Genomic DNA, 288,358 nt, shown 5'->3' with positions numbered 1-288,358 from the left:
CAAGTCCTTCAATGGTGGGATATTGCATTGCTATTCTCATTTCAGTGATCCCGGCCAAATGCTTTAATAGAGTATCGTCCTTCATTAAAAATGTATTAATCAACTAATCTACCTGTAACAAGACCTTCTACAAGGAAACAGGCAAATAATAAAACTAGATTTTCTTCCAAAATATAAGAGACAGCTCACGTATTACTCAAAACAGATACGAAATTTTACTGGTAACAAGTACTTCGATAGGCAAATAGAAGTATCTTCTAACAACTCAAACCTTCTGGCAAATCTGTATGATGTTTTAAGAAAAAAAAAAAAAAGTAGTTACTTGAAATAGCATGAATCAGCACAAATGGTCCAAGGAAATAACCCTCATTCCAAACATTACTAAACTTTGGTTAGATTACCATGCAAATTACATGCTTTAAACTCATCAATTTATACAGCTATTTCATACATAACAGTTACATTTACTTCATTGAATGACTTCTTTAAAATAATTGAACACCCCCAAAATTACGTCTTCAAGGGGAACGATTTCTATCAGTCATTTGTTCTGAAACTCACTGACTTTTGCATGCATACTTACAGTATGCCGTGCTTGTGGTAAAGCCCAGCTTTTGGAATGCCTTGGAGAAAGGCAAGCTCAAGAGTTTAGATCACTATTTTAAGTCCGCTGTGACTAGCGGCATGCTCTTGCTCATCTGAGGCAGTCTCCATCAAGTACTGCCAATGTAGTACATTAGTGGGGCAAACTGAACCCCGAAGCCTCAACTCTTCTACGCCAACTAAGTACACTTTGCATTAGGCAAAAAAACAGCTTATAATTAGCTTACAATTCAGAACGTATCATACACTGTGTGTGCCGCTTAGCATCATCCTACAAGTTCCCAACGACTACTGGAAACGGCATGGCTTGGTGCTTGGTACAACTGACAAGCAGACTCTGCCCAGACATCGTGGACAATCCGGTTCCTGGCAGCTGACGCAGAGGCACACCCCAGGTCCCAGTGCTGCTACAGGAAAACAGAACCGCTGAACATTTACACCATGCGTTGCGAATGGGTCCACGTACAGCCAAATCACTCCAACAGAAATACATCAGAGCTGAGGAAATAAGCAGAGGTTTGCTTGTCTGTCAGAGCTCCCACAGCTCAACAATTTCACTGACAGTAAAGACATCCTGAGTCAGGCATGCTTTTCTGAAATAAATATGCTCAAACCACACTTGAGGGTGTAAGCTAATCAAAACCGAGGCAGTAAAGAAACAAACTCCTGACCCTACACACCTTCTTCATTGCACTGTGACCTTGGAGAAAGTTCCCTTCAAACTGCCAACACATGCCTAGCGTGAGGTGACTCAGAATTCCCAGCAAAAAAGGTTAAAATTCAAGTGGTTAAAATATGGCTACCTACAAATCCCAGGGCATCAAGAACACACATCATACCTGATGAGTCCAAGATGTTCACCACACAACAGAACCACAAAAGATTCAAACAGTGCTTTTGGAGACTCAGGTTATCACTGCCACACGAGAAATCGTCAGGGAACCTGTTTTGTAAGCAATAGGTCTCATATGAGTCAGCTTGGTTGTATCATCTATTGCTGTTGTTCACCCAACCCCAAGTTTTATACACATATGCATATATAAACATACACATACACAATTTTAAAATATAAAGTACATATATTTTGATTCACAATAGTACCTCATCTCACAGAAAACATTTATAAGAAAGGTCATTTCAAGTAATCTGTGACCACAAATTGTGCAGAGGTTGCTTAGAATTTAGTCTGAATAGCAGTGGTTCACTTCACTTTCCACAAGCATTGGCATTAAAAACTTAACAACTTGTTGTAGCTATTGATTAGAAATAATGCATCTTACACAATCTGCACAGTAGCAGAGAGTGAGCAATAACATCAGCATTAACATCTACCAGAGGAAGAAATCCTGAAGAGGGTTAAACTCTAGTGAATAATTGATTTCTCCTTATCTCCCCTCACCATCCATTTTGAAATTTTAGTGCCAGGACAAAAATCTGGGGATACCACAGTGCAGACAACTGACCAACAGTTGCATGTTACACAGCTATATGCTAAGGTGACGAAAGCCCACCGTGCCTCACTCAAAACTTTAATTTTTTTTTTATCTACTCACCCATGTCTGAAGTGGGAAGAGTGCCATAATTGTGCAGAATAAGGATGCTGGAGAACTAAAGATATGAGCAAACTTGCACTGTTATTTCCCACTATATAAACAAACAGCTTTGGCAAAACGTATACTAGAATGAGGCTATTCCACCATGAAGAAATGCCTTGGCACAGCACTGGGAGACAGCTACGGCATCCCTTTCAGCTTATAATGCAATCGGAAACACACACACCCAGCCTCATACGATGTACCGAAGGCAACCATTCATTAAAAAGGTGTTTCCAAAAAGGGGTTTCAGCTATACCTTTTTAACTGTGAGGATCAAGAACTTACTAAAATGGCCTACTTCCAGCTTCAACAGATTTTTTTTTACTGGCATCATACACAGCCAACCTTGTAATATCCACAGATCTTTCTTTTACAAGGAATCAACTCCAGTACCTCCTCAGATGCCATAACGACCCCAATTACCTGCGCTATCAGGAGGTAAACACCACTGTAAAATTGTAATATTTTGGTACCACCAAGGTCTGTGAAATCTTACTTTCTCCAAAAGCTATTCTTTCCAAACTTGGCTGAAGGGAAGTGACAGTTTCTCCAATGAACATACTGAAGACCCAGCCAAACAAGCTGAGGCACCAAAACCCTGAAACCCTCTGGAGAGAGGTGACCGGAAAGAGGGAGTACAGTTTTGTATTGTTCACAGATGCCCAAGACCAATCTTGGGGGGGAAAAAAAGGGAAAAAAGAAAAAAAAAAAAGAAAGAAAAAAGCACAGTATCAGCAGATGAAAATGAAAACATGGGAGGGACAAGCTTCCACATGCTTCAGTCCCAATGCTTCCAATCTCAGTTCTTCATGATCGCATCAACTGGAGAAAAGCACCTCGTTTAAAAAACAAAACAACACACCTTCCTCACAGAGGAAGCACTAGAATTAAACTAGTGGCCATTGTGTACTCATCAATACAGCTACCTATAAAATTTTAAGATTGCTATGTATGAAAATGAATATGAAGGACATTCCAATATAAGTGAATTGATTGCTATGAGCCAACAGGACTCTACACAAGGAAGAGATTAACTAGTCACCAACAATTTAACAGAAAATACTAACAAAAAGAGAGACCCAGTCCAAGTTGCCTGAGGCTAAGCAAGGATGGTTAAAGATGGGCCACTCGCAGAAACAAAATCATAATTTTACCCATTATCTGCACTAGGATTTTTCATTAACAGATAGGCAGACTTTCCATCATTTAAAGTCCAAGTCAAGACAAGTTATCTTTGCAGAAGATAATAAAGTTGGTAACCTTTGTTCAAGCTGTAGGTTCGAGTGTACTCTGAGGGGATTTCAATGTGCCTTTTACAGAAATCGTTATGTTGTCTCTCAAGGTTCATGTTATGAAACAGCATATCTTTGGTTTAATAGAGATAAAAGTAATTGTTTTGGTGCAAACGTGAACTGTTGTGTTTGGCGTGGAAGAGTTCTGGAACTTTAAATAGACTTATCTTCCTGGATATTACCCTCCCTCATCAAAACCAGCAGGTATTTTTAGTTGTAAAAAATAAAGGTTACTTCCTGCTAAGAAGGTTGGAGATTACACAGTAATGCACCTTTTCTGTTGGCATCTAGAATAGACGCTAAAGGTATTTTCCTAAACTGACCTTTATCCAACGCAGTTTGTGACTGAACCAAAAGACTGCATTACAGATATAGCTTGAAACGCTTGTACCATCAGCGCACAGAGACCACCAGCCGCTCAAGAAGAATCCCCTGCACAGGGCTTTAAATTAGGCTTCATCTGCAATGAAACAATGTTAGGAAATGGTGTCTTGGCTGACTTCCACCTGAGAAGACTATGTGCATGCAATAACAAAAGAAAATTTCTTTTAGGTAAATAGTGAAATTAACTTCTCTTGCAAAGCTTTCTTAACAAAAAGAGATTTCTGGTTAGCTCTCCAAACCCTTTTATGCTACCTCCTCTTCCTCCTCTCAGGCAGAAAGTCACTTTGGCAAATGATCTGGTTCTTTCCTTGATTTGTTTCCTGTTTTCTCTACACTGCTTATTCTCCCCTTCCTTTTTTTTCTTTTAGATGTTGCTTTTGTTTTACATCTCCCTGTGCATAACTGTACACCATTCTGTAAACAAAAGCATCCATGAACTTGCTGAAATTGTCCATCTCTACTGCCAAATTAAAAATATATTTCTAATTTTTCCAAGAACACATGAAGAAAAAAACCACGCAGCACTAAACACAGCACTACACATTACAGAATAATTTTGTAAGCTTGCCAAAAAGCAAAGGTGCAGCAGTAGGACTCTGTCACAGAGCACAGCATCTTCAAAGCAAGGTTGAGAGCTCATGCACCGTCAGTCTCCTAGGGATATAATGAGAATCATGCTCTTCACCCCTGACAAGTACAGAAATACAGGGAGGTTAAGTGATTTGTCCAAGGCCACACAGTAAGTCACAGACACAGCTAGGATTAGGTTTCAGAAGCTCCTGGCCAATATCCTGCGTTCAGTTACATCTACACAAAGCATCTCATTTAACAGAGGGCAGATAAAGGAAACAGCCAAGGAAGAACATCAAACCCTCTCAAAATTAAAACAAAATCAATCAGATTCCTCCCCATATGTAAATACAGGTAGCACATTACACTCAGGCCCAATATGATTACCTATGCTATCAAAATAAAAGCCACAACAGCAAAAGAGCACAGAAAATAACTTCTAGCTAATTTAAATAGAGGGCTTTGATGCAAAGCAAGCAAGTGGCACTTTGAATTCACCATGACAAACTGCAAAGCAAGGGACTAGAACATTCACAGGCTGTCTCACAAGAGAAAATTAAATGAGGGCAACAGTTTAGAAGTTACTGAAAATAATCTTTACGATACAAACAGCAAGTCATGAGCAAACCTGAGCCAGTACGAACACTGACACGGGGAGTTAAGCCTGGGGACACTAGCAGCAGTTACAGAGGCAGCGACGAACTGTTCAAGAACCAGATTAGCTATAAGTCCCACTGACTCGCCCAGGGCACTCTTCGGTTCTCCTCAGTCATTTACATCCAGCCCCCCCCCCCCCCCCAAGATAAAAGACACCGCACTGTTACTCATTACCAGGAACTACTTATTGCCAGAAGCTCCCTGTACAGTGTGCCTTCTTCAGTTTCAAACTGTTTCTGCTGACACTCAAGCCAGCGCTGAAATGCTTCATTACCTGCCCCATTTAACACTGCTCCATTCAGACCCTAAGAGAAGGGATGTTACTTAAGCTACAGACACGAAGCAGCAAGAAACCCGACTGCGATACTGATTTTTTGGGTGGTCAAAGAATGCTTTTCATCTCCTGAGTGACCACCCTCACAAGTAACTTTTCCAGTATTTTCTGTTGCAGAACTATGACAGCTTCTTAATACGGACACTTATTGCTGCTCTAAACGCTGTATAAACGTTGGCTAATGAGTAGTCACTCCACAACCATGAAAGCCCTTTTCCTCATTTATAGGTACGGAGGGGGAAAAAAAAATAAAAAAAAAGAAAAAGAGCCAGAAGCAGAGCAACCGACCCAAGGCCACAAACGCAAGTCAGTAAGGCGGCGGCAGGCGCCGGCGCTCAGGGAAGACAGCCGAGCGGCGGCTGCTGCCGGGCCTTACCTCCAGCAAACGCTCCCGCCGTGCGGAACCCGCGGTGTGAGACCGGGGCTCTGGGCCAGCTCTGATGACCAACCGACGCGTCTTTGGGGCTGCAGAGCGAGAGACACTCACATACCTGCGAGGGCTGGGACCGGCACTGCCGCAACGCGCCGCCCCGCCAGGCGCCGGGGAGAGGCGGGAACAGCCCCTCGCGCCCGCGGCGGGCACCGGCAGCCCGCCCGCTACCCGCGGCCGCCCCACTGCCCCGGCCCCGCGCTGCCGGACGGGCAGGGCGCGAGCAAAGGCCTCACGTGACAGAAGGACCCTCGCGCCGGCCGCCTCAGCACCTGCCGCCTCACGAAGCCGCTGCTCTCTGAATGAGTATTTAATGGTTGAAACACCCACTGCGCTGCGGGGCCTCTTCAGGCCAAGGCGGGGGGAAGCTCCCCTGGGGCCCAGCTCCGCCCGAGCCAACAGCGTCTGCACCGTGAGGTAGAGCCGTCGCCGCCCTCACACCCCGAGCCCGGACCAGCAGACAGAGGCGTTTCAGCTCTTCCATCTCCCAACAAAAACCCGTCAGGCTTCAGATTAAGTAGGTGACGTTTTGAGGAAGAAAATCGCTTCAGGTCCGCCCCGGTCAGCACGGACCCCTCCTGTGGCGGCAGGCGGTCTGTGATAGAGCTCTGCCCCGGAGCCTCCATCTACCACCAAGCGCTTCTCAGCGCCGCCCGGCTGCCCGACGGGGCCGGCATACCTGCCTGCAGCCGCCCCGCTGTGCGCCCCAGCCCGGCAGCCGCCTCAGGGCCCCCCCCCGGCTCCGGCAGCGCCCCGCCCCGCCCGTGCTCCCCGGCGCTGTTACCGGCGCTGAGGCGAGAGGACCCGGGGCTGCCCCGCTCCTCTGTTGCCGAAGCGCCCGAAGTTCGGCGCCTCGCGGAGCCACCGCCCCTCGGCGGCTGCAGCCGGCGGAGGCAGCGCCTCGCTCCCGCGAGCGGCGCGGCCACAGCCTGCCTGCCAGCAGCACCTGTGGGCGCGGGTCGCGACGCCGCTCGCTCGCTCAGGACCCTCTCATGCCTCCGACGGGCCCGCTCCCGCCCGGCCGCCCCGCGGGAACCGCCGCCAGACCGGTCAAACGGGTTCCCCCAGTTCGCCGGGCCGGCCCCGCCGCGCAGGGGGAGGGGCCACCCGGCCCTACGCCGAGGCCCGTCCCTGTCCACGGCACAGCCGCTCCCCTGGCTCGCGGGCGAGGAGGCGGCTCCGGTTACAGGGCGGGGCGGTGCCGCCGAGGCCCGCCCGGTGATCGGCACGGCCGGTGCCGCCCGGCAGGCGCGGGGCGGGAGTGCACCCTCCGCGGGCGGTGGAGCCGGCCCGGGCACCTGCGGGCCACGGCCGCTTTACGGAGAGGCCGCCCCGCCTTTCGGGGGACAGGCGCCGGCTCGCACACGGCGGGTCAGAAAGGACGGGCGGGGTGGGTCTCCCGGGGCAGAAAGCTGAATCGGGAGGGGAAAGTGGTGTTAGCGGTAATAAAGAACAAGCAGAAATCATTATCCTGGGCGAAGAGACTTCGTTTCCCCTGTTGCTCACCATAAGCTGTGTAGCAAGGCCGCCCCCGGCTCTGTCCCTCTGCCTGTATCCACACTGCCATTACATGGTGTTGGTGGTTGTTCTATCACTGAGATGCTGCAAGTGCTTCAGTGGCGCTTGTGGTGCGGGGCAGCTCACATGGTGTTTTGGGCCACGTTGCCCTGAAGGTTGGGGAGCAGTGGTTCCCGAACTGTTGTGGAAGGAAGAGGGCACAGCCCCGGGCCTCGTCCCCTCAACAAGGGCCAGGCACTGGTTGAGCAGAGCACAGTTCTGTGTCACTTCAGAACTGTGCTGAGGCAGCCTGGCCCCAGCTCTGCTGCTCGCCACTCTGGTGACAACTGACAGACACTAACACCCTACCAGTGGGGCCTGGTGTGATGGCTATGGCCACCTCTTTGTCACCCTGTAGGGTGTGGGTGAAGTGGCCTGTCTGGCACAAGGATAGCATTCAGTGTGTACTTGTGGTGCTGGGCCTGCCATGGGTGCTCAGGAGGTCCCTGCTCCCTGCCCGGGCTGCAGCCTATGTAACGGATGCTAGGCACCAAGGAGGCACGGCTCTTGCAATAGGTGGGAGCTCCCTCCTGGTGGTGTTTTAAGTAACAGGATTACTTTATGCTGTCTTAATTAGCAGAACTGTGCATTATTACAGAGAAAACTTTTTAAGAGGTACAGAGCTTAAAACTTTTAGCCTTTGTAAAAGGTCAGAATGGACTCCTGGTTCCCAAGTCCTTTTAAGAAAGGACTGGAGTGTTGGAGGCTGTTCAGTCATGATATTATTGTTAACACTTGAGACCAATAGTTTTGCCTATTAATTAACAAATAAAGCAATTATGTTTAGGGCTGACAGTAGTGCAGTTCTTCTACATGCTGTATCTGTTTGCGGTCCTCTTCACTGTATTTTTCTTCTTTCAGGCTGCAGGAAAATATATGTAAACATCCCGGGAGGCTACCAGGAACTCGTCAAATGAATGTGACAAGCTCCCACTGTAAGTTCTAATTCAGTGATTTTTCATAAGCCTTAGCATGTGATCCTGGATGCTGCTGTGCTTGGCTACTACTTCCCCTGACTTGAATTCTGGAGATTGAGAGTGTTTGCTATGTATCCTGGGTTTGTCGATCAGGTCATGCTGTCTCAAAGGCCTTCATGCTATTGTTTTGCTCCCACACACACAGACACGCACCTGCCCTGTGCCTGCATTCATGTCGCAGCCCTGGCAACCATCCTGGCTGCAGCAGGTGTCCGGGAGCAAACCGCACCAACAGCCTCATCCTGCTGCTGCTTCGACCTTGTGGTGGGTTGACCTTGGCTGGAGGCCAGGTGCCCACCAAAGCTGCTCTATCACTCCCCTCCTCAGCTGGACAGGGGAGAGAAAATGTAAGGAGAAGCTTGTGGGTGCAGATAAGGACAGGGGGAGATCAGTTAGCGATTACCGTCATGGGCAAAACAGACTTGACTTAGGGAAATTAGCCAATCAAAATCAGAGTAGGATAATGAGAAATAAAACCAAATCTTAAAACACCTTCCCCCTACCCCTCCCTTCTTCCCGGGCACAACTTCACTCCTGATTTCTCTCCTTCCTCCCCCTGAGCGGCGCAGGGGGATGGGGAATAGGGGTTGTGGTCAGTTCATCACACGTCTCTGCCGCTCCTTCCTCCTCAGGGGAAGGACTCCTCACACTCTGCCCTGCTCCAGCGTGGGGTCCCTCCCACGGGAGACAGTCCTCCACAGACTTCTCCAACATGAGTCCTTCCCATGGGCTGCAGTTCTTCATGAACTGCTCCAGACGGGGTCCCCCGACAGGGTGCCGTCCTTCAGGAGCAGGCTGCTCCAGCCTGGGTCCCCCCATGGGTGCTGTCCTTCAGACACAGACTGCTACAACCTGGGTCCCCCCATGGGGTTACAAGTTCTGGCAGCAAACCTGCTCCAGCCTGGGCTCTTCTTTCCACGGGGTCACAGGTCCTGCCAGAAGCCTGCTCCAGCATGGGGTGCCCACAGGGTCACGGCCTCCTTCAGACATCCCCCTGCTCCGGTGTGGGGTCCTCCCCAGGCTGCAGGTGGAGATCTGCTCCCCCGTGGAGTTCCGTGGCTGCAGGGGCACAGCTGGCCTCGCCATGGGCTTCCGCAGGGGCTGCCGGGGAATCTCTGCTCCAGCACCTGGAGCACCTCCTCCCTCCTTCTGCACTGACCTTGGTGCCTGCAGGGTTGTTTTCACATATTCTCACTCCTCTCTCCAGCTGCAAATGCTGTGTGCCGTTTTTTTTCCCCTTCTTAACTCTGTTATCTCAGAGGCGCTATCACCGTCGCTGATGGCCTTGGCCTTGGCCACAGGTGGGTCTGTCTTGGAGCCGGCTGGCACTGGCTTTATCGGACTCAGGGGAAGCTTCTGGCAGCTTCTCACAGAAGCCACCCCTGCAGCCCCCACCACTGCCAAAACCTTGCTATGTCAATCCAATACAGACTTCCATGTACACTGGTGCACACAGAATAGAGAGTCCTTCACCCAGGAAAGTATTTAGAAGTGGAGTTTAATGAGAATTCAGGACACACTGTGCAGATGGGGCAGTTCTTCCCCAGACCACCTGGATCCCTCCATTCTCCACCTGTGGTTCTTCCCCTGACTGTCCCACTCATGTAGACTCTTTTTATGTTTTCCAGAAATCTGGAATGCCATTATAAGGATTTTAAAAGTTTATTATATAGCCCAGCTTAGAGTAAAATGGTCACTAAATGTTCCAAAAGAATAAAGAAATAATTTTTAAATTATTATGAAATTTTTGCATGTGCTTTTATTCACAAATAATGCAGTTTATGGCAAGTGAAATGCAGGTATGTTTACTGATCTGATTAAATAGAAAAAATGGAAAATATTAGCTATCTCTTAAAGTGATGATGGGAACTGAAATGTAAGCCAAATGCTCTAGTGTTTAATATGCTCTTTCTGAAATAATGCTTTCCATTTTTTGCTCAGTGGCTGGCCACAGTAAGTTAAACATGCGCTTGTGTCATGTTTTCTTTCTAAAACAACCCAGCTTCTTTATTTTCTTTCAAATGAAACTTGATTTTTTTATTTGACCTTATTTGTATAAGTGAAACCGCCAAAACTTTACAGAAAATCATTTCAGTGCATTCTGTTCCTGGTCTTGTTTTGCTACACCTATCCTGGCCACTCCATTTTTGAAGCTGTGTACGCTAATGCAAACTGAGACTAATCTACCGGCATCCACAGTGCTGTATCTCATTAAAAACAGGGTAAAAGCTGCCTGTTATGGCATCATAATGTCTGTTTGTGGTTTGGATCCATTCTTGTTATGGGTGTATCTGTCTTCTATGTTTGTGTTACCACTGTTGATGAGTTCTGCAGTACCTACAGACACTGTGAGCTCCTAGGCAGAGAACAGAGTAGTATCCCCAGGCGCTGTGACCATATTGTCATCTTGTCCTGCTGAGGTGATGACTGTGGAGGTTTAGGTGTGTATGCAGGCTGAGGCTGCTGCTGCACAAAGTCGGTGTCTCTGCTCTTGCATCCCAGTCACACAGTACCATCGCCTTACAGCACCTTGCTTGTCAGCGGCAAAAGTCTTGTGCCGTCACAGTGAACTGCATCAAGGGCATTAATGAGACTGAAAAAATCACTTCTGTTTTTTTGCTGGGTAAAATTTCACCAGGGCTGGTTCCCTCATCCAGGCTTTTCAGATTATCCATGAATGCAAATGTCTGCATTGCATGGAGCAGAGTGGTACAGCAGTGGAGGAAAACGTTTGGGGATGGTGCTCAAAATTGGAAAGAAGTTTGGACAGCAATACTCATTTAAATGCACACCAGGTACGGCTTTGCGGTCCTTGCTATGTTGTCAGTTTGCATGGTTTGGGTTAATTTCTCCTCAAGGACCAGCTGCTGTAGTCCAGCTCCACTTCTTAGTCACAGAAGGTACTGTCAAAAGCTGCAGCTAGTGCTTGCAAGAATTTCCAACATTGTCATCCATTTTAAAACTACCTACCTCTTGGGCTGAAAGGTTCCATAGAATCGTAGAATAGTTTTAGTTGGAAGGGACGTCTTTCCATATTGATCAAACCTAAGTGGAATGAAAAGCTTCTTCATACATCAGAATATTTCAGTAATGCAAATAAAATGTGGTGAAAAAAAAATCCCCTTGTCTTTCAGTGGGTAAGGAGGAAGCATAATTCACTGGAAGGCATCCAGTTTGCTCCCCTTCACGCAAACCCCCTCCTGAAGAGGGGACGTTATCCATGTTTAAACATGGTGAGGTTGAGGCGATTGTGTCCAGGAAATAGTTTCCATGCAGCTGTAGCGATGACAGCATCTGATCTGTTGCACCTTTGTTACTCAAGTGATATTACAAAAATGAGTAAGAAAGACCACAGTAGAATTTCTTCTATTCTTGAAATGAGAAATGTACTTTATACCTTAACGTACATTCTTAGTTGGGCATAGCACTAGTCTTATTATTGAACAGGCATACATACAAGCTGGGGGCGGGGGGAGGCTTAGTATCTTGCAGGTTTTTAATCAATACACCATCAAACCATCACATGTTTTGATCCCTTGCTGCAGGCTTAGCTAATAAAAGTGTGTTTGATCATTATATATATGGGACGACCTGTCTGAGGTTAACACAGTTTAGCTACTCATTTATGAGTAGCTGTTGCAGAAAGACAACCTGCCCAGTTGTGGATGCTGCTCTATAATGAAAGTGATCTTTGTTTCGGACTGACAGGTATGTAAGAGATTGCCTGGTTTATTTTGCAGTAGCAACAATACTCAATTTTCCTATGCCAGAAAAAGTCTTGTTCAAATAGACTTTTTTTCCCCTAGACTTAAAATGGGATGCTGGATTCCAAAGCTATGGCTTTCAACACCTTTCCTTTTTACTGCCTGCCTCAAATTCCTCACACAGGAATAAAACCAAAGTTAATTAAAAATCAGTAATATTTTGGGTTAACAAAGAAGCAGAGGTTTACTTATGCCTTTGACAATTCCATTTCTGTCCAGGAAGTTAATTCATGTCCAGGGCTGAATATTTCGTTTCTACATCCGTTTCCATTAGGTAGCTGTATGCACAGCTAGGTTTGCATGATGCCCTTTCGGGAAGAAGGTGATTAGAGGTAAAAAGCCCCCTTAACAGTGATTAATTGCTGTAGGAGTGATTAATGGCCCAGTCCAAATACTACGTTTTACACATAACAAAGTACTGGTCTGGGCTTGGGAGAAATGCAGCAGCCATTCTGTAAATCATGGGCATGATGAAGAAGCTTCCACTGCTGCTGCTTACAGACCCTGATCTTGGTTGGTCCCAGCAAATATTTGCAAATTTCTCCTCTGATCTTACTCTGTTTCTGGGGTTTTTTCCTATATACTTCCTTCCTCTCCTTCCTCAATCTTGTCTTTCACTCAGGCCCCTTTGCCCCAAAATAGCGACATGCTCTAGTCAAAAATACACTCATTCTGCACCATTGCTCTTCTCTCTTTCCCTCCCTTTACTCATGGCTCCTATTTGTCCCATTTTGTCAGTGTTTGGGACTCACCACGTCAGATCTGAGATTTTCTGAGACTTCGACAGAAATGGTTCTTACCTAGCCTTTCCCTGCTGCCAGTCCAGTGGCAACACGAGCCCCATCACTGCATCCAAGAATTGATGTGTATTTCAGCACACGGCGTGTCCCCAGCCCGCTGTACTGCTGCTTCCTGAGCAGCCTCCTGCTCTGCTCTCCGCTGGAGTTTTTAGGCAAAGGAGCACAGGGGACGCGAGGGGTCAAGGAGGTTGTGGCGAGGTGGGTGTTGGTCTCTTCTCCCAAGTAACCAGCGATAGGATGAGAGGAAATGGCCTCAGGTTGTACCAGGGGAGGTTTATGCTGGATATTAGGAAAAATTTCTTTATGGAGAGGGTGGTCAAGCACTGGAATAGGCTGCCCAGGGAGGTGGTAGAGTCACCATCCTGGAGGTGTTCAAAAAACATGTGGATGTGGCACTTTGGGACATGGTCTGGTGGGCATGGTGGTGTTGGGTTGATGGTTGGGCTTGATGATCTTGAAGGTCTTTTCCAACCTTAATGATTCTGTGATCCTGTGAAAGGATGTAACCCCCTGTAACGGACCGGTGTGTCCTTTGCCCTGCTGCGCAAAGCCTGGCAAAAGGAGCTACTGTCGTCTGAAGAAGTTAACCCTGGCATCTGTTAATTCCTGGTGGATGGAAAGCAGGTTTGTTTTTAATAAACATAATCACTTAGAGATAAGCAAACTGAAAACAAGCACAGCTACAGTAATGTTTTCAATCTGCCAGGCAGGCTATTATTTTTCCCATCTCCTACAGATTTCTGTACAATTCCCAAGGTGAGTATAAAGGTGCATGACCTGAGTTTGTTTGGTTTCATTGTATTCCTCATCACCAGAACATTTTAGAACTTCAGACATTAATTTATTTTTTTGAGAAGTGGGAATTCCAGCCACATTTTGCATAGAGGAAAAAAAAAAAGACACCAACACCGAATTTTTCTTCAAATCATATTGTCAGTTTGTGGCTAAACTTGAAATCACACAACTTTCTGAGTATTGTTCTAGTCTCTCAAAACCAAAAGCTATCTTTTATTTTGATCATCAATACAGCTCATTCTGAAAGGAACTGTATAAAATAAGTATGTAGTATTACAATAGCAGCCCTTGGTTGTCAAATTAAATGTTGGGGTTTTTTTAAAGTAATGAGCAGATCTTGATTTAAGTAACTGAGCACGGTCAAAGCAAGGTTCGATCTTGCTGATAACTAATTGTTCAAAAATATTGATGGGCACTTGATTTGTACCTAACACTAATAGTTGTTCCTGTTAATCAAGGGTTGTGCATATAGGTAGTTATATATTTAAGCAGTTCTGTAACATATTTATTCACATTCTTATTTGAATCATTTCCTAATATGCAGAAAACAGGGAATGATGTGGCTTTTCTTTTCTGTCATGTTTTGTATATAACTCCATTTTTGAAACCAGCCATTCAACTAGAAAAGCTCTTTTGGGGGGCTGAGAATGGCATTGCCATCAGGGTATTAAACACATAACAAAGTTATGTCATCCTGGCATGTTCTCAGTTTACTTTGACTGGGTTTATTAAACAAAGACCAACTGTAAGTTTGTGAAATGACCAATTATTTCTGCGCCGGACTTCATCTTTGAAGACAGATTTCTTGGTGCAGAAGCCATCAGCTGGTAGGAATCTTTCCTGCAGCATTCCAGGAAAGACGAGGTCCCCAAGCCTTGGCAATGTCCTGTGGGACCCCAAGCAGGATGGGTATCCACACACAGCCATAGTGCCTCTATCAGTGTGGCTCAAAGCCTTTGGAATTTCCAGTTTGAATCCTCTCTGATTCACAGACTGCACTATAAAAACAATCTTCTCCCCGTTCATCTTTCCATTGGTTTCTCTACCAATTAACCCAAATGGGGAAAAAAAGTTCTTTATATCTTTTAGCTAATCTGGAAGCAAAAGTAATTTAGATGGTAATTTTGAAAATGCTAGAACTTGTATAGTTTGAAAAGACAGAAAACAAATTGGGACAATGCCGTATGCTAAAGTAGATTGTGTGTGGTGTATGTTGACTAAAATGTGTGGAAGGTGCACTGGTCTGCCTGTTTCGAAAAGGTATAATTATAGGATTTCTATAATTATTACAATTATACAACTTTATGTTGTAATTTCACAGGCAGCTTTGGGCAGGTTGGATTTTTTTCCATGTTCATAAATGTTAATCTAAACTCATTTAAAATATCTTGTTTTAAGGTATTTCTGACTTAGATGAAGACTTGGCTGTGGTATTTTTTCAAAAGTATGAGTTTTTATTTGCTGTGGCCATTCTTCATAAAAGCTCCATGGAAGTTTTTCTATATGCAACTGTCATGGTTTAACCCCAGCCAGCAACTAAGCCCCAGGCAGCTGCTCACTCACTTCCCCATGGTGGGACAGGGGAGAGCATCAGAAGAATAAAAGTGAGAAAACTCATGGTTTGAGATAAAGACAGTTTAACAGGCAAAGCAAAATCCACGCACACAAGCAAAGCAACACCAGGAATTCATTCACCACTTCCCATGGGCAGGCAGGGGTTCAGCCATCCCCAGGGAAGCAGGGCTCCATCATGCATGACGGTGACTTGGGAAAACAGACGCCATAACCCCGAACATCCCCTCCACCCCTTCCTTATTCTTCCTCCCAGCTTTATATACAGAGTAAGATGTCATATGGTATGGAATATCCCTCTGGCCAGCCTGGGTCAGCTGTCCTGGCTGTATCCCCTCCCAGCTTCATGTGCCCGCCAGCCCACTCGCCGGTGGGGCGGGATGAGGAGCAGAAAAAGCCTGGATGCTGTGCAAGCACTGCTCATCAATAATGAAAACATCCCTGTGTTATCTGCACTGTTTTCAGCACACATCCAAAACACAGCCCCATGCTAGCTTTTGTGAAGAAAATTAACTCTACCCCAGCCAAAACCAGCAGAGCAACAATTACATGCAAAATGCATGTTTTTAGATCTGTTTGTTTGGGTTCTTTTACCCAGAACTGCTCTGATAACTTGACTAAGAAATTTCTACTCTTGGATTGTGTTTTCCAAAGGGTTTGCATCCAGCATGGCAGAGGTTCAAGCTGGACCACTAGGCACACTTTGCAATGCCATGAGTGAGCACCAGACCCTTCAAAGTGATGCAGTCATAAACATCAAAATATAATTGTATCCATCCTGTAATAATGATAACTTTATGGCTCTAACAGTTAAGGCTATAAGGAAAAAGCAGGCTTGTACAGAGAAGCAGTATCTTCTTTTAGTAGCAACTTTTGTATATGAAGAACAGTCAGCTTCTGGGGTACATAAGCCCTTCCTCAGTTCCGAAACAGAAACAGAAGACTGCAGGCTAAGTGCAGCTTGGGGACAATTTACAGGGCTTAACTGAACTATGTAAATCATAAATTAGACTGACAGTGAGTGTTCCTAACCTGTACTTAGTTTGGTGTTTGCTGGTTCTCTTCCAGATCTGAAGGCAGGTTTGAGAGCCCCAAAGTAGTCTGTCTCCTTATACTATATGTTGTTTTATATAACTACTTTTCTCCTCCTTCTCCCTGTAGATTGCATTAGTTAATTAGAAGCAGAATATAGGCAGTGTTTAACCATTTGTTACTTGGAGCTAAAGCTGGAAGTGAGGCATTCGTAGTATTTATGATTTTTTTCCTTTTTTTTTTTTTTTTTACCATTTAAATTAAAAGCTTTCAGACAAAATTGATAGATGAGCGGTCTTCCTAGGTTAAAGCCCTGTTTCAGTGTCAAAGCAGCTGAGTCCAGATCTTTTATTTCTTCAGCTTTGGAAGTTTCAATATCCTAAAGTCAATATTTAAAAGTGAAAGAACCAAAAAATCAATAGTAGACAGAACTCTAGAGATAATTCTCAGGGCATAAGAATACCCCTGCCTTCGTGTCTCTTCACATAGTAGTGTGATTTCAGATGGAATATTAGTCATTAAAATCAAGAAAAGGGGTGGTTTCCTTTTGTTCCAAAACCTTAAAAAAAACCTAATAACAGAATAGTGTCAAGTTTTGCAAGGTGGGTTTTTTGGGGTTTTTTTTCAAAGCTTGATACTGTAAAATTGAACGTGTCATTAACTGGATGAACAAAAAGACTTTTCTACAGGAACTTACAATGCAGGGACTTGCTAATCTAGCAAAATACGGAAGCAGGTATTCCTAACGTTTGCTTGCTCACAGGTGACTTGTGTGTTTGTAACACAGGTTTCTTCATGAAGGTGATCTCTGCATAGATAATTTTCCTGCCTGATGTTTTGCCCTTGCTAGAGATAGCTCTGCTTTAAATGAGGCATCCTTTCCAATTTGATTGTTAATTAGCGGTGTTGGGGTTAGTGCAGCTCAGCAGGGAATTCCACAAAGATGAAGTGCCTGCTGAACTGCACTTAGAGCATGCCTCATTATTCCCTGTTTTAAGGGATGTTCTTTTATATCATGCTTATACACATAAAGAAATCCTAATGAGATTTTCATGGGATAATCATAGAGATGTGGAGAGAGTTTGACTCCTGCATTCTACAGTAATAGACGGATTGCCCTCCATCGATAGACTGGTAGCTGTTGCTTATTTGTTATTGGAAATTAATTTTATTATCAATTTACTAATTGATTTCTTAATTTATTAGTTGAATGGATTCAGTGTATTTATTAATTGAAATACTGGTGGGATATTTGATAATGATATCAGAATGCATTTTCCCATTCTACCTGCAGGAACTGGATGCTTAAATGTGTCAATTAGACAATGTACAAATCTCTGTTTCCTTTGTACATATGTAGTGCAGTTGTGAACTGCTTCACAGCTGGAATCATGCGCAGGGCGGAGTCCTCCACAGTGTGTGGTTCACATTTCACTCATCTGTGTTACGTGCCGTAATAGGTTAGGAGATACCCAAATCCAAGGTTTTTTTTCCTGGTGGGCACTGTTGATGGGGCTGTGTGAGACCCCACTGCCTCCTCAGTTTTGCCTCACCGGTACGTGCGAACGCCTTCATGTCTTACTGGAGCATTTGTGTAGTTCCGCAAGGTCACCTGTTGCAATTCCAGCTTGTACTAGTAACATATGTGAGCATTGATAACATATGTGAAGATTCAGTGAAAAGACACTGTAGTATAAACTATAGTGTAGCAGCTTTGCAACAGAGCTTAAAATAACAGTGGGCTCAATTTATAACTGTACCCATTGCAGAGAATAAAATTAATTTCCAATTCCCACTATGCAAAAAGTTTTGTTTCCTATGCATTCCCTTTTCTGACTATGATCTGTCAAGTATATACACATGGATTTTATAAAGTTCCTGTTTCTGTAAAAAAAACCTCTTTGCAGTCAAGCAAGCTGGTGATGTTTCACATGAGGAGAGCAATTTTTTCCCAAAGTGATCTAGTTGTAAAACCAGGACTTCATGTTTCTAATAGGTACAGAAGCAGCCCTTGACTCCGTTTTCTAAGTCTACAATGATACTGTTGGCTTTTAAAGCAAATAACGTTTAATCTCATCTCCAAAAACTGTACAATATATTTGAGGTTTATTTTCATAAATAAATCAGTAGGTGATTTTTACACAGAGAAAGAAATGTATAATTCAAAAACACTTGTTTCAGTGCATTTTATGTACTAATGCTTTTCCTAAAATGAAGGGGGTTTTAAGGAAAAAAAAAGACTTAGCATATTATCGGTACATATTCATCTGTCCAAGTAAAGCATTTTACCACAAAATGGTGAGATGTCAGCCCTGGAAAGCATAGCATGTCCCCTTCCCCTTTCGCGAGCGTTATCCTTCCTCTGGCCAATAGATGGAGAACCACACCACTGAAATACCTGCCGTTAGCTCTGTAGCAACCTTCAAGCACTGACATATTTGTTGGTTCTAAGGTTGCTGCCGTTTGTTACGGAGCACATTTTGCTCCGAAGGCAAGGTTACACCATCATTTCAACGGACCACAAACCTGCAGCTTCCTCGTACAGGAGGTCGTACTGTCTGTCCCGCTGGTGTCTCTAGTTCCTGCCGTTGCCTTTATAGTGGCGGTAGCGTTGGGGCATCGGTGCGATGAGTTGGGTCTGCAACACGACCAGGCTGAAAACGAATTTGTTCTCTCCACCCCAAGAAAAAAGCCTCATCTTCAGCCGGATCAGTTGCCTAATATGGCTTATCACAGGGCTGCCTGAAGCGTGGCCCTATCGCACAGAGCTGGTAGGAGTGAGCAGAGACAAGAAGAGGGAAGGTGCTGGCACCTTTTTTAGCAGCAGCTTGGATTTATGCAGAATAAAATTGGTTTTTCTTGAATGAATGGAGTGACTGAGAGATGATATGTCAAATCTCGGTCCTCTGGCACCAGATTTACAATATGATCCTATTGTCATGTTAAGTAGCTTTGGAAAGTAATTGTTATTTGCCTTGTAGGCTTTTATGGACTCACCTTTAAAACCCTTAGAAGAAGCCAGACTTTTCAGGGGACAGGTACTGAACTGCCTGGAGATTCTGTCTCACCAAGTACAGGCTCAATCAAAATATCTAAAACCCAAGATGGCCACCTTTGTTGCACACTTTTGGGAGTCTTAACTGTGAAGTTTTAAAATAATGCTTTAAAGATAAAGCATTAGATATATTTGCTGTCACTTAAGATTAGTTCAGGAAGCAGAAGGGAATGGAAATCCTGCACAGTTTGGATAAATTTCAGATGTATGTTCAGCTGTTGCAGTACTTTGTGAGTTACTGAAGTCTGGGAAATTACAAATTATGTTGGTTTCAATGATAAATTCAGAATAGTAGAATGCACTCACACTCTCACAGAAATATTTGGAAATTAAAGACTCTTCCACAAGACCAACGAACTGAAAAGCGAGTGACCTGATTTCTCTGCCTGTTTTCATTGTATTTTGTTTCTGAACTGGGGAATTTGCCAGTGACCACCATTAGGATTTGACTCTGTGACAGCATGCCAGGTGAGAGGATTGTGTGAAGAGGGAAAGAAGCAAAGTAGGGGCTTCTCCGTCTCTAAACTGCTCCAGACATAGGTTGACATCTGTTACGCCCGCACCTTGATGGGACCCAGTTTGGACCTTTGTGGTTTTTGTCATGCAGGTTCACAATTCAGTATCTAGTACAGTTTTCATGAAAGGCAATTTCTTTTTCTCTTTCTTCTTTTTTTTTGGTTTTTTTTTCCCCAAAAAGAGCTGAAATTATTTACTCCTGGAGCCACGCAAGTGTTTAGGCACTTCATTTCTACTCATGTGCTCGTTTGGTATTTCAGTGGGAAATTGAGTTTTGCTTACAGATTCGCCAGCGCTCCCCATTTGTGTAAAGCAGTGTAAGGACCATTCCACAGGCATGGTCTGCACAGCCCCTGCCTTGTGCAAGTGCCACTGTTTGTTTAAAAAGGGTTAAAAAAGGGAAAGCTGTGAAGACTGTAGTCTTGTGTTAGAGACTTAAAGTTTTACCTTAGGCCTTAGATTTTCTTAAGAACTAGTCTCTGGACCCTTTTGAAAACTGAAATTTTACCATCAGAGTACACTTAGGAAGTCTGCCTTTTTTTGTTTTTTTTAACTGTAGAAGGATTTTTTCTGTTTTTTTCTCTCTGTGAACCTCTGTTTCCACAAATAAAAATTCAGTATTTTCTGTCAATTTTCTTTTCTACAATCTGTATAGCAAACTGTCTTTTGTGATTTTGATGAGTCTTTCCTGAAGGGCGCATTATTCTTTTTAAGCTTACGCATAATGTATTTCGTTGTTCATCTCTGAGCAATTGTTTATGTATATTACTGATTTGTGACCTGCATTATTGGATGCACAAAACGGTGCACATTTTGGGTAATTTGCTGCTTTCATACTTTCCGAGAGAAGGTAATGTATGTTGGCTTGACTGAAGCCGCAACAAAAACCTGCTATTATTTTATGTAGCTTACAAAGGGAATCCATCTTGTGCTTCCTTGCAGCTACTGTTGGAGGCATTTCTATGATCAGAAATTACTATAACGTTATTCATAGAGTCCTTTGTGCAGGGGTTACTTAGGACTGTTATCCCAGATAGTATACATTGGTCGTTAGTGTAGTCCTGACTTGCTGGCCTGCTAGAAAGATGGGAGAAACTAGTCTGCCAGGCAATTTTAGCAATAATTCTATGAAAATTCACTGTAACAACGGAATCCCCCAGGAGAAAGAAAGGTATTAAAGCAATAATATTACTTACAAATTCAAAGTATTGTACAAACATTAAATAATCCTTAAAGCAATTCCAAGAGGTAACATTCTAGTAATTTCAGTGTCTTAAATGCTACTGCACACTCTGGCAGGCATTGAATACGATTACGAAGAATAAAGTAGAAGAATACCACGGACAAATGATTGTGGCTGCAGGCTATGCATGCAGATGCTCTTAATGGATTATTTTGTCACGGACTCGTACCCTACAATTGCTCTCTTGCCACGCTGTCTGGCATGTCTGGGCAAGCTGCCACAATTTTAAGACATAAGAGTAATAATAGGTTATGCAGATTTTTTTTCCCTATTTCAAGAATAGTTTGTAAGGAGGACATCCAGCACTGTGTGATAAATCATACCTTCCCAGAAATTTCTAGCAAGGGCTCCCTGGACCCATAGGCTCTGGGCAACAGGTAAGGAACCACTGCTGTACTCCTGACCAGCTGTGTTTGTGCTGCTGCGGTTCTACCCGCACAGTCTGGCGCTGGGGCTGGGGCTGCAGTTGTTTCTAGGATGCACAGTGTTTATCCATCACGTAGCAGCATCTCTGTTTTACCAGAGACATGCCATGTGAAAGTGAGTCAGTTTGTTTGTTTTTAAGGGAAGTTACTGCTTTTAGCAACCTCTGAAGAGTCATTTTATGTAACATTTTCATGAGTGGGCTTATATCAACTGCCATGGCTATATATATTTTAGAGGCATTACAATAAAGTGGCCACATATAGTCTTTCTAAAAAACTTGTCACGGCATCCTTCTTTTCCTGTCTTATAGCTTATGTGGTTCTTCTGCAGGCTGCATATCATTTTTTGTGGGTAGTGTGCTTTGTGCATAACTTTAACACATGGGCATGCAAGGAGAGTCGGCAGGGCACTGAGCACTTTCCCGCTGTGGGTTTTGTGATGTTTAGCAATGAGCCAGCAGAGCACATGTGTTCAGATGAAGAAGGATTTCAGGTAGTAATGGCAAGTTTGCATCCATTTAACTGTAATAAAAAAAACTGTTGAGTCTTTCCTAAAATATAACAAGACAGGAAGTACTGGCATGATTGACTAAACTTCATGCACAGTGAAAATAAATTATTTTGGTCTTTTTATTTCTGTGTACCACATCTCTACAGAAAAGTGCTTTATGGATATTAAAATGCTGTTCCTTTAGATGTGGCTTGAAACTGAGGGGTAAGTATTCCAGAACAGAAATCACACAGCAGAGCTCATGTTAAGCTCCCCGAGCTGTGGGAAAGGTTAGTTTAAAACATAATGAGGAGCCGGAGAGGTTGTACTTGCCAACCAGCTGTGCTAATAATAGTTGGGACCTTGGGGTGCTCTACTCACCATTGTAACTCTTAGCCCATCCTTTTAGAACTAGAAGGACTTGGGCTGTAACATCTGGGCTTATCACCATTTTCATATGGTTTGAAGGTTGGGGCCTTTGTGCACAGTGCTACAGCGTGGCATCTTCTACAATTGGCTCATTTTTATGTTCTCTCTGAACACTGGAATTTTTCAGGGTGCTCTTGAACTGCAAAGCAGAGAATCACATATTTAGTGCTCTATAAATGAGAATTCATTATCATCAGACATCTACACAGTAAAAATATATCCCCCTTTGATTTTTTTATAGGCTTTTGGAGTAAATTCAAGACTTAAAATTAACATGCAGAGAAGCATGAGCTAACTATAAATTAATTCACTCATACTACTTTAAGCCCCCATTACTTCTTAAAATGGATGATTTATGATGTTAGGGGTTGATAGCATTCATTTGATTAAACTCCCAAAGTAAGCAAAGTAGAAATGCCTAAGCACTGGATTGCTGGTAAATATGATTTAAGCTTTATGTGTGGTGTTCTATAAAAATGTCAGCAATTTTACTGTAAACGCATCTGCATGAAATTTTTGCAGCTTCTCCACAAGCGCTGCCATTTGGACCAAAAAATATTCAATAATATATTTATATGTGTGCACCCATATAAACATGCATTCTCTTTTTCTCTTTGTTGATTTGCTTAAATACAGTGTCTTGGAAATAGACCCTTTTATTTCAAGTTCCACAGGAGGAAGCATGTAATTATTAGATTTGGTGAGTTAGCATCTATTGACTTAGCTTACTTCAAAGGCAGATTTATTTTAATTATTTCAGCTATTGCTGCTGCTTAGCTAAACCAGACTGTCTCTGGTATACATCCCATCATCTGGGCTGCTTGCTGGGGGATGGTATTTAGAAGTAACATGTTTAGGTCTATCTTGAGTATACTGTGGCTTTTAAACTGCAAAGATATGTCCAACAAAGCATAAAAATGTGATTGAAGAAAATAACTTCAGGAGATAGGGAGCCTAGAAGAGAGAAAGGAGTGGAAGAAGAACTGGGGAAATCTGGTAGGAAGGAGAAATGAGGGGATGACTCAAGTGGAAAAGAAAGAACAGAAGGGAGAGAAATGGAGGAGGAGAAGGCAGTTAGTTCTTTCTCTGGGACCGGTGGCCTGGGGACAAAGGGGTCTGTGTGTTTTGGGAACGCAGGCAGAGATCAGAGGTAGGACGAGGGCTAAGCAAGGACCTAGGGAGGGTGGGGGGAATCCAGAGGTGGTGGAGGGACACCAGCTGCGGGCGTTTTCATCGGGCGCAGAACTGCAGGCGTGCGGGTGGAACAGAGCCTGCCCCAGCATCGCCCGCTGCAGCATCTGCCGCAGCCCCGCTCTCCTGGCCGGCTGCAGGACCTCTGGTCCTGTTTTGCACAGATTCGCCGTGAAAAGCGGGAAGCACGCAGAGCACCCCTGGGTTTTCCTAGCGGGTCTGAGAGGGATGGTATCTCTGCACCGGAGAAATGTGTGATGTTCCTGGAGGGAAAAACCTACTTTAGCATTGCCTTGGTAGAAGATGATGTCAATAAAACTTAATTTTGTTCCATAGTGTTCATTCATTTACAATTATTAAAGAAGGATGAGGGTTTCTGGAAAAGGATGTGTCTGTGTTGGTTTCTTTGTTTGTTTTCTTTGAAGCTGGAGAGCTTTTGCTGAAGTGCTTGTAATGGGTGGGTAAAACCACAGGATTTTTAATCTTTTAATTTAAAAAACCCCAATATTTTTATTAAAGATAATTTTAAAAGCATTCATATGACTGATCAGCTTTGAGACAGAAAATCATAGGTATACAATAAAGCTACGGCTGATGAAAAATCAGGCAGAACCACACAGAAATCTGTGTTGACTAAGTAAAGATGTATAGCCTCTACTGACTTATACATACTTACGTTTTTAACAACACTGAAGACTCAATACCATAACTAACGTCTTTTTTCTCTCTGTACTAATCATCCTCCCACTTGGCAAGAAAATCAACTGCAAAGGCTTACACAAATGTCACATTACAAGACTTATTCTAGAATGATTTAACAGATCTCTGGAGGATTATTCCTGACTCTTGCTTAGGTAGGTTGAGAATCTGGTTACCTGTAGTGTTCAACCTGTATCCTCAGATAAAGAAAAAGTTTAGTTTCTGGTTGACACCAGCTGAGTCACATTGCCTGCAGACAGTGTTTGCCTAACAGAGTCCTCCCAGGTCCTGTATTTCTTTCCCAGAAACTGGAATTCATGGTTAAGGCTCCGCTTCTGTAGCGATGCTGCCCAGCTGGCAACCCCGTCATGCTGCTGGAAAGCCTCGGAGCCACAAGTCACTGGAAATAAACAGCAAAGAAATAATGGCATAAACATTTCACATAATCTTACTATTTTCTATTCTTTCAGTGGCATGTAAACAGCAACCATCTTGTTCTCAGAATTACTGCATAATTATGGCAGAGAATCTCTGAAGAGTCTGTCTTCAGTGGATTGAGATGTCCTGTCCCCAGCTTCCCTCTGCCAGATGTTACCATCCCTGTAAGTGTCAGCAGAAAAGACTGTGTTCAGAATTTTAAAAATAGACAAGCAAAAACTGTTTCTCTGGTACAGAAATGCAAACCTGCTGAACCCTAGGTAGCTTGAGACTTAGTATTTCTAAATGGATTTGTAGGTCTCCCTTGCTGAGGAAGATTTATCTACAGATCTTTCAGTGTCAGAGAAGGAGTTTGCTCTTCTGAGGGTTGTCTGAGTCAACGAGATATATGATCCCCTCCCTGAAGAGCATGTCCTACCATTAGCATTATCTGCTACCTGAAGGGTCTTCTGGCAAGAAGAGGTACCACTCACTGCATTCTTCTGGCTTTTCTCCCAAGCACACCAGATGGAGATTAATATAGAACGCCAGGAAAACAGTCTCCACATGATGTTCAGCCAGTCAGGACTGAATTTCATCCAGAAAGATCAACATCCCGAGTCATGAACTCCTTTTCAAACAGAGCTGACACCCTGTCTTTCCTGCAGCACACAATGTTTCATCTTTGAAAATACCAGAGGAGTTTTACTCTTAGTTCTTTTGGGTTTATGGTTCTAGTGCATTAAAATTTGTACCATAGGGAATGTTAACAATGCTCATGAATAGGAACTGAATACAGTGCTACTGATACTTTTTCATATTTCACAAGACCTGCTAAGTTTATTGTCCCAGCTATGCTCAGCTTTTGCTTTTTCCTGTGCCCTTGGTGGTGAAAGGAAATAAAGGCTTTATCTCTGATGTTAGCTGTGCTGGAGTTCAGAAGACACCGATTCTCTGAACCCAGGCACTGAGTTGGTTCATATATATTTTACATTATGTCTTACCAGCACCTTGGCTGGGATGTCTGTGGATCCCAGGTGGCTGCACAAGTAAGCTAAAGTTCAGCTCCTCCTAGCAAAGCAATAAAACCTGGGCTAAGCTTGTTTATCATTCTCCACAGCTGACAATTTCATAATTAAGCTTCCCGCTATACTCATATAGGTGATAATTGCATGTACTGATCAAGACCTTGTTCATCAGTGGATCCCTCATTAGTGTTCCAGTGTCCTGCACAGATATTTTGGTGTGCTGAACATAGTATCTGTATGCATCCACTCACCTCTCTGCACACTTGTCTTCCTTCATGTACCCATCTGAGCATTCTCTGTATGTGTGGACATTTCCTAGGGAGACCACCTTGGGTTGTGTGGAGGTAAACCTGCAGTCTGAAAAGCAAACCTTACGTTTCTGGTGAAATACACTGACTCTACAAATTCTAAAGAATTTGGGGGAGAGAGCTTCCTTTTATAATCATCCTTTACTATACCTCACTATCTTGTACTTATTAATTGAATCTGTGGAGGAGAAAAGGCCATTCAAATCCAGTCTGAAAATATTTACATACAGTCCTGCAAGGCTGTCAGGGTAGTTCTGATCTGCAGAAAACCCCAGTTTTCCAGTGGAAATGCTATGTTCCAAGCTAGCAATGTAAATAGCAGCATGAGTAAAAGTAAAAATGGCTGGAGATGTTTTATCAGTCAAAAGATACCTTCTAGTTCTGTTTTGTTTTGTTTCTGAAGCAGTAGAAAACACTGTCAGAGGGAGCCCCGGTTACCGTTCCATGTTTGGAAGCAGAGAGCTGAGCGATGCAGTCCTTCAATGAAATAGCTCGCTGCTCTGCCAGGAACTGATCGGGCAGAAAGTCCTGATTTGTCTCAAAGCCATTCCCAAATGTTTACAAAGAGAAAGATGAGGAGAGGGATTAGTCTTTGCAACAGCTTCTCAGCAAGGAGTGATGGAGGTGATTTGGTTTAGCCAAGCGGCCTGTTTGAAATCGCCCCTTGTCAGCTGTGCTTCTGCTACCTCTGCTCTTTCCTGGGAGCCACATCAAAGGTGTTTGGCTTTGCAGGCCATTCTCGTACCTGCTCAGGCACAGACCTGTCCTTTAGCTCTGCTTCTATCCTCCCTGGCCCTTTCCCCAGTCCTTGCTGGTGTTGGGCTGGCAGCATCGCCCTGCCTCTCATTCCAGATGCAGCTTTTGGACGCTGTGTTTCCCCAGCGCTGCTGCGGACAGCACTGCTTGTGGTACGGCAGGTTTTGTGACTGCCAAACACTTGACTTTCTCACAACACCCTTGCAGCTACTGCATTTCTTTAAATTTATATAGCTTATTATTTTAGTAGGCTTGATTATAATCCGTCCTGGTTTCAGCTGGGATAGAGTTAATTTTCTTCACAGAAGCCAGTGTGAGGCTGTGTTTTGGATTTGGGATGAAAAAATGTTGATAATGTGTTGATGTTTTCAGTTGTTGCTAAGTAGTCAAGGACAGTCCAGCTTCTCGTGCTGGCCGGCCAGCGAGGAGGCTGGGGGTGCACGGGAAGCTGGAGGGGACACAGCCAGGACAGCTGACCCAGGCTGGCCAGAGGGATATTCCATACCAATGTCATGCTTGGTATATAAAACTGGGACGAAGAAGAGGAAGGGGTGGGGGGACATTTGGAGTTATGGCATCTGTTTTCCCAAGTCCCTGCCACGCGTGATGGAGCCCGGCTTCCCTGGGGATGGCTGAACCCCTGCCTGCCCATGGGAAGTGGTGAGTGAATTCCTGGTTTTGCTCTGCCTGCATGCACGGCTTTTGCTTTGCCTGTTACACTGTCTTTATCTCAACCCATGAGTTTTCTCACTTTTACTCTCCCAATTCTCTACCATGTCCCACTGCGGGGGAGTGAGCGAGCGTGGGGCTTAGTTGCTGGCTGGAGTTAAACCACGACATAATCTCAGTCTTATTTTCAGGTAAAACAATGAATGTGCTCCAATAACACTGAAGGAATACTTGCCAGAAGATACTGGCATGAATTTGCAGCATTTCCACTCTTGTCATTGCAGGATAGATAAAATATTTCCCCTGCTGCATACACGCAGTCCAGAGTCAGCAGGGACACCATCTCCAGTGAATGAGGACAGAGCAGAAATTAGCTGAGAGGCGTACAGTCTCAATCGATATGTCTAATGCTGCTGCAACAGATACTACTGCTTCTGCTGCCAGCAAAAAACTACTGCTTTGATGTTGCACATTGTCATCTTAAGGATCGAGTGGCCAACACAAGAGGCTTACAGGCTAGGAAAATTAATGCCCGTTTCAAAAGTCTTTCAGTCAGAGGAAGTGCTTAGTTATTAATGAGTCCTTCATGGCTCTGCAACTCTGAAGAAGGATATTAGGAAAATATAAATATGGAATAGAATCCTAGAATAGTTTGAGTTGGAAGGGACCTTTCAAGGCCATCTGGTCCAACCCCCCTGCAGTGAGCAGGGACATCTTCAACTAGATCAGGTTGCTCAGAGCCCCATCCAGCCTGACCTGGGATGTTTCCAGGGATGGGGCATCGACCACCTCTCTGGGCAACCTGGGCCAGGGTTTCACTACCCCCAGTGTGAAAAATTTCTTCCTTAGATCTAGTCAAAATGTGCCCTGTTTTAGTTTAAAACCATTACCCCTTGTCCTATCGCAACAGGTCCTGCTAAAAAGTCTGTCCCCATCTTTCTTATAGCCCCCTCCAAGCCCTGGCAGCTGCAGTAAAGTCTCCCCGGAGCCATCTCTGCTCGAGGCTGAGCCCTCCCAGCTCTCCCAGCCTGTCCTCCCAGCAGAGCTGTTCCAGCCCTCGGAGCGTTGCTGGGGCCTCCTCTGGCCCCAACTCCAGCAGGTCCATGTCTTTCCCGTGCTGAGGGCTCCAGAGCTGGACGCAGCACTGCAGGGGGGTCTCCCCAGAGCGGGGCAGAGGGGCAGAATCGCGGCTTTGGGGGCAGTCCAGGACATGGTTGACTTCTGAGCTGTGAGCGCACTTTGCCGGACTAGTCCCACACTGTATTTACTATAGGATTGCATTTTGAAATGCGCTGTTTTGCAAAGCAGTGGTGGTGTATGAGTCCATGGTTAGTTATAGGCAAATAGCCCACATAAACGTGAAACATAAAAAGGGTAATTACAGATATGAGTATTTGGTGGTCTAGGAAGAAAATTTTGTTGACTACTGTCGGTGAGGCCAAGAAGTTTAGGAGATGCTGTAAAGTGTAAACTTACAGAAATAAATAGTAAGTCTAGATAGGGTTTTAAGTCAAGAGAAAACATTACAGGTTTCACATAATCTGCTTTTGGCCATATTTTTGATTGTCAGGTTAAGTGTCTTAGCTCCCTGTACGGTTGATGAAGAAGAAACGTCAATGAGTGTAATTCAGAGGTTGGGTGGATTGGACTGATTCCTCTTCGGAGCCTAAATTTGCTCTATTTGTTGTGAAGAGCTTGTTTTGCAGTGGGCTGACATTGCAGCCTGCTCTTGGCCTACCCCATCCCCATGGCCCTGCCCAGCCATGCCAGGCTGTGTCTATACGCATGGCCTTCATTTTAAAAGAAAGATCATTTCTATTATTCCCTATTTTGCAGGCATGTTTAGGAGAAAGATATCCCTGCTCTGAGCCACACAAATACCAAACTATAAAAACAAGTCTCGAGGAATGTTATTTTATATTCTGGAGAGCTGATTTCAGTGAGGCGTTAGACATGTGGGACAGTGGCAAGATCGTGAAAAAACAGACCTATCTGGCACCTAAGTATGACCCATGCAAATTCCTCCTTTTTCAGGGTTAGACTTTTCAAAATAATTTCTGTTTTTACATTTTGCACAATAGTTAATCCCACTCTTTCCCTTTATTGTATTTTGCGCACATTTTGAATCTATGTGACCACTCAGACTCACCTACATGCATCAGCTATGTGACTCACTCTTTAAACATTACTTAACCCACAAAGATGAATATTGATTTTGCGTAACAGATTTCTGGCAGAGAGTGTTATTTGCAGAAGTTTTTGTGTGAATTAGAAGAATCTGGGATACCCTTTGTAGACTTGTTTCATGCTTCAGTGTTTGACTCACGACTCTGTAATCTGGTATCATCTTCATGGCTTTATGTACCTCTCACCCGCCTACATCTCAGATTTATTTTCCTCCTACTCACCCTTTTGCTCACTACACTCCTCCCAGTTCTCCTCTAACTAACCCCTTCATCTCATTTTCCTCTTCTCTGTTTTGTTTGTTCCCTCTTCTTCTTCCTTCATCTCTGGAACTTGGAGTATCTGTCTGGTAGGATGCTTGGCCAAGGATCTGATGTGGACTTCATGACCAAGGGTGAGGCGCCTTTCTGGGCTCCTTGAAAGACTTACACTGAGTACTTCCATGAGTGTTTTGGTATATGGATTTTCTTAACTGTTATTCCTTATCCTAGACCAGAACTCTCTTGTAATGTTAATCCTAAATAGCAAGACTTCTAGATGGCTTTTGTCAGCCTTATGGATATACTTACAGAACTGTGTACGTAATAGCGATTGTTACAACAGCTATCGCAAGGTATCCCTGTGATACGTACTCCTAAAGTGCTTATTTCTCATGTGCACAAAATGCTTGGGGTTGAGAAAGCCTGATGTTACGTGAGGTTGTTTAGAGATGGTAGCTCTTGGAAAAGGAGCTGGTGAGTCATCAGTGAGGTCCAGCTCCAATTAAGGCTTCTAAAGTACAGTTGCTCTCTTGGAAGAAGGTATTGGTGCAATTGCCTTCTGCTTATGATACATAAAAAGTCTGTTTAGACTATACCCCATGTCTGTATCTTCTTTATTGAGAAACTAGCCTACAAACCCTGGCATTCAACTACAGAGCAGAAGTATCATTTTGATGTCAGAATACAATCCTTGTGAAAAATGAAGCTAAAGTAAAACAATTTTCAGGCACATATCCAAACAAGCAACGTATCAAAATTGGTCAAAACGTGGAAAAGCTGAATAATATAAAAAAATCATTTGGATTTTTAAAATATATTCCATAATTAAATTCTACATGTACTCTAATATTAAAAACGGTGTGTAATCTTGCAGCAATATGCATACTATTCATTTAAATATGGAATCAAATGTTTTTGTGGCAGGTCTTTATAAAGGATAGTAAAAAAAAAAGGATTTTTTAGTTAATGATTAGAAGGTTCTCAATCTGTGTTTTGAAGAGAGACACTGCTTCTCACAAATCATCTTCATGCCCAGTCTCTTAGGGAAAGGTATTCGTGAGCAGAGCAGTGTTGATAACACGGGGATGGTTTAGCTATTGCTGAGCAGTGCTTGCACAGTGTCAAGGTCTTCTCTGCTCCTCGCCCTGCGCCGCCAGTGAGCAGGCTGGGGAGGGGGACACACGGGGCTGGGAGGAGACCCAGCCGGGACAGCTGACCTCACTGGCCGAGGGATATCCCAGACCACATGGCATCGGCATCGCTCGGCAGTAAAAGCTGGGGAAGGAGGGGGAAGGGGACATCGGGAGTGATAGCGTTTGTCTTCCCCAGGCACCGTTAGGCGTGATGGAGCCTTGCGGTCCTGGCAGTGGCTGAACGCCTGCCTGCGATGGGAAGGAGAGAAGGAATTCTTCCTTTTGCTTTGCTTGCATGAGCAGCTTGTGCTTTACCTGTTAAACTGCCTTTATCTCAACCACCAGTTTTCTCACTTTTACCTGTCTGATTCTCCTCCATTGCGCTGGGGGGGAGTGAGTGAGCGGCTGGGGGGGCTGAGCTGCCCTCCGGGGCAACACATGCCTCCCACTGCAGCACATACCTAGTACTGTATGCTGGCCCAGCTCCACATTCATTCATATATATTTTTGCTGTAATCTCATTAACAGGCAGACATACAGACTGCATTTATGGCTAGTATTATTGATAATACACAAATGCATTTGCAGCTTGAGATTAAGTTAGACAAACAGTGTGAGAAAACAGATGGAAAATATTTCAGATCTATTTTACGCATCATCGATTTCATGGTATGCATCCCAGTTCCTCAGCCTGGAAATGAGCTGTTTATAAAGATAATTCAGCTAATGTACAGATGACTGATTAATTTTCATACTGCAATCACACTCATGAAAAGTCTATCGAAATACTTACCAGTTTCTTTTACATTCTAAAATATTGTTGCTGCAGTATTCATTACTATAGTATTCCAACGTTTTTAAGATTCTTTGAGAACTTCATTTAATGAATTGTGCTATTACAATATTCTTCAGTTGAATGCACAGAAATTCTTAAAAGCAATACAAAACTAAATGGAACCAAGCAGCTCATTAAACACTAATATCTAAATGCCACTGCTTGAGCTGATGGGATTTATGCCATATCCTGACAATCACTCCGTGGGGCTGGAGCCTAATCTTCCATCCCTTTCAGAGTGATGCTGTTATTTTCAGTGCCTGAGGATCTTGCAGGGTCTCCAGCCTGGCTTTCTGCAGCCGGAGAATAGAGAAGGCAGGTGACTTGCTCCTTACAAAACTTCTTTGCTATAGCTGAGATGACTAAACCTTTTGGTTTCACAAAAAACCCAAAAAACACCAAACAACCAAAACCCAAACTAACATAAGAATAGAATCATAGAATCTTTGGGTTGGAAGGGACTAATGGTAGGAAGGGAATAATTGTGCTTCTTTTAATGTAGCATGCTTTATTCAAGAACAGGTATTGTCTGAGAGATTTTATTTGGGGACACTACCTGTAAGAAACCATAAAAGGTCACTTTTTTCCAAATCTTCATAGCCCTGTATTAATATTTTTGAAACCTTGTTTAGGAACAAGGTGTTGTCAGCAGAGCACACCTGGACAACATGAGTTTGTCAAGTGTTGTTGCTGCTTTTGCTGGAAGTGAGGTGAAGGATGTTGGCTTCCATGAGATTTCCTGGGCTGCTCTGAGTCTTAGCACCACTGTGAGGCAGGGCAGTTAACTGCTTTGAGGGAAAAAACCCCTATATGCGTCCTTTGTTTAAAATAAGTAATCTTTTTACTGTTTTCTTGGACTTCAGTAAAACTAGTTCCTGTTTACACCAGTGTGAAATCTGAATGGAGTGCTCAGGCTTTCTCAGATCATTGACTTCTCTACAGGCAGCAGTTAAACATACAAATCCAAGAACTACTGCAAGAGGTGTGTCAGTCGGTCTTAGATGGCCAAGATAGAAGAGAGAGAAAAGACTGGTTACTCCATGACGTAGAAAACCAAACATTAGAAGCTGCAGGGAACACTAATAAAGATTTGCATTTCTATCTCATTTCCATCTTCAGGCTTTTCACCTGAAGACCTCCATGTGCCTTGGAAAAACTCCAGAGCCACTCTTAGTATTGTCTTAATTTACATACACAAAACAAAGGCACAGAAATGGTAAAGGTCATTGCTAGTGTTGATTGAGGGAGATCAAACCTCCCTCTTTATGGCAGGAAAAAAGATGGTGGGGCTGAAATTTCTTGACATACCCCCTTGAAGTAGTTTGCCTGTTATTAACTGTATGTTTGTCACATTTTAAAGGGTCTAAAAGGTCATGTTTTGTGGATCACTGCTGCTCCTCCTGAACCTTCAGGCATGATCAGGTGGGCTGAGACTCTGCTGTGAGACTACAAAGGATTGTGGAAAAGATCCATTTTGACTGACCTGCCTTGAATTCTACTAGAAGCAAATTCCTGAGGTCATCTGAAGTTGAGGTAAGCAAACAAATTCTTCTTTATAAAGATGGCATTAAAAAAGTAGGGATAGCCCTAATAACATCTCTCATTATTAATAGAAACTGACATACGCTAGGAGGAGGGCTGGATTATCTAATTAGCCTTTCCTAGCTTCAACTTTAATGATTTTCCCCATAAATCTCTACATTTTTCATGGAAGAAGTACCAATATGTTCTACATTCCTTAGAAGACTGCCTGTGCTAACAGCATTTCTAATGGGTTAATGTAATGGTCCTAAAGGGCGGGGAGGGTGCATGCGCATGCAAAATTTCAGTCTGGTCAGAGACAATCGTAAACAGTTCATCAAAGAGAGGATGGAAATGGCTGTAATATTTCTAATTACTGTATCTATGACAGCTACAACATTAGATGAAAAATCAGATAAGGGTGCACAAGGCTTGTAGAAAATCCCACCGGATAAATAAAGATATACATGACTACCTGAATATTTACATTGACCCAACCTGTAATTTTCATAGAAATAGTGGACCTCAAAATGAGTGAGAACAAAACCTAGTACGACATGAGTGAACAATACAGTCACTAGTATTTGTAAATGATAGTTGCTTTGCCCTTCAGGCAGTGATTAGATACAAATCCTTTTAGCAAGTCCCTGTTTCACCACCAGGCTGTTTGCCTCAAGGCTGTTGACCAGGAATTTCCTTCTGGTGCCGTTGGCAGCAGTTTGATTGCAGCTCCTCTCTGCCTTCATCATTGCGATGCAGATCGTGTCACTTCCTTGGCAGAGCATATGCAGTTGGCCTTTATTAACACGTGGAGTGTTGAACAGGCATGCAGGTGCTCTGTAATTACCGCACACCGCTTTGTACCGCTTTGTATAAATGAGCTGGCATGCTGCTACAGGCCACTCCTGTCGTAAGCACCCTTATTCTTTGAGTGTCTGCATGCATGGGTCCCTTACAATGTCTCTTCATTTGGTGTTAGCAATAAACCTAACTATCTGGTAGTAAGGGGCAGTTCTGCTATAAAAAAGCTCTTACAATCAAGAATTTCAGTGGTTGTAAATAGGTTGCAAAAGCCAGTTGAATTGATTTTAATTGAGAAAAAAATGTCAGATACTGAAATATATATAAAACTTCTGAGTTATGTCAATAGGATCTCATGAACAGTACATGACTGATTGTATTTAGCTTTCATGTTATATGTAGAATTTTTTAACGTCCCTCTCACTTCATGATTTGCTCTGAATGCTAGTTTATTTTAACAAAATGAAAGAAGTCAGAAAGCCAAACCAGATACATATGTATGTAATGCCTGGAAGAGTTTAGGAGCCTTGGCTCAGCGCTGTAGGGCTGGCCTCCTTTGTGAAGAGCATAGGCTGGGTGCGACAGTGGGGAGCAGGGTATGCTGAGTGTCTCCCACTGCTGTGTGGCATCTGTTCACCTCAGCATAATGGGCCTTTCTGAGACGTATGTAATAATCGTTACTGATGGAGAAAAGATAAAGGACTTCAGGAATTGGGCAAAAGAGCAAAGAGTGTAGGATTAGCGTTAATAACATTGCCCGACACCTTAGTTTTGTGTTTATCACACAAGTAGTTTAGAGTAGTGAAAATAAGATGCCAGAAAATCTGTGTGGGATGAAGGCAAATATACTCTAAACCTAAAGCAAGCCTTCCTGATACAGAGCAGTGGAGAGATACAATCCGTGAGCCAACGGCAGCGCAGCCGTGAATCACCACCCTCTCTCTGCTGCTATAGCCAAGGCCAATCCAAAATACCACAGAGAGTTCAAAGCAAGTGCAGTTTGCACACAGAAACATAGCTGGAAGCCATATCGGGGAAAAGGATACTAAAGGCAATGCATTTCTTAGTAGTTCAAAAGGTAAGAAACAAAAGTTTCTTAGGCCTCTTAGGATAAGCTGTTCATGTTCTCTCGCTTGAATCCGGCTTACCTTTGACTTAGATAACAAGCAATGCCATGTGCACAGGTGTACACTAAGCTCCCATTCTTCTTCACTCCCCTTTTGCTGTTTGTAACTCCTGTTTAACATCTCCAGCCTGAATTTTTAGTGGGACTGTTATTACACCTATCTGCTGTTTTGAAGAGGCCCCGTCCATGCTGACCGGTTAAAACCATAATCATAGCTGGAGACTGAAAAGTAGTGAAAGTAAGGTGGAAGATAGTAGCATATGTAGTATGCTGAGGACAATGATTCCTCTTACAGCAGCTTCTGTGATTTCAAAAAGTAATGCAGAACAGCATACCAAAAAACCGCAGACATGTAATAGGTGTGTGACCCTCCAATATTCATATGGGCACATACTAGTCTACGGCAAACTCACTGTAAGCGTACATATGCAATGCAGCAACACCATGGCCAAATTAGCGACTACCATTGCTCTCTTTACTTTGGTGAAACTGTTATTCTTCTGCTCTAGTTGAGTGTTTGTGCGAGGCCTGGTGTATTGCAGGAAAACCCGTCTAGCACAGGCACACTTGCTGGTTAGACAAGCCTGAGGGACCTGAGTGTGCACCACAGCCTGTTTCGCAGCTCCATGTCAAGACAAGCCCCAAGCCCATACTGTTGTTCATGCTGAGGGTCTGCATTAGGAAGGACACCCAAGCCTGTGGGATGAAAAGCCACTGCAGTACACATTGGCCTCATCTCTTGATCTGGGGTGGTGGTGGGAGCAAAAAACACTTGCTGTGCAATCTAGTTACCAAAGCCTAGAAGGCAAAGAATTAATTAGTCTAGAGAAAAAGCTGTCCTTCTGCTTCTAAAACCTCCCAGGAGTAGGAGAAGGGCCCGACATAATTTGGATAAATCTCTTCAAAGCTATTGTGCTGCCACTTTGCACGTGGGATGGGAGAAGCCATTCAGTACCCTACAGACACAGTAGGAGAAATAATTGTCATCTGCAGCACAAACACTGATGTTACCAAACCCAAAGTACAGGGAGAGATCTCCACCCCAAAACAAGTAATATGCATGCCTGATTTGGAATTCAAATGGAGCGGGTGAAGTGGTTTTGCTGATTACTGTTTGGGACAGGAATGATAGAGGAGAGACGATTTAGGTAGGTTGTGCTCCTTCCCAGAGCTTTCCAGCTTAAACACAGTAATGTCTCCTTCAAGAAAGGTCTAGAGAGAGGGGTTTTAGATGGTGCTTGCTGAAAAAGACTTTGTTGTCCCAAATATGTGTTCTTTCACCCGGTGTGCAGAGAGCTGAAAAACACGCAAGAGTCGAGATACTTGCTTTTATTCCAAATCTGCGTCTGCTAGGTGGTAGGTGCCCAAAGCTAGCACCCCTCCATTAACACACAGAAAATACAGATACATTTCGAGCAACAGTTATCAGTATTTTTTTAAAAGTTGGCTCCGTCACCCTTGTTCCCATTGGTTCCCACCAGCCTTGTCTCCACTTGAAGTCACTGTGTCCTTTTTTACTGCGCATGCTCAGTGAGGAAGGGACTTCTGTGGGTAGGGGGCTTTCCCTACCCGAGGGTGGGTTGCCATTATGCTAATACTATGTTAAGTAGATGTCAGCTAGGACAGCTCACTCTCAGTTCAGCAGTTGTTCCCTTTGTGGTTATCTTGTTCCTTCCCTCAAGGTTGTGCGCCTTGTTAACTGCTGTTAACAGAGACTAAACAATACCCTCTGCTTCATTCCTCGCATACCTTTACAGCCTGTGAACAGGGAAGCTGTATCTGGTACCCAACGGTACAAGATTATGCACTTCTGAAAATAAGCAAATTAGCCTATCTTGACTTCTCATAAATGAAATAATCTACAATGCAACCTTTTACCGTTGCTCAAGTTCAAATAGTGCAAATTTTCTCATTGATAATCCTGCAGAGAATAAACAATATAGCCAACAATCTGGAAACTTCTGAGACCCCTAAATTCATGCATCACTTTAGCCATGGGAAGGGCTCCAGAACTCACGCTGGACCGTCTCTTCCTTCCTTCCTCCTTCCAGTTGGCCAGAGCCCAGAGCTGGTTGGGTTTGACTGTATAAACATTGTTTATTGTTGTATTCTCAACAGGGCAACTTTCACTGCAGATAGCTCGGGTATATTGTCCCAAGTGTTGCAGACCAGCTCCAGCATAAAGGGGGGAAAGGAAGTTACTGCTCAGTTACTGCATCAGCAGAAATATTGTTCAGGGGCATTAAGGTAAGCTGGAATTGCTGAAGTCTTGCTATCTCTGTTAATCAGACATGAGATGCCTAAAATTGAGTGCTGGAGGTTAGTGAACATTGAACACATTGGCTCGGGATTTTCACTGTGGATATGCCAGCCAAAAATATCATTGCATTATCCTGGGCTTGGAATCCTACCCTCGGCAAACATATTTCAAGCTTATACAGAGTGTACCCCCATGCCCATGTGTTAGAGTGGCATTATGCCAGTTCTCAAGGTGGTACACCAGCTTTAATAGGACATACGTGCTAAGAAAAGACATATTTAGTAGGGCAGCCTTCCTAATGCTGTAAGTACCAAATCTTCAGCCAAGAGTCCCTTTTAAAAGCTGCAGGCCTGTTGACACAGGATTGTGTTTGTCAGTGTTCTTATTCCCAAATAGTCAACCTGTAATGGGTTAGGAGGGGATAAAAGAGGTTGTGCTATAGCAAAAAAAAGAGGACAGGGGGATTAAAAAGGCAGGAGCCTACTACATCTATTAATAACACACGGGACAACAAAACATGGTTGCACAAAATCATAGCCTCGAGGCACAGCCTGTTAAGGCATGACAATCGCAAATAATGACTTCTGGGCAAGATTTATCACAGCATCTAAGTAACTGTCTCCCAATGTAGAAGTTATGCATTTGCCATAAAATGCAGGAGTCCAGCAGAGTTTTAAAATAAATATTGGCTTGAGCATAGTATATTTTCAGTCTTTAACTGTGTGTTTGCCCCAGTACTTTATGTAGATCCATGCTGTACATAATGTTTGCCATCACTGTTGACATGACTGTTTAAATTGGCAAAAGCAGGCTTGCCATTTCTCAGTGACTGATCACAAAGAATGGGTCACCTGTCTCCGTGCTGCACTCTGATTAAAAAAAAAGGGAATTGACAAGGAAAAACTTGCGGTTACTATGAAACTTGAAGCTGGATTGTTAGCAGGTGTACGGCAGTCATTCACAGAAATACTGCATATTCTCTTTTGAAGGTTTTGGCTAGCGCTGTGCACCTGCCGGCATAGTTGGGCACAAATGATCCATATGGACAGTCATTAGCATGTCCTCTGTTCTCAAGTCCTTTCCTGCACAGGTGGGGGGCTTATCCGGTGAGTTGCTTCTTTCACCTATTTTCTAAATCAGGCTATGGATCTTCTGCAGCTAAAAATGTAGAAACTAGCTGTCTGTTTTAGTAGTAGAAAAGCCTTTCATGTGGAAATGCAAAAAGGGAGATAACTGAGCTTCAGGCTGACTACTAGAAGGGCAATAGCATCGAACACCATCTTCTGATCTTTTTTCAGTCCTATAACACATTCAGCATGGTAATTGCATACACAACTGATTACATTGTCCATATCTTATACTTAACCTAAAAATCATACGTGATACTTTATAGAGAAATAAAAATGTTCCCGGATCTAAAACATGAATCCTTTCATTGTCTGTGTATGGACAGACTGGAGAAGAGCCTCTTCATACTTATAAGTCAAGACCCGAGCCAGCACTGCTTAGAACCAAAAATGCTGAAATGTTTTTTTTAAAGGTTACTCTGAGGGTCACACAGTGACCCAATATACTCTGCCTGAATACCTTTATAGATACAGAAAAAGATCCATTGTAGGACTTCCCGATTGAAGAATTACACAAAACTAAGAAAGCTGGTAGAAAAGGTAATTAAAAAGAAGAGTCAGAAGGGCAGACTGCATGCAGATGGGTGGATATTATTTTTAAAAACTGTATTAGAATTTAAGAGTGTATTTCTGATTTGAAAGAACCTTTGAAAAGAGCAAAGAAGCCTGGATAAACAACAGATTTCATTACGTAAAATTTTAGATCATGCCCAATTGAAGGAAGGAAAAACATTGATTTGTTAAGTGAAATACAAAATCATAGTAAGCCAATCAAGACAAGACTGTGAGGTGTAAAAGCTCATATATGTTTCTCAAACACATCAGAAAGCAAGAAACCATGCAGCATCACTTGATGACAGGCTTGTAAAAGAAGTACGCCACAATAAGGTCCTGGCAGTAAAGCTGGCTGAAATCTTCACCTCAGTGCTCACTAGCGGAGAACTCAAAGAGATGCTCACGGTGGCAGCCTCCTTCACAGGGAGAGCTCTGCGGAGACGTCTCAAAGCGGCAAGTGTCTGCAGAAGAGGCTCTGGAGCAAAGCCATTAGAGCAGGCAGCAGCAAACTGCCAGGAGTTCAGTGGTTGCAGAGACCAAAGTGATGGTGTGCCGACGTGCTGAGTGCAGTAACAAATCGCTCTTTATGGAGAGGAGTAGTGGGTGACAACAGTCTCGCCAGTTTTGAAAGGGCTCCAGGGGGAACCTGGGAAGCACCCTCCAACAGGTTCAACTTTGTAGACAAATTGGCAGAAATGGTAACGTCAGTAAACACACGGGCAAATATAAAATAACAGGAAGGAGTCAACAGCATTTGGAGTGGGAAGTTGCCTTCATGTGTCTGTTACATCATTCTGAAAAAGTTACTGAGCATGTGGACAGCAGCAATCTGCCCGAGAGAGTTGGGTTTTATGACAACTTTCAAGATGGTCACAGGTGAAAAAGGAAGCTCCTCCCATGGGCCAGTAATCAATTATAGCATAAGAGACAAAGGATGATCAGTTTTCACAACACAGAAAGATGACAAGCAGAGTTTCTTAGAGATCAGTACTGCAACCTAATATAAGTATGCTTGTAAATAATTTGTTAAGGATCATGAAGTGAAAAGTTTTACTGGTAATTATGAAATTATTACAGATAATTAAAAAAAAAGCCAGCTGGAATGGTTGCACGCTATTTTCATGCTACTGAATGAGTGGGCAGTAGTGTTGAAGGTATGCGAGGAATGAAGCTGGGAGTGTTGTTTAGTCTCTGTGAGCGGTTAACAAGACACGCAACCTTGAGGGAAGGAACAAGATAACCACAAACTGAACGCAACTATGGAACTGAGAGTAAGTTGTCCTAACTGACATCTACTTAACATAGTATTAGCACAATGGCAACCCACCCTCGGGTAGGGAAAGCCCCCTACCCACAGAAGAGCCTTCTTCACTGAGCGTGCGCCGTAAAAAATAAGGACACGGTGACTTCAAGTGGAGATGAGGCTGGCGGGAACCAATGGGAACAAGGGTGATGGAGCCAACTTTTAAAAAAATACTGATAACTGTTGCTCAAAACGTGTCCATATTTTCCATGTGTTAATGGAGGAGTGCTAGCTTTGGGCACCTACCACCTAGCAGATGCAGATTTGGAATATAAGCAAGTATCTCGACTCGTGTGTGTTTTTCGGCTCTCTGCACACCGGGTGAAAGAACCCGTATTTGGGACAGCAGTAGTACAGAAAGATGACATTGAGTATGGATAAATGCAAAGTAACACAGAGAGCCAACCCCAATATAAAAATTCAGTAATATGTTCTGCCCTGCTTATTCAGGTTTTTAACATTGCTGTAGGTAGTTTTATGGAAACATCAGCTAAATACCCTGTAGCTGCCAAATAAAACCAAACCAGCCCTCCCGAGCAGGCTGGGTCAGCATAACTAAGAAGGAAATAGCAAACTGAACAGAATACACTAAAATGCTGCAGTATAAATCCCTTCTGCGCCCTCGCCGTGATTATATCGGGTCTTCAGCTCCCCAAATCCTAGAGAATAAAGCCTAGAAAAGATGTAACAGACTTAACAAAAGCAGTGGTACGGTCACAGAGATGAGCAAAGATTAAGACTTAGAGCTTGTGTACTTGGAGGGACTAGGTGTGCTACAGGTCTACAGCCTAGAAAGGAACTGAAAGGGGGGTTATGAGCCAGTAAAAGCATAAATCTTGGGAGAAGCTGAACAGCTGATAATTATTCCCTATTAACCCTAATATAAGAAACAGCAGAAATAAAATTAAAGTTAAAATTATAGAGAAGCAAACAGAAAGAGGTAATTTTTCGCACAGTATGTTGGAACTCGTTATTCCAGGATAATGCCAAAAATTTACATAGGTTCAAAAAGGATTTTGACCAGTTCAGAGAAGAAAAACATATCAAAGTCTACAAGATAGAAAGACACAGACTCTGGTTCGGGAAGCCTTTGAGCTGCAAGCTACTGGAAGCTGGGAGGCTGCACATTAGCAGTGTCTCTGCGTGCTTGCCTTGCTGTTTGCTACGGGCCACGGACAGAGACCAGGTACCAAACTAGATGAGCCTGAACGTTAGTTACACCAGTCCTGTGGTTTGGGTATTTTTCCCCGCAAGGGGCGAAGAGTACACGGGGTGTTAGTCAGGACAGCTCTCAGGGAGGGCAGTGAGGCTGGGGGCAGGGTGCTAAAGGGGCAGTAGCCTTGACGAGTGGCATGTGGTGTGGCACATGCCCTGGGTGGTGCAACAGGAGAGACAGCATTGCTCTGTAGATGCCGCAGAGATTAGAAGTTACAGTCCTGAATCAGGCAGTGCTACAGTGAGTGTCTTGTATGACTCATTTGAACCAACTGTATTTCTCAGTGAATCTGTTAAAAGTTTCTTTGTTTAAGTCTCTCATCAGCTCTCATCTCTTGGTCTGTTGGATGCTCTCCCTCACCTACCGCCTACCTACACTGGTGAGTATCACATGGAGGTTACACTCATACATTGCTCAGTGAGCCTGCCAGGACGTGTAAATCTGAGAAACTTTACTTTTCATCACTTTTCCGTTAAGGTTTCAAGTTTCTTTTTTTTTTCTCACTTTTTTTTTTCTTTTTTCTCCCTGGGGACGTCTGCCTGGACTATCAGTACCACAGTCATGTGAACAAAACCAAGATTTATTAACCACAGACCGAACGTGAAATCCAAGTGCAATAAACAGTTTGCATAACAAATCTAATGAGATTTGCATTTCTTATAAACGAAGCAAGGTAAGACTTTCTCAGCTTAGTTACCGAGAAAGAAGAAAAGCCTCTGAACCATGACAGCAATACTCTGTCGCTATCAGCTTGGGGCCTTATGCCAGCACGACACTGCTCTCTGGGGACGTGTATCCTCCATTCACCCAACCTATCAAGTTACCTCACTGACTGGAAAACTGGCATGCCTTGAAAGACAGTAAACTGTAAGGATTTCCTGTATTGGCCAAAAAACAGGCCACTGACCACATCAAAGACCTCTAATAATAATTGGCAGCCACTTTTCAAAGAATTTGTGATACCACACCTCACAAATCAGGTCATACAATTCTACTAAGACACTTTTTTAAAATATCCCAAAAATGTGGGATTTTTTTCCCCTTTTCTGTAAACTATGAATTACTGATAGAAACACAGACCTTCTCTCAACTTCTTTAATATTAATTTTGCTTATTGGCTCAAATTTACAAACAAATAGAGAATTTTGAAATTTGTCATGAAGGTAAAAAACCTGGTACTTCTGAGAAATACTGTTTCAAGAGACATTACAGTCATGCATTTTCAGCCCATTCCTTTAGAAATAAATGCAGAGAACTGTTAGCACAATGACCAAAATTATATTATATATTATATTTCTTGCTATAGGAAGAAAGTACTATAGATGGTAGAGTGATCCTAAATACAAAATTGGCTTCATGGACTTCAGTGTTTGTAAGTTCAGGTCCTAACTGGGAGCATTTAGATACCTAGAAATCATTCCTAAAAACAAAACAAAAAAAGCTCCCCTTTGACTGATGAAAATCAAGCAGATCAACTCACTTTTCATGAATAATCCTACATTCCTTATAAGCAAAGTAGATTGTCATGTATTTTACAGACTTTCTTTGGCCATTGAAGAAAGTAGTAAATTAACAAGAGAAGAGACAACTTGAAAAATGAATGCTTTGTTGAAATGAGCTAAAAGTGAAGGAAAAAAAGATAAAATGTTTGCTCTTAGGTGACTTACGGTAGATTTATTTAGTGTTTATTTAAAGATTACATAATTTTCATAGCAGTCTCAATATGCCACAGTAGGATAAATATTAATTCAGAAGCAGAACAATTTTGTGAAGAAATACCTGAGAAAAATAATTGTCAAAGCTTATACTGATTTTCCTCTGGTAGTTTCTCAGGAAAACATATTTTCCCAGTAAACCTGAGTACTCTATGCTTTGTTTTCCTCAAACCTGTGTTTAATCCATCTTCTTGTCACCCCTGGATAAGCTACTGATTACATAAGGGTTCTTTTCCCTTCTGAAGGGAAGAACATAGGCCCGAGACGGAGGGACCCGCAAGCGCATTAGCCCAGCAGCAGGTCCATGCATGATTTAGCAGTGCAGTTGTGCGCTGCAGCTAAGGTGATCTAGCGGCGTGCTGCTGCCGGGAGGGCTGGTCCTTCTTTCTTTCCTCACGGCATCCCCAGCCTTTGTTGTCACTGGCACTCATCGACATTGTGCTAGATCTTGAGTCAAGAAAGAAAATTATTTGTCTCATTTTTGAAATTGTTTTGATTATTTCACATTACGGCTGACATGAGGTAGGAAGTTACGAAAGCAGATCTTTATGTATAATGTATCAGCACTTTCTGCCTGTGCCTGTTTGACATACATCCAAATTGTTCAAAACCAGAGGGAAGCTACAACACAGTAAAATCCTGTCAAAGCAGGGGCAAGCGTCTTGCTCATGCCTGAAGTATTGGGTCATTACTGGAAACCGAGTAACAACTAACCTAGCCAACAGTCAGGTCAGACCTTTCTGCTGCTGGGGACGGCTAGGAAAAGTCCACTGACTTCACAGACAGTGAAGCCTGGCACAAAGGTGGCGTTCATCCACCCTTTGCATTTAGTGGAGAACACTCATGAAGTGATTGACTTCGAAAGTGGCCACTCAAAAGCCTCAGCTTGTATCATCTAAAGCTATTTCGTACTTCTAACATCATTTGCTGATGACATACAGCTGAAGGAGACTTTAGTGTGGGATTTTTAACTGGCCACACGCCATGTTACCATAATTAGAGGACACTCAGTCCAATCCAACAACAGGAAGGTTTCTATCTTTTGAGGTGTTTACCCGGGTGTTTTTACCACACTGTACCACAAACCTTTTAAAAAGGATGTCTTGATATAGGCCAGGGCATTACTGTTTCCTCCTCATAAAGTAATGAAACCAGAAAAGAATTGAGAAAATAACTTAGTAATAAAATATTAAAAGCTATTTATGTTTTGTGGGAGTTTGATTCAACTTGGTTTATAGCTTTGATGAGTTTTCTACGACATTTTCAATAACACATTACAAAACACTAACATGTTTTAAATAGTTAATCTTTTATGTCCGGAACCATTTTTTTGTGTTCAGAATCATATTCAGCCCCTAGACATTTTAATAATACTTTTAAGAAAGATATATACTGAAAACATAGATGCAATGTTGTCATTCAGACATAAACCTGATAAAATATTAAAATTTCTTATTAAATTTTTACAGAAAAAAGAGAAAAATTATCACTGTTCACAAGCTTTACAATGAGAAAAGCCTTTTTTTTTGACGAAAAGATTGTTTGGTAGCAACATTAAATATTGCACTATGTTGAAGTGTGTCGGTAAACAGCCTTCTTTCAGCTCAGTATGATGTAGATTTATTTTCTCCTCTGTGGAAATAGAATAATGAAATTCTATTTTAAACTAAGGACTGAAAAGACAGTAGGATAAAATCTGTAACTTTCCATTATTACTTTTACAGTTTGTTAAGCTCAGTGGAACTAGCAATACGTTGTGAATAGAACATTATAAAAATCCCCTTTGAAATCACTAAAGTGCAATAATCATTTAAAAGACACGGGAATTACAAAAATCATCATGCAGCTAGTACCCCATCAAATGAACCGTAGTCTTGTCTGCGTGACTTTTAACTACTGTTGTTGTACAGTATCTAAAGACATTAAAGCCGCAGTATGCCCTATTTTCACACCAGACTGCATTTTGCATCTAACGAGGCTGGGTAGTCAGTCAGTTGTGCAGCTGTTGCTCGATACCTCAATGGTAACAACCCTTGTTTAAAAATAGCCCAATTGCTCACATAATTAATGAGGTGCCTTTCATTATCGGTGATGGCACCGTCGCCTCGGCACTCCGCACAGGGCTGTTTCAGTGATGCGAGGGAGAGCAGGAGCGGAGCATGCAGCGGGGCTGTGGGCCGGGCAGAGGCACGTCCCCTTGGCCCCGCGGGAAAGGGAAGGCTTTCCTGCTGGCTCTGGGCCCACGACCGCCTCCGTGGGCTAGTGGCCAGCATGGTGCAGTGTGGCCAGGCCAGGCAGAGTGGGAAGAGTCACAGAGTCATAGAATGGTTTGGGTTGGAAGGGGCATTCAAAGGCCATCTGGTCCAACCCCCCGGCAGTGAGCAGGGACTTCTGCAACTGGATCCAGTTGCTCAGAGCCCCGTCCAGCCTGATCTGTTGCACATTGTCAGCTCAAGGATCGAGTGGCCAACACAAGAGGCTTACAGGCTAGGAAAATTAATGCCAGTTTCAAAAGTCTTTCAGTCAGAGAAAGTGCTTAGTTATTAATGAGTCCTTCATGGCTCTGCAACTCTGAAGAAGGATATTGGGAAATATAAATATGGAATGAAATCCTAGAATCCTAGAATAGTTTGAGTTGGAAGGGACCTTTCAAGGCCATCTGGTCCAACTCCCCTGCCATGAGCAGGGACATCTTCAACTGGATCAGGTTGCTCAGAGCCCCGTCCAACCCGACCTCAGATATTTCCAGGGATGGGGCATCGACCACCTCTCTGGGCAACCTGGGCCAGGGTTCTACCACCCTCATGGTGAAAAATGTCTTCCTTGTATCTAGTCGAAATGTGCCCTCTTTTAGTTTAAAACCATTACCCCTTGTCCTGTCGCTACAGGCCCTGCTAAATAGTTTGTCTCTAATGGGGCTTCGGCCTCTGCTCTGCTGCCAAACCGCACCCCCGTGTTGGGAGGAAAAGCAAAGGCACAGCCAGGGCTGCCAGCCCTGAGCCTCTGCTGGGGCTGCGAACTCGGAGCCTCCGCTGGGGCTGACAGCCCTGCCTCGCTGCGCTCCTGTCTCCCATCGCTGGGAGCCGTCGTCCGTCCTGGCTGGGCACTCTCCGCGCACGGCGCTGGCAAGAGTTGACCAACAGCTGACTGAAAAGAAAAGCTTTGGTGCCCCGTGCCGGTTCCTGATGTCCGCAGTCCCGCAACAGCCAGATGAGCAAGTGGAGAGCTTTGTTGGAGAAAAGCAGTAACTATTTCCTGCAGGAGAAGCAACTGGAGACTTCTAAACCCAGTGCCTCCGGGCAGTCAGTGCGGCCTGGAGGTTTACAGCCAGGGAAGCTGTGGCTGGGGGCTTATGTATGGGTACACTCGCTGACTCTTCTGCGGTATCATTTCTCATTTCACCGCAGTTGTTTAGAAACTGTTGCTGTGAATTTACAACTCCCAGTAAATAGAATAGCGTGTCATTTTGGATGGACTCTGACAGCAGTTTATTCTCATAATGCTGTTTGGTGAAGCATCCTTCTGATTTCCTAAAGAGCATTTTCTGCTTAGGTTGTGGCTCTGTTAATCTGTTCAAGCCAATTCTATAAAACCCAGACCATCTGCATTTGTGAAGATCGTGGTTAATTTAGATTTTCTTTGTGTCTACTGTCAATGGATGATTAAAAGTACTAGAGATTTACAGTGCAAAGTCTATATATTGGCATGGTACAGTAGTGTCTCACAATATTTGAGTAAGAGCTGGTACAGTTAAGTCCAGCAGGAAGAAAAATAATGGCTACAAATAATGAAAATAGCTAAGCTTTGGCAGTGTATAATGGCTGTAAATGGTGAAAATGGCAGAGCTTTTGCAGTGTTTCAGACTATTCACTAGGCTTTTGTTTTATTTGTAATTACTGAAGTTTTGTTGTTAATTACACAGCAATGTTTAGTTAACATTTTTGTATCGAGTATGCATGGTATTTCTATGAAAATGATGAAGCAGTCACTGAAGATCTGTCCCAACAAGCTTGCTGAGGGCCCCAAAGAGGACTCCTGTAGGATTTGTACTGATATATTAAATTAGCTCCCTTGGATAATGTTTCTCTTACCACCACCACCCCCCTCCCAATTTTCTCCTGCCACTCTCCTGAAACTAGCACTAACTTAGATTCTGCTGCGTGGCGTGGCAAGACGGCATTACTTAATGGTTTTATTATACCTATATGTACAGGTACCATACAACTCCAGGGAGCTCCTCTGCAACAGACTCGGGATCGTGCAGGTGGGACGGGACCTCTGCAGACCGCTAGCGCAGCACTGGAGTCAGGTTGCCTGGGGCCTTGCCCAGTCGAATTTGGAATTTCTCTAAGGATGGACCCCAAGCTGTCTGGACAACCTCTTCCAGGTTACCTACCCACATGGCAAAATTTTTTTCCATACGAAATCAGAATTTCTCATGTCCCAACTTACCCCTGTCACCTCTCGTCCTGTCCCTGTGGACCTCTGAGAAGAGTCTGCTGCATCTTCTCTACACCCACTTATTAGGTAGCTGTAATCAGCATGAGATGTCCCCCGAGCCCTGCCCTCTCCCGGCTGAGGGCACGCGGCTCTCAGCATCCCTGCATGCCCCAGCCCCGTAGCCTCTCAGCCCCCCCGGTGTGCCCCAGCCCTGTATCGTCTCAGTGACCTCGGCTGGACTCGCTTCAGTACGTCAGCTGGACAGCCCAGCGTGGGCTGTACACAAACACACATCGCCTGTGAATCCAAGCCGTGGTGCTTGGGTTTCCTTCCACGTGTTCTTATGCAAACGCTAAAAAGCGAAGGAAGGGCTGAGGCAGGGGAAGATGGTGTCACGCGGTGGGGTTGCCCATGGGCTGAGCATAGTGGCTCCGTCTGGAGAGCTGACAGAAGGAGCAGGGCAGCCAAGAAATGCACAGAGGCAAACTTTTCTGTGGTTGCTTTTGTTTCCCTACTCGGTTTTAAGCAGCGTGCTGCAGTGTTTGCAACTTGCCAGCGCAGTGTCACACGTACTGTGGAAGCGCGAGTCGGAGGAAACGAGCTCTGCGTTCACGCTTGGGTTGCTTCTGCTGAGTACCGCTTCAGGACGAGCTCTTACAGCAAAGTAGCCTCCTGAAATTGGTCAAGTTAAGGCATTATTTTCCACATGGCACTGATGCTGACACTAAGGATTTGCTCAGGTGCTAACATGATTTCTAGGTATATCGCAGCACAAGACAACTGGCTGAGCTTGGAACATCTTTTTAGTTCTTTTTATGTTGTTCATTAGGGTGAACCTGATCGGATTACTAATAGATGTGTTGTTTTAACTTCTTTTAACATGCAATTGACACAGAATAGTTTGTGAAATATTTCCAAGTTAATGTAAAAAAATATAGGTATTAATCTTAGGGGCCCTGACGCAGCAAAGAAATACAGCAAGTGCTTCACCTTAAGCACACGCTTAAACCTCTTTCTGTTTAGCAAAGCACAGAAGTGTTTGGCTGAACCGTGGCCAAGCAGTTCTAGCAACCGCTTGGTTCTGAGGGAAAGGTTTTCTCTCAAGTGCATTTCCTTGGTGCCTGCTAACGTGACGCAATCTAAATCACGAGAAATGAACGTTGTCCGGCAGATGCTGACAGCAGTAAAGGGTGTTTACCCCCTGCCTCTCTTTTTCTCTGTGTGAGGGTTGTTCAGGTACTAGATTGGTTGCTGTTTTACTTGTTGAGAAATTAGAATACTCAATACTCCATAGTCAAATTTCAACGCGTTGAAGAGAAATGCATTCTTAAACTGTTGCATTTAGTTTTTTTAAATGATGAAAACTGGGCCAGGTCAATCTAGGCTGCCTGTGAAAGACAATCCTGTTTGACCTGCAACTGGACGCCTGCGAGGTGTCTGCCTTTATGGGAGCTCATTGCCTTGGGCTTTCTTGCAGTCAATAGAGAGAAAGAGGCACTTTCATGGCAACAGCCATTTGACGTTTTTCAGATGTCTGCTTCAGGATGATGAGATGAGTTGCATTGCAAAAGCTCCTGTTTCTCTCTGTTGGGGATAAAAGGATCCTAGAGCAACTAGGTCAGATGAATTTCATCCCTGTGTCCATAAAAACGGAACTGTAGAAATGAGTAGCAACAAAATGCAGAGCTGAATTTTTTATTAGGAAAAATTTCTTCGCTGAAAGGGTTGTCAAGCATTGGAACAGGCTGCCCAGGGAAGGGGTTGAATGACCATCCCTGGAGGTATTTAAAAGTCGTATAGATGTGGTGCTGAGGGACATGGTTTAGCAGTGGACTTGGCAGTGCTAGGTTAACGGCTGGACTTGATGATCTTAAAGGTCTTTTTCAACCTGAACGATTCCATGATTCTATGATTCTGAAGTGATGGAAAAGTAAAATCTGCTTACCTCATTAAATCTGATGCAGCTATTTGAAAATCACAGAATAGCTCATGAACCTCCTATAAACGTTTTCTCATTAGCAAAAAACCCTAAAAACTAAAAAAAAGGTTACTTTAATTGTAATTATTGTAATTGTAATAATTGGAATTTGAAATAATTCCCTTCAAGCACAACTGGGCTGTAAGCTTTCTCACACTGAAGGAGTTCGTAGCTCAAAGACCGTGATATCAGATGTCATCGATTCATTGGGGGAAAAATAGAAAAATTACCTAGAAAGGGATAAGACCAATATTAGTGCAAAAGTTTGAGTACTGAATAATATTTCAATCTGAGCTAAAAATGGAACAAAAATATATATCTGAGATGAATGTTGATGGTGCAAGAGAAAAAGAGAAGTATATTACAAATCTTATGTTCAGAGGATACAGAAAAAACTAATTGAAAGAGACAGGGAGCAAGGGTGTTCCTTGGTAAATGAGCATTTCTGATCTCATTCCTCTTAATATTTCACACATTCTGAGGAAGAGATTTAAAAAACCTGCTTGAGATTTGGAAGAGGTCTAGTATACATTGGGATAGAGGGAGTTCCATGAGTAGGGTTTTAAGAATATATTGAAATCAAAGTGGGAAGTTTTCCTGTTTACCAGCTTATTGTTACCTTAATTTTCCCATAATACACATTGGTACCTGATAACAACATAAAATGCTACTTATGGTTTTTGTCTGCTCAGCAGACCCTATCTATCATCCAACAGTGGACTGCTGGATTGCGAGACAGTACCCTGCTTAGTCAAGCAAGTCCAGAAGCTGATAGGCCTGATCCTTCTCATTAAAAGACGCTTTTTTGTGAAATATGGTCTATCACGTGGCATTGAGAAGCAGAAAAAGAAGTCCCTGCTGTACTTGGAGGATGTTTGAGCCTTTATGCTGTAATACCAAGGGGAAAAAAGGGAAAAAAGGCACATTAACAATTAATGATTTCCTAAGCAAATCTCCAGGGAGAACTAATTGGAGGCTAAAAATGGGCATGTGCTCAGGTATTTTTATGACTTTCATTTGCCATATTAGAGAATTAAAAGCCAGTGGACTGTGGGTCCATGCAGGAAAGCAGATAAAGTATTTTCCTTTTTTCTACAGGAAAGTATTTATTGGCATTATTTGGCAATTTAGTCCGGGCAAAAGAATGGGCGGCAAGCATATGCATACATTAACAGGCTGACTTTTTTTTATTAACCTGTATAGTCAGCCCAGGGTACATTGCTGCTGGAGGATATTGCTGAGGAAGTGGTTGGAGAGATTTAGAAAAGGATTAGGCATTTGTATGAATAGGAGTAGCGTCTGCTGTTAGGCTCATGCTGCGGTTAAAGGAATTACAAGGGATATTACCGTCGGCTCCGGGCCCTAAACTGATCACCAGCTGGCCTCGGGAAGGAACCCCCTCTCTGCTTTTTTGGCACAGTGCTGCACATTTGGCTGGGGCCACTGCTGAAGGTTCAGAAGAACCATCAGTCTCCTCGCGGGGTCATCCGAGGCAGGATGCCTGTTCCGGTACCGTAACTCCTCCCGTTACACCTTTCCATACATACTACCAGGGAGTGCTACATCCTCATCGCTCCCGACTGCACCCCGTCGTACACTGCTGTTATGAAGCTTAATCTTTAATTGAGAATTGCCATTCATAATATATATTTAATCTATTTTTTCTCTGAGAATTTTAAATAATTCATGGGCCTTTGTTATGTAAAGAGGCCAGTTATAAATCATCTGAGCCACACCGAGAGATTTCTGATGTCAGCATTCTCAAATGAATTACATCTCTCTGGGGCCATCTGTTATTTTAAATACAATTCTGAAGAGGAGTTGTAACGTTCACGAGGAAATAAACAAGTAATGTCCATCACAGATTTGATACTAAAGCTTTACAATCCAATAAGGTTGATGTGTTAGTGGCAGAGAATACTAATTTTCGTCAGCAATCCTTTCATTCAGCTTATGTACATACATCTTTTTCCCTTGGGGAGGACCTGTTGATGGGAGTGCTATCTGATTTTACAAAACCACCGGTGTAGATGCTGCAACGTGGAAGTAAAAAACAGTTGCTGTGGTTTCAGGGATGGCCTAGCAGGGCACATGTCTCGAGCGCATCCTTTGTGATCAGGTGCTGCAGAAAGCATCCGGATTCAGAGATTTCCGTCTATCACTAGCCCTATGCTGTTTGGATTACAGTCCAGTTACAGTCGCCCATTTCCCTTTCATTCCATACTTCAGAAATACAAATGCTCTTGATGGTCCATGTCAGGTTCCCAATAGTTTCCAGTTACAGCTAATGGTCTCAGCTGCTGATACCTGAAGAGACAGGCATGCAAAGAATGGAGACGAGTTTATAAAAATGACTACAGAAAAAACTATTTTAAGGACTCCTGAAATGACACAGTTCGAGATACATAAGCATCACCTGAATTTCCCCAAGCTAGCCCTTTGGATGATTTGGACTCGGTTTGCCTCTGCCTTGTGGTCAGCTCCCCAGTGATGAGGCAGGGCTTGTATAACAGCCACCTGGCACAGAAGACTATTGAAGCAGCAGCCTTTTGAGAGAGCCTGAAGCGACTTGTGCTCCTGCTCAGAGCTCCGAAGCTGTAATACGAAGCATTCAGGCAAGACAGAGGTAACTGAAGAGAAAGACCCTTGAGGAGGGAACGGTGGGAGAATCCTGACTTGCTGTGGCATCCGGGGGATGAGAGCTGGTGGAGCTGCTTCTGTTAAGGAACCAAAGTGGGTGATCAAAAAGCATGGGGAAAAAAGCTAGATCCAAATTTGAGAATGATCTGCTGAGCTCAGGAGAATGAGTATTAAAACTGAATTTATCTTGCCATTAGAACTGCCGAATGAGCCCGGTGGCCAGGTGCTCCTTCAGACCTGACCACTTGAGAGGATGTCTTGAGAGATCCTCTGAGGCAGGGGAAGCAGCAGCAGTTTCAGAGTACGTGCTGGGGAAGACCCTGCCTAGATGTGCCAGTTATTAACTACATCATGCGTAGCTTATGACCAGGAGACGGGCATGTGAGTACAAAGGCTAATGCCTTCATAAGCTGTACTTTAACAGCTTGCCATTTCAGCTCTCGTGCACTGTTGTCTGGGCAGAGGTCAAATCCCTCCTTCCGCAGGAAGAGCTTTTGTAAAGGCTGAAAAAAAAATTTCTGGCTTACGGACTACTTGTGGAATCTCTCCAGAAAAAGGGATCTCCTGTTTCCCTTTCCCCTCTGCTCTGTGGAGCAGAAAACAGGTGTAAGATGATATCTGAATGTACAGAGGTTGGCACGTTTTCGCGCAGTTAGTTGAAAGATCCTCTAATGATGTTTTTTTGTTAGTGGCCAATTTGTGAAAAAAACAGTAAGGGGCAAATAGTTAGCAGGCCATCGTGATCGTTTTCTGGTCATGATAGGCCAGTTTCAGGGGCGGCTGTCCCGCGGTTATTTGCCATATTCCTCCTTCTGGGTGTCCCCAGCGCTTCGCTAGAGCTTGCTGAACAGGAGGCCCAGGTGGGAGGAAGATGAGCTGAGTTTCCGTGCTGCCGCAGCTCAGAGCCCGCTGCATTCTCGTAAACGGTCGTCGTTTCCCTTCCCCTCGCTGCACCAGGCTGCGCTCCGAGCCCCACCGCGCTCCGCCTGCGCCAGGCCGGCGGAGGGAAGGCCAGGGAGGCTGTTGGTGCCTCTTTCTGCAGGGTGGCGGGCAGCCTTGTTCTGGGGTGTGGTGACGGGGGTTTCCTGGGCCATTGGCTCTGCGTGGCTTTATTATTGCATTGCCTCCTTAGAAGTAAGCGCGGCAGAAACCAAGCGTTGCCCTGCAAAAGCATAAATGGGTTTGAGAACAGTTTTCACGTAACTACAGCTCATTAGCCGCTGCTGAAGTGCCATCATGGTGCCAGGGGACGACAGGCAGGTAAGAGAGGAGAGGTCAGCGTGGGGCGGGGAGGGGCGCGGACGGGGTCGGCCTTTGGAGCTGAAGCGTGAGTTGGTTTTGCCCAGAAGCCACCCGGCCCCCAACGCCCAGAGTATTTTGGTATTTTACGAACAGGACGCCGGGCGACGGAGACGCCCAGGTGAACGGCAGGCGCTGCCGGAGGCCGGTGGGCGGCGTGGGCCCTTCCCCGCCCGCCCCGCGCTGGCGGGACTCGCCGAACACCCCCGGCCCCCGGGAGGCTCCTGCCGCCGCCCGCGGCCCGGGCCCTCCCGCTCCGTGTCCCGCCCGCGGAGAGGCGGGAGAAGGGCCCGGTCCCCGGCGCTGCCCTCGCTTTGTCCGCCCCTCGCTGACGGAACCTCTGCCCGGTGACCCCCCGCCGGGAGGCCCCGTGCCCAGCACTCGCGCGAACGGACGCGAGACGCCGCCGCCCCGACCCGCCGGGGCGGGGGACGGGCGTGCGCGACCCGCGGTGGCGCCCGGGGCGGGTTGGGGGGGCGCGGTCCCGCCTCACACGCCGGCGGCGCCTTTCCCGCCCGCCAGGGGGCGCCAGCTCCGCGCGCCCGCGAAGGGAGGGGCGGCGGCCTGTGAGGGGGAGCGGGGGGAGGGGAGCGCCGCTGCGTGCGGCTCCGCGCCCCTCCTCCCCGCCCCTGCGTGCCGGCGGGGGGAGGGCGGCGGCGAATCGGCCCGGCCCGGCCCCGCGGGGCTGCCCGCCCCCGGCAGCCGCCTCCGCCGCTGGGCCTGCCCGGCTCCGCTCCCCGCCCCGCTGGGCCGCTGCCGGGGCTCCCGGTCCCTGCGGCCGCCGTCAGCCTGAGCCGGCGGCGGCAGCGCGGGCGGGCCCCAGCGCCGCCCCCGGGCGGCACCGCCCCCGGCCCCTTCCCGCCGGCGGCCGCCTTCCGCCGCCCCGCGGGCGAGGAGCAGCGGCAGCGGGCGGCGGCAGCCCCGGCAGCAGGCGGCGGCAGCAGCAGCAGCAGCCTCGGCTCACCTGGGCCGGGCCGGGCGGCAGCGGCGCCGAGCGGGACGCCCCGCGCAGCGGCTCCATGGCGACCGCGGCGGTGGAGCCGGTCTACGGGCTCTCCGAGGACGAGGTCAGTCGGGGCGGGGGGCGGCTCGGGAGCCTCCGCAGGGGGGTGTCGGCCGGGGCCGTGTGCGTGTGCTCGCGCACGTGTGCGCGCCCGTTCCGGGGTGCGCCGGGGAGCGGGGAGGCCCGCCCGCCGCGGGTTGGCCGGCGCCCCTCGCCCCGAGCGCGGCGGCGGAGGGGGGGCAGGGGGGAGCCGGCCCCAGCGGGCAGCCCCCGCCGGCCGGGCGAAGGTCGAGGGTCGGTCCGGGAGGGTGTCCGGCGAGCCCGCCCCGCTCCCGCCCCGCGGGGCTCCGCGCCGCCGCCCGGCAGCAGCCGCGGGCGCGCAGGCGGGGGGCGAGCGGCCGCCCCGTCCCGGCGAGCGCCGCTGCTGCCGCCCGTAGCCCCGGCAGGTGCCGCCGCCCGGCCCGGCCCGCAGCCCCCCGGGACGGGCTGGGGGCGGGCAGCTGGAGCCCCGGGGCCTGCGCGGGGCCGAGGGCCGGCGTTCGGCGTTGAGCCCCCGCCGCAGAGCCTCGCCCGCTGTCCGGGTCGCCACGGCCGCCACTGGCCCCGGCGCGCGCGGGGCGCTTCAGGCGGGGGCTGGTGGCGAACAAAGAGCCGGGGCTGGCGACCGAGGTGCCGTGGGCGAGAGGCGGCCGCCGCCTCGTAGCCGGGCTCGGCGAGCAGGCCCACGGCGGGGGCCAGGCCACTCTCAAGCCGCGCTCAAAGGGAGGGAGCTGCGCGGCCCACCCGGCGGCCCCCACCCGTGTCGTGGCGGGGAGCCGGTGTCGGGCGCGGCCGGAGCGCGCCAGGTCGGGCAAGGCTCGCGATAGCTCGTCGCTGTCTTCTGGCCTTACCGGCCGGTGGCTTCTGCGGAACCACGTGCGGTGCGAACACATCAAATACCGTAAGCACAACAGCCCCCTTCGCCGTTCGCGAACCTTGAAAATGGTAGTTCGTGCCCTTCCCTGTCTCGCTCCCCTGGCGAGGCACCCGCTCCGGTTTCGTAGTGGCAGTGTAAGAACGCATCAGCGAAGGGACAAGCTGCATCGCTGCCGTCACTTCAGCGTACCCGCTGTTGGTACCAGGTGTCTTGCTGGCCCGGGCTGGGTTTTTACAGGCGCAAATAATAACAATTAGAGCAATGCTACGTCCGGGTTTATGGGACTAAACATGAAGGGTGGCTCTCTGCCTGTCGTTTTGTGGTACAGAAGAAACTGGCGTCAAAATTCTTCTGACGGTAGAAGGTGTCAGACAATTTTATTACCTACGGCATTTGAACAGCACCAGCTCTGGATGACTGTACCGTTTGATGCCGATTGGAAAGGAGGTTCTGTGGCTGGAGTGGGTGTATTTTATAAAGCGGGGTGGTTAGTTTGGCTTTTGTTGATTTACAAAGCTGCGAGAGCAGTCTGATTTAAAACGCTCTGTATGTGTGTGAAGGTAGGGGAGAAGAGAGCACACTGCAGGAGCCTTGAGCGCTTCAGGTAGCGAGCACAAAATGGGAGGAGAATCTTCTCCTCCCCAGGTTGTTTCCATGAGCCTTCCTGTGAGGACAAGGCTATCTGGCAGCCCCCAAGGCCGCAGGAGTCCCTGCGGCAGCTCGCTCTGGCCGGCTCCCGGGTGCCCAACCCTTCAGGTGACCCGGGCCTGCTACTGGGTGGCCTGCACTGATCCTGCCTGCTCCCGGAGGGCCTGAACGGGCTGAAGGAATGACTAGGCTGGCACAGGCACCCCAAAACACTTGATGGGTGGCGGTTACGTGCTTTCACGGTTTTGAGTGTATTAGCCCATGAGCCATCCTGCCGTGTCCTGAATGGGTGGCTGAGAACATAATACTAAGTCTAGTTGCAGCTTTTTTTTTGTTCTGTGTGTACTCGCTGATGTCTTTTGTCCCTGCCTCCTTCCTCGACATATGCTGGTACTTGCACAGAATGTTAAAGAGAGATGAATACATGGAGGAAGCCACTGGACGGAGAAGCGCGGCTGCCGGCTGTGCTGCTCAGCACCCCGCTCTCCCCCTTGGCTCTGAGCGGGAAGGGATCTCACGGGAGTAAGGGCGGTCACTGTAATGGTTCTCACATCCCCGGCTGGTACTGGGGACCTGGTCTGCTAAACAGTCAGTGTGGTGGCCCAGGTAAGAAGAGGTGTCTGTCACCTCCCAAGGTGTAATCAAGCTGTTTGAAGAACAACTGCTCTGGAAAGGAAGCCTTTGGTCTCCCCGTGATGACCCATGGCGGTCCCACGCCGTGGACGCAGTGATGACTGCAGCCACCCTACCTGTGAGGAACAGTGGACCTGTTCTTTTTTTTCTGTATTGCTGTAGGTTGTGAGGGTGCTGGATGCTTTACAGGACAGATCATCTAAAAATACGACAGGAGACCGCAAATGGAAACAGGGTGGAAGAAAGAGGAAAAAGGGACAGGGTGAGGAAGGGCATGGGGAAGAACATGGGTGGTATTACACAGCCCAATGGGCTGCAGTTTCAATATGCCAGCAGCCCAAACCGTTGTTGAGTCTGTGGTAAAGGTGTGGGCAAAGGAAAGCACTGAAGGAGGAGAAGGCCCCTCGGGAAGGCGGCTATAAGTAAGCTTCATTAAAGGTAAATCTAGAGAGTGGTTCAGAAAGGCAGGTATGGTTACAGTCTCATTGCACATTGGCTGTTGTGGGTAATGGCTTCCCATTAGCATTGGCTTGGACTTGACTTGTCTTTTCGTTTTGAAAAGCAAAATCTCTTTGCTAGTCCTGAGAGGCTGAATCATGTATGCAGACATATTTAGGCTATTAATTTTTCTTTGTTCCTACCTTGGTTTGAAATACGGTTTGCAGTTCTGTTGTTTACTTTGTGTTTTAAGTAGACCTTAGTAGTGTAGGACTACCTGTCCTAGCACACTTGCTGATTGGAAAAAGTAGTTATTTAAATACAAGCTAAACTTGCTTAATGGCTTCCCATAAAAATAGCAATATCTCTTACAAATAATTAAGCATAGGCTTAATTTCTACTTGCACAGTAGGTGTACATGTCAGTAGGCCTACTTCATGTCTTAAATTAAGCGTTTGCAGAGTTTGTGCCTACATTAATCTCTGTAAATAGCTGTAATTCTTGGTGGATACCTTCAATATGGACATCTGTTCTTATTTTGTTCAAATACCCTGATAGGCGTTAAGACACTCGCTAGTTTAGGGACTTACTGAGTCACAGATAACAAGCCAACCATTGCATTTAGCCACTGGCAGAGACTGCATTTTTCTTCAAATATTGTTCTCCTAACTCTGCCTCTTTGTAAATATAAGCTATAAAAATTTTTAGATTAATCTATTAGTTAAAATTAGCCGTAAATCCAATTCACTTCCTACGAGTTTTTCACTGTGAGAGTGACTTTAGCACTGGCACAGGTTGGTGGAGAGGTGGTGGAGTCTCCATCCTTGGAGCTATTCAGAAGCCATCTGGACGTGCTCCTGGGCAACCGTCTCTAGCTCGAGCAGGGGGGCTGGGCTGGATGACCTCCAGAAGTCCCTGCCAGCCTCAACCAGTCTGTGATTCTGTGAAATAATATTTACATAGGCTACTGGAAACTTAGGTGCTCTCATGCAATCTTTAAATACAAGTATATTTAAAAACTTACACACCTTAGTAGCTGAAAATGTTTTTGTTCCTGCGTAGAGCACTCTTTCTTTCAACCGAAGCTGTGGAGCCATTGCGCACACGCTTGGTTTGTGATACTGCTGTTTGTTAAACGCTCCTGTTGTTAACAGTGACAGGTCTTCAAACATTGTCCCCAAGAGCGGAGAGAAAGGGAGTGAAACTGTAAGCACCAGCCCAAGTGATGTAAGTGATTTCCCCCAGCTTCTGGTGTGTGTTTGTTTGGGGAGTTCCCGAACCATTGAATACAGCAGGACCATTGATTTTTAGGAATTACTGGATTAATCTCATAAACTGATGTTTACTTTTAGTCGTCCTTATTTCCGCCCCCAGCCTCCCGTAAGAAGAAAGGAAGTAACATGTCCCTTGGAGAAGTGCACCTCTTATTCATTTCAGTTTGGGGTTCTTGAGAGTTGAATTGAATTGAACGTGTCCCAAACAAAATGGAAGTTTCTGCAAGTGTTCCCTTCCCCTTTCTCAGCGTGCTTGGATGGAAGAAAAATTTGTATCTCATTTGTTTGAATAAATAATGTGCCTTCAGAAAAAGATCCTTGAAGAAAGAGTATCATTTTGTATTTTAAAATACAGGCAAAAAAGAGGTTTGTATATGAAACTGCTCTCTCCAATTCCAACATTCTTCTCTTTTCAAGTTCTGTTCAACTTCCATGACTTGTGACTGAATAAACTGAAATTACAAGCTTCCTACTGAGATGACATTTTGTCATGCATTAGAGATTGTCAAGAAGGAGCTTATGTTCATGAAAATATCTTGATGCGTGAGAGAGATATAACTGCATATGCCTTGAAATGGATAGTGCTGGATATAGTCACTGCAGCTTAACCTTTTTTTGTCATCTTGGTTCTTGTGCACTGTACTGGGCAAAGCATTGTATGTTAGACATGAATCCTGAAGGATTTCAAGACCTCAGGAACCTCTGTAGCACTCTGCTTTTAATGACTCACGCTTCTGGTAAATACAAGCAAAAACAGTTTTCAGGTATGATGGAAGTAGTACCTGTAGATGGGATGGATTCCTGTAAAGTATAGACTTACCTATACTTTTATCTAACATTGGGGTAAAGAATAAAAAGAAGATTTGCCACAATGATGTCATGGTGAACTACAGCTTGGGCCATGAGGTGGCAAGGAACATGGCTGCAATACAAGGGATAAACTCTCTTTTTGTGCGGACTGCCTCAAAATGAGGCATGTGGGAAGTTGGCTTTTGTGTCTTGTGTTTACATGTTCCTGATGGGTTTGTTGCTCTGGCATGATCTCCCTTGAGGGTGTCTCTTTCCCTGCACTTGCGTGTCGTGTTAATGAAGTTCATCTGTGTGTGTTTCGGTGCTGCCTGTGAGATGGGGCTACGAAGGCTTCAAAAGGAATACATTATTGCACTGCTTATCAATTAACTTGAGTAATTACTTGGGGAAAAAGCCTTCAATTTTCCTCCCCTACTTGACTTGATGACGAAGCAGTGACATAGTGGAGTTAGTGTTGGATATCTCCACTTTGCATTTTAAGCAAATAATAAATTTTTTTAAATAAGCCTGGTGGTGAGTTGTTGGGAGGAAGCACCTGTGTTCTAGATGGTTGTAATTAGATTTAAGGTAATATGTCATGATTAAAAAAAAAAGCTGTCTCTGGCTGCTCATCTTGCTTCTGTGTTGCAGTTGTGTGGTCAAAGGCCTTCTGAGCCCACGCCGTCCCACAGGGCCCCTGCCAGGACAGGCGTCTGAGAACCGGCTTTTAAGCTGTGTCCCCTCGTTACACTGGTTCCCAGCTCGGCTCCTGGAGCAGCTCTGGAGGACTGGAGGGAGGACTGGGAGTTGTGGCACTGGAAGAGCGTTGGCTGGATGAGTGCCTTTCAAAGGGCACGGGGCGTCGCTGCGGGTGACATGATGGAGAAGTATCTTGTAGGCAGTTGTGGGTCCTTGTCGAGCGCTGCTGAACCTCAGCTGTGAGGTGGAAGACGGGCAGGGCAGAGCAAGGGGCCAGCCGGCCTCTGGGTGCATTGTCTGGCTCCGCTAGCTCCAGGTCAGCCTGCTGCTTACAGGAAGCAGGAGGCTTTTCTGTAGAAAACCCCCTTGAGTTCTTGAGAAGATAACACCTTTTGTGAGCAACGCTCTGAACACAGGCTCTTTGAAAGAGTGGTCTGTTGTTTCTGCTCTGAATACTCTGGTTATATAAAAGCATAACTCTTTCATCAGAGCGTGAGCAGGGGCCTCTCTTGGTCACAGCAGTGAGACAGTGTCTTAGTGATAAGCAATTCAGAATAATAACTTTTTTATTGACTTTTTAAATGGAAAAAAAAATCTGAATTGGTTTTATGGGTTCTAAGTGCACTGGCTTCCCAGGGATAGCATGTACAACTTTAAATGATGATTAAAAAGTCCAGATAAGGAAGCATTTAATAAATGAAAGGGCTTGCATATCTACTTGTTATGGTAGAATAACAAAATTAATAGGCTGTGGTTCTCAGTAGGTCAATAGATTTTTTTATAAAAGCCTGCATCTTAAACCTGCTTTTAATGAGTTAGCAGCATATTTTGGCCACTATTACTGACACTAAGTAAATCCTAGCTTTAATATAAAGTAAGTGTAAAGATTTTTAAGGTGGTTTGTATCAAAATGTGGGTCTGAGGGAGTGAAGAAATCTTAGTTTTATATATACCCCCATTCAGAGAGAGCTCTGTCTGCCCTCTGCCCCTGCTCTCTTGTGAAGTGAGCAGTTTTTTCACAGTCTTGTGGGGATGGTGCTGCAGGTACTCCAGCCATTGCTTTCATTACTGCCCAAACGCTGCTGTTGGGGAAGAGGTGATAAGCATCTTGTTGGGTTTAGTATTTTTAAGATCCATGTTATGGGCTGGCCATTGGAGGGCACTGTGTAATGGTAAATGTAAACTCAAGGTTATCTTCTGTTTCTGCACAGATGCCATTTTCCGGGGAAGTAAACATGGACTGTGAGCCCCACACTTGTTGAGCAAAACCTTTCTGCTGCCACAGCAGTCTTCTCAGTCCAGGGGCACAGCTTTCCCTGGGAGTTATGTTTAATGAAAAGAGGGGTTTTTTTGTTGTTGTTTTGAAACTAGGCATGATATATCATAGAATCTTTGGGTCGGAAGGGACCTTTCAAGGTCATCTAGTCCAACCCCTTGGCAACGAGCAGGGACATCTGCAAGTAGATCCGTTTGCTCAGAGTCCTGTCCAGCCTGACCGGGGATGTTTCCAGGGATGGAGCATCCACCACCTCTCAGGGCAACCTGGGCCAGGGTTTCACCACCCTCAGTGTGAAAAATTTCATCCTTTAGATCTAGTCGAAATGTGCCCTCTTTTAGTTTAAAACCATTACCACTTGTCCTATCGCTATAGGCCCTGCTAAAAAGTCTGTCCCCATCTTTTTTACAGGACCCCTTTAAGTACTGTCAACATTGCAAGAAGGTCTCCCCGGAGCCTTCTCCAGGCTCAACCACCCCAACTCTCTCAGGCTGTCCTCACAGGAGAGCTGTTCCATCCTTCTGATTATTTTGGTGGCCTCCTCTGGACCCGCTCCACCAGGTCCAATGTCTTTTCTGTGCCAAATGAGCTTAGCTTTCAGAAGGGAATAAAATTAACATCTTGGGATATTACGGGAAGGAGTGCACCACTGCAGCTTCTGGGTTGGAATTGCATCTTCAGACAATGAGCGGTTCAAGGGGTTATAATATTTGTCCTTTCTAAGCCAAACACAGCTCATTATGCAAGATGGACTATCTCCAGAGGTGCTGTGAGATCTAGAGGCCATGTTGGAGGTTGTGGGACTTGGTGCTATTATCTTTATTCATGTCATACTTGTGGGTCATGCTGCATGAAGCCAAACCAAGGCATCTGCCGCGGGGCTATGTGAAGCAGCTGTGTGCTAGTGTTGCAAGATCTGATGTAGGTGCAGCCTGTTTGGCAGCTAACTGATTTCAGCTGAATCAGGCTAAATTGACAACGTCTTAGTCCTAGAGGATTATATGGGGCCAAGACCTCTTGCTTAATTAAACTCTGTGGCATATAAACTGGGACTTTTCTGAGTGAGCTGGAAACATCTAGGTCTTTTAATAGCAGTGAGGGATGGAGTATCAATATGCAGCAGTAGCTTGATTTAGTTTTGTAAATTTTGGTGAAAAATCTCATTAACTTTCATAAATTTCTTCACCTTTTGCTTTCATTGCTACTTCCTTTTTGGTTTAATTGTGTTGAATAGGAGAGTTTTACTGTAGCAGTAAAAGAAATGCTGCTAGGCAGTTCTGTCCCCTTTTAGAAAGAAATGAAATGTAATCTTGTAAACACTGTTATTTTCGGTAAGCTGGGCAAGAATGCAGTGGCAGGTTGAGTGACTTCTCTGACTTGATCACTGGGAGAAAGGAATGTGGTTTTACTGCTGGCATGCTCAGCTCGGCTCAACTCGGGACTTGAGCCGCTGCCATTTCATTATTAAAACCTGCCGGGGTTTTATCTTCAGCTGGGACTAGAAGTGTAGCTTTCAGAAGTACTTAACCCGCTGTCATGGCAGCTCTTTCCAGCATGGGGTTCTTAAACTGCTGAGTTCCTAATGCTGGAGCTTTCCCTTCCCCTGCTCCCTCTGTCTTTTCCTCTCCCTTCCCATAAAGAAGGAAGAAAACCAAAACCGTAGGAAAGGGATTGTTTTCTGCAAAGCAGCAGTAATTTACTAGTAATTAATTTTAAAATAAAAGATGTGGTTAAACTGCACAGTTAAAAAAACACCCCAAAACAAACCCAAACCCCAAGAAAACAAATCCATAAAATTGATGTCTGTCTTCCGGGTGCTGTCTTAACTGGGCAGCAAACTCAATGTGTATATTTGTAATTGTTCATTTTTGCCTCCCTCCATTCTTTTAACCTTAATTCCTGTGCACTGGCAGGATGTAGATATTTGTCAGAATCCTGATTTCTAGGAATTAGGAACCTTGCCTGTAATCAAAAGAAATATCTACAATTCTGAGAACACTGGCAGGATATGAGGAATAACTCCATGAATGAGTTGTACTTTGCAATTAAGCTGTAGTACCTTATTTTTGTGCCTAACTGCATGGATTAGTGTTGTTTTATTGGTGTCATGCCAAGTCAAGGCAGGTTTTCTTTTTTTTTTTTAATGTCGTTTATCTGCTGGAGAAGAGCAAAACCGTTTGGAATAGTGCACAGTCATGCTGTCCTCTCTCCTTTGGCAATTGCCAGTTTTTAATAATCAGCCTTGAGGATGGAAGTATGTTAATAAAATACGTGCTTTTCTGTGTTTGCTTTTAAGTGAAAGCAGTTCAAAGCCTTATTCTTTTAAAGCATCTTTATGTAGATGATCACACTGTGTTCATGGCAGGATTTTGGAGAGATGGGAGTTGATGAGTAAGTGTCAGTAGAAGGCATCCTGGGATGACTTCCTCCTTATCTGTCTGTCTGCCTGGTAACTGTTGTAGCAGGGAAAAACTCTGCTTCTGGCCTCTTCCTGGTGAGACTGGACATGAGGTCTTGAGCACGCTGCTCCGTAAGCCTTGGTTGGTGTCCATGTGCATGTAAGATGGTCATTGCAGCTGAAATGGTGCTTTGCTCTTCTGTTCCCCTGTGCCTACAGGGTGGGCTGGGTTGTGTTTAAGGTCCTTGGAGGATGAAGCAGCGTTGTGTCTTCCAAGAATGAAGTGATCTGGAAGATAAACTAACAGCAAGGAAGATTGGGATGCACTGAGGGGAGGAGAGCCAAAGGAATTTTTTTTTTTTTGTGCTCTGCTTGCAGTCCTCTTCCTCCTCTGTTTATCCAGTTCCTCCGATGAGAGACAGAGAATATCAGGTCTTCATGCCTTGGAGTAGCTTATGCAAACTGTCATCAACTTTTGAAATAAGTCAGCAAAAGTATTTAACTTTTTAATGATTGGAAAATTACAATAGACACATTGCTTCACATTCTCAGTATTTTCTTTTTTCTGCTGAACACCAGCCAGGCTTCTTTTCTTCCTAGCTTCTGGTGTGTCTATATGAAATCTTGCGTCATTTCTTCTGCTAAATGAAAGCAGAGACATATTGCTGAAATTTTTTGTCTATTTGAAGAAACTTAATAAATGACCATCTATTTCTTAAAAAAACCAAAACAAAACCTCTTGGTTGATCTTGTTAGTTTTCACCACTCTTCCTTATGTCCAGCAACTGGTAGGGTATTCTGGCCAGTGTGTAATGGAAACCATAGTCTTGCAGTCATCAGATCCTGATTCTGCTGTGTTCAGAAAGAAATAATAGTAATAAAAAAAAAATCTGAAGAAAAACAAATGACTGACTTTCTATTATAAACAGATTGCCTCACTTCTTGGTTTTGAACTCAGAAATACAGATTCAGTCTCTGAAATGCCCTTGAGCCTGTAAGCTGGAAGTAATACCATTTTGATGTTGCCAGGTTTTTGCCTATATCTTACTCTCTTTAGTGTTTGCTTTTAGTCAGTAGAGGAAGCCATTTGCTGACCCAGTTGTACCTTGTGAATTACACCTGTGAGTTAAAGGATGTCTTTTTGTGTCCTTCTGGTTTTCATATTGATATGTGTATTTCCTTATCATAGAAGAGTTTGTGTTGGAAGGGACCTTCAAAGGCCATCTAGTCCAAGTCCCCTTAATCTTCAACTAGAGCAGGGTGCTCAGAGCCCCGTCCAACCCAGCTCTAAATATTTCCAGGGATGGGGCATCTACAACCTCTTTGAGCAACCTGGTGCCTCACCACCCTCATTATAAAAAAATTCTTCCTTATAGCTAGTCGAACTCTACCCTCTTTTAGTTTAAAACCATTACCCCTTGTCCTGTTGCAACAGGCCCTGCTAAAAGGTTTGTCCCCTTTTTTTATATGTATATATATATATATATAAAGTATATACATTCCTTATGTTAGATATTCCTTATGTAATACAGATCTCTAGAATTCGAAGTGGAAAGGGCCAGTAGATCTTCTGGCTCTGTAATTGCCAACTTCTGCCACTAAAGCCGCAAGCCTGGACTAGCTCCCAGAGGTGAGCAGCGTTGTGATGGGACTTGCCAGGTGAGCTAGGTCTGCCGTGGAACGAGGTGAGTGGGCGGGTTCCCTGGGTGCTGCTGCCCAGTGGTCCGCGAAGCAGAGCTGGATCCGTTGGGCAGTTTTACGTGGGGGTCGCAGGGTAGCTGCTGTTCATGTCCAGAAAGCCTGGAAGCTTTGAGGGGTCTGTTGTGCCTCTTGCAAAGGTTTCGATGGGTGGCCTTGTAGGGTCCCGGAGATCAAGGTCCCCACTGACCTTGTGGGTCTCGTAAATCATGGAGTGTCACTTGGAGATGCTACTAAGTTCAAAATTATTTTTAAAGCTTTTCAGCCCTCACTCAACTGTCAAATGACAGAGCCCGAAGGTGTTAGAAATGCTAATTTCCTCTTGTGGTGAGGAATTGGTGGAGGGGAGGTGACCAGGTGGTCCCAGCGTGCCAACTCTGCCAAGGGAGGGGAGGAGAAAGTCTCCACAGGTTTTGGTGGGGAAGTGTCAGGTTCTGCGGTGGGAGGGAGGAGGCCAGGCTGAGGCCGTCAGTGATGGAGGCAGCCCAGGCATCTAGAAAAGAAGCTGAACTGGCTGCTCCTGTAAGAGGTCCTGTAGCCCAGTGCATGAAAATGAACTGACACCTGGGTCGATGGGTTGGGCGCGGGGCAGGGGGCCGTGGGCCACGGCTCCCTCGTTGCGCCGATGCCTGCTGCTGGGCCAGGCCCGCTGGGGCCAGGGCCTCCAGCAGACGGGCCTCTCGCTGCCATCTGAGACCTTGGCCGGGAGGGGCCGGGCATTAGGGCAGGGGCGTGCTCCGCCTGCCTTCAGCAGAGGGGCGGGGGCTGCTGGCCTTAGGGGGTGGCTGCTTAACGCAAATCCAGTGGATTTGTGCTGCTGGAAGGGAGCTCCTGCTTGCTTTTGTGCAGCTCGGGCCCTTCCATGAACCCGTACAAACTGGTGATTTTGTACAGCTGCCCATCTCTTTGCTGGGCTGCTGAATTGCAGGAGCTGCCAGAGAGACGATGGGAGTCAGAGGTATGTGGCAGGAGCTGCTGGGGGGGTGGTGGCGGCGAAGGGAGGGCAGGATATCTGTTGTTTGGTGGCCATGAGCTATTAAGTTGGCTGTCTGGGTCTCAGGAATCCAAAGCTTTGCCTAGAATCCTGATGCTGATGAAATCTGTGGTAGGTCTGTCTAAAGACAGCTCATCTGTAGTCTCCTGGGAATGTTAGAGGGATGAACTCCCTAGAAACTCCCTAGCAAACAAGAGGAGAAAATAAAGGTTTCTTGAGTTTGCCCGTGATGATGTTTATGACGATGGGAGTGGTGAGAGGGACAGACGATGTGTGGATAAAACTGTGTGTCTGTACTTTCTGCTTATGCTGAATTAGCCTTATTAAACAAAGCAACAGAATTGCTGCTTTTGAAAGAGCAAGCAGCAATGTACTTGCCTGCTTAACCTCTGATTTAGTAAGATGATGTTATAGGCATTATAAAACACTGGCTTATCCACTGGTTATAACTGTTGAGCCAGAAGAACTTGAAAATACTCTGGCTTGGACAAGTCTTGCTTTAGTGAACTAAACGATAGCCGCAGAGTGTACAGAATATGTAAATGGTGTATATGCAATTTCATTTTATAGCTCTGGTAATGCTTGTTGTCATTGTTTTAAAGTTTCAGTATTACTGGGCTCACCTCCCTGGCTCTGTTTGTTTGTGCTTTTCTCTCTCTCTTTTGAAAATGTAGGCTTAATGCTAAAATTAACCCACAAAGGGATCAGTAGGTAGACACTTGAGGAGATGGTAAACTTCACTGCGCTTGCCAAGAAGGCTGATGCAGGAGGACAGGGAGTGGCAAGTTGAGAAGCGGAGCACCTGAGAAGGTGTGTGCCTCAGTGAGGGAGCTGCCTCGCTGCTTATGTTCCGTGTCCTCAGGCATAACCTGTTACTGGTGTCTGTAGTGGCACTTGGTAAACTTTGGAACACTCAAAGTGCTAGGTGTCAAGAACTTTTGGGGTGGCTTTCTAGTTGTTTATAATTTTTCTTACTGGAATGCCAAAACCTAAGTATTTTTTGTGTATTTTTAAGAAGTGCATCAGTAGCCTACGTTGCCTTGTACTGAGTAGGGAATCTTACAATTTTTAATGGCTACCTACATACTTAAACCAGGCACAAACAGTCTAGGCATTGTGGAGGTACAGTTACTTACCTAAGCTTGTGGACACTTACTGAATCTCATTAAGTTACTGATTGAAGAGTAGAATTTTCCTTATGGTTAGGAGACATTCCCTGACTATGATAAAAATAGTTGCTCTTAAGATGTGATTTATATTTTGTACCTCAAAGGAGCTAAATTGACATCTCATGGCACTTTAAGTGGGGACTCCCCTTACCCTTCCTTAGCTCCAGCTGTGATCCCTCCCTGCTGTTTCTGCTGTCACTCTTCTGATAGCAAGGTAAATTGATGCAATTTAGCCAAAAAGGATTAAAAATTAATCACAATTTAGGACAGGTGAGCTTTCTGCTGTTCCAGTGAGTTGAATTTGCCTGCTATGCAGTCATACAGTCTGCAGTTGTCTCTGGTGGAGGCATGTGGTTGAATGGGCAGGAGAAAGAGCTTTGCTGTCTGTCAGTTGTGTTTCGGTTCCATCTGGTCAAGTCTTGTCACTTAATATTTTATTCCTCATTTCTGGTGTCTATAGAAAAAAGTTAACTCCTGGAGGCCAGGTAGGAGATAACAAACATAATGCTAAAAATTAACATACAAGTTCAGCCAGGTTTGTGGGTGAATAATGCCTGCTGCCGTGGCATTGGCCCAAGGAGGCACTTCTCGTTTCTGTTTCTTGTGCAAAGGAGTTTTGCGGTTTCGTTTTCCCTTGCAGGATAGGCTGGCTTCAACAATACTGTGACACACCTGTGTCCTGACAATGTCCTTAACAGTGACTCACTGGTACATGCTGTTTGAGCAGAGGTTTACAGGATAACTCGGTAAGTAGGATGAGTCTTATTTCCCACCTTCTCCATTGGTAGTCCCTCCCTGCTTCTGAACCTTATGGTCCTACCCATCTGGAGGGCTTTCTTCTACTGTATTGTCATCTCCTTGACTAGGTCTTGTGCTAGTTCTCTCCCACAGTTCTGGTACTAATCCTCTTCTGTTTGGCAAGAGGCTTGTAGGAGACAAGTATAAGAGCATTCTCATTAAAAACTAGATATTCCTAGGGTGTTGTCAGCCTGAGAGTACCACGGGTGTTTCGCCTTCCTCATAAGCTTCTTTCTGGTCGTGACCATAACTGGCTGTTTAACTAACGGTAGTCTGTGCTGTGCTGTGTCATCGCCACTTCACTGAAGTCTCGATGAGTAAGAGTTACAACACACACTTTGTGCAGCTCATCAAAGAAATATGCTCTGTGGTGTTCGTATGGTGTTACCTTTAGTAAGTCCGGAGTATTTTACCTGCCACATATCTCTGCATTCGTCCCTCAGTTTGTAGTATCATTCAGCACTGGGACAGAGAGGTTGAGGAGTCACTTTCCAAGACCCAACTGGAGGGAGCCCTGAGCCAGCTGGTCTGAAGTCTGGCTGTCTGTGCACCACACAAGGGAGCCGGTGGAGCTCCAGTGGTGTGTCTGGGCTCCAGGTAGAGCTGCGTGGATGCTCGCTGGTGCCACAGCAACTTGAGAGCTGGGCAGAAATAGAAATGGGCATAACCTGGCCTGCAGTAGGGTTGGGCTAAAAGTTTGAAAACCAGACATAAACATGGAGGCCAGTAGCATTTCAAAACAGCCTTTAATAGAAATAATGGGCAGTTAGCATAAATGAATCTCTCCCTTTTTTTAAAGGTAACATTAGATAGATATTTTTTTATTTTGATTTTACAAAGGGAATTATCCTCACGATGCTGACCTGACAGCCTCTTTCCACAAAGATTCTCGTTCTGTGGTCTAATTAGCATGCTAAAGAAGCTCTTGTTGAAATGAAATCACATCCCCTGACTTGAGGATGTGATTTCATTTGTATGTAATTTAGTTGAAGGCCTGGCTGTGCCTGCAAGTGTGGTGGCTGCGCTCTTCTTGAACTCCCAAGAAGGAGAGATGCATGCAGCAAGGACCGTACAGCAGACCTCCTTGTCTTGCAGATGCTGGGCTTGCCAGGTCGGGCCAGGGCTGGGGGATGAGGTTAGAGCTGCGTTTTCCGGGGACATGCTGTGGTTGTATCGGAGGTCATACGTACAGTCAGGCTTTGTTTTTGTCTTACTAGTGTCTATTGTAGTTGAAAAGTCAGATGCTGTAAAATGGACTACTGCTAAGCAGTTACAAGCTGGGTATGGATTACCTACAAGGTCATTTGTCACCACATGCCTGCGTGCTCTTAATGCAAGATCCTGGGAGAGCCCCTTCTCGAAGCTGTCAAAGCCACAGGTCTTTCATAACTGTTAACGAGCAGCCTCAAAGTCCTCAGAGTTAAAATGGTAAAATTTGTAGGTGACGTGTTTTCAAGTCTTGTGGCGATCTGATGTCATGTGCCTGCCTGTGTCACTTCTTTCCTGGAATATTGTCCAAAATTTGGGTTGGAACTGGTGCATATTTTAAGCATTTCAGTCACGACTTCAGTCCCTGTGTTTTGATTGACGCTGTTACTAAAGAAATGTCCCTGACTCTTGCTAGAATTGATCTAGCAAAAACTGTTTATGTTCTCTCATCCTGCAGACACTGAAAATTTACCTTTAATCCGTTGTGCTACTGTCATATAGTCTGATTTTTATTTTAAGTCTGGTCAGTTCAGTTCAGAACTGCTTGTAACTGTGTTTGTTTTCCTTCATGTCTCTCTAGTGAGAGACGATTAGCTGTAATTCAGTGCAGGTAACCGTAACCCGTGTGAGTGTGTTCTGCGCCGCACAGCTACCTGCGAGCTGGCTCGACTGCCGTGTGCTGCTTGCCCTCGCTTATCTGTGCCCTACTCCTACAAATGGAGTTTTTGTTTCAAATTCCGAAAACTTGCACAAGAAGCAAAGCCGTGAACCCATGAAGCAAGCCCGGTGTGAGAGAGTTCAAACCTGTGTGGTGAAGTGACTGTTGCAGCCTGTAACTGATAAGTGGCATCATGAAGCACTGTGACCGCCTTCAGGTTTTTGGCAGCTTAGGATGTATACTTCAAGCACCAGGGCTGCAGCATTTGGAAAATGAAATTAGGGTCCTCAAACTGGCGTAACTGCGCAAGCTGGAATACACATGCCGATAGTGTTTAATAACGCAGGAATGCACTACAGGAGCCCTGTGTGTCATTGCTAGTGTTGCTGTGGAAACCCGAATTTTAGCACTGTGTGGTTTCGGTGTGTTTAATGCTTGGCATCCTGATGTTTAGTGGAGAGGTGAGACAGTGTTGCAGCTGAGGTCCACCAGCCTGGAGTCGCATGCCGAGGCTGGTGGACGTCGGGGCTGTGATGCCGCTGCCGCCCGGCACCAGGCCAGTGCTGCTGGATGTCTGACCTGTGGTAGCTCCTGTCAAGAGGTCAAACGGTCTTCAGCTGTGTCCTGGGGCTGGCTTTGCTTTCCAAGGCTCCTTCTGCTGGCTTATCTCCTGGGGTTGTTGGGGAGCTGGGGGCAGGCTGGAACCGCCATGGGGACGTGCTGTCCCCTGAGCGCTGGGATCTGTTCCCTCGCCCTGTCCCTCTGGGCAAGCTGGGGCTGCGCCGGAGGGCACTGCTCACGGGGAGCTCCTTACCTCGCCAGAGAGCTGCCGCCGGTAAGGACAGATCATGGGGGGAAGAGCTGATTGTGAGGAACACGTGTTGTGTGGTTTTTATGTTCCTTGTAAGTGTGGTATCTCTGAAAATCCAGGGCCTCTGTGGAGAAAGCTGTTCACAGCTCTTATCTGGACTTCCTGAATTTTTCTTGCCCTGGCATTCACATAAGTCCTGCATTTGCCTAGCAACAGCTTTTTTCGTTTTGAGACAGTTTCTGTTTTTCTTCCTGCTGGATATCACGGTCTCGTTTCTGCTACCTGCGAAGCCAGATGGCTGTGCTCTTCCGCGCCACGTCGCTGGGGATCGGTGTTAAACATCGAGTTAGTTAAATACGCTTGAAGAGTAAGTGTATCTGGCCTTTGCTGTTAAGGACTGGTGCGTGAGGAAGGTGCAGTTCTTGACCTTTGCATTTCGTGTCTGATCTCTGGTTGCAGTCTGTGCTTTTTATGTCTTCTCAGATGGTGGTATTCATTGTGCTTTTCAGAAGAGGTTTAAGCCCTCGTGTAAGTCAGTCTTATGTCGCTTAGACTGAAACATACTCACAGTTTTACTGACACTAGAGAGATTTCTTTTTGAACTATCAAGAGTCTTTCAGTCAAATGGAAAGACACGGTTGTTGGTGAATGGAAGCAGAGAATGACCTGCACTATGCCATTACCTTAGAAAAGCTTCTTCACGGAGAGATTACCACTCCTCACCCCCCCCTATTCCATAAATGCTTTCAATACCTCAAAGGTGCATTAAAGGCAGGAGGTATATGAGGGCACAGGACGGGTTATATTGATATGCTATTATCTTTTACGATTTCTGACCTCACTTCTCAGTTTTGAGGGAAGGCTGTGTGAGGAACTAACAGGATGGCCATATTTGAGAGCTAAAAATGTTATGAGGGATAGCACTTTACTGCTGATGGTTGCAGAAATGTTTTAATATTCCCATCAGAAGATAGTACCAAATTAAGTAGTAGACTTTGCAGGCCAGTGAAACAGTCGGCTGGGTTGTCCAGCACTCTTAAAGAATATTAAATAAAAATTACCCTTTTGCATTAAAGCAATGGCTTGGGAAAGACTACTTGTGAGAGCCTTCCATTGATTTCAGCTGACTTACAATTTAGTGGTAGTTCTTCTGGCCATGCTGCTGCTGGGATAAAGTGTGGTCTAGTTGGAAAATTACTGCACTAAAAAGCTGCCATGCTTCTTCCCCCGAGATGATCAAAATGAAACAAGACGAAGTTGTTGCAAAAGGCCGAAGGCTTAGTGACTAATGTTAATTTCTTGCTCTCATTACTGCCTTGCATCTTTGGCAACCTACCTATTGTGCTGTGACTTTTTCTGTTTTAGTCATCTCCCCATTCCTTGGTGGTTACTTGTTACATGGGAGGAACTTGCACTTTTCCTCTAGTGCTCTTTCCTCCAGCCTGATCTCTCTGGCACTCCCTACAGCATCCCTCTGAGTTCACCAGTTTGAATAGGTATCAAAGTTTTGTGTGTGTGGTTTTTTTTTCCCCCCCCTGTGAAAATGCTCAGGAATAGAGAGTATCTCTGATGATACCTGCTTCATTGAGCTGTTCTTTGGCAGTCTGATTCTCTAAGCCAATGATTTTTCAGATCATGCATGGTAGTGAAGCCTCCCTTGATGAAACAGGCTATGATTTGTGCCACACAAACTACTGTCTTTTCTCTGCCCAGGGCTGGGACTGCTCCTCTTATCTCTGCAGCCTGTGCTGGAAAGCAGGCCCAGATTCAGCAGATGTTAGGTAATCCTGGATGCCAGGCTGATTCCTTAGGTTAGGAATTACTGCTGTGGGCCTGCAGACCACCACTGGAGCAGATGGCTCTGCTGTAGCTGCCACCGCGTCCTTTCCCCCTAGTTGTCTGATGCAACACTGGATTGAGAATTGCAAATTTTTGAGCAAGTGAAGCTCACCTATTCACAAAACACTTGCTTTTGTGTTCAGCAAACCTTTGAAACTATTTTATTGCCCTTCTGTATACAGTAAGAAGGTGTGTACTACAGTTTTCTACCAAGAAGCCGAAGGATGAAGTTACTGCAGCATAGAGTCATGCTGAAGTGATTAATCTGACTTGACCCCTTCCCTTCCATCAGATGTAGCGAACAAGAGCAGCAAACCTAGTCAGCTCAGTGAATTTAACTGGCAGAAAATGAACCTCTCTTGTTGCTTAGTGTTTTGGTTTTTTTTTTTGATCTTGCTTGACCAACCTGATCTCCTCTATGACCAGGTGACCCGCCTAGTGGATGAGGGAAAGGCTGTGGATGTTGTCTACCTGGACTTTAGTAAAGCCTTTGACAGAGTCTCACACAGCATTCTCCTGGAGAAACTGGTGGCTTGTGGCTTAGACAGGTTTATTCTTCACTGGGTAAGGAACTGGCTGGACAGCCAAGCCCAGAGAGTCGTGGTGAATGGTGTTAAATCCAGCTGGCAGCCAGTCACATGTGGTGTTCCCCAGGGCTCGGTTCTGGGGCCGGTCTTGTTCAATATCTTTACCGATGATCTGGATGAGGGGGTTGAGTGCTCCCTCAGTAAGTGTGCAGATGACACCAAGTTGGGTGGGTGTGTTGATCTGCTGGAGGGTAGGAAGGCTCTGCAGAGGGATCTGGACAGGCTGGATCCATGGGCTGAGGCCAGCTGGATGACATTTAACAAGGCCAAGTGCTGGATCCTGCTCTTGGGTCACAACAACCCCCTGCAACGCTCCAGGCTTGGGCAGGAGTGGCTGGAGAGCTGCCCAGCGGAAGAGGACCTGGAGGTGCTGGTTGGCAGCTGGCTGAACATGAGCCAGCAGTGTGCCCAGGTGGCCAAGACGACCAACAGCGTCCTGGCCTGTATCAGCAATGGTGTGGCCAGCAGGAGCAGGGCAGGGATCGTGCCCCTGTACTTGGCCCTGGTGAGGCCGCACCTCGAGTCCTGTGTTGGGCCCCTCACTCCAAGAAGGACGTTGAGGTGCTGGAGCGTGTCCAGAGAAGGGCAACGGAGCTGGGGAGGGGTCTGGAGCACAAGTCTGATGAGGAGCGGCTGAGGGAACTGGGGGTGTTCAGTCTGGAGAAGAGGAGGCTGAGGGGAGCCCTCATCGCTCTCTACAGCTACCTGAAAGGGGGTTGTGGTGAGGTGGGTGTTGGTCTCTTCTCCCAAGTAAATAGTGATGGGACGAGAGGAAATGGCCTCAAGTTGCGCCAGGGGAGGTTTAGATTGGATATTAGGAAAAATTTCTTTACTGCGAGGGTGGTCAAGCATTGGAACAGGCTGCCCAGGGAGGTGGTGGAGTCACCATCACTGGAGGTGTTCAAAAAACGTGTGGATGTGGTGCTTTGGGTCATGGTTCAGTGGGCATGGTGGTGTTGGGTTAATGGTTGGACTTGATGATCTTGAAGGTCCTTTCCAACCTTAGTGATTCTGTGATTTTTCTCTCAAATTTATGTCCTGACCAGGCTTGCTCTGTGCCTGGATGAGTGGTGGATCAGATGCAAGTAAGGTATTCAGAGTGCATGGTGGTGGAGGGCACCTTTTGGGGGTAATTGCAGTTAGGCTTAATCCAATATATACAGTTTGAGCACTCAGTCCACTCTGTTTCTTTTTTTCTGTCTTTCATGTGTTAAAGCTTCCTTTTTGCTTGTAAATTGTTGGTATCTGTGTAGGTTAGCTTAGGGATCTCAAAATCAGTTTGATCTCTTGGGGAAAGTATATTGTGCGTAAGTTGCTTTCATTTTAGAAGATGGATCTTCACCAGTCCCTCTGTTGCTTTAGCAAATTCATCTATGGGACTCTTTTGTGAGTGAACACACAGGGTAAAGTGCTGAGTCTTTTCATGTTCTCGGTGTTTGCAGTTAATTTGTCTTTTGAAACGTTGCCTGCAAAACACAACTTCAACTAAATTTCTTCATGATGCTTTGTGGGGGTTTTATGAAAAAGCCAAAAGCTTGACAAAATGTTCAGATACTTGCCTTAACTGAATTTTCTTGGCAACTGCTTGCGAGTTGTATGTGGTGTTTATTGGAGATCTTGCATGCAGAGAGAATGTTTTTAAGTGAGTACTCAGCACTCACTAAAGTTCCCTGTGAAACTTTGGAGGAGAGGAGAGCCCAAAAGACTATGTAAACAGACTTTGACTTAGTAGTGCAGTTCGGTCTAGTTCTCCCCACTAAATCCTCTGTTAGAAACTGTGAGAATGCTATTGCTTTGGGGATGATTGTTGTGGTCTGGGTTGTATTCAACTGGGAACGGGAAGTTACCTGGATTGTATAGCAATTCTGGGAAGCAATTATGATTTTTTTTTCCTTTTTCCACCAAACTTTCTGCTTGCCAAATAAATCTCAGCACAGCCACCCTCATTTTTATTTTGCGTTAGGTGTTTTAACACAGTCCGTCTAAACAGGCCCAGGTTTCCCAGAGAGGTGGTAGCTGCCCCATCCCTGGAAACATCCCAGGTCAGGTTGGACGGGGCTCTGAGCAACCTGATGTAGTTGAAGATGTCCCTGCTCATGGCAGGGGGTTGGACTTCGTGACCATTAAAGGGTCCTTCCAACCTAAACTATTTTATGATTCTTTAAAGTCTTAAGAAACAAAATGGGTTACCCTAGTATTGTGCACTAGCACTGCCTGGGCATTATTTTAGGAATTTTTTACTTTGTAGCCCCTCGTGATGGCATCTCTGAACATCCTACAGCTTTGTTCCCTTACTGATGGTTCCGGTTCTACGCTAGGGCCATGGCAGTCTGTTTTTGTGGGTAACCTGTGCATTTCCTAAGTTTTGGGGTTCCTTTGAGCAACACCTTAAAGCTGCTTTTAGTTAGCTTTGGACAGGTGTGGTGGAGGGGAAAGAAGAGATAAAGGAGGGATGGTTTTATTTTGTTTGCCTCGCAGCACTGCTGATGCCTGTCAACTTCACCCGACTCTTTTTGCTGACCGATTTAGCACTTTTCTTAGTGTCATAAGTTCCTTACCAGCAGTTGTGTTTTCTGGAGCTGTTAGCTGATCTTCCGGGCAGAGTTTTCTTATTCAATAGAAGGAACTACAGTATGAAATTGTGTGTAGGACAAACAACATTACATAGAATGTCTATGGCTATTTATTATTTTGAAACACCAACATATACAAAAGTGGTAGCCTGTTAAAGGGGGCAATTCTTTGTGCAGTTGGATTTTGGTATGTCTGCAGCAGTTCCTAGCCCTTTTTCTCTTTCTTTGTGCAGCCACAGTAATAATTAAGAAGCAAAATTGGTCTTTCTGTAGATCATCTTTGTTACTTCTGAAAGGGCATGTAACTTCATTTAAACCTGCCTGGAGGAAACCGACTTTGTTCTTCAGACTCCTTCTTCTGTTAATTTGTATTATCCTGAGAGCTTTTTGGTGCTGTACTTCATTCACTCTAATATTCATTTGCTGTCTTGGAAAAAAAAAAAACCCACCTCATTCTTGACGGAGCTCTCTAAAAGTAAAAGACTTCATGGTGTTAGAAGCATGCCCTTTGCAAACAGAGCTGTGTGTTAGCTCCCCATGCTGCTTCAGTGGTGGGCTGCTGCTGCTCTAGGGAAGGCTGTCCTGTGCTTCAGGACTAGGCTCAAAATTAGTCTAAGACTCTTATGTCTTAAAAAAACATGTAGTTGTGGCACTTCAGGACATGGTTTAGTGGGCACAGTGGTGTTGGGTTGATGGTTGGACTTGATGATCTTAAAGGTCTTCTCCAACCTTAATGATTCTGTGATTCTGAAAATGATGAGCTAAGATGTTAATAGTTATGAAAATGGCTTATATTTGTAATCACAGTCTGCCGAGTTAGATACAGATAAGGAAACTGATATGAAACTCCAAATCTTTAAAACTTTTTAGTGGCTGTGTAACTTTTGGCACTGCAATCAGTTGTGGCAAAGAAATTACTGCTTCTACCTGCTTGTTGTTGACCCCGTATTGCATTGCTTACACCACAGAAGGTGAGGTAGAAGCTGTTTAATTGCCCTGTAACTTGGCTAAGGAACGTTGAACTGCTGTGCCCTCTGCTCCCTTCTTTTTCTGTTTCTTCCAAGAACACACATCTGTGCTGCTCTGGGAAGAGGTCCTGCTCCGAGGCGATGAATGGCTGACCTTATTGCTGATCTTCTGCAATACATTGATTCTGAATGTGGCTTTTGTTCGGTGCGTTCAGCCACGTTTTGCATCCAGAATCCCTGGCAGAACACAAAGTCCATCCTTTGTTTGGGGTAATGAGTGTTGAATATTTTAATGAGTGTTTCTTAGTCTAGTCAGTGTCAAGTGCCATTTTGGGAACAAGTGACTGAGGTAACCTCTGAACTTTGTCCAGCAACAATACATTTATTTATAGCATCTCACAAATTCTTAAGGAGTTACCTATGAGCAATTAGTACAATTTAAAAAAGCAAAACCAATGCAAATGACACACCAAACCCCCAAAACGAAAGATGCCCAAGCCTTCCATCCTCAACATGGTGTGCAGAAATTATTTATATAAAACAAACAAAGAAGTTCTCAGTGTATTTTTTTCCTTTTTTACTATGGCATTTTTTTCAATGTGAAAAAGATGAGCATATTTCATAGAAGAAAAAAAAAATGCCTTGGGCATTAACAGCATTTCAATGGTACAAATAGAGTTGCCAGTGCTTGCTGGTTGCCTCTGGACTGGGCGCATTGCTCACCTCTCTGCGCACCGAAAATAAGACGTGGGTCTAAATGCTGCTAACCCACGCTAAAGTCAATTGTAGGGACAAATGAATGCTGACACAGCTCTGCAATCGGATAACTTAACTTTAAAAAAAACACAATAAACTATTTGTTAACTGTTCAGAAAATATTTTTCCTCCAAGCAGAAGTAATGTATTTTTTTACCCAATCCTGTTGATTTGCTAGTGATAAACTTGCTGTAATTGATTATTTTGACTGTGTATATTAACTCAGGTGTGCCTTTAGCATTTTTGAGTAGTGATCATATGTCCTTCAATTAGAAGAGAGATAGTAACTGCTTTTCTTGCTCCTGAAAAGCATCTTAAATGCATGCATTACCTTAAATTTAGGCTCCTGCACTGGTCATGTTTTTGTTAATAATTTTTTTTAAAAAAACTACAGTTATTTCTCACAATACCTTAACTGTTGTCCATGTCTTTGGCTGTTCATAATGTATCCTTGTACGTCGGTGGACACACTGGAGAAAGAGACCATTGACTTCTACTGGGGGATGTGCTGTCCTGCTATCCAGGAGGGTCTGTGTTTGCTCACTGCTTAACTTCCCAAATCTAATCAGTCTAAGCCCGAATTGGAAACTGCACAGTTTTCTCATTCTTTTATGAGACACCATAGTTTTCAACTGTAAGAACTTGCTAGACGTAGAGTATACATTTAAATGGCAAATACTCTGCAAACAAAAAAAAGTCAAATCTTTGTCAAAGGGCTGCTGTGTTTTTAAAGTGAGTAGGAAAGAAAGGAGGAGAAAGAGGTGGAACAGAGTGCAAATATGTTGGAAACAGCAAGAACACAACCAGGATACAAAAGCCTGAGCACTGGGGGTTTATGGTGAGAGTGGACCCCTTCTCCATGGATTTGGCTTAGGCACTGGGTTGTGTGGCTGGTTTTTCCTCACCTAACCTGGGCAGAGACTGTAATGGGAGTGATTCATCCCCCAAACCTGGCAATCTTTGGGGAGCAGAGCTTATGGTCAGGTTTGCCTTAAGGGAAAAGAGGTACTGGTGGAGGATATGACGTGATAATTTTTTTGAAAAAAGAAACTTGATCAATATGGGGAATAGAGGCCAAAGGAATGAACTGCTGGGTTGACTGACGGCAGCAATCATTGAAATGTTAATGTGTTTGAAAGAGTTTCTTCACCAGGGAAGACTGGAAACTCACACAGTAACATTAATTATTAACTTCACTTGAGAGCTGGAAGATCTAATTTCATTTCTGGTTGGATAATAGGATGATTCATGCAAGAAAACAAATTGTGTCAGAAAATGGAATCTTTCTCTGAAAACTGACATTTGTGATTTCTGCTCTGAGCCAGTCTACTGCTGTTGAGCTATAACAATTTTTTTTTTTTTTAACAATAGTTAAAAAAAAAGTAATAACTAATGAATAGGTGAGAAGTACGGTCTGAATTCCCTTCAGGCATCAGGCTTTCAGTGTCTCTGAAGATCTGGGTCTGTCTTTGGCCTCTGGCTCTCTATCTCCATGTCTCACACTGCCTGCTGGTTGGCCCCCAGGCCCGGGAAGACTGATGAGCCGTGCACCTCTCCTGCACCTCGCTACATCACTGGGGAAGCCGAGGCACGCAGTAACCTGCCAGCATCACCTGGCTGCGCAGAGGATGGAGCTGGGGTTGTAACACTGCTGTTCTGAATCTGTCAGGCACTTGTCTTCCATGGGGACAGGTAGGTGCCCATCAGTGATCCAGCTTAGCTGAGGGGCTCTGCAGCTTGCAGTGTCACTGTGCGGCAGCTCTTGGCTCTCCGACAGGCCTTGCAGGGAGCAGAAACGTCTGTCCTGCTCTACCTTCCTCTCTGCATGCTAATTTACTAGGAATTAGGAGTTAATGCTGCTGCATACAATCCTGAAGCAACCTGTTGTAACATCTCCTGGTCTTGGACACTGCAGGCTGTGGCACAGACCCTCTGCAAGAGTTGCAGTTCAGTCGGTGGCGGGGGCCGAGCCCTACTCCAGCCCTGCAAGGGATGCCTGGAGACTGTACGGTCCAGCCTCAGCTCTGAGCTGGGCAGCATCAGAGCAGGTTGCGTGGGGTTGTCTCCAGTCCAGTGTTGCCTGTCTCCAGTGGTGAGGCCCAGTCCTTAAACACCTGATGATGTGGAAAACATGTTCTTCTATTCAGGTGGGACTCCCCTTGTTTCAACTTGTGGTGGTTGCTACTTGGCCTTTTGCTGCAGGCCTTGTGAAGAGGCAGACTGGGTTGTCCCTGTGGAGGGCTGTCAGGTGGGCAGCAGTTACAGTCCCTCTGCCTTCTCTTCTCCAGGCTGAACAAACCTGCCTCCCTCAGCCTCTTCTGCTGTTTTTACCTCCAGCGCCCTTTGCCCATCAGGGCAGCCTCTGACAGGAGTCAATACCTTTACTTCCCTCAGTCTTTCTAGAACAGTAGCGAAAGCCCAGGCTCACATCAGGCATTCAGTGGGTCATTAAGATAGGTGATGTGGTTTCTGATATCCCAAAGTAACTGTAATGTTTGCCAGAGGGAAGAGGGGTTACAAGTACCTCTGCTGCCTGTCGTGCTGAGCAGCATGTCACACACCTGCATCTGGAAGCGGGGACCGACACTTGCTGGCTGAGCATGTGGAAGGGCTGCGCTGGGGAAGGGCTGTATCCTTCACCAAAGGAAGGTACCCGAGACCCCGGTATGCCAAGCTCTATGCAGGCATTGCATGTCACCTTACCAGTCGTGACTGTTTTCCGTCACCCGTGCAAGGCATTTCCAGACTATTTTCTAGACAGATGTTCTGGTTGATCTGACTTCTGCCACAGCTAATGCTCTGGATTGCATACAATGTGTGCAATCCCTGTTTGCGGTGTAGATGGAGTGTGATTGCCGGATGCCTTCCCAATCTCCTGTATTGCAAAACAGACCTCTTTCTTTCAAATGTCTTATTCTTGTTACAGTTCTTGTAGTATTTTATTTTATTAATGTTTTATTTGACTATGTGTTGTGGTTTAACCCCAGCCAGCAATTAAGCCCCATGCAGCTGCTCGCTCACTCCCTCACAGTGGGATGGGGGAGAGAACTGACGAGTAAAAGTGAGGAACCTCATGGGTTGAGATTAAAGGCATTTTAATAGGTCAAACAAAAGCCGGGCACGCAAGCAGAGCAAAACCAGGAATTCATTCACCACTTTCCAAGGGCAGGCAGGTGTTCAGCCATCCCCAGGGAAGCAGGGCTCTATCACGTGTAACGGTGACTTGGGAGGACAGACACCATCACTCCAAACGTCCCCCCACCCCTTCCTTCTTTGTCCCAGCTTTATATACCGAGCATGACGCCCTATGGTATGGAATATCCCTCTGGCCAGCCTGGGTCAGCTGTCCTGGCTGTGTCCCCTCCAGCTTCCTGTGCACCCCCAGCCTCCTCGCTGGCCGGCCAGAGCACGGAAAGCTGAACAGTCCTTGACTACTTAGCAACAACTGAAAACATCAGCACATTATCAACATCATCTCATCCCAAATCCAAAACACAGCTTCTGTGAAGAAAATTCATGGGGCTCCTGCAGACTTTATTCTCTCTCCATCCTAGAAAATGAATTGTTTCCTTTCTATTTTGGTAAAATATACAGTCATTAACTTTCTTTCAGACAACACACACATATGTGTGTATATACATATGAAAATACATACGTCTTGCATTTACCTGATTTAGTATAGTGTTTTCACTTCGATGGGTAAATCTAGAGAATATCTGATATATCAGATACTCTCCAAATAATATACTTCAGTCATGGAACACCAAAGAAACTGGTGAAGCTCTCCAAAATGAATGGATGCGGCTCCTGATCGAATTCTGGGATTATAGGCTGTATTTCATCATTTTTACTTTTACAGATTACCAGGCTTGCTATGAACCAAGATGCAAATAAGGTCTTTTTGTAGTAAATTAATACACTGGGCACTGAAATTGTAGAATAAGGTTTAGTGCCAGCAGTGTTCACTAATCTTTCTAAAATTGCTTTCAGATAAGTGTTTTGGATTTGTTAGCACTGTATACTGCTTTTAATATCTTCTCTTATTTTTCCTTCATAGCTCAAACCGGGACGAATAGGAATAAATCCCATTGTACAGAAAAATTTACCATATTGTTAGATAAGCAGTAATCTTCTCTGCTACTGTTCTCTTAGTATGCTTAAAGTTACCACCGATGAATGCTTTGGGATGAATTGCATTAAATGCAAGAATCCAACATTAATATTTCATGATTAGAAGGTGTAATTAGAATCATAGAATCATTTGGAAAAGACCCTTAAGATCATTGAGTCCAAGCATTAACCTAGCCCTAACCAAGTCCTACTAAACCATGTCCCTAAGCACCACATGTACACACATCTTGTAAATACCTGCAGGGATGGTCACGCAGCCCCTTCCCTGGGCAGCCTGTTACAATGCTTGGCAACCTTTTTGGTGAAGAAATTTTTCTTAACAATCAATCTCAACTTCCCCTGGTGCAACTTGAGGCTGTTTCCTCTCATCCTGTCGCTAGTTACTTGGGAGAAGAAACCAACACCCACCTCACCACAACCCCCTTTCAGGTAGCTGTAGAGAGCGATGAGGGCTCCCCTCAGCCTCCTCTTCTCCAGACTGAACACCCCCAGTTCCCTCAGCCGCTCCTCATCAGACTTGTGCTCCAGACCCCTCCCCAGCTCTGTTGCCCTTCTCTGGACACGCTCCAGCACCTCAACGTCCTTCTTGGAGTGAGGGGCCCAGAACTGAACACAGGACTCGAGGTGCGGCCTCACCAGTGCCGAGTCCAGGGGCACGATCCCTGCCCTGCTCCTGCTGGCCACACCATTGCTGGTACAGGCCAGGACGCTGTTGGCTGCTTTGGCTACCTGGGCACACTGCCGGCTCCTGTTCAGCCGGCTGCCAACCGGCACCCCCAGGTCCTTCTCCTCTGGGCAGCTCTCCAGCCACTCCTGCCCAAGCCTGGAGCGTTGCGTGGGGTTGTTGTGACCCAAGAGCAGGATCCGGCACTTGGCCTTGTTAAATGTCATCCAGCTGGCCTCAGCCCATGGATCCAGCCTGTCCTGGTCCCTCTGTAGAGCCTTTCTGCCCTCGAGCAGATCGACACTCCCAGCCAGCTTGGTGTGGTCTGCAAACTTACTGAGGGTGCTCTTGATCCCATCGTCCAGGTCACTGATAAAGACATTAAAGAGAACCAGCCCCAGTACCCATCCCTGGGGAACGCCACTTGTGACTGGCCACCAATGGGATTGAACTCCATTCACCGCAACTCTTTGGGCCCGGTCACCCAGGCAGTTTCTTACGCAGCAAAACGTAGGCCTGTCCAAGCTGTGAGCGTCCAGTTTCTCCAGGAGAATGCTGTGGGAGACGCTGTCAAAGGCTTCACCAAAGCCTAGGCAGACAGCACGCACAGCCTTTCTCTCATGCACTAAGTGGGTCACCTTGTCACAGAAGGAGATCGGGTTGGTCAGACGGGACCTGCCTTTCATAAACCCACGTTGACTGGGCCTGATGACCTGGTTGTCCTGTACATGCTGTGCGATGGCAGTCAAGAAGATCTGCTCCGTAACCTTCCCTGTCACCGAGGTCCGACTGACAGGCCTGTAGTTCCCTGGATTCTCCTTCTGGCCCTTCTTGTAGATGGCGTCACATTTGGTAACCTCCAGTCAACTGAGACCTCCCCGGGTAGCCAGGACTGCTGAGAAATGATGGGAAGTGGCTTGGTGAGCACTTCCAGCAGCTCCTTTGGTACCCTTGGTGGATGTTACATGTTGATGTTATAATCATGCTTGATCTCTAGTTTGAACAGAAGGAGACAAATCAAACTATTTAAAAAACAAAAAAACAAAAAAAACAAAACTTGCAACTTTCTCTACTTTTTTTCTCTTCCAAAAGTTTTTCTGTTTTCAAGAGCTTTTTCCTTTCTCTTGATGCAAACTGTGTGGATTCAGTTAAGCTCATGTATTATCTCTGCAGTATTTTACTTGAGCATCTTCACAAAAACTTTTGAAAACAAGAGTTTTAATTCATGAATTCCAGTGAACCAAGATGAAGTGTGTTTTGCCCTCCGCTAAGGCAGTGTTTGATCTTCAGAGCAACAGATCCCAAAGGTGACTAATGCTTATTCAGATTCTGAAGATGTGCTTGAGACTTTTCTAAGGCTGAAGTGCTGCATTAAAAGCTCTTGTTTACAGCTATTTAAGGTTTTGAGAGTCTGACTGGCATGTTCTTGTCAGCTAGTGTGGTTTTCCTGCTACCAAGGTTTTTCCAGCAAAGGCTATTTAAGAAAGTCCTCATCCTGTGCCTCGCCTGCCCTGCACGTCGTTCTCCAGATGAAACAGCCAGCGGTGTAACTTTGGTCTGTGGGTGTGTGCTGTCAAACAGATCACTGAGCTTATCTGGGCTAGAAATAAGCCTTCAATCACGGTTTATTGTTGGGTAATGTGTTTATTGAATGTGTGTTCTGTCATTAAACAGTGCAGCCACACTAAAGTTGACTGTTTATGGTCTAAAATCATTAAATATCTAACAAGAATATAGATTGTGGTTATATAAACATGCTTGTGTGATCAGTCTGCAACTAATTGGGCTACTGGAATGCTGTATAGCTAAAACTCCCCCATTTGATATGGGATCTTCTTTTGTGCATTTTATATGTATAATCGGCCTTTCAGAAATGGTGAAAAGTTCAGTAGGTATTTAAGATTTACATGTCTTAGAAAAAAAGCTATGCTGATGACTAGCACCATACTGTACATTTTCTATGCATAAAAACGTAAGATACCACTTTTTTGGTCATCTGCAGCCACTTCCTAGATTCTTCTCTAAGGAAGCGTGAATATCAACCTGTGGCATGATAATAATCACACTTAGCAATGTCCTTAGAGTTTCAAGAAAGAAGATAACAATTTTGATAAAAGTTGCTTTAAAGAAATAATGTCTAGAGTATTCTGTGTGCATAGGAAGCAGTTGCTTCCCTGAAACGTAAATATCTTGAAGTTTTATCTATGAGAATATGCATGTGAAAACAGCATCTTGTACAGAGTGGAGGTATCTCCTTGGAGAGTGGTCAGAGGGGAGGGAATCCTGGTGACTTACCTCTTGACCTGTTTGCAGCAAACCGACTGGATCCTCATGGTGTGCAGTTAACTCTGTCACTTGTGCAATGCTGGGAAAGCTGTTAACTAAGACTTATTTTCAAGCTACCATATAAAATGATAGAAGCTTTGAAGTCACATTTCAAAGCATATGGAGTGGCAGGCATAAAATATGGGTTGATAATGAGGGTAACGTGAGTTAAAAGGGCATTATTTTCATCTGAAGTTTGTTGTCTTTTTCTACTTAGCTGTTGCGTAGTCCATTCATAAGAACTTTTAAAATTAACTGTTGACTATTGCAGAGGCTCTTAAGGAAGATACTTGAGATCTTGAGCTATAGTTCCACTTTTCATGAAATGTCTGGATCTCTCAGCACTGGTTATTACTTGCAAATGAGTTTCTGAGGAAATGCTCTCATACTGTCTGTCCTGGTTTCAGCCAGGATAGAGTTGTTTTTTTTCACAGAAGCCAGTGTGAGGCTGTGCTTTGGACCGGGGATGAGAAGATGTTGATAACGTGCTGATGTTTTCAGTTGTTGCTAAGCAGTCAAGGACTGTTCAGCTTTCCGTGCTCTGGCCGGCCAGCGAGGAGGCTGGGGGTGCACGGGAAGCTGGAGGGGACACAGCCAGGACAGCTGACCCAGGCTGGCCAGAGGGATATTCCCTACCATCCGGCGTCATGCCCAGTACATAAACTGGAGTTAGCTGGGGTGCGGGAATCGCTGCTCGGGGACAGGCTATCGATCGCTGGGTGGTGAGCAGTTGCTGTATTGGGCATCACTTGTTCTTGCACGTTCCCTTGTGGGTATTATTGTTGTTGTTGTTTCCTTGTCTCTTGCTGTCCTGTTAAACTGTTTTTATCTCAGCGCACGAGTTTTTTCTCGATTCTCTGCCCCATCCCACTGCGGGAGGGCGAGTGAGCGGGCAGCTGCATTGTGCTTAGTTGCTGGCTGGGGCTAAACCACGACACCACGGTCTCAAGGAAAGCTTTTAATCCCTTTCTGCCAGGGAACACATGCTTCTCACCAGCCGATGTGCCGCAACATTTCTGCCTGCCATTTAAATTCTGCTGCGTCCAAAGGTTGCTCGGCATGAGCCCGTGTATGGTGCAAGCACCCAAGCCTGCATAATGTCACACGTGCAGCTCGGGGCGGGACTGCTCTGTTAGGTTGGTGGTGTTAATTGCTGGTCAGGATGAGCAGCTGAAATGAGGAAGCAGGTACCAGTCCACTCGGCACTGAGCGGATGGTACCTGCTCCCCTCGTCAGTGTGTCTTGCCTCACCTGCATGTGCTTAGTCACCACTGGCAAACTCACACTCTGCTGTTGGGCAGTGCTAAGGAGAAAACCAGGACCTTGTCCCAAAGAGGTCTCTGTTCTCTGAGCACTGCGGAAGTACAGCAGCTCTGCTCACTGTGCTTCCAGTAATGTTTTGGTCTACTTCAGCAGGCACGGGCTGGGTCTTGAGCTATAGGTACAGCTCAAGTTCTCGTCAAAGCTGTCCTGATCCTGTAAGTATTTCAGAATATCATTAATCAAACTAACGTTGCTGCTGAATTTGGGGGTGTATGTGTGTGCATTGGCTATATCGGGGTTGTGTCGCCTTTACAGAAAGGTAGATGAGTTCAGGTTTTATTCTATTGAACCTCTCCCTCCTTTTCCAGAAAAGGAACAAGTGATCATCAGAAGGTAGATTTATTTCCTTTGTGAGGGAAGAGCATCTTTTAGAGATTTCTTCTCATATTGCTATTTCACTGTGAAAAACTATATATAGGCCTTTTTCTTATGAGCTGTTGAAATACAGGATCATGATCTTGAGACCCAGTGAATGTAAAAAAAACCAACCTCAAACCCTGCAAACCAAACTAAACCCCACCTCTAAGTGTCTAACAAAATTGTAACACACTTCATAAGCATGTCAATGATGTTCTTTTGACTGGTAAAATAACATTCCTGTTTCCCAACAGCTATATTGTTGTTGTCATTTTTGTCTTGCAAACAAAGCGCACAAGTCTTAAGTCTTGTCAAATGCCAAAAATAATTAAAACTTTGGTCATGGAAAACAGGATACCCATATGTAAACAGAAGTGTGTGCAATTCCTTGGATTTTTGTATATATGATGACTTATTCTTATATGCATAGGAAACTCCCACCTCTTACAGATGATTGTTGTTGTGTACATACGTGATTGCAAGTAGCAGTGGTTGTCTCTGTGCATGCTAGTAAATTCAAGGCCGTGCCATTAAACTGGGGCCCATGGGCACAACAGGGTCTGTGTGCGTGCTGTTCAAGTCCCCGCCGTCCAAGGACGCCGGCCACATGCAGACCGTGTTGGGCATGGTCCCCGTCTCGTGCTGCCTCCCAAACCCTGCTCGGGCACTGTTGCGGAGCGTGCACATTGCCCGAGCCGAGGCTGTGGCAGGGACCGCTCCCGCGGGGTGGACGGCAGAGCCTGGGAATGTTCTCGAGTGCTGCTCGGTCTGCAGTTATGGCCACCGGCACTGTAACGTACAGACTTGTCACCGGCCATCGGACAATTAGTGGATGCATGTGTGCCTGCCCTAACCTGGAAATGGGAAGTGAAACAGCAGTATTGAAATCGCACTTGTTCTGGTTCATCTTGGCACCTGATGGCTTGTGGTCATGCAGTGCTACTCGGGGCATCCCCCCGCTCCACCCTGCGCTGCGAGGACAGGCTTTGTAACGCTCGCTCTAACTCGCCTTATTTAAAATAGTCCTAAGATGCACCAGGAGTTTCTGTTGTTGTGGTACACCCCAACACTGTCATTCCAACGTGTAATAGCTAATTACAAAAGAATCATGCTAAGAGTATTTTTTTTTTTTTCTGGACATAAACACAGTGGTATTTGTGAAGGCTTGAACAGACCTCATTCTTATGCGTGGTTTTCCCTGGATGGTTTGCAGTAAATAAATCTTGCCATGTTCACCAATCTGGTGAAGTTCAGTGTGGTTTTGGTTCCCGGAATGGCAGGAATTGCACATAGTAGCGATGTGGTGCTAGTGTGAGCCTTCAAATTCAGTTGAAACCATTAACAGTGGAGTTACTAGGAAGTACTTTGACCTGGTGCTGTTCTGGGCGATGCTGAAAGCTTTTGCAAACCATGAGGCATACCAAAGCACAGCTACTGCTGACCAGGTAAGTGTTCCTAGCAGTAGCAAGAGCTGTCCTTTTTCAGAACAGCTTTCGACTGCAAGCAAATACAAGCTGCCCTTTGTCCAGCAGGCCGGCATATATCTCCTTGGAGCCTTGCACATGCCATTGCCTACAAATAAAACCTTAGCTTAATGTTTTCCTACCTGCCTGATTCTTAACCACAGTTGTTTTAAACCTGTTCTCCTACCTGCCTGATTCCTAACCACAATTGTTTTGAAGCTGTTTTTCTGGGAATTCTGTTTTTATCTGTTTCCGAGTCATCTCTAACTTGTCACTTGTAGCATTATTGTTATTTAAGTTTGAAATCACTACCTTGCCCTTTGTGCCTGAGTCCAATTTGCTGTTTGTCAGCAAACTTTGAGATGGAGGTGATACAAACTGGAGGGAGAGGTTGATATGCCCGAGGGTTGTGCTGCCGTTCAGAGGGACCTGGACAAGCTGGAGAAACAGGCTACCAGGAATCTCATGAAGTTCAGCAAACTGAAATGCATGTCCTGTGCCTGGGCAGGAATAAGCCCATGCTCCAGGAGAGGATGGGGCCCAAGCAGCTGGAAAGCAGCTCTGTAGGGAAGGTCCTTTGGGTCCTGGTGGACAACATGTTGAGTACGAGCCAGCAGTGTGCCCTTGCAACAGAGAAGGCCAATGGCCTCCTGGGCTGCATAAGGCAGAGCGTGGCAAGCAGAGATGGTGGAGTGTCCATCCTTGAAGATGTGGAGAGCTCACGGGGCGTGGTTCTGGACAACCTGCTCTAGCTGTCCCAGCTTTGAGCTGCAGGGTTGGACTAGATCATCTCCAGAGGTTGATCCAGCCTCATCTCTTCTGTGTTTCTCTTTTGAGGTCTCATGTACTGCTTACTCATGGAGGCTTTCTGATAAATTGGTGGATTTTTTTTTTAATGAGAACTAGTAGCCTAAAATACAGTTACATTTTGTGTGGCATTTTGCATAGGAAAAGTTAAGAGGGTTGTATTAAGTGTAATTCATAGTTTTTCACTTAAAAAAAAGCTTGAATTTTAAGGGTCTGGTGGATTTCATCATATCAAAAACAATGCTTCAAGATGTTTAATGTTTAAAAAAAAAATTAAACTATATCAGAGCTTGTCTTAGTGAAAGGTAAAAACCTAATTGTTGTGGTAGAGAAGATTCTTTTTTTCTATTGCGTCCTTCTGTGACTTCTTACTGTAGGCTCTTAATTGGGAATTTAGACCATTCATCATCTTTGGGCAAAATTGTTAGACACTTATCGGGGAATTGGATTTTTTGTGTTTCTCTCTTAACTAATAAGATTTGAAGTACTGCTCTCTTCTGTGTACTGGAAAGTAATAGATCTGTCTGGACATTGACCTGAGGATAATGAGTATCTGAAATTAAAACAACTGGCTTTGTTTCGCTCTCTGGTTGGCAAAGCTTTTATGAATGTCAGGGCCAGTATAATGTAATCATACAATCATTTAGCTTGGAAAAGGCCTTTAAGATCATCAAGTCCAACTGTTAACCTAGCACTGCCAGGTCCACCACTAAACCATGTCCCTAAGCACCTCATGTACACACATCTTGTAAATACCTGCAGGGATGGTCACGCAACCCTTTCCCTGGGCAGCCTGTTACAATGCTTGGCAACCTTTTTGGTAAAGAAATTTTTCTTAACGATCAATCTCAACCTCCCCTGGCACAACTTGAGGCCGTTTCCTCTTCTTCTGTTGCTGGTTACTTGGGAGAAGAAACCAACACCCACCTCACCACAACCCCCTTTCAGGTAGCTGTAGAGAGCGATGAGGGCTCCCCTCAGCCTCCTCTTCTCCAGACTGAACACCCCCAGTTCCCTCAGCCGCTCCTCATCAGACTTGTGCTCCAGACCCCTCCCCAGCTCTGTTGCCCTTCTCTGGACACGCTCCAGCACCTCAACGTCCTTCTTGGAGTGAGGGGCCCAGAACTGAACACAGGATTCGAGGTGCGGCCTCACCAGTGCCGAGTCCAGGGGCACGATCCCTGCCCTGCTCCTGCTGGCCACACCATTGCTGGTACAGGCCAGGATGCTGTTGGCCACCTGGGCACACTGCCAGCTCCTGTTCAGCCGGCTGCCAACCGGCACCCCCAGGTCCTTTTCCTCCGGGCAGCTCTCCAGCCACTCCTGCCCAAGCCTGGAGCGTTGCGTGGGGTTGTTGTGACCCAAGAGCAGGATCCGGCACTTGGCCTTGTTAAATGTCATCCAGCTGGCCTCAGCCCATGGATCCAGCCTGTCCTGGTCCCTCTGTAGAGCCTTTCTGCCCTCGAGCAGATCGACACTCCCAGCCAGCTTGGTGTGGTCTGCAAACTTACTGAGGGTGCTCTTGATCCCATCGTCCAGGTCACTGATAAAGACATTAAAGAGAACCAGCCCCAGTACCCATCCCTGGGGAACGCCACTTGTTGACTGGCCACCAATGGGATTGAACTCCATTCACCGCAACTCTTTGGGCCCGGTCACCCAGGCAGTTTCTTACGCAGCAAAGCGTAGGCCTGTCCAAGCTGTGAGCGTCCAGTTTCTCCAGGAGAATGCTGTGGGAGACGCTGTCAAAGGCTTCACCAAAGCCTAGGCAGACAGCACGCACAGCCTTTCTCTCATGCACTAAGTGGGTCACCTTGTCACAGAAGGAGATCGGGTTGGTCAGACGGGACCTGCCTTTCATAAACCCACGTTGACTGGGCCTGATGACCTGGTTGTCCTGTACATGCTGTGCGATGGCAGTCAAGAAGATCTGCTCCGTAACCTTCCCTGTCACCGAGGTCCGACTGACAGGCCTGTAGTTCCCTGGATTCTCCTTCTGGCCCTTCTTGTAGATGGCGTCACATTTGGTAACCTCCAGTCAACTGAGACCTCCCCAGGTAGCCAGGACTGCTGAGAAATGATGGGAAGTGGCTTGGTGAGCACTTCCAGCAGCTCCTTTGGTACCCTACATCATCCTACATCTAAGAACATTGTTCCTTTATTTAATCGTAGTTCATACTCGCAGGGCTTTTTTTGCATGCCAGAGAGTTAGATATTTGTTTGCATAAAGCCTGGAGGCTGTAATGAATCAGCTGAGTTTCTGTATCTCCTAAGGGAAGGAAAAGTAGTTACTGTCTCATTTTCCATTATGAACTTTCTGTTTAAACTTGCAGTAGTTTTCAGTTTGGATGCAGCTTGTCTGGGTGCTGATCTCTCATGCAAGGTCAGGGTTGCGTGGTGTTTTGTTTTTTTAAAGTAAGTCTATATAGCAGAGTCGCTGTCAGGTCAGAGACCTCTGCAAATGCACCAGTAACTCCTAGTCAAAGCTTTGTCCATATTTTTCATAGGAAGATGTAACAAAGGCTTTTCTGTTTCTTTGCTGCTACAAAAGACTATGTCTCTTGGCTTGTCCAGAGAAAAGCAGATTGAGGCTTCCTTTAGAATGAGAATTTCTTATACCGTGACTTTATGATGTGTACAGTTGATTCAGCAAACATGTCCTCCTTTCCCATACTGTACTGGGTTTTTTTTCTTTCCTTTGAGATACTTGCCACAAAATGGTGCTAAATTAAGCAGATCTGAGTGACCGTTGTGCTTTCTATGGCAAACTTCTCACTATTGCAAGCTCCTTGCTATTGCAAGCTTCTCCAGGTTAGTCCTTTGTGTAATATGATTGATAGGGGTAGGTATTTAGACTAGTGTCGGCCTATTTAGGTGGAAGAGCCAGGAAGGTGGAAATCCAAGTAACCACCGAGTCTGAGCCCAGAACGGGAGCAAAGGGAAACCAGTGAGCCGTTGCAGCCCCTTTGGTAGAAGTCGTGTCGTCTCCTCAGCCACCGCTCCGAGTGCTCATGAGCTTGAAGCCATCCAAGGGAGTGAGTCTGATGAAGCTAACTTGACTTACTTGGATTGTCATGGTGTCTGCTGTCAGCTGGAGGCGGGAGATGGTTACCTCTGGCAGTGTTAAAAACCAGGAAGAAAGCTGTTGGATAAGAATTTTTTTCTTTACCGGCACAGCTGGATCTAGAAGACATCTGTGCTCAGCCTGCATGAGACTACTAGAGAGTTTAGTGAATTAGGTTGTGCAGAAAACAACATGTCAATTAGATGAATTCCTTTAGTAAGTGATATAAATAGGTCTAAATGTTAAATAAGGAGAATGAAGTCTTGTACAGTACAGCAAGTCCGTTAATTTAACGTTCTTTTGCATTCTCTTAGGTGCTTCTAAAGACCACAGGTGACCTGGTTGAACATGCTTGCTGAAATTGTGCAAGTATATCTAGCTGCATGGAGTTCAGCTGGTTTTTGTAAAAATAGATCACAATTCACCTGAAACATTTACTTTTTTTAAACGTGCAGTAAAAATATACCTTGTAAGCAGATTTTCATGAGGTCAGTACTGTGATTTGAGCCTGTTTCTTCATAGTGTGCTTTCAAACGCTGGACTGGGAGTTTTGAGTCCTGGTTCCGAACCGTGTTGCTGGTACGCATGTACTTTTGATCTCCATACACTACTCCTGTTTTGTCCATGTGCAAGAGCACACCATGGTATGTCCTTCTAAGACACACTCATGGGTTTCTGAAATTTTGCGTGGTATTTTTCCCCCCAAGCTGTGTCAGTCTAGCCAAGGAAAACAGGAATACGGTGCCTCTTCCTAGAGGTCCTAAGTCCTAGAAGTAGAACTTGAATCATTATTGTAAAACACTTATCTCATACAACAGAAAAATACTAAGATTCCCAAATTTCTCTAAACTCTGCACTTCTTTTAACACTTTACTGGTGTTTGCTTAATCTGTTGATGTGATGGTTCTGTTGTGCATTAGTAAGGTATTCAGTAAAACATAATTAAATAAATTTTCTAGCGTTGTGGGATAATAAGAGCCTTTTAAGCGTAGCCTGACATGGCCTGTGGTTACACCTGAGGAGCTTGGCTTTGTATGACCATCCTGTGAAGTTAAAGCCCTTGTCTGCTCTGCCAGCCCTTCAGACTCGCCTGCAGGGAGAGCCTGCTCCCACAGCTGCTGCCGCCCCTCCAGCTCCAGCGCGGTGGGGAGCGTCCCCTCGTTCCGGTGTTAAGAGCTGGTCCCCCTCAACTTTGGGCATCGTCGCATGAAAGAGAAGTCAGGTTTTGCTCAGCAGCAGAGTTCTGGTTTCCTCAGAACGTGGGCTTGTCTCGAGTTTTGCTGCCGTGCTGTGCGGGAAGCCCTCGCCTCAGCCTGGAGATGTGCTCTGGAGCACCACGGGTGCTAGTGCTGTGTGAACCGACTGACGTAGCCAGGAGGGTCCTTCTGATCCAAATTATGTGGCATTCTTTCCTCTAAAAGCTTACGGGTTTAGTTGCTCTGATTTTGAGATCTGCTTTAGACAAAATAATGTTTGTTTTTTTAAAAAATATGTTGGATGATGCAGCGAGGGTTGAGAATTCTGCAGGGGAGAAAAGGCACAATTTGTTTTAGTCTTGGACTTGTTAATCACATTCCCCCTTACAACTTGAAAGGAGGAAGATCTGAGCTGGGTTCCCAGGTTGCTTGTGGTGAAGCTACTTGAGATGAGATTTTAATTTCTGTGCTGGAGCCGGATAAGTAAGTTGTTGTCACATAATGACCTTTATTCTGAGTTTGTTTTCCTGTGTTGAGGTTCGCAGAGGAGAGCGGAGAATGTGGTTCATACCCTTGGTGCCTGTTTTTGTTTTCACTACAGAATTGAGATTTTATCAAAGACTGTTTGCAAAATTGCCACTGACAAATTTCAGGATTATTAAGATATCACAAGAATTATACTGAGACATCACATATTATTGCTGTGGCCTTCAGAAAACCACTATGGTGTCCCCAGAGTTTGAGCTGTTCGCTTTGGATGCCTCTCTTCTCTCTGCTTCCAGATAGAAAATCAGATCCTTCCTGCTCTAACGGCCTGTGCTGTTGGGAGATAATGAAGGTAGCGGTATTGAATCTGTTGACTGACGTCCTTGCTTGGAAGCCTCACAGCCTCCCGTCCAAGCTGTGGTCGCGTTTGTGTTGGTTTGTTGTTTTTCCTTTAAATATACGCAGAGATTTTAATTTGAAAGCACAGCGTTTCTGGGGCCGCTGGAGTGAGCTGGGCAGGAGCCTGCGGCCGCCTTCTGGCAGGCCCGGCGGCGGTCTTGAGGAGCGGAGGCGGCAGGCCTTGGGCAGTGGCAGGAGAGGGCGAGGAGGTTCTCCCGCTGGGGTTGCCCTCACGTTGCTTGGTGCTAGGTGGCTGTATGTCGGAGCAGAGGGTGATCCGACTTGGTGGTGTTCTGTGTAACATGTTGGTGGGCAATAGCTCACTAAAGTACGGGGGTTTTCACTCGGCCGTAACGTGGGTCGGTTTAATCCACCAACACATCAAAGTAAGCATCGGCTTGACTCTTCTGCGACCGAACTTCTCTTCCACATTTCCAACTGCTAAAAGATTTAGGTGTAGCCTAACTTTGTTAGGCTTGCTATAGAAAAGTTTTGCTACTTTTTAAGTAGATGGCAAATACTCTATTTTATTTTGAAATTACAAATCCTAGTTGATTTTTTACAGTAATAGGGAGAGTTAAAGAGCAGTTTGTTTGGGTGACCGTGTTTTTATGATGTCCAGCACACCAGCGGCTTTTGTGTTTTTTCACATTCAGCATAACAACAGTTAAAACATAGGGTTAAAGATTTGTTGTCTTTTCCATTCTAATGTGTTTTGCAACCAAAACACTGAGTTAAAGATCTGTTGTCTTTTCTGTTTTGTTATGTTTTGCAAACTTTCAGGTATAATAAAAATAGAGATGAAGTGCTCAGTGGATGAAACCGGACTCACAGAGTCTCTGTGTGCAGGTAACTTTCCAGCATGAGCTGGTTTCTCTCCCTCCAGTCAGTGGAAATTTACCTCGCTGACGCCTATCTTGGTTTGGAATCAAAAATGTCCCTACGCAGAAAGAAGAAAAAACCAAACCAACACTCCCCCGCCGCGGTTCACGTTAAGCTTTCTTCAGGTGAAATCCTAGATCGCTGTCCTTTCACCTCGTTGCCTTGGTGAGGGACATTTATTGCCTCCGTCAGCAAAACTTCCGCGTTGGCCGGCTGAGGCTGCCAGGGCCCCTCTGAGCCGCGGCGGGGCCTCGCGGCGCGCTCCCGGGGACGCGGCCTGCTGTTGACGTGGGGGTCTCGCGCCGAAGCAGCCGGGCAGCGCTCGGTAAGTTCGGCTTTCCGTGCCGGCGTGAAGGCCACGGCGTGACGTCTGGGTGCGCTCCAGCTGCTCGGGCGACTGCCTGGCTCTGGCGTCCCTGAGGCTGATGCAGTGAAGGCTGGCTGGGGTTTTGTGTGACTCGGAAAACATGGAAGGAAATTTGTCCATCTTGAGGGATTTGACTTAAGGGTGGTTTTATATACCTTTTATAAGGCAGTGGCGGAGGAACATGTTAAATGTTTAATCTTCTCTGGTCTGCATGGCATCCGCTCAAATATTGGTTTGCATTGATCCAAATGTTGTGCCTTTCACACTTGTCTGTTCGTTTAAAAAAGCCAAGTTTCTAATTTTATACCCATATCGATTGTTATCCCAGTGCTATTCTCTTAATGCATACTCTAAATGGAGCATGGGATTTTCTGTCCTGTAGGAAGTTGACGTCTACAGCTTGCTTTCTTCCACCGGGCTGTGGGTTGCTGTGGATTTCTTTTTACGTGTATGTAGGACATACGGGGGTGTATTCCAAAACTCGTTCAGGTTGGTTTTAATAGCACATCCGTTTTGCTTTAGCTGGTGTGGACTAAGCTACCTCTCCTTAGTTACTCTTCGGAGGACAAAGCTGAGGGGTGGCATCACATCCTCGCTGGTGGGGAAGAAGCGCACAGCTCGGGGTACTGCGATCTGCCCGCGTTCTTCCCCTGTTGTTTCCATAACTCTTCCCTAAACTTCCCAGCTCCCAGATACTGTATTAATCCAAAGGTAGGAGTACTTCTTAATAAATTTTCTTTCTGTGAATGCTTTAATGACTTCGTTTTTCAGAGTACCTGGAGAAAGCAAATGTGGTGTTCATTTAAAAATGAATTAAAAAAATGTGAATCACACACATAAATATACATACAAAGTCTCATAAATCTGTATATGCATCTGTATTCCCTTACCTGTTTTCTGAGGTGAATTTGTTCATTGTCGGTGAAGTGTGGTTCTTGCTGCGTGATTTGGTTTCGGTTGCCTAGCTCGTTTCTACCTAAATCACCTAAGTCTTCTAAAATGGCAACGTGAATTACAGATGTGAAAACACAATCTGTATAAAGGTTATCCTTGAGCAAAGGAGAAAACCATGTAACCTCTGACATTTTTCAGGGAGGCAAGAATACATAAAGTTCATGTTAATCATTGGACAAAGCAGAAATAAGTGTGAACGTGGTTAGCGGTGGAACTCAACATTAATAGCTAACCAAAGGCTTTATGGCACCCCTGCTGCAGTGGGTGAACTGGGCTAAGGTTAGAGGGGTAAGGACAGAAAGAGTATAGGCATAAATAGCTTTGGCAAGTGAGGCTTCATAAATGTTAGCATTTTACTGCTTAACTGCTAAGAGCCAGCCAACAGCCGCCACCCCGATGCGCGCACACAGCTTTGGATGTCTAGCAGCAGTGTTGCAAAAGTTTTTAATCGAAGTATTCTGAACAACATAGTTTTAAATTCTGAGACGAGTTCTGCATTGTAGTTAAAAAAAACGAGTGGGGGAGGAATGCAACTTCAGTGTGAGACCGCAGGCTGTGCCGGAGCCGGTGTCAGTGCTGCGGAGGAGCACGCCCCGTCTTCTGGAAGCAGGAGCCGCCGTGTTGCTCAGCCGCAGCCCTTCAACGGACTAGGGAGTGGCAGCGCCTGGCATTTTAAGGAGAGCCTTCCAGGCTTAGTACGCTACAGGCAAGGTTTTAAAAAGATAGAAGAATTCCTCTGTCCGGTGAGCTTAACTTTCAACTTTTCAAGCAGTGTGTTTCAAAAAGAAGCTTGGGATATATTCTTTCCAAAATGAACAGAATTCAGTGGGATACAAAAATAGCAGAGTTAGGTGTCCATCTTGTCTAGTTTGCTGTTTGTCAGTGGCTAATACTAGTTGTTTCAGACAGTGCAGGAGTTGCACAGAAGGTGGGTACAGTTTAATCTTGCCACCAGATCAGTATTTCTCTTTGATATGTATTTTCAGCTCTGAGCAGAACCAGAGGAGTGCCTTTTCTATATCCACTTAACAAGATTACTGAAAGTCATTTAAAGACGGATGAAGCAGATAAGTTGCTGCTATTAACCACTGTCAGTGTCATAGCGTTTAAATCATCTAAGCACCAGTTCTTTGTGATTGCGAAAGATAAAATGAAGAGGAAGGAATCCAGGTTAAAAGCTCCCATCCATGGTATTGGGAAGTGGGGAAAGGAAAATGGATCTTGTTGGTTCCAAATAGTCCCATATTCCCTTTTGCATTTTAGTGCAGAGGCTGTTGGAAATGATATGACCGTGCAACCAGTGCAGGGGTTGGTTCCTGTTGACATGGAGGGAAGCTGTGAAAACACGCAGTGTCAAATAGTGACCTTGGAACACCAAGTATTGACTCATTTTGTGTTGGTTAAGGTGGGCCGGTGGGGACTGTGGACCATGAACTGTTTCTACAGTGCTCTTGTGGACTGATGCCTCTTCCTTAGAGTGTGCTGGGAATGGCAGCTCGAGCCACAAGTGGCTTCTAAATAGCTGAAGTCCTCCAGTAAGGGCAGCATTTCTCTCAGGTGGTCTCAGCTTTCCTAGCTTTGTCTTCCCTGTACTTTACCCCTCTTGCATGTTCCTGCCTCCTGATCCCTGTGATGTTGCAAGAAGGAAAATGTGGCTGCTGGTGGAAAGATGGGGTGGGGTGTTGAGTGAGTGAGGATGGGTGCTGGCTTCTTGGGTGTGCAGGGAGGGGGTATCCCAAGATTGTGTCCTTGAGCCTGACCACCATGGTGGGGCGTAAGTGATTGCCTCTTCTCACTTTTTACTGACTCAAAGGGATGTTAGATACAGTTGCCGGAAAATGGAGGCTGGTTTATGTTTGGGGAAAACTGCTCTGTGAGAACGTTAGATGATTGATTACTTATGGCAGTCTTTCAGTCAAGATACTTAACTGCCAGTAAATTGTGCTTTACTGCATTTGTGTGTATCAGGTTGTTGTCTGGACAGTTTAAGGTTGTCTTCCCACTCAGTGGCATGTCAGCTCACGTGGTACCTAAAGCCGTGTATCTGTAAAGAACTCATGATTACAGTGTTGTCTTGTGGCACTGGTTTCATTTTTAAGATATGCACAGCCTAATTAAGCAAGTGATTTTTTTAAGTCCAACAAAAAAACCCTCTTACTCTGGTCAGGGACCTATCCAGCATCCCTTTCCTCTTTGTATCTGATGCTCGAGGAGGAGCATGCATGGTGGTTCAGCTGCGGTGGTGGTGAAGCGGGCCCTCGTTTCCCAGGGCTGACGGCCGGTTTGGGCAGTCTTGGGTCAGCACGCTGAGCCAGTGCAAAGGCGTGCGTGTGGCTCCCTCACTAGGGCGCTTTGCTTCTGTGGTTCCTATTTCTAGTTCCTTGATCTAAGTCCCTGCAGAGCTGTGCTTGTGAATGTGTCTTTTCTGATCAGCCTTGTTAACCTGCTCTGCATGGTCTTGTTCATTGACTCATTTTGCAAATTAGGGCCCAGTCGTATGTCCCTCCGTGTATCCTTCAACCTCACTGCAGACCCTGTCTCCCATGTGTGGAATCCCAACAAGAACCATAGCTCTGCAACATATCACTTCTCCTTAACCCTCCAAATTTGTTTCCTTATCCCACTCTCTGCTTGTGTCTGGGGTTTTCCTGCGTGCTAAAGCGAGTCAGCTCACTCTTTGCAGGATATATCGGATTGGGTGCTGGAGCGTACACAGAGGTCCTTAGGGGTGGCACTGGACTTGGCAGTGCTGGATTACCGACTCGGGTCTTAGGCTTTTCAGAGGCATCAGTCACGCTGTGCAGAGCACGAGCAATGAGCCCAAGGCTTACAAGAGGAGTTAGCTTTACTGGCAGGTGGTCTTGGTTTATAGTTAGCTCATTCTGGAGTGATGGTTAAGTCGGCTTTTTTAATCTGGAGAGTATGTCTGGGTGACACAGGCCTCAGTGAAGACATTCTCCATGCTTGTACATAAGGACTTCCCCATCCTGGAATTGTAGGTAATTTGGAGTAAAACATAAAAGATAAGTCAGCATTTTCTAACCTCAGCTGAATGTGAATGAGTGTTGCAGGCTGAAGCCTCGAATTTCTGGCCTTGGTGCCACGTTATATCTTTGCATAGCAGTTCTGGCGTTTAAGCAGCTGCCTCCATACCCTTCATCTCTGGCTGCCCATTTCTTCCTCCCCTTATCGTCAGTTTTGTTGCCGTGCCTTTTGTGGGCTCCACTGGCACAAGGTGTTAACCTAGCTTCAGGAAAATGTCGGTGGGAATGGAATAAATTGGAAGCGAGAGCTGTTTAAGTTGGCACTTCCCACAGAAAGAAATGTATGTGTAAACACGACCTTAATCTCAGCAAGCGTTAAGTGCTGCTTAACTAAAGATCAGCTCAGGCTCAAAGCTGCGGAGGCATCACTTTATTTGGGGTTTGGATCCTGGGTCTTCTTGCTCAGAATTTTTCCACTTTTATTGATCTTGTCTTGGCTACTCTTTGTCATTCTGCCCTGAGCTTACAAGAAAAACAAACCCAAATCCTAATTTTCTTTTCTTGTACAGTCTTTTCAGAGAAGGGTGGGTCAGGTAATTGATGCTCTGTTTCAAGTCTCTCACAGTGCCTACCCAAGCAGTCTTTTACCAGATTACCTCTCTGTTGCAGTGAAAATTTAACCTCTTTCTTTACCTAGGCACAGCATACTTGGAGATAAATGAAGAAATTGGAACACAAGGAGAAAGCATAAGAATATGAAGCACATTTTTTTTTCTGCCCTTCAGTCTTGCGGTTGATGCTTGAGCAAGCTTAATTGGGGAACCCTTCATCTATATTATTTGAGGTTTTGTGTAGTCTCATGAGCTGGAATATTCTTTTATTATGCTTTTTATGTGAATGTGTGCACATGAATGCACCTGCGTTGTTACGGTGCTTTTGTGAATGCTTTTAGACAAAATGATACAGGTAAGACAAGTTTGGTGCATTGCAAGAGAATTACTTTACAGACGAGCTGTCTGAACAGCTCTCCTCTGGCTCAGAGCATGATATATAAAGTGTCATGTTCTGCAGAAGAATTTTCCATCATCTAAAATTCACCTTGCTTCTTGTATACAATAGATACTGTCAAAGTAAGTATCTTACTGACTGAAGGAAAAAGTTTGAGGATAGATAGGTGAGGCCTCGTTACTAATTGAGGTGTTCTAATGATTTTTAAAAAATATTACACATCTCATGCATGTGAAAATTTGAACAGACATTGGCAAAAGCACTGTTTCTGTTTGGTAAAAATGGAATATTTAGAGGCTGAGAGCCTGCATGCAGGGAGGGAACAGGGTCATAACTTCTGGTGTACCTGAAGTATGAAGTGAAACTTCAAGTATGTTTTTGAGAATCTATCTGTTTAGATAGTCTGGAGCATCATCTTTTGTCCTGCAGAACCTGAATTAAGGATCTTCCCATAGTTGGACTTCATCCTGCTCTGTGATGTTATTTTTTTAAATTTTTTTTTTTTAATTCAGTTAATACACAGAGGTGATTTTAGTGCAGAAATAAGATGCCACTCTAGCAAAGTTGATGTTGGACTTTGTGAGAGGAAATCTGAGTAGCATTGATAATATAGTAACTGTCAGAAATCTCTCTCCCCGCCTCCACTTAGTATTGCAACATCTTAGCCTCCAGTTCTCCTTCAGTAAGGTCTGAATAGTCTGCATTTCTGATTTTTTTTTTCCCCTATGCTGTCTTCTCTTAATGAAGGAATTTTCTTGGTCACAATTTGCAAGTTCGTTGCCTTTTGTCTATTAAAATCGCTTTACAATACTCGGCATACTGTATTGACATTAGCAGATTGGAAAAAAATTTAACATATGGGAAAAAATAAAATTCATTATCCACTAACATAAGTCCATTGAATTGTTCTTTTTCACATACTGTTTTGTTCACCTCGCTGGTAAGCTTTAGTCTCTTTTGGGAAGGAATCCTGTTTTCTTAATTAGAAACTACTTTGGACAGTGTTAAATGCTGCTGGAAAGAATCCCAACAAGCAAATTCTCAGAAAGTATTTAAATCCTCAAGCTTTCATTTTAATGCAGCACAGTAACTATGGCAGGAGTTATGTCAGGATGAAACTCTCCCTGCAGACAGGTTCAATGAGGCTTCTGTTTTTCTTTCTCTGAAGTAATCTGTTTCTGGCTCTTCCCAAAGGAATGATATTGTACTGGACAGGTACGGCTTTGCTTCTGGCGTGTTTCTGACCATCCTAATAATCTCAAAAATCTCAGATACAGCTAGGAAATCTGTGTCTCGCTTTTAGCTATCTAAAGCAAATAGACTAGGTGTGGTATGGTCATGCTAGGATAAACCTGTGGGAAAATGTTATTGTTTTCTGAACAAGCTTCAAGGAATGGAGTCTCAAATTACCGTAATTGAATCTTGTATCTTGCAGTTGTGGAAGGCTTGCTTATCAGAGGAGAAAAAGGTATAACTGATACAGGTGACTGCAGAACCTCCTTCTGTAGGATCCTTTCCAGCTTTAATTTTGGTGGCTTCTTTGTGTAGCAAAAATAAACTAGTCAAACAGGGTGGGGAAAAAAAAGAGTAAAAATACCATTTATACCAATCAGGAGCTTAATGTAATGAAGTGATAAACTGAGCATCAGGTTGATGTCCTAGTAATATGCATCTTCAGAAATTGCCCTGGGCCATTGAAAGTTGGTTTTGAGCTCTGTATATACCAAGGTGGTGAGACAGGTTTAAAAAATTTAATTTTAAGGTTTTATTTTTAACCGTGCAACCTTTTTTTTTTTTTTTTTTAAAACCACAGACATCTCTCTGACCAAGAGGTAGTAGCATTATTGGACAAAATGAATATTTTCCCTTGTGTTTGAAGAGACAGCTTGTCGTGGTTTAGCCCCAGCCAGCAACTACGCACCACACAGCCGCTCGCTCACTCCCCCACGGTGGCATGGGGGAGATAATTGGAAGAGTAAAAGTGCAGAAATAAGATGCCACTCTAGCAAAGTGGTTTCTTGGGAAGACAGACGCCATAACTCCGAACGTCCCTCCAGCCCTTCCTTCTTCTTTGTCCCAGCTTTATATACTGAGCATGACGTTATATGGTATGGAATATCTCTTTGGCCAGCCTGGGTCAGCTGTCCCAGCTGTGTCCCCTCCCAGCTTCCCGTGCACCCCCAGCCTGCTCGCTGCAGGCCAGCATGAGAAGCTGGACTGTCCTTGAGTACTTAGCAACAACTCAAAACATCAGCACCTTATCAACATTTTCTCATCCCAAATCCAAAACATAGCCTCACGCTAGCTTCTATGAAGAAAATTAACTCTACCCTGGCTGAAACCAGGACAAGCTTTAGAGTCTAACCAGAATGAATTTCTGTGGAGTATGGATCATTTAGGATTTGAAATGGCTCTGTTCAGCAAATTGTCTTCTACTTGTATTACTATTACTGTTACATTATAATGATGATGATATTATTACTCTTATCTACTCTTACTCTGCTTTTGTTTAACTCCTTAACAGCTCTGACTGGAATTGTATGCCCTTCATGTTTGGATTCAGGCTATTCTTCAGCAGATAAACGTATACCTCCTTAAAAAGAGGTTTTTCTTTTTAAAATCCTACCTACTAAAGACTCCTGCTATCTAAAGGCTGAGAGTTCATTCATAGCTTAACCTCTTGCGAACTGTTTATCTTCAAAATGAGTTACAGAATAAACATTAAACCTGTTTTCTTTTTTATTAACAGGAGGAGTCTCGTATCCTCAGGGTAAAGGTGGTTTCTGGCATTGATCTAGCGAAAAAAGACATCTTTGGAGCCAGGTAGGTGTTCTGCATTGACTATTTTATGTGTTCAAACAGAATAAACTTAGCAGAGCAAAGACGCTTTATAATCGATTGTTCATAAACGTGATGAGAGATCCTACTACTTGATTGCAACCAACACGAATTATGGGCTGTGTGTTGGCAAGAAAGCCATTAATCCCGGCAGCAGCTGTTGACGCCCTCTCCCACCGCAGGAAGCCATTCCCCGAGTTCACCGTCTGCCTCAGCTCTGCGAGCGCGCGAGGAGCAGCTCAGACTTCGGCAGTATTTGGCAATGCCTAAAGCAACTCCCAGCTATCTCCCCGTATGCCCCACATAGTGCAAGGAAGACCAAAAGCCAGCAGTACCCTTGTCTTATTTTGAGGAAGCTCTGCTTCCCCTGCTGGCTTTCAGTGCCAGTCTCTCAGGTGCCAGGCGTCAAAGTCTGACTTTGTAGCCAGACTGTGAATTGTCTTGGTCTTGGGTGCCACTCTTGCATTTCCTAAGGGTGGTACCTTTTGGAGAGAAAGGCAATAAAAGCATTTCTCCTGTTCAGCTTATGCCATGAGAAGGCCTGCAGTAAGTACTAATGTAGAAAAGAGTTCAGGGTGAACTGCGATGACTTAGTGCTTTTCTGTTAGGCTATGGCAAGTCCAGGTTTTAATTCCAGTTGAGCCTTGAACCACCTTGAGTTTTAAACTGGGGACTTGAGAGGGAAAAGAGAAATTTTTGGAGAACATAAGGCAGTCTTCATATGATTGCTTCCCTGTTCATCTGCATATGAAAAGATGGGGCAAACAGACCATAGCTTGCGCTGGTCTTTGGCCAAAATAACAATTGTCAAACAAGGAAACTGATTTTAAACAGTCTAATGGAAAGATGCGGATACAGTCACTTTGTACGTTCTCCAGTCTTCTGTTTTAAAAGAATTAGTCACAGTTGTAGGAATAGCTTTTCTCCAAGTCTAGGCTTGCTGTGCAGCAACTTAAAGAATCAAATCAGATAGCAATTGGGAGAGAAGCTGGTTCTGAAGCCAAAATGAACCAGGAAGCATTAATTTTTAATGTGTTTTTTCCTGAAGGTTAATTCAGTTTTGATGTTCTTGCTATCTCAAGCCTAAGTGTGAGGAAATTCTTTACTGCAAATGCTCCAGTGTACTTATAAGTTTTTTGTCAGTTTGAAATTAGTGGTATCCATTGTAGCTTTTATTGAAGTGACTAATTTCTTAATGTATAAATGAGCCTCCGTGTGGATTTTCCTGTATTTCTTTAATGATGCTTACAAATTGTTCACTAGCTTGCGTATTTAATTTCAAACTACATGAAAGCAGCAATTAAAAGTTTAATCAACTTCAATTTTTTTTGTGACGTTCGCAACAAACATTCCTTTGGTAGCTGTGTGCAGAACATGGTAAGACAAAGCTTTTTTTCTTTCCCTAAATTTGCTATTTTGAAGAACAGCTTTTGATGCTGACCATAAGCAACAAAAGAAGCAGCCATTATGTAGATGCAGTCGGACACACCGTGCTTGCTGAGGAGGTCCGAGGTAGTACTGTTAATAGTGTCGCTGGGTCGCACTATAGGAGTACTACTGCTTGCTCACGGCATGAGCGTCTGCCTCATAGACTCCTGCAGTTGGCGTTGAGATGCTGCAGTACCGAAATAAGACAGGAGGAGCAAATGAGGTGGGACTAAGGTACAGAGAAAACAAGATTTCTATTGCAAATACTGACCCTAGAATTGCCATATTTATGTGCTAACTTTTGCTTTTTCTAGATCTCGTTTAATTTGGCCTTTTCATACAATTACAGATTGTTGGTTTAGTTGATATACTTAATTGGCTGGATTTTATTTCTGCATTACTTCCAGAGCTTTAAATTTTAGGACTTCTTTTGAAAAAAGCAAAGCTAGTGGTTGGAATATTGAATCTTCTCATTAAGAGGAACTTTTATATAAATATTGAAGTGCAAATTCACAGAAGTAATCTGAGAGAAGTGGGAATCTTTTTAGTGTTCATTTGGTTTGTTAAAGGATACATTGGAATCTTTGCAGCTGAATCCCTGGCATTGTAGTATCTCCTTCGGCCATACTTCTCATAGAACTTTTGTAAATATTTAAGATGTCGTGTTCAAAAGAACTCCTAAAATCTGCTTAGGAATTGATAAATCGTAAAACTACCTTTCATCTTTCAAAATGCACGAGGTTAAAACTAAGTGAAATTTGAACGGAGTTCTATTGATGTGGCCCTTAAATATTTAAGTAAATTGGTCTCAAGTCAGTAGGATTTCCATAAAACCAGAGAGTTAAAAACATATTCCCAACTTATGTTTTTAACTTTGTTTTAAACAGTTCTTTAGTAAAAGTTGAGACTGACAGCATCATATATTATAAACTTAGTGAAATGCTTGTATTGCTGTGTTGGCAAGCTTTCAGAAAGTCTTTTTTGGCTAAAGTTCCAGTTAAATTTTTCTGTTTGTTTTAGGGGCCTTGCATACCTCCCTGAGATATTAACATTTCATGCTGCTTGAACCTTAGGTACGATATAAGTTGCAGATAGTATCACTTTTGAGTATAGCTGCCCAGAGTGTGTTGTGTAACAACTATGCCATTAACAGCTCTGTTGAGGATCAGTACGGAGTAGATGATTAAATTGTCATTTGGAGTGGTGGAGGAGAAACATGTAATGTTTGACCTAAGCAAGAGGATGAGGAAAATTTACGGGCATTAGAACTGTATACGTAGGTTTTTTGTAGCGTATGTTCAGGATCCCTAAAAACCAGCAATAGCTAATCCTGTCTACATGAGTTCTCTCGGCGTGGATGTAGACCCTGACACATTGTTTCCCCATTAATAATTTCCATGAGGTCACAAATCTCTTTCGAGTTGATTTTTGTGATGGTGTAACTTTTAGCCTGCAGCCTCAGGCCAGTACCTGATGTGACAGTAAATCATTTGAACCTGTAAGTGCAGTGGGTGCTGGCTGCGAGGCGGCGTGCGGTTACCGAGGCCCTTGTCAGCAGAGGCGGCAAAGGGTGAAATAACCGAGTGGGCCGTGCCGAGGACCTTCTTGGTAGGTGCAGAACACCCCTTGGCGCACCCGGTGGAGCGGCCGGGGGAAGAAGGAACAGCTGAGCTCTGCGCTCTCACTCCTGAATGTCCTCTCCGCACTTGTGACAGAAGGTGTCTCTCGCAGCAGCTGGTCTCCTCTTGAATCTTCTGGCTTCCCTCATTCCTGTCCTTACCTGCAGCAGTTGGAGCCTGCCTGCCCCAAAACTCCCTTTGCTGCCCTTGGGAAGCGACCACCCACGTGTCCTCCCGGAGCCTCCCAGCCCCGCGGGAAGGCGGACAGGAGGCTGCGGCCGCGCCGGCAGCGGGGTTGGGGCTGAGTCTCCCGGGCGCCCACGCTGCCTGCCAGGCTGCGAGGGAGAGGAGAGGGTCTCCTCCCGCCGGGCCAGGGCGCGCGTGGGGGGAGCGGCGGCCCAGCGCTGCGGCGTCTGGTGGGGCGGCCGTCCCTCCTGCACGGAAGGTGCCGGGCCGGCGGGGAAAAGCCGCTGCGCTGTGGGTGTGCGTCAGCAAGGACGACACGAAGGAGGCACAGGAGCCAGACTGAGGCAGCTCCGCACAACGAGCAGGCTCTGTTGTTGGAAACATGCAGATAAATAGGCCTTGCTTTGAAAAATAACACTTGAGAACAGAGGAAAATGCCTTGTGGTTCATCCCGGTGTAGATTTGGACAGAGTTGACTTACGGCACGCATTGTGTGTTTGCCGCTGTCATAGCAAAGGGAAAAGAAGTCGTCAGCACCCAAAGGCACAACAGCGTGGTCTGGGGGTTTTAACACACTTGTGGTATCCCGCGTGCTCTGAAGCGGTAGGATTTCTGTAATGTCGTTCATAACCGGCACTTCTGGACAAGTACATGGGGGTTTTGCCTCTTCTCAGACATTAAATCAAGTGTTGAGGACAAGTTCCTGATCTTTGTAATATCCTTTTTGGGAGAAAGAAGGTCGAGTGACTGCTAAATATTTTAGATAGTTATGCACTTTAGAATGAGTTAATCTAAAATAATTTGGAAACTTGTTAGAATTGCAAAGTTACAGCCCCAGCAGTTGATGTGTGTCTTCATGGTAGAGTCACACAGGGCTTAATACTGGGGCAGAATAGTAAGTTACCGTGTAGCTGTGAAAGATTAACTACAAGGCATACATTGTGTTTTGCATCTCTGTGGGTTTTCCTTACCATTTTTAATCAACTTCACCATTATGAAACATTGCCTGTAGGCTTGCAGAGTCTGAAAGCCATTTGTTGCCTGATTAAATCCAAGGACAATCTCTTACCAGTGTAGAGCACTGGAGAAACTAGTATTTTTCTTCTGAAGACTGTAACAATAAAGAAAACTCAACGCTTTTGATTTTGCTTTTTTTGAAGTTCTTTTTGGCTTATGAAATCATTTCAGTAGTAAGCAATGATATAGAAGAGTTCAGAAATTTATAGGATTATGATTACAGTGACACAAAGTATACTAGAATATAGAATGAAATAGTAGCTTTGAGCAACCCAAGGTGATGGTTAAACATGATGCATTTCATCTACATAGTTTTAGTTGAGGTGTATGTAAGTGGCTAATCAGTGTAGATACAAGTTTTTTATAACCTGCTTTGCGTTTTTCCTGTAAAATTACAAGTCTTTGCATACTGACGGAGACTAGATACTGCAAACTGGAATTTTGTGAATTTAGCATTAGCTTTGCATGCTTAACTCTGAAAGACACAATCTTGTTGCTGTCTAGTGCATTGGCACATACATCTATCACCTGACACATACTCTATTCTAATATAGGCATTATTATTTTACATTTATTTCCTTTTAATCCCCCCTCAACTTCTCAAATGTAATGTCTTAATGAATTCATCTAGTATTTGTATTCTTGTACGTAGTTAAGTAATGCAAATTATAATGTAGTTAATCTTAGTTATGCAACATACGGAACAATTATTTATTACTATTTTGTTTTTACTCACACATTGGGAATGGCGCTATGAGTATCATCACGGCTGAGGCTGCACTGTGCAAGTCATTGCACGCAGTTACTGCCTAGAGAGCCCTGGAGTACAAGATGAAATTTCCTCTCCTGAATATCGTTACATATTACTGAAATCTAAGTAGAAGTACGACTCTGGTGACTCGTCCTGTTTGCTGCGCACAGTCTGCCTCAGTGGACAAGTTTATATCTTTCCCTGAGGGTATGTCCAGTGTGGATTTGGGTTTTTGATTATTTTATTTTCCCCTACTTGTAAAAAATAGAGGTAAGTAAAATACAGCACGTCTGAAGGTAGCACTGGGATGGCCGTCGGGTTATTTGGCACAGAGGTCACGTGCTTCTTACAAATACAGTTTCTGCATACACACACAAATGCGCTCACAAGTGATAACGGTGAGAAGGAAATGCCTTCTGGTTGTTACTGGTTGTTTAAAGTAAGACAATTGGTGTGGATGTTCTTACTTAACAGTTTTGGAAAGAAGGGAAGAATTGTGTGTATACTGTAGATGGGTATATCTGATGGAATTTCCAAGTTGCTGCTTTTGCCTTCTAAATCATGAAGTAAGTGGAAATTGTGGCTGTCTGGAAGTTGAAAAAGGTAAATTGCTTTTCAGTTAACATTATGGATGTTTTTCATTAACGGGAAGCTACATTTCTAATGAGATGAGAGCTTGTTATGGGTTGCCTCTGGGTTTATTGCTTTTACCTGCTCTTTTCTGAAAAGCCTGCAGCCTGAAAGGCGCAGCCCAGATGCAAGCCTGTTTTCTGCTCTGATTTCCCGTGTCTAGGGTCAGTGATTTAGCGGTAGTGGTGTTAGTGCTAGGTCATGCAGGCTCCAGGCAGCTGGTGGTATTTCAGGTCATACCGTGTACCCCTGTTGAGAACAAGGCTGCTTGAAATGTGGCTGAATTCTTTAGTTCCTGTGTACGCTGTTACTGTGGGCTGGCAATGGAAGGAGAGCACCTGTGCCTGTGAATGTGCCTTGCAAGAAGACCCAGATAGCAGATGCTTACCTTTTAGCTATTCTTTTAAGAAGAAAAGCTATCACTTTTCTAGTCCAGTTCGAGTTAAGGTATGTCCTGTTTTAACTGATGGAAAAATTCTGGTGACAGTTATACCCCTGGAACTATCTCCCCTAGCGAGTGTGCTACCTTGGAACAGGGTTTTAGCCTGTTCTCCTCCTCGTACTGATATCTCCTTTGTCAAGCACAGACAAATTAATTGAAGTGAGTTGCTCTCAAAAATTAACAATTTTTTGAAATAGTCTGGCTCATAATGAGCTGCCTCTGCAGTGCCTCACAATAAAGTGCTTGACAAGCGCTACCCGAGTGAGCAGGAGCACTGCCTCTGCTGGGTCTTTAATACCCAGCTCAACAAGGAAGGGGTTTTATCCATAACTTCTGTTTTCTTTGCAATTATTTACTGCATGTAAAAATAGACAAAACTCAAACTTCTGAATTATTTTTTGTGGTGGGCCTAATGAAATGGATTTTGACACCAGCCATTAGTAAAAAAATCTTACCCAGTACAATGTTACATTAACTGGATTCACAGGAGTGATTTTTTTGGAAAAATGGTTCGGTAGTGCAAAATGGCACCTACTGCAGAATGAAAATACGTCATATATCCTGTCTGCGGGGGTTCCTGGAGGTGGAGCAAAGCTGGAGAGTTCTGTACTGCAAACCTCTCAAATGACCGAATTCAACAAAGCCACTCAACTAGATGGCAGTTGCTCAAGTAGGATAGAGTTCATACTGTGTTTCTTTTTCCTTTTTCTAGTCAAAGGGGAAAAAAAAGTATAGAAAACCACTTTTCTGCTGGCTTAAGGCTTTGAGAAATGGAATATTCAAAGCAATACAAACCTTCCACTTTTTGAGTTTTGTGCAATGCCATTGATAACTAAGTGTTGAGTCTTACCCACGCTTGCTCTCTACCTCTGCTTTGTGCCTGCTGTAGCTATTTAATTTTCTCATTTGCCGTGCACTTGCTATGTTTTGAGGGAGCACTGGGCAATGCAAGTTGAATTTCACTAGAACATCTTGATTTGTTATGGTACTTCAACAAAAAATAAGAATCAAATAAGACTTTTTATTCTTGAGAACTTGAATGAGTGCTTGTAAGTAGGCATTGGGATGAAACTGTCATGAGTTCTTATCACCACTGTCTTTACTTTTTTCTAAATGATGAATGATTCAACATATGGCTGTTACAGTATTGCATTGGAGGGGGGAAGTTTACTGGCAACATATTCTAAAGGACAGCTCGATTTGTGATAAAAAAATGACAGTTTTTCTGGTATAGTAGAAGTGAACATGTTATTTAGAGTAGGGAGAAGGGAAAGAAACCGATTGAGCTTTGTTAAATCCAAACCAAGCTGTACTTTGGAAGGCAAAGGAGTAAAAAAAAAGTTCAGAGGCTGACAGTAAAATACTAGATGGTGAGGATGTCCTGAAGAAAGCAGTATCTTTGACAAGGTAGCATCTGCATTGCTTAGCTTCAGCTATCACACACAGCTCGTGCTTTACCTATTAAATTAGTATGCCTAAATAAAAACTACAAGGCAGTCAGAGCAGCCTTGGGCAAATGCTGCGATGAACTCATTCAGTGCTGGGTCTAAAGCAGCTGTGCCTTCCGGCCTGGAAAGGAGGATGAATGGACCAAATGTAGTCAGAGGTGGTTGTTTTCTGGTTGTAGCTGTTGTCGGTGGTGGTACATCCTCAGTATATGCGATATATAACCTCAGTAATTGCAAGAGCCGGAGTGGTCTCCTTCCTTCACACTCCTGCTGTTCAGTAAGTCCCTTTGTACTTTCTTGTCTTGTTATGCTTCTCCTGAGGGATTTGCAAGATTCACGCTCAAATAATGGTGGTATCGGGTAGTCCTGGGGCATACCCTTTACTGTGTAGCAGTTCTGCTCAAGACATTATCGGTGGTGGTGTTGAAGAAAGGTAAGGACGCTGCAGTCTGTGTATTTGCAAGCACCAAAAAGCCCACGTTCCTGTCTGCCTGCTCCAGCAGCGCATTTCGTCCCTGCACCGTAGTGTGACCTTGCTCTGTCACTTTACCTGCAGCTGTTCGTAGGGTGACTGGGTTTACACCCCGGTCTCACGGGCGTGACGGAAGGGGACAGCGACCCACGATGGCGGAGCGAGCTAGGAGCTCCAGGCATGTACTCTCAGACTATGGTCACAGCGAATGGTTCAGGCTCCGCTTCAAGAAAGCATTTGGAGGGACGGCAAAACAAAGACTTGTCCCAAAATGTATGACTGGAGGATAGTAGGGGGTGATGCTATGAGAAGAGGTTTAAGCCTGCTCAGAAGAAATAATCGCATAATAGGTATTTTTATTTATGAAACCTCAATGTTGATTTTGCTTCGTATGGGTGAGTGAAATGAGAGAGTATTAGGCGGCCGAGTGTGGGCATAAGGTGTATCAGTATATTCATTAAATTGGTGCAGTGGCTTTAATTGTGGGCAGGGAGGCTCCCCGCAGGGTGGGTGTGCGGTGACACCCATGGGTGATGCTGGCCAGGAGCCAGCGAGGCCGGAGCTCCTTCACTTTTGGTAGCTGGCAGCAGAGGGCACCAGAGAATTTCCTCAGCGTCTGCCACGCACTGGTACTCTGATGGCTTTGGTGGAAACCAGGCTTTCATGTTTTTCTCCGAAATCAGCAGGGTTTTATCCATTTTCATGTATATATATTATGTTCTTCAGGATGCACTGGGCATATATTTCAGTAGTTGTAAATGGAGAAGTACTGCTTATTCAAGTATGCAGTCTTGCTAATGAATAAGCGGACTTAGTAATAATTCCTGAAGTTTATAATGTCACAGTGAAAAATAATTTTCATCAGATAATTGCTCAGAAGAAAAGTTTCTCTTTTCTTCTGTGTGATGCTAGAACGGCAGTCCCTCAGACTCGGAGAAGCTTTCTTTTGTGGAGTTTTTCTTTTGTGTGTGAAGTATTTATTTCTGTCCTAAATTTTCAGTCCTGGGATTGTGCATATACATTTAAGGATGTCTGGCATTTTAGATTTCAAATGGCTTTTATCCTATTTTCAATCTTTGTTTAACGAGAATTAGTGCTTATGTTATGTTGGTGTCTCTTTCTCTTAAACCTTTGCAAATCTCCCAAATGACTTGAACATGTTTTACTGCTCTGTCAGCTTTTCACTGAAGTGCCAGTGAAACTTCACTCCTGTAAACTCAGAATAATCTATTGTAATTCAATATTTCTTTTTTCCTTTCAAAAAGGAAGATTTTCTTGTTTTTTGAAGTAGTAAACCGAATTTTTATTACAGAAACAAGATAATGGCAGGCATTTTGTTTTTAAAAAAATCCTTCTTGGAATCATAGGCTAGTCTGTGGGGCCAAGTAAAAGGAAGGCAGAAATGATTGCCTTAAAAGAAGAAAATACTAAAGCATCTTGTGAGGGAAAACCTTGCATCTTACATTGCAAAATCAAGTTGCTGCTCAATCATTAACTTTTAAAGCTTTGCTTAAGCCTTTCCAGTAAACACTGCAGCTTACTGAAGTCAAATGTTGTTGATAACTGAACACATGTCCTTAAGGTGCTTGGTACCTCTCCCTGGGCCATTCGGAGCATCGTGAACAGAACTAGGTGAAATGCCATGTGAATGTGATGGATCCACGGCTCTTGACACCAAACGGGGTGGTTACATTGCTCATACAGGGATATGATTAGACCTTTCGGACAGTGGGGTGGCTGGGGATTCCCTCCTTCCATGCTGCTCTCCATCATCCTGCTAACTGACCTTTCCGGGCATTTTGCTCTCAAGCATTGTCCTGGTTTTAGCCAGGATAGAGCTGGTTTTCTTCACAGAAGCCAGCGCGAGGCTGTATTTTGGATTGGGGTTGAGAAAATGTTGATAATGTGCCGATGTTTTGAGTTATTGCAATGTACTCAAGGACAGTCCAGCTTCTCATGCTGGCCGGCCGGCGAGACGGCTGGGGGTGCACGGGAAGCTGGAGGGGACACAGCTAGGACAGCTGACCCAGGCTGGCCAGAGGGATATTCCCTACCATACGGTGTCATGCCCAGTACATAAACTGGAGTTGGCCGGGGTGCGGGAATCGCTGCTCGGGGACGGGCTATCGATCGCCGGGTGGTGAGCAGTTGCTGTATTGGACATCACTTGTTCTTGTACGTTCCTTTGTGAGTATTATTATAATTGTGATCGTTATTGTTTCCTTGTCTCTTGCTGTCCTATTAAACTGTTTTTTATCTCAACCCACGAGTTTTTTCCCAATTCTCTGCCCCATCCCACTGTGGGAGGGGGAGTGAGCGGGCAGCTGCGTGGTGCTTAGTTGCCGGCTGGGGCTAAACCACAAGCAGCACGAATGACCAGCTGAGGGCTCTGTGACTTTATTTCCCATCCTGTCCTTTTCCACAGCAGTCTTCCCTCCACTTCCCTGAGGTGTGAAGGAGGCCCTAAGAAACAGAGCTGGATGAGGTTTCATAGGAAGCCAGCGAGCAGGCCACAAGTCAAGGGTCATGGCTAGGAAGTGGTATTTCTGCCAAATAGCTTATTTTCTGTGTATGGAGCTATGAATTAAGTATATTCCTACCAGCTGGTGAAAACACAAGAATGGGTTTCTGGGCATGTCAGTTTTCTGGACTTCTCTCCTTTTCCCAGGCTCATTTTCCCATCTGCAATTACAAATTCAGACATGTCTGTGTTGATAACAAATGTTATCAAAATGTTGGTGCACGTCATGCCTCTCTTGTCCGAGGCACATGCCATGATTTTGGTTTGGATCTCTCCTGGGTGTCTGGCCTTGAGCCCTGTGCTGCCTCCCATTTCTCTGTTCACTGCCTGTGCCGCATGCCTGCAGCAGCGACTGCATGTCCAGCCTGTGAAGTCTGCAGATTTCTTCAGTATAAATTAGTAAGTTGGAGCCCTCGTTGCCTCTTACCATCATATATCACCATTACTTCCACATCCTGTTTTTCTTGCTTGGGTTGGTATACATGGATTCATTTGCTGCAGAAGGACCAATTTCCCTAACTTGCCGCTTTGGCCATGCCACCCTACTTTCTTTGAAGCTACTGTCCATCGTCTGAGGTTGTTAGCTACTGTCAGTGATTGCTTGGTGAGGTCTGACGCCCTCAGTAATCCATTAAACTTTTAAACAAGGTTTTGCTTACTGCACTTCAGCTGTGTTGGTCATCATGAAACTGGTTTTGGCAGTGAAGCTCACAGATGCCTAGCTAATAGCCAAAGGGACCGGTGCAGATGTATGTCCCATCGCACTGTCTGGGGCTGTTTGTTGTTGCCTTGCATCATGTTGTTGCCATCTGTCTCTGCTGTATCTCGTCTCATGCTTGGGCTGTCCCCTCTTAGGGTCGTGGACTATCTTTCTGTTCTGTATTTGTCCAGTAGATGGAGTTTTTGCACATTTAGAGACGCCACAGCCATTTTTTTTAAATTTTTTTTTTTTCAGCTGAACCAATAATTTATGAAGTGAAAAACAAAAACAGTTTTGAGGTCTGAGTGTCTCCATGAATGACAGTAAGGGGTGGTAACTTGTCCTGAATTGTCAGAGACTAACCTGAGCGCTGCCTGGGAGCCACGGGCAGACTGTGGCAGGTATGAGGGAGCCCAGAGCGGTGGTTTGAGCCATGCTGGTGCCTGCCAGCACAGGCCGTGCTGGCACAGGTGTCCCCAGGAGGGGACAGCTGGGGCAGCAGCAAACCCAAATGGAGGGAAGGTGGTGTGAGGGCCCTTGGGCCGCCCCAGGCAGCACTCTCTTCCTGCGGCTTTACCTTTTGTCCCAGCTGCTTACTTGCTCCTCTTGCTGTTGTACAAATCTTCACCTAACTGGTAAAAATAAATATGTAAATAAGATCATAATTCATGGTTTAGAGTATGCTCCCAAGTTTTATGGAAGGTCAGACCAGTGAAATGAGGAATACAAGTGCTGCAAACAATGCTTTTTGCCCTGAGAAAACTTGGAAGAATGTTTTGCATGTCTTGGTAGCACAACAGTTATTTTTTATTGATGTAAGATGTGAGGAGAGTCCGACATTACATAACCATGTCAAAACTAATGAAGTTGCTAGAAGCATTTCGCGTAAAACCTAGCCCTCACCGCGACAGTCCAGTGCTGCCATTGGACTGGAGCAGCCAGGTGTGCACATGTGGTCAGTGCTAGTGAGAAGGAGTTCAGAGCAGTAGTTGCTGATGAGCAACACGTGTTGATGCAATGAAACAGTGATTTTTGTCACTCTCAAAGAGGGCTGGCTCTTGCACCATGAGGTGCAAACTCGTGATGGTTTAAGCTGATGTTAAGAAGCGGCTGCTGTGATCCTGTTTCCCGCTTGCCATGCCCTGATGGCGTGGATCTGCTCGCTTACAGAAGGGTGAGCAGGACTGCACGTTGATTCAGGGAGATGATTTGGCTGAAAATGAGCATATGATGAAAGGTGCGCGGTAGCTCACGGCTGTGGCACATCACCTAGCTGCAATAGGAGGGGCAGGAGGACCACAGCTGCCTGACGTCGGGCACCCTTTCCCATTAGCTGTGAGCAGTGTAGCTGTAGCTGTGGATGAAAAGTTGAGCTGTTCCCGGGTAATGGGAGCCAGTGTCTCCCGAGATGTGTTCCTCAAATGGTCAATTCAGGACAGTCTGCGATGTCACGCTGACTTGTCAGCATGTGCCCGTGCATGTGGGTGCCCCACGGTGAGGCAGCCGTTCCTGTCCCGTGCCCCTGTGCGGTGGGCTCGGAGCACCCTGCCTGCGGTGGGCAGCCGAGTGGCTTCTCCCCGGCCCCGGAGTCAGGAGAGCAGGCGGGGAAGGGGGGCAGCCAGCCCCTGGGGTAATGGTTCGGCTGGAGGCTGTGGCTGCAGTGAAGGTGTGGGAGCTGCCGGGGTGGAGATCTGCAGAAAGCCATGGGCGCCGTGAGCCATTGGAGTAGGCAGACGTGGAGAGGAGAAAGTGGAGGAATGCAGACGCTTCCAAAAATAACTGCTTCAGCACTAGCGGTTTTTTCCCAACTTCTCTGTGAGTAACTGGAGCAGGTATAACTTGGTGGTTAGTTTTTGTGCAATTCCCCCCCCCCCCCCCCAATTTTGCTGCTGGCCAATATAGTTTCTCTTGGCTTCTGGTGTGCATTCAAAGATGACAGATTCTACATACATTTGTCATTGAACTAAAGAATTGGGTTGTTTCCCTCCTCTCTTCCCCCGATGGAAATCCTGATGCAGGTTTAATATTTGAAGAGGATAGATTTCAGTCAAGATGAATTTATCCAGAAAGTTTTATGTATCCCAGTTACTCTTTATGAGCATAAAAGGCAAGATATAAATGCATCTCAGGCTGTCCTAGCTTGTGAGTTCCATTTTTTAAATCATTTAAAAAATAATACCTCAAGGAGCCTGAATATAGTGGCATACAATTTACTGTTTCATGCCTGCCAATGCTACCAGAGAGAAAGAAAAGCATCCACCCAGCTACCTCTGTCCATGTTTTAGCAGGTAATAAATCGTGGATTATAAATTGAATTTTTGGTGAAAATTTAACCAGGATGCTGTAACTATTCATTTCTTTGTTTCTGCCTCAGACGACTCCTGGGTTGGCACCAGTGGTATCGGGGTGCACAAGCCAGCCCTTAACTTGCCCTCTTTGCATGGAGGGGGGTTGAGGGTAGAGAGTGCGGGTATGCAGATTGGCAGATGTACTGGAGGTGAAGTGTGGCTGCCGCCTTTTGCAGAGACGAGCCCTGCTGAGGAACGGGTTCACTGCTCCAGGGGCCTGATAGGACCAGACTTGCTGCTGGGACCACAAAGTGCGGTTCTGAATGAGCTTGTGGATCCAGACTTCCATTAGCCCAAGTAACCATGCTCCACTCCATGGCGTCGGTGAGCTTGCACGGTTGTTGCCTGTGTGACTGCGCAGCTGCCACTCCATCTTGCATTAAAGGCTGTTTGTTTTTCTCCCCCTAGGGCAATCGTGTATTATTACTCCATAAATACTGTTCCACTACTGGGCGGAGGAAAGTGATGTGCGCTCTCAGCCCGAAGCTTTATTTTGGAGACGCTGCAAAGAAACAGTCAGGCTTTCTGTACTCTTAGGGCTTCGCTGTGAAATCATCGTCGGGTGAGTTAGGGACAGGGTGGCAGACATAACTTTTGGTTCCCTTTTTTAGTAGACTTATTAGAACCACAAAGGGTGTGCAAGTGCATGCCTGTGTGTATATACCCACCCTCGTGACTGGGTATAACAGTCATACCTAAGGAGGGGGTGAGGCAAAATTATGAGAAAAATCCACTCTCTTTCCTTTTTGCTTTTCCCTACCCTAGCTGAAGTAAAGCTATCCTGGGTTTGATGTTGGTTACGTTTCTACAAAGCAGCAGTTCTGTTGGCTTACTGTTTTCTGGGCTATAGAGGACCAAGATGCTGGTGTTCTTGTTCTGAGAAGTAAATAAAATATTGTCCCTGAACTGTTTTATGAATAGAGGGTAAATTAGAAAGTATTTCAGTAATATCTATCAGGAAACTGTATCGGGTTTGCGTGGCAAGGTTTTGGCAGTGGTGGGGGCTGCAGGGGCAGCTTCTGTGAGAGGCTGCCAGAAGCTTCCCCTGAGTCCGATAAAGCCAAGGTGGACCCGCCGGTGGCCAAGGCCAAGGCCATCAGCGACAGTGGGAGCGCCTCTGAGATAACAGTTAAGAAGGGGGGAAAAAAACGGCACGCGGCATTTGCAGCTGGGGAGAGGAGTGAGGATTGTGAAAACAACCCTGCAGGCACCAAGGTCAGTGCAGAAGGAGGGAGGAGGTGCTCCAGGCACCGGAGCAGAGATTCACTGGGAGCCCCTGCGGAAGCCCACGGCGAGGCCGGCTGTGCCCCTGCAGCCATGGAGCTCCACGGGGGAGCAGATCTCCACCTGCAGGCGGGGAGGGCCCCACGCCGGAGCAGGGGGATGTCTGAAGGAGGCCGTGACCCCGTGGGCAGCCCGCGCTGGTGCAGGCTCCTGGCAGGAGCAGCCTGTTCCTGAAGGATGGCACCCATGGGGGGACCCAGGCTGGAGCAGCCTGTTCCTGAAGGACGGCACCCGTGGGGGGACCCAGGCTGGAGCGGTTTGTGAAGAATTACAGCCCATGGGAAGGACCCACGTGGAGGACTGTCTCCCGTGGGAGGGACCCCACACTGGAGCAGGGCAGAGTGTGAGGAGTCCTTCCCCTGAGGAGGAAGGAGCGGCAGAGACAATGTGTGATGAACTGACCACAACCCCCATTCCCTGCCCCCCTGTGCCGCTCGGGGGGAGGAGGGAGAGAACTCGGGAGTAAAGTTGTGCCCGGGAAGAAGGGAGGGGTGGGGGGAAGGGGTTTTATGAATGTTTTTTGAATAGCTATAGAGAGTACAAATAAAATGAACAATGGGCCTTATTCAGGAGTCCTATATTTGAGAGATAATGTTGACCTGTGTGACCAGAGTTGGAAAAGTAACCATTTTAAAAGATGACTTCATAATTTTAGCAGTTAGTTGTATGTCTGAGGAGATGTGTAAATGTTTACTGAGTGGGACGCTGTAAACTGATGTGAAACTATCTTGTGGGGAGATCACTCATTCTAGCCCTGCACTTCCCCTGGTACCTTCTTTGCCAGAAGGAGCAGTTTGATAAGATGGAAAGCGTGATGGTGAATGTCACCAAAACCTCATTGCAACAATGAGCAATAGCGCACAAGAACAAAACTGAACTCTCCCGTCAACGTTTTTTGATTCATACTCTTGAAGCTGTTCTCTTGTCTGCAGCCTCCCTTTGCCTTATGTGAAAGCAGCTGCCTTCTCTTTTACAGATGTAGCTGCAGAGCTTTGACAGGCAACCGCTAACCCCTGTATACACGAGCTTTTCTTCAATCCTTCTTAATAAACACATTCTTATGACAAATAACCATCTTTGCAACTAAGAATGTAATCTTAGGTGATGACTCGTGGCAAATTTCCTATCATCTCTAAAAACAGGAAGAATTTTCTTGGCTTGATTTGTTTTTTCCTCCTGTTATAGCACACAAAATGTTGGTGTTAAGTGTGCTTCTGTTACTAAATGTGATATTTATATTACTAAAGGTGCCTTGTGGATTTCAAGATTTCACTTAGTTCATCCTACAACTGCCTTCCTAATGCAGCTGTGGAGAATGGGTATTTTGAATGCCATTAGAGTGACACCAGTGTTAGTGTGAGGAGTTGTTGGGGGTAGCTGCTCCCAGCCGGGACGTGATGGTAACCAAGTGGGACAGGCTGTGGCTGGGATCTCTTCAGTCTCAGCTGGATGAAAACATTCGATGAAAGCCGTGCCTTTTCTGAACATCCTAAAGCATGGTCCTGTTGGCTCCTCTAATGGCACCAGTTCACTTAACCCTGTAAATTTTATACGTGTGTGTTGGGTGCGGTTGCAACAAGGGTGAATACTTAGTACCTAAAATCCTGTTGTGAGATGGAGAGGAAATGGATTTTCATGTCTATGGCCTTGTGTCTGTAAGTGCTGTCTTCAGGAGGTGAAGCCGAAGGGCCTGCTCCAGCCTCCCGTAACGTGCTGGTTCTGAGCAAGGTGGCGGTGAGAAGTGACACCGTGCGTCCGCCCTGCAGCTCTCCTGGGAAACGGCCCCAGTCTCTGCCCGCTCACCGCGGGCCCCAGGCCCGCCAGCCCTGCCAGTTCCTGCACCCAGTTCTTGCTGGGCCACGAGCTGAGCCGGTTTAGTTCGCTAACCCAGCAGAAAGTGGTCTGCCTTCTTTTTGGGCGGCAAATAGGGGAGAAAACCATTTTTTGTTGAGTTTAGTTGACAGAGTCTGCTTGTGAAGTTGTCTGACAAGTGTCAGAGCTGATGCAAGCTACAGTTCATATTTGCATGGCTTAGAGTACAGCAACAGCTTACACCTGCCTGCAAAAGCGACATTAATATAGTCATAAACTGCTGTGAAGTACTTTTCAAAAACTGGCTTTTGAGCGTGGCGGCACGTTGGGCGTCCACGTCCAGGTGCTGGCAGTGGCGCTGTGGGGACCTCTGGGGGGGGCGCCTGGGGCTGCCTGTGCCAGACAGGGCCGGATCCGGCCAGTTCTGCAGCCGCCTCAGCGCAGGGCACAGCTGAGCCTGTCAGCGATGCCAGAGGCACCTCTGGAAAAGCGTATTTAAGAAAGGGCAAAAACTCTGCCCAGGCAGAGGAGTGAGGGGAAAAGTGAGAGAAACAGCCCTGCGAACACCAAGGTCAGAGAAAGCAGCACAGAAAATCACTGGGTTTTGTTCGGTGTTTTTCTTTTCAGTGTCTTGGATAGCTAATTGTAAAATGTGGAAAAATGCCAGCCCTTGGTTTCCATGGGTGTTGGGGGAGCAGTATTAATGCTTGTGAAACAGTCCAATACCCTGGAAGTTGGAGCCTGAGAAAAGGCTATGAGGAAATTCATATAGTTGCGCCAGGGGAGGTTTAGATTGGATATTAGGAAAAATTTCTTCACTGAGAGGGTGGTCAGGCATTGGAACAGGCTGCCCAGGGAGGTGGTGGAGTCGCCATCTCGGGAGGTGGTGGAGTCGCCATCTCTGGAGGTGTTCAAAAAACGTGTGGATGTGGCGCTTCGGGACATGGTTTAGGGGACATGGTGGCGCTGGATTAATGGTTGGACTTGATGATCTTAAAGGTCCTTTCCAACCTTAGTGATTCTGTGATTCAGTCTTCAGAACAAGGTTAAGCACTGGATAAAATAAATGGGCATGAAATTAAAAAAGTGGGCACGTGTTGCATGCGAAGGTGGAGTAGCTGGAGCTGTGGGAGGCAAAAGTGTGTGTGACCGTGCATTTGCAGATTCGCAGTGCCTGTGCGTGAAGGTTGCACGGGCAGTTTGGCCCTTTTTTAAACTGCTTTGTGTATGTAATAATGCATTTAATATGCTTTTTGCTGCATTTTTATGGCAAAAGGAAGAGACCTGTGGTCAAAACAGAAGGTCTCAGGAGTTCTGGTTTGCCAGAAGCGATTGCGTGTGGAGGCAGTGGGAGCAGCCGTGGTCTGGGACGTCCCGCCTGGCAGAGCTCCTGCCCACGGGGCCTTTGCAGTGTGGCTGTCAGGTGCAGCGCGAGGGCAGCTGGAGACTGAATCAGTCGCTCATTTCCATAAGGAATTTCTCATTTATATTGATGATGTCAGTTCCTGGGTGCCAGACGCCATAAGAGCCTGTACTGTGTTCAGTTTAGGCCTCGCACTGTGCTGGAAGTGTGGCTTCGTGTTGAGGATTGGAGTCAGCTGCTGTCTGCTGAGGCTGGAGGGAGACTGTGGGAAGTGAGGCAGATCTGGGGTGTGGGTCTGTGAAAAGGACAGTCCCAGTCGAGGTGTTGCTGGACTGGGTTATACTTATTTTCACTGGCATGGTATTCAGTGTTGTACTCTCAGTTGTTCAGTAGCAATTCCTTTTTAATTGAGTAGACTTCCTGTGGCACCCACAAATGTTGATTTCTGGGAACTTTTGGCAACTTATGGTTCCTGTCCACTCTAGATGTAGAAAGGCAATTTAATTAAACTGCAGTCTCAGAAACTATCTTGTTGATAGCAAATGCATGCTGTCTTGAAGCTGTAGCCATGTCTGCACCAGGAGATTAAAAAAAATTTTTTTTTTAAATCTTTCTTCAGATTGGGGATAAGTTCTATTCATAAGTATACATCTCCTGCGTTTCTGGGAGAAAGCCCTTAGGAGGAGGCTACTCAGATAGAGAGAAGTTCAGACTTACCTTATACAGTTGGGTGAAGAGTAATGTAGCATTTCTTAGGATTAATAAATTAAATTTTGTTTCTGGGCAATAAGCACATGATATGTATCTCCTGATGGGTGGAGACTTTTACATAGTTGTGTTGGCACATGCTTCAGTAGCATTAGTTAAAGACTGTCTTGCCAAGGGTAGTGGCTAAGAGAGCGCACTGACCCAGGAGATCACCACCTTTTCAGTTTTCATGTAGGAAAGAAAATAGTAGATATTTCACGGAGAAACAACAGAGTTGGATATTTACCTAAGAGCCAGGCCTGAGGGTGGGTGGGGAGAATAAGGCTGATTGAATGATGTTCGTGTTGTGTAACAGTTTTGGCCTTCTACCTACTAATGATTTTAAAGGTTTGTGGCCTTTAATAGTACATGTGCCACTTGGATGTTTATGTGGCTGATGTGAATGGGGTTGGCCAACACCAGTGAAGGAAGTGGCTGCATGTCATTGCCTAACCGTAGGATGTTGGGGACTGTTACTCTCTGGAAACAAAGAGGCCAGTTGCCTCCCATAAGGTGTTTGCATAACTTGCATTTTTCATTCAACTGTTGACACAGTAATTGCCGGGGAATTTAATTCATTAAATCCAACCCTTGTTGCTAAGTTCCCCTCCTGTTGTAGACATCAATGGTTCAAGCCTCCTAATGGTAGTGCTTTTGTACAGAACTTGCTGTCTTCTGTACTTGGGATAAATAGCAAGAAACTTTTCCTTCTGCTGCTTTCCTGAAAATTTAAATGTAATGGAAATGTCACTTATTTTGTGAATTTTTAGTTTATGACTTCATTTATGTCCTCTGTGGCTTGTTGCAAGTCAAGATTTATTGTTCTGTCATTTGTCCCAGTACTCAGTGCTACACTTGATCATCCCTAACTTACTAGTAATTTGTCTCCACTGATTGTCTTGAATGTTTTATCTGATTGCCCATGCTAACAATTCAGCTTACACCATGCTCCTGTAGAATGATACTGTGTTTTGTTTAACACTGAGGAATCATGTGTCCAGTCTGAGTAACGGCTTCAGCGCTGTGTATCTTTTCATTGAGACTATCATACACAGAGGACCATGCTGTGGAAGGAAAAGAAATTTTTTTTCTTTTCTTTTCTTAACCAAAAATGTATCTGGTGCATCAGCTGGGAGTGGGTTGGAGGGGAGAGTAATGGATCAGTCTAAGGACAGAGGATCTGTGAGAGCACTGTTGGTGGCTGTGTAAATTCCCTGGTGTTAAGGCTGGCTGTTCAGTGCTGGGAGTGTCCCCATAAATGAGACAGCAGGAGGACTCTACCGTAGTGATGGCATGATGTGGATGACAAAGAACAGGCACGAGTAGCTGTTCTGATATACCTGACACAGCCCCAAAGAGCTGAAGATACTGAGGTGAGGGTGGAAGCTACTGAGTGGTGTTTTAGTTCCTTTATTTTGCCTATGTTTCATGTTTGACTCGATTCTATACAAACTTTCTGTGGCTGGTTATGAAAACATGTCACTCTCAAATTGGTACTGCTAAAATATAAATTTCTGGTAGCAAATTTACATTGAATTCTGAGACAGTCAGTATGTGGTTGGTTTTGGGTTTTGTGGTGGTGGTGGTGGTGGTGGGGTTTGTTGTTTTTTTTACTGAAATAGCTGAAGATCCAGTCTTTAGTTATTGGAAATAGGGGTAACATCACTGGCTTTAGTGATATGTTTGCTTTCATCATCTGACGCTTCTTCGGTTTATTTTGTTAACACCGAGGATAACACAATATGAAATACAGTTGCTTCTTTTGCAGGGTGTTTGCTGTTGCACTTGACATGATAATTGGTTTCAGAGAGACAAATCTGAAGACTTTTAGTGTTCTAAGCTGTCCCAGTAGGAGTTGGAGTTATTTGGGACCTGCAATGTAAATTTCTAACGATAAATTGTATTGGGTGAGGAGGTCTTCATCTGCCTGTTTCGTGTGACTTTACCATCCATAAGAATTACAGTTTTGCAAAGGTAGATACTTATGTAAGAGAGGACTATCAGACCTCTCTCTTCTTGGAAGTCAGTAGCACCCATCAGTTTCTGGTGCTTTTAAGGTAGATGTTCATGGCAATCTCCACTGTGCTGGAAAGCACTAGTCAGGACGTGAGCTCACGCACAGCATGTTGCTTTGTCCCTTAGGTCTGTTCTAGCAATGTGGATTATAGTAGCTTGGCTCCCTGTAAATCTCTGGGCTTTGTGATTACAGATGCTTTTAGGAAGGAAGCTGGCAAACATGTCTGTCCAGTAGCAACCACATGACTACAGTTTGCTCTTTGAGATATTATAGTATATGCGGCAATCCATACCACTTTTACTTTTCTGGTCTGGTTACTGTTTTCCATTCCCACTAACACACAGTTTGCTTTGAGGCATTTGCAAAATGGCTTTCTTCAGTAGCAAACTTCATGTTGTTTCCATCTGCACAAAACAAAAGACATTTTCTCTGAAAGACATAAATGAGGCTCACCAACTGCAGCTGTGTGCTGCACTGACATCAGGCTGGTAGAAGTAGCATCCCTGGAATGAGCGATTTTCACCATTAAGATTTGTTCTTTCTTGTTTCTTGGTGCTCTTTAACCTATGATATTGTTTCCCACACTGTGGGGTGGGTTTGAATGGTGCTGAAAAAGAGGAGGAATCACCATGGGACCTCTTTGTTTTTGGTAAAGACTTCAAATGGGAAGGGGATGCAATAGCTAGAAAAACAACCTTTCTCCCTGCCTGTGAGGGTGCTATTTTCTATGCTAGTGCATATTGCAGAGTAAGGATCACTGAATATATTTATACAGAAGATTGCCAGCTCCTTATTTTGCACTGAAAACCTCATACTTAAGAAGCCTGTCCTGAGTTAAATTTCCCTTTAAGTCTGAATTCAGGATTTTTTAATTGAGGTTGTTGGAAGTTTGGCCTTCACAGTGATCTCTACGAGCCAATTCAGCCTGTATTAGCAAGAAAATAATGTGCTTCTGCCTGGTTTCAGCTGGGATAGAGTTAATTTTCTTCACAGAAGCTAGTGTGAGGCTGTGTTTTGAATCTGGAATGAGAAAAGGCTGATAACATACCGATGTTTTCAGTTGTTGCTAAGCAGTCAAGGACTTTTCAGCTTTCCATGCTCTGGCCGGCCAGCGAGGAGGCTGGGGGTGCACGGGAAGCTGGAGGGCACATAGCTAGGACAGCTGACCCAGGCTGGCCAGAGGGATATTCCATACCATACGACATCGTACTCAGTATATGAAGTTGGGGGGAAGAAGAAGGAAGGGGTGGGGGGACGTTTGGAGTTATGGCGTGAGTTTTCCCAAGTCACCGTCACACGTGATGGAGCCCTGCTTCCCTGGGGATGGCTGAACCCCTGCCTGCCCATGGGAAGCGGTGAATGAATTCCTGGTTTTGCTTTGCTTGCATGCGCGGCTTTTGCTTTGCCTGTTACACTGTCTTTATCTCAACCCATGAGGTTTCTCAGTTTTACTCTTCCAATTCTCTCCCCCATCCCACCATGGGGAAGTGAGCGAGCAGCTGCGTGAGGCTTAGTTGCTGGCTGGGGTTAAACCATGACAGCTTCTCTAAGTTTCAGTTTTACCTCAGTAACTAAAGGTTAACATCTGACTTCAGGCAAGAGGATTCCAAAGTTTTTGATGTAATTAGCTGACTAGTCTTATTTTGCACATGACCAACTTGGTCCTTTTTGAACCTGGCTAATTCCCTAACCACAGTGAATTCCACAGACTGATTATATGTTTCCTTTGCTGTCTGCCTTTTACTTTCGTCAAATATCGTTCTGCTTCCACGTCAGGATTTTGTGTATGTGCCTGAAGCAGCTGAGGCCACAGGGGAGCTCCTGTGACCTATGGCTGGTGGATGGCCTAACAGCCTCCCTAGGTGAGCCAAGCTTTCTGAGGATGACAATTTTACACCTGCTAAATCAGCATTGTCAGTGTTATCTTGCCCATACCGCTCTTTCCTTTGCTGAGCAGAAAACCTGGCAAAAATAGCTAACAGTTGTCATCAGTTTGGTCCTGTGAAATGGCTCACCTTGTCCCATCTGACACAAAAGGGGGTGGCAGCAGTGGGACTCTTCAGGGCAGTAGGGTGAGACCACAGCTATTCTGTCGGAGCACCTCACTGAGACCTGCACGTTGCCTGGTGAGGACAGGTCCAATCGTCCTCTGCCTTAGCTGCTCGTTCCACCTTCCACCAACTCTTCCACCAACCAGCACAAGCATTTATGAGGCTTTGCTATGACGTGGGTGAAGGACCGAGTCAGAGTTTATGACAGCCTGGACTGAAGGAAGGCAGGTTTAACCCAAGTTCATTTCCCTGTCTGTTCTGTCTCTGTTGTGCAAGGTATGTGTTTGTTGACAGGAGAGGAGAGCGCATGGGAACAGGAACAAGTGGTGGGTGAGCCAGCTTCTAGCAGCAGTGCTCAATTAGGTTGTTTAAAGTGTCTCTGAAATTGTGGCCTCTCATGTCTGTGTAAAGCTGGATAAGCCTGTTCCTGAATGCAGCCAGTGCGTGTGGTATTCATTGGTAGGGATGCTGCCTGTAATTCCTGTGTTGAACTTTTCTGTTCCAAAAGTCAGGTGTCACTGAATTTTCTCTTCCCCCCTACCCCGCCCCGGATTTTGGAACTTGTTAAGGTATTTTGGGAGTGTGAAATGGCATAAAAAGAATTTAGATCTAGGGTTGATGTATGCAGATTCTCTGTTCGAGCATTTGTTTACCTTTGCCTTACAATCACAAAAAATGGTCTCAAGGAAAATGAAAAAATACAGATGTTTACACTTCCATCTTTCTTAGAAGATCAAAAGATGCCTTTTTTTTTTTTGAGACATTTAGAAAACTGAGCTTTTCTTTATGCTCTGGGAGTTTTTCAATACAGGAAAAATGCAAAAGGAAACCGGTCTTACGCTTTATATACAGCATTTTAAAGGAACAAGCTAGTAAGGTGGAGACACTGTAGGTGGAGTTCGATACATAATTTTTAACTCCCTTTTTCACCCACAGGCACTTCTTTGCAGCTGTCTATGATGTGAGTCATTATCTCTAGCAGCTCTTTGAATAAAGCCTTGCTAAATTTCTTGTCGCACCAGATGTGGTATAAGCTTTTCTTTGGAAAATAAAAAACTAGAAGGAAAATGTGAGGCCTGTAAAATGGCTCTGGGATTTAGTATGGAGAGGTGAGATTTTAGGATGCTTAGACACAATGGATTGCACGTTTGGCTTTTCAGTGAAGGATAAGGTAAGGTTTTCTTTACTTGAAAGCAGATGTTCCTTTGTTCTAATGCGGTTAGTCACTTCATGTTTTGCTTTAGTTACCTCACATGAGACTTCTATGATGGCGATAGCAAAATCTATTTCTCCTTTAGAAAAACTCATAATGGATTTTATATGGTACAGACAGGAAGATGAACCCCAGAAGGCTCATGGTAAAATAAAAAACAATGAGCAAATGCAGTGGGTATGCTCTGAAGCATTCCTTGTAGTTAATTTCTGTGTATTTTCATTGTAATTCTCCCTTCTTACAGTGGCAGGAATGGAGAAATTCACCAGGGAAGAGGGTTATTGGGAGAAAAATGATAGTATCTCTAAGAGATATTCTGCCTTGTAATACTGTTTTTACTACTTTTCCTAAAACTCTGTTAGAAGTATCTCTGTTATCCTAACCTTATTTAATGATGTGTATTTGGGGCTTTGTTTCCATCATCTCTTTGAATCTAAAAATCAATAAGTAAAACTGGGATTTTTTTTTTTTTTATTAATCACTTTGTAACCTCTACTAAGTGCATGCACACACAGAGTTGTCTCTAAGTATGTTTAAATGATTCTGTAAAACATTTTCAAGTCCAAGGAACTTTCTTTTGCCAAGCATCATCTGCTTCAGACCTGATGTTAATTGCTGTTCATGGGGCTCCCATAATTTTATGGAGAGTCCTTGAGATGAATATTTTTGAACATGGTATGTTTTACTGATCTGAAGTTGTAAATTATGTTTTTGAAGGTGTATTGGCTGTAAAAGTGCATCTATAATAGTACATATAGACTGCAGTGTGCAAATTTAACCGAGTGTCCTGTCGGAGTAAATTAGTTCATACGAAGTGCTAAGCTGCTGTGGGTAAAGCTAATTCAGGTACCTTTACACATCTACTTCTGTAACTGTAGCATAGGTGTATCTCTAGGTGCTTGTACCAAATTGTGTGCATGGCTGCTAGCACTAATGGTAAAGGCTTTGAAATATTGAGCACTTTCTCGAGAAAGCTGTTTCAGATCACACCTCCATGCCAGTTTAATGTGACAGCCTTCAGCCACATCCTAGCCTGGCTGTTTGCCTCCCCGGCCCACAGGTCTTACAGTGTAGGAGATGCTGCTTGTAAGGCACAAATCTCAGCATGAAATGAAGCCTAGAGTTTGCTTTGTCTTGAGTAACTGCGAGGAATCTTTGTGCATCTTCACACATTGTGCTAGTGGTGGCATTTTCTAATCTTTACCGTATCCTGGTGAGAATAAATATTAATTGCTTTAAGACTGGGGTAACATAACTATGTTCTTTAAAAAAAAAAAATCTGACAAGTGAGTTCTGTCAGGTTTAATTGTGCAGGTATCCCTTTCCCTGTACCTGTACATTTTAATTCTCTTGTATTTAATCTGTCATGGCTGGAAAGTGTCAGGCTGGTGTGCTTCTGTTGTTCCAGTTAAGGAGGAGATAAGCACTTGCAAAGTGTGCAGAGCTTCCTCAAATTTCAGTGCAATAGTGTAAAACTGTAGCAATTTCAAGCACATTCTGCTTATTCACCTTCCTTCAAATTTCACAGAGGTTGTGTTAAAATACTGGAATTCTGGCTGTCCTGGTGTCTGCCTTGGATACGGTTACGTGTGACCGGTGAAAGCCAGGGGCTGCAGTGGTTCCAGTGACTACTCTCTGCAACAGCTGAGAGAGGCTGGCTTAGGGCTGCAGGCAGGTAGGTTGATGCTTGCTTCTTTCTTTTGCAAAGTGATGTGAATGAGTCTTTTGACAAGTCTCAGAGTTCAAAACTAAACAGCAGAAACCCATCGGTCTTCTGCATATAGATTGTTAGAAGTGGACACAAAGGAGTCACAGCTATGGAAGAGAATAGAGTATTTCAGTTGGAAGGGACCTACAATGATCATCCAGTCCAACTGCCTGACCACTTTAACCAAAGTTAAAGCATGTTATTAAGGGCATTGCCTTTTAAGTGCCTTTTAAACACTGACATGCCTGGCACATTGGCCACCTCTCTAGGAAGCCTGTTCCAGGGTTTGACCAACCTCTTGGTAAAGACAAGCTTCCTCATGTCCAGTCTGAACCTTCCCTGGCACAGCTTTGAGCCATTCCCAGGCACACCTGTCCCTGGATCCTGGGGAGAAGAGCTCAGCACCTCCCTCTCCACATCCCCCCCTCAGGAAGCTGCACGCAGCCATGAGGTCACACCTCAGACTCCTTTTCTCCAACCGAGACAAACCCAGAGTCCTCAGCCTTCCCAGTTTCATGGGACGAAGATGACTTGAGGTCTACAAATGTACTTGACATAAATCTGACATTAGTTGTTTTGGGAAACGTTAAAACATTCAACTTTATATTCCTCAGGAATAGAGGGAGACACGTGCCTTGTGGGGCACTAGAGAGCAGGTAGGGTGCGTGGGTGGGAAAAGGTATTGGATGAAAATGGACCAATAGACAGATAGAGGTTCCCTGAAGATCATAGAAAGCATTGAGTTTGGATTTTGCTCCAAGAAAAAGCCTTCTATGCCTTCAAGTTTGCAGGTGTTAGTATTTCAGTAGACAGAATTACATGAACTGTTGATGAGTTCCTTTAAAGTATGTGGAACAGAAGTGGAAAAGGGATAATACAAAGGGAAAAAGGGAGTGCGCCTGCATTTCTTACGGAAGCAAAATTATCATCTCGTGCAAGACTTGTTTCCTTGGAAAACAATAAGGCTATTTTGAAATACGAAGTTTGCCTTCATGTGACAAGCTTGTCATGCACGCACTTGCATAACAAGTGATACTAAATTTTATACTTGGGCAGGTGGTTTCAGCTTTTAAAATAAAAATAGAGCAGTGTAGGGCTTAGTAATTTCATTGTTCTTTCACATATGCCTGTGCTTCCCACCCCCTTCTTTTGTGTCTTAAAATAAATAAATAATAAATTGGGTCACTGGCAAAAGATGTTTTGAGACTTGCTTTCAAAGCTGTTTCAAGAATAGATAGCAAAGGCAATTCCAAGTGAACAAATAGGAAACTATTTATGGGTCCCAGTTTCACAGTACTCTGAAATAACACAGTTTTTAAAGGATGCTGGTCTGTTTGGGGTTTTTGTGTGGGGGTTTTTTGTTTGGTTTGTTTTGTTTTAAGTTATTTTCAGAGTTTTTAAGTCATCAGTGCTTTCTGTTGTCCTCCACAAGAAGAGCTGGCAGCTTTCCTTTTCAAGCTGAGATTTAAATGAAAGATGGTAATTATGTATCTACAATTGCTTGAGCTTTAAGAAAATACCAAATACTGTGAGTTGGTAAAACCGTGGCAAATGGCTAATTCTGAATGTCTGAGGGACTTCAGAATGTCAGGAAAAGAATTTCTTAAGACCTTAGAAATTTTTTACGGCTGTTTCTCCACTGAACGCTCTTTGCGCTTACTTGTGATTATGAATAACATAACTTTTCTTATTAACATAATTTTCTTAGGATTCCCGTTTATTCTCCACATAACTGCTATCAGCTTCAAAGTGCTGCTAATCTGATTATGTCATTGCATTTTATTATGAATGCACTTGAGGTGGGTTTTTTTGGGTGTAATTTCTGCAGCACTGTCTGGAAAGAAGGAGCTCTATAGTGGGTGAAAGAAACTTCTACGTACCTCACCTCCTTTCCTCCTGAATCTTCGTTATAAAAATAGCTTCTCTTTCTTCAAGAAATACCTTCACAAATAAAAAGGGTATTATAAAATTACTCTTTGTTCCTCTAAATGTAGGTTTATTATGTCCTGCTGTTAGTCAGGTTCTCTCTTCAGTGAACAGCCTCTTGATCACAGTGACCTTGCTTGCATTGTCTACCTTTCTCTGTCAATCTGTCATCTCTCTTTGCTGGTGTCCCTGGTGATGTAACCCTTCTATCTGGAAGCTGGCCAGTGTAAAATCTGGTACGGGGTTGGCCGTAAAGAACTGCCGTCTGTACTGTCCCCAGGCTCCAGACGTGTATTTTGTTTTCTAGATCCACTTTCTGTTATTACAGTAATTCTACTAGAACAGCGTAAATTTTCACTTGGATATTACCTACCTTAACAGCTTTCAGTAGCTTTCTAGTAGTCCATGATTTCATCAATTTGTCATGTTGCAGGTTTCATTAAGATTGCATTTTAACACTGGTACTGGTGTGTTTTCTACTTTTATTATTTTTGCTACGTTTCTTCGTTTAATCTTTTACTCTCTTCCCAAGACAAACCCAGTACTTCTCAAAGCTACCTCTACAGTGAGTTTTCCAAGCAAATTGCAAAACTGTTAGTCCAAACATATGTCAGATACATGATGTCATCTGCATGAACTAAAGGGCTTAATTCTGCTCATCCAGTGTCATGCTCTTAAACTTACCTAGCATTCAGTTTTAAAACCTGAATCAGCAGTGATTCAAGTCAGACATTGATGCTCACAAGGAACCGTGGAATGCGTTGCTTTATGTACAACTTATTTTAGAGGACAACGAAAGTATTCATACATCACTTGTAAATGCGGTTACCAGAAGTGCCATATGGGCTTTTTTATAATGCTTTCTTCAAGAATAAATCTGCCTGCCTTTTTAAATTCAGGAAAGCAATACTTCATTTTAATCTTCTGCCTCCCCTCCCTTTAATCCATCAATTTCAGGGTGAAAATTATCTGGTAAATATAACTTCAAACTGTCTGAGTTTGCTTTCTGTCCTCAAAAGTTCCCTCTAACCTAGCTGGTTTGTTATTTTTTCTGAGTACTCTCAGCAGGTGTCTAATTTATTATTGTCTTCTGCGATCTGGATCATCATGATTTCCTTTCTTTAAAACTTCTGCAAATTCTGACATTAGACAGGAATCTGGTATTTCCTCTTCATGTTTCATTCCAATTTGCTGATAATTTTTCCAGTGATTTTTGGACAGTTCAGATGCTGTAAGCTTAAAGGGGGCTTGTAAGAAAGATGGAGACAGACTTTTTAGCAGAGCCTGTAGCGATAGGACAAGGGGTAACGATTTTAAACAAAAAGAGGGTACATTTCGACTAGATCTAATGAAGACGTTTTTCACAGTGAAGGTGGTGAAACCCTGACCCAGGTTGTCCAGAGAGGTGGTCAATGCCGCATCCCTGGAAACCTCTGAGCTCAGGTTGGACGGGGCTCTGGGCAACCTGATCCAGTTGCAGATGTCCCTTCTTCTTCAGATTTTCCTCATTTTTACAGATTTTCATGTTGTTGTCTAATAAATCTTCCATGTCAGTACCAGTTTTACCTTGCAGAGATGCCATCTTCATCTAGAATACTTGCATTTAGATGGGACTTCAGGGTGCACTTAGCTATTTTGAAGTTCCTTCAGTGTTTCGACTACTAGTTTGATGTTTCCTGTCTGTTCTGTGGGATACTTTTTATATATTTTGTTTTGCTACTGTAGTTATATTTGTAAATGTTGGATCTGCTGCTTTCATTCTTTTCCCATTCTTTGATTTCCGTACCAGTTTGCTCAAGGTTTTTACTATGTCTGCGCTCCAGGAAGTCTCAGCTGGTCTGTCTTCTACTTTGTAGCTTGTTTAGTTTTCCCTAGTAGATGTATTGATCTCAGGAACTTACGTTACTTACAGAGCAGATGACAGACATGTATGGGGTGAGATTTCTGTAACCAGAAGTTAGAGACCAGCATTATTCTGCAGGTATTAACCTATATCTCAGTGTTAGGCACACATTATTTTAATCTATTAAGACCTTGTGTGACTGTATATATTCATGGTAGTTGAGGAAACCTATTGTTACTGCATGATGTCCAGTGTATTTGGCAGCTGTAGAGATTAGAAACAAGAGACTGCATTTTACTTCTAATAGCAGTTGGTTTGGTATTGCCTGATACCCTGCTGAATTCCATTTAGTTGCGTACGTGTCTCTGTGACCCAGTGCTACCAATGATGAAAAGCACAGAGAGAAGAGGTGTATTAAAGGTCATGCAAGAACTCTGAGGGTAACGCAGGCTTGAAGTACGAGTTACAAAATCCCGTCTTGGCACACTCATAACTGGTCTGTTACTGATAGAGTCAGTGTGTTTTTTCCCATGTCCCTGTTTTTGTTAGACATTGGGTGCTCTAATGTGGCCGTGAGTTAAGGGTCAGCCGTAACAGGGAGAGGAGCTGATCCAGAAGCCGTGGTTGTAGTGTTGGGGCACCGGAAGGACTGTGGCAGTTGACATGTTGGCTGCAGCGAGGATGTGGAACAGGCCTTCCTGAAGGCTGTTGGCGTGCAGTTGGTGATGGTTCGATTGAAGGGGTTGCCAACCTCAGCTCTCTGTCCTGTCTGCCTCGCAGCAGTTGTTCCCCTGTGTTGGTAACAGCTGAACAGCTTGTGGTGCATCAGCTGAACTGCTGTGTTTTGCAGCCAGGTGCATTAGGTGAACCAGACTGCTGGTTCACCTGAGCTTGTTAAGAAGTAAACTTCAGCTGTTTGGGAGCTGAGGTGGGAGCAGCTTAGCCAGCACTGCTGCAGGAGCAAGCCATGCTTTTGGGGGAGTTAAGTGTTTTGGTCACCCCATGTTAATTCCCTGCAGAAGATCTCAACAGACTGAATCTGGAGTTGTGGGCTGCAGTGCACATGGGCTGCCGAAGCAGCTGGGTGCCAGCACCTATGCACTCACACAGGCAGGAGCTGCTGCCGCTGCCAGCAGCAGCGTACCTGGTGGTGGTGCGAGAGCAAGATGTGTTCTGGAAACGCCAACGTGCCCTGAGCACATATGGAGTGGTGGTGTGCACTGCTGTGCAGTGAATGCTCTGCTAGTTCTGGCCAGTGTTGCCTTACTGAGGAGCAGAAGCTCCTGCTTCGTAAGTATAGATAACTTCAGAAAAGATTACTCGGGGTTTTATTGTAGTAAGGATTCATTATGCAGCACAAGCTTGTGGTGGGTGTTGTGGGGTGTGTTTTTTAGGGTGTGCATTTGTTTTCTTAAAGGGAAGGCTTATTTTAATGTTCATTAAGAACTTAAGAACTTGAGTCATTTCTGACTTTTTCTGGCTGAACATACTTGGATGCCAGGAAGATATTTTCAAATTATAAATTATTGGCAGGGAATAGTTTTAAGATTTTTTACGCATCAGAACATGTGGAACAGTTAAAGTGGTGGAATGAATGCTTTCATCCTTTCCCATTTTAGCTGAATACAGTAAGTGCATGCTAGTAATAATGTTGTTATATAACAAATGCAGAATCATTTAGAAATTTACTCAACAATATATAGTGTTGAGTATTTTCCCACAAGAATAGAAAAGCATTGTTTGCTAAATGTTTAAAATATTGTGCATTTTTCACCTGAATTTAATTTTTAAAAATGGGTGAGTCAGGATGAAAAGGCAGATTATAATATAAATTACTTTTCATAGTCTTCTCTCATTTTCTGCAACCCTTTTGGGAAGATTAATGTTGAATCCTATAAGGCTGTCTTAATGTCCTTGCTCTGCTAACAGAGCTCTAATTCTGCAGTCATTTCAGACAAGTGAGACGTCTCTTTCTCTGGATGTATAAACCCATATGTTTTATCTGGAGCTGCTGAATCTGTGATGCTTAAAAATTAGATGGTTTGTTTAGTTGTTGCAATCTGAGTCTGATTCTAAGTAACAAGTTTCTTAAAAGCTTTACTGTGTGTTTTATTTACAGACTTCCAAACACAAGAAGTTTAATACTAGTCAGATGTATTCTAGTCACTAAGAGTTTATGTAACTGCAATGTAAAGCATTGCCTAATTATGACCGTTGGAAACTCTGTCTTGTTACTTGAAATTTGTTGAAGAATGATCACAATGTAGCACGGTTGGCTTGCTGAAACACCCAGTGTGGAGGAGCCAAATGAAATCAGAAGGCTTTGGAAACTGGGGAGTGGCACCAAAACTGAAAGTGGGGGGGTGTAGGGTTACTTGTGCCAGACTAAGGAGTACATTGCAGTATGATTACTCAGACTATTCAACCGTATTTTTTTAGTTTCCTTTATTCATTTTTAAAAGGACTTAGCTAATTCCTTGACCACACTTGCACTTCTAAATATTCATTTTTTTGAGGCATTTAACTTTTCTGTATAGAACATAATCTAAATTAATGAGCAGTGTACAATGTGATTTGAAACTTTACATTTGGAATAAGGAAGTTGTTAATTTGAATTTGTGTTGAAATACACTGGGTACAGCCATCTTGAAACAGTGGTGATGGCGATGGTAGTTGTTTGCATCTGTGTTTTTAAAAACTGACTCTGGGATCAATGAGTGCTAACACTTTTACTTCAATATAACCATAGGGCCATAGGAAAATTCAGTCCTGAAGGGACCTTAGAAGGTCTCCAGTCCAACCTTGTTTTCAAAGCAGGGTCAGCTGTGTGGTCACACCAGGTTGCAGCATACTAGATGCTTACAAAGTGTAAATGATCACCTGGAACCCATCCACATGCAATCCCCCAAAATTCCAATCTCTTTCTCAGTCTCTAGTGCACCCATGCAGCGCCTGTTGCTGACAGTGTGGGTTAGAAGCAGTCCTTGGCCCTTTGGAGCATGTTCGGATCTAAAACACCTCTTGTTGGAGATGTAGCCTCTGTAGCTTTATGTGCACCCATGCTGTCCCCTGTAATCTGCTAAAGGCATGTGCACACGCATACACAGAGCCAGGACTCAGTCTGCTCTCACCACGGTACCCATGGTGTCCGGTAGGGAGGATGCCCTATGCAGTCTAGATGGAGGTGGTGATGCTGGTGGGGCAACTTCTGCCAGTGTCAAACCAGGTTGGACTGCTCCTTTGTTCCCTCCTTTCTGTGTGCACTGTTTAAAAAATAAAAATTAAAAAATATGATGCTTCTATTACAGTTGTTTTCAAGTTGACTTTTCTCTTTTTCAGAAGTCTTCTCATAACCCACTGGTTATTATTTAATCCATTTTATAGTTGTATTCCTCCCTAGCATTACCAGGTTTTGATTGAATAGTATCCCGAGTGCTACTTTGTTCTGTGGTCTTGGGTTTGGAGGATCCCAGTTTGGGGAGGGAGAGGAGTGGAAAGGAGTAGTATTCATGCATGTTCATGTCTCAGATGCAACATCCAGGTATATCCAGAATTGAATGGATATACTGAAATTATATAAAGTAGACTTCTTCATTGGGGAAAAATATGTGTATACCCTGTTGGGTTTTGGTTTGACTTAGATTTGGTTGAATCTGTATATCCATTTTCAGTTTTCAGTAAACAAGTTTTCAATGATAAGCATATTCTTTTATGGTGGTCTAGGGTATCAAGTGCATCTACCATTCTTCCCCTTTCCATCTTCCCTGATATTATTAACAGTATTTTCAAAGTGCCCACTTCCTTATATGTGATGTATGCTTTCCGTCACGTGTCATGGTTGTGCCTTTACTGCCCTTCATACTTACTGGATCTGCATCTAGTCCTTTCTTTGCTCAGCTGTGCTTCCACTGATGGTCAGTGTGCTAATGCTCGTGGTGGCTTGCTGTGGATAGGAAGGTTAAGGCTGCTGCGGGTCAGTTACAAGTCTCTCTGGAAACCTGATCAATTTTATATAGGTGTTAAGATTCTTATGGTAAAGCCACGACAGAGAGAGAGTATGGTAAAATATTGTTGTGGTGTAACCCCAGCCAGCAACTAAGCCCCAGGCAGCCACTCGCTCACTCCCACACAGCAGGACAAGGGAGAGAACCGGAAGAGTATAAGTGAGGAACCTCATGGGTTGAGATAAAGACAGTGTAACAGGCAAAGCAAAAGCCACGCACGCAAGCAAAGCAAAACCAGGAATTCATTCACCGCTTCCCATGGGCAGGCAGGGGTTCAGCCATCCCCAGGGAAGCAGGGCTCCATCACGTGTGACGGTGACTTGGGAAAACACACACCATAACTCCAAACGTCCCCCCACCCCTTCCTTCTTCTTCCCCCCAACTTCATATACCGAGTACGATGTCGTATGGTATGGAATATCCCTCTGGCCAGCCTGGGTCAGCTGTCCTGGCTATGTCCCCTCCAACTTCCTGTGCACCCCCAGCCTCCTCGCTGGCCAGCCAGAGCATGGAAGCTGAAAAGTCCTTGACTGCTTAGCAACAACTGAAAACATCGGTATGTTATCAGCCTTTTCTCATTCCAGATTCAAAACACAGCCTCACACTAGCTTCTGTGAAGAAAATTAACTCTATCCCAGCTGAAACCAGGACATACTCTGGTATTCTACAGGGCAGATTTGTTCTGATTGGCAAATGGCTGGTAACAGACACTTTCTATATAGGAATAACCAATGCTAATTGTGTTTAATATGCCCTTTAGATAAAATGTCTGAGATTAGGATTGAGTAGATTGTTTCCACTGTACGATCTCTCCACGAGAAACACAGGTAGGCTGACTGCATTTATATATTTCAGAGGCATTCTGAAGTCTTGAACCTTTCATCTTCATTTCTTGTGTTTCTGTTGACACAGTGGTTTGTGTGTGTTTGGTTTTTGTGGTTTCTGGTGAAATGAACATCTGAGAACAGGTGTTCTAGTGATGGATCCATATTACTATGTTTTCATGACTAGAGTAGTTGAATGTTTTGCTTAGATTTTAATAGCAGTTACTTTTCTAAAATAAGGGCATGGCATTTGCAGTTACAGGCCTTCAAACATGCAGTGAATTCACTTTGTTAGAAGGCTCCTAGTCTCGTGTATGTTTTCATTATGGAGATGTTTCAATACCCTTGATCTCCTGTATCTCTGTCCAGAGAAGTTTTGAATTTCCTGAAGAAGTTTTGCAGATAATACTAGAGTTTAGGAGGATGAGCCTTCATTTGTGATCAGCAACAGAGCTTTAAAGATGACACGGCACCAGGGTATAAGAGGAATATCACAAAGAAACTGTAAAAACCAAAACAAACAAAGAAACAAAACGCAACCTTAATTATTGTAAACTTGACCTTTTCTTCAACAACACTTCTTATGAAAAGGTTTTTGAGCTTATGAAGTCTCATGTTTAAAGTGTAAGAGTATGTTTCGAGCATTAAAAAAGTGATTACTTATTCATTGTACAGTAATGCCTCTACAGTGGCAGTTTTTTAATGGCTCCTTAAGAAAGAACATGCTCTTTACCATGAGACATTCTGGCTATGAGGTGTTTTGTTGTTCAAGCACAATTTTGTAGTTTTGTTTAGCATTCCTCTTGTAAGAATCAGTCAGATGTTTTATGGGGGGGAAATGTAACATGTAATTTCAGCAGTATTTTGGAAAGAGACACGGTTAGAGAAAAGCTGCAGTAAATATTTACTTTACTTTGATGCCATTTACCAAGTTTGTCCAGGATGATAATTAGAAATAATGGAGAGGCTTGCTCTCTGCAGATTGCTTCTGTTATCTGGGGCGGTGGGGAAGGAAGTCCAGTAATGTTTGAGTTTTCCTCTTGCCTGAGTAGCATGGGTGCCGTGATGCTATGGAGATAGGAGGGCATTAGGCACCTGGCTGAAGTGCCAGCTCTGGATTTGGTGAATTTGGCTTCAGCCTTGCTGGGCAGAGCTGGTTTTTGCAGAGTCACCTTGGAACATCTGCTTTTTTCTTCTTGACATTTTCTTTATCGGTGGGTTTATTAGCTGAGTCACAACACTATTCAAATGTTTGGAAATAGCTCAGTTCAGCATTGTGCTGAAACTAGAAAGTCTTCCTGAACTCAGGAGAGCTAGATACTGCAGTAGAAACACACTTGAGTCATCCCTTTTTTTTTTTTTAAGATCTGCTGATTTAGAAATAATTTCTTTTGCCATATTTCAATTTGATTTAGACATTAACTTCACTGAAATTAGATGTGATGGTACCGTGTTCCCAGTGGAATTGGCTGAAACCTGTAAGCTATAACAAACTGTCTTGTTTTCACTAAGACCTTCCTTTGAATTGACTAATGTAAAAACACAGCGTTCTCCAAACAAAGATGTAGCTCAAGAGGATTGACTGAAATGCTTCCTTGAGCATTTGGCTTCTGTAATATCTCTTAAACTAGGAACTACCACATACTCCCAATAACACCAGGAGGCCTGCGTGGATGCACAAGATGCTCCTGAACAATCTCAAACATGAAAAGGAAGCCTGCAGAGGGTGCAAGGAAGGACAGGTAGCCTGGGAGGAATACAGAGAAATTGTCCGAGCAGCCGGGGATCTGGTTAGGAAAGCTAAAGCCCTGATAGGACTAAATCTGGCCATGGACGTCAAGGGCAACAAGAAAAGCTTCTGTAAGTACATTGGTGATAAAAGGAAGAGTAGGGAAAACGTGGGCCCTCTCTAGAAAGAAACAGGAGACCTGGTTACCCAGGATATGGAGAAGTCTGAGGTACTCAATGACTTTTTTCCTCAGTGTTCATGGGCAGGGACTCAAGCCACACTGCCCAAGTTACAGAAGAAAAAGGCAGGGACTGGGAGAATGAAGAACTGCCCACTGGAGGAGGAGATGAGGTTCGAGACCATTTAAGGAACCTGAAGGTGCAGAGGTCCATGGGACCTGATGAGATGTATCCATGGATCTTGAGGGAACTGGCAGATGAAGTTGCTAAACCACTGTCCATTATACTTGAGAAGTTGTGTCAGTACAGTGAAGTTCCCACTGGCTGGAAAAGGGGAAACATAACGCCTGTTTTTAAAAAGGGGGGAAAAAGGAAGACCTGGGGAACTACAGGACAGTCAGTCTCACCTCTGTGCAAGATCATGGAGCAGATACTCCTGGAAACTACGGTAAGCCACATGAAAAATACAGAGGTGATTGGTGATGGCTAACATGGCTTCACTAAGGCCAAGTCATGCTTGACAAATTTGGTAGCCTTCTACGATGGGGTTACAGCATTGGTGGATAAGGGAAGAGCAACTGATGTCATCTGCCTGGACTTGTGCAAAGCATTTGACACTGTCCCACACGACATCCTTATCTCTAAATTGGAGAGACATGAATTTGACAGATGAACTGCTGGGTGCATAAGCAATTGGCTGGATGGTTGTACCCAAAGAGTTATAGTCAATGGCTCACTGTCCAAGTGGAGACCAGTGATGAGTGGTGTCCCTCAGGGGTCAGTATTGGGACTGGCACTGTTTGTCTGTGTCGCCAGCAAAGATGTTAGTGGGACTGAGTGCACCCTCAGCAGGTGGGTGCTGACGACACCAAGCTGTGTGGTGCGGTTGACATGTTGGAGGAAAGGGATGCCATCCAGGGGGACCTTGACAGGCTTGAGAGTTCAGCCCGTGTGAACCTCGTGAAGTTCAACAAGGCCAAGTGCAGGGTCCTGCACCTGGATCAGGGCAATCCCAAGCACAAATACAGGCTGGGCAGAGAATGGATTGAGAGCAGCCCTGCTGAGAAGAACTTGGGGGTACTGGTGGATGAAAAGGTGCACGTGAGCTCGCAGTGTGTGCTCGTAGCCCAGAAGGCCAACCGTGTCCTGGGCTGCACCCAAAGCAATGTGGCCAGCAGGTCAAGGGAGGGGATTCTGCCCCTCTGCTCTGGTGAGACCCCGCTGCAGTGCCGCATCCAACTCTGGAGCCCTCAGCACAGGAGAGGCATGGACCTGTTGGAGCGGGGCCAGAGGAGGCCACAAAGGTGATGAGAGGGCTGGAACAGCTCTGCTGTGAGGACAGGCTGGGAGAGTTGGGGTTGTTCAGTGTGGAGCAGAGAAGGCTCCAGGGAGACCTTATAACAGCCTGCCAGTACCTGAAGGGAGCCTACAAGAAAGCTGGAGAAGGACTTTGTACGGGGGAGTGTAGCGATAGGACAAGGGGTAATGGCTTTAAACTGAAAGAGGGTAGATATAGATTGAATATAATGAAGAAATTTTTCACCATGAGCGTGGTGGAACCTTGGCACAGGTTGCCCAGAGAGGTGGTAGATGCCCCATCCCTGGGAGTGTTCAAGGCCAGGTTGAATGGGGCTCTGCGCAGCCTGGTCTAGTGGAATGTGTCCCTGCCCATTGAAGGAGGGTTGGAACTAGATGATCTTTAAGGTTCTTCCAACCCAAATCATTCTGTGATTCTATGGTGCTTGTAAATACATTTGAGTCTGTGTTTTGTCTGGACACAGAAGATACTCTGAATCATGGTTTTGGAAGTTTTACCTCTTGCCACAACTCAGTGTGATTACCATGATGCTGCATCCTAATAAAGAAAAAATTATACAATTTCCTGTAGACTTTTGCTGGGTTTGTGAGAAGTATGCAGTGAGACAAGCGAGCTAATAGGCTTCAACGATAATTCCAAGTCGAGAAGAAAACTGTTAAAAAGTCAGTGTTCTGTTCTGTGGTGTCTGATACTCATGTCCTTGTATTTTCTGATGGCATGAACAGAAGTCATGTGTGGGGTGGTTATTCTTCAGATAACTAAATTCTTTTAAGAAACTTTGGCCTGGAAGCTACAATCTGTGAATGAGATGCTGTCGCTGCCACTGTTGCTAAATGAGTTTGTCTTACTGGTTCTCAGTTCCCAGAACTTTCACATGAAGTTTCACAGCTCTTTAGGACAGATCATGAGTGCAAAGCACAGACAAAAATTACCAACTGTGAGATTTGTTTAGGTAACTGCAGCTTCCACAGTTGTGAATGAAATGCTGATTTTAGAAGTATGTAGAGCAGATAATGTGACTTAACTTTTTGTATAAGCTGTCATCAAATCACATCAGTCACAGCTTCTAGATAAGAAACTGTAGTGGTAAATCTCAGGTCTTGCTTCTTTTCCTCTTTGCTCGTATCCTTATGTTCTACTTAACAGTTTTCTTTTTTCTTTTTAAATGCTCTTTTGCTGTTCAAGGAGCTAAAAACAAAAATAACAAGCTGGCAATGTATTTCATGTGGCTTAAAGATGTCCTTAACAAGTGCTGTTTTCTATTTTCAATGTTTTATCTTGTTGACAGAGTAATTCAGATTGTAGACTTTAGAAAACATTAAGATGACATCATGACTTAGAAATAAATAAATAAATAAATACAATTTCTGTCCTTTGCCTTGATGCTTCTTCCTGCCTCTGCTGTGTATCTGCTCTTTCCCAGAACAGCAAACGTTAGCGCATTTACACACTGAAACAAGCCAGGAACTGATGGGGCTGGAACATGACTACTTCTTTCCCCACTGCCTGCTGTGTTTAACATGAATCCTTCCTCTGATCAGTTTCTGTGCACAGCTCCATGCAGAGGTGTTCTGCCATTGCAGAACGGGCAACACAAAGGCCAGAACAAGTGGCCAGGGTAGAGGGAGGTGTGAGACAGCTTCACTCAGAGCGCTGTTGATGTATGTTGGTTTATAGTATCTGTCCAGCTACGTGTTCATTTTAAGTAAATGACTGCATGTAAGTAAGCGGTCTCAAATATCTAATAATTCGGATAAATTCCCAGCTTGCATTCAGAAGTGAGAACTGGTACAGTTTAGTTTGACTCTGTCCCACTTCAGAGTGGGCAGAGATATCGATAGTCTATTCAGTACAGGCAAAATTTTCTTACTGAAATAATAAACCAAGTAATAATAAAGTAAATAATTAAGTAATAATTATTTTTTTGTTTTTAAAAAAGTGTGTATATATATATAAATTTGTTGCCACCTTCACAGTTCTTCATTATCTGTAGGCAGAAGATTCATCCAGGATATTTTAGGATTAAAAAATTCTAGTATTTTGAAGGGTTCATGAAAACAGCATTGCCCAAGTATGGATTGATAACTTAAAACTGAGAGTGTTATTCCCACATATTTAGCGTTAGTCTTGTCTTTAAAAACCTTCTCATTTTTCAGGAGTGCATAGCTAGTAGCATTGTGTTTAGATGTAGGTCTGTGTATACCCATACAATCTTTTTTTTTCAGTTTTACATATGACTGTCACTGTCCTGACAACAGTAAAATTGCTCTCAGAAGAATACTTTCTCGCTTTTGATTCCAGGAGTGACTAAGAGTGAGGTTTTAGAAAGGCTTAAGCTAAGCTGAGTCCATGCTTCCACTGAAAGTGAGGTCCTACCCTCCCTTTATCCCAGCTTTCTTTTATGCTTATCTTCTGCGAACTTCTATATCTGAAAACTCTTACTTTGTAATTATTACTGTTGTTATTTCTATAGTGTTTTTTTTCAGTTGCATCAGCTGTCTGATCTGATTGACTAGCAGTGATGCAGAAATATGTGGACAAAGGTGATGGAGAGGATGGGCTAACTTGTTCAGCAGTAGCAGACTTAGACCAGCTAAAACTGAAGGCAAAACTACATTCTTAGACATGGACTTAAGTGTCATAAGCATTGAATTAAGACTAAGGGGCAGACCTGCACAAAAGCTTGAACGTGAGATCCACAGACATGCCTGAATGCTTCTGTGGATTCAAATGTGAGTAGTCAGTTTCTTCATGATGTGCAGTGCTGGCGTTAAGGCTTTAATTTCACAGCCCTGTAAGATCCTTAATTTTGCCTTTTAATCTTCCTTCTTCCATACAAACTTCTTTCTTCATGTTGGCTTATGTCAGAAAGGCTCTGTTTGATTCCTCCCACACACCACAAACTGCAGCCTTCAACGAATACCTGGTTTCTACTGCTTCTCACAATAGGCTATTTTGCTAGTAAACATTACACAGTACATAAAACACTTCAAAGCAGTATCAGCATTTCTTTTTAATCACAGTGATGCTTTGTTTTCCTTTAAACCTTGGTGCTTAATGCTGAATTTGATTGCAGTTTAAGAAGGTGCGTTTATGTGTATCTAGTGATACAATAATCAATACAACATGTCTTCTTTATTCTTCATTTTCACCTTACTGTAGTATTTTATTTTTCCAAGTAAATTAAACATCGAGTATAATGAACGCTCTATTGGGTTTGCATGGCAAGGTTTTGGTAGCGGGGGGGTTGCAAGGGTGGCTTCTGTGAGAGGCTGCCAGAAGCTTCCCCTCTGTCCGATACAGATGGCCTTGGCCATCAGCAAAGGTGATAGCGCCTCTGAGATAACAGAGTTAAGAAGGGGAAAAAAAACAGCACGCAGCATTTGCAGCTGGAGAGAGGAGTGAGAATATGTGAAAACAACCCTGCAGGCACCAAGGTCAGTGCAGAAGGAGGGAGGAGGTGCTCCAGGCACTGGAGCAGAGATTCCCTGGCAGCCTGTGGCGAAGCCCCTGGCGAGGCCGGCTGTGCCCCTGCAGCCATGGAGCTCCACGGGGGAGCAGATCTCCACCTGCAGGCGGGGAGGGCCCCACGCCGGAGCAGGGGGATGTCTGAAGGAGGCCGTGACCCCGTGGGCAGCCCACGCTGGGGCCGGCTCCTGGCAGGGCCTGTGGCCCCATGGGGAGAGAGAGGAGCCCCGGCTGCAGCAGGTTTGCTGGCAGGACCTGGGACCCCGCGGGGGCCAGGCTGGAGCAGCCTGTTCCTGAAGGATGGCACCTGTGGGGGGACCCAGGCTGGAGCAGCTAGTGAAGAATTACAGCCCATGGGAAGGACACACGTTGGAGAAGTCCGTGGAGGACTGTCTCCTGTGGGAAGGACCCCAGGCTGGAGCAGGGGCAGAGTGTGAGGAGTCCTCCCCCTGAGGAGGAAGGAGCGGCAGAGACAGTGTATGATGAACTGACCACAACCCCCATTCCCTGCCCCCCTGTGCTGCCACTCAGGGGGAGGAGGGAGAGAAATCAGAAGTGAATTTGAGCCCGGGAGGAAGATGTTTTAAGATTTAGTTTTTATTTCTCATTCCCCTACTCTGATTTGGGTGATAATAAATTCAACAAACGTCCCTAAGTCAAGTCTGTTTTGCCCATGATGGTAATTGCTGACTGATCTCCCCATCCTTATCTCCACCCACAAGCTTCTCCTTAAATTTTCTCTCCCCTGTCCAGCTGAGGAGGGGAGTGATAGAGCAGCTTTGGTGGGCACCTGGCCTCCAGCCAAGGTCAACCCACCATAACAGTCAACTGCTGGTTATTCTGTAGCAATACTGTCACAAAATAGTTTTTTAAATTTGAAAGGCATCGGAGAAGCTTATTTGAGAGTGTCTGAACCTCTGAATGAATAGGTTGATAATCTGAATGTCTGTTGTTTTCTTCCTTCAAGAAATCTTAGATTGGCCTCTGGTTGACTGTGCTGTAGTCTTGAAAGGGAAGGATTGGAGCAGTTCACTGGCCTCATTTTACTCTTCCACCCATTTGCTCTCTTCAAGCAGAGGCACTGCTCCAACTCCTTTCTGACATCACACCAGTAGGAACTTACTCTGTTTATGGAGAATGTTTTTCTCCCAGTTGGGGTCCTTTCAACATAGAATCATAGAGTGGTTTGGGTTGGAAGGGACCTTTCAAGGCCCTCTGGTCCAACTCCCCTGCCGTGAGCAGGGACATCTTCAACTGGATCAGGGTGCTCAGAGCCCCGTCCAGCCTGACCTGGGATGTTTCCAGGGATGGGGCATCGACCACCTCTCTGGGCAACCTGGGCCAGGGTTTCACCACCCTCAGTGTGAAAAACTTCTTCCTTCTATCTAGTCAAAATGTGCCCTCTTTTCATTTAAAACCATTACCCCTTGTCCTATCGCTGCAGGCCCTGCTGGAAAGTCTGTTCCCATCTTTCTTATAGCCCCCTTTAAGCCCTGGGAGCTGCAGTAAGGTCTCCCCGGAGCCTTCTCTGCTCCAGGCTGAGCCTCCCCAGCTCTCCCAGCAGAGCTGTTCCAGCCCTCTGAGCCTTTTCATGGACATGCTGGTTTATTCCATAAAAGAAAGGTTGTATCTGAATGTATTATCTGTGAGTACTGTGGAAACCCCGCTTAACGTATTTAAGGTTGCTGTAGCATACAAGGTTCCCTTCTTCACATCTTTTGGAATCCATTAACATTTAGAGCTCCCAACACATATAGTATTCTTCTGGTATTGGGAACGATCTAGCAGACTGTCGTCTCATACTGGTGTCATAGAGCTTTCCTCCACATCACCCCTTACTGGTAGCCACTGTCCCCCTGCTGAAAGAAGTTAGAAAGTACAGGTTTGGAAGGTAGAAACCTGCAGCACAGCAGTGGTGATAAGCGGCTGGAGTTAGGGTGAAAGCAGTGACCTCTGTTAGTGGCACTGTTGTATCTGAAAGGTGTCCGATATGCTGCTGCATGGTCTCTGGAATATCTCTACTTCCTTCTCCTTCTGAAAAGAGGAAGCGAGTTCGGGCACAGCAGATCTGAGGCCAGACTTGTCTATGCTGGTTGGTTCTGGTATGGTGGGCAATTCTTCCCCTAAGTGCAGATAAACTCTAAATGGAAAATAGCTCTAGTGGTAGTTTTACTTACTACTCTGTAGAGCTCAAGGTAGTGGTTATAATACCCTATAGCTGCAGATGTAATGTTCACGCTCCTCTTTGATCGTGGAAATTGGATTTGAATGGAGGCTGAAGCATTTGTGCCAACCTTTATGGTAGTGTTTGGTCTTCAGTGACCTGGTAATGAGCACGGCCTGAAAAGCTGCAGCAGGGTCAGTGTGCTATTCAGTATGGAAGGGTGGGCGGAAGGTGGGAGCATCTGCTTCATTAAGATTATTCAAGATGCAGGTGAGGCCCTCAGTGCCAGTGGCTGGAGTGGAGCTGCTGGTCACAGTCCGGGGGGGCAAAGTGAGTGTCGCTATCTCCCCCAGACCTGGTGTGCGTGGGAGAGGACACACGGCATTCACTAGCATACCTCAAGCTGGACTAGCCAGTGAGTAGGAGGCTCTGGGTCTGGGCAGGTGTACCAGATGGGGACAGGGTCCATGACAGCATTCCTGGGATACCCACGAGTTTAGGTTTCCTGTGAGGTGAGTGTACGAGTGTGTGTTTGCACTGAGCACTGCAGTGGACGAGCTGGTGAGGGGGAGACCCATGGTGTGGGTGGGGGAGCTCAGGATCTGGAGAGGGGTGTCAGATGAAGGGAAGGGCCATGCTAGTATGACTGCTGGTGTGACTGCTGATGCCATACAGCTTGGTTTTATGGTTCAGTAGAATTGGAACCACTTCTTCAAGATAATTCCTGTTCCCTTTCGCATCAACCTCAAGTGGTTAGTTGCAGTGAGTCTCTTCTAAAAACAATGGCTCAAATATTTTCTTGACTCTTGTTTTAAATGGTCTGCCACGTGCATGCTCATGAGCAGAAGCTCTATGAAAGCAAGTGGTTCTTGTCCATAGCAATGGGACAAAGCGGCAAGTTAAATTATCTTTAATGCTATGATCAGTATTTAATTGAGCGTATTCAAACACATATTTTAAATGTTTCAGTAACTTATTACAGTTACTAGGCTTTACTGAAAACACTTTCACAAGAAGTGTTTAAAGCTGCTATTGTTATCCAATTAAATGACAAATTTATACTGAAATTGTATTTGGCTGTAAAATTATATTCCCAGTAAATATGACATCTTCTTTTGCAGTGATCCATATGTGAAACTTTCCTTGTATGTAGCAGATGAGAACAGAGAACTTGCTCTTGTGCAGACAAAAACTATTAAAAAGGTATGTATATACTCTTTTTATTCCATTGTTTTGGAAATATTCAGAATACAATAGGAAAACAAGTACATGCATCTTCAGTGTGCATGATCTGTTGACAGAAAAACAAAAGAGAAAAAATCGTAATATGTTGCATATTATTCTGTAAACCTTGGCTTATCAAATCTCATTGCATCATTCACTGTTTCTTTTATCAAACTCATATTTTAATGAAATACAAAACTGAAATAAAGAACTAAGAAACTCTGCTTTATCATTTCTCTGACTTTTAGCAGAAATGATCATTCTTTAATGCTCTCTTTCAAAATTTCCATTTTCAAAATATTTTCCTAATATGGGAATTTAAAATAGCCAAATGGCTGTAAGAAAAGCTTGGAAATGCACTGAAAATGTTTTTGTTTTTGTTTTAATTAGAACCAAAATTTAATTTTCATTGGTTTCTTAATTTCATTCCACATAACCAAAAATTCCACCAGGGGATATTTGTCATTATCAGGGCCCTAAGATTTTTTTTTTTAAACTATTATTTTTTTCTTAAATTTACTGGTAGTGATGGCAGACAGGCAAAAGCCACAACTTGCATGACAAGTAAGAGAAAAATAATGAGTAGTCATTTTTATGAAGATATTTACAATCAAGAATGATTCAATTGAAATCATTATTGCAAAACAGAACAGTGAGGAAAGTTTTGTTATTGAAAACACAAAACAGAATGATGTTGTTCTAAAATCAGAACATTAGGTGTCATAAGGAGACTGTTATGAAATCCTGGAAGCATGGAGGATTCAAGCAGAGGTTTTCACAGGATGCGGGGCATGTTTGATGTTGGAAAGGAAAATTATTTTAAAAGATCTCCTGGTTAACCATTGGTGCTTGTTTCATAATAGCATTTTTATGTTCATTGACTGCTTTTAAATGTTCTTTATAGCCCATCTAGCTTAGTTTTATGTGAAGTTTTTAGACACTAAAATTTGTGAGAAAAATGTTAACTTTTCCCAAAAGGAGTACCTATTTTGTTGCTATAGTAACAACACAGACTGTGGCATTTTTTGTTTCCTTAAATAGGTTCAAGATTTATCACCAATTCCATACAAGTATGTGGGAGGTGTTCTTACGATACGCATATCTTGGTTTTGTGGAGAGTATGCTTGTTGTCATCCCATTTCCTGGGACGTAGTTGCATGGAATCAAGTCCTGTTCCTGGAATCATAGGAATGGAAAATGCTTAAGCTTGATAGGTCATTTTCAGGCTATTATAAAATACCTGGCTATTATAATTCTGGTATAAGCTTAACTAACATGTTCTTGCTGAAGTGCGAGATTGACTTTGTCTTGCTATGGAATGGCAATGTTAATGAGAAACTATTAAATCAGGACACCTGCATCTGTGTACTGATAAATCTTTCTTATGTTGTAAAGGGTAGATGAAAAGAGTAAAATGAGTGTAGGTGAAGGTTTCATTTTCTTACTTAAAAAATAATTTGGACCACTGTAGTAATTTTGGATCAATAGCAATATGGGCTCAGGCTTTACCAGCTGCTAAATGGACAATTCATTTCATCTGGAGAGAATTCAGTGAAGTCGGAGACATTTGAGCAGTTGCACCCTACAAACAGCCTTCGCTTTCATGGGCTTGTTTGAAAAATGTATGCTTCGGGATTCCTGAAAAATAACAGCGTACTGAAAAATAACTGTCTAGACAAGTTCGGTTCTTGTAGTGCTTGTTTATTGTCTTAAAAGAGTATGGTAGCTTCTGTTAACTGGCAAACACCTGAGGATGGGAGGGAGATTTCCACCTTTCACTTCAGTGAAGTGGAAGAATTTCAGTGTGAGGCAATATGAGTGTAGATGTTGGAAGGGACCTCTGGAGATCCTCAGCTGTAACTTTGTGACTAAAACTCAGGACAGTTATGATAGCAGAGAGGAAATGGAGCGGGGTCATGAAGGAGCAAGGATCCTTTGGCTTTCGAGAGAGATGCTTTGTAGCAAGTCCATGAAATGGGGGGAGAGGAGATAGGAAGTGTGGGATGGATATAGGACTTTATTTTTTCCACTTGCTTCTTAGGAAATAATGATCACATGCAGAGTTTTATTAATTTCTGGTTTCTTTTTAATTAATTTAATTTTTTTAATTTTTATTAGAATAACATTGTCCTTATTTGAAAGGATGTTGCTGGTATAAAAGCATGTTTACTATAAGATACGGCATGTTTGGCTCCTACACATTTGAAATGTCATGGCTATAGTTCAAAAAGTTAGGAGAGGTGGAAATGAGAGCATGAGATTGGAAACAAGTTTGTAACAGTACTGCTGATCTGAAGCAATACTCAGCAGCTTTGGATCCCTGTGAAAGGAGAATAAGAAAGTTTCAGAGAAGACCACCATAAATAAAAAAAAAAAAAGTAAAGATGTGAAAGTACTGCATTGATTGTATGAAGGAAGAGATAAAGTCATGCATTTGTTTGCACAACAACCCAGCTGTAGACAGAGGACTGAGGATGAGATGATGGTGATCATGTATTCCTGGGATTGTATCTGCCTTTTTTCACTGTTTCTTGTAAGAGTCACTTAAAGCCTGGACTTTTTCAGTCATTTCCATAATAGCGATATTAACTCATCTATTGGAAAGTTGCAGTTAGTGATTTCTGTTTTGAATTGTTAAATTTAACCTCAAGACTTCTGCCCTGAAAGCAGTATTCTTCCTATGCAATTTGCAATCTCTATTTATTTCACAAATAGCAAACATCATTAGTATATCTTAATTTTGAGTTAAAATCATTAATGAAAAATATTGAGCAAAATCAGTCCCAGGAGTCATGCTGAAAGACGCTGCCAATTACCTCTTTCAGCTCTGTAACTTTTCTTTTAATATGAAAAGTTTAGTGAGGCACCTAACGCTTTACTAGTTTCTTATTTTTCTACTTATTTTTGTCTTCCTCAGTTTAATGGGTAATTTTCTGCGTGGCACTATCTTGCAGGACTGCCTTCAAGAAGGCAGAAGGGACCACAAATTCCCCTTTTTATTCTCAATGTGCAGTTGTTTGTACAGGTACAGACCTACTGTACAGCTAGCCCTAACCTTATGAAGTACTTAGTTATAGCCGAAGGAATTAAATGCCCATTGTTTCCTTACTCTGAAAAAATAATATCAAAAAAATTTCAGTTTTATCTGGCATGATCTAGCTAAGTTGAATTTTTTTTTTTTTTTAAGTTACCTCCGTCCGCACATTTAGTTATTCCAACTGTAAAATTTTATTAATGCCTTGTGTTTCCTTTTGGAGCTGTGTTTTGAGTGGCCTGCTAGAAATGCTCTCTTCTTCTTTTTGCAGTAGAAAAAGCTGTATTTGCTGTTTGCCATCTTATGATCTTGTAAGATGCTTAGTATGTTTTTAAACTCCTGCTACTAGCCTCGTAATTTCATGTGTCAGTTCTGTCAGAAGAGTGGATGAAGATTGACTGCACTGAGCTCTGAAGACTTCACTTTTACATCAGTTGTGACAACTTCTATCTTTGTACTGATCCCTCTTAGTTACTCTGCCTTTCCCATATATAATGTTAAACATAATTTCCAGTATCTAAATATGCTTAGTCTCCCCATTGAGCTTCATAAGTAGCATCATTTCTTTCCGTGTTCTCATTTTATTTATGTGGTTGAAAAACCTTCTTTGTGTTTATTCTAATATCCTGTGGAAGATCTAAGTCAGCTTGACTCTTGGCAGTTCTTTGTACCATACGTGCCCTTTTTAGGATGTAGCTCATTTTGCCGATGAGTCTTTTTGTTGTTGTTTCCCTGATAATATCCTTTATGAAGTTATTTATGCATTTATTTCTGGAGCCTTTCTTTACAATTGTTTTCTTCCTTTGGTAGGGTTCTAGTGTTTGTACTTTCTGACTTGACCTACTCATTGTTTGACTTGTAAAGGTGGAAGAAAGTTCTGCCAGTTACTAGGGTATTTACCAAAAATTGTGCTGCCTAATACCTCAAATATTTCCTGAGATTTGTATTTGTGGTTAAGCAGCATTCAAAATTAATGCATTATTGATGGACAGTAGTGCCCTCAAATTTAGTACAAGACCATGCTTCATTTGTTAAATTACATGGAACCTCTCTTGCCAATAAGAGCTGCATTTAATGAGTGCAAGTATTTAAAAAGTAACTTTTTTTTCTTATTACTTTTTTTTTTAAACTGAATACATTTGTTCTCCTTAAGGCTGAACGTTTCTCTTTGCCCCCAACCCCTATCCCTACACTTCACCTACACTCATTTTATTCTTTTCACCTACCCTGTACAACGGTCTTTTCTTTCATGAAATATTTTCCTGCTCTGTCATAAGACTGTTTAGGATAAACAAGTAAAACTTTTCTGAGTACAGCTGTTAATCACCTGCATAACTGTTCGTATAAGTTTACAGTTTAATGGTTTTTTATACTAATATTTCCTTTTGTCCTCCATTTTCCCCCTAAATTTTCTAGAAGAGGGTTTTCAAATTTCAGTGTTTGACTTCATTGATAATTAGTTACATATATGTTGGGTTGAGATTCAGCCTCAATTTAAAGGGGCAAGGAGGATGTACAGTTCTCCGCACGATGTGATCATATGAGTGCATGCTGAGCTACAATATGGCTGCTGTATTTCCATTTTGTAAAGAAATGCAGTGTAGTGAGCCACTGGACATGATAAATATTGTGTGTGTATATCTCTCTCTCTCTATCAAGGAGTTTAAGGTAACAGCCAAGATTATTCTTCTCTGCTATAACGAAATTTTGGTGGGTGTAGAGCCAGTTTATACTGTCAGCTCTTCTGGTAAATCTCTGCTATGTGAGCGAATGAGGGAATGATTTGGCATGAAGACAAAACCACTGGGCATATCATAGTTGTTCTGAAACTTATCCCAATTTAAATTGCCCAAATTATTAACGTTTGTAGTTCTAATATCTTTTTCATTAATTTATTATTTCATGCTTCAGCTCGCTTCAAACTGCACTCTATATGCATATTTTATTCAGATTATTAGAACAAAATTAAAATCCTCCATAGGTTTGGGAGAGATTAGGAAGAGTATCATACCTATTTAAAGGAAATAACCTTTGGTTTTGTTCTTTTTCTGTTTAATTTACAGTACAAATCTGCCCTTGCTTTTGTAGCCCTAAAGTTGATCTTGTGTTTAAAAATTATGTTGTTGTTTTTTTTCTTCTTCTTTTTATCTGGGTTTAAATGACTCTTAAGAATGAAACATCTTCAGATTTGATTTTTATAGGTTCTCAGTGATTTGCCTTTTACTCATGGAACCCTATTTATACTTAACATCTATTTTAGGACCATTTGACTCAAATGTCCTCCCATGTTTGGTTTACTCAGTAAAGAATTTTCTAAATAATTTTATGGCAATACTTCTTTCATTTTTTTAATGACATACTTTTTAACCTTTTTTTTTCCTAGAAAATTGTCACTTGCATGCACATTTTGATGATTGAAAAATGGCAAACCCAAAGAAATACTAGTATGTAAATATGTTTATTTCTGTTACAGACACTGAATCCAAAATGGAATGAAGAATTTTATTTTAGAGTAAGTTTCCCTTTACTTGCAATCATTATTGTAACATGTAAAATTAATCACATGGCATTTTAGAAGGTTGAGAAGAAGCTTATTTTTTATTTGTTTATATGTTTACATAAAAAAAATGCTTGTCCTCATGTAATTGCTTTTCTGTTTCTGTAGCGATGGAATGACCAGCAGAAATTGGCATAAGGTTAATCTAGAAAAGGACTGTTTCACAATTTGAGATTTTATCTAGAGTAAGTTTTGAGTTAATTCATCTGACAAATAAAAAATTCCTTTTACTGAAGATGTAATTTAGCAGAGCATGTTTGCTGTGATTTTAAAATGTTAATGCTGTGGCAAATAATCGTAGTTCTTTCCAAGAGGTGTATGAAATTTGAGTGATCATGGCAAAAGATAATGAAATAGAAATGTAGACAAGGTAGAAAAAATAATTTCTTCTGGCCCTTATGTTACTTGCCAAAAAGGTCAAAATATGCTTCTTTTTTTTTTTTGGTAATTAGTATTAATCTTTCTAGATGTTGCTTAAAATGAAAACCAAGTCATAGGTAAAACTGAGTGATTATTTTAATCAGAAAAAAAATTTTAAATATTTGAAAGTGGCAAAGGAGGGGTTAAAAAAAATAGCAATTATCAAAATTAAATTATCAAAATATAAATGAGAAGGGCGATAACAACTTTGTTATTTAGTTCCTGAAAATACTTTTTTTCCAAAGAAGAATGGCTTAATTTTAGTGCAACTGTAGCTTTCACAAAAGAAGGTTAGGTAGACTTTCAGCAGTTTTTAAAGTTTAATCTTAAATAGCTGCTTGAGAAAAGATGTCATTTTAGATTGGTAAAAATGGGTGTCCTATTGAACACCGTTTATGGAATCCTAGCAATTGTCTGTCTTGCTAACAGGATCTTTTAGATAGGTAGTTCCCACCAATATAATTGTTAATACAGAGGTTTTTGAGGTCTAAGTGGAATTTTAATTTTAAAGATGTACCAAATAGCTTTCCTAGGTTTTGCATCTGGATCATACATATCTAAAATAATCTTTATCTAATGAAATATTTTTATTTTTATAATGTACTCAGAGGGGAAAATATGGACTTACACTTTTTTAAGTTATGCAGAGTCCATAGGAACTGTCTTGACACTAAATTGTGACTGGGCCTAAGGTTTTCTATTTTCATCACAGTGATTTTTGAGGTTTGCACACATCTCGTTACAGAGGTGGCTATACCATGGGATAACTTAAGCTACCTGCCTGTAAAAATGCAGAGGAATTTTGATACTGTAATTTCGCTAGAAAATCATTATGCTAGTAAGAGAGCATTTAATGGTGAAGTGTTAAATGCCTTTGCCTTCAGCACAGAGTTGTAACAGAATTGTATAGATTACCATCATGACCATTACACAGGAAAGGGAAGTGAAAGAAAGTTTTAGGCTGTTTTTCTATCTGAAGACATTTCAAGCTCTCCCAAATTTGATCCCAGCTGCATATGTGATTCAGAAATGGATGACCTCACCTCCATAATCCCATCTTTATGAATACTGGTCTCATAAACATTCTGAGTTGCAAGACAGACTGTAAGGAACAAATTCATGTTTTTTAAACTGATATGTATTTACTCAGGATTAAGCAATCTTGTACATATCTGTGCTTACAATTTTAACAGATGTTATTTGATGTAGCCTTTTTAATAATTTACCTTTCTCAGGAAAAGAGAATACACAAAACTGCCACTATGTGTTGCTTAAATGACAGTTATAGTTCATAGAAGCTCTGTTAAAACATCTTGAAAATCCTAAACAATAATGTGAATAAATAAAGTGATGCATACCCCTTTTTTGTGTGTCATGATTCTCTGATTTTCCCAAAACTGGGAAATCCATCGCCACCCCCCTAGAATTATCAGTCCATTGTGGAATGTTATTTCTAAATTTTCTTAATTAAACAAGTTGGACATAGTAACCTGGCTTACAAAATTTTCTGAAAAAAATATATTACGTGGATCAAATACTACAGAACTTTTTTCTTGTTTAATAGTGGCTGTTTTGTCTTCCTGCCAGAGTTCTTCTTGTGTGTGTTTGTTTTTTCCTTTTAAATGTTGGCAGTCTTTCTGCTTAAATTTACTTCAATGTAAATAATTTTCTGGAGGTATATTTGCTGTTTTCAAGTGTTGGAGAGACTTCTGTTGTGCTTTCCACAGGCATGTGTGATAAATGGGCTAGAAATGTTGAGCGATGGAGAGTTCAAAATACAGATTGTGAAAGTCTGAAAGAAATACAGTAATCCTCTTTCTCCCTACAGTTTAGTTGAGCTTTGCAGCTGTAGAACAAAAAAAATCTGGGAGCCCTGATAATCTGTCCAGCCTGGGACTTCTTTCCAAAACACAGTGCTTGTCACTTTGGCCAGGCTACCTTTCCGGAGGCCAAGCTAGCTTTGCTGGTGTGCTCGAGGCAGCTGAAGCCCCCGTTAGCAGTGCTGGCTGCAGCACGTACTGGGGATGACGAGAGAGAAGCAGCTGCGGTTCGCCCAGGGATGTCCTCTCCAGATTGATCTTGGCCGTATGGCTGCATGCAGCTCGGCACTGTGCAGCACCCATGCCTTTCCTCTTCGCAGCTTTCTGTAGGAAGAGAAATGCAGTAACTGTGTTGCATTGAGCACAGTAAATGAGAGCTTTTAATGTTAACTGCTAGGCTATTTCTAGTTGCAGCTGTAGTTTAGAAACAAATTGTTTTACTGCTCCACTTTAAGTAAAACCAAAGATTTACGTAAAACCTGTTAGTCTTGTTCTGTTTGCCTTGGTTTAATCGCCATGTGAACTAGTACCTATATATTGTTAGCACGAAGCTAATGAACCTGAAGTGACATTACTTAAATTTTCTCATAGGTAAACCCAACCAATCATCGTCTCCTGTTTGAAGTGTTTGATGAAAACAGATTGGTGAGTGCTTTTCTTGATCATGTTTTACTAATCACAAGGCTCCATATAACACAGCTGATGAAAATATAGCATATCTTAAAGGTTTGGTTTTGTCTGTTTAAGTGTGCATAAAAATCATCTGGTTTTGGGACTAACAGTCAGACCATTAAACACAAAAGTAGTACCCTGCTGGGTCAGACCAAAATGGTCCTCTTTAACTCAGTATTCTAACAGTGAAAACCTCATTGTATTCTTCCTTAGGCTTCTCCAGTGCAAACTGAGAGAGTCCCAACCCTTTTAGTCACTTATAAAGCAGCTGCATCATCCCCTGCTCATTGTAGTGCCTCTTTCCTGTACTTTTTAATATTCCTGCAGCCTTTTTTGGGATGTTGTTACCAGAGCTGCACCTTGTACTCAAGATGTGGGCGTATTAAGGTTTAAGGTAACGGCAAAATAATGGTCTCTGTTATGTTTTCACTTCTCTGCCTCATAATGCTCAGCATATTGTTAGTGTTTTTAGTCTTGAACTTAATTAGTCTGATGCAGTGGGTCTCCCAGAGAAGAAGTCCTCCAGCATCTTACTGCTGCTTTTTTTTTTTCAAACTGATTAAGTAGATAAGGTTTTCAGAGACATATGTGGAATAAGTGACACTGTCGTTCTGAACATATTAGGTTAAATATGCCGGTGCAATGGCATACTGGGTGAATGACTTGTTTGTTTTTTTGTCTTTTGAAAATTGTAATGCCATCTCTTTGTTTATGAGGTAAGGTTTTAACGTTTTCTTGGTTGGGTGCAGTACAATCTCTACTAAATTTGTTTGCTTTGTGAAGATTAGAATCAGTATTGTGAAGATCCTTTTATTCAAAAAAAAACCCCAGTATGGAAACATCTGTCTTCAAAAAATGTATTCTTTTCTTTTGTCTTCCTATTAAATATAGAGCAAAGAAAAGCATACAAGCTGTAATCTTCTGGGGGAAAAGAGGACTTATAACCAAATGATTGTATCTTCCTTTAGGAGGAAGTAAATTGGTAAATCGGTGACTGTGTATTTAGAGCGGGCTGGCTGTGAGCATATTTATTGACATATAATGATCATAATGCACTTGCACTATTAGAACTGTTCAATACCTTTTGAACTTAAAGGACATGATCTGGCAGTTCTTCCCAGCTTTAAGGTCCTATTGCCCGCTAATGCAAAAAACACTGAAGCAGAAATCCTGTAACCATCACTGCGAGACAGTGTATATAAGCCTGGGCTCAGGACTGTGCTGACATTATTGCGTGACTTGCATGTGTCTTGGGGGACGGTTGGAACACGTCTATGTTGGCGTGGAGGACAAAGCAGCGCTCATGGAAGAGGCTTCGCTCTGGCCTGCAGAGAGCAGTGGCATAAGAATCATAGAATATTTGAGTGGGAAGGGACCTTTCAAGGCCATCTAGTCCAACCCCCTACAGTGAGCAGGGACATCTTCAAGTAGAGCAGGTTGCTCAGAGCCCCATCCAATCTGACCTGGAACGTTTCCAGGGATGGGGCATCGACCACCTCTCTGGGCAACCTGGGCCAGGGTTTCACCACCCTCAGTGTGAAAAACTTCTTCGTTAGATCTCGTTGAAATGTGCCCTCTTCATTTAAAACCGTTTGTTACCCCTTGTCCTGTCGCAGCAGGCCCTGCCAAAGTCTGTCCTCATCTTTCCTATAGGTCCCCTTTAAGTACTGGAAGGCTGCAACACGGGGATGTCCAAGTGTGACAGTAATGGGGTGGCGGTTCAGGAAAAAAATGTCTATGTGCAGTGACAGCTGAGAAGTGATAGTTTTGGCATACTCATTTCAGATATATTTCTTTAAGATTTACAAGTTTCTGTATGCAGTAATGGCCTTATGCTGGCAGTTTTGGTATTTCTGTATTGTTGAATGGTTTTCTGCTCTTCCTGTGATCCTGCTTCTGTAGACAGACTGCCCTTGGGCTCGTAACCTCCTTGCAGAGGCAGCAACCTGTCATTTAGGAGCCCTTGCTTTCCTTTCAGAAGGTATTCTGAGCTATTGACAAAGCAAGTACATCAGGGTTCTTAGAGTAGCAGATTTCCACAAGGTTCTGTTTACAGAATGAGGAGACACTGAACTGATTATTTTGGCTTTACTCTGAAATACTTATTGTCAATACTTGCATGGTTTTTATCACAAGAACTTTTGTTTCTTCTTCATGTTCCCAAATTATCAAAGCACTTTCTGACTTTGCAGTCCTTTCCTTTCTATCTCCCAATCAAAATAGAGAATATGTGATGCAAGCTTCATCTTCGTGCCAAGAGAGACAGTGTCCTTGGATAACACGCTTTATCCAAAAAATAGTGTAAAATAATAATCAGCATGTGTGCTTCCACAAGGCAATCTACAGTGTTGTTGCTGTGTAGAAGCTAGTCATGTTTTTCTTCTTGTTGACTCATAGTCCACTTAAAACAATAGGGGACTGTGTTGTCTGTTGGCAGTTTTTGTTTTGTTTGGTATTGTTTTGTTACGTTTGGTATTGTTTTAAGCTTCCATTTCTGTCGTGATTGGTCATTTTCTGTCTTTGGAAAACAAGCTGCTTGCAAACAGAGGATTAAATGTCTAGATAGAGTATTGACCCTCCACCTACAAATTTTCAGAGCTGTTCACAGAACTTAACGCTTTCAAGTTCTCCTAGGGAACAAATGTCCATGTATTTAAATGAAGCTACACTTCTTGCTAAACAGAGTTTCTTTGCTAGTATGTATTAACAAGTACTGTTGTGAGCACAGCAAACGTGAGTATCCTCAGACCACTGAGTTTCTGTGTTACAATAGAGCTGATTTAGGGTGTTTGTTTCACGTTTTGGTATATCCTGTCTGTCTGTTCTTCTGCTGAGGTTTTTTGGCTCTCAGAAAGCGTAACTGTATTCTGTGCTGGCAATCACACTCGTGGTAATATTGCTAACTTTCTCACTGGAGGCCAGCCAGCAATGGGCAGAGTTTCTGCACGGTGTTTAAGACAAATTGGTACAAAACTACGTGCAACACCCGTCTCTCAGTTTTCACTCGTCTTTACTGCCTGGTAAAACTGAAAAGAAACTTTGTCGCCTGCCATCTTGCACATTTCTGCTGTTTTTATCGTGTGAGAAATCTTTGCCATATGTACGATTGCTTTGTTCGTTGTAATTTTTAATTATGAAAAGGGACTGTATGGGGTAGTGTAGGTTATATTGCGTTCGTAGGGACAACGTAGAAGTTGTGGCTTTTTAAAGGCACGAAGTTTATTGCTTCATCATGTCATGAGCACAGTTAAAATTGAAAGCATAACCGTGCTATATTTATTCGTGTTCTGTCATCATAGCCTAATGCCGTAACACAGACCAAAATGTTAATCTTGAAATAATTTTTCTCATTTGCATGTGGAGTTGACTTAAACTTTTAACACTAAATTGAAGTGGTTTTGTTGCAGTTAAATTTTTGTGTGTGTGCTTTATACAAATGTGCCTTGTGAATATGATGCGGTTTAGATTTATAGCAGTGCCGAGTGTGTTCGCTGCCTTAGTCAGCTGCGAGAGCTTTCCCGCTGGGGCCGTGCCTCTCTGATGGAAAAGGAGCAGCTGTGAAGGTGCTGTTTCAGGCTCTTGCTGGCATTAAAAAAAAAAAGAAGAAGAAGAAAAAACAAAACCCCCACCAGCTTACATTGGAGAGGGGGAGCCAGGCCACGTGACTCCCACCATCCTACCCTATGTCACAGTGTGTAGGAGCGCTGATTGCTCTTACCCAATCATGCCTGGAATGCTGCTTGCCACTTGGGCTATTTCTGCTATCTGTCGCTATCAGGGCTGCAGTGCTAACAGTTTGGCAGATGGGACACTTTTTCGTGGAGTTTATGTCTTTGGTTTTTAACTTCTGGCAGTGCCTGAATTGTTGCTGTTCTCCCTCTCCTTTTCTTCTCTCTGTAAAACCATGGCCCATCGGCTGCGGTTTCATTTTGGCTCTGGGCGAAGCAACACAGCCCCTGAATCAGAGATCCTCGACCGGGAGAGAGAAGATGACTTTTTCATGGCATTTCACACATTGCCAAGAAGAAACAGTCCTCATGCTTTCTCCCGACACGGAGCAGAGTATGGCGGTGGCAGTGATTTGCAAGAAGTGGGCTCCTTAAAAAGGAGTACATCCATGTTTATTCCCCAGCTGCTGAACAGTATTGATGTGCGTCCAACGAGAAGCTCGTCAATGCAGATCTCCCTTCAGCGCAAAGCTGCGAACGGCTGCGCGGACGAGTGTGCAACCCTGGAACCTCCTGAGGAGACACTTCCTTGTAAATTCTCAGACTTTAGGGAGCATTATGCATCCCCTGTTAAGAACCATTCTTCTGCTCCAAGCAGTCCAGAGGTGACTCCTGAAAATTCTCCACCCAGGCTGACAGAAGAGTTAGGGCAACAGATTAATGGAACTATTTGCTGTAATCGTAGAATATTTTGTACTATTCCTTCTAAGAACCAGAGTGAGGATGCTTCATCAACTACCCAAGAAGATGAGGCAAATGAAGCAGCTTCAGATGTAAACATAAGTGGTGTGAGGATTCAGCATCGGGCTTCAAGTGCAGATGTGCCTCAGGTTACTCTACTACCCTTTGGTACTGAGACTCAAAATAATGTTCCCACCCCTGAACCCCGGCGTTGGTCTTTGCAACATGTGCCAGATATGTCATCAAATTCAGGGAAAAAGTTCTTTGTTCTCCAGTTACAGCAACCGCAGACAAGTGGTACTGGTGCCGGAGGCGAATATAACTTTGGTTTTACTGGAACAAAAGGGGACAGATTGGTCAGATATCCTCGGATACATCTAGAAAGGAGTACTTCCTACTCTGTCCAGCCACCAACGGAAGAAACTAGCCCCAAGGATGATGTATTGAATTCAGAACTGCATGGAAATGGCAGGAACGGCACAGAAATATCTAGAAGCAATTCAGTAGAGCGGATTCCTCAAGGGCAGGGATGCTTGTTTAAAATCAGACCAGATCAAAACACAAGGCAGCAGCACTTCAGAATTCTTGTCACCCGTGGTCCTGAAGAGCAAAATCGGGTTGTTGGTAAAGAGGGTCATGGCGCCCCTGGTCCTACAACAGCCAGCGCTGCAGTAAGTATGCTGAGTGTGCTATGCTAGTGAAATACAGAATTGCTATGCAAAGGCTTCTAGACTTGAGGCAACTGAAGCACTTCCATTGTTAGTGCCAGAATGTTCTGCATTTCTCTGGAGCAAGCCACGAATCATCTCTATTTCTAATCTAGCGTAACTTTGTTCTTAGTTATGATTACAACCAGTGTAGTATTTTGAGATCCTCCTGTCACATGTTTCTTAATTCAGTGTTAACATCAGCTGGAAAGATTTTTATAAGTAAGAACACTCAAGTGGCAAATTAAGTGTTCGTGTTAATGTAGTTGGTGAGACCTTGCTGTGTGAAGAATTCTTTATGCACTTTGTTTTTAAAAACAAATATTTTGACACCTTCTCAGTTTCATGTACACCTGTGTGTACCTCTACACAGTTTTAAAACATGTATTGCAATGCAATAGTAGCTAAGACTATAGAAATCCTATAATAATTCCAATCGAGGTATTGGCTTAGCAGATAAAGTATCAAGAAGTTGAGGGGGGTGGGGTGGGTGTGGAATCTATGTTATAGCAGTTTTTTCTTTTAACTTCTGGAAATTAGAAGCATGTCCTGTGTTTTGTGCGGTGCAAGTCCTGATCAAACAACTATACGAGTAGCTTGGCACAACAGTAAACTGTCTTCTTGTTTGTAATTGCCTTGATTTTCTTCAAGATGACAAAATTCATCTTCTGGTTTGTCTTTGTTGTAAAGGGAGAGGATAGATGTTTTATGTCTTTAAGCCACTTTTTAAAAGACCAAAGTAGGAACGAAACTGAAGGGTTTAGATTAGTCATTTGCTTAAATTGCTTTACTGTGCAATTTAACACTGCCCACTTGAGTTCCTAAGCTGAGTGATGCTGTATATAGAATAGTAAGCGCTCTGTCTCCAGCTGTGAAAACAGATTCACTAGAGGAGATTTTGGTCTTCATTGCTTGTGTGTTCTCGTTCTCCTGTGCTTTTGTTCAGTGAAATGTAGTACAGACAGACAGCTGCTCACTGCAGAAAGGCCATATGATGACTCTGCAGCTTTCCTACGGAAAAGCTAATAGTCTCTAAGTTATTCTGGTACAACCTTTTCTTTAGCTCTTCAGTAATCATTGTGAGTAGAAAATCAGAAAATATCCCTAAGTTGTTTTTTTTTTTTAAAAGGAAAGTAATAGAAAAAAAATCCCTTGCCAGTACAGGTTTCATTTCAGTCTCTATAAGCTAGCAATTTTGTTTAGTAGTGTATAGTATCTTTCCTGCCAGCCTGAAAACATTTCAGCAGGAAAATGTGGAATGCAGAAACCACTGATTTTTCTCTTCATTTGCCTTTCGTGTCTGCAGTACAGTATCTTAACTGTTGTCATACTAAATCGAATCTAAATCTCATACTAAAAATGAAACAGGAAAAAAAAAAGTATGTCTGATTTCCCACTCCTTTTTATTATTCCTTGTTCCTTTCCAGTAACAGCTGTTCATGGAGAACCACCGTAACCAATTACATAAGTAGCTATAGAATGTCAAACCTAGTACAAAAGCATCAGGTTTACAGATCTGTGCGACTTGCAGAGATGTGTCCCAGTGTCTCTGCAGTAGTTCTCATTTTCCTAAAGGATATACTCCCCAAAGACACTTCTTTGATCTTCACTATAGTAATGATTCACATACCAAAGACATATTTCAGTGTTTCCAGAGGAGAATTACGAAATTTGCGTCTCTGTGCTCTTAGTTTCAGTTACCATGTGAAATCAATTTAGTCAGCCATGAAGCATGGCAGTCACAGAGACACTCAGTCCAAATAGTACATACATTCTTTAGTGCAGAAAGTTTCAAAAATAAAGAATTAATTGAAACTTAAAACTTTTTTGTGGTGTTTTCTCATATTTGTAGTAAGCCCAGAAATACTGTGGGTAGAGGTGATTGGCTAGGCAAGATGCCACAGGAAATGTGGGGAATGAAAGCATTTTGGTGAAAGTTTTGCTTTATTTTGTCTACATATAAAACACTCTCTGTAAGATGTCATTTTTAATCTATCCCACAGAAGTTTGTTTGGAGGACCTATGATGCTAAGTAAGGGTGTGCCTGAAATATTTGTTCTTTTAAGCTGGGCAGAAAAGCTGCCATGCTTTATAGTTGTTAGTGTAAAAAAAAAAAAAAATTTCCAGATTCTTCCAGTTAAAGTTTGTGCATATTTGATTGATATAGGCCATGGGCCTGGGGCTGTAAGCAGCAGCTGCTACAGCCTTATTTATCTTGAGTGAAAACATTCAAGCGGGCGTCTGCAGTCCTACTGCTACCAAGTGTTTATGACCTTTCAAATATCTTCTGTTTTAGACAGAAGCATTTTTGGGCAAGCAGGATGTATTTCATTACAAGTCCTTATAAGATATCAAGTAAAGAATGAGCTTATGTCCAATAGTGAAAATTTTTATTTGGAAGCCTTATTACAAATTCTTTTGACTACTGTGATATTTTATATGTAATGCAATAGGCTACTGCTAAGCGTGTATATATACTGTGGCATATAACAAGTACATTGTTTATAATTTGGGGTCTGTGAGTGCATAGCTGTATTTGTGGGAAACACTTGAAAAATCTCATGTATTGGACAACTGTACTAGAGACCTGACAAAGGCATCTTTGTTGTGATAAAAATACCAAGTGCCCTAACAAAATGTTGTAGTACTAGTATTGAATTATATTTAGTTAACAAACAGAAATGCCAGCTCTCAACTCTGCAAGTCTGCTTTCTCACAACTCAGCTTTTGTTTTCCTTCCTTAGAAATAATTTTAGAATAAATAGAGCTGTGAAAGTACAGAGAATCTACTTATGCTCCTAAGATATCAGCTGATGGGATAGGGGCATGTATACCAAAAAGAGCGAGGATAAACACAGTTCATCAGTCACAAAGGGCCAAAATTCTGCGTTACGTAGTGCCTGGAAGACTTGAATGTGGTCACCTAAGACGGGTGCTTCAGGCTGGTGCCTTGTGGCAAACCAGCGACTGATTGCCTAAACTCTAGCTGAGACGCTGTCTTTGGCAAGATTTCCTTTGTATGAAAGTGGAAGCAGGCTTGGGTGAACATGCCCAATGCACATGGTAGCTTTCATATGGACTCTAAGGGAAGTGGTTAAAAAATTCATCTGAAGAATGTGGAGCTCAATGGAATTAAGGAACTAGAACTGCTGCTTCTCTGCTGCTGCCTCTCCCGAAGGCTGTACCATCCGCTTTCCTGCCTTACTCTGCCCTTTGTTGTAGGTCATTCAAAACTTCATGATTCTGTTGATAGCTTGAATTTTGATGGGCAAAGGGATACCAGTTCCGTTGTTTTAATGGAAATGCTTTCATGGGAGACCTCTGCCTATCCCTGGGGCAGTGGACTTCCCACGTGTCAGTGGTGAGCTTTGTGTCTGATCAAGAGTAATTTTCATCACTAAGAGCAGAGCCAACTACTTGTTAATAAAACTGGGGGGGGGAAGGGCAGAGTTGTTTGCTAGAATCCTTCTACGAAATTGATAATTAACAACGGACAGTTACATGATTGAAATGCAGATGAGGAAAAATATTAACTCTTACTCAGAATCATATCATAATGTATTTTAATGCATTATTGTATTATGACATGTAGCACAATGGATTTTGACAGTTTATTTTTTCTAGAGGGGATGAGTGCTCTTCTTAGTTCTTCCGTTCCACTTACCATTTTTCTTAGTTTCAGTGATACCTCTTCAGCGTAAAAAGGTTGCTAGTAACCCCTTTGGACCTTAGTGACTTCCTGGGATTTGGAACAGATTTCTACGAGGGCAAAACTTTGCAAAGAATGGATAGCAATCCACTCGGACAATTGCTACTACGAGGCAATTAAACCTTGAACCATCCTCTTTCATATGCCGCTAGGAGAGCTATGAGTTGAATCTGTTTAATCGTATTGGGGGTTATTTGTTTGTGGTTTTGACCTAAAAGAAGGCAGGCCAATGAGATTGCTGCTTGATTTAGAGGAGCTGTAGGTGAAAATTTTTAGTGTTCAACAGTGTTACTAAAATAGATTCTAATGTTAAATAGTGTATATAAAAGGTGCACATTTCTGATCTATCTTGGATTAGAAATGTATATCTAAAGAATTTAACACTTCTGTGGACCTTCCTTACACAGTGAAACGCTGCTACAATATTTCTGCCTTAGCTGGACTGTGAATTAATATCAGATATATAGGCATTTATGTTCAGAAATCCATACAAACTCTCCCTGAAGAAAGTATATATATCTGACCCATCAGCTGTACATATTGACAGAAATTTTTCAGAAAAAGGATGAGATCATGGCATACTGTATCATATATTATCAAATAAAAGGGGGAAAAATGCTGTTTAACTTCCCTTATAGATCGGTGTTTACTGTTATCCTATTTTTGGTCCAAAAAAAAAAAAAAAGTTCTTGACATACCATGCTCCAAGATACTCATAGTCTATGATATGCAAGTCTTGGGATTTTTTTTTGTTATGGCTGGGGAAAAAAAAATTCAGCTGAGGAAAATACAGTTTTATTCAATTTTACGTGTTGGAAAAAATGTAATACATTTAAATAAAAAATGAAGACTAGTTAAGGGATGATGAACATTGTGCTTTTTTTAGCTTGAATATTTATTCTGTAGACAACCTCACAGATTATATAGTTTTCAATAGCAAGTGTCTACTTTAGTGCTGCTGTGCGACCACCTTTATGTTTCTATATGTCATTGCCCCATGAGTTACCACTCTCAGCATTGTGGATCACTGTTACCTTAACTGGAGATAGTTTTCTACGCACAGTGATAGTCAAGGAAGAATCATCCTGATCACCGTTAGCTAGCAAAGCCTTCACTGCAAGAAGCAAAAGAAAGTGAAATAAATTTCATTGTTTGCAATCCTTTGAAGATGATGAATTTGTAGAGGAGCTTCCATTGGCCATATCTTTAGGCCATATTTCTACCATAGTATTTGCTTTCCTTATCCATTTGTTTTTGATTTCTAGTCTGCCTTGGATCCAGTGGGTTGGAAAAGTAGCAATTCCATCCAGGGGCCTGACCTAGCTCTAATGAACAATTAGCAACGGTTCGTACTTGCCCTGTGCTAAGCCTTAATTTATAAGGCACGTACCTCTGTATGACAATTAAAAAGCGCAGTGGAGGAGTAAGATTTTTCTGTATTTTTACCAGTGTGATTTGCAAAATAAGAGACATATTTTGGTTAGTATGAAATTCAATTCTGGATTGAATTTTCTGGTTTTTTACTTTTGTACATAAAGAGATCCATTTGATTAAAAAAAAAAAGTAAAGTCCTTCAGTGTTTCAGTGTAAACCATGGCAAAGTCTGCAAGTCTCTTTCCTGAGGTGGTATTGAGACACCAAATGGTTTATATATTGCTGATCAGTACAAGAAGAACTGATGGAAATCTGTAAAGATGGAATTAAATGAAAAGGGATTCTTTCCCCCCCTCAAATAACTACTGCAAGAGTTTATTTGTTTCAGGTTAGCTAATGTAGTCCACAGAGACAGAGCTTAATTTTCTCTCTTAGTGTTGCTCTTCTTGCCCACTCTTCTGGTCATTCACCAGCCTGTCCTTAGTACAGTATTCAGCACTTAATTTAACATCATTCATCATCTTTAACCTAGTCCCCATGCTGATACATTTTCAGGACTCGAGTCGGTACGAGAAATGGTGGTGCTTTTGAATTTGAAATGAGGTTTAATTGCTTCTCTTATAATTTCTGAACCAAGTCTGAACGTCTGAGAACTCCCAAGAATAAACAGACAAAAATCCTGTTCCTGAGGAACGTGTATATAACTGTTCATCTGCCTATCCTGTTTTCATGTGGATGATGACGCATGTCAGAACCAGCAGTTACTCCGTTAAGACGTAACATGCAGAGTGAAAACGTACTTGGCACTAGTGAGTTCCCTTGTGCCTGCCTGTTCATCCATCTGCGCAGGCGTAGCGGCAGTGACCTGAGCAGGAGGTTGAAGCGGGCTGCATTCACACCTCTGGTGTTCAGTGTGCGATGCCCGTGGCTCAGCCATGCCGAACTACTTCTGCATCTTCCATTTCAGAAGCAGTTACTGAGTGCGTTCCAGCATTCTAAGTGGTACAAAACAAGAAAAGTAAAATTGTTAACTGTTTATTTGTGAGTCTTCATTATACTGGGAGCATATTCTTGAAAATTTAGAGGCCTTCTAAAAGACAAGAGGCAAAAGGTATGTCAGAAGCAAGTGTTTCTTCCCAAGTCTCTTCCAGGACAACTGAATCGGTATGGCTCACCTGCACGCTGGCATCGGTAGATACACTGATGGAGAAAGTGTTCTGCACTGTTAAAAGGCCGCTTTCTCTTCCAGTGCTACACAGGACTAATGCTACGCAACGATTTTATCTTCTATATTGCACATTTCTAAGTTTGGAGACCCACTTCAGGGATTGCTGTCTGGACTCTTAATAGGCATTTCTAGAACATAATTCATGCTGCCCTTAGCTAGATGTTTAAAATAGCTGAAATGAATAGTGCTATGAATTTCCTCTCGCTCCACTTGCTATACAGGGAGTGCAGATGACTATCTGGAAAGCCTCTGTTCTGTGCTGATAAGGACTTTGACGTCTGCAGGTAGAAGTGATGAATTACACCCCTCAAGTCTTCTTAGGTTTTCTCTCAAGGACAAAATCAGTTCTTTCTCCCTCTCTCCTCAACAAACCTACCTATAGGTTGCACGGAAAGAAAGGTGTCTCCCTGACCGCAACTGACTGCCTAAAGATTACCATTCTTCTGACCCTTTTCTGTTCAGGGATTTGCCATAGGTTACAGCCCACTTTGGGCTCTTCCTTCGTGTGTAAGTCACCTCCTTTTATTTCCCCTCCAGAAATCACCTGGGCCCCTTCTTAATCAGCCTTTCCATCAGCTTGCACATCTGTTCTTAAAAGATCTTGCTGTCCTGGAAGGGGCAGACTATTGTGTTCAAATACATGCAGAGCAGAAGGTAGTTTTACAAGAAGGAAATTATCAAGGAGCAGACTGATTTTTGTGTTTTTCTTTTGTTTTTCTTTTGGTTTTTTTTTTTAATGTGAGTGAGGGACAAATAGCACATTGCAAGTAGTGTAAACTAGCTTGCAGAATCAAGAAATCCATATGTAATTTTTAGTGAAGTTTTCAGAGTCAAGAATTGGCAGTGCTGTTTTTACCCTATCCCTACACATTCTCAAAGTTCCTTGGGAAACGATTCTGGATTTTATTAGACTTCATTGCTGGGCGTTTTTCTCCCTGAAAGCTGCATCTTTTGGTATTTCTCTGTAAAGAAACCAGAATAAAACTTCAAGCACAAGAGCTGGAAATAACATCACTCTTTTTTAATAGAAGTAATAAACTATTTGCTCCTGCATGGAAAAATTGTATGCTGAGTTTCAGTACACAGTGATCTCTTTAAAACTGAGTTTATAAGGCCCTCAATTTATAATGGAAATACTGACAGTCTTAACACTGAAGGTGCCAGCCAGAGCAGCTTTGGTATAGCTCTGCCACAGAAAATTACAGCTAATAAACCAAATACAGACTCTTGGTTACTTCTGGTATTATTTAGCTGTTTTACTATTTGAGAAAACCTGTCAAGTAATGAAGAATTTAGGAATGTCTGTGTTTCATGACTGTTCTAGTTCAAAAAGCTATTCTAAATCCAAATCTATCCTGTTTACTTAGTTTCCAGATTAAATCTTTATTGTAAAATGTTTACTGCATACATTCGTCTAAAATCTGGTGCCTTTTATCTGTTTGGGGTTTTTTTCCCCATCTAACAGCATTGGCATTGGTAGCTTCCAAAAGTCAGCAATTATTTACAGAAAAATACATTAATAAAATGAGCAGTATGACCATGCAGTTTCTGTCTCCAAAAAGAATGAATGAATAAAAAGGAAAAACACTCACCTTCGCTCTCTTTAAATCTTCTGATACTATAAACCTAGCAAAATGCTGGACTGTGTCTTATATATGTAGGAAAAACTAATTCTAGGGTTAAAATGCCGTGCATTATTATTAGCAAAATACCATTCCAGTTTCCAGGTCTGCCATGTGCTGACTCCTCGAGCCTTGGGGGTAAGGTGGGTACAGTGCGTTGGAAGTGAAAGTGAAAAGAAAAATCTGCTTCTGATTTGATGATGAGTTGTGCAAATAAAATACATACTGCACTGTATATTGTGGTGTAAGTTCAGAGTTTTTCAGGTCCTTTGGTGGAAGCGTCATCTTCCCTTTCACCCTAGGTTGAAAAGAATAACATCCTGGGTGACTAGCATTTCCAGGCTGTATTTTCTGTATTCTAGAAAAGAAGAGGAGAATACAAACTTTGTTATAAGGTGGGCTTTTTATCTTCAGTAAAAGAGAGATTCAGCTATAAATTCCTATGACCTGTCTGGCCTTCTTTTCAGTTACTTGTTAAGTCTTATATGCTTAATCCTACTACGTAAAGAGGCTTTTCTTTTTTATGGCAAAGAATAATATATAATCACTGTTCATAACAAATAAAGCAACAGGAGCCTACTTATTCAGCATTAACGTTAGTATTCAACGGATTGCTGGATGCACACACAAGCATAAAGCTCTGGAGTATGGTAATTTAAATGCTTTTATTGTCAAAAGCAAGCTACTTTAAAATTTAAAAGGAAGGTATTCATCAAACAGTGAAAATCCTTTCAAACAAGACATTAAAGGCTGATAATAATCCTTCTTGAGAAAGTTATAGCCTAAGTTTTACTTCAAGTGAGTGTTTAAGACAGTTTACTTAATTAAAAAAAAAAAAGTTTTTCTGCTTTTAAAATAATTTCTACTCCACATCCTGTAATAAAAACCACAGCATATTAAGATGTAGAAATACCAATATTATTTGAGGAAGTGTGTTAAATCACAATTATTTAAAATATTTTCATGTTGCTAAATAAACTTTAAAACATTATCACAGCTAAGAATTATATCCGTGACATTTTGCATCTATCATCCTGGATAGTGAAAAACTCCCCTAATTTAAGTTCTGTGCATTTTAGCAGTAATACGTGTATCTTTTGGGACTTGATGTGGTAAAGACTTTAAATTACAAATATGCTAACCATTTAGTTATTTGAAATCTGCTTCAAGCGTGGTTTTATGTTCACAGAATCATATTACCACAAGACACTATTTTGCTTCAAATTCCGTGAAGGTGGAACAAACCTTTATTTTTAAAAAGTTCATCAGAACCTCCTTCAACTTACACGCACGTAATCTTGTGCTCTCTCCAAAGATTAGAAAGTGGAGGCTGCTGTAGTTGCTGTATTACTAACACTTCATTATTTTTAGAAACTCTATCAGAGCATGCTTGCCAGCACACTGAATTGTTATAAACACAAGTGAACTATACTTGTTGGGAAGTGGTTGCGGTATATTTGGTGATGCAGCTTGCAGTTATGTAGCAGTGTGTTTACTCGCATTCAGCTTTTCAGAATTCAGTGATCCGTAATACGGGTTTCTAGCCCTAGGCAGATTCATGAAGGGTTTTTGTAATTGGCATTTTAAGGTGTAGGATTGCAAGCGATACTCTACAAGGCACACTAATCAAGCTACAGAGTAACTCTGAAAGATTTTGTTTATTTATATAGTTTATAGTACTTGTGACATTATCAGCTTTCCCGATGCACTTCCAGTCTTGCGAAACGTCCTTTCTGATGTTGGGAGCCCTTTGCGCTGCTGTTTGACTCGCTCTCGGCCGTGCTGTGGAGTGAGTCAGAGGAACGGGCTTCTGTTCCCTGCAGTCCGAGATAAAACTTACCAAATAAAAATGAGAAACTAGCTGAGCTAAACAGACGGGTAGGAATTGCTTCCTGGAAAGAACTGATGATAACCACTGTAAACTAAAATGTTTAGTGAAGATAGCAAAGGTGTCTCTGCCTGATCTTCTAAGAGGCCCAACTCACTTGTGTTTGTCACGCACGTGTGTTGAAGATTCAGACAGCAATACAAGATTTTGGCTGGTTTGTATGATTTGAAGGTATGGGTCTAAATCTTGACCAATCTGAAGTTGGTAGGAATTCTGCCGTTGACTTCAGTGTGATTGAAGCTGCACTCTTGAACTTCCTTTTACTACTTTATTCCTATATTTAGCCATAATAATTTCAAAGGCTTTAACTTAATAGCTTCTTCTGAGATAAATGGAAGCTGCTCAGACTGGCTACTCGGAGTTCATTTTCACCATAGGTGTGGTCCATGCTTAAACAGTACTCTACATATAACGTGTATCTGCTAGAGTGTGGGACAAAATCCCAAACTCTAATCACAACGGAGCAATTCCAGCCAAAGTCCGGTTCAAGGCACAGCCGCAAACAAACCTTTTAAACAGGATGAGGGGAGGCAGAGAGGGGAGACAGACAATTTGGGACAGGTACAAGCTTTGCTGAAACAATACACCTTCAAAGCACAGTATTATCTGGTTGCCACTAGGAAAGCTTGCCCCAGTCAGCATGCATACACTGCAGAATTTATTTGCTCAGTGACAAGTCTGTAGGTCTCAACTTAATATGTATTTCAGTCTGTTCTCTACTGACAGATGAACATGCAGAAATTTCTCACATCTTCAAAAGTCGTAGCAGGTCCTCCAGTCCTCAGGATTATGTCTGTCAACTTCTGTGATTATCAATCCTTCTGAGTAATTGGAAGAATTTTAAATTCTCAGATATTTTAAAGTAAAAAATTATTTTTGTTTGTTCATATATTGGCAACATACTGCAGATTGTGTGCTTGGTCTCCGACTCTAGATAAAGTGTTATCATTCAGCTCTGGGGAGAAAAAAAGCAAAAGCACTCTGAACTGTAAATTGAGCTTTCTCTGAACATACTTCTCTGTGGGAAAGATTCAGTAAATGAATGCTACTGAATTAAGGGAATGTGCTGAAGACAGTTGTTCATCTAAAAGGACAATCTGTGCTCTCAGTAAAAGGTTGCTTCTATTTGCATAGCAACCATCAGGGAAGAAAAACTGTTTTGAAGGAGATGTGCAAATCTGTCTGCATTTTCCTGGTGTTACTCAGGCTGATACAGCCTTGAAAAGGCAGACTATGCTGTTTCTTTGACAGTGAAATATTAATGTACTTAATATTTGCTTGTTTTATTGATTTACATTCAGAAATATGTTGTAGATTTTCTCCTGATCAGAGGATGAATGGTATTGTGGCATTATGGTAGATAGACTTTTTATTTTAAGACAAATCTTCTGAATCTAAATTTTAGAAAACAAATCTGACACCAACTCTGTGATTACTTCCATATCTTAACATAAGTCCATTGAATAGTTGTTTCTAATCTCCTTGTTTCTGACATTGCTGCCCTTTTTGCTCTCCAGTCAGTTGTGTGCAGTCACACATACAGCACTGAAAAAGAACAAGTAAAATGAGGAATATCAGGGATTATAATGGAAGTAGAGGTAAAACATAATTAATTATCAGTTTGGATGCCATTGGGGGCCTAAATATGTTTTTGTGAGTCAATTATGGGCATAAAAATGTCATATTTAAATAGTTTGAAAATTGAAATATAATTTATTACCATTTCTTTGAAGTGAGGCTGTTTACTAAAAACTTTCAGAAGTTGCTACTAATACATGAAGTATGAAATGCAAAAAAAGGAGCTACAATTTGGACCTTAAAACCAAAACTAAACGTGTTTTCAGAAATCAATTTGTGGTGACGTTATTTTAGATCTATGACATGTTTTTAATTTACTGTATCAATATCTTAACTGAGCAAGTGAAGTAAAATGTTTTGTTCTTTGCAGATGTGGGCTTTGTGGGTAACGATACGCTAGCTGAATATGGGAAAAATTTAGAGTAACTATTTAAATGTGGGAAACTGGTCTTAATAGATCTGTTTTTGTCTTACATCACCATATTTTAATATCTTTTTGACCTTGCAACATCTGCTCCAATGCAAACATGTTAAGCGAAAGCAAACCTTACCCACTTTATATTTAATGAAGAACTGAAAATAAAAGTGTCTTACTGTTGCCATCCCAACAGTAAACCTTGTGGTGTTTTATTGATACTGATCTATTTGTTCTATGCCCTGATACTGTTCACTGAAGAGCAGGAGCTGGGAGTCCGCGAGGTGACAGAGCAGCCGTCTTGGATGGAGAGAACGTTCACTGGCAAGTTTACGCTGCACTGTTTCAGGCAGCAGTTCCATATAAACTGCCTCTCCTGTCCCCAAATTGCTGAGCTGTCTGCCTGCTTTTCAGATTTGTTTTGGTCTTGAGCAGTGAGTTACAGCAATGCTGGATTGGGCAAGTGACATCAGTTGGATTTCTTGTGTCGGATGTCAGCCAAAACAGATGCGGGAAGAGGAGGGAGAAAAGAATTTGGAGTCGTCAGTTTGCAGCGCCAGCTCCATTCTCCATGGAGCTGATGTGTGTATTTTCCTTGTGTTGTGTTCCCTTCTGCAGCAAATGCAGTCTCCTTCAAATGAGTTTCTGGTGAGCTTGGAGTTGGAGAGAACTGTTTCTTGGTTTTTGTTATGTTCCCAGATTTTACGGGGATTAGCATTTGTGACCAACCATTTGCAGCAAATATTTGTGGAGTTCTGGCCTTCCTGGTTTTTGTTATAATCAAATTTTCAGTATATAAACATCAATGCATTGTGCAGAATTTCAGGATATAAACAAAATAGATTGGTAGCTGATTTTAAAAAAATGTGCACAACATGGAACAAACTTCTCAAGTTTTTTTTTCACATATTCTTTATTTTTCACCGTGAGAGAATGTATTACCAATTATATTACCAATTGTATTGTTGGATTTTTTTACTGGGTGAAATTTAGTAATGACCCACCAGTAAATATTGACTGATCTACATGAACTAGTAACTATCCTTTTCTTGAAGAATTAATTAAACAAAACTTGACATTATTCTAAGTTGAATTTTCATAACTTCCTAAATTTCATCAGAAACAAGTTATATTAGAGGAAAAAATCCTTGACCAAATGAAATACTTATAATCGGTACGTTTTTGGTTTACTGTCATAAGGTATGAGCTAGGGCAAGGATATAGCTTGTTTGGGTTTTTTGGGGGGGTTTTTTGTTTGTTTGTTGTTGGTTTGGTTTGGTTTTGTATCAGCTTGTGAGCTTTCCAGAAGGTCACTTCTGAGGAGTAGTCTAGTAATAGCGTAATTAATCAAACAATCCAAAGTATAAACTAAGACACTGCATTCTCCTCTATGCAAAATATAATCCCAGTTGAAAAGGGACTTCCAAACAAGTTCTTGTAGGGAAGCATGGGTATGTCTGGGTCAGAACTGGAAATGTGAAAGACCAGTAAGTCAACATAATCTTGGCTACCCTTCGTATTATGAACAAATGTGTTATTTCTAACCTTTAAAATTTAGCAGGTCTCAAGGTTCTTTGTCTTGGCAAGATAAAAAGGGATTGGACATGCATTGGTATAAATGATCATTCATTTAAAGAAGTTCAGAAGTCTACCTTACTTAACTGTCTCCTAATCAGCATTTCAATGGCCTCAACTCGAAGTAGTTTCCTTTTCTCTCTGGTCAGTGCATAGCCATTGTTTCTCCTCAGTGTCCTAATAAATAACAGGTATAATGTGTTCTTGTGTCAGATAACCTTGGCTTTTAGAGTTCTTGCAGTGAACAAGTTTTTTTTCCTTGGCATTAGGAAAATCATTAAAGCAAAAGTATTACGTTAAATATTGCCAAGTCTAATGCCTTCCTGAATCAGAGAGTTGAAAGAATGTACTCGGTACCTTTGGAAAATTTTGTCTGAATAAATGTCAGCATGGTTTCTCTGACTCCATCACTGCTATGTCATTGCTCTGCCTCCTGATACTCTCATGATTTTTTTTTCTTTGTCACTGTTGTCTTTTGTTTAACCTCAGTCTACGACTCTTCCATCAGCCTCATACCTAAAGTACTGCATCACGGTCCAAGATAAACATGTTGATGGGTCCTAATGTAATATAACTGAATACTTGGAGAAGGTGCTTAATGTGATTTCTGCTCCCTTCATCCCTGGCAATTTGTTAACTGACACATCATTTAGGAGGAACAGAATTTTCAAGGTACTGCTGGAGCTCTAGCATGTAATTTTTAAACAAAAGCCTGATCCTGCATTTTTACTGAGGCTGACTTAAACTGCAGTTTTCTAGAATGTTGCTAATAAAACTGCACCTTCAGGTTCTCCAACTAAGAGAGAATTCAGCTTTGAGGTGAAGGAGCTGCAATTCTGGTAGCTGGACATAACTGATATGCTCTCAGTGGGAATTGTAGCTTGCATAAATGTTAGTTGCTGTTTGTCTGCCCATGCAGCGAAGTATTTTATTAAGAGTTCACACAAGGGGTCAGATAAACATTTAGTGGCTTTCAAAAACTGTCTCTGGTCATTTGAGTATGTTGTGTTATGTGGTCAAGTTACAGAGAATTTCAAAGCACTGTGGGGATTACTGGTCTTTCAGACTGCCTTGAACTGTTTATAGTGGCTTAAGCCCAAGTGTATAGTATGTTTAATGAGAGTATGAAATAGCAGAAATTAGTCTGTCTGCTGAATGGAAAATGGGAAATTTTATTTTGCCTTGAGTCATGTTTTGTTATATTTTACTGCTACTTCGACATTAGTATGGTAGTGTGCATATTGAGGAAAATGAATTCAGGAATATTATTCAGTAATAAAGGAATATTACATCAGTGTAATGATGCGTGTATGATGGATGATTAAAAATATGGTTGTTCTTCAAGAACTTTTTTTGCACCGCTGAAACAGTTCTTTGCTGCAGGGTTCTTTGATTGAAAATTATTCTAATTTATACACAGAAAGACAGTAAATTTGACCAGAAATTGTGGAAGATGAGCTGCAGAGAGAAGCAGTAGTTAGAAAATTTACGAAGTACACCATTTTGCTTGCTTACGCACATGTATGCAGGATATATATATGGTATGCCTTATGGAAGTGATGCCACACTAATCCCTCTTTTCTGAGCTCTAGATTAAAATAGCAATTCCATTTTTTACCAATTTTGAGAGAAAGAAATTATGACTTCTGGATTTTTTCAGTTTTGTCCATGTTCAATTCCCACAGAAGTCACAGTCTTCAAGTTTTTCAAAGGCAGCTGCATTCCAACAGGCTCTAAATCTCTCTGTGATTTCCCCCTGTCAAATCTTAGTGCATGGTCAAGGCAACACAGGAAAAGATCGCTGTCATACTTTTAGCTGCCTTCTTCAAGAAGCAGCAGGAGGCAAATGTTAACGTTTTAAGGGAAGATGATGTCCATTTTTAACTTTTTTTGCTATCCTGTTGCTAATCTTTCAGTGTGGTTGCAAGAGTTGCATACATTCTGCATCTTGAACTCTTAGGTCTTTTGGATCTCAGTTGCTACAGTTCTCCAGGATGTATTACAAGCATTGGAATAGTTTCAGAGGGAATATAAATCACCCTTAGAACACTACAGCACTTACACTTTTACAGTACTTGGCTTTTCCGAGGGTTATATTTCTTAACTGCTTTCTGCCAAGAAAGTACATATGTAGAAAAATTAGTCATGACAGATATATAGTGAAATCCAAAAGTCTGAATAAAAGGCTGAACTGCTGTTGATGAGGAAAAGAAACAGAAAAAGTGAAACATCTCTGAGCAAAAGAAAAAGGTAGGATAAGTAGATTAGTGAAGAGGAGAAAAGAAGTGGTCATAGAGACAATAAAAGGTCTGTGTGTGTCATTTGAATGGTTCATGGTGTCTGCAACACAAGGCAATATTGATGAACAATTTGCCAGCTAACTATACTCTTTTCAGTCTACTTAATACTGTACGCCATAGCAGTTTCCCAAGCCTACCCCACTTGCTTACCAGTATTAGCAGTAGTAGTTCCCAGCTACAGTTATGCTTCACTTTAGAAATCCATTCACTATAGTTTTGTGAATTACTGGCTTTTGAAGGTGAGCTATGTGAGCAGCAGTACTTTGTACTGAATAATGCTGAAAAGAGGTAAAATATGCTTGCTAATACACAGGAGTGAGCTTAAATAAAATAAGGACTTCTGTGGGGAAGATCACAGAAATCATTGTGTTGGGAGCGCAAGGTCCTGCGTTTATGGCAGCTAACTTTAAGCACCTAGCTGACTGAGAAATGCAGTTACTGGAGGCTTTTGTCCGTCATCATTAGAGGTCAGAGCAGATCTAAAAATCTGTTAATCCGACTGAAATGCATCTCCTTGCTGACAGAGGTTGCTGAATGCAGCTGCCCTTCTGTGTTGGAGGTCCAAGTCAGCTAGAACCAAACTTGACCTAGGTTCTCAGTCTTTTAGACCTGTGCTAGTCCGCACATCTGAAAGGAAAAAAGCATTTATCTGACCCTTAACTGGACCGCATTGGATCCCACAGTGACACGATCTGATACTTTCCATCTAACTGTATTTCACAAGTTTTTGTGAAATGTTATAACTATTTAGTCATTTTCTTTACATGATCACAAAAAAGGTTGTTGGTGCTTTTTGTGTCCCACACTGCCTTGATTTATCATCTACAATATAATGTTGGAATTTCAAGGTCATACCCCACCTGTATTACTGGTTATATGATACGAGTAGCTGTGGGTAGGTTGTGTGTCAGTTCACGAATACTGTGTGCTGTAGTATGCTTCTGTGCATTGTCCCCAGGGTCTGCCCTCTCCCAGGCAAGAAGCAATGCTAAATATGAGTCTGAGCAAATGAATTTTTGGGCCTCTGTAAAAGTTCCAAGTAGTAAAGTGCAGCTGTTTGTACTTTGGAGAGACACCAGCCTCTCTTCCTTGGAACAATCCTTCTGTTGTAAACCTGGCTTCATTTTGCTCCCTAACTTTACCAAGTTAACCGCTCATCTAAAGTGTTTCAACTTTGGATATCATTGTTTTCTAAATTCTGTACCTTTTTATACACAAAAATAATAGAATTTGAATAAAGTTTACTCCGTTAGGTACAAGGGATAGTGATTCCTTAGTGAATCCTGTGCAGTCTCAAAGCATATTTACAGTAATAAAAATGCTTTTCCCTCTATTCCCTGTACCAGTGGCAGTACATACTTAATTTATAAAGACAGCAGATGTGCAACTTTGAGGGCAAAAAGTATCAGGGCACTCGGTAAAAATTTTTGGAGCCATTAAAGTATTAATGCAAAGAATAAAGGTAAGGTAATGGTAGATTGCCAAGATACCTTCCTCAAGGTTTGATTCTTCATATCTTGAAATACCCAAGAATTTCAAGCGCAATTTAGTGAACAGTTCTTGGAGAGGCCTCGAAGTCCAAGTAGTATGCTTTTGGATATTTAGTAATTCCTCAGCTATTAAGAGATCTGCACATGTTTGTGTTACATACCGTTTGCTGGAGCACTGCATGTACTCTATGTGTTTTACTTCTGCTTCATAAACCAAACATTGCTTTGCTGTTTTGAAGAGCAGCCTTTTCCAAACCTGACATCAAGAGAGAATGTTACTTTCTTCCATTATTTTCTGACTTTGTAACTTAGATAAGGAAGACTTGAGGACTTTGGGGAGAGAGGAAGGATCACCTCCCTCGACGTGCTGGCAGTGCTCTGCCTAATGCAGCCCAGGAGGCTGTTGGCTGCCTTTGCTGACGCTCCTGACACCATGGTCAGCCTGGTGTCCACCAGGCCCCCCACGTCCTTCTCTGCACGGCTGCTTTCCAGCCCTCCAGTCTTTCCTGGGGAATGGGGTTATTCCTCCCCGGGTCAGGACTTGGCATTTCCCTTTCTTGAACTTCATGAGATTCCTCTCTGCCTATTTCCCCAGCCTGTCCAGGTTCCCCAAATGGCAGCACAAGCACCTGGTCTGCTAGCCGCTCCTTCTAGTTTTGCATCATCTGCAACTTGTTGAGGGTGCGTGTCGCATGATCTGGGTCGCTAATTGAGAGGTTAAACGTTACAGGACCCAGTATCGATGCCTAGGGTGTACCACTATTGACTGGCCTCCAGCTGGTGGCTGGCTCAGAAGTTTTGACTGCTTGCAATGCTTTCATGCCCCAGTGAAATTAAAAAGATTTGACTTGAAAGAAGTGGGTTACAGCATCATGTCCTAATGCTGCTAAAATATGTAGATATTTTGATTTAAAATACAGTCATCAATTAAGTTAGGACTATATGCAAGATTGTACTTCATGTAACTTAAAGTTACTTCATTTAACTCTGCCAAGAAAAAAAGGGTTTCAGCAAGAATTCTTTGGAAAACTGCTCTTACGATGCTGCCTTTTTCATAAATGTGGCAACACCAGCACAAAGTAAACAAGTTAAGATTGGCTTACACAGTTAATTTTCAAAACTGTGTAGCAATCAAAATGAGATACCTTTACATTCCATCTGGTGATTTTGAATAGATGAACTGGTCTGGACAAGTTAGAGATTTCTTTGGGTCTGTGCTACTCCCCTTAGAGCAGCTAACTGTTGCAGGAATGCTCTTTTAGCATCATGTGTTGAATTTATTGATGTGGATTGGAGAGGTCAGGTTTTTCTGTTATGTCATAGAGCAGATTGTTGTGTAAAATTGCCCCACCAGCTTACAGTTCTTACTGTTCCTTCTGCATTAGTGGCTTCTCTCTATGCTGAAAGATAGAGAGACATTTGTCCCACCTTTTTTCAACGATGGAAATTTAGGTTGAAAGAAAAATTCCAGCTAAATGTCACTAACAAGTTAAGTGTATTCCATAATGCAGCTGTGGTTGTCCAGCAGAACTCTTGTTGGTGAATACTTCACAGTTTGCAATAAGATGGCTTAAAATCAATACATAAATAAGGCTGTAGGATCTTACTGGTAAGTGTTCCATTTTTTTGCCGTATTTTTGTCTTCTGTTTCGCAATTATAGATGAGTTTCTGTCATCAAGAACATACAACTCCCAGTGTTATGATTCCAGTACTGGCTCCTTCTGTGTGGTGATTCCCCGTCCTAATTTTAATGAGAAGCCAGAAACTTATGGCTTCACTTGTTCATTTTAATTTGTCACTAGCATGATTTCGGCTCTTGAGGCACAAGTGAAGTCAGCTCATGCTCAATATTTTGAATACTTCGGAACTTACTGGTGCTTACTTGATTATCACATTGTGAATCTGTAGTCCATTTCATTGTCGTCTTCTCACTGTGCCTTGCTGTTCTTTCTTGAAGAGTTATAATGAAACTTCAGAAGAAGATTGTTTCATTTTTGTTCTAAGATATTTTTTTTTGGTCAGTAATTCCTTCATTGCCTATGGAACCAGGGACAGAAACTGTCCTAATACATTGAATTTGCTCTAGACTTTCTACTTGTGCACATTGATTCGGTTCTGATTTTCCAAATCCTCTCACAACTCAGGCCTTTTTAAAGGATCTCTGAGGCATCAACTCCTTCCTCCAGTCAAGGCTACTTCTTTACTTATTCCCCATCTGGTCTGTTCAATATCTAAAGAAAAATGCATTCTTATCTTTTCAGAGGCTGTTCATAATGCAGTAATACTAATAATAGCAGGTATTTGCTCTTGTTGTACATGACGGGTATAGCCTTTTATAACTGTGCCCCATGTTACAGCGAGGAAATGGAGGTCTGTTTCCAGCACTCCTGTGTGTCATACATATAATTATAATAGGGACCTAAATAGGAAGCCATTTTACTATAACGAATGGAATCAATCTTGAACTTGCTGTCTTTTCCCTGGCATTGTCCAGTTGTTTTTGGATGTTACTCATGTTACAGGAATGCATCAGATCTTGGCATGGGTGCCCAGTGTTTTTTAGTATGTTTAAATAAGAAGTGGCAATGCAAGAGAAAGATTTTAAAATTTAAATAATTTACGCTTATGTACCGAGGCTTGCTTAATCCATGTAAGGAAGGGTCTAGTTGCTGTGATTGTGCATACTTGCTAGGAAATAGACTTTTTTCACTCAGCCATGACAGTTTTGGAGCACTACTGCCTCATCTCTGAACTTGCAACTTAAACATGATGTCTTTTATTTTTAGTTCGATTCATGAAGGGCCTCTGTCTGCATGTTACATGTTTTTATCTTCTCAAAGATAGTCTTGAGCAAGCATGCACAAGTGTATGTAATATCCTGGGAACCAGTTGTGCAGGGTCTCTTCATTAGCTGTCCTTAATGGATGGAAATGATACCAGAGGGTTTACAGTAATGAAGTCTTAAAGTAAAAGTCTTAACAAGTGATAGATCTGGTTGAATGAGAATAAATTCATTCTGATATGCAGCAGTATTCTAGGGGTTGTCTGGGTATCATTAATACATATGGAATAACGCATGCGACTCTACTGGAGTCTATTAATATGTCTGACATACCCTGTTTTTTATTCCCTGTTTCCAAGTTGTCCCACAGCATTGTAAATGGACTGTAGTTGGAAGGCATTGTTCACAATAATGTGTCCTCAGGACAGACTTGACTTTGCACAGAGAAAGTATTATGGAAACTAAAATATAACTGTCACAGTCCTTGTATTAAGTTTCTGTGAATGCTATTGGAGGAACAGTAAGTATTTATTTATTTTTGTATGAATGAATAACAAGATAATTGTTTAGGAAATAAACTAGTCTCTGTATTTTGCTCTACCTTTGCTTGGACGTTTGGAACAGGAAAAACCACTACCACCGGAATTCATCCTATTTTATTCCATGGTTAAATTGTATGCCTTACAATCGAACAGAAACAACGCTGAAAAACTTTATACTACTGTTAGGTAGTAAATTCTGTCCAAAATTCAGAATTTCATGTAGAGCCTCTATCAGAAGAGCTATTTGTAAAAATTAATTAGAAATAGAAAATACCAAATACAAAAAAAATTACACATTCAACAACAAAACTTAACGTAAAGTATTTTTTCTAAAATATTTTGCTTCTCAGAATGAATTACCGAAACATCTTTTTTTTTAAATAAAAATTTTAAATGTTTTATGTCACCAAAAAAAAAAAAGTGAAAAAATAAATTAAAAATTAAAAACCCAGTATTCGGATACATCAGTTGAAAAATGGAAGATAGTATTTCCATACTTAGAGAATCTGACAGAAGCAACTCAATAAATCATCAGTTGTTAGTTAGGAAATAAACTTTTTAAAGTACTGTTATCCTGAATGTCATGAAAAACATGTTGGGTCAGACATTAAAAAAAGAAATCAGAAATTTAGGATGAAAGTAATTTTACCAAACTTCAACTACCTAGAGATTAGGAATTTTGTGATCCTTGTTATCAAGAATCTGGTTTCGATCAGTAGAAAAAGACATCCCGTATTTGTTTTGGGCACCTGCCTTAATGTAGGGGTGATCCCAAGCCTTTGGGATCATAAGCTTGTTCTACAGAAACACGAAGTTTGCAGTATTTATTTAAGAGTTAAATTTTCTAGTTGTATCATTACTATACTGGGCAAGTTAGTAACTCCTTTTTTGTTGGACATAGCAATTTGCAACCCACGTATAAATAGTTAGTATCCCTTAGTTGTGATCACCACACATGATAGAACTAGAAGTAAAAGCCAAATGATTTGTGCATTTTATGTGTCAACTTCTGTACCCGCATTTTCAGTCGTTCACTGCGCTTCCTGCTCTCGCGCCCCGCGCTGCACAGTGGAGAGGCTGCCTCTTGTTTCTGCTGGGTTCTGCCTAAGCAGAGTGTGTTTAACAGCAATTAGAAAGACGAGCGAGCGTGTTAAGCACCAGCGATACCAGTGAAAATGATGAGCTGGCTGGGGTTGCCAGAAAGTTGATTTTAGGTATGTATGTTTTGTGCCATAGTGCAAAGCAGTGCTCAGCATGTCCTTCAAAGTGCCAAACTGTTCGTACATGTTTAAGAAAGGTACGGTCGAATTGCACCTGCTGAAGGTACTACCTAAAAACGTTTTTAGTCAGTTAAACGTTTGAGTTGTCGCTGCCCATTTTAGACTTCTGCCTTCTCTCAGTCTGGCATGAAGTCAAACGATGGCGGGTTTGAAGCTTACAGAAAAGAGCACGGTATGGACTGCTTTAAGATCCAAGGTGCTAGTGGTACCTTTGTTGCGAATTCATGTCCAACACGGATAGGGTAGTCAGATTTGTGAAATCTGGAGAAGATATTAATAAGGAATCTCGATATTTGGAGAGGCTGGAAACAGACAGGGCATCTCTGATTTGCTGTTGAAATAGCTCCCTGCGAAGGCAGCACTGGTAATGAGAAAAACATTTTACAGTGCAATGCCTTTCCAAATATGAAAGCAGTTAGTAAGGACTGATGTAACTCTTTCTCTATGTTGGTTGTGCTTTTAAAAACACTGAGTTTAGAGTTACGAATATTTATCTATTTTGTCAGTACTTGGAATACGATTAAAAATGGCACATTTTAAATATGAGAAAAGTTCTAATAATTAATTCCAGTAGTAATAAACTATAGTTAGTTCTAATCTAATGATTTCTAGTCTGATAAATTTAGTGTTAACTATCCCTCCTCTTGCTTTTAGTTCCTACTTTGTCGTGTCTTAAGTGCAGAAATAAAGCATGAGTTCTGTATGCGAAAACCTTAGCTTTACTTTTGTAATAATGCTATTTTAATAAAAACTTGGTACAGGAATAATTTTACAAGGAAGAAAGTGTTTCATTTGATCTAAAATGCAAAATCAGTGACAGGTTTTCTTTTTTATTTTAAGCTATTTTTATCATGATTGTAGGAGGAAGGAGAGTCTGCAAGTAGTGAGACAAATTAGCTAATTAGACTGCTATATGAGTTTTCCTCCTGAATTGAAACCAGAGTTTAAGGTTCTGTTGCACAAATCTAGGTGACTATATTTGAAATACACTGGAATAATAACGATTTTGGGTATTGCCACAGAAGTAGGCTTTGAATTAATGTCTTGTTAAATGAGATTTTTCAGTTAAACTTCTACAAATTCTAGGGAGAGTGACTTTTTGTTGTATATTGCTTTAAAGTGATAACCGTGTTTAATTTCAGCTCAGATTTTAAGATATGGCTGTTTAAACCTTAATTGGTTAGAACATTTTTGATTAAGAATAGGTTAGTAAAAAATCATTGTGGCCAGGATGCATATATATGAACTGCAGAAGTGTAATAAGTTGCCGTTACTACAAAATGAAAAAATGGAATTTTAGTTATGCTTGGGAACTGGGAAGTAGTTCTGAAAATATTTTACTTAAGGAGAGGTTACACTGGCAACTGACAGAATTCCTTTAAGTTTATATAAATGAAAAGAGTTTTGTTGCAGTTCAGTTAGTAAGAAATGAGAAAAAAATAAGAATTTAATTTTGCTATTCCTTTCATCAAATGATAAATTAATATAATAAAGTTATCATTGTAGCTTTATTCATGAGAATGAGATCAGGGAGTTGATATGCCTTAGGTGTAGAAAGACATCTGTGATGGCTAATTAATATTTTAAGATTATAGTCAAAAGCAGTTAAAAATGGGCGTGCTTTGTTTCAATTAATAAATTCATGTTTTGCTGCTAGTTGAAAAAAATCATTAAAAATACTTCCATGAACACAAATCCTCTTTTGGTTTTTGGGGTCCCTTTCATTTTTAAAACCTTCAGTAAAAGTAGAGTTCAGTGGTTTCCCCATTTGGTACCGAAGGGCTCTAGGAGACAAATTAAGGAAACTGGAAATCTGATTGTATTTGTGGGGAGAAGGGAATGTATGTGTCTTAGTTTGTAATTTCTTCTGCTGTTTTCTTTAAACGCATTCCACTGTTGAGGAGGACAAAATTATTCATTTTTATTGTGTTACCTGTAAAAGTATTTTTAATGCAACAGTGGCTTCCTTTATTAGAAGGATGGCTTTTATAAAATGAATAACAAAAACAGAGCTTTGCTACATCACTGTGTTACATCACTGTAGTGTGTTTCTGTGCTTGCTGATTAAGGTGGAAAAGAGCTCTCTGCCAAGGTAGAATGTATGATTTTACGTAGTTTTCTCTAAAGGCAGCAGGTATTTTCTGCTATTGGGTTGGTATTTTTCTTTTTGGTATGTGCAACTCTATTGTATTTATGTTGTGAAAGTTTAGTGCTGTATAAGTGAAGACAGTCTTTAAAACTCTTGGAACGGTTTCCCTGGCACTTGGCAGTGATGGTACATGGTATCTCAAGCGCAGGGCTTAAATAATACCTAAGTAAAATTTGCTTAATTCCTGCTCAGTTTTACACTTTGTATTTCACTGTTTGGCTGCTGAATTTGCTCAGTGGTGGTAATCACCTCTTTAGTGTCTCATGTTTTTCTTTGCCAGGTTGGTTTATTTTGCCAGTTTCTCCCAGCCTAAACTGTGTCATTAGCTTTTGTTTTGCAGAAAATATCATCTTAAACCTTGGTTGTATGTCCCTAAAGTGTCGTGTACTTCTGCACCTTCAGGGGATGATTTACACTGACATACTGATCATTCTTTGCAACTAAGGCTGCCAGTGTTAAAATTGTCCCATAATGATAACAGCCCCTCAGCCTTGTTCGGTTACGTGACAGGGCACATGGCTGCAGTGGATTGCACTATGTGACTTTATCCCCCAGCACCATGAGCTCCTGGTGTTAGGCATGAAAGAAAGATGAGGAGCTAAAGGACAGAAAATAAAGATTTGATGGTTAGACATCCACAGGACATGAGATCTGAGTTTTATGATGCCAAACATCTTGGTTTTTTATTATCCAGCTCTGTTTGCAGCTTGAAGGTCTGGCATACGCATGCCTCCAGTGAAAACCAGTCAGAGTTGATGGGTACAGTGCGGAAATGTGCACGTGCACAGTTCTGCAGTCTTTTCCATGCATTCACCGCTCCTTCCCATATGTTTGCGCTGGAGCACTGCTGGGAGAGAATGATCTCAGAACAGTTTAATACCACACTCCTGTTCTCATCACGTGACCCTGGAAGTGCGTGCATCGGATCACTTGCCTGCACAGGTGACCTACAGGTGAGCACCCCTACGTTGTGATCCAGAGCCACCAAGTTACGTTTGCGTGAGTGTCCTTCATACAACCATTCTGGTCACGTTAGATATTACCCACTAGTAATTCAGTGATTTGAAAAGTTTGGAAAGAACACAGCAGTTATTTATTTATAATAAATTTAAATATAAGGTGGGCTCTGAACCTCATCAGACTGTCTGCCATCAGCCCGTGATAGTCCAGGCCCTAATAGTTTAGGTACATAGCTGTGCGCAGCAGCGTGGTGCAGGGCGTTTGTGGTCTAAGACGACTGTGGACTTGGAGTATTTTACTTTAAGAAGAAGCTGCAGGAATTTAAAAAAAAAACCAAACAGTAAAATTTACTATAGAGATTGTTTCACCCAGCTCTGAAATCAAGCAATATCTGGGTTGGAATGTGGCATCAGTTTAAACAGTGCACAGAAATAGTACACAACAATTTTTAGGTCAGGAAGCTGGGAACATCATGATCAACTGAAAATGCCAAGGGAATCATAGGTGGGTGGAGTGTTATTACCCAATCTGGTATTTGGCCAGGGAATGAAAACATCTCTGAAAACCTCTGCGGGATTGTTGATAACCACAGCTGATCAGGGCTCACCTCCACATCACAGAGGGGTGTCAACATACAGCAATACAGACTCTGTTGTATCTTTTAATTATTTTTTTTTCTTTTTGCATCTTCCCTGTCTCTCTGTCCACTACTTCAGTTTCATGTACGAATGTAGATGAGACATCACTCCAGTGGTTTGCACATGTTGCTGGTTCCCGGGCCAAGGTGACCTTGCCTTTTTTCAGCGCTTTTTCACACAGGAGCGTTCAGTGGGAACCTGCTCGTGATCGTTCCCAACACACGTCCATACTACCCCTCCTGCTCTAACTTTTCCCTCTGTGCTGTACCCTCCATCCTCCTCAGTTATGCCAGTGAAATTATTAAGAGAGTCACTTAGCGAACTAGATCAGGCAATTAATGTTCTGTTTTTAAAGCCAGCTGAATTTCTTGATCTAGTTCATGCGAGCACAATGGAAGGTGCAAAATACTGCAGTGCTAGGGATGAAACAAGCAGAAAGCATGGGATCAAGAATGACTTGATCTGCTTTTGTCACTAAATGCTGATTGTTATGATTGTAAATGGGAGTTTCATTGCATGGATTGGAACTTTTACATCAGCCAATCCTTTATCTAAAATATTTTCTTGTGTTTACTTAGTAAATGACTGGATGCAGCTGTTGATATGCTACTTACAATATCTTGTGAATACCTGAGTCACGCTATTTCACCAATCGTATGTCTGCATTCATACCATAAAAACATGTAGGTGTTTGAGATACTACATCACAGGTAAGTTTATAAACCACTCAAAGTATCCTGGCTGTTGACTTTTTAGATTCATGTCACTGACATGAATCCATTGACATGGAAATAAAGTCTTAAGATCTGCAAGAGTGAGTTGTGCATTTGACATAACTAAGTACATGTTTATGAAGTTTTGCTGCGTAGACAAAATGGGGTTTTTTACTGGTATTTGAACATTGTAAAATTATTGCACTTTCACAAGTTCGTGCTGTATTAAGCTGTGATCAGTTTTAACCAATTGTATCTGTTTTTAGAAACAAGGTTTTGAAAATTACAAGACCTAGGGCTGTTGCGACAGTCGTCAGTGATAGAAATGCATCTTAGGTAGGCGTTAGAAGATGCAACACGGGATTTCAGCAGTTTGACCTATTACTAAATTGCAGCATTAAAGTCTTTGCTTGGGAGGAGAGTTGTGTATATTAGGAGTGTTTGTGTACACGTAGGGGTTTTTTTAATAGTATTTTTCTGTTGATTAGAATTTTTTCGCTTTTCAAGTTCCTCTAAGATATATCAATTGAATGATAATGGCTTAACTTACCATCTGACTGTTCTCAGACTTTATGTGGAAATATGTGTGAATAATCATTATGAAGATGCAAGATGAAAATAAAAACGTAAACCAGAAAGGTATGTGTGAAAATTCAACAGGAAGGTGTAATAAAAAAAAAACACTAACAGGGCAATTATCTACTAGAAGTCGCTTGACCTACTTGAGTTCAGCAATTGAAGTTGAAGTAGGTCTTGAGTGACTGGAGCTGGAAGCCTCTGCATGAATACAGGTCCTAGGAGAGAACTGCAGTTGCATGCTGGGCCTTCTTTCAATGAAATACACCTGCAGCTGGTCAAACATGACCATCTTATCCACACTAAAGTAATTAAAAAAGAGGAATTTTATTTTTTTTTTTAAACTTAGTAGTCCTAGAATCACTGAATGGGTGAGGCTGAAATCACTGAATGGATGGAGATTGTCCAGTCTACTCCCTGCTCAAATCCAGGTCAAACAGAGTGGGTTGCTCAGGGCCTTGTCCGATTGGGGTTTGAGTATCTCCAATGATGGAAAATCCAGTGTCCTTAGGCAACCTGTTCCAGTGTTTGACCAGCCTCACAGCAGTTTTGTCTTACGTTTAAATGGAATTTCCTGTGTTTCAATTTCTGCCTATTGCTGCTTGTCCTGTCAATAGGCACTGCCAAGCTTGGCTTAATCTTCTTTGCTCCCCCTGATAAGATATTTATACACATAGCTAAAAAACTGAATTCCTGTTGTCAATTCCAGCTGTGGCAGCCCATTGTTGACCTACAAGATCTGCCTACTCCCCTTGCTGCAGTCCCTTCAGGTCATTCATGCAGCCTTTTGATGGAAGTCCTGACTGTCCTATTTTGTACCTCTGTTTTTTTCTGAACTTCCAATTTCTATTAAGGCTGGAATAAAGCTGTCTGTAGTAGTTTTTCATATATGCGCAGCTGTGACTCAGATCTTGTCTTTCTTTGCAATGGTTGCCGTAATGTCCTGTTTTATCTTACAGTGAATACTACATTTAGACATACTTAAAGAATTAATATTAAATAATAGATGTGTATTTGAGGTAATATTTATCTTTTATTCCAGAATTGAAATAAGCAGGTTCTCCTGCAAGAATACGTCTTACAAGAAAATAAAAGGGGAGGAAGATTTTCATTGATACGTGCTTATCTAGAATCTCACACATACTGAGTAGTGTTCCAGTTTTACTTGGGATTTCCTTCTCTGAAGAGCTGCTTTATCTGTGTCACTCTTTTTCAGACGAATTAGTATGTGTCTTATTCTTGGAAGCTTATTAGAACCCTTCTTGAAGCATTGTTTTACGGAATTTGAGATTGTTCTGTAATTTTGTTTAAAAATTAGCTGTCAATTATTAAGGGTCTATAACTGTTAACTATATCGTTAACTATTAACTGTAGACACTTTCTCTTCTGGAAAACAACAAACTTAAATGTTTGAAACTAAGATCAATACAATGTTTTATTCCTACTTTTTCTTTTTAAATGTAACTCCCATTTTGTGTGTCAGTACCAAGTAAAATTGAGGTGCATGTGTACCATCCTAAGTTTCGACTACATTTTCAGGTTTTGTACCTGGGTGTTGCTGGATGCTTTCCTTTCTGTACTTTTTATTAGACTATGGGGTTTTAGGGTGGTGTAACTTTATCCCAGGCTTTTTTCTTACGGGCATTGCAGCCTTGATATATCAAGTTGCAGACTAATTTTTACATGCATTTGGCTTGCGAGTGTCACCTTGTCATTTAAATCTCACATGCTGAACAGTTGTTTCACATTGTAAGTTATTTGGCACAAGCTAGTATTTTGAAGTAAATGTGTTATTTTTTTAAAGCTTTTTAAGTCACTGACTACCAATAACAATAGTAATGAAGTGTTTTCTCGTGCCATTGCCTTTAATGATAGCTATCTTCTAATTTTGATCTTTAATGATACCGTAGGTAAATTACAGACAAACTCTACTAGATGGTGAAATTATACATACGTTTACTCTGTTCTAAATCTCTCTTAAACTAGTATCTCTCTCTTTCTTCCAGCAGTTATTACTTATGCTGCTTGTCCTTAGCTGCCTCGATTGCACATATATCCTTTTTTAATTTACCTTTCTAAATTAAAAGGAAAATCAGGTTCCTGAACCTTGCCACTCCTACTGCTCCCAACAACAGTACCTAATTCTGAGACTTTTACTTCCTTTTGGAGGTGAAGATTAATTATGAGTATGCAAGTGTAAAGTCCAGTGTAATGGTTCTTTAATGCAGAGTTTGTGTGTGCTTGTGCCTGAGAGGAAGCAATTTGTTGACCTCGAAGTATCCTGATGGGTTTTGGGAGGTGGGATGGGAGGGAATAGAAGCCATCAAGAAAGAAGTGAATCATTCTTTTAATAGTTTTTTTTTCTAAGCTTCTACTACCATCTGTACTGGCTGTCTGAGATGAGATGCACACAAAGGGTTGAGTGAGTGATAGCAAAATACTTCCTTCTGTTGGCTCTCGCCATGCATCTTTAGTCCTTCTTGCAATGGGGTGGCATACCTGTGTGCAGTCTTTCAGGATTTGGAGTTGGATTTTTGTGAGTTTCGGGCTAGGATGGGTGGTTGATTTTTTTTCTGCTTGTGACTTCTTGGAACTTTGAGGGCCTGTCTTGACTGGTTCTTGTACTGCATTTTATTAAATTTGCTCCTGACCATTTCAGGAGCTGCTTGACTTACTGAATTTTTGGTATTGTTTTCTGAGGTGAATGGTATTCAGTGATCGGTTGAACTCACTGATTGAGCTGAAACATTTAACATTAGGTTATATTTTGATTTAGAATCGACTCATTCTAGTATTGAGGCAGGAATGTCTCCCTTTATTTCCTTTATGCTGGACATACCTTGAAACAAATGTATTGTGCTGGGTGGGTTCTGTGAACCTCAACAGGTTAAGCATCCTTTTTCCCATTGTAATTTGCTAGATACCTGAGGTTTTGTCTGCAGTTGGGATTCAGTGATAGTGACTAGGTTTTGCTCTGATGTCTGTGTTAATGTAATGGGTGACTCACCAACAAAAAAATTTCAGTGTACGGAATACCTAACATGCCTGATGGGTTTCAGCACACAGGAAGCGAAACGAAAGGATTCTTGCAGTAGTACTGCTTTTTGACAAGACCAATGCATAAATAAAAAGATGTTTGGACAGATTTCGGTTTCCTAAATAGACAGGATGTTTTTATGTCTCTACGAAAAACCAGAAGTGATTACCTTTCATTTTGAGAGCACCAGCAGGAAAACAGGACAGTACATGAAGTAATAAAAATTTATGTCCTTTGTAAAACTGAATAAATATCAGGTTTTAAAAATAATACTTATTTAGTGACTCAAATAGTGATGAGCTTCTTTTGTTACTTTCAAATATCATTATTGTAAAGCAGGCTTTTGTCCTCCTTTAATTCCAGATTAAATTGGATGGTGAGGAATACTTGTCAGTTTGTGATGTGGCATGCAAAATAAAAATAAAACTTTCTGGGAGTCTTTTCTTTACCAAGCAGATTGGTTCATCTTTTCACTGACACTCTTCTCCTCAGAAGTAAATGTACTAAACCAACCAAACAAAACCCTTCTGGCAGGTGGTCGTTTGGAACAGAGGATGGCATAACTTCTTAAAATTGCTCTGGACTGTTAAAGACTAAATAGGAAATTCTGGCATAGCTTTTGTTACATTTTGTCTTAGGATTTGCAGCAAGACTTTTATAAAGCATCTAAGACATGCTCTACCCCTCCCTGCCATGTGCTTTTCCGATCTTACCGGGCCCACACAGAGGCCACGTTGCCGATAGCACGGAGTAAATACCGAGCGCACAATGACATTTCAACAGGGGTTGCCCCCTCCAAAAGGCAACGCGTGCTGGCAGCTTTATTGTCCCTTCGTGGTCCCTCCCAGCTGTGAAAGTCGTGCAGGGCCTTACGTAGACGTTTCACACCAACAAACACGACCATCTATCCAACACGCAGTCACGGTCCTGCAGGGATCCTGCTGCTTGCAGCCTGGCAGTCGTGGGCGAGGGCAGAGCGGCTCTGGGCGTTACACAGCCGTGGGTGCTCCCGGGGCATTCTAAAGAGGAAGTCTTATGTTGAGAGTGACTGGTTTTGGCAACTCCAGCTGGTCATTAAGATTTTCGCATACACCTGAAACAAGAAAACTGTCGGTAAAGATTTTGCTGGCAGCTGCAGTCTCTCTCCAGTGAACTAACTTTTCCTCCTGTTTACGGCTTTAAAAAATTGAGTGACTCCTTACCTTCATATAATGACCTATCTAAAATAAAGGTTATAATGATACAATACGCATCATTGCCTAGCCAACAGCTCTGAAAAGTAGTTCGGTAATTCTGATTGGTAAAATCTGTTTCAAGTTGTAGGCTGATAAGCATCTGCAGCCTGTGTCTTTACGGTTAAGAGTGGATTGCTCACTGTCTTGGATGGGGGGAAGATCAGACTTCAGCAGGAATTAGCAGTGTAATATACAAGTAAACAGGCAAGCTTGTGGATCGGGTAGCCCTTTCTATTTTAGTGAGAAAGAGGTTCTTGAAACAGACATTGTTACAATGAGAAATGTGAAAGATATGGCACTGGAAATTCAGTAGATGATCGAGAAGGAACTAAGTTCATGTGGCTTATGAGGTGCTTTTCTGGAAGCAGGACACCCCAAGATGAGAATGCATAAATATTAGAAGTGTGGAGGTCTGCAAGACAAAATTCTTTTCACAGAGCAAAAAATGTCCTAAAGTGCTAAATATGAATATATTAAACCCCACACCCCCAATAATTTTTCTTATAAATGTATGTGTATAGTTAAGGTTTGCACAAAGATTCAGTTTTGCAAGAACCTTAGTACTAGTGAAGATGGCCATATTCATGCTGGGAATAGATAAGGAAGTTGGGGGGGGGGGCATGTTTGAGAAATACCCTGAGGGAACCTTGTACACTTGTCTCTTTATGTCCCCACCACCTGCACAAACCCATGGTGGGTTTCCTCCCCATCTCAGGCGCCGAGGAGGGACCCTCTTCCCCACATATGTAGTGAAACTGCACCCATGTCTGGTCACAGTTCTGTTTCTAACCAACCTGAAAATTTTCCATGTCCATGAGTTGTGTTTTTCTTGAACTAAAAGCTGCATGAACAGATCTAGAAACAGGTATATATTTTCTTCTGAGTAGTTGATATTTGAGTAACTGTATTGAAGCAGAAGGTGGAAGGTACTTGGTATTCGCCAATATTAAGGGAGAAATATGTTAATTCTCTAAAAGCAGTGCATGCTACCAGGTTTTTTCAGTAGTAACTAGGAAGAAGATTAATAGTCAAAATTCTGTAATGAAAAATCTCTAGGCTATTTTTACTTGAATTTGGAAAAAACACAGGCTACTTGATGCAGTTACTCTTTTTTGTGTTGTTCTAAGTGCATGTAATATGCAGTATTGGTCCATGCTTTGTGGGCGTCACAGGACTTTATGCTATCTTTGTAGTAGAAACAGAATTCTTATGATGTTATCATATAAAATATGAATTTCATATTAAACTTAATGCTGTGCTATGAGAAATATGTAAACTTGGCTTTGGAGCAGCAGTATGCACTTCCTGGGATTCTGTGCATAGCGTGGTTATAAATAAGCAGCAGGTTATTTGGGAATCACTAGGGCTGATATCTGGTATCATAAACAGTATCTGGGAGAAATTGTTCCCCTGACAGACAGTTGATTTTTAAAGAATGCAGTATGCTTTATTTTGAAAATTCGTATCTTATTAACGAATACCAAGTGTATGTTGAGCACAGTGACCAGCTCACAAAGCTCATGCATGCTATGTAATTACTGTCTACCTCATCTGTTGCCAAAACTTCATTCCTTTGACTGTTGAATATAACATTTACAGTCTAGATCAAAATGCTAGAACTCATCATGTTTAGGTAAGATACTAAAATGATTGATAAATGTAGGATTGTCAATATATGGTTTAAGTCTGGCTTTAAAATAAATTAGTTTTAAAGAGAGTTATGTTTTACTTGTGCATATGTCTACGGCATTGGAAACATTAGATATTTGTATTCAATTACATAGACTTTAAAAAAAATCTTTAGAAAAGTATTCCCTTCATTGTTTAAGCTCTTTATAAGCGACAAGAATCAGTTTCTGCTTTGTTGTTATGTTTTATTAACTTACTGTTATCTGATGTATGACATCATGGTTATAGGGGAATTTGGGATGGTAGCTGCAAGAACAGAACAACCCCATTCACTGGCATAAATTTTAGATTTCATTTCTTAATAAAGCCTGGGTGTCGCGAGCAGGTGGTGGTTTCTCACCTCAGGTTTCTGTTTGAGCCCCTGCACGTGGGCACTCAGAACGGGTCAGGGCAGCCCTGGCCTGGCAGTGCCTTGGTGCTGTGGGCGCGGCGACACGGTCTGTGTCCTCCCCGGCAGCCTGCCTTCTCTGTGGCGGTCCCACTCGGGCTTGGCGGCCTGCACCATGTGGGACCTGCGTACACACGCCCCACCGGGGCCTGTGTTCACCCTTCGCTTCTTCCCAGCTCCCCGGCATGCCAACAGTGGGCTCCAGTGGAGGGGCGCCTGCCAATCCCTGTGACTTCTCCCCATGACACAGATTTTGGCAGTTTCCTGGGTTACTGTCCCCTCCAGCCTCCCTCCCTGAGCACGTGGCACGGCCGTGGGGCTGTTTGCAGCGTGTCCGTGTTCCCCTGTTCCTTTCCTGCCCATGCCACAGCTTGGGAGCCAGGCAGATGCCACCCAGGCTCCTTCGGCAGAGCTTTCTGCTTGGCCTCCGATGACAAGGCTCTCTGGTCTGGCTGCTCCAGCCCAGATCAGCCTCATCTGGTCAGCGAGAGATGAGCAGATGTGGCCTGGGCTTTATTGTGTCTGCGTGCTGGTTTTGGGTAGGTCTCCTCATGACAGCTCTCCATACAGCCACACCACTGGCTTACCCTGTATTTAGAACAGCCTGTGTAGTTTTGGTTTATGAAGAATTATCTGCATTTCAGATAATTTGTTTCAGGATTGGCCACATTTCAGGCCCAAATTCCTGTAAGAGGAAAGGTTTCCTCAATGGTGGGTGGATTGTCAAAGAAGTGGTGGGAATCAAGAGTGTAGAGGCAGCAGCGTGACATCCCTGCTTCACTTTTGATCCCTTCTGTGAGGACCCTGTGTTTGCCTTGGGAGAGCTTTTACAGCCCTGAGGGTAGGCATTTGGTTAACCTCGGAGGGACACAGAGCAGGAGATGGCTCCTGCTGGTGAGGGGTCAGAGGAATGACCCCCTGGTGCCCCACCACGCAGCTGTGACTTCCACGGGGGCTCAGAATCCCTTCCTCTGGGGATCTGGTCGCACGAAGGGAGACTTGGGACTGTTTTCCCACAGCTTCTCCTTTCAAGAAGAAATTGCTTGAGGCTTCTCAGTGGTCTTGTGGAGTTTCTGGGTTGTTGGATTTTTGGACATGTTTTTAATGGCTTTCATCACGGGAAGGGAGGAAAGAATCTTAATCCAAGTTGCTGGAAGAGAGAATTGCTGCTATAAATGAGCAAATGACGGTTGTATGAATGAGATTAGATTAGCTGCAGAGCTGACTTTCAGCACGTCCACATCTCTGCTATGTGGGCAACTTCATACAGCTCTGAAGATACACTCCCTAGATATTGTCCAAAGTGGTACTGTGTGCATCCAGTTAGGTTAAATGCAAACATGTCAATGGAAATCTATTAGAAAGGTGATCTCTATATAAAGGAGAAATTGGAATATTTATCTGGTGTCTGCACAGCTTCTGAATATCGTTGCTTCAGTCACTACTCCTTCTCTTCACGGCACTTGAGAGCACCTGGGCCTGGCATGGCAGGCCAGTACACTGCTGCTTGTGGTCTTATTCTCTTTATGAACTATATTTTAGTGGGAGCATGACACTTGATTCATTTTCAGTGTGTGAGTTCTCTGTCATATTCCCGGGTACTTTATAATACCAGTAAGCTACTCAGACGTATGGCATTTTGAGGTAATGTGGTGCTAAGAGACAGAAAGGAATCTATGCAGTGCCTGACTAACCTGTCTGTGCTTTTGTTACGGATTTTATTTCTGGGTTGCCCTCTATTACTTACCAGCAGGGAAGGTCTGACCCATGTGGATGCGATGCAGAGGGGAGATGCCCTGCATTTTGCTTTGCACAGGGATGTGTTGAAGTTGAATGGATAGAAACAGCCACATTTTAAAGAATAATTGCCCCTGAGATTTAGATGAATTGACAATAAAAGGTACCAGTGCAACTCTGCTCTTCAGGTGTCACTGTTAGTCATAAAAATTGTTAAATGATGAATTAGTTTTGAGGTGTCTCTAAGTGATAAAGTTAACACTTGAGAAGTGCTTTAAATTTGTAATTCATTTAAAGCAATCACAGTCCATTCAGTACACATATATTTTCAGCTAGAAGTTTTATATCTAGTGTAATTGAATATACAGGTAGAACAGACATTATTGTTTCATGAGAAAATGGATGAGAGCTATTTCTTTCTAGGCTTTATTGAGCAGTAAATTGAGTGATATCAGTATACATTTTTCCCTCTCAAAATTTATCCTTCGTTTGTCCACCTCTGCTAATATTTCATGTTCCTTTTCTTATGTCTGTCTGTGGTGGGTTGACCTTGGCTGGAGGCCAGGTGCCCACCAAAGCTGCTCTATCACTCCCCTCCTCAGCTGGACAGGAGAGAGAAAATTTAAGGAGAAGCTTGTGGGTGGAGATAAGGATGGGGAGATCAGTCAGCAATTACCATCATGGGCAAAACAGACTTGACTTGGGGACATTAGTTTAATTTATCATCAACCAAATCAGAGCAAGATAATGAGAAATAAAAACTAAACCTTAAAACCCCTTCCCCCCACCCCTCCCTTCTTCCCGGGCACAACTTTACTCCCGAGTTCTCTCCTTCCTCCCCCTGAGCGGCGCAGGGGGGCAGGGAATGGGGGTTGTGGTCAGTTCATCACACATTGTCTCTGCCGTTCCTTCCTCCTCAGGGGAAGGACTCCTCACACTCTGCCCTGCTCCAGTGTGGGGCTCTCCCACGGGAGACAGTCCTCCACGGATTTCTCCAACATGAGTCCTTTCCAGGGGCTACAGTTCTGCATGAACTGATCCAGCCTGGGTCCCCCCACGGGTGCCGTCCTTCAGGAACAGGCTGCTCCAGCCTGGGTCCCCCCACGGGTGCCGTCCTTCAGGAACAGGCTGATCCAGCCTGGGTCCCCCCACGGGTGCCGTCCTTCAGGAACAGGCTGATCCAGCCTGGGTCCCCCACGGGGTCACAACTTCCGCCAGCAAACCTGCTCCAGCCGGGGCTCCTCTCTCCATGGGTCCTGCCAGAAGCCTGCCCCAGCGTGGGGGGCCCACAGGGTCACGACCTCCTTCAGGCATCCCCCTGCTCCGGCGTGGGGCCCTCCCCGCATGCAGGTGGAGATCTGCTCCCCCGTGGAGCTCCATGGCTGCAGGGGCACAGCCGGCCTTGCCATGGGCTTCCCCACGGGCTGCCGGGGAACCTCTGCTCTGGCGCCTGGAGCACCTCCTCCCTCCTTCTGCACTGACCTTGGTGCCTGCAGGGTTGTTTTCACATATTCTCACTCCTCTCTCCAGCTGTAAATGCTGCGTGCCCTTGTTTTTTCCCCTTCTTAACTCTGTTATCTCAGAGGCGCTCCCACTGTCGCTGATGGCCTTGGCCTTGGCCACCGGCGGGTCCGTCTTGGAGCTGGCTGGCACTGGCTTTATCGGACTCAGGGGAAGCTTCTGGCAGCTTTTCACAGAAGCCGCCCCTGCAGCCCCCACCACTGCCAAAACCTTGCCACGCAAACCTGATACACTGTCCTTGTAAGTGGATTGCTAGAAGTGCACTGAGATACCTTGTGTGAATTTCTATCCTCTTTAAAGTGGTAGGTATGAATGGGTGATTAGGCTACCACATACAGTCTAGTCTGAGCATCTTCAAGAATCACTGAGTACTTGAAAGGTCAGATAGATTTTTGAACTTCTAGACCTTGAGGGGTCCTCTTTATCCTGTCATCTTCATAGTTGTAAAACAGGTATGGAATATTGTCGGTGGAGTTACGAATAATGCTTCAAACACAGAGTCATAAAGGTATAGTTAGATGGAGACCAGGTCCCGCTGTCAGCTTGTCAGTCGTTACCTTCGTGGGAGATGGTACCTTTGGACTGTTCACTGTGAGAGAAGGTGGTGATCCAACAGACAGTGAAGAACATGAAGAAAAGTAATATTTAACGCTTCTGTACGGACCTAACTATGCGTAAGTGAATTTGTGATGGCGCTGTGTGGCCCGAAGGATGGTATAACCACATCCACATGCTTAACCTGAAGTGGCATCTGAATGGTCGAGTCTTCAAGAGGGAAATACAGGATTACTCAACAGGCTGGTCGTAAGGGTGTCTAACTGTTCCTCCCAAAGTAAGCATTCTGAATTAATGGAACAGCATTCTTTAAAAAGAACAAAAAGGTCTAATACTTTGGTTTCTGTTTGGTAAAGTGATGAAACACATTTTTATTTTGGGGCAAAATGTTTGCAATTCATGCAGTTCTATCGTCACTGTTTGGATGTTGGGTTCCCTTCCCTTCTCTATTAGATGTGAACATGAGGTTCTTCCTTTAAAAAAAAAAAAAAAAGACAAAGCCACCAAGGTTTGACATGAACATTTCAATGATGTAGTGAACAGTAATTTCACTCTGCTTTTTAATGCATGTGGAGACTAATTCATGGAAAGAGCAGGTTATTTGTGCTTTGAATTATGCATAGGCTGTCAGAGGAAACAGAATTTCGTCAGTACTTAACGTACACACTGTGGACTGAGAAGCCATTTTGGACTCTCCCAGAAAATGCTCTGCTGAAATAGATAAATTGTAACAACAGAGAATGTGAAATAATAAAGGGGTAAAAACCAGTAATCGCTAAAATAATGGTACTCAATCATCTTTATTTTTGCTTCGTTGTGATTGGATTGATGTTCATAATTTTTTGCTTTTCTGATGTAAAGATGACCTTAGAGGTAAAATTACTCCTTTTTCTGCCTTTTTTTCTCTATTTGACAGACTAGAGACGACTTCCTGGGCCAAGTGGATGTGCCACTTAGTCACCTGCCGGTAAGCAGTGCTTTTGTCTGAGCGTGCTCTTTTTTGTCATCACCAGATGTGAAAAACCCCAATGTTATGTAAAATTTATTTCCATAAGTAACTTAAATTTTCCACTTAAATTTTCTTAAAGCAAGCATTCCCAACAGAGCATTAGAGGCTTAAAGAAAAATATTACAGAGAGCAAAGCACCACCGGGCACACGAATTGGGAGAAATGGTTCCCTTTACGGGGACAAGGAAGACAGTTCTTCTCTGGTATCTGTTAAATTTCTCAACATCGAGGACTCACTTCTCATCCTGATTCTTTCTTAAAATCCTTCTCTGGTCTGAGTCATTAATGAATGACATGTGGCCAATAGACTGGTTGTTTCACACCTTACTGTTGGTGATTTTTGCCCTATTAATCTGCTGACTTCTTCCTTTTCATGATTTTCTCTTACAGTTGGAACAGTTTTATTCTCCCTTAGCAAGCTCCACTGCCTCCAGAACTTTTGTTAAAATGTTGAAAAAAACACATTTTTGGGGTCCTGTTTAGCTACCTGATTTTCTGTCTCAATAATATGCTGTTAAGGTTATGGGATAGTAGTTCTGTCTGGGAAAGTGGATAGTGCATTTTGATATTACTTCAAACCTTGTAAAGCCAATAGCCACAGACTGAAACCAGAGAAACTGCTGAACCAACACGACAGGATCTTAAGAAGTTACAAAAATCTGAAAATGTTATAAAATTACTGTTCTTCATAGCAAATTTGCGTAAAATTATTGTATTTATTACTGGTTGGAAGTAAACTTATGTGAAGGACTCGTAAGTAATAAAGGAAATACAGTGAGATATGAGTGCCACAGCACATACACCAATATTCATTAGACGTTAATGTTAGACATTACTGATGACAGTAATTATACAAACTGTGATATTGTCAGAGCATACATTATGGCTTTTAATATGTATACGTGTAACTTTTAACATCTGTATGTATATATATATATATTTTCTTTCTGTAAGAGGCATGCAGCTGCCTATTACCTCTGCTGTGTGATAGGAAAGTATGTGTTTTGGATGAGCCGTGAGATGACTGGAGCACATCAGCTGAGAGCTGCCACACAACTGCGTCGGGCCAGCGTGCATCTGGCTGGTTGCTTTTCCTCACGTGTTATGAACTCTGACTAGGAGAGGGAGAGGTTACGCTCACAGTAGACACACATCCTGCTGGGGCAAATCCAGGCTTTGTAGGTACTGACGTCGCTGTCTCCTGGGTACGCAGTCCAGTGCGCATTTCTGTAAGCAGTGGTGTTTGCTGGGGCAGACCCCTGCCGTTTATTCACATGCTCGTGTTGCCTGTTTAGTTACCCGGGTTTATCCTATGTTAACACCCTCTGTGTTGCCTGTGTAGTTATCCTAATGCTCGCTGTGTTGTGCATAACTAGTTAGTTTTGGATGGTTTATTTTTTGACACAGACTGTGGCCTTGGAGCAGTTTATGAAACAGTCATGCGAACAGCTGTGCTGGGGCGGGAATAATCACTGGAGGGGAGACTTAAATTAGTGCTGCTGCTGAAGGATATACTCGTGACTTCAGTTAATGACTTGCATTGTTGTTGGAAGTGGTGACATACCAGTCAGGTGTGTTCTGCTGATTTGCATCAGATTTGCATGGGAAGGGATGCACATCTATGGTCAGAGAAACCTTTTGTGCAAGAAGGTGGTATAGATAAGCCTGATTAAGCTTCATTTTAGCAGATTTGCTTCAGCAAATGCATGGAAAACCAAAAGACTGCAATAACTATGTGGTATGTTCATTATTTTAGCTAACAATCGAATTCTTAGCCAGCAATAAGAGTTATAATAGCAAGTAATTAGAAGTAATTAAGACAGAGTTTGAATCATTTTACTGTCAACAATCAAATATTTGAGGTGTTTGATTTGAGGGTGGTATTGTTTTCTTTATTTGTTTTTGTTTCTTAAGAAATGAAGGAATTGTAAGTGTAAAGCTTGTTCTGTAAGCAAAAGTTCAGCCCAAATTAAGTGGAATTTCTATTTACTATATAATCTAGGGTGCGGAATCTCCTCCTTTAATTCTTATGAGTTTAGAATTGACGTAGCACTGGCTATCTGGAAATTATGATGTGAAACTCCATCTTCAGGTTTTTATAGATTTTGCCTATAATCTGCCCACAGAAAGAGGCTCAACATTCAGAGACTAGTGAATACCATCCTAAATGTAATCACAGTCCAATAAAGACAGTGGGAGAAGTGTTACTGACACCAGTGTGTTCAAGCTTTCGCTGCCAGACTTTTTCACTGAAAAAGTCTAAGGGAAAGAGATCTGTGACTGCTTTCAGTTGATGGGCCCCATCAAATCTCCTTCTATCGGGAACTGCTGAAAAAGCTGAAGACATTGGGTTGGGTTGAAGATTCTGTAGGGATGCTGTAGTGAAAAAGACACTAAATATCGAGATTCTTTGAAATTACATCGGTGTTGTTGAGTATTTAATGAGGAATTATTTTACACAGAACCTGCCATCAAAGAAGGTGAAGTGATGGAACAAAGAAGGTCCATATGACAATTCAAATTGTATGAAGCTTGAAGTTAACCTGTTTGTGCCCACAGCAGAGAAAGCCTATACATTGCTTAGAAAGCTTACTTTACAAGATGCTAGGTGTATGTCTATAGTACTACCACCCCATGCTGCAACAGCCTCAGTCAAAATGTTTTTCAAAGATAAGTAAAAATGAATTCTTTATTTCATGGGTAGCTTTGCTTGAGTTTCTGTTTCAATATTGCTATATTGTCTTTCTTTTTTTCACTTAGTAGACAAAAATCCAAAATGAACTTTGCAGAACATATTTGTGCCAAAAAAAAGCATTTATTTTGTCTTTTTGTATTCATATTGTACTTTACACGGTGCTTCAAAGCTGAATTCAATCACTGATGAAAGAACGGAAGTTAAAGGTCGCAGGGCAGAAAAAAGTATGAAACACTGCAGTTTTTCATCTTCTTTGTAAATAGTAAAAAATACACTTGCTACTTCACAAAGTTTTCTAGTAAATTCTACATGTATATATGTTTATATACAGTGATTTTTTTATGCTTGGTATAAATGTTTTCTGAAATTTTATTATATAATGTTTTGGATGACTCACATTGAACAGAGTTCTGGATGTAGTTAATCTTTTTAAAATGTTGTACATGTTAATCTTACTCCCTTATGTGAACTTGGAGAAGTTGTGTATTTGAATGGGTGAACATAGGAATGGTGGAAGTTATTGACAATGTTTACATCAAAATAAGGTGTCAATTTTAGCATGACTGTTGATATTTTTGCCTGAATTTGACTTCTTGCTGTTGATGGATGTTATTATAGGAGGAAAATGGCTTTGTAATGACTTTCACAGTGATGCTTATTTAGATATGTCTGTAATAGTTGATCTTGAGTCATAACACTGTTATTGTTGGCTTATAAACTGTAATAGTTGAAAAATATGATGGAAAGATCGGAAATGTATTCTGACGAAAAATGTATCATTCCGTTCTCATGTGAGCTGTATTGTATAGTATTATTTTATCCATACTTGTGTGTATATTGCCATTTACGTGTATATGTATGCACAAATATTATGTAAATAGCATGTACATAACTGTAGAAAAAGCCCTCCAGCATTAAGCTACATGTGTCCTGCAAAAAATGTGCTGTGAAATATAGAATGACAAGGGATGTATTAGTGCATGCCTGTTTTACAGAGTTGCGTAGAATTTTTAAGTTCCTTTTAAGTAAACGTGATTTCTAATAACTAAGAAGCATCAGCAGGATTTGAGATTGAGCTGTAGACATGTCACACACTTTCTGTGAGCTGTTTTGAGGAATTAGCAGCTTTATGTTTTCCTTCCATATTCTGTAGGAAGAGGACAGCTCTACTGTCCTCTCACTGGGGACTGACATAGAACATGAGTGTGCATATCTCTTTCTAGCTCACATTTAAGTGGAATGCTAAACTTTTCCAAATAGTTTTAAAGTCTTCTACTGTCTTTACATACAAAATCCAAGATTGTAAGATTTCCTGGCTCAGCTACTTGACTGCCATTGAAGAATAAATTCCATTATGCTAAAATGATGAAATTCTGTAGTCCGGAACTTCCCATTTTCTTCTAGGCTCACAAGAAAGTGAATGTGATTCCTGTACAAAATCCTTCCTCACTCTCCATCTTCACAGAAAATTTCTTCAGCTCCAGAAGCCACTTTTTCCCCAAAAAGTTTGCTCTGGAAAACTCACAAGACGTACCTCAGAACAATCATTCTTTATATAGCTGTAATGTAGCAATGTCTCCACAGAGTGCTTAGGTACTTGCCTGTGGGTGTGTTCTCATACTCTGTAATATTATTTATTTCTATGCTTATTAAGGTGTGTGTACTAATTTGATGCTTGGGGAAACACACTGTATATCTTTGTGTTCTAATCGATATTTTCCTCATTCATCCTTCCCAGTACATTAATAAGTGACATTGTGGTGTATTTATTAATGAATGTTTGCTTTCACATTCTAGCTGTACTGCTGATTTGTTTGTCAAAATCCCTGTTTTCTCTAATACTATCTAATTACTATCTACAAAATTTGGTTAAAATATACAGCATCTTATTTTATGTACATTACTTACAGTAGAGTACTAAAAAGCAGTAATTCCTAATCATGCATGCTTTGATGTCCTGTTGATTTTGTTAAAGTGTGCTATCTCTGAAAAAATGGGATGTCTGTCTCAAAGATTGAGTGGACAGAAAGAAAGTCTGTATGGTGTATGATGGAGTATCTGAGATAATGAGTTGGGATTGATTTTTAAATTCTTATTTATTGACTTTGAAATACAACAGACAACAAAACCTTTAAGGAATAGTAGTCTGGGAGTTAGATTATTCTCTGTGTAGAAAGATTTAGTTAAAGAATTGGACTCAAGAAGCATTCCTGTTTGTAGGGATAGGGCTGGGAAGGGATTTACAGGTATACTATCACTTTTTTAGTAGATGGCAGATGGCTGCAACATTCTGAGAAGTACCCACTATCTTTGTGCTCATTTTGAGAAAGTTTGGTGTTCATCTGAGGCACTAGATCTCTGGTCTTACTGGAGTGTGTATGGTAATGTGCTTATTTATTCTTTCAATGTAACACAGTTCATGCTTCCAATTTTGTCGGCCCAAATCATACATTTGATTAGAATAAAGTACCCCAAACAATCAACAGGTTGAGTATGTATATGGATTTCTGATTCTGTTATTTACCTTGTAATTTTTAAATTCCTAATTTTGTACTTGGAGCATCTGTGTTCTCGCAGACATGAAGGATGTAACTTATTTGATAAGAAAGCTGAAATTCTCATGTAATAAATCTTTAAATGTTGAAAACTTTCTATGAAGGTTACAATTAAGTGGAAGTCAGAAGATGTAACCTGTCAGCCTGATAATATTACTTATGTACTTCACAAAGGATTTCAATGTCTCAGTTATTTTTGAAAGTCTCAACTGCTTTGAAAGAAAAAATGAAAGCCAACTGAGGAGGAGTTTTCATCGCTTTCTGATGTGCAAAGAACCGACTGCTTTGAAATGGATGCAACCTTTTCTGACACTGCTGTTGGGTGATTGGAGAAAGTTGGAAGGGGTTTGTTTAATTGGTCTTTTCCACCTTTTTCTGAATTGTGAATGTTGCGTACGCTTACAAACGAGACTTGGTTCAGCCCGTCCCTGAGATTTGCAGAGACATCTAGTGGACTGCTTCTGCAACTGTGTATTGACAGCCGATGGTAACATCTGCCTGCTGTAACTTCGTTATTTAAGCATCTTCTCTAGCATTTCTACCTCATCTGTGATGTGAATGTTCTCTATATGTCTCTATACTTGTGAGCAAGCCCTTTAATTTGCAATTTTCTTAAATGCTTATAGACTGAAGACCCAACCATGGAAAGGCCATACACGTTTAAGGATTTCCTTCTCAGACCACGAAGGTGAGGGGGAGGACCTTTGTATTTTAAAACATTTCTTACTTCAAGGTTTGTTATTTGCAACTATTTAAGGGTTGCTGAATGAAATGTACCTCCTTGTCTTCTAGCCACAAATCTCGTGTAAAGGGTTTCTTGAGGCTGAAGATGGCTTATATGCCTAAAAATGGTGGCCAAGAAGAAGAAAACAGTGATCAAAGGGATGAATCTGAGGTAAGGCTTAATGCTTGTGGAAGGATTCAGATATAATTGTAGAGGAAGTTGTACCTTTGAAAGATAAAACCCTGGTAGCAGTGTTGATAGCAGCTGATTCTCCCACCCAACACACATACCTCCCGGGTTGGTTTTTTTTTCCCTGTTTTTCTCAACCATTGCAAGTATTTCAAAGTATTTCAACTGCCATAATGAATTCTAAAGTCTCTCTGACTCAGTTTGTGAACAAGTAGAAGTGGAAGTGATGCCAAGTAGAAGAATTCAGAAAGTCTGTCCAAGTAATTCATGAACATAATGGTCTGTATTAGGTACCCCTTCTTCAAAGGCAATTTCAAAACAGGTACTATAACATTTTCTTTGTTTCCCTGGCAGCATTGACTTTGCAGAGAATAAAGCACATGCAAGCACAGCAGGTTTAAAGACTTCTTGGCACTCTTATCAACCATCATCCAGTTTAAGAATTAGCTGTAATTAGGACTAACAGAGTGAATGTCAGCCCAAGTTTGCCTTACTAATAGTGTGCAGCAGTCATCTGTAACTTGGGAGTCAGGGCTCTCATCCCCAGCCTTATGTCTGTGCTCTTGAGATTGCTTTTCGGAAGGTGTACCCAGGTAGCTGAGCTGGTTCTTAACCAATTGTTGCCAAAACTCAGCCAAAACTGTGCTTTCTCTGGATCTTGAGACAGGGTCCTGAGACTGTTCTTGCTACAAAGAGAGTTTACAGATTGAAAAACAATTATTTTTTTTGTCTCTCAACTGTGTGTGTATGTCTTTGTTATATATAAAAAAACTTGTTAATGTGGAAATTTATATAGATCACACACAAATAAATCTACTCTTATATGTGTGTGTATATATAAAAACCAGAATATTGTCTAGATCTTAGTTTCATAGAAATGACCAAATTTCTAAATGTAATCTGCATTTTCTTTCATACTTAAAGTATGAAGAGTTTTAAAGGTTCATTGGGATCTTTTACAATTATTGAATTATGGGCATTTAGTCAACAGTTTCTTATACATATAAAATATGTCTTGGAATTGGTGTCTTAATTATTAACTTGAATTTATAGATAGGGTCTTTATAAAAGATGAGTTTGAAAACTGTATGTGACCAGAGTTTCTCATATAGAAACAGATTTTCAGAAGCATGCGTGTAGTGGCACTCTTTTCCCCAGAGTCCCACTATTTTTGAACATTGCTGAGTGTCTGTTTTGGTGTAAAAAATAGTTTTGTGACTCTTGTGAGTAAGATCCTCCTTACTCATCTAAGATAATGCCACAAGGCTCTGACAATGACCTGTGAAATGACATCTCCAGCAAGTCAATAGTAATGAAATGCTTTTAGGTTTCAGTTCAATAATAGCTGGGGAATAGAAAGGAAAAGCAAATTATTATCCTCCATAACGAAAAGGTCACAGCTTGAGTTCAAAAGTTAGCAGTTTGTTCTGTTTAGCTTCTTGACTGGGAATCTGCACTTGGCCACCGCTAGAACAAGCAACTACCCAAATACGTTTGGGAATCCCTATTGTAATAGACTGATGGGGTTTTAGGAGGTTTTTGTCATTGAAATGAGGCGCACACTGTCACCGTGGAGTTTATTCTATTTCGATACGGTTTACAGTTAAGTAATTTTGAACTTCTCTTTGGAAAATTTTCAGAATCTGCACCTATACGGTAATGTAAGCAACAACAAAGTAACTTCTCTTTAACTTTAAAACTTTAAATTTTGTTTGTTTGGTTTGGTTTTTTTTGCATTCCTAAGCATGGATGGGATGTGGTTGATTCCAATGACTCCGCATCTCAGCGTCAGGAGGAGTTACCACCTCCTCCACTGCCTCCTGGATGGGAAGAAAAGGTGGACAACCTGGGGCGGACTTACTATGTCAACCATAACAACAGAACTACTCAGTGGCATCGACCAAGTTTAATGTAAGAGGCAATGTAGTGCAGTGTTCTGTGGATGTGTGCAAAATTATCAATAAGGGGGGGTGATTTTTTTTCCAACAAACATAACCATTTTGAATTTACAAGTTCACAGCTGGAAAAAGTTTTAAGCAAGACTTTTATGAAGCAGTTTATGAAGGCACACTATTTTCAGTAAGACAAATCATGACTTTGGTGCTGTGCTACATTATCTGAAACTCAACTTCATTGAAAAATTTTCACAGATGTGCTAGTAAATTGAGAGCCGAAGTCTGGATATCTTCAATTAAAAAGGAAACATCTTTTTTCTTTAAGAATGAAAGAGACTTCCCCATGCCCAGCAAATCACATATCCACGTGGGTATTCTGGGAAATTCTAGGATATCTGAAGGCATGGGAGGGAAGTCAGTGTATTAACAGCATACCTTAGAATATTGGGAGACAGATGTGTAATTTTTCAGTAAGTAATTTGACAGGAATAAATTACTTTCTTCTATAGAGACTGTTGAAAAGGTAAGGGGAAAAAAGTCAACTCTATTTTAAGTTTTAATTAAGTTAAACTGATTAACTTTGAGGAGATCCTGATTATTATTCAGTGTATAGACTGCATTACCTATGAACACTGGTTGTGCTAACGTGGAGTTCCTGTTCCAGCCTTTATTATATGTTTATTACGATTAGATTTATAAAGTTGTGGCAAGCGTACATTTTTAAAAGTATGTATAATTGCCATGTTGAGTGATACTGAACTCATGTATTAGTTAAACATCTTGCATTATTTTTATGCAGCTGCTATTTTTCCACTTGCTTATTACAACAGTAATGGTTATTCTTTCTTGAATATTCATAATCATAGCTAAATTAGGAAAAATGTGTATTGTCTTTATTTAAGGCATTATTTCTCTTTCTTGACTGATGCATTTATTGTACTTAGAATTGAATTAAATTTTGTTCTATATGTTTTGAACTGTTCAATATTGGAATAGTTGAGCTATTTCCTAAGCAATGTGTATTTTCATAGAGCCATAGACTCACAGAATATTTTGGGTCAGAAGGGACCTTTCAAGGCCATCTAGTCCAACCCCCTGCAGTGAGCAGGGACATCTTCAACTAGATCAGGGTGCTCAGAGCCCCGTCCAACCTCACCTGGGATGTTTCCAGGGATGGGGCATCTACCACCTCTCTGGGCAACCTGTGCTAGTGTTTCACCACCCTCATTATGAAAAGTTTTACATCTAGTATAAATCTACTCTCCTACAGTTTAAAACTAATTTTGTCAAGTAAATCTTGTCAGCTACTATCACTATGATTGGTAATGGTCAATAAGTGTCTATAAAAAAGCAGGTTTTATAAACTACTTTATTTAGCACCTTCTTGTAATCGAGTTATGCTAAATGAAGTAAAGAGTACATGGGATCGAACAGGCTGCCCAGGATACTGGTTGAGTCACTGTCCCTGGAGGTATTTAAAAGACGTGTAGATGTGGTGCTTAGGGACATGGTTTAGTGGTGGACTTGGCAGGGCTAGGTTAACGTGGAAGTGTTAAGTCCCTGCCAACATGGACTGTACAGCACTCAATGTTTTTCCTATTGGAAAACAGTTAAATTAGCTCATAGGAATTGATGATCTTCAAGGTCTTTCCCAACCTAAACGATTCTATGATTCAGAAATGTTTGACTGGCAGATACCAAGAAGTAATAATAGCTAGAAAGCATCATCATCAGAAGAGTGTATAAAATGAACGCCTCACAGGTTTGCTTTTAGCCTAGGTGTCATCATGGATAGTTTGGAAACAAATGCATAATTACTACTGATAGACTTTATGCATGACACCAGCCTTGATGAAGAGTGAAGTCTTTAAAATGATGCTGTTTACCCTTTAAATTCTGTGAATTTGTGAAACCACTAGGAGTGGAAGGTTTTGTGAGGTTGAAAGTAGGATAGATAACCTCTCACTTTCAGGCCGGTAACTCAGTAAGTTGGTCATCAAGATGAAACATGCAGTGCTGTATGGTCCGTGTCTGCAGTAGGAACATGAGAGTAGGTCATTGGTCATAGTTACTTAAAATGTGAAATGATAAAATGATTGCACAAAGAAGTTTTTCCTGAACGTAACCTCATCGTTATAGTCCCCCATCCTGAAGGGGAGGTTCAAATACAATACAGCCTTCTAACAACATCTGCCCATTGAGAATTATATGTAGCTGTACACATTGAGAAGTCCCACAAGCCAGGAAGGTCTCCATTAAGGGAACTGGGGTATTTCCCATTTGCACCACTGTTGGTGTGAGCCAGGCTAGTGGTTGCAGCCTGTTACAAAAAGTTATCCATACTGCAACGGCTTGCATTCGCTTTGGCTATCGCAAAAAAGAAAACAATAGTTGGCATAAAGACAGTGGCAAAGGTAAAACCTCTGTGTCAGAAATGATTCTGGTCATCACGGGAAAGGGTGATTAGTGATGGGTTAGTATATTTGAGTGTAGACTTCATTTCTGCTCACCCAACTTTGATGTACAAAGAATGTTAATTTCCAGTGTTACATAACATTCGAGAAGTGCTTCCCTTTTATTACTTTGGATTGAGGGATTCTCGCTGGTCACAAGCGGTGTTCCCCAGGGCTCGGTTCTGGGGCCGGTCTTGTTCAATATCTTTACCGATGATCTGGATGAGGGGATTGAGTGCTCCCTCAGTAAGTGTGCAGATGACACCAAGCTGGGTGGGAGTGTTGATCTGCTGGAGGGTAGGAGGGCTCTGCAGAGGGATCTGGACAGGCTGGATCGATGGGCTGAGGTCAACTGTGTGAGGTTTAATACGGCCAAGTGCCAGGTCCTGCACTTCGGCCACAACAACCCCCTGCAACGCTCCAGGCTTGGGCAGGAGTGGCTGGAGAGCTGCCCAGCGGAAAGGGACCTGGGGGTGCTGGTTGACAGCCGGCTGAACATGAGCCGGCAATGTGCGCAGGTGGCCAAGAAGGCCAACAGCATCCTGGCCTGTATCAGCAATAGTGTGACCAGCAGGAGTAGGGAAGTGATCATGCCCCTGTACTTGGCACTGGTGAGGCCGCACCTCGAGTCCTGTGTTCAGTGTTGGGCCCCTCACTCCAAGAAGGACGTTGAGGTGCTGGAGCGTGTCCAGAGAAGGGCAACGGAGCTGGTGAGGGGTCTGGAGCACAAGTCTGATGAGGAGCGGCTGAGGGAACTGCGTTTGTTAAGTTTGGAGAAGAGGAGGCTGAGGGGAGCCCTCATCGCTCTCTACAACTCCCTGAAAGGGGGTTGTGGTGGGGTGCGTGTTGGTCTCTTTACTAGTGAGAGGACGAGAGGAAATGGCCTCAAGTTGCACCAGGGAAGGTTTAGGCTGGATATTAGGAAAAATTTCTTTATGGAGAGAGTGGTCAGGCATTGGAACAGGCTGCCCAGGGAGGTGGTGGAGCCACCATCTCTGCAAGTGTTCAAAAAACGTGTGGATGTGGCGCTTCAAGACATGGTTTAGGGAACATGGTGGCGCTGGATTGATGGTTGGACTTGATGATCTCGAAGGTACCTTCCAACCTTAATGATTCTGTGTTTAAACAGACCTCTATTTATGAAGCCTGGCATGTGCAAGAACAATGATTGTTATAATCAAAAGCATTAATGAGGTTTCAAAAGTAATGGGCAAAGTAGGTGTTTTAGTTTAATGTTCATTATTTTCTTGTTTTCTCCTTCGCATGTGTTCATCTCCCCACTATCCAGTGATGTGGGATCTGATTCAGATAACAGTATCAGGCAAATAAACCAAGAAGCAGCCCATAGGCGGTTCCGCTCTCGGAGACACATTAGTGAGGATTTGGAACCAGAACCTGTGGAGAGTGGAGACATTCCTGAGGTATGTAAAGGTTGTGGGTTTAAGACGTTGACTAAACTTGAAGCTGATGTGTTCTTATTTGTGAGCTAATTACTATACAGCATACATAATAATGCTTTTGCATGATGTTTATGAAATTGCAGAAGTAAAATGCCAGTGGCACAATAAAAATCCTAAACAGAGCTATACTTCCAAGGTCCCATGCATTTGTGGGTGCCTGATAATGTAGGCACAATGCTAAATACTATGCAAATGCTGAGAGAAACATTTATAATTCCAAGCATTGCTTGTTATGTATACATTGATAGAAACAGTTTCAATATTCTGCTTTGAATAACAGTGGAATAAGTTGTAAAAACAAGGGAATGGTACTGGCTGGAAGTGCAGTGTACTTCAGTTTTCTTCAGTCTTTGTCTAGAGGAAAGAGAAGCTTGTTGGTTTTATTCCCTAAATACTTGGTTTTAGTTAGAATTCTGAGATCTTATTACTAAGGGTGAGTGTTTGCTTAATTTACAGCTAGACTAAATAAATTTGGTAGATATTTGTAGGCCTAGGTGAGAGTGTGTGCAAAGCTCTAATCCCATTCAACTTTAAGGAATACTTTATTATGTGAATGACAGACAAAATTCTTCGTGAAAGCTAGTTTTGGTTCACTAAATGTTATTCAGAGCAACAAATAGATTGCTGAAATTATTGTTGCACTTGTCACGTGATAATACTTGATTTGCAGGTACTAGTGAGTACTTCCTGTTGTGCATTTTATTCTAAATTAAAATTAACAGTTCTTTCTTACAAGTTTTACAAAGTGCAGAATTAGTTACGTTTTTGAAGAAAATTTCAAATAGAATTTATTTAATGAAACCTTTTTTATGCATTTTTTCATCTACATGGTTTTCTGTGTTGAATGTAAAGCATTGTGTCATCATCAACATGAAGACTGTTTTGAAGTCAACATTAAAACCATTTTTCCGTGTTAACTACTTCACACCGAGTAGAATGTTTGTGTGTTGTAGGGATTGGTTTATTTCGTTAAATATTAAGGCTGATTATCACACCTGTGTTTGTCTCAATCAGGTGGTTACATAGAAGGCAAAGGGAAAGAAGACTCAGTCTGTCTTTATAAATCCTTAACGTAGTTTCTTCTCTTTCGTTAGCCTTGGGAAACCATTTCAGAGGAGGCAAGTGCAAGTGGAGATTCCTTAAGCTTGTCATTGCCACCTCCTCCTGCATCTCCAGTATCCCGTACCAGTCCTCAGGAGCTATCTGAGGAACTGAGCAGAAGACTTCAGGTCACTCCTGACTCCAATGGGGAACAACTCAGTTCTTTGATAGTACGTGACATGCTGCTCTTTCTGTATAAACCTCTTATTACTGTAATCTTCTGTTAGTTTGACATAGTCGGAATCATTTACATGGATGGGTAGTAATTGCTGGTCTTGGGAAAACCTGAGCATACAGTTAAAATTATCTTCCAAAAAATACATCATAATTACACGATAGAGCAAACTGCCTTGAATAGCAGAATTCCTCAGTTGAGACTCACTCTTTTCTTCTGTGTGAGTTTTAACTTCAGAGTCTGGTACTGTTACACCTTCAGTGAAACAAAACATGTAATACTAGAGAGTATCAAGCTAAGGATTTCCAAAGGAAAGGAGAAAAACTGCTAATGCTCTTTCAATCATCATCTGTTTTACTACGTGATAATTTTTCTTAAGTTCAGTACTTTAACTCTTCATGTTTATATTAAAGCATGTGCTTCTTATATTAGGATTTTAAAACCCCTCATAATTTACTGGATCAACTATTATAAGACTAACAAGGGATTAGAATTGAAAGTAGGTAGTTCTGGTGAAATACTCCACAAGTTTGTAAATGGCTAGTCTGGAAAAAAATTGTCTCTCACCATAGGGGTTTACTTGAGGTAAAACAAACAATGTTCTCTATATTTGTGTTATCCGTTAGTTTGTCAGACTGATGATACCACAAAAAATAAGGATAATACATTTGCAAGTGGGAGAATGTCTTATGTCTCTCTGATTAAGAAAACAATTTTAAGTATTAAACAGAACATCATGCTGTGACTTATTTTTTTTATTCTTGGTATATGCTACCAAGGTACCTTTGCAATTCAAGAGATAAGTAATCATATTTACTCTTGTTCTGATTAAATAGAGCCTTGATTAGGTGCAAGTTTTTCACAAAGAGCCTATGCAATAGGTGTCTTATAATGATTTGAATGTTATCCAGATACTAGTTAGCAAATTATAGCTCTGATGGCTAACCATCTGCATGAAGAGTTGCTTGTAATTTTGTAGATAACTGCACATTTTCATAGACCTTCACTTGGAGGGCAGGAGGTTAATCAAATCGTTTCAGTGGCAAGATCAGGGCCTACATTTTTTTTACACTAAATAAAGAAATGGTGTAGCTGCAAAGTTATCTTAATTGAAATAATTCAATAATTATATTCCTATATGAACTAGCATTTTTATGAGCCATGAAGCGATAACATCTTTCTTATCAGTGCAATAAAAAACATAATCAGACCACACTTGCAAAGTAAGAAATTGTCAAAGCCTTTAAAATCTCTGTTATGGTGCATTATCCAGTGTAAGGGTGTTGGGATACTGAAAGTAACAGAAAAGAACAGACAGTGAAATTACTCTAAGAGGCCTCGCTGAGGCACCCAGCAGTCAGTCAGCAGTGTTTAGTGTGTAGTCCCGGCGTATCTGTCAAGGCAGCTCATGTCTCTGACGTGTGCTTCCCACAGCTCTGGCCTCTGTGAGGGCTCCCTGCCTGATCCAGCACTTAAGTCTGAGCTGGTTCCATGTGAATGAACAGTGCTTACCTGGGCTAATAAATCCTCCCCATCTGGAGGTTGGCAAGCACAGCACAGAGGCGCCCAAGACCTTCATCTGGATTGAGCCAGGTAGGCAGGAAAAGTTTGGCACTTCTAGCTGAACACAAGCTATAATCCATGTGCTCAGGTATGTCCACCTGAGAGTGCCTCTTGATCCAGATTCCCAAAGGCTTGTGACATCAGTTTCATGACTTTGCATGGAGGACGCTTGCATCCAGGTTTTTTCCCAAGTCCACCAGCTCTAAACCTGTTTTACATAAAGCTGCCTCAGATCTGCAGGTTGTGGGCTGAAACTAGAAGCCCTTACAGTCACATTTCCCCAACAGCATGCTTATCCTAGGATATCCAGCCTGACCGTTGGTTGTTTTATGCAGAGACAGCTTCAGTGTCTCTACAACCATACATAGTTAATCTACAACACAACAGATAGTTGAGGAGTGATTGTATGTGTGTTAAAGTATTTTGTCACTCTCTTCATTATATCTATGTAATGTCAGGAAACACTTCAGACTTGCTGGTCGATACATTTGTCAGACAAATCCTTTCACATTTATCCTTAGCATAACATAAAGTAAGGTGTAATTACGTCTTTTTTTCTGTATTTTTTTTAAAACCCATATCTTTTAACAGAATGTGCTTTTAGGACTGATGTTTTTAAGTAGGAGTTGGAGTTTCTGATATGCATCTCAAATAGCTTACTTCATGGTGTTTTTTCGTTATCTTTCTATGGTATATAAGGGTGCCCATGTGAGTGGTTATAATTAGGCTGGGTAATTTGCTTGTTTATTAGTGCATTCATACTCGTACCGTTAATATTCAGAAGAGGATGATGCTAGTTACTCTTTGATTAAAGATGAGGTATCAATTATGCAAAATACTAAGTTTCAGAATTACCCAAGGCTTGTTTCAGTACACGGAACTTACAGCCTCAATCAAACCACACAGAAAAGCTGTGTGAGAAAATGCATTTGAAGTGAAATGCTGTTCAGATGCTGACTGACCTTATTGAATACTGTAAAATTATTTTATTGTATTCTTGTCAGCCCTGAAGTGGTCAGGAAGTTGGACTAGGTAATCCTTGTAGGTCCCTTCCAACTGAAATACTCTGTTCATGGCTTGCTTTGTTGCCAGCTCTCATGACTACAGTATTTGGTTTGTTTTTTTTCCATAATACGGATTTCTCATGGGAGTAAGAAAAGTGCTTGCTGTTGCCATGCCTAATGCCTTCTAAATGTCTTGATACCAGCTATGAGGATGTTTCAAAATTACTCTAATACTGATATATTTCTTATATTGGATTACACATTGTAGACCAAGTGTTAATTCTGCAGGGCAATGGTTGCTAACTGACATGGGTAGAACATTATTTCCTTCTTAAATGTAAAGAATATTAGCATGGCACATTAGTTCCTTCTGAAACATTTCTAATTGGATAGCAAGGGTCTTGCTTCCATAAAAGCTGGAATTATCTTTAGAGGCCTTGCTTGTAATTTTGGGGTGTGAAGCTGAGAGTCCCAAAAACAATGTCATAGCAAGTGGAAAATGTAATTACTGATCCTTGTCACTTCTCAGATCCTGTCCCTTTATAATCTGAGCCTGTCCCATAACGCATGGAATTCAGTCACTAGACACCACTGTGCTTTATCACCTTGTTTTTCATAAATCTCACAGGTTTGTGAGGAATTCCATTTTAGTATCAAGCAGACATGCTAGCATATCTGCTTTTTTTAGGGGTTTTTTTTTGTTTCTGATTCATGATCATGAAAATTGTGTCTTGGGAAGTTCAGAAACTAGGAGGCAAAGAGGAAAATTAAGACTTGATTTTTTTTTTTTTTTAATAAATATTGTAAATTTTTAAGTAAATAAATTTTTGAGACTTTGAGGTCTTATCCTCATACAAAAATCCTAGTATTTGATCTCCCATACAAAAAAACATAATATTTGATTTTTTTATTATTTTTTAATTGCTAATTTTTGTCAGTAATGCCTACCACATGTGAATTTCACCATAGAGTAATGAACCAAGGCAGACCATTCACTCCCTGAAGAGCTGTATTATAGCTACAGTTTTTATGGCAATGTCTGGTTTTGAGAGAAGTGTCATCTGCTTATTTTTTATCTAAGAAACAATCTTAGCTTAACTGCTCAGATTTTTTTCCATCCCTCTTATAATGTTTTCTTGCTGGACAAGTTGGCCTGCTTTCCTACTAAGATTTCCCATCACTTACGCTTAGAAAATCGTGTGGGACAGAGGATTTTTGATGTAAGATTTGTCCTTTCTATTTGACCTTTCCAAAGAAATTCATAGCAGTTCACCCTAGTCCTCACCGAGCTTAAGTCAGAATTCCTGGAGTCGGTATTTTGACCTGGGGTAATACTGATGCATTCTGCCACTGTTTTTATGGTAGTATGGAAATAAAAATCACATCTTTTTTTCTATTGGAATTTGTTCGTGTTGACATTTCTCCTTTAGAAAAATGAAGGAGCCCTTTTTTTTTTTTTTTATATATATATATATAGGGTCACTGTCAACAGAGAAATTGTATATACCGCTGCCTGGTAAAATAGAAGTAGATACTAATTGTTTACAGATTTTATTAGAGAGAGGTTTGTACCTGTATAACACATGTAATCTGCCCAGTAATTGGGTATATTCTAATGTCCTTTTTTTTCATTATTTATATTTATAGGTTCCCTAATGATCATTACAATATAGAGTTCTATCTCTAGCAGTTAGTTTGGTTTTGTATGAAATTTCTGGACTAACTCCAGCCAGCAAACTTCTGAGCATTTCTCTGCCATTTGTTAAACAGTAAACTTTAAAGCTGTTCTTAATGTTATTATTGAAGAGTAAGCTAAGCATCATATACTAAGATGCAAATTTGGAAATTTCTTAATATGCCAAGAGATGATCTCAGCAAGGCTCCCACTGTGGCTGTAATCCCAGTGGAAGTTCTGCAGAACTTGCTGCTTTCCCAGCCACAGGCTCAGGATGTCACAGGCACAAGAACCACATAATCATCCCATGCATAGGACTGGCATCCTCTTGTGCCCCTGTGCAAGTAATGAATATAGGGGTTAACTCATGCAGTAAGGCGTATGAAGAAATTTGTAAACTCTAGCCTATTGATTTTCCAAGGACTACATTGCCAGTATTCAGCCAGAAGTTCTACATTTCCCTTATACTGCTTATGCTCCCTCTAAAATGTCTTCCAAAGATACTTGAAATTTGTTTTTCAAAAGTTCCATGGCATTTTCACATCCCATTATGTCTTAGTCTTCCACTTCTGCTGCTGATTCCACAACTATTGATTTTCCTGTGTGTTTTCCTGGGTGGGATGGCTTATCATCTTGTCTTAGATTAGGTCAATAAAACATTGTAAATTGGATGCTAAAGATGAATGCAGGATGTGTATCCAAGTACTTTCCTTTTCTCAGTTAATGTGAAACAGTCCAGGATGGAATGCTGAGAATTTAGATTTTTCATTGCTTGCCATGTTTCTGTAGAAGTATTAAAACTAAAGAGACTGCAACATAAGTATTATTTTTAGGGGGTTGGATTAAATGGGAGAAAAGCAAAATTACTAAGTAAAACCCCATGTTTAAGACATTTTAACTTAATACTTTCGGTTTTTTTCCAGCAAAGAGATCCTTCTTCAAGATTAAGATCTTGCAGTGTAACAGACACAGTCGCTGAACAGTCTCAACTATCCCTGGTAACCAAAGTTAACTTCTTTTCTTTTTGTTTGAACATTCTCTGATTCTGAATAATATCTTTTCTTGGGTCAGTTCTAGTCAGATATAGACCAGTAACCCCTATGAGCATATGACTATCCCAAATAGTAATGAATACCAAATTAATATCATCACAGTCAGCAACTAAAATGAGGACATATGAGAGAGAAAAACAGTTTGAGACTGAGAGCATAGTCATGCTAACTTTAGTTATCTAACATAGAAATTTAGTTTATTAAACTCTAGATATATAGTCAGTGGAGAGAGAAGAGCCTCCAAGGGGTGTTTTCAGCTGGGGTAGAAGAGGGCAGTGGCACTATCTACACTTGGAACTGTAGCAGCCACCGGACTCTCAAGTATTTGTGTGTCCCATAAGTTGCTTTTACTTGGAATATATAAATCTCTACAGCATTAGAAAGGATTGGTGTTTTACCTAGTCTTAGTTAAAAGGACCCTTTTTGTGATAGACCTTATATAATAGACTAAATAGAATTGCTTCTGTTGTAGTTTTTCAGTGTGAGTGATTTACGCAAGCAGCAGCTTCTGCAATTTTATTTCAGTAGATTCTTCAAACAGGCAAAGGTACAAAGATGTTTTTTTAAAACGATATTCACTTTCACATCATAACCATGCACACCTTTGATCTAATGGGTAGAAAGTTCTACATATTTTGTCCTACAACCCTAGTATGAGCGTTGCAAAGGTGGTAAGCTGTAGAGAGACTACTTGAAATAGGATTGTGCAAGATACACTTTTGAATAAAACTGTTCAGATTTTCAAAATAATTTAATATTTTAAAATAATATACTTTTCTTCAAGGATTTTTTCCCCAATTTGTAATTAGAAATATATTACATATAAATATACAAATAGCAAATTTGTGTATCTTTTTTACAGAAATACTGAGTAAATAGAGTATATCAATAAGTTTGATATTAAAGCTGATGTCTCTGCTTGCTCTTTCTGTTGCTTTTGGGCAGTCATTTACAATAAACATAGTGTTTTTCTCTTTGTTTAATTTTTTCACATGTTCTAGAAGTTGTTTAGTGTTATCTACATTTGGTGCTTACTGATGCATGTAACAGCTGTTGTTCAGAGAACTGCTTCTGAAGTATCATGTGTCTCTCTACTTTCAACACCTTAACTATCTTCTCTCTGTACTAGACAAAGTTGACTCCTAATGCAGTCTCTTCCAGAGGTGTTCTGCTTCTTTATTTAATATAACATGGAGTCTGGGTTTCTTTAACTGGTGTAGTCAGATTGGGATTGTTGATATGTCTTTCACTTTGTTACTGTAGAACACTCATTTCAGTAGCAGATGTTCAAAACAGAATTGAAAGCATTACTCTGAAACAAGGATATTGCCTGATCTTAACAATAGTTAGTCCTTACTAAGCTAATGATAATTTATTTTCTAGCAACTAAATACATACTTTCTAAATACAGTGCTGTTCTTGACTGTATCAATCCCTACTGAAAATTCAACGTATCAGTTCCGTCTTTTTCAATCTGACTTTTTCTGTGCACTCATTGATGACCAGTTTATATCCATTTCATTTTTAAATACCATGTTTACGGGCAGAATGTGCAAAATTTGTTTGGGAGGGGGAACATCATGTTACATTTACAGTAAAAGTTCTTATTATTATCATTGGCAATACTGAACGTATAGAACTGGATACAAGAACTCTTGAAATTAGTGGTTTTTTGTGAGATTCTGACATGGTTATCAGTGATTGATGACTCATTTTGTTTGCTACTATCTTAAACATTATTTCCATCTAATTGCTCTCTCTCAATAAATTTGAGTGTCTGTGATTCCTTACTCCTAAATGTGACAGTAATCTGTGACCTTCATCACTAAATATACTTATCTGTAACATTAATTATCATTTAACAGCAGAGTGGTCCATCTAGGAGAGCTCGTTCTTCAACTGTCACAGGTGGTGAGGAACCAACGGTAATAATACTCTTTATCAAGCACTATCTCTAAATAAAATGTGGGTAGATTTAGGTCTTGTACAACAAGGAATTTTTTTCACCAAGCAGCAGTGTGTGGAATGAAATGCAGCCACTGAATCAGTAGTTCCATTTTTTTGTTGTTTCAAATTTTCTCAAAATTTCTCAAAACATTGCGATTTCACTCAAATATAGCATGTTTTAATTATGTGGATATGCCACTGAGTTTTAACAAAGCTGTGTGTGCACTAAGGAAATACCATAGGCTTCTAAAAAATGAAAGATCTTGGAAGAGTGGGGGATTAGACATCAAATCAGTATACATGTAACTGTGTTTTTAGCTTGCTTCTGTCTTCCCTGACTTTCCATTGCACGAATTCATTTTCATTCTTAAAGTTGATGTTAATTTGAGAACCATGGAGTTACAGTGATAGATCATATATCTCTTAGTGGTCTCTTATAATGCCAGTTTTCATTTTCCAGTAGCTGTTCAGTAGCCCAAGGCTGAATTTTTACTTTGATCATCCAATAAAATTCTGGAAGCGCTTTTCTAAAAGTGTAATACAAAGAAGGTGGTTTTAATTTACATTGGACTTTGTCAAAAACATGCCATTCTTTTTTAACCTGATTAAATGTCAGTCTGAAGCAAGCTATTTCCTAGAAATAATTTTACAGTAACTATCATAAATACCTTTTATCAATATACGAGCTCCTAGGTAATTTGTTTCAGGGAAATAAATATAATTGAAAATTCATGTTGCCTAGTTGTATGTGGTAATGTCAGATATTAATTTGGGTGTTGATACAACAGTCTGTAATACTATGTTTACTGTTTTTTAACTTTTAGAATCAGACGAGCATATTTGTATATTGTTCCTGCAAATAGGTTTTTTGTCCTTGGAAAACCTGCTAGACCTGTCAATTGTTAGTTAAAATGCATGCTGTATTGAACTGTAGTGTGAAGAAGGTCTTCTGTCGGCAGAGCATCTTGTCTGCAAATAACTGAGTTCAAACTTCACTGACTCGTCATTAATACAGCTGTATCATAGGTGTTTTACCTAATTATATTGCAGCTCACTAATGGGACCCTGTCCCCCCCCACACTTTGTCTTCATTCAGCCTGCATTTATACTCTGAAACCCAAATCTGCAGAGGACTTAGGACTTAAATAGGATTCATGCATTTCAATGCAAAAGCATTCTCTTCAAAGGTTGCCATTTTCTTTGTCCCGTAGCACCTACGTTTTGTATATGTACAGACTGTCAGTAGTCACAGTTTCTAGGTCACTTCAGTTTTGCTTTCAGAATCCCTGTAAAACACCCTCATTGGACCAGGACCCACAAATTAGATGTTCTCCATCGTCAGTCCCTGAGGCAGCGCGGTTCTGCCGGCAGGCTGGGAGCATGCCTACCGCAGAGGCGTGGGGGGTGCACGACGGTGCCGTGCTGTGGCATCTTGAGGAGTAGTGATGATGCCCCTTTTTGTAGCAGGCTTAGTTGAGTTACTTAAGAGCAACAAGCACCGAGTTTTGAGCCCTTGTACGTATGAGGTGATTTAAATCCACGTGGCTCTTTCAGAACAGGCCCAGGGCAGGACTGTCGGTCCTCCCGAACCTCTTTCGCAGCGAGAACGCAATACCTGTTGCCCTGCGAGGGAGCGGTAACCGTGCTTGGCCCTTTAGGCCGATGACCAACGCGCTCGGTGGGCTGAGCCCTTTCAGGAAGAGCGGTTAAACCCGAGCGTTGGCTTATCCTGATTGGCTGCTCTAATTACTGTTGCTTTGTGTGAGAGTTGATACTGCCGCCGTGGCCTGACCCCGTCTGTTTTAGAGTGTGGCTGACGTAGGAAACAGTGTCTTGATTTGTGGTTTGTCTTAGCAAGCTTTGGGGCCTGGGGAGGCTGTTAAAGGGTGTATTCATGCAAACTACCCACCTGATTTTTTCCCCCCGTGGGTCCGAGTCTAAGCATTTAGATAGCTCACAAGAAATTGATACGCTAAATGTTATGTATTACATCTGCCCAAGATAGAGCCTGGCTGACTTTATATTGGTCAGCGACAGATGAGTGAATTTGTTACTTGAGTGTGTGTAATGAAGCAGGTGTTGATGACTGTAGATAAAGTGCGTGTTTGGGTAAATATGTCAGTGGTTATTAACCTCTTTGCTTTTCAGGAATTTTTTTAAGTCTCCGAAGGCTTTTACCATTCCTCAATGAAGGTTATATTGTAAAACTAGGCTGAGCAAAACATAAGTTAATGCGTCATGTGTCCCAGCATCTCCATTCTCATGACATTTTGTCCTTAACCGTAATACTTACAAACACACACAGACACACACAATTTATTGAAGACAGTTGTTAAGAAGTGTTCAGTTTGGGGGAAAAAGGGCTCTTGATAAATCTCCCAGGTTTCTATTCTATGTGTTAGAATATCTTTTACACTGGTATCTAACACATGGAAAAGAAATTGAAGGGCAAACTCTGTTTTGCAGATGACAATGTGGGTTGCATTAACCCACAATGAATAGTAAGGAGAAAGGCTGCTGATAGCTGAATATATTTAGATAGAGTGTTAAAGGAAAGATCAGGTGGCGTAACTAGAGCATCTTTCTTGTGTTTCTGTATCCTCACAGTCGAAGTTGATAATTTGCAGCATGCCATCATATAGTGAATAGATTGTGTATTATTACAGCTAAATGATTCAATTTTTTAATTGAAAATCTCTGAGTTGTCCACGCCTTATGTTTACTCTGTACTGTAGACAATATTAATAGCCTGAATAGAACAAACGTAGGAATATGTAGCAGTCATCCATTGTTCCAAAACATCTGTGAATCACTGTCAGCCCTCTCAATTTCTCCCAGACTAATCAGTTACCTTAGTTACCTAATTTTTACCTCAGACGTCATGTGTGAACTGTTTTCAGACCACCTACTGTGGCCTTATTGACTACTGATTTTCGGTTTGGAAACCATTAGAACAGTCTTGGAAAAGGCAGTCTCCTTATCATTGCCTGCCAGCTCTGTGACCTGTGGAAAAATAGCATAGTCTTTTTGGCACTTAACTATTTAGGAAAGAAATAACTCGGAGTCTCATAGTTTGTTTCAGTAGGTATTACTTAGTTTCCTCATCTGTTTTCCTCTGCTTTATATTTACTATTGTAGTTATGTCAACTTTCTGACCCATTCAGTATCTTTTCTCATTTCCTTTCTTGATTATCTAGGCAGTTCTTCAACTCATTGTGTCAGCTGTGCTCTTCTCTAAATACACTGACTAAACAAGAGTCCTGGGAAGGAGGTCTTAGGAATATGAAGCAAGAACAAGAATTGCAGTTAATTACTTTGCTGGAGGAAGAACGTAAAGTGTAGAGAAATAATGTATCCTCAATTTCAACAGGAGCCTTCAGAGGCCTAAATTCTACTGTGCAATGTAATTCACATCTTATATTTTTGGGTAGTAATTTTCCACTGTATACATATTTTTAAACGGAATGATCGTAAATCACAGATCACTCTTTATAAGGATGTGCAAAGAGTAACTTCTTTGCTTGCTTTGTGGTTAGTGTGGTGAATAAAGCTAAAGACCTAGAGACAGGGAGGCAGCCATCCAAGTAGCCCGAGTTGTGGCTTAATACTTCCCATGCTCTTGTGAGTCTGCATAGAAACTTAAAGCATGGACAGTATGTACTTTAGGAGAAGAAAATATATTTTGTAGTAAGATGCAGAACACATGCACAGAGTAATCTAAGTAGTAAAATAAGGAAAAACTAGTGAAAAAAATAAGTGAAACTCTTGGAGGTTAAGATATTAATGAATGAATTGCAGGTATGGAAACTGGAATCATACTTAGCCATGTAAGTTTTACCGATTAATTTTGCATTCAACCTTTTCATCCTGTGTATGCTGTAAGTGGTTATAGGTTTTTCTTACACTGTCATCCATAATGCAATTGCTAATGATTTTTTATTTAAATCTGGCAAAAATGCCTTTAAATTAATATAAAATATAATTTAAAATATTTTTGTAACATTTCTCACATGACTTTACATTTCAGTCCTTTTAAGCTTTTACTATGCTTCCTTTTACAGTTTTGTGGCAAAAAAATGTCGCTTCTGGTGCATCAAACTGAATTATTGCATCTTGCTAATACCACTTCATTACAGTTTTCTAGTTCACCACTTTGGGCATATATACTTCTTAAATAGTGCTTGCATGTATAATTTCGTAGTGACTGCTTCAGGTTTAAAATAAATTTAATATAAAAAGTATTCAACCATAGGATAGAAACGAATGTTTCATCAGGCTACATTTTTTAAAAAAATAATTTTTTTTTTAGTATCCTTTATTATGGTTAGCCATGAGAGGTAAGAGGAAGAACGTATCCTGAATTCCCAGGAGACCAATCTCAGTGTTTCTTTAAATATCCAGGGCAGTAGTATGGTAAGGTAGGAGTAACACTTTTTCCTAATGTGTTGGATTTTTAGTTTTGATTTTAAAGATTAGGAATTTTTATGTTAAATGTACTTAGCTTTTTTTCATCAGAAGAATGGTCGTCATCAGTGCAGTTGTCACTTTACCAGGAATACTCCTGTCTGAAACTAGAAAGCTTAACAATTGATTTCTAATGTATGCAAAGGTATTTGATAATTTTCAAAGCTGATTCTTCCCTTGGTTTTATTTTAAGATCATGCTAAAAAGTTTAAAGAGTCTTCCTTAAACATCTCTAATCTCTTACTCAGGTGCACTGCTTTGTATTCCAGCATCCATCCCACATGCTCGCAGAATTCAATTTGCATTCACCTAGTGAGAATTTAAGAACTCAGAGCCGTGTATGAATCTTAACGCTTTGCATGACTGAGTCTTCAGTCATTTGTCTTCGTACTGAAGTCATTTGCCGGTAGAGCTGGCCTCCTTCTACCTGCACTTAGGCTGCTTGTATACGAATCAGCCCTGCAACAGAGGCTGTGTTTCAGATGTGGGCAAAATACTCAAAAAAGCTGACAGCAGAGGCATCTTTGCTTACTCTGAATTGTTAATGTCATTACTGTGATGCGTGTATGTGTCTGTCTACAGTGCTTTAACTCAGGCTCCCGAAGAATGGATGAAAGAAAAACCCCTGTCTGCCCCTAGTTCGTTGCCTTACTCGTTCTCTTGATGTGAGGCTGAGACATACTCTTCTCAGAGTTTGTGCTAGTGGTCAGCTCTTCCCAGCAATTGTTTTATACCTTCTAGTGACTCCTGTTATTAACAAAATGAGTGAAGACTGCACATGAAGTGGCAACAAAAGATCTAATCCTCTGCACAAAACTTCAGTCTCTGTGCTCTGTTTCTCCTTTATCTAGCCCAGCCAGCATAGGTTCATGAAAGGCAGGTCCTGCTTGACCAGCCTGATCTCCTTCTATGACCAGGTGACCCGCCTAGTGGATGAGAGAAAGGCTGTGGATGTTGTCTGCCTGGACTTCAGTAAAGCCTTTGACAGCATCTCCCACAGCATTCTCCTGGAGAAACTGGCGGCTCGTGGCTTAGACAGGTTTACTCTTCGCTGGTTGAGGAACTGGCTGGATGGCCGAGCCCAGAGAGTTGTGGTGAACGGCGTTAAATCCGGCTGGCGGCCGGTCACAAGCGGTGTTCCCCAGGGCTCGGTTCTGGGGCCGGTCTTGTTCAATATCTTTACCGATGATCTGGATGAGGGGATTGAGTGCTCCCTCAGTAAGTGTGCAGATGACACCAAGCTGGGTGGGAGTGTTGATCTGCTGGAGGGTAGGAGGGCTCTGCAGAGGGATCTGGACAGGCTGGATCGATGGGCTGAGGTCAACTGTGTGAGGTTTAATACGGCCAAGTGCCAGGTCCTGCACTTCGGCCACAACAACCCCCTGCAACGCTCCAGGCTTGGGCAGGAGTGGCTGGAGAGCTGCCCAGCGGAAAGGGACCTGGGGGTGCTGGTTGACAGCCGGCTGAACATGAGCCGGCAGTGTGCCCAGGTGGCCAAGAAGGCCAACAGCATCCTGGCCTGTATCAGCAATAGTGTGACCAGCAGGAGTAGGGAAGTGATCATGCCCCTGTACTTGGCACTGGTGAGGCCGCACCTCGAGTCCTGTGTTCAGTGTTGGGCCCCTCACTCCAAGAAGGACGTTGAGGTGCTGGAGCGTGTCCAGAGAAGGGCAACGGAGCTGGTGAGGGGTCTGGAGCACAAGTCTGATGAGGAGCGGCTGAGGGAACTGCGTTTGTTAAGTTTGGAGAAGAGGAGGCTGAGGGGAGCCCTCATCGCTCTCTACAACTACCTGAAAGGGGGTTGTGGTGAGGTGGGTGTTGGCCTCTTCTCCCAAGTAACCAGCGACAGGACGAGAGGAAACGGCCTCAAGTTGCGCCAGGGGAGGTTTAGATTGGATATTAGGAAAAATTTCTTTACTGAGAGGGTGGTCAGGCATTGGAACAGGCTGCCCAGGGAGGTGGTAGAGTCACCATCACTGGAGGTGTTCAAAAAACGTGTGGATGTGGCGCTTCAAGACATGGTTTAGGGAACATGGTGGCGCTGGATTAATGGTTGGACTTGATGATCTTGAAGGTCCTTTCCAACCTTAGTGATTCTGTGATTCTCCATGAGATGCCCTGAAATTGCAGAAATGAAAATTATACACCTTCGTGTTTGGTAGATAATAACATGTTTTCTGTGAAAGAAAAGCATGACTGCAAATCAGAATTCTTGCCATTTTGGGGCTTACCACCTGAAAAAGGTTTTTTGGTGGTCGTGGGGTTTTTAAACATAAAGAATACTATTATCTGAAATAAAGACATGCTTTTGACTTCTGCAGTAGGCAGTTGCCTTCAATATGTAGTCGTTTGCAAGGTGAATTGGCTTAACGAGCATTGGAGTAATTTGACCTTTAGAACAAAGGACAATTCATAGTGTGCCTGTTTCTCTTAGCCATCTGCCCTCCTTACATCCAGTAACTGTCTGTTGCCAGACATTTGGCTTTATGTCTTTCTTCAAACCGTGTTTTTCAATGCAGCATCTTGCTTCTTTCAGGAAACGTCTTGTAAAAAGCTTCTCTTTTCCAGGCAGTCTAAAAAGAGTTCATAAAGCTTCTTCTAAGTAGCAGATCGTTGGGGGTGGGAGGGGCAGCAACCAGAGCTGCTTTCTGCATCTTGGACATCGATAGAAGTCCTTTCTCTAGCTTAGGTGTGAGAACCATTTCTTCCCAGTCTGGACACTAGCAATAACTATTACATCAGCTCAAGAACTTGCAACATGACAAAAAATTTGATGTTCAGGTGAACAAGTACAACAAGTTCAGTAGTTATAGTTCAAGTTTTGCCTTTGTCTGCTGTGCTGCTTTGCGGTTCTACCTGCCAGCATTTAAACCTGAAATCCTTTAAGGACTAGCAAGTTCACATTTTACATCCATAAGAAAAAAGTACATCGCTACAGCCTGCTCAGAGGAAGTGGTAAAAGCAGACTGCTAGATGAAGGCATTTTGGTTCATTTTCTTAGCGTTGCAAAACTGCCTGTTTCTAAAAGAATTGTTATCAATGATGAATTGAAGTGCTGCACAAATTGATAAGACAGTGCAGTTCAAGCACTGTTTTTTACTCTGTCATGTGACGAAGACCTTTAGGTTTCATCATCCTTCTGCTATCAAGGCAGATATTGTAAAAGAGTGAAGCAATCTCTAGCATTATAGTCTCCTGATAATTAAGGTATGAATGTATATTTTAATGCAATTAATTTACTAATTAAACCAAACGCATATTGAACTAAAGATCTAGATATAGGTACTGAAAAGCACATGCCAAGTCTTTGATACAATTATTAATACATGGCTTTATTAGAGAGCAAAAATACTGTCCTGCAGAGTTTAGCAGTTGGCTTCTGTCTGCTATGAGTGACAGAAATTCCTCTACCTCTCTAGCTCTTACTATTTTCATCAATTGCTTGAGAAGAACACCTGTCCCGAGTATTCCAATGTTTTGTTTGCTTCATTGCCAGCCGGGATACCTGTTCTTATCTGTTATACAAGCAAGTGATGTCTTAAGAGAAGAGGAGTCCCAAACTAGACAGTGACTAAACTTAATAAACATGTAGATTTATGTCGAGTGTATGGTCTAAAAACTGTAATTCCTTGGGCATCCTCCCCTTCTAAAATACATACTTGGATGCAGACAGGATCAGTGTTATAAATGCTCTCTAGACTAGCTACACAGCTAGCTTTGCTGTGCTTGTGCTACAATGCCTTTTTTTTTTTTTTTTTCTTTTTTCTTTTGCCACACACACTCCCCCCCCCCCCCCCCGCCCTGCTCTATATGTCCTGGAGAAAAATGTCCAGTTGGTTTAAGCACTGAATATTTTCCTCACAGGAAGTACACAAGACATCATCAGCAATACGGAATAACATAATTATTGTGTTGAATAGTGACATAACTTGTTTAATGACAATTAGTGCCTTTGGCACCATTATCGTTACCTGTATACTTTCTTTAGAACAACGTCTGTCTTGTGCAACTTCTAGTAAAAAAATAAAATCTTTTCATGCTGAAGTTTGGGTTCCAATTTGGGGTGTATCTTGCATTCAGGGTTAGGTGTCCTGAAGACACAACATTTGTAACATATACAAAAACGTAACTATAACAAAATTTTTGAACTTCAGTTTTGAAAGTCATAATAGTTTCTTGCAACTGGTTCAAGACACCCTGTGGTAAAGAAAAGAACAGAACTTGGGATCTTGACTCGACTGCATGGTAACTTCAATTCTTACTTATCCATACTAATAAGAGGAAAAAACATCCACCTTTTTAAGGAAAAATCATTAAAACACAAAGCTCCTTTTAGTCATTACCTGTAATCTAAAAATGAAAAAGTTTGAGGGCATATAAGCCTAGCTCTTTTCTGAACAAGGTACCCGATTCTGTGCAAAAGTGAATCAAAAGATCTATGATGAGAAAAAAAAGATTTACTCAAAGGTGCATGAAGAAGAGCTTATATTAAATGAAATCAGAAACCATACTTTTCTATATCTATGTTGTGTTTCAGAATGTTGTAAGTTAACAAGTTTTCTTTCTAAACGGACTTAGGAATTTTTTTTTTTAGCTATTATAAAATAACAATACAGTAATTTCTTGCTTGAACAGCCTTCAGTGGCCTATGTACATACTACACCAGGCTTACCTTCAGGCTGGGAAGAAAGAAAGGATGCAAAGGGCCGTACATATTATGTCAATCATAACAATCGAACCACAACATGGACACGGCCTATTATGCAGGTATGAAGATGTGTATAATGCTCAATTTAGACAGCAGACACATAGCATGTATTGAGTGTAATTTCAGTCATGACAATGCAGGATAATCATAAAAAATCGCAATTACTGGGATTTTTTTGTAACTACTTTTAACTGTATTAAGGTACAGATTAAGTTGATGGCTACAATGGAAGGAATTTACAGAGAGGTACATATGAACTACCAAAAGGAAGCAAATACATTCTTAGGATTTAATTTTAATGTTGTGTTGATCTGTTAATAGTACCATACATTATTTGCCCTTCCAGTGGAATTAAGTACTTTATCTCTAAGAAAGTGTATTAAATATTTCATAATAATTATAAGAAGAAATAAGTACATCATTTTTTAACTGTCCTAACTCTGGATGAACTCTGACAACTTGCTAACATGGTTTTGCTTCTGAAATAGCTTGCAGAAGATGGCATGGTTGGGTCAACAGCAAACAGCAGCAACCATTTAAGTGAACCCCAGATAAGACGGCCTCGTAGCCTCAGTTCACCCACAGTAACTTTATCTGCTCCACTCGAGGTGAGAAATGCTGCTACCAAGAAAGATCACTTATGTCTGACTTCTCATTCTTTTTTGTTCTTGCAACTTATAATTTCCTTTTCAGTTGTGCAGTACAGCCACTTGTCCCAGTTACTGGTTTTGCCATAATATATCGCAGTTTTCTTCAGCAGTTTTCCATGTGGATCTTTATATTGTACAATAGTATTACTTAACTTTTGTGGTCATTGAGTGATGTATTTTATGTACGACTATTTGGTTTGGTCAGCTAAAACTTAATCTGTGTGCATCTCTGAAACATATGTTATTGTGACTCCCTTCAAGTGCTATGAATGTATAAAATCAGAAATAATTTTTTAAGTTGAAACATTTATTTTGATGCTGATGACTTTGAAAATAATACGTGCAATTGAGTTTGGGAAATCTTTGAATTAAGATACTGATTATGTTTTATATTCCTTGTCTTTCAAAAGGGTGTTTAATTTCTTTTAAGTATCTTTAAAAGTAATTCAGAATCCTGTTGAATGATGTTCACTGCAGCATATCTGAAGAATAATTTAAGTGGTTTCTTATGCAGTCAAAGACAATGTGTGTTTTACTTCTGAAAGCGTGATTAAAACTTGAATCAGTTAAATATGTCTGTATTGAGGAGAGTAAGTTCTTAAAAATTTCTTCTTCAGTCTTGAAGTATCGTAGTTTATTTGTCCTTCTCTCTCACCGTGTCTTTCCTATTTCTGTGCCTTTTGCCACTGCAAAAGTTTGCCAACAATCAAGTGAAGATTCTAATGTTTAGTTCATTTTATGCATCATTCTTCTTTTTTCCTTATACTGAAAAGTACTCAAACTATTGAGCAGGATTATTGGACAGATTGTAGTTACAGTTCATATTTAAAATAAATTATCTCTGTTTATATGTAATTCAGATAAATAAACACTTTAGCAATGAGCTACTTAAAAGTACCCTTGCCATTGTTAATTCTGAAGACCAATTTTACTGTAATTTAAATAAATTAAATTAAAATTTTCTTAATATCTTAAACTAAAACATTAAGAGCACTCCTCTCCCTACTGACATTTTAAAGATTGAGCTGGTGGAAGTCACTCACTAAACATCTGAAACTTGAGTTTCTCAGGGCGATAGCTTTTAAGTGCCATAACCTATACCATAGCTACAAAACGAGTATTTTCTTCACTGCAGAATATTCAACTAATCAGCTCGGTGGTTAGTTTGTTCAATGCTCAGAAATTACAAGGGTGTTGAAGAGCACAAAGTTGTCATCTTACACAGACCTCTGGATTAATTTTTTTTATTTAAAAGCTAAGGTGTAGATTTACTAATATTAAAATCCTAAAGGAGATAACTACAAGAAAAAGAGAGTTCAACGTTTTAGACATGACTTCTTTCGTTTAAATAGTTATTTTATTGTAAAATGTTCAACTTTTTTGTGTACAAGACATATGGAAAGGTTTTATTTAATGCAAGCTATTTTAAATGCTCCTTTTGAACACTGCAATCTAACTACATTTTCCATCCAACTGCAGCTCAAAACCAGCCACAAATAAGGCTAGAATGATTTTGTAAATATTCCTGTGGATGCCTCATTTTCTAATATAATACTCAAAAAATAGTGGTTAAATGTAGTCTAAGTTAGAGAATTGCCAAAATAAGCATGGGTGGATTTACTGAATCTTAATAATTAGCAAAACAAGACGAAAACAAACTGCTATATCGGCTAATGAGAGCATGTTTTTGGAAAGTAACTGAAAAGTACAAATGCAAACAAGATATAAATACAGCACTTAAGTCTTGTTTTCTGGTTGTGATAGTCTGTATTTTCAAAGGTGAGTACATCTGGATCAAATTTTTCAAGCTGTTTAGGCATCTAAACCTGCAGTTTCCCATTGAAATTTAAAAAAAAAAAAAGTCTCGTAACTCCTGTTTTTAACCAAGGGGCATTGATCAGTGGAGCAGTTTTGTGGCTGTGATCATTTAGTAAAAAAAATAATTGTCCAAATCTGTAATTGCAAACCTCCATTTATTTTAGGAACTTGTTTTAAGTTCATAGTAAATGCTTTCTCTGAAGTTATAGTTGAGAAATGGCATTGACATGTGGATAACCACCTCACATTTAGGATACTGTCTTGTTCTAAAGTGAGATACGTTGCACCGTGAAGCAAGAAGCAATGTTTTTATTTTTTCCTTTGTAAAATGAAATATTGACATGTACAGGACAGATGCAGTAAAATATATAACCAAATGTAAATGCTGTGGATATTATCATTGCAGAGGGAAGTGATAAAACAGTGTCCTTCACAGCAAAAAGCTCAGTATGTTATAAGGAGCAGAATTTAGCTAAGTCTAGGAAATCAGTCCCAGCACTTAATTCTAGTATTAATTACATCTGTAATGAAAAACTATTTGCTGTGATACCAAGTTTTATTCATTTTACAGTTTTGACTGACATTTGACAAATCTTAATATCTTTCATTTTCTTCAGGGTATCAAGGACTCTCCTGTGCGCAGAGCGGTGAAGGACACCCTTTCCAATCCGCAGTCTCCACAGCCCTCACCTTACAACTCTCCTAAACCACAACACAAAGTTGCACAAAGCTTCCTTCCTCCTGGCTGGGAGATGCGAATAGCACCCAATGGCAGGCCCTTCTTCATTGATCACAATACTAAAACTACTACATGGGTAAGAGAAATTCTAGATAATTATTTTTACAACAGTTGCCATCTTCTAAATGTTTCTCTCTGTGATTTCCTGCCTACATATTTTATTGTGGCATTTGTCATGTCTTTGGGGGGGGGGGTTGTCAGCCTAAATTTTTATAAAACTCATGTAGGAATCTCACTGAATCCTCTGTGCAGTCACGTACAGTAGCAATAGATGTGAGTGGCTAATTTTCTAAAATTACTATAGTGCTGCTATTGCTGCACTCAGAGAAAGGAAACTTGCTCGTTTGTATCCTCTTAGATTTTGGTGCATTTATACATCATACACCAGGCAATATTGTTTTGCATTTTGTATTTGACCTTTTTATACTTGACAAATCATTGCAAACAACTACTGTCCTTTAAATTCCCCGAATTTGGGATTTAGAGGCATACAGTGCAATGGAGATTTGGATTCTTGTTTAGTTTGAGATTGTCCATAATACGATTGTATTTTACTGTGACTAGCACTGCTTTTTCATTAATACAATGTATGTTCACTTCTTCAGTTAACAGAATCAATTTTATTACTTGTTTTATGTCATGAGGATCCATTTTTCAATTAAAAGGGCAACGGAGCTGGGGAGGGGTCTGGAGCACAAGCCTTATGGGGAGCGGCTGAGGGAACTGGGGGTGTTCAGTCTGGAGAAGAGGAGGCTGAGGGGAGCCCTCATCGCTCTCCACAGCTACCTGAAAGGGGGTTGTGGTGAGGTGGGGGTTGGTCTCTTCTCCCAAGTAACCAGCGACAGGACGAGAGGAGACGGCCTCAAGTTGTGCCAGGGGAGGTTTAGACTGAATATTAGGAAAAATTTCTTTACTGAGTGTTGTGGTTGAGCCCCAGCCGGCAACTAAGCCCCACACAGCCATTCGTTCACTCCCCCACAGTGGGACGGGAGAAAATCAGAAGAGTAAAAGTGAGGAAAATCATGGGTTGAGATAAAGGCGGTTTAACAGGCAAAGCAAAAGCCACACACGCAAGCAGAGCAAAACCAGGAATTCATTCACCACTTCCCATGGGCAGGCAGGGGTTCAGCCATCCCCAGGGAAGCAGGGCTGCATCACGCATGACAGTGACTTGGGAGGACGGACGCCATAACTCTGAACGTCCCCCCACCCCTTCCTTCTTCTTCGTCCCAGTTTTATATACCGAGCACGACGCCGTATGATATGGAATCTCCCTCCCTCTGGCCAGCCTGGGTCAGCTGTCCTGGCTGTGTCCCCTCCAGCTTCCCGTGCACCCCCAGCCTCCTCGCTGGCCAGCCAGCACGAGAAGCTGAACTGTCCTTGACTGCTTAGCAACAGCTCAAAACATCGGCACGTTATCAACATTTTCTCATCCCCAGTCCAAAACACAGCCTCACACTGGCTTCTGTGAAGAAAATTAACTCTATCCTGGCTGAAACCAGGATACTGAGAGAGTGGTCAGGCATTGGCACAGGCTGCCCAGGGAGGTGGTGGAGTCACCATCACTGGAAGTGTTCAAACAACATGTAGACTTGGCACTTCAGGACACGGTTTAGCGGGCATGGTGGTGTTGCGTTGATGGTTGGACTTGACGATCTTAAAGGTCTTTTCCAACCTTAATGATTCAGTGAATAATTCTGAAATTTTAGTAAACGAATTGAAGAAATAAAATTACGTTAGGTAAAAATGTCAAAGACAACCCAGCATTTCACATCACCCTTGAAATACGAGTTGCACTTTAATTTGTTAGGCATCATTCAGATTCCCAGTGACTACTAGTTACATGACATATTTTCATGGTGGTTCGTATTGGTGATCCAGGTGCATGTGGGTAAATTATGTGTGTGGAAATCGCAAGCATTTTTTGTCTAAATTTGTCTTCTGTGACCTGTTTTACTTGCCCCTTTTTGCCTTATTTGGACATTGATGTAATAATACCTGTGCATTAATAAGAATGTAAGAAGCTCATTTTCATCCTTTTCGAGCCTTTAGTGAGATGGCTTATTTCTCTAACGCTTTTAAGAGCCAAAAACATGCATGTGTATCTAAATGCCACTTACAAGAGTGCATGCATTCCAAAGAACAGAGCTGTATTTTTTGAAGTGTATCTCTGGATATAGCACACTTAATAGAGTCGAAGTCTTACGTCACCCTAACTAACTCTTAACTTTATAAAAATCATTTCAATATATGAATCCTAATAAAGTATGTGACACGTCCAAATACTAAATGTTCTATCACTTTTATATGTTTTGGTTTGTATGTTTTATTCTTAAAAAAAAAAAAAAAAGGCATAAAAGAGTAACCGTAACGTAGGAGGATTTATTTTCCAGATAATTCTGTGTTTGATTTAGTATATAGATCTGACCTCATCTGTCGGATTTACAGTCCCATATTTCTGTTACAGGAGGATCCACGACTGAAATTTCCAGTACATTTGAGATCAAAAGCATCTTTGAACCCTAATGATTTGGGCCCTCTTCCTGTAAGTGATAGTGTGTATGTATTTTAATACATACCTGCTATCTTATGTCATCTGATCTACTATTGCAGTCATATATTGTATGTGGACACATATGTTGCTGTCATCAGTTTTCTGAAGACACTAAAGCTATGTTTCTATATAGCACCAGAAAGCATTATTGTGATCTGTGAATCAGTCAGGCTCTTCAAAGCCAGCCCATAGTATTTCTGAAATGATTGAATGTTTCTTTGCTTATCTGAAGCTTTGAGCTTGAAGAGACTTACCTTGGTTTTATCTCTGACTGTGTGCTTTTAGATAGTTACCTGTTACTTTAGGAAAACAAGGAGCAGATTATTCAAAGCGAGCTCTATCAATGTACCAGCACATATTGGCATTCAGAAATCTAAATAAAGTTTGATTTTTCAATGAAACTTCCACAGTCTGCAGATAAAATTATCATTTTAACATCAGAAATTTTGTCATACTTGTAGCCAAAGTATAATACTGGTTTACAGCCATGTCAAATACAGAGCTTTGGTTTGTTTTTAAAAAACTGCAGCCTTGATGGCAGAGACTAGTCTATGAAAGCTAACAGTTTTTCTGGGGTGCTGGTTTTCACAGTGTATTGTTAATTCAGCTCATTGCATTGCCTCATATATACTAAGCGTACTTTTGCGAAATTGCCACTGAAATTGTACTTGCAACACTGGAAACCTTAGTGAGAATGAGCCACTAATTGTCACCAGCACTCTCAGTGCTCCAGCATGTATTATGGACGAGCTGTCTGCAAACGGCTGTGCCAGCAGAAGAGGCTACTGCCCCATGCTATGGGACATGGCAGATTAAATTATTTTAGTTTCAAACAGTTTGAATAACAAGTCTTTAATCCTACTCATTTTCACTGAGCTGGGTTACAGTTTACTTAGGTGAAACACTCTACCGGCAGACTAAATCGGGTGCTGCTTTTGGGCACAAGTGTGACAAATGCTACCTTTGGTGAGGGGTGATAACCTCTTTTACCACCTGTGATCAGATATCCTCCTCTAAACCATCCTAAAATCTCACTGCCCTTGTCTTGATTAGCAAAAGTTTTGCCTTGTATTTAAATGAAGCTAGGCCATTTGCCAGGCCCAGTGTCTTGAATCGCTGATGAAACTGAAAACTATGCGCAGTTGAACGTATTTATTATGATGCATTTCCTGGTAACAACACAGCAGTAATGCAGTTTGTCTTTAAGAAAGCAGCTGTGGAAGTAGCTGTTCTTTTGCAATTTTTCAGACACGTTGAGCATGCATTAATCTTCGAGGACACATTGCTTAGATCACCGCATGGGAGTAAAACATGCAGGGAAATCAAGATAGTCTGATGTACATTACTGGAAATGTATAATTAGTAACAGATTTAAAATCAGTTAATCCATTTTTGAGTGATGTAAGAATGACTAGAGAATTTAACAAGAGTTTCTTAGAAAAGACTGAAATTAAATCATTTATCATCTATCTTGTATAGAATCTGAAGCTCATTTACAGGTGGAATGAGCGCTAGACTGAACAGCATTGCATATGCTGTGTGCCGTTTATTCTCCTTTCTATACTGTAATCATTTGGAAGATGAGAAGAGGGAATGGATAAAAAGGGAATAATTGAGGATTGTCCACCTGTAATGGGATCCTGACTTACATATTTACAGTAAATAACCCACATGTGTTTCAGAAGTAGAAGCAGAAACTCTCAAACCTAACCAGTGATGGACAGTCTATTCTTTATGATAGTTTCCTCGTAGTAGGAAATGGGTACAAACCCTGATGGAAGAAGTTTCCACTTCCAAGCTTTAAAAAACATTTACTGTATTGGATAGAGTTACCTGTATAAATAGCCAGTTCTTTGAATCTTCCTAGACTTTTGCCCTTGACATAATGCATCTGCGATCATTTTGTGTCTTCTACCTCACAAGAATCTATCAAGACAGTTTAAGTAGGCGTGGATAATGTATTGCTTCATGCTGTGTGAGAGTGGTAGTATTTCACTTATTTTTTCTCTTCTTCTTTTTTTTTTTTTTTTTTTTTTAATTTACCAATTCCAGCCTGGTTGGGAGGAAAGAATACATTTGGATGGAAGAACGTTTTATATAGACCATAGTAAGTAAGCACTCAGGTACTACAGCAAATAGACAAAGGGAGATAATAAATATTGAAGTGAAAGCTTTATAATTTTACTCTTCATTTAGGAAGCCAGGTGTTGATATGTGGAGACATTGATACCAGAGACTTAGTGCCCTCATACGGTACTGTATATTCACTGAAAGCTTGCTTTTAATTGGCTCATCAAGCTTTGTCCCTCTCTGACTTGTGAAGCATTAACATTTCTTCTTTGTGGTTTCTTTTGTTCTTGTTGATATTTTGGATTCGTCGTTGTTGTTGTTGATGATCCCATGGCTTATTTGCACTTAATAAATTAAAATACACACTAGGAATAGAAAATAAGATGAGAAAAGATCATAGCCACAACTCCACATATAGGCAGTGGAGAAATTAGCACTGAAAAGTACTCTTTCCTCTCCTTTAAGAAGGTCTTGTGGCAGTGCTGATTCTGATCTTATTTCCTATTTATAGCATGTTAAACTGCACCCAGCCCATTAATATTATTCAGTTCTGTTAGTGAAGTTCTAGTGTAAGTGATGTTTCATTGTAGACTTGTCTTATTACAGCATCTCAGAACTACTGTGTGAGTTTTTGTTGTTGTTTGAAAATAAAGCAGCCCAGAAAGGTTGGGTTTTTCTAAAGACTTCAGCTGGACTTTGTAATGAGAGATTTCTACTGATGGCATAATCTTCACAGAAATAGATAACTCTCAAAACCATTAGAAGAGAGTACATATGCTACACAAAGCTTAAAGAATTGAAATCTTAAACTATTATACATATCTGACAGTATTATGTTCTTCCTTCAGTATCAGTAACGCTGACTCCTATGCTTATCTGTAGTTGTATATATGATATTATTAAATCATTATTAAAAGACTGGCTTTAAAATAATATGAATTTTGAAATTGCATAAATAGTTTTAACTAAAAATTAGAAATAATACACTCGTCAAGTACAAGATTCACTTCTTTCAAACATCAGTACAGAAGTCATATTCTTTTTGCCCTCTATAATTGTTTCTCCCAACAGATATCTGGAAACTTAAATCTGGCAAATTATTCTAAACTGCTGCCACTGAAGAGTCACAGAATAAAACTGTCGTATTCAAAATACCTGTATAATTGTTGAGCATCCCAACCTCCTTTAAAAAGTTTTAATTTTTCAGTCTTCTAAATCTACTTAAGCATGCATTAGTCTCTAAAAGTCAATGGAATGTTAAAGTTGTACATTAATTAGAATTCCCCAAAGAATTTGTAATTGATATAAAACTACACTTACTTGCATCTGAAATCTCTGTCTAGTCCCTCTTTTGATCTGAGGGGTTTTTTAGCTTTTTAGATCGCAGTTTTTACAAAAGTTTTGAGGTTGTTTTTTTTATTTAATAAAGCTGCTTGTTTCCAGCAAGTATCCTTTTGGTCTCAGTCTGGTGCCACACCACTGCAATTACAAGCGGACTCTCGGAGCAGAGGTGATGCCAGCGGTATTACAGCGGACACATTGCAGCTCCATTGTGATTATGTTGTGCTCAGTATTTAGGCAATGGCTGCAAACAGCGTTCAGTGCTCAGTGCAATCTCAGTAGTAGCATTTGTTTTCACAGTATCGATGAGGAGGTGCGATGACATTTGACCATAACGATAAGGATTGTGACAGAGCCTGCTGACTCTTCCTTATTTCATGACTCTTCACGTTCCATCAGAGCATGCGCTCAAATGAGTCGCGGGCGCGACCAGCTGTGCTCACCCTAAGTACGCGAGTCTCGGTAGTCCATTCCTGTGATAAGCTGGCCATCACTTCAGTCCTCCTCAGCTGAAGCGATTAGTTAAGATGCAACAAATGTAGGCGGCTTCATTTTAGAATACCGTATAAATGTTGAAAGCTTTAACAGATTCAGCTGCTCTAATGTCCTGGTTCCCCAGCCAGATTTTGTCATTCTTCTGTATAATTTTCCAATACTGTTGTTCTATTTTTGAAATGTTTTTCTCATACCTGAGAGAAACTGTAACTACATCGAATGCAACCAGCACAGAAACCTCCTCTTGTGGAGCAATACAAACTGCTGTTAAGCATGCCGTATAAACTAGTAAGGCAATGTACTGTTAAAATAATTTAGGTATTACTTGTAACATAGTAGCCTGGAAATACAGTATTTTTTAGATTTTAACTGTAAACAGTTCTAATTTCTGCAACACTCAATCTCTTAACAAAAAATACACTCTCTAGTTCTCCATGATTGGTCCTTAGCTAGCTAAGTCAACATTATTTACCATCCGTGAATAAAATAGTATGCTCTGTTCATTGTAGCGTGCATATACTTTTGCATCTTCTAGGAGCCTTGTAGGAAAAATTATCTACCTGTTGGAAGGTAATCATGAAGCAAAACAAAAATTTTTCCTAACCATATGCAGAACACTTATCAGTGGTTCACTGGCAGAGGGATGGATATATTAAATGGGTTCCCCTCAAAGTCTGTCTTGGATACACCATTTTTCAATATATTCATTAGTGATTTAAACAATGACTTAGGGGGAACGTACTTATTAGTTCAGCAGAAAACAACAGTGTAGGAGAGGTGAGAGGTGCTCACTGGAACAGGATGAGAAATCAGAATGAGCCTGGCAAATTGCCACCGTAGTGTGAAGTAAGATGCTGTTTAGTATTAATTGCAAAGTATTACTCCGAATGAGAATAACGAGCAGAGTTTTTGTTGAATAAGGCATGAAAAAATCATCATCTCAACATGAGTTAACTCATCCTGTGATGTATCAACAGGAGTGTCTTAAGTAAGACCTGAAGTAATCCTTCTACTCTCATCAGCTGTGATAATACTGTATCTAGCATGGGGTCCCAAACATAAAAAAAATAGTGGACCACTTGGAAAGGGACCAGAGGAAACAGAGGAGAGCAGGGAATCCTCAAAGGCCCTAGAGCCTGATTCATGAGGAAAGAGAGAGTATTGTATTTGTGCAAAGACTCAAGACAGATTGTAGATTTTCAAAAATGTGCTGCGAAAGGAATTAATTTGTCATCCACATCCACTGTGGATAAGACAGAGAATCTTGAGCTACATTTCCAGGTAGAGTGCTTCAGGTTAGACCCCTCTAATTGTTGGGGCGTTTAAACCCTGGAACAGCATTTATAATATGAAGTCCCTGTCACTGTAATACTCTGGAAAAAAAATTCGACAACGATTTGACAGTGACATTGTACACTTCTAAGTATGTAGGGCAATAAGAAAGAAGCGAGAAACTTGCAGTCATTTCCAGTTCTATTATCTTTGATTTCGTAGAAAATTACTACCCTGATTTGTGGCTGTCAGTTTGAAGTAACTGTCACTAACTGATACAAAACCAGTAAACTTTGTAGAAAGAAATTTGACTGAAGAGGTTGAAGCTAGATGAGAAGGGCCAGATTTGGCATTACAGCTCTCTGGCCGTCTCTGGTCTATGGATCTTATGTGGCTTCTGGAGCGGCCAGTCTTAAGAGCCTTCCTCCATAATTTCAGTAAGCACTAAATAGCCTTAATACGCAAAGGGAAATAAAATCGAATATTACTATTAAATTAACTGATAGATCAAATTTCTTGAAATGTGCTTGTGATCTTTTTGAATTTTCTTGAGTTAACATTTAATGAATGTCACCTTTCAAATCCCAGTCCATTTTAAAACTACCTTGCAGTACTCAAAACTTACAGGTCTTTTCCAATTGTAGAAACATGTAAAATAATTGTGTGTTAATATAAGTGGGTTTGGTTCTTTGCTCTTACTTATAGTGGCCATAAAGACATTTTTCGGGAAACTCAGGTTGTTTATTCCCAAACCTAGCAACTACAAAACTTAAAATCTGGACTGCTATCTTAATATACACTTCATAAATCAAAGCAGTGCATGTAACAAACAGATGCATTATTATTACCCTTTCAGAGCAGGAAATGGATGACTTAAGCCTTGCCATTGCAGATGGCATCTAGCTTGGTTTTTGGAGCATTGTCTTATTGTTGCAACATCATCATTTTGTTGTGATTCTGTTGTGTTCAGAATCTTGTGAGGAGCAGTCGTCTGGAGGCAGGGAGTGTTTCACCATGGTCCTGTATAGCCTTACCGTAGCATACCAAAAGCACCGCCCTCCTGGTGCTTTTAAAAACTGTAGATGAAAAGAACTGGATTCTGTCATGTTACTACCAAAATCTCCTTTGGTCCAAACTGCATGATCTTTTACACTATAACTGTTTAATTTTGCCTCCTTTAATGGTCCTATAATCTTTTCATTAAATCACTGTCTAGGACTTTTTTTTTTTAAATATATATTATTCCCTCCAAATTTAAATATACGCTGGCTTTTAAAGTATTAAATTTTGGATATCTTTATGCAAAATTTCAAAAAAGTAAACTTAGTCTGCTATTTGACAAAGTTTTAGGGGTCCTTTACCTTTCAGGCACAAAGTCTGCCTATTTCTAATACGAGTCGAATCCAAGGCCATGTTCAAATAGAACATGTTTACTACTGCAGACATTGAAATAAAAGCAGTGTAAATACACTGGATTCTGTTGTAGTTCTGCATTTTTGAATGAGTGTTTTGAACTAAACAGTGTGATGGGGTTTTGATGTACATGGGTGAATGCAGCCTTTTCTAACCCTGAAATACTCCTAAATCCTAAGTTGTGGAAACGGTAGGGAAAACAGTTGTAGGGAGGAAAAAAACAACATAAATTCACAGTGTGGTAGCAGAGAAGTAATGATATAATTTCTTTTGTTATTTACAGATAATAAAATTACCCAGTGGGAAGACCCCAGACTGCAGAACCCGGCAATTACTGGTCCAGTAAGTACTGCTGCGGTTTTTTTCCAACAAGTGCTGTGGCTCACCTAGGTTTGGTGCGGGCAGGAGGCGTTGCTGAGCAGCAGGTAGCCTCTCCTCCGGATCAGGGCAGACTCTGCCGGAGCAGCGGGCCAGGAAGCAGGGCTCCTGCCTTGCATTGCCTCTTCCTGACAATGCAAGAGAAGGCATTTTATTATGCCTCCCACACCTGAGTGGGAGGCTCAGGTGCCAGCTCTGGTGAGTCCGCAGGGCGGGGGGAGCTGCCATCGCCTGACAGGCTGCCAGGGTGCCCCAAAACTGATGCCTCGTCCCCGGCATTCAGACGGCTGTACTACTCTGTGGCCCCTGTTTTGTTTCGCGGAGGCTGGAGCGCGCCGGGGACCTTCCAGCCTGCTGCCAGGGGTCCAAAGCAGCAGTGGGCTATTAGGAATCACTGGGACTCTTGGAACTGCAGTGCTGTGCGCGCTATTCCCAGGTCAGACGGTACCGTGGAATTTGATGGGTTGGGTGGCTTTCCTAGCAGTAGCCACCTAGCTAAGGGATTTTTCCGGTGGTATGGTGTGCTTCCTGTCTTGTAGCTACTAGTGAAGTTGGCTTCTGCCTTGGAGTGGCTGGGAAACATTCTCCATCAGTAGATAGGACAGTAAATTGCAGAATTACCTGTTTCAGCAGGGAGGAAGAGAAGGCTCTTCAGCAGGACAGAGACTCTTGTTTGGCTGGTTTTAATCTTTTGTATTGTGTTATTTCTGAGTGAAGCTACATCTGTTCGAAAGGTGCTTAGCTAAGTAGTCTGAATGGTGTTTCACACTCTGAAACACATGGAAACCCATCATTTCTCATTTGTTCCATTCTCCTCTTCCTGCAACCCAAAGCTTTCTGCACTAAGTTATGATGATGAAAGTGGTTTCTGAAACAGATCCATTACTGATGCAAACCCTGGCTGAAAAATAAAAAATTTAAGATTTCAGCATGGTTTTTGTTGTTGTATTTGCTGCTTATTATGATGATGAAGTTCCAGGACAAAAGTAGTAGAGTGGTATCCTTAGCTTACTTTTGACATCCAAACAGATGAATTGGGGGGAAAAATGTGTATTAAAATAAATTGCGTCTAAAATAATGTAAATGTAAAATATCTTCAGGTGTTTTCTTTCTCCACACTTGCTGATATTATAAGTTACTTCATATGGAACAAACAATATTAAACCTTTGCATCTTATCTTTTATTCCTCCATTGTGTTAGAGTAGTATGTTTCTATACTAAGCTATATGAAGGGCACACGTCCGCTCTGAATCCTAAGTCAGAAGATCTTGAGAAATTCAGACCAGGTTCTCTGTGCTGAATCCTAGATTGTAAGGTTTATAGGAGAAATGTTCATATTTACCCGTTATCTGGGTCATTACTGACAGTGGAATTTTACTGAGCTGAGGCACTATGCTATTTAATTTTTGATTTCTGGGTGATAAAAAGCTCTTTCCACTTGATATGAGAGAGTTGTGACTATATGGATTCAGAGTGTAAAAAAGATAAAAATGGGGTCTATCAGTTTTAAGAGACATGAAGCTTACTGCAGATAAACTAAGAGATTTCAGAATATCGGCCATAGAAAAAATAAATACATGCTTTTACTTTAATTTCAAATTTTCAAAACATCAAATATATGGAGTGATTCTTTGACATTTTTATGCTGGTTTATGCCATTCTATGGTTTTCTGAGTGATCAGACTTCCAACCCTAGGATGTTTCCAGGTGCCAAGAATACCTTTTTTATTTTGGGTAAATCCTCAGGATTTTTAAGGGTATCAGGACACGGCAGGTTAACTACTGCATGGTGGAAATCCAGTTGCTCTTGTTTATTAATAAGATTAATAATAATCATTTGATTGAACATAATTGCTTTTGGAGTTATTTACCCATTTATTGTGCACTTAGTGCTTTAGATACTAGTACACAGTATGTTATACAAATTCTTAATGTTTATTTTCCCAGAAATGTGAAGCATAAATGAGAAAAGACTATTGGAGAAAACTTGTTTCAAGATGTTTCGGTCATGATCCCATTAAGTAAATAACAGTTATTTCTGTGTTTGGGGTTTTTTAAAAGAGAAAGCAAGATCAAATCTGGTTTACAGCCATATAAGCATTAAGGATTCATCTTAATGCTTTTAATAGTATTTTTGGTGCCATGACGAAAACAAAAAACTGCTTAAATTGCATTTCACATTGCATTTAGGCAATGGAAGCATGCTGAAAGATTATTTAATGGCTGTAGTAAAGGCATATTATCATCAGAGTGAAATGCTTTAGTTTGGGGTTTTTTTTGTTTTGTTTTTTAATTTTTCACATCTCATCATCCACAAGAGAAAACTCATATAGAGTTTCATATAGAGTATTTCCACCTCCTGCGCTCACCTGCATCCAGTCATGAATCTACTTCAGGACCAGCCTCTACCTTCCCTCCCCCAAAATCCCAGTCCTCACCCGGAAACTGAACTTGAACCAGAGCTTTGCAATTTTGTGATTCAGCCGTCGGGGAACAGAGAATATAACTTTTGCAGTCCTGTGGAATTCAAAATCATTCTTTTGCTCCCAAGAAATCATGCATCATTTGTGTAGCTAGTTGTTTTACTAGGTCCACTCTTTAATCTTGAAGGAACAGTAGGGCAAAGGAAAGTAAGGGTGTATTTGGAAAATATTATGAGCAAGGACAGGGGGCCTTTTTTTTTTCTTCTTCTCTTCTTTTTTCCCTTTTTTCCAAGGCTCTTTCCAAACCCTGATTAAATTGATTTTCCATATAGTGTCAAAAAACAGAGAATTAAGGATTCTTAATTCTCAATAAATTAATCGTCAAAAAACCCACAGATAATTAATGAGTCTTACTTAAATACATAGCAGTTATTTGTTAGAGCCAGACCTGTACCTGCCCTAATACTTTTCTAGCCTATTCCAGTTCATTAGTTTAATCCACGACTTTGTTTTACAGCCATTTCGTCTGAAGGCTGAATACTGTCGGTTGCAGTCATAGGACTGGCAGTCGGGAGGCTCTTACCTGTACTGCTGCTTGAGGGCTGACGCACTTCAGTGCATTTGTGTCTGGTACTACTTGGTGCCTTAAAAGGCTTGGCCTTTTTGGACGCTTGTATGCATTTCCCATCTGGTGCAAAAGCAAAGGAGCGTGATGACGACAAGTAGGTAGCAGAAAAGAACGCAGTCATCTACTGACTCCGTCATCTTACTGATGGTCAGCGGGTGGCCTATGGGTTAACATCCAACGTGGCAATCTTCTAGCTTAGTGTCAGGTCCTTGCTTACCCGTACGGTATGTTAGCAGGACAGGGAATCATCCCGAGAGGCTTTCAAGTATCTGGAAATCCACAGAAATATTTCAGAGACTTGTGTCATTTGTTAAGGGGTGTTTACACCAATTCCCGGCTCTGCTGATTAATGTAATTCTACCAACCTTCAGGGTGCCTTTTTTTTTAAAAACTTCTAAAATTGTTCTGTTATGCTGATGTTACTTAAAAATGTGGTCTAACTCATAGGCAGCTGCATTGAGTGAGTATTCAGATACATATTAGACAGCGACTTGTACTTGGTTCACAGGAATGTCAATTTGTTTACAAAATTCTTTCAGATTCTGGATTAAAGACATTATGAAGGTGTATATTTTCATTATAAGTAATTTACAAAATAGTTTTGATATGCTTTGATGATAGTTTGGTATCTCTTAAGAATCAGATGCATTCCCATGGGGCTGAAAAGAGGATTTCTAGCCATGGACATTGCCCTGCCTAGTTAACTCTTCTGTGTAGGTATACATTGTGTCCTGCACTTTTTGGAGGGCAAGTAGTGTTCGTTGCTAGTGTCATAGCTTTACTGGAGCTCCTTAACTTATTCTTAGGTTCATTTTCAAACTTACTTGAATTTTTGTGTCTTCTGAGTAGCACCTAACAATGCTTGGCACTTTCAGCTGTGCAAATCCATATTTTGTGGTAACACTAGCCATTTTTAAAATTCAGTATCATACGGCATGCTCGTTATTTCCTAATGAGACACATGGATGGCAGCAATACATTCTTTTTTTTTGGGTACATATTAAAATTTGGTTTTGCTCTTTTCTGTTCCTAAAAGAAGAAAAAAATGAGGGTAAGTCAACCCATTTTTTCAGCTAAAGTTTTCATACCTTTTAACTCAGATTACACACTAAGAAATGGGAAAATTTTGGCTGTTGTACTTCATGCATGGTGGGTTATATTAGATGAACCTATGGCATACATATGTAGATAGCATGTCTTTAAATTTCTTTTTTGTTTAAGTAATGTTGCAACATCAAACTGCTAATAGCTGGAATAATCTGTGTTTGTGATTCTCTCTCTGATAGGCAGTTCCGTATTCCAGGGAGTTCAAACAGAAATATGACTATTTCCGGAAGAAGTTGAAGAAACCAGTGAGTAGAAACGTGCTGCTGTGTGTTGGAATCAATTACGCTACGTCTGGGAGAAACAACAGACTGTCCCAAGCATAGATGCAGAATGGTGGTGTATCTTGCTATAACACACTTGCTGGTTTTTCCCGATTGTGCTACTCCTAAAGGGCCGAAGTAGGAACCAAAAAAATGAAGAAAAGTTTGAATTTGATTGATTTCTCAACAAAAACATTTACAAATCTTTAAGACTCACATTTTTCTGTATGAATGCAAATCAAAGTGATGAGGCAGCAAGGAAGTAGCAATGATTCACTATTTCCCATTGCAACTGAGACTAATTGGTATGTTCGTTTACAAGCCTTTAGGTTGAAAGTAGGCTTGAGGATTAATACTTCTCCTTCATCTTGAACAGTGGACTTTGAAGGGCAGAGCTGGAGCAAGGTGGTAGAGCAGAGCCCACAGTTGTGCTGGATCTGGCACAAGCGTCTAGTGTTCTTGTTCTGTGAAAAAAAGTTTTTTCAGTAACATTTTTAATGTAAGAGAGCAGTCAGTATTAGCTTGCATGTGCTATTGACTCATAATTAACAGTAATCAGCCTTGGCAACAGCAGCTGTCATTTGAAGAGGGACTTGCCAATGTCTTTACCTGTTTATTGTTAGCTCTTTGAATTTTCACCTCGAGTTTGACCAGTGATTGCACACAATAAGTACTTCAGTTGTCAGGAGAAAGCAAACCTTCTGAAGCAGTTGTTTGAAGTCAGTTTTATCAGGAAAACTATATGTGGCTGTAATGGTCATGATTATCTGGTCATCCAGTCTTCTTTCTACAAATTCCTGACTCTGTTCTCTTCTGTCTCTTTTGAATTTAGCTCCCTAAATCATAATGGGTGTTAGCTCCCTCCTATTTAGACAGAACTTCTAAAACATTTTGACAGCCCAATCCTCTTTGATTTACACCTTTGCAATTCAGTTCTGTTTTGTGTATGGTACTGTAGGTGTTCTTGTTGTGAAACTCTTCTGGCCTTTACAGATATGTGAGTAAAGCAGTTGCATAAAGCTTATGCATTTGTTACCATTTTAAGCTAAAATGCCCTTAAAATAGAGCCTAGTAATAGCAATCATTTTCTTACCTTTTTGTTTGTTACTTTTCTTGCTGTTTTCATTGTTTTGTCAAATATCGTAGAAATCTCTGAACCACTATACTGGAGCTTACGTAGTTCACCATATGCTATCAACCTGCAGACTGAGAGAGCACTGGGAAAAAAAAAAATGAGGGGAACTTTATACATCAGATGTCTAACGTGTCACCTTGTTGTTACCACTGGTCGGTAATTTGCGTGAAGACTTATATATTGAGACTGACAAGTATAATATAATCTCCTTTCACACAGGCTGATATACCCAACAGATTTGAGATGAAGCTACACAGAAATAATATTTTTGAGGAGTCCTACAGAAGAATCATGTCTGTGAAGAGACCTGATGTACTAAAAGCCAGGCTCTGGATTGAATTTGAGTCAGAAAAAGGACTTGACTATGGAGGTGTGGCCAGAGAATGGTTTTTTCTCTTGTCCAAGGAGATGTTTAACCCTTATTATGGTCTCTTTGAATATTCAGCAACGTAAGTGTGCATGAAAATATTTCCATTCATAAGGCGTACGCGTTAGATTTTGCATAAGAGGCAAGGTTACGCTGGAATGCAGTTAGATCGTCCTTCCTGGTGCATCAGTGTGTACTCTTATCGGTCAAATCTCGCTTCTGTACTATCATTTCTTACTTGCTTTTCAGAGAACCTTTCAAATTTTCATTGAAATACCATAAAAATTTTCATTATTAAGACAATATTCAGTGTTGCCTTGCTTGCAGCAAAACTGCGATTTTTGAGGCTAGTAATAGTGAAAGGAGGGATGTCAGACAAGACTCTTTCTATGCCCTCCCATTACATTGTAAAACACCTGCCATCCAGAATTGTAGTGCTCCTTTATAAATAGCTCATAAAATAGCTTCTCGTTTACGTTTCAGTAGTTACACTTTTGTCCAATTTTAAAATCTTTGAGAAATCCATTAGTGTAAATGAGAGCGCAGATCTCTTGCTTAAGGTATGTTTGTTTTACTGTGCTGTATGCAATTCCACGTTGTGTGCTTAGCTTAGTGAGGATGGATTTCTTAATTGCAGCAGTAGATTGGATGTTTTTATGTCAGTATAAAGCTCACTCCTTTCTCTAATAAGTGTTGAATAGAGTGTAAAGTAGATGAACAGAGACTGCACGATGAGAGTTTTCTCACATTTGGGTCTCGGAAAAGGCACGTTCTGAGTGTCAGAGACAGTCCCTGCTGTTGGAGGGAAACAACAGTAGCACAGAATGCCTGTGTGTTGTTAATAGAGTTCGCTGGATAAACATTTGTTTTGAAATATTTCCACTTACAGGATGTAGGTCGCTGTGGATATTTTAAATATAATGTTATTATGTTTTAGGTTCAGAAATCTAACTAGTTATTTTAAGAAATAAGAAAAGAATCTACTTTAAAACCCCGTATCTTTCTTCACAGATTAAGAATATACTGCAAATTAAAACTACTGCTTTTACACTAATGTCTTATTGTGACACACACTCTCACATGGGTCTTAATGCTTCATTACCCAGTTAAAAGATCTGAGTCCTTTGACAGCTTTTTCCAGTATCCTGGGGGTTAAGCATATTTCAGGGATGTTCTCTAGTATGTGTGGTTTGAGATGCTAGTAAGAAAACGTTCTTTATCCTAAGAAGTTTGACCATGGGCCTATACTTAATTCCTCTTCAGTACCTTCAGATATTTCAAGAACTAAAAGCAACTACTGCAACAGAGAAACCTGAAATTCTAAGCCCTGAAATTTGGCTGAAAAGAGTGAATAATCAAGCCTGGCAGACGGGACAGTTTCACTGAAATTCTTATTCCCCTGAAGCTGATGGCAAAATTTTACTGTTTTCAGTGGTGCCAGGCTTTTATCCTTTGAAGAGGTTAGCACAGCCCTCTTGCACTTGCCACAGGTGGAGTGCTGTTACCCCATAAGCAGGAGTTTTATTTACCTTTGTCCAATAATCACTCTGCTCGTAGCAGGACAGTTTTGATTAGGTCAGCCTACCCACAGACTGTCAGGTGCTTCTGTTAAGGAGCACAGGGATAAATTACATGATTACAAAATTGAACAGGAAATGGCCCTAGGTTCAAATTATTTATTAACATATCTGAATATCTGGTTATTTAAAGACTTGGTTATTTAGATATCTTTTTTCTTTCCCCAAAAAAGGGACAACTATACACTTCAGATTAATCCTAATTCAGGTCTTTGTAACGAAGATCATCTATCGTATTTCACATTTATTGGTCGGGTTGCTGGTCTGGCAGTATATCATGGGAAGCTATTGGATGGTGAGTCATTACACTGTATGGCTATGCTAATGTTACTGGATTTTTATTAAATTAAATAAATCACTTCAATAATTCATATGCTTTAGAGTGTAGCATTTCAGGAGACAAAGTCTGAGAGAAAGTAGTGGAACTCGGAACTGTTGGAAATTGCAATCCTCCTGTGAATGGTGACTCAAAAATTATAGTGTCTTACTCAACAATACGTTTCATATAAAGTTCTGCCTTTTTTCTCCACCTGTGTTAAAACCACAGAATCAGCATTGCTAGGTAATCACTATCCCTAAGGGAAAATCACTAAATTTATATCAGCCATTTCCATGCAAACCTGCAGCCAGAGCAGTTGTGTGGGTGTCAGCTGCAGTATATTTTGATCTGCTAAATTATTGCTGGATGACTTAATAAGAAAATATTTTTTCTGCCAAATTTTGAAATCCCACAATAAGCAAGCAAGCAAACATTATAAACCGAGTATATTTTATTTAGCAATTGTGCAGCACACTAGAAGAGGAAGCTCACCGTCCTGTTTTTCTAGTGTCTCTTTTGAGAGAAGACTCCCCTTGAGCTCAGTTCCCCCTCTTCTCCGTGTCTCTACCATTAATGTTATGGTGTTTAATGGCGTATGGTATGCCACCCTTCGTCACTGTGAAGGTGGTGGCACTGGCACAGGTTGCCCGGAGAGGCTGTGGATGCCCCATCCCTGGCAGTGTTCAGGGCCAGGTTGGACGGGGCTCTGAGCAGCCTGGTCTAGTGGAACTTGTCCCTGCCCATGGTGGGGTGGGTCGAACTAGGTGATCTGTAAGGTCCCTTCCAACCCAAACCACTCTATGATTCTATGATAATGGCGTAATTCTTATAATTAAAAGGTTGGACTTTCTGTGCCTAAATAAAAAATGAGCCTTCTGTGTTAACTGGAGCAGTTGCTTGAGCACTGTTACTTTCAGGAGGTTTCTTTCTTGCTGGAAATATCACTAGGAAATACCATGGCATATTATCCTTGAGCAGTCGTATCTTATGTAAGGTGAAAATGCAGAACAGTGGAGATAACACTCTTCCCTCTCTTGTAGGCTTCTTCATCAGACCTTTTTACAAGATGATGCTGGGGAAACCAATAACTCTGAAAGACATGGAGTCAGTGGTAAGATAACATTTAAACCGTATGGCATTAGCAATTATGTGATTTTTTTCCTCTTGGGAAATTTATAAGAGCTAACAATTCCAGTAAACTGCAAGGTGGAAGACACAAGGTCACAGCTGCAACAACTTTAGAAAGAAATATGTATGTACTTTTATAACAAAGCAGTCTCCCTGGACAGCTGTTTCAGTACCAGCGCACTAACAGCGGTGAGAGGGACAAGGGAGAAGCGACATGGGTAGGGCAGTAAGACAGGCAACGCAAGATGTGTGATTATACTTTCAGATTTTCCACTGGGTCAGCTTTCTCCCTGTTACAAGGCGCACCGCCACCAGGCCCTACGGCTTCCGTGTCACACTGCAGAGCAGGAAGAGGGGGATACAAGGGCTTAGTTCTGACTCGGTGACATGGGAAGTTGCCCGCGGTGCTGGAAGGCGAAAGGGTTGCCAAATGATACACAGTTTTCTCCAAAATATACTTAATGAATGCAGCACGACTTACGCCCTTGCATCCATTTTGGATTTGTTCCCTGCACTTCCTTTACTTTCACACCTTCAACATTAATTTGCAATCAAGTACTTCTGTGTTTGTCACTCCCTGGGAGAAAAACGAATTGTTTTACAAGTTAGTAATCTCTAACTTTGTATTGTAAGACGAAGGACAACAGTAAATGGGATCCTGCCGATGCCCAATCTAGATGCGTAGCGTACCAGTATTGAAACACAGTACATTTCAGATATGTACAATGGCTAAATAGAAATGGTTTCCATTAAGTTAGCAGGATGATGCTTGTTTTTGTCTTTCTAACCTTTTGAGGTCTGTCCAGTTTTTTCACTGCCATGGACTTCGGAGCACCTTGGAGCTGTTTCCCCTTTCTAACATCTTACTCTGTTACCCATTATACAGTTTATCTGGGTAAGACTGCTCCGGACTGCCTCTGTGGCACAGGAGTTGGTTGTGAGCCTGGCCTCTCACATCCGGCACTTCCCTAAGACTGTCTTCAACAGCAAAGTCAGTTGACTTACAAGCCCAGCACAGAGGCAAAATTACAGGAGATGAGCTGGTTTGAGCTCTAGTACAAGCTTAAAACCAAGCTCATGAGATACCTAATCTAGAAGGACCTTAAAAGGAAGTTCAGGCTCTTGTATTCCTACAGGTAGTTGGGAGACCTTTTTCTCTTATTCTTAGCTCTGCAACAGCTGTCCTTGTTCTTGTCAAAAGTCTACTCGGTGTAAGAATAAAAGGCAGTTTAATATTTTGGTGGTTTAGAGTTTTACAGATTTTCAGTTACTGACATAAACACTGGTTCAACTGCTTAATCTCCCCCCCCAGCTCCCACTATGTCATAGTCACCAAATTTTGGCAGGTCATTCTTCTCTGGAAGCATACATGAGTAAATAATGGTTTAACTTTATTTTGAAATTAATTTTTTTGGCTCTCTTGCTTGGAAATATTTAATGATAGCTACACATACTTTTTTTTCCCCCCTTTTTTTCCTTGGGTCAGTCTTTAATTATGAACCCAATACATGATGAAGGTACAACCCTTCTAGGAAATTAGAGGGGTCCTTTTTTCAGCAAACTTCAAGGCTTTAATAGTAACAATGCAATCAGTTATTGTATAATATATTATTGATGTAATGAAGTGGTACATAAACTGTGTTGAAAAGAGTGGACAGTTTTATCAAGAAGACATTTTCTAACCAATTATTTCACAGTGCTATATGCATATTTAGCTAATAGATATGTAGAGTGACTTTATTGTGTTGTATAATAATGCAATTACAAGTCAATTGAGAAAAGTTACATGAATCTAAAAATGCAACATTTAAGAAAAATACATATGAATAAAGTAATCCATCTTACCCTGCCTTACAGTAGCTGTGCAAATAAATGAGTTCTCATCTTTCCAGTCCCTTTGGAGTTCTAGCTTTAGATGTTTTTATTTGTTTGATTTAAAGTTAAACTATATGTTTAATGTTCACATTTTCAAACTTTTTTTAATTATAATCCGCTGTAGGATAGCGAATACTACAACTCTTTGAAGTGGATCCTGGAAAATGACCCTACAGAGTTGGATCTCATGTTTTGCATAGATGAAGAAAACTTTGGACAGGTATGTAAAGATTATCCCAAAAGTCCTTATTTTCATCTTATTACTGGTTATTTGCAAAAAGTAATTAAGGACTGAGCAGTATCTCATGGTTGTGAACTTGATCAGGACTGTTGAATGTTAGTGATCAGTATAGGCAGACTATGAATATTAACCTCTCTCCTCCTGAACCGTCTAAGACTGGGGATGCCGAAGAAGGAAATTATGTTGTGTCAGTGAGCAATGTGACATCTTTGTGAAAAGCAGTACTTGAAGCTGGGTAAAATACTTGCAATGAGGAGTAATAAAGGTCTTACACAGTCCATCTTAGAAAATACTCTGGGGCTTTAGAGGTTAAAGATGTTCTCAAAGGACAAAGTAAGTAGTGGTAGAATTATAATCAGTGAAGAAGTGCTTTGTTTGTGGCATCTTCTATATAATGCAGGCAGATGATACAAGGAAAGGAAGTGCGCCTGTTTTAAAAAGGTTCACAATCTGTGGATAACTTTCTCCGTTACAAATGAAAAAATGTTTAACAATTGAGAAGGGAGTCGGTGGGAATGTAACTCATCAGCCACAGTTGTAACTCATTTTATCAGCAGAAGCTATAACAACAGTTTATGGTACAGTTTGTCTTGGATTTACAGTCGGTCTTTACAGAGAATCCTATTAAAACAAACTTCAGAGATCTGTATCAGCTTCCGGATGGAAATACGGTGCAGATAAAGGTCTTGTGCATAAGTATATGTGTTAAATTTAATTTGAGGACCTAAAGGCAAATAAACCATGAGTTTGTTTATATGAGCTTGGAACTTACCTGCCTACCATGATTGGGGTTTTTTTTTTATTTATTTACAAGCTACAGAGCTGAACCATTTTGTAATGCATGCACACATGTAGTGACTAAAACATACTGGTTTTGTACAGTATTGGGACTTAGTAATACCTACCTGTGTCTCTTAAATTAATTTGCTTGTAGGCTTTTATGACCTTTTTTAGGGTCTCCACTTTGTTTAATTCTTAGACCTAGATATCTTGGCTCCAAGTACCCCTAGTATTGTGGACCACAGTGCTTTTTTTAAAAGCTGACCTCAAAATTTCAAAACATATGCACACAGTGCACTGTCAAGAACCTTCTGATCCACCTCTCAGCGCTTATTACTTTTTTCCTGAAGCAACGTAAGGTTATCGGTTACGTGGAGAATTAGGGAGAATATTAAAGCCACAGGATGAAAAGTTTTTGTAATGCACTGGGTCGTTTGTTGGTAATAAGCATAAATGAACTTACTTGGAGATACTTTCTGCTCTTCTCCTAACTCTTTAGTACCTCAAATAGCTAATTCTGGCACTGCTAGCAAGATTGATTTTTGTTTAATTTACAGTACATGCATCTGATTCCAGAAGAAAATAATATTGTTTCCATTATAGTGCTGGTGAGATACAAAATTGGCATGACAAATTTTATCAAAGAAAAGCCTGAATAAGCTCAGTAATACAAGGACGGGATATGCTATAGTGAGGAGGAATTTACCTGGCCAGAGGTTGAAACCTCATATCAGTCCAAATGCATACAGGGTGCTTTCCAGCAGTTCAGAAGTTATGGCAGATACTGACTGTATTGGCTTTTTCTGCATGTACCTCTGGCCATTGCCAGCACTCTGGGGACTACTAGAAGTCGAGGGACCTGGACTCACCATTGGCACTTGTTTTGCCTCATCTGCTGCCCAACTACTGAAACTTTATAAAAGTGCCCTTGGGAACCTGAGTAGGAGACGATACTGCTTCCACAAGGACATTGTGTATGCAAGAGGGAGATGTTTGCATTGCTAGAAGCTTCTATATTTATTTATACTTCATTTATCACCAAAACCTTTTCTGGAGTTGGAGAAAAGCAAGAAACCTCTAATAAATCTTATCTTCTTATTACCCTTCCTTACTTAATAACCAAAAATATGGTTTCAGTAGTTCTCACGAGTCAGTAAGAAATACACAGTAGGTATTTTCAACGCGTAACGGATCGAGAGCTTGCTTCAGAAAGCAGAGAAGGGAGAGGTCTGTGGTTCTCCTCTGTTCTTAATGCTTCTGGAATACTATTTCTCATTTCTTAAAAACAGTCTTCTGGTGGGCAGGAAGAAACAAGCACCAAGAAGTCTTCTGTTTGTGCCAGACCTGTGTCTGGGGTCTTCGTAGCTTCATCCTGTTTAACTTTGACAGCGAACCTTTTCCTTGTTAGCTCTGGACTGTCTTCTCTGCTCTTTACAGAACAAATGAACTAGTCTTTCAGAGGTTTCAGTAGTTCTCACAAGTCAGTAAGAAATACACAGTAGGTATTTTTTTCTATTTTTTTTCTCTACAGTAATAGGTATATTTATTCAAATAGAGCTATTGTACTGTCTTTCTCCTTGTTGAAGTATTCAGTGTTAATCAAGTCCTGAAAAGAGCTTTCAGCCTCCTCCTTTCACAGCTCCATTTATAAGCTAATGAATTTACTGTCTTTCCGTTACGCAACCACAACATCTGATTTGATTATTAAAGATTAGTAACAGCTTTAAAAAAAGGCTTGGTTGAACGTGGCTGTTCAGTCACGTCTCGGTCGCTTCCACTGGGACCGTGCTTTTGAAGTGATGGGACAAGTTGACTGGAACAGAGCGACAACTTACAAGCAACAAAGTTCTTGACTTCACTTCTCTCCTACCCGAGCCCATACGCTTTGCAAGAAGCGAACCCAGTCTTGTGCCTATGCTGTATGTAAACACCCAGATCTGCAGTCAGAAAAACACTTCCTCATAGCTGCATCTCTGGAGCGTACGGTTTGGTAGCAACGTTGTTTACTTTTAGCTTTCATGGTACCTAGCCAGCATTAATTTTGTAAATTCCTACTACATAAAAGTGATAAATCACTTTCTTCAAAAAATAAATACATTATATATATACATTATATATGTGACATGTAAATATATTTTAAAAGACGTTTAGGAAAAATTTCTTTACTTTAGGAGAAATTTCTTTACGGAGAGAGTGGTCAGGCATTGGCACAGGCTGCCCAGGGAGGTGGTGGAGTCACCATCACTGGAGGTGTTCAAAAAATGTGTAGACATGGCACTTCGGGACATGGTTTAGTGGGCATGGTGGTGTTGGGTTGGTGGTTGGACTTGATGATCTTAAAGGTCTTTTCCAACCTTAATGATTCTGTGATTATTTGGACTTGTTCTAGTTTCTTGTGAACTGTAATGAATTTGGTTGTTTCAATCTTACGCTCCATGGTGACACCATCCTTAGCAAATTTGTGCTTAACCATTTCTGTAATCTGTTTTTCTACTTGACTTTTTTGGCCTTTTTATGAAACAGCTTCTCTGTGGATTTTGAGTAATCATTTTGTTTCAAGCATTTTTAAAAATTAGAAGGCATTTTTCTACCCATACTAAAATGGAATCTGTGTTTTCTTTACCCAACTGAACCTGCCGTTCAGGACTAGAAGTTTGCTTTGGAATGGTTTGCTCACTTGCTAATGAGTATGATCAAGAATTCAGTCTTTTAAGTGATCATATAATAATTTGTTCCTAATGATGCCATCGTTAAATGTGGAATGCTTTGATGTCTCCTTAGCTATTACAGCATAATAATTTTCTGATGCTACTTGTGAAATGCTGCTGAAGCCAAGTGAATTTTGTGAGAAATGTCTCCTGAAATAACGTCCTGTTGTGTTCTGTTTTGTTTTGTTTTTTTTCTTTTGAAATACAGACATATCAAGTCGACCTGAAGCCAAATGGGTCAGAAATCATGGTAACGAATGAAAACAAAAGGGAATACATCGAGTATGTATACGTTCATGGAATTTTTCCTGAGTGTAAGAAAGCACAGTTGTCGTAGAATTTACCCTACTGCAATTACCATAGTTTGGACCACAATAGATTGCCAGAGATCCTTTTAAAAGAAAATCTTACCATTAACATTATTTATACCCTTATCTTTAGAAAGTTTCATTTTCAGCCTTTACTGTTCTATGGATTACACTAATCAGGGGAGTCTGATTAGTAATATGACATAACAGGACACTGTTTTCGTGATGGGTAGGCATGAGGAACATTCAAGAAGGGATGGGATTGCTCTGAATGACAGAGATCCACACCTGCATTACTCTGTGAAAAGAAATGGCACCTCTTGGATGCAATACTTACCGAGTTAAAGTAGAGAGAGGAATTTTGCCGAGTTTTGTGCCTGCTCCTGTCTGTTGCCTACGTGCCTGGCGTAACCAGCTCTGTTTTGGAGATCTGCACAGGAGCATGGTCTTCCACCCTAGGGTTTAGAGGTTTTCCTGATAACTGCTAGGTCGCAGAATACAAGTCAAGAATGACTGCAGATCTGAGCGCTAAACTGGCGAGAAAAAAGGATGAGAATAGGATGTCTGTATCATTTATCGAGTCCGTATTTGCTTGCTGTTGTGGTCTTCATTCAGGGCAGAACCCAGGAACTCTGTAAACGTTTAAGCATTCCTCCGAGAGAAGAACTTTGTACTTGTTTGTTAATCTCATTTGCAATGCTGTGTTACAGTGATCCGGCTGTAATGGTGGAACAGTAAGAAATTTCTGCTTTTATGATTTTTTTTTTCATTACTTTGTGTGTAATCTACTTGCGCTACCAGCACTTAAATTTTTCAGGTATGTCTTTTTCAGATGCAAAATACTAGACGTCACAAACTTTTTTTTCTCTCCATCATCTTGATACAGTGTAGAAAAGCTCTTTGAAAATTCAGAACTGTTAGGTTTACATCTAGATAGTTCTTTCATGGCTACTCTCAGTATTTTTATAACTTTAGAGTCAATACTTGGGTGCTGTCATTTGTATGCTCTCATTTGGAAATGATTAATGCAACCCAAAATCTTTTATGTATTTTTCCCCAGAATTCCATTATGATTGAACTATTCCAGTTGTTATACTTTTAAAAAAAAAAAAACAACAAAAACCAACCAAGCACCAAACTGCAGGTGTTTAAAACTTTAATTTTATTTTTCCCTCTGTGTCTTAGAGTAACATCCAAATGATGCATTCTCATGCATAGGTAGTGCTTATGGGGTATCATGTAGATAACGACGAATTGTTGTCAAATAGAAAATCTGGTGCTTTGTTTGCATTATTTTATTATGTAATATTTATTGCAGAAATGAAGGAAAATAGTTAAACTGACTAAATAACAGTGATTTTTAATTAGCAGCTATTTCTTTAAACATTATGAGGAAATCGCACTAGGAATTTTCTAGTAACCATCAAATGAACCGTAGCCGTGCTGTAACGCCGCCTTTGAAAATTCAGTTCGCATAACAAAAACAGAACAAAGATTAACTGCAGCCCCCACGCGGGAGCCGTACGTCTCCAAAGTCGGGCCCCAGGCGCCCGGGCTACAGGCAGCCGGAAGGCGTGCCGCAGCGCGGCCGTCGGCCCGCTGCCCTTCTCCGCTAGTTGCGCAGACCCGCTCCGCAATTTCCGTGCCGGTGTTGCTATCAGAAATTGGCCAAATCTAAATCTAAACGTGCTGTTTAGATTTAATTTTAAGCTTCCTCGGTTTCTCTGCTTATCAGAATGTAAAATAATAAATTCAACTGTACTTGGTGGCATTTTTAATTAGCGCCTCTTCAAAGGGGAGGAAACATAATTGCTGTATTCATGCAAATTAGCATGCTGAAGCACGTTTTTAGCAGGAAAGCATTGGATTTCTGAAACATTCGACTAGAACCTGTGAGGCAGTTGTGCTACAAGCCTTTTCTTTGATATTGCAGGTTTTATTCACTTACTTATTTATTTATAGGCAGGCTGTTACATGTAAGTACATCTAGCCTCAAATTTTGTAGGCTTCGTTGGGAATTGTTAATTACTGAGAGCTCTGGAAGAGTAGAACGTCTGGGCACTTAGGTAGCCAACACTAACAGTAAATACACCCTCCGGAGTCTGGATTATAGCCTCATCCGGACGGAAATGAAGCATAGTAATGAACTTGTAGGCTGTTTCAATCCGCAGGCAAGCCTTTTTGCTATGTTCATCCTTGAGCTAATCTCCGTAGGAACAGAAAGGTTAATGTTGTGTCGTCTGACAGCGTTACCTTAAAAAATTCTTGGTGATGTAGAAAAGTCATGGCTGTGAAACATGGAAGTGTATGTGTAGAGTTTGTGTTGCATGCTAAAGTGAAAATATTCATACTGTAACTTGTTCACAGTCACGGATTTTTTTCAACAATTCAGTCAGTCACACAAGATAAATTGGAGCAATTAATAAAACCTTCTCAGTTTCCTGAACCAGCGGAGCGTGGTTGGGAGATGGCTGAAGTTGTAAATGAGAAACTGAAACTCTTAGGGTTGCTAAAAGCACTGATCACACAGTTCGCAGTCTCGTAACAAGTGTGCCTCTGTGGTTTTTGTGTCTGCTGCAGCCTGGTCATCCAGTGGAGGTTTGTAAACAGAGTTCAGAAACAAATGAATGCCTTTTTGGAGGTAAGGCTCTTTAGCTGCCTTTTCTTTTTTTGCATGCAGATTTCTTACCCACCAGTGTCTGTGTTGAGGGAGTGGGGAGCTTTGCATAACCGCATAAGTTTTGGAATGCTTATGTTTTATGCTTTGAGTTTTACCTTGTATATCAGGTATATAAAGAGTATATAATCTTTCCCTTGCAAGAAGAAGGAGGTAATTCTCTTTCAAGTTTAAATTATTTGAGCTTGAAATAATTTAGTGATTTTTTTATTAATAAATGAAATATACTGTTGATGAATATTTCATTTTCAAAACCCTTCTTCACCCTCTGCCATATACTTAAGTTCCCTGACGCCAAAGATCCCGTTAGATAAAAACTTGATTTTACGTGGTATGACAATTATAACTTTGCTTTGCTTTCTTTCAGGGATTCACAGAACTTCTTCCTATTGATCTGATAAAAATTTTTGATGAAAATGAACTAGAGGTGAGTTTGTTTAATTGAACTCCAGAGACAATGGATCAGTAATGCTCATCAGAAAATGATGCGTTGTGCTCTAGGCTCGTCAGTCCTCACTTACTTGTCCTAAGTGAATTTGCAGATAAAGATGCTTTGCTTACAGTGGAAAATGAGATTTTTCTCCTTAATTCATAAATCTATTGGTCACATAAATGCACAAAAAAGTTTAATTATTCAGTGAGGTGGTTGAGTTATTTGCATATATGAAGCATGCAAGTAGCTTACTGAATTAATGCCATTATGCTTATACCAGTCATATTTTAAGCAGAATACCATAAACGATGTTGTCACACGACACGTAAGTATTTCATAGTGTTTCTCCAGTAAAATGAAATACTCTTTGAGAATTCTCCTGAAGAGAAGCTCCACTTTCCGTTGGCATTTATATGTGCGCTGCTTAGCTGTTTAAAAGGGAGCACACAGACAACAGAGGGAAAGTATAACCTTGTTTTTCTGCTGAAGCGTACAGGATAACACAGTTCCATCTTCAGTTAACCCCAGAACTGTTTCCTTCCCCCTGCAGTTACTGATGTGTGGCCTTGGCGATGTTGATGTTAATGACTGGAGACAACATACAATCTACAAAAATGGGTATTGCCCCAATCATCCTGTTATCCAGTGGTTCTGGAAGGTAATACTGTTTGTTTTACCACGTTTATCTTCTCTGTTCCTAAAAGTGAAAGTTACAGTATTGTTTTGTGGAGTCTGTTATGAAATCTTTTTTCCTCTTGGAAACTGCTGAAGAATGCATCAGAAATGCTGGAAATGACAGGGGCGGTGCTCGTTAGAGCCTGTGTTAGACCCCAAGAAGTGAAGTTGGATCTTTGGTTTTATCTGAAGTGTCTTGAAGTAGAATACTTTTTCCCATAATAGCGATAGATTTTTCAAAGGAGTGTCTTTTTTCTTAAAAATACCAGAATCTTACAGCTTTGTGTACGCACCTCGAACTTTGTTTCTGGGTTTCTTAAATAGTTTTCATGACTGCGGTGGGGATACATGATGGCTATGCACTTGTGTCAATCCAGAAGCTTGACTCTGAGCTCCAGCTGTAGCACGACCCTGAGCTGATTTTCCATGAAGCTTTGCAGTCCCTCTGCCTGGCTGCAAGGCTTTTCTGTCATCTCCGTGTCTCCACGCCCCAGCTCAGGCAGTTACGGGTTGCAGTGCCCCTGTTGCGCCCCACGCCTCCAGGCAGGTACCGGTCCCTGATGCGACAAAAGGCAAGGCAGTTCACACGGGAGTACCAGCTGTAGCTCCCAGCTGCTGCCAGAGCACTGTCTGTTGTTGCTGTGGCCCAGTGACAGCAGGAAAATCCCAGAACACCTGGCATGTGACCTGCATCACATCTTTCAGAGCAGTATCTCTATGAGTCTAATACCGATCATTTACCCAGTTTTTGTTTTTTTAATGGCACCATCTACAGCTGTGAAAGTGAAAAGACAGTGACTGTGTCTGTTTGTCAACAGGCTGTTTTACTGATGGATGCTGAAAAGCGGATTCGGTTACTGCAGTTTGTTACTGGGACGTCACGCGTGCCTATGAATGGATTTGCTGAACTTTACGGTGAGCTCCCTTCCACCGGCCCCCAGACTGTGCTCAGCGCTAGAAGGGCTGTACAGACCACTTCTGAATGCCAACGAGAAAACCTGGGCCCGCCAGAAGCATAGTCATAGCCAACCCTCTGGCCCCCAAATAAGAATTCTCCCTCTGGATGCCAGGAGCACTGGAGAACTGGGGCGGCACGTGGAGGAGGAGTAAAGTTTTGTACACCATGGGTGTTACGTAGATGCTCCCCGAGCTCCCACAGGGAAAACTTCAGCTGTCGAGAGGAGTAATACTCGTGTCATGTCTGAGCTTACTTCTTCTGCAGTACACATACTCTATGCAAAGGTGGTTAGATAAACTTAACAAGCTAACCAGACTTGGAAACAAATAACCCCATTCCTCTTTGATCTAAGGTAGTTTTCATTAAGGGAGTTTTGTAGGCTAGATTTTTCAACTGGTGCAATTTATGTTTCATATGATTCTCATTTTCAACCAGGTTCAAATGGTCCTCAGCTGTTTACAATAGAGCAATGGGGAAGTCCTGATAAACTGCCCAGAGCTCACACATGGTAAGTCATAAAAGCATCAAATATACAGCTTTTCTGCCAGGAAAGGGGGAAGCTGATGACTGTGCCTCTCTGACATTTTAGCTCTGCATCATACTGCTCTTCATAAAATGGGATACTCTGAGACCTACCCCCTGGGTCTGGGTGTGTAGGTATGTAGTTAAAAGGCAAAGAACAGTGAGTGTTTACCAGCTGTAGAGCATAACATGCAAAATTCCAGGAGGCAGCAGGGCTCAACTTCAGCACTGTGCCATTGCTTCCGAGGGCTTCTAAATGATGCTTGTTTTGCTGTCTCGTGGGCACACAAAAGGCTGTGTTAATAAAGTAGGTGTTCTGCAGTAAATGCAGGTAAATGAACCCAAAATAGACTCCTTCTGTCATAGCCTTTCTGATAAAGACTTTTTAATGCTATTCCATTGTATTTCAAGCAACCCTTTCAGCTCAGGACTTCTCTTCTAGTAATTGCTTGCTTGTTAGAAGTGTTAGAGAAGAGCTAGTTTTTCCCCTGCTCTATTTTATACTAGATTCTAGGGACTTACTATCCCTGTATACCAAATCTTAACAATCATAGTTGAAGCTATGTAGTTACCTGCAAATTGCTTTACGCACTGGCCAGTTCAACCGACGCTCTGGCACAATGGAAGTAATTTGAATCGCTTCCTCTAGAAGACTTTTCCCCGTATCAAATACGGAAGAATCCACTCCTGCAGGGTACTTGCAGCACGGTCCCAGCCAGAGCACAGCATGAAAGCACGCTGCGCGCTTCACGATTTGGGAGTGGGGTCCTCAGTGCCTGCTAGCAGAGGCCCAGGATCTTACACGTGGTCCTCGGAGCCCGTTCGGGTTGCAGCCATTCCGGCACAAACACTCAGTAGTTTTCCAGTGCCTTAGGAAGACTTTATAATCCACCCCCCCAGTTTCCCCAGAAATGACAAGCAGACATTACAGGTAAGGATACAGAGTCACAGAAGTCCAGTGCCTCCTCGATGGTACTGCAGAGTAGTGGCAGGGGCACTTGTGTGGTTCCTGCCGAAACTGAGACAGGAAAAAAACAGCAAGAGGAATTACAGCTTCTGCTTCAGTTATTTTTCTATTAATGTTAAAACAGAGCCTCTGTTCTATCCGTCTGAAGGCTTTGAAAAATATAGGATGGTCAATAAACTGTCCAAGAGAAGACTGATAAAAGGAACTTCATGGCATATATACTAGAAGGAAAAATGGTGCCTCACCTTGTAAGGCTAATACTGTTCATTGCCTCCTTTTATGCATCTTTGAACTTTATTGCCTCTTCCTTCTGGAAAACTAAGAAACTGGAGGATACCCATGAGTCAGAAAAGCAAGACTAGCATTTGTACAACTCAGGGCTGATGCTTGCTGTCTTCTGGGTGCTGCGGTTCTACCTCAGCTATTGCTTCACCAACCTGGAGCACGCTGCAGGCCGCAGCTGCTCTCGCCACCATTCTCCCTTTCTCATTTTCCCCGATTTTATTTTTTCCTCACCCTTGTAAGTGAGTATAATGAACAACAGAAAGTCTGGCATAACAAACCATGTAGCACAGCTTTCTGTGGCTATAACAGCCATAAATTGTTGGACAATTAGCTAAAAATGTGAGGTCATAAACTGGCTGACTTTAATCCTAATTTATAGAATTTGCAAATGTTGAAAGCATTCAGTACAAATCTTTGTCTTTCTCTGTTGCATATCAAGAACACAGCTTTTTTTAAGGTAACTTAAATTGTGCTGTATAGGAAAACTAACTTTTAGAACATTAGTACAGAACGGTGATCCTTCCATAAAAATAATCATTCTAGGGAATAAAGTTTTATTTAAAAAAAAACCACAAGAAACAATTGTTCAGTTGTTTTCAATTATCTGTTAGGTGTTACAGCACCTTTTCAAGACCTTCTTTTGGGTGTTTATTCTTCTCTTTCTTTTCCCCCAGAGGGTGGCAAGTCTGTCCAATAAGTTCAGAACATCTTAGCTGAGTCGTAGGAGACCAGCCTTATGACAAAGAGGAAGTGGTTTCAGTCAACTAGATACGGAGGGGAGCATTCTGCTGGGTCCTTAACAAACTCCCACTTTCCGCTCTGAAAAGGAAGGAGGCACAGAGTTATTTCTGAGAACTCACTTTGGTACAGGCAGGGCAGGTCTCAGATGCTGCCTGCAGGGAACACGCACATGTGTTGAGTTCGCAAAGGACGCGGTGAAGATATAGGCCCCCAAATTGTGTAACCTTTTTTTCTTTAAAATTATGTGTATTTTCCAATGGGTTAAGTGATTCTTTTCCTTCTAAATTTCAGCTTTAATCGCCTAGACTTACCTCTTTATGAATCTTTTGAAGATTTGCGAGAGAAGCTCCTTATGGCAGTTGAGAACGCTCAAGGATTTGAAGGAGTGGATTAAAACGTCAGCTTTCCCCCCCACCTTCAAGCAAGCTCTGCTTGCGCTTTTGCATCGGCCTCACGGTCTTCTCCGAGTGAGTGTGGCAGGACAGTTGCACAGCGCTGGTTCTCGGAGCAAGCCCCTCGCCCGTGCCGCTGCCCGGATCCAGAAGTTGGAACTGCAACCTGTGGGTGGCTTTTCCGACACCTCCACAGCAGCCTGCCAACTGCTTAATGTGAACTCTGATCACATTTCAGCTGGACTTACTCTATTTATGTTGTGCCTCTGTAGGCAAAGCCCTTAATAAATATTTTACATAATTTCTAATGACAATGAATGGAATTAATCATTTTACAGGTATAGTATTACAACTCATGTTTACTTTTTAATTGATTTAGATATTTTCAGATTTTATTTCATTACAATTAAATATCATATACTTAGAAAAATGAGCATTTTTCTTAATTTCGTACCAGACTTGATGCCAGTGTCATTTTTCAAAGCACATTTTGAGCCTTGTTTTCCCAAACCATTAGGAAAGTAGGAGAAGGCAATGTTAGAAATTTTCTCTACATAGGCTGTATATTGAGAGCAACTCTTTTCCCTGAGCACATAAATATTTTTCTGTATCTAGAAGTATGGACTGGATGTTGCATTTTTGTATAAATATTAGAATAGTTACAAGTCAAGGGAGAATCATAACATAGCATGCCAGATCTCATGTTCAGCAAAGAAATTGCCTCATTATTGGTAATATTTACATGTACTATAGAGCATTTGGGGGTAGGGTTGGCATTAATCATTTTAGGAAAATATGCTTAACCCTGTCATTATCCTTGTATAGCAATTCTTTTATTAACCTTTCCTCTTTACTGTTTGCAATGGAGGCATCTTGAGTGAAACCTGGCACTGTGTGATTTGGCACTATGGAAAACAGGTCTGTTTTGTCTCCTGTTTGTATGCATTTGCTAATGATATCTAAATAACAATGTGGTTTTTTGTTTGTTTCTAACTGCACCAACTCTAAAGGCACTTTATGTAACACATGGAAGTCATATCTGTTTTTTATCATAAACATTAATGTGATTATATTCCTTCTCACTGCACATGTCTTTCTGGTGCAATATCTATCAAGTGTGAATTTGGCTGCTGCTGATGTATAAAAGAAAAAAACAAAAACAACCAACCAGATGTAGAGCTGAGCCTGCAGACATGTTCCTCGGCCACTGTTTTTGTGATTTATTTTTTACTTAATCACAAAGATTTATTTAATATACACTGCTATCTACTCAATTTTGTTACCTATGACATGTTGCATGCTTAAACTATAATGTCGGAGTTGCATCTCTTGTGACTGATTAGAAGTGAAAGATTTGTATTTGATCCACTGAGGTTCCATGGTTACAGTACCGCTAGGGTAGGTTTGAGGGTATGGCTTCAGCAGTTTAACCCTCCATTTTGTAAGCTGTGCCCACTACAGCTAGGCTTTTTCCCCAAGAACCCATTTAACACTTACCAAGCAAGATGGTGCCTCATGCCAAAACAACATTTCACCTCTGTGCCAACAGCTTATTGAGCCTAGCCCTGCCCCCCGGGCACCCAACAGCCACACTCCAGGAACTTCAGCATAGGAACACTGCAGCTGGAGAGACACCTTAACGCTCCTAACGCTCAGCAAATGGTTGCATGCTAGCAAAACATTTCAGGAGCTAGTACATGTATGAAGAAGGTTGGTTGTTTTAGTATTTGAACATAGGTCAAGATTCATTGTCTATTAAATATGTTTGCAGACATCCTTTTCTGACTTTTGACATTTGATGAGAAAGTAGACTGCATCCAAGTAGATGAGGAAACACAATACTGGTCACTGAGCTGTGGGAAAGGCAGAGAGAATGAGGTAAACCCAGGTATTTCCACTGACCAGCTGCATGTTAAGCACAGCTGGTTACAGCATGGGCTCCCTTGAGGGAAGGGTCATACTCCAAAGTCTGCTCTCTTTCCATCTTAACCTGGATGTGTGGCTGGAGGCTCCAATGCCATGTATCAGAACCTTAAAAAGTCCCAAGACATGAGAAACTGAAACTGATCTACAGGTGAGGGCTGTGACCTAGCAGGAGTGCAGCTGACCTAGAACCAGAGCTCAGCTGGTGTTCCTCTAGTTGTGATCTGGTTTTGGTCCCTTCCCTCCCTCATCTTCTGAAACAGATTTACTAACACCTGCATCAAAGCCCTTTCAGCCATCTAGAATTCTACCATGACATCTGACTGGAGGGGAAAGTGGTGGTGTCTAGATTTTTTGGGGTTTTTTTTTTTAAGAAAATTTAAAATTTACTTAGCTTAACATCTTTTCAGATCCACTTAACCTCTCAAACTGACAGACACTCCAAAGGCATTCACAAGGTATTAAAATAGCAAGGTGAATTCCAGCATAGGAATTGTCATTAACATGCATTTGGACTGTTGTGGTTAGTTTTAGAGAAGGGGTTTTCATCTTCAGGAAACAGCTTGATACCAAAAGAAACCCTTGACTCCCTCTAGGTATGCCATTAGCATGGCAGCTGACAAGACCCGACAGCCCTCGGGCAGCATTGACCACGAGCCCACCATGCAGTGCCCGAATAGACTTGCACAGCTGAAATCTGTGCTGTCAGTCACAGCTTTCTTGCCATTAATGCAAATAGCTGAATAAATGCTGTTTGTGCTTCTTGTCCCTAGACACTGCAACCAGAGCTCCCACCTGCAGCTTGAGCCTGCCAGCACTAGAGCCAACGCAGTACCATGCCCAGCCACCCAAGTTAGCTCTCGCCCACGCAGCGCCCTGTGCAGACAGCCCTCCACAGCCCAGGGAACCCAGCTTGCAGTAAGCCAGGTCATCACTTCCTTCCTTACCCGCGCTAGCTGTGCTGTCACGACACAGCACAGTGTTTTGCTTTTACAGACATGCTACAGCTCCCTTCACCACGGAAGCAAAACGGTCCTTTTCTTTGTTGGGGCCCGCAAGTAATCCAGAGCTCACAAGTGAGCAAAACCACTGCTGGGATACACTGAGGGGAATCGCTCAGCCCCATCCCTCTGCCACATAAAGCTTTTATGACAGGTATCGGGGCCTTCCTGTTAGCTAGAGCCATCGGGCTGTTGCAGGCAGGCTTGGCACCCCTGTAGTTACAGGGACATAAACCCCTGCTAAAATGTACTATACCCATGCAACTCAGATTTTATAAATGATGGCTAAACTCTTGGGCAGATAGGCCCCTCATCAGCCAAAGAGTTGAGATCTCCTATGCTATGACAAAACCCAGGAAACTATTTTCAGTGTCACAATAAACTAGATGAGGCCAAGTAAATGAGAAAAAACCCTGTTACCACAAGATTGCTCTTATTTTCGTCTCTCATGCTGACCTCTCCCCGGTGAATGCCGAGTGCAGGGAGTGGGAGCACCATGCTGGCACGACGCCTGCGCTGATAAGCTAGCAGAGGAGGATGCTGTACGTACTAACTGCAGTGTTCAGTGGTAACCCTTCCCCAGTGCTTCAGACGAAGCATTTTACATGACACTGAAGGGCCAGGAGTTGTGAAAACAAGGGAACCAGGGAGGGGAAGCTGCATAGTTAGACTGCACTTTTCAGATAAAAATAAGTGATCATACCCATGTGATTGCAAGGGCTAGTTATCAGTACATACAGTAGAAAAAAGGTAGATTACCAGATTGGACATCTTAAGATGTAGATCTTTTAAATAAAAATCTTTTCCTTTTGTATATAAAATGACAAGAAAAAAACACCACAGTCTTCACCCATCTGTTATGATGTTGCACTAGAAGTGATGCGTATTTGAAATGCATGGGAAGCCTATAAAACTGGAATTTAACCATATTAATGTTCCATACCCACCGGGCCTGTCAGCACACCTAGAGCCCCCTTGGATACCATCACCATCAGTGCAAACCGTATTACTCATATGTCAATCGATGCACACATCTAACGACCTGTTTGTCCACGTTTATCCTCCACTTACATGTTGGGGTTTTTCCTTTTATGTATTATTTTCACATCTTAATTTTTTTAAATACGTAGCTGTAAAAATATACACAGTATGCATGCACATACGGTAGCACGTGTTGCATTTTTACACTGTAATCCATTCTGTTGGATTTAAAGGAGGCTGGTGAGCTGCCCGTCTCTACTGAGGATCTCTCACAGCCCCTGCAGTAGCAAACAGGTTACAATTCTCAAAACCCAAATGGAAAACTCCAGAAGGTGATGTTGCTGTGTTCTGTGTTTGTAAACATGAATTTTAAATCAAATTCAAAACTGAGATATTTCCAAACATACAAAAGTGTCAAACATTCCAGATTAAAAATATTAAACAGTGTGAATTTTTTTGTAAAATCACCTCATACTAGAAGGCTATTCAAAATTATGCTAAACTACCTTAAAATTTATTTTAGAAGTACTACATATAAGTAACCCTCATTTTCACAATTAATACAGCTTTAAACTGTGGTTTGATTTGATACACTGTGGGGAAAGGATTTGTTTATGGACAAAAACATTTTTTCTACTTACTTTCCAAGGAGCGGTGAAAGAAACTGTAGTTTGTTTTCTGGACAGCAAAAGCTCAATGAGACAAAATGAAGTTGTTGTAATGAAATGATGCAACTTAAGTATTTAATAAAGAATTATGGAAGCTACAGCATTTTATACTTCAAATATATTTTTTGTCTAACTGGAGCTTTGTTTTGTTAAAAATAATTGCCTTAAGGTGACAACATGCTGGAAGGCTTCCATGACCTGGGTTGTGGTTGGGGGGGCCTATATGCGGTCACATCTGTACCTGATTTATTTTTAAGTGATTAAACACACCATCCACATAGTGCAGCTGCTGTAAAAGTGGTTCCCAAGGTTTTCTCCATAATCCTCTCTTGCCTTCATGAAACAGTGATGTGTGATGTTTTCAGCTGAATAAGCGTATATCCCCGAGAGGAGTTTACAATGGACACTGGCCACTGGTGCACAGCCACCTTCAGAAGGCACGATTCAAGGTAGCTTTCCTCTAGAAGGATTTGAACAATTAGTATAAGGTTAGCGATTATGCAGCATTCTCTAAAGAAGGGTCAACCAAGTAAAATATAAAACTGGGACCTCTCCCAGCTTCTTAGTTCTATTCTTGAATTACCCAGCTCTGCAGTGACCGTACAAAGCAGCACTCTCAAACTTTTCCTGTTTAAGCCATACCTGAAGTGTGAATGTTCTATCATTTTTATTGCATATTTTTACATATACAACAGAATTTTCTGCAGCCCACAATAACACATGTACTACAAACAAAATAACCTACTTGCAACAATCTTAACAAAATGCAGTTTAACAATGCAAGTCTACACATCAGTGAATTAGTTTTGATTTTCAGTGTTACAATTTAGATGACGTAGTACTAAAAACAACCTCTCACTAGCAGCAATAGAATTAATGTTGCCTTTCCTGTTAATCAGTGTGAATGCCTAACTTAAAAGCACAACCAACAATAACAAAAACCCATACACACAAAAAACAAAAACCCACCCCACAAGTCATATTTCTGACTTAACAGCTCACTCTAGGAGTTAGCTGAGGAGGAATGTACTGTATATCAGTGCTTAAGAGTTGCAGGTGGACTAAATTATCTGTCTCAAATGTAGAAGCAGTATGTAACAAACTGTCTCCTGGCTTTTGAGCCTACACACAGCATTGCCCTGACTCGCACTAGTACACACCAAGGGTCATGACGCATAGGCTTGCGGCTCCCCTCAGCTGCCGTTTGCTGAAGGAGGAAAAAAAACGAGGGGGAGGGAGGCAAGGCACACCACCACCACCCTACACCATCCCCGCAAGCAAGTGTCAAGCTGGAAGAGGAACGAGGGTGGCCAAGGTGACTAGGCAAAACCGAAATCTCTTCGCACAGCACCAGAACCACCACCTGCCATCAGGAACCCTGTCCAACTTGTCAGTAGGCAGGAATACCTGTTACGAATCAGGCTAATGAGGAGCTCCCGAGCACTGCCATATGGCTGCTTCAAGACACCAAACCCCAAGATGACTCAGCCTATTGAGCTCTGCAACCAAGTTATTTTTGTGCCTGTGCGTGATGCTGTGGAACATCATCTCAACTTGCAATTGCAGCATGACTTAACTCTGCTTTATTAATTAATGCACCAGTCTTTACTGTTCAGCTGTATCACCACTACAGAGAAGCAATCTAAATTTTTATTTCTGCCTATCTGTATTTTCCTCCCTCAGGCACTGATTTCTGAAAGGGCTGCCCATCTCCCCTCTTTCTTTCAAGCCTCCACCTCTTCCTAAGCATCTGCAGCCAGGTGACATGCTTCAAAGTGAATTCTATCCACTAATATTGCAGCCTCCCTTGGGCTGGAACTAACTCAGCTGTGTTGTTAATGGACTCCTTTACCAACATCTTTGTACTGTAAGCAAACATCTTTGTAGCGTAAAGTGACAAACTGGGTAATGCTGAAACATAGGGTTAACCAGCACTCTTTACAACTAAAGTTTAAAAACAAACAAAACACACCTCAACACGTGCATCTCTTCCTGTCATACCTACGTGTGTATTAATGTTTTGGCATAGTTACGCCCAGTAGGTTTCCAAAAAAAAAAAACAACCAGCAATTCCATTTGTGTTTCTAACTGGAAATTAAATACGTAAGTTGTAGCAAGGTAGTGTTCTAAGTGATTAGAGAATGCCTGCGCAAATCCTTCCTACATGCCATTTGTACATGGTTAGTAAGGTTTTGTTACCCTTGAGAAACAAGCAAACAAAGCCACCTCCATGTCACTACATTCAAATCCCAAATCAATACCCATATATCAACAACACTCTGTAGCCACCCGCAGGAGACGCTACAGTCACTGCATTGGCAGTGAACACATTCATATTTCCAGCCCTGAAACTTGGTTGCTTCCTACCCTGATGTTTCCTACTCCTGACAAGTGAAAAATACTATACTATCCAAATTAATTTGCTCTGGTTGTTTTTATTAATGGCAGCAAGTTTAAAAAAGAAAAGGAATTAAAGGTCCAGCTGGACAAGCATCTGACTTGCAGATTCTGCTAAAACAGCTTAAGAGAAGGGCAAATAGTAGTGCCTCCAGCAAATGCACTTTCCAACACGAGTGGCATGCAGCTCAAGGACCTACTACAGTGGCGACGGCTTCTTTTTCTTTGCACATAAATAGCCATAAAATGTATATATTTTTTAAAATAGTTTCCAGTGTCAAGGAAATTCTAGTATTTACAGCTGCTTGAACAACGCATCTGTGGTCATTTTCAGTGTGAAAGAGTAGCTCCCTTTGTTTCAAACCTGATGCCTCTTATCTAACACACATTCACCCTTGTGTTCCTTAGACACCTCTGCCTTGCTTGCTACTTCTGTGTATACAGTCCAGAGGTGTCTGGCTTCCTTCGCCTGCCACGGCTTCCAGTCTGGCAGCCTGTCAGAGCAACACGTCCTACAAACTCATCTGGATGTCACCACAGGCTCCTGCGCTCACCTGCGCCTCGCACGCTGTCTCTCAAGTGAGGGTTGACTCTAGGCCCATGGAGGCCCACCTCTGGACCTGGTTCCCTCACATGGAAACCAGTCCTAGCAGCGGTTCAGGACCCAACCAAGGGGAGATAAAACCAACAAGAAGTACAGTCGTAACTCTGTCCCTGGTGACGACCTGAACAGCAAATCCATCAACTCTGCACGGTGGCAAAGACCTTCTGGTAACATTTAGAATTGCCTACTATACTTCTGGTGCAAAACAACTTCCAGGGTGTAGCTAGGGAAAAAGGGACACAGGAGAGCCAAAGACAGCATCAGGCACCCACGGCCACTACACCATTAACGCTTTGTGCCTTGGGCTTCGTCAGACTTCATTCGCTCTGCAGAATGGCAGGGCAGGTAGACCTTGCAACTAGTATATGCTAATGCCCAGAGATTCATCATGTATATTAGGACATTAATTCGTTAGGGAGAATACAGCAGAGCAACGGTGCATGTCAATTACAGTTATAACTGAGTCATCAGCAATATTTGATGAGTATTTGGTCATTGAAAAACCTGCTGGCGATCACAAAAGGCTGAAATGCCTCTAAAAAAAGAAAATCTGGCCCATAGCCTCTTCTCTGCTTCAGCAATCCCCAGTATTTTAAATCTACCTGAATGACAAGCTGAATTTCATGGTTTTCTTTCATCCCAAGGTTGACTCTACATCAAACCCACTATCATCTACATTCGTACATAATACCATCATGCGAAAGGCACCCAGGGTTTGCTATGGCAACCCCACAGGACATGCTCCTGTGTCAAACATCTCCAATACAAGGACCACAAAGATAAGTAATCTCTTGATGATTACCATTATTTTCCCGAGCTTTTGATTGAAAGCCTTTGTTCAAATTCAATTTATTCTTGCTCAAATGCATCTGCTATTTTCACCCAATTTATTTTCTGCCATTTGCTGTGGGTGTTTCATTAGCTTGACAGATTAGAATCTTAAAGTGCAATACAATATAAACTTAAGATATGTTCATTACAAATATACACTGTTCTAAACCTATTATTTAACTGTCATATCTCAACCTTATTAATATAAGTTTTTGCCTTTAAATTTCAGTGCATTTTCCTCTTTGATAACTCTATCAGTAGTGTATAACAATACAACTACTTTAAAATTTTATGTATGTAGCTTATTTTTTCAAAATTTTGAATTTAAGTGCTCTAATAACCTGCCACAATGTTTCTGATAACCTAGAAGCTGGTTGAAACATCCACCATTTCCAGCAAGCTATACTATGACAGCAAAGAGGAGGGCAGTAGCACATGGTGGGGTTGCAGGTCTGAACATTCAGGAAGGTGATGACTTTGCAAAGAAATTCTTGGATGACATGTGGAGGCTGTTCAGTCAATTGCTATTGACTTTGTTGAAGCCCAGGAAGCCTGGTTTCCGAGTTAGGTCCCAGAAATAAGGCTCTGGGAATATAAAATAGGGAATTATATACATTCACAGGGTGAACAATCAGGTTAACCATACAAGTTTAAATTTAATCTTTGCCTAGTTTTTAGATGCTCAGACCTGATAAAACTGGAATTATCTTTCGGTCACAGGAGGCAATTCTGTCCCTCTACTCTGCTCTTGTGAGACCCCACCTGGGGCACCACATCCAGCTCTGGGGTCCCCAGCCCAAGACAGACCCAGACCTATCAGAGCAGGTCCAGGAGGCCACAGAAATGATCCAACGGCTGGAACACGTCCTCTATGAAGAAAGGCTGAAAGAGTTGGGGTTGTTCAGGATGGAGAAGAGAGAAGGCTCTTCTTTTCTTGTGACCTTTCCATACATACAGGGAGCTTACAAGACAGAAAGAAGGAACCTTTTTACCAAGGCCCCCCCACAGGACAAGGGGCAACGGTTTTAAACTGAAGGAGGGCAGGTTTAGATTGGACATAAGGAGGAAATGTTTTACAATGAGGGTGGTGAGGCACTGGAACAGGTTGTCCAGAGAAGCTGTGGATGACCCATCCTTGGAAGTGTTCACAGGGTCCGGTTGGATGGAGCTCTGAGCAACGTGATCTAATGGAAAACTAGATGATATTTGAAGGTCCCTTCCAACCCAAACCATTCTGTGAGTCTATGGCTCTATAACTTGAATACAGAGCTTGATCTTGTGGAGTGCTGAATGCAGTCACTCTCAGCAACAAAAAAAAAATTTAGCTGTAACACACATTTACACACCAAAGTGAGCAATAACCACTGCCTCAAACTAGTGGAAGTAACTCAGGTAGAAAAGTCACAGTAAGATGTGCAAAGCTATGAACATAACATTTGTACTCTAGTTTCCAGCATTCCAGGATCCCTAGTCTTGCCAGCTTAAGCTAGCACAGACCCAATTGCACAAGTTATAACCCCAACTTCATTTTTGCTGCCTATGCACAGAAAAAGGTGGGACAAACCTGGGGCTTCTGCTTGTTCTGCCAATATGGACTAATTACTTGCTCCATTTTGTCACTTTTTCAGGCTCACTACACACTGCTGTGTTTGTGGATATGTACACATCTCTATGCCACAGAGGTTTTCTGTATGTGCTTCCGAGCTTACCTCCACGTTGTGGTAAACTTAATTTTCACTCTACAGACCTCTATCGCTACTGGATTAGCTAGAGGACACGACCTCCCTGTGAAATCAGTTTTTAAACAAAATGTAAACTTTGAACCTTGGACTAAAGTTAAAGAATAACAGAGATGGACACTAGATCAATACTTGGCAAATATTAGTTGCATGCAGTGGATAAATATTTCAGTATTTTTTTAGTATATTTCTAAATATTTCAGTATGCTGATGCAGAACATACCTTTAGTTTTAAGGGTTTCTTTACACAGAACAAAACCCAAAAAACGCTTTGAAGCAGCTAGAGGTTAATATTTTGTGAAAGTCTAGGAATTTCCTTCCTCTGCAGTCCATCTAGATTTTATGGAATTGAGAGCTACTCATTCCCACAACTGACATTTTCCCTACCATCCCAGTAATTTCCTTTGCTCCAATGCTTTACTTCTGTGAACAACAGCTTTTAAAAAAATTGTTAAGTTTTAAGCAGTCCTACTTCCTAATCAAGTATGCAGATGGTTCACTGTCTCTGATTATTTAATAATAATGTAAATAGAAATTGTGATTACATGTTGTTATCTCAAAGGCTTCTTACAACATGCACATCTTGGACTCAGTATTTCCCAATTGTGCCCTAGGTTTAAAAAATAATAATAAAAAGGGAGCATACAGTCCAAATCATTAATTCTTTTTTCCCCCCTTTTATAAAAGGGAGACTTTGTTATTTGACAGCGAGGCAGGAAACCTGTCCCTGTCATTGCTTTCTGCCTTTTATTTGTAACAACAGTGCTGACCCTAACACTAGAGTTTGCAGATTGTCATTCAGGGAGAATTAATCCCCAAGACAGGAAGGCAGGTCACATTACGTTACAAGGAAGCAGCCCAAGACAAAGCAAAGTGTTCGTCAGAAACCCAGATTTGACAAATGCTTTCTTGGCCTACGTGTGGGCAGTTGGCACTGTACCAGAAGCATATGAACCAGAACAGTTTAGATGGAAGTGCAAAGGCTCTTGGCTTATCTGCTGTTAATAACTACCGTTTGGCAGCATACTGGCGTAGAGAAGAAGTGGTAAGAACTCTAGTAACATAAAAAAATGCAACTATCTTTAGATTTTTTGGACTCCGAATTCTCAGAATAATGGAGAAGCTGACGTACAGTTTGCTAAGAAACCTTTTACGGTGAACTGTCACCAACATTGTGCTTCTTTCAGTGGCTTTTAGAACACAGAGAAACTAATCAGGACTTAAATGTAGAGACAAACACTAAAGAAAGTCTGGTTTAGAAGAATTGATAACTGAAGTTTGGACCAGAATTTGAATCTCCCCCAGTGGGGATTCCTGGAAGGAAGGTTTTGCTTCATCTCTAATTCAGATGAAAAACAAATGAAAAATACCCCTGACTCCCAAGGAGACCCCTTCTCCTTGGAATTTTTAAGTTGCTTGTGTGTCTAGCCTTTCTCAGGTCTTGAGTGCAGGAGCCAGAAAACTCAGATCGGATCCAGTTCCCATACCTCTGGCCTCTGATGCATTTATAGAGCACATCAAATCCCCAAAATATGGTTTGGTGATACATACCCAATATATACTGATAATTTTACCATAAACAATGATGGATTTGTGAAGTATACCTTCATCAACTCAATTTCTGCTTATTCTTACTGCAAAGTTGTTATTTGTTGCATGGTAAACAATCTCCTAACAGCTTCATTCCAAAGATCCATTTTCTTAATATTACCTTAAACAGCTTTCACTTGGCTCTACAAGAAAAGAAAGGGATGAAGAAGCCATGCTACATCCACTCTTTTAGCTCTTGTTCACAAAGTCTGAACATATTGCATCCCTTACTCTTGGTCCTTTGTTCACAGGACACATAACAATCAAAACCAAGCCTATCACCAATATATAAACTCACAGAAAAAAAAGAATGGACAGAAGCAATTCAAAGCACTCCAGAGGCCATTTACAATATATTTAACACAGTTTAGGAAGTGACAGTTTCTTACATTTTGTATTGAATTACAGTTCCATCTACATCAACTTCTGTGGAAATATTTCTGGTATGGACCCATGCATCTCTTGCCCATCAAAAGAAACCAGGCAACATAAGACAGCACTGGCGTGTGGGGAATGAAGGAAGACCTAGTCAGACTGCTAGTATAGGTAGCAGTCCACATCAAGCTGCCAGGGAAACAACTTATGAGGGAAACGCACAATCTTCAGGGGAGTCCAAGGTCTTTCTACACCTACTGCATGCACAAATAAGGGTTACCTGAGAAAGTTCAGAACATTTTAAAACTTAACAATATCCAACAACAGAATACCAGCATGAGTGGCATTTAACAGAGATAACTGAGACTCCTTTGACTGTCACAGCAACTTCAAGTTAATCAACAGAAAGAATTGCATCAGGTTTTCCTGTTGGACAGTTATCACCTCTTTTCTTGCCTTTTTTCTTTTTTGCCTCTAAGGCCGATGTATATATACACATATATATCCATCACACCTTTTTTTGTGCCACTGGCATCTGTTTAAATAGCTTTGTTTGAGCACATCTGTCCATATCCTGAAGGACAGGAGTCCAACGACCAGTCAGTCAGTTCATCTGGTCATCTACCAAGTAGCTTGTTTGTTCTTGCCTATCTATCAGGTTCTACTGGCAGATCAAAAGGGGGGCAACAGGGTAACACCACCCAAAAACACTCAAGCCAGGGATTCAGCAAAACCTTTCACATTGTGAAATATGAATTATATCCTAAAATACATTGAAAAGCCCACTATAGATCACTGAGAAACTCCTAGCGACAAAACTGACAACTACTGCCCCCCCCTTTTTTTTTTCTCTCCTATAGCTTCATATTTGGTTACATGGCGACTTCCCCTTTCACCCCCTATCAGCTTCAGTTCTTTAAGAATTTGTTAAATTTCTTGCAAATGCAAAAAGCCCCATATCAAGCGGATTTCCCTTCTCTGAATGCCATGGCATCCTTCAGATTTGGGATACATGATTTTTTCCATACAAAAGCATTCCACCACTTTTCCAGTATCATACTTTTTTTTTGCACTAACTTTTACACTTTATTATAGTCTGTCAGACATGACATAAGCTAGGTACATACATTCATTCCTGAAGTATAGCTAACAAGATGAAAAAACTCTTTAAGTCTAAACTGTAACACCACCAGTTTTAATAGGCCAATCAACTGAACTTGTTAAAATGATCATGCATGGAACACAAGGCCCTCTGGATTGAAAAGTTTGTCCCTAAAACAGCTGAATTAAAGGAACAAAGATAATCTTGATTTTTGTTAAAAGTTAAGGACTTAATCCAATACAGATCACTTCCAATTTGCATCATTTCAATAGGTGCTGGATCAGAGAACTCTAATAAGCAATACATAGCACCCTTTGCTGGTCTGTGCTCAATTTCCTCCTGTTTTCCTCATGCTCCCAACCATAGTACCTGAAAGCTGGATTATAAAAACACCCAACTAAAACCCCCAAAACTTCATGCAAATAAAATTAAAACTACAATAGCTTTAAGTAACACTTAAAAAGCAATAGTTTTTATTTTAATTCAAACTGCAATATTCATGCCAGCTTTCAAGAATTGAATAAAAATGCAGTTAAAAATCAAATAGAAACTTTTTTAGGTTTGAAATTTCCATATGAGTTGAAGTATTTGGTCAAATGATGCGTTTCAGGAAAATTGTATTTGTAGAAAACCTCACTCTTTGGGGCAAAGGCAATTCAGCCAGTTCTTGCAAACCTGTGGTTGACACTGCCTCACTTAGAAATAACTGTATCCCGTGCTCCTTCTAGCAAAATCATTCATCTTTACGCTTTTCAGCAAAATTTTTTCATTCATACAATAACTGTCTGTTGCGATAGTATATACTGGATGAAATCCAGGCCTTATGGAAATCATCAGGATGGTGCTGCCAGGGGGTTTTCCCCAGAATATTCACCAATTTCTATCACAGCCAAGGTCACAACAGTTGGTTACAATTCTCTTCACACTCCACATGCTCTGCTGTAGCACAGCCCAGTCCTGACCAGGAGCTTCTGGTTGGTCCCTCTGTCTCTGGAGCTTTCCCGTTACACCTCCTGAGCACCTCTTGCAGTACCTGGTACTGTTAAATCTGTTACTCCCCCCATATCCCTGTACACTACAGCAATGCAGACGGGTTTGAGAAAAAGGCCTGGACAGCCCAAGACATTCCCCCCCCAGCCTTGGAATTTTGCAAATAACAAATCATGCAAGTTTGAAAATCCTTTCAGTCTGTCCTGGAAATGGGAAATGCTGTCCTCCAGACTATTTTGCTATTGTGGGCACGTAACATAGTCCAAGACAGATCTGAGAAAAATTATGAGTGTAGTGTTCTTCCCCCTCTCAATGTCTTTTAAGACACTAACTGTGAAAATACAAATAACTTGCTTTTCAGTCAATACTCTTCAGATTTTGAAATAAGCCTCAAAGTAACTCCAGAATATTGAGTGTGTGATATCCTTTACTACTTCTGATCTTCCTTTTAATCCATTTTTACTAAAAATTATGCCATTTGGCATTTCCTTTTCCATGGCCCCTAGAAAGCAGCATCACTACTCATATTTCGGCAGTGCCAAGGAACCTCCTAAACAGCAGGCTTGAGTTAAGACAAGGAAAATACGATGTTGAATGTTGTTTCAACTATTTCTCACCTGCTGCTGCTTTGATGACATCATCTTGCCCTTTGTAAACCTTCTCAAGCCCAAGTATAAACTCTTCCTCTCAGTGTCTGTGGCCTAGCCTCACACTAGCTATCCACTCTCCTTCAACATGGAAATATCAGCTCTGCCTTCCATTTAGAAAGGGAACCATCACCTGCTAGTTCAATCTTTAATTAAATGCTTTCATTCTTTCACACCTGATAGAACAGATACATCGGTACTCTCAAAAATCAAGTATTAGCAGCCTTCAAAATCCTCTGCATTGTGGCCAGTGCCACATGCCCACAAAACCAATAATCTTCTGGAACAGAGCATGCAGTCCTGGTCACCCAGGCCTTTTAGCCACTGTCTGTTTCTTCTTGCAAACTTCCAGAACAGAGGTCTCTGCACCTGCTGCTTTCTGTAGAAAGCATACCTTGATTGAGTAGGTTGCTCTTCGACAATGCAGCTCACCTGAAATGGTTTGACACATGAAAGTTGAAAGGAAGAACTGATTTTCTGTGTGCAGGCCCAAAAACAGGCAACCACATCACCAATTTCCTAGGCAGTATTTCAGGTCCAAGAGCCATTGTTTTATCTGATGTTATTTTGTTCGGTATCTGGTAGTTACACAGCTGATCTATAGGATCACATCTCGTCAAGCCGGGAACACATAGCTCAGAAAGGCTGTAAGGTCTCCATCCGAGATGGATTTCAAGATCCAACTGGATAAAGCCCTGACCAGCTTAGTCTGACATTACAGCTAACTCTGTTATGAGCAGGAGGTTGGACTACAGACTTCCTGACATCCCTTCCAACCTGAATTATCCTAAGATCATATGAATCTTATTGTACAGCTAACACTCAGTAGTCCTACCAGCTGATGGAGTGATGCTATTTTCTCATCACTTTAACAGGAAGAAATCAGACATGGTTAGAAGAGAGATAACTAACCATGCTTGGATTTTGCAGTGCCATCCTGGGCATAGCTTGTTTTCTCATAACATTGTCACACAAATTCAACATAGACCATCCCATTTTTTCTTAGTGTCACATAATGCATATTACTATATAGAACCAAGGTACCTTGTGCACACACCTTTTAGAGAATAATATATCAGCTGGAGGGACCTACAATGATCATCTAGTCCAATTGCCTGACCCAAAGTTAAAGCATGTTATAAAAAGCATTGTCCAAATGCTTCTTAAACACTGACAGGCTTGGGGCATCAACCATCTCTCTAGGAAGCCTGTTCCAGGCTTGACCACCCTCTTGGTAAAGAAATGCTTCCTTACGTCCAGTCTGAACCTCCCCTGACACAACTTTGAGCCATTCCCACATGTCCTCAAGAAGCTGCAGAGAATCATGAGGTTGCCCCTCAGCCTCCTTTTCTCAAGACAAGACAAACCCAGAGACCTCTGCCACTCCTCACAGGACATGCCTTCCAGCCCTGTCACCAGCTTGGTTACCGTTCTCTGCATTCAAGTACCTCAACATCTTTTTTAAAATCATGGGGCCCAGAACAGCACAGAGTACTCAAGGTAAGGCTGCACCAACACTGAATACAGCAGGATAATCACCTCTTTTTGACCTGCTGGTTTTGCTGTCTTTGATGCACCCCAGGGTGCAGTTTGCCCTCTTGCTGCGAGGGCTCACTGCTGATTCCTATTGAGCCTGCTGTCGGCCAGCACCCCAGGGTCCCTTTCTGCAGGGCTGGTCCCCAGCCATGCCTCTCCCAGTTCATATTTGTGCCCAGCGTTACTCCGTCCCAGGTGCAGAATCCAGCACTTGGACTTGTTTGATTTCATGCTGTTGATGATTGCTCAATGCTCCAATCTATCTAGGTGCCTCTGCAAGGCCTCCTGGCCCTTGAGAGAGTCAACAGCACCTCCCAGTTCAGTATCATCAGCAAATTTGCTAATGGTGCATTCAACTCCTGCATCCGGATCATTGATAAAAACGCTGAACAGCACTGACCCCAGGATCGAGCCCTGAGGAGCACTGCTGGCAAACCACAGCTCATGCAAAGCCTGACCTAGCTTCAAGGATCATCCAAGAGGAGTTCCTGTTCGGCCAAGCTGGTCATCTGCCCTGTTTGCCTGACTTTTGACACAATGGGATTGCTTGCTCCTGTGCAAGGTTCTTAAGAAAAAAAAAAAAAAAAGTGGTTCTTATAAACTGACCAGCACTCAAGGACTCCTAAGCCCTCCAAAGCAGTTTCTCAGGGGACTAACTAGCTAACTAGCTCCCTGGGTAGCTTAAAGTTTGCTCTCTTGAAAGCCAGCATAACAACTCTGCTGACCTTTTTTCTCATCACACCAAAAAATCTACCATTTTCTGATCACTGCAGCCAAGACAAACACCTACCATCCACACCTCTAACGAGTCCTTCTCTACTCAAACAAGTCTAGGAGGGCATCTTTCCTAGTTGGTGCTCAGAGTACTTGTGACAGAAGTTATCTTCAACAAACTCAAGGAATTCCACAGACTTGCTTGCCACAGCAGTATGGTACTTGTGTCTGGTTGAGTTACCCACCAATCATAAATTAAAATGCAAGTTTACGTTCCACTAGCATTTAAGAATTGTGAAACAAACTGAATCTTGCCACACAAACCATTTAGTTTCATGAATCACCCCGGAGTGTTTGTTCATTTACCTGAAGTTAAAACACAGCACTGGCTTCCTGCTTACGGAGCGCTGATAAGAATGATTAATATTTAACATTCTCAAGTTCACGTATGTGAAATAGCTCTCAAACTATCCATAAGAATATCATACCTTAATTCACCAGTCACATGGGAATCACACGGGCATTTTCCCCACCAGAAGGCCTATTTCACAACAGTAACATGTATGTTCCTCTCCACACCAGTGACCACACTGTTAGAGCATACCTCAGTTTAGCACATTGACAGTCTGCTGAAAGAGACCGAGTATCACAGTTTCAAACTCTTTTATCCCAGAGGCACCAAAGAACAGCACTGTGCTCATAAAACCTAACAGCTTCCAACAGCTGTACCAGAACAGGCTCCTAGTGACTGCACCCACTGACAGGTGTTGAAATGGCAATGGGCTTTTCCAGGGAACAGACTTTGCCAGATGCCACCCTGAGAAATGAAGCCCTATCACAAGGGCAAACTGCAGTCCAGAGCTGACAAGTCCTAGAGAAATAATACACACAGTAACAATCAAATCTAAGAGAAGGGTTGCGCTTGATACGTTTCAGACCGAGTAATCTTTAACAAAGCCAGACTCCACGGAAAGGGTCCATTCTGACCCCAGAGCAGCACATGCAGTCTGCGGCTTTGGCACAGCAGATACAAATGCCACCTTTGTACGGTGCCATTCCTGCCCCTCAATGCTAAAGGCAGCTGCATAACATAGACAGTAGGATAACGTTCAAATGTAAGTTGGAAAAACACCAGCTAATATCTGGAGGAAATAACCCGCTTTCCACTGGGGATAAAGATAAAGATTTGTATATGTGGCATTTTGTTTTTTCCAGTCATAATAAACTTCCTCAGAAGAAAAACAAGTTTTCAGGAGTATTCTAGGAACAGCAGGTGAGTTCTAAATTTCATTTCATACAGAATTTATCCTCCAAGCATAAAACTAATTTTTTTGTAATTGGTAAGCAAAAAGAATAATCTCCAAATCCCTGAATAAGCCTTGAAAATAAATGTTGAAGTGACAGCAAATTGCATATTTTAAGAGTCTTCACTTGGACATGAAAGCAAATAATTTTTACTTGATCTTTATATGAACTCAAGCCTATCTTCTATTTAATAAAAATAAAAACTAATTCACTGAGATTACTAAAACAAGAATTGCATGTGTTGAATTGATTTCCAATACAACAGAAAAATAACAAGAGGTTGGCAACTGTTGTTTTATTTTAGTGCCAGTAGAAAGTTTTAGCTTTTATGAATTAAAAAACCAATAAAAAAGACACAAAATAAGAAGATTCAGGCTTCTTCAGCTGAAGACCCCTCTGAGACTAAGCATATATTTTTAAAAGTTCACGTAACAGAAAATTGTAGCTTAGGTATCTGCTTTGTGTTCTGAGCGACAACAGCAAGATGCTATCAATGATTCAGCAAAAGAGGGGTGTCATATTGCATGATGGGGGCTATACAGTGGATATGAAATATATTCCCTATAGAGGCTATTATAGACTAATACAACAGATACCTCTGTCCAGAAAAATTACTGAAACATCTCAGCAGTATCTCCAAATAAAAATGTTTTCAGGACATAGATATTTAAATTAGGCATTTGTTGCAAACCAAAAAGGAAATTAGTTTGACCAGCAAACTAGTTCCTCTTTCAATCACTAATGCCAGCACAATGAGATATTAAGAAGCAAAGCACAGAAAAAAGTCTCAAATTAATTTTTCTTTTAACTGTATTCTGAGAAAAACATTGTATAACCTGGAAAACTAGTGAGGTCACAGCAATAGATTTAAAGCTCTGGTGATCTGAATTGGTATGTGATTACATACACAGTGAATTCCTGCTAATTGCATCCAATTCTCAATAGCTTAAAAGCAGCTAGGTGTTCTTCTTAAAGAGCTCGTGCATTCGATCACTTCTCTCCCCTCCCCACCCAAAGAGACAACAGGAAACTTCCTTTCTACACTGAACTCAAGCTCCTTTTGACAACATGCCCACATTTGCACAGAGTCACATATCAATCAATCAAATTTTTGTTTTCATGGCAGATCTTTCATGCTGAGGTAGAGGATAGGATGTTCTTCATTCTCAAACACCAGCAAGAGCAAGCCCTGAAGCTTTGTTGACAATACTCACTTAAAAATTAAAAAATTCCAGAGTTATAGGGCACTACACCAACAAAGCAGTTACTTATGCTACCACCCATTGCCTCCTGGACAGGGTAACAAGCCCATGAGGTTAACCGTTACACCATTGACACTGCCCTGCGAGACAAGTCTCTCGATCCACCGCACAGCATGGCATACCTCAGGACTCCACGTGGGCCCTGCCATTTGTTATGAATCTGCTCTGCCTCAGCAAAAGTGACACTCAGCCCCCTGGTGCACCCCTAAATACTGGTCTTCAAAACCCCGTGTGGGCTGTAGTAGCTCCTCAACAAAACTCATCTAAACCTCTTCCTTAGCTTCACAACATACCAGACCACATTTTGACTGATGATCCCTTGACACCTATGTGAGGTCTGGCATTCTGTAGCTATCCTCCAACCTTTCAGTGAGGACTCACAAACAAGGGAGAAGATGACCTCTTGTCTCAGCTACTGGCTCTCCAGTGTCAATATTCCTGTTTCACATACAGTTAAAGTCTTTTATCAATGTATATACTGCAGATGCTACTGTAAACATCAAATGTTTAGTAAGGCCACCTAGAACTTCTAAATTGCTGGAATATGAATGCCTTAGCCTAGACCATCAACACTGTCTTCGGGATTACATCACAGCAAAAAAGGTTGGGAACTCTGTGCCACACTACTTATTTAGTAGACTGCGAGCTCACCAATTTCTAAGAGCTGATTTTGAAAAGGCCCTGTTATTCTGTCCTGAACATCCTCACCCAGAAAGGCTCCCTCCCATTCAGAACACAAAACCCACAGAAGGGGCAGGGACCCAGACACTATCAGGCCCATCCAGAGGCCAAAACACAAGGCCATCTCTGATTCCACATTTTTTTTAATTCTACCCTCAGAGACAGCATAAAAATAGGGAGGCAGGAAGAGGAAATGTTTCTGGTGATTTATTTCTGATCCAGCTCATTTCCAATAGATGTCCATTCCATAAAGGGCGTCAAATCTAATACACACCAAGGGACCAACACTTTCTATTTTAGTTGCTGACTATTGGAACTTCAGAGTCATCCCACTAGAACCAAAGAGTAGAAGTCTACTTACTTGTCAGTTGTAAGCTTATTCACTCCAGCCAAATCAGTCCAGAAGAGCAGTCTCAAGAACTCCAGAGCTGTTGCCATCCAGTAAATTTAATACCCAATGCAATAAGTAAGCTTTACCAGTTTAACAGAGACTTATTCTGAAGACCTAGCCACACCAAGCACCACTTTGTGGACTGAGAAGTCTCTCAAGAGGTCCCTGAGCCACCCTCACACCTGGTCTTAATAAAGACTTACTGATTTCCTGTTTGTCTAAACACCTGTGTAACTCTCAACACTGTTTCTACAGCCTGTAAAGTGGATTAATAATTCCTCTTTCAATATTTTTGTTAAATAATTTTGTAATTTTCAGTGCTAGGCCAGCAATTGCTACTTCTTCATTTTATCTTGAGCTCAAGATCCACATTTCACTCTCCTGTTGTTTCTATGTGCAAGTTATCTGCAGCATGTAAACTGCACATAGTTATCACCGGCCAGTTAAAGTGTGCTATAGCCATTCAGGCTTCCAACTGAAAATTAGCTTCTGCTTACTGAAAGAAAATCCTCTCCCTAGCATTCTCCAGTTACCAATGTAACAAATAAACTTCTCCTGTTGAAAGAGGGAGAGAGCTCTTCAACATTTTTACAGGACCAGCTGTCTTCCTTTTCTCCCTGCTTTAGTCCCCTTTCCACTGTAAAAATCTCTTTTAAAACATAAAGAGAACTTACGATGCCTGACGCTTGGCACCTGCATTAACCTAAGCAAATAAAGACCAGCTGCACCCAAGAAGCCTACACCTGGCCCTAGAGACACAGTGACTGCCCTTAGAGACAGACTAGAAAAAGAAACAGCAGATTCATTTTCTGTGAGATCTTTAAATCAGGATTTTGTGAAAAAAACCTTCAGTTCAGCAGAGCCTGTGGTATCCAGAACTGGAATAACCACGTGAAATTAAATTTCATGTTGCATAGGATAGTAAATGAGTTAGTAAACTATCTCATTAGACTAACTATATCTGTTTAAAGTTTATATTTAGCAAGGAAAGTGTCTGCAATGTCACATAAAACACTTGATGACTACTTTGTTTTTATTTTGTCAGCACTCTTTGTCTCCAAAATATTGATATTATAGTCACCTGACTTTTCTTTTTAACTGGGGGAATAGGTGTAGAGGAATATAGAAAAGGAAAGGGAAAAAAACCCCATACCAAACTGTATTTAAGTAGCCTTATCTTGGATGCTTCTTGGCTTTTATTTTCTGCACTTTTAGTGTATAGGCCAGCTGTAGGGAGTTATTTTTCCAGTCACCATTCGGCCAAAGCCAGGTCAAACTAAGGAAGAATAGGTTAAAGTTTCAACATGGAGCTATGAAAACATTGTCTTCACATCTTTTCAAGAGGCCAAACCAATTTTTAAGTCTGCAATTTGTATCAAAAGAGCAAAAATAATAAAGAGTGTGTATAAGTCTATACTGAATCCTTTTTAATTGCGTAGGCTGAGAGGTTTCACCTCAAGCACAAGGGCAGGCAGGGAAAGAGCACATTGTGACTCCTCACATCTAGAAGGGACTTCGCCAATGACTGAGAAGTTAAAATAAATAAACATTAATTATAGTCGGCTACAGCAAGCAAAAGGTACTGAGCACCCTTTCCGCCCTACTTCTAATGCTCTCTACCATAGTCTTTCCACAAACGGCTTCAGTGCCGGCAGCTGGAGTGGAATTCCCCCGTGCAGCGTTGCACCCCACAGGCAGTCTGGCCTCTCCCTCCAGAAAGGGACATCGTGGTTCCCGGTGCTCGGCCGGGCTGGCAGGGACGCCACGTCCTCCGAGCAGGCGCGGCACGACAGCACCCAAGGGAGCAGCCAACGCGCAAAGAGAGGGCAGCCATCTCCTCAGCGGAGACCCACCCCTTCTAGAAGGTTCTGCTGCCTCTGCCTGGGCCCCGCCCCCTTCTGGAAGGTCCCGCCCCAGCCTGCCCCGCCCTGCCCCACTCAGGAGCCACTGTCCTTCAGAGGCGGGATGGGGGTCTTGGCTGCCCGCCAGGGAGTGAGCTGTGGGGCCTCGGCTCTGTGAGCGTGTGTCTTTTTTGGGGTGATTAGATTGGTGATTAACAAATTTCAGGCCACTAAAGTCCCTTCAAGTTCTGAGAAGAGGGTTTAAACAGGTTTTTTTAATTGCAGATACGAAAAATTTTAAAAGTTGCTTATCCTCATCTGCATCAAAGACCTCCACGCCGTGCTTTGTCTACTTTGTTTTATGTGCAGCTCACGTGGCATTAAAGAAAAGGCAGTGGATGCTCACCTCAACCCCACTGCAGTGTATCAATTACTTCACGGCTGCTGCGTGTGGTAAATCCTGCAGGTAAAGCTCTGGGCACCTTCTGTGCTACCATGCAGGTACATGATACTTGAATACATATGTGCAGAAGTTGGTAAGATACTGAAGTAAATTAATCTGTAGAACAGAGCGGGTAGGAAATGCTGAGTGGGGGTTTTTTGTCTTTTCTGAGGTAGACAGCACAGGCCACCACTGAGGAAAGGTCTGATTTACTATGGTGATTCCTGAAGATAATAGTCCTACTGGGATTTGGACCCCAAAATTATTTAGGGCAATAGTCTTGAAATGACTAGCCTTTATTTACTGTTCTAAGATTAAACTTTCTGTATCCTGTGTGCGTAGCACGTCAGTGCCTAATGTGGTATGGAGAGACTGAAGTCATGGACAAGAGAGAGGCTGGGATACACGTTTCTGTGATCAGAGAAGCACTTATGGCATATGGACTACATTCCATGCATTTAATGGCTGCCAGACAAGAAGAAATCACCATACAGCAGCATGGTGAACTGATACTGACCCAGATTCAGAAAAATACTGTACATAATGTGGGGTAGGGCAGGTTTATGGCCATGCCACTCGGTGCTCACAGCCGGCTGTATGCAGAGAGGGAGGCCTGTCGACCTCCTGGTAAAACGTAGGAAGGAAGGGAAGTTACAAAAATCTTACGTTCTTTGTAAATGTCCATTACTAAGCAGTTTATTTTGCTGTGGTTTGTGATTTATAGGATTAATGATTTGCCTGAAATATGCAGGCTGCAGAAGTGGTTGACAGGAAAAAGGAAGTTCTGTGCCTTTGATAACTGCTGATGGACAATTAATTTCTCAGGCTAATGGAAGCAGTATAGCTGACCTGGGCAAAAGACTTAGAGCTAAGGAGCCAAATAACAGTGTTTTCAGAGGGAAGAGTTTTCTTGGGGGGTGGGGAGTTCCCCCCCTAGGGACAGGTAAATAAAAGTTTTATCTGTTAGCCATTTGCTTACATCAAAATTGCTTAAATCCTATCCACAACTATTTTGCTGGGGAAACAAATCTC

The 288,358-nt window shown here is 42.1% G+C and overlaps 1 protein-coding gene across 4 annotated transcripts; it reads left to right on the top strand.

The window, feature by feature from the left end:
- Positions 1-55,000: 55,000 nt before the first annotated feature.
- Positions 55,001-264,308, top strand: LOC309415755 (E3 ubiquitin-protein ligase NEDD4-like; the record flags this gene model as incomplete). Of its 4 annotated transcripts, XM_082013359.1 has the most annotated exons (31): positions 55,001-55,048; positions 103,275-103,348; positions 147,697-147,778; positions 153,307-153,345; positions 156,222-156,275; positions 199,317-199,367; positions 205,286-205,347; positions 205,452-205,554; positions 207,317-207,483; positions 211,209-211,341; positions 212,475-212,651; positions 217,822-217,896; positions 219,816-219,875; positions 228,997-229,128; positions 229,558-229,677; positions 232,155-232,352; positions 234,744-234,821; positions 236,883-236,937; positions 241,705-241,763; positions 246,138-246,203; positions 247,573-247,802; positions 249,471-249,592; positions 250,657-250,727; positions 252,744-252,839; positions 256,557-256,630; positions 259,237-259,297; positions 259,701-259,760; positions 260,317-260,424; positions 261,260-261,356; positions 261,835-261,907; positions 264,206-264,308. In XM_082013359.1, 31 exons carry the CDS (start codon positions 55,001-55,003, stop codon positions 264,306-264,308), a joined length of 2,928 nt encoding a protein of 975 aa, XP_081869485.1. The 4 variants fall into 4 exon arrangements, with proteins under 4 accessions (XP_081869485.1, XP_081869486.1, XP_081869487.1 ...); XM_082013360.1 differs by lacking the exon at positions 219,816-219,875; XM_082013361.1 differs by lacking the exons at positions 219,816-219,875; positions 228,997-229,128.
- Positions 264,309-288,358: the final 24,050 nt, after the last annotated feature.

This window comes from Phaethon aethereus (genome assembly GCF_964289735.1).
Source record: "Phaethon aethereus genome assembly, chromosome: Z".
Lineage (NCBI taxonomy): Eukaryota > Metazoa > Chordata > Aves > Phaethontiformes > Phaethontidae > Phaethon > Phaethon aethereus.
This window is presented reverse-complemented; position numbering and strand designations above follow the sequence as displayed.